Source organism: Dendrobates tinctorius, unplaced genomic scaffold (genome assembly GCF_039654945.1).
Source record: "Dendrobates tinctorius isolate UK_male_01 unplaced genomic scaffold, ASM3965494v1 ptg000015l, whole genome shotgun sequence".
NCBI classification, from domain to species: domain Eukaryota; kingdom Metazoa; phylum Chordata; class Amphibia; order Anura; family Dendrobatidae; genus Dendrobates; species Dendrobates tinctorius.
The window spans coordinates 6394670-6638462 of record NW_027361683.1 but is presented as its reverse complement, the minus strand read 5'-3'; the positions used below and the strand labels follow the sequence as shown (position 1 = coordinate 6638462).

Below are 243793 nucleotides of genomic sequence, written 5' to 3'. Positions count from 1 at the left end.
CTAAGGCTGTATTTACACATCCATGTGTCATGGTCTGTCCAAATATATAGACCTAACTGTATGAATGTGCCAAGTTTGAGTCAGGAGACCCTTGGCCCCTCAGCTTTGTAATTTGTGCTCTGACAAACGGATGTGTGATCGTGGACTAACATAACGGAGCCTTTTCACTTTTATAGATGAAGGCATCTCTGTGATGCTGTGACTTTAATGGGCGCAAGTACATGAACTACTAAGACAATATCGAAGTGTCATTTTCATCCTTTTTCAGCTTTACTGAATGAGTGATTTAGATGGGTATTCGTCTCTTGTACGTTTATGGGGTATCTAATGAATAGGGACGCAACCACGTGAAGGAATAGAGAGCTGGCTGCACATGTGCGGCTTTCTCCATTCACTTTTATAGAATTCTGAAAACTCGTAAAAGAAGGCTCTGCAATATTCCAAACTCTCAAAAGAATGAAGAAAATATCCCACTTCTCCATTAAGATCAGCATGTGACAGATCCCATCTTGAGAGAGCCTAACATTAGGACCCAAATGTATCCTGTATTTTAACAAATGTCGAAGCGCAATCTATTATTTTGGAATACTTTCGCTGCCACAGCAGAACCGATGGTCATCGTCCACTGCAGCAACTGAATCAGAAACTGGCATTTTAGACCTATAGTTGGACCCCCAAAGAATGTACAACAATAGTTAGGACCCCCCCAGAGAATAGGTCTCTGACCTAACCTACGGATGCTCTGTGGATATACACAGCATGCATGTTTATCTTGTATAAATGCTGTTTACGTTTCTTTTTACAGCAGATTGCACCGCTTTGAAGAATGGAGGTAAAACCTATAGTAAATCTGTAGCAGAAAAATTCCTGTAATCTGTACCACAAATTCACAGCGTGGGAAGTAGTCTCCATAAGTCACATTCTCCAGCTAATTCAAGCCATCGTGGACTGTGAACTATGGTAGTGTGGATATCGCTCTAGACTGGATGACTTGAAGGGCCAGAAATGCATATTAAACTGTCCGGCGCAAACTGTCATCCGCGAATCCCTATTAACAACCCACAAAACACAATAAGACTTGGAAAGAGGTTAGAACAATTTTATCATCAAAAGAACTTGGATATTAACTATATTGAGGTGTTTCATTATAGAATGAGCGACATCGTAACATTCTTCATGTCCGAGGGGGTTTTAATATATAAAAGCCAATTTTAATTAGGAATGTGTCCCAGAGGTAAAAATATTAGTTTCTTGGCATTAGCACTAGCATAGACTCCAGACTGCAGACATCCCGTCAACAGATGTTACTTCTTGGGCGCAATAATTCCTTCGAGCTGTGCCTGCAATATAAAGCATTATTTCAGCCATTAAATAAAATGCCAGAGCGCATGGATGAAGAATAAGTTTAGTAGTCTTCATCTTTAGGTAGCAATGCCACCAGATGCCTTCCAGACCTTATCCACACAGTGCAGATTTGGTGAATATTTAGAAGACCAGTATCTTTCCATTATATTTCCCCTGTTTTAAGAGGCGAGTTCTGCTTCCAAATGAATACTGTGTGAAATAACCTAAGCCCCTGATTCACTATTGTCTTGGAACCATTTTTATTTCAGAAAAAAGGTGCAAACAGAAACTTTTTTTTTTTTATATATTCTCTTTATTCATTGCTCAATTTGCGGCCTTTTTTACGTGGCCTCATTATGCGTAATTTTATTTTTGGGCATTTAAAGATTACAAAAAGGCAAAACAAGTTAAAAGACACAAGTGTGTTTATCGACCTGATTGTGGCATTTTGAAGAATTTGTTCCAAAAAGCCCCCAGCCAGACAAAGAAAAGTTACTTAAAGGGAATCTGTCACCCAATTTTTCGAGTATTAGCTGCCGGCACTGCCATCAGGGGTTTACTTACAGCATTCTTTAATGCTGTAGATAAGGACCCGATGTAACCTGAAAGATAAGAAAAATGAGTTATATTATACTCACCGGGGGGCGATCCGGTCTTGGTGCGATGGGTGTTGCGGGTCCGGTGCCTCCCATCTTCTAACGGTGATGTTCTCTTCTTTGCTGTCTGTCGTGGCTCCTGTGCAGGCAGAGCAGAAAACTGCAGTGCGTAGGAGCCATGACAGGCAGCAAAGAAGAGGACGTCATTGCTAGAAGATGGGAGGCACCGGACCCGCATTTCAGAATGCTGTAGATAAGGCCCTGATGGCGGTGCCGGCAGCTGATACTCCCTTTAACGGAGTCAGTCTTTATGGTCCAGATTCAGCATATGTGTTTGTTTTGTTTGTTTTTAAAGCCACATTTTTTATGGTACATGCTGCATTTTGTCAATTTTTTTTTTTTTTTTTTTTCAAAAAGGCACGTGCAATGGTCTGTGTTTTTCTTTGACCTGTTTTGCAACTTTAGAGCAGAGTTGTACATCACCAAATGGTGCAAAAATTGTGCCAAATTTGCTGGTTTACATAAAATCACTCAATTGAGGGGACTGGAATAAAACTGCGTTTGTGACTTTTTGAAAAGTCGCAATTGATTCTTTTTCTCTTCACGTATTTCACTGTACGCATTGATTTTTTATTTTGCCAGAGCTGACTTTCATGGGCATGGCAATACTAAATATTCTTATTTTATTTTTAACGATGGAAGGAGGAGAATAATGCAAATAGTTCTAGTTTTAAAAAATATTTTAAAATATTGAGAAAAAGACATTACCCCCCTAGGAAGCCCAGCAGGTGTAGTAAGTGGCAGCCATGGCATTGGCACCAGCAATCGTGTCAGTCAAATGCCACTGTTGATTTTTGAGAACAACATTTAACCCCTTCATGACCCAGCCTATTTTGACCTTAATGACCTGGCCATTTTTTGCAATTCTGACCAGTGTCCCTTTATGAGGTAATAACTCTGAAACGCTTCAACGCATCCTAGAGATTCTGAGATTGTTTTTTTGTGACATATTGGGCTTCATGTTAGTGGTAAATTTAGGTCGATAATTTTTGAGTTTTTGTGAAAAAATCAGAAATTTGGGGAAAATTTTGAAAATTTCGCAATTTTCAAATTTTGAATTTTTATTCTGTTAAACTAGAGTTATGTGACACAAAATAGTTACTAAACATTTCCCACATGTCTACTTTACATCAGCACAATTTTGGAAGCAAAATATTTTTTTGTTAGGAAGTTATAAGGGTTAAAAGTTGACCAGCGATTTCTCATTTTTACAACAAAATTTACAAAACCATTTTTTTTAGGGACCACCTCACATTTAAAGTCACTTTGAGGGGTCTATATGGCAGAAAATACCCAAAAGTGACACCATTCTAAAAACTGCACCCCTCAAGCTACTCAAAACCACATTCAAGAAGATTATTAACCCTTCAGGTGTTTCACAACAGCTAAGGCAATGTGGAAGGAAAAAATGGACATTTTAATTTTTCCAACACAAATTTCCTTTCAGCATCAATTTTTTCATTTTCACATGGGCAACAGGATAAAATGGATCCTAAAATTTGTTGGGCAATTTCCCCTGAGTACACCGATACCTCATATGTGGTCATAAACCATTGTTTGGGCGTACGGCAGGGATCAGAAGGGAAGGAGCACCATTTGACTTTTTGAATGGAAAATATGCTGGAATATTTAGCGGTTGCCATGTCGCGTTTGGAGAGTCGCTGTGTGCCTAAACACTGGAGCTCCCCCACAAGTGACCCCATTTTGGAAACTAGACCCCCCAAGGAACTTATCTAGATGCATAGTGATCACTTTGAACCCCCAGGTGCTTCTCATATTGATCTGTAAAAAAAAAAAAAAAAGTACTTTTTTTTCACAAAAATTATCTTTTAGCCTCAGTTTTTTCATTTTCACATGGGCAACAGGATAAAATGGATCCTAAAATTTGCTGGGCAATTTCTCCTGAGCACACCAATACCTCATATGTGGTCATAAACCACTGTTTGGGTGCAGGGCAGGGCCCGGAAGGGAAGGAGCGCCATTTGACTTTTTGAATGGAAAATTAGCTCCAATCGTTATCGGACACCATGTCGCGTTTGGAGAGCCCCTGTGTGCCTAAACATTGGAGCTCCCCCACAAGTGACACCATTTTGGTAACTAGACCCCTTAAGGAACTTATCTAGATGTGTAGTGAGCACTTTGAACCCCCAAGTGCCTCACAAAAGTTTATAACATAGAGCAGTGAAAATAAAAAATCATTTTTTTTTCCTCAAATGATTTTTTAGTACGCTATTTTTTATTTTCACAAGGGTAACAGGAGAAATTGGACCACAAAAGTTGTTGTCCAGATTGTCCTGAGTACGCTGGTACCCCATATGTGGGGGGGGGGGCACTGTTTGGGTGCACGGCAGGGCGCAGAAGGGAATGAGCGCCATTTGACTTTTTGAAATGAAAATTGGCTCCAATCGTTAGCGGACACCATGTCGTGTTTGGAGATCCCCAGTGTGCCTAAACTTTGGAGCTCCCCCACAAATGACCCCATTTTGGAAACTAGACCCCCTAAGGAACTTATCTAGATGCATAGTGAGCACTTTGAACCCCCAGGTGATTCACAGAAGTTTATAATGCAGAGCAGTGAAAATAAAAAATCTTTTTTTTTTCCTAAAAAAAAATTTTTTAGTCTGCAATTTTTTATTTTCACAAGGGTACCAGGATAAATTGGACCCCAAAAGTTGTTTTTCAGTTTGTCCTGAGTACGCTGATACCTCATATGTGGGGGGAGACCACTGTTTGGGCACACGTCGGGGCTCGGAAGGGAAGTAGTGACATTTTGAAATGCTGACTTTGATGGAATAGTCTGCGGGCATCATGTTACATTTGCTGAGCCCCTGTGTGCCTAAACAGTAGAAACCCCCCACAAGGGACCCCATTTTGGAAACAAGACCCCCCAAGGAACTTATCTAGATGTGTGGTGAGCACCTTGAACCCCCAAGTGCTTCACAGAAGATTGTAACGCAGAGCCATGAAAATAAAAAATCTTTTTATTCGGTCGTCCATGACAGCACCACCTGAGAGAGGGGATCCGCCCTTCCTAGGAACAGGAAAACCTACAGATACAAAAAGGGCGGCACCTCTCCCACGCATCAGTTGGTTTCCTGTTCCTAACAAGGACAGAGCTCCCTACAGATCGTCCGTCATGGATAACTGAATTCCCAGGCCAGCGGACCGACTCAGGTAGCGGGGGGTTCTCCTACCTCGGTCTCGCTGGGGGCTCTGGATGCGCCACGGTGGGTCTGGGTAGGATGTCCACGGCAGTGGTAAGAGCAGGCGGAGACAGGGTCCGGTGGGCGCCTTCTCTATGGGACCGGTGAGGTAAGCGGTGTCCCCCTGTGTCTCCTTTCCCCGGAGCGGTCCGTTTGGGCGGGCGCCGCCGGCGGTGTCCCACAAAGGGAGCGGACGGTTCCGAGCCGGCGGCGCAGTGCTAGCCCCTTGCCGCGCGTCCCCACGGCCTCTGTCGCGCGGCGGAAGTGACGCGGCAGAGGGGGCGGGGCCTAGCACCGGAAGTCGGATGCCGGTCGACTTCCGGTTGTTGTGGACACGCGCCGATGCGCGCCCGCCGCCTGAAGGGCAGGCCTGAAGGGGAGGGGGAGGATCGCGAGGCGGTCCAATGGGGGGCCCGAACACCGGACGGAGTTCCTGCTGATCCGGAGGGGAAGCCTTCTTAAGACAGAAGGCATTGCTGCTGAGGTGCTTCTGGAGGCCCAGCGATGGACACAACAGAAGCCCCCATGGACCCACAAGAGGTGCAGCCCGTGGCAAAGCACCCCAGTGACCAGCCTAAGAGGCGGAAGGAGGGACGTTCGAGTGGACAGAGCCACAGTAGTTCCTCTAGGCCAAAGGATCCTCCTGCAGCCCCCCATGATCCGGTACCTGTCCTCATCTGCAAGGGTAAGAGATCTGCGAGAATGTACCCTGATGCAGTGTCCCCTTATGTTTTTTGATTCTCAGGGGAAGAAGGCCACAGGGAAGCAGAAGCACAAGGAATGTGCCCTCTGTAGTTGCCCCTTACCAGATGGCCACCCTAAGAGATTGTGTCAGTCTTGCGTGAGACAGACGGTAGGGACGGAGATGAGGGGTAGAATGTGAGTGGAGTATCAGACTCTTACACTCTTCCCTATTTATGCAGGTAGAGGAAGAAGCTCCAAGCTTCGCTACAGACCTGAGGCAATTAATCAGGACTGAAATAAAAGCCCTATCAAAAGAAGATTCTTCTAAAAGAAGACGGGCTAGTGTTTCAGGCTCAGAATCTTCAGTCGGCCCTAGGAGGGAAGATATCTCCTCAGAGTCCTCGGCCTCCTCTTCTTCTTCCAGACGGTTCTGTTTTCCCTTGGACCAAATGGATAAATTAATTAAAACCATAAGGTCAACCATGGGGGTAGAAGAAAAAAAGACAGAACTGTCTGCTCAGGACATTATGTTCGGGGGTCTAGACCCAAGAAAACAAAGGACTTTTCCATTAAACGAAAGAGTCCAGAGCCTGATAGACAGGGAGTGGAAAAAAACGGAAAAAAGGGGTTCTATGCCACCTGCTTTCAAGCGAAGATACCCCTTTGAGAACCCAATTGTAAGTCGATGGGATAAGGCCCCCAAGCTGGATGCAGCGGTAGCTAAGGCCTCCAAAAAGTCATCTATACCCTTCGACGATATGGCCTCCCTTAAAGACCCCCTAGATAAAAAGGCAGATTCCTTTTTAAAGGGCACATGGGAGATGTCAGCAGGCGCCCTAAGGCCAGCAATAGCAGCCACGTGCGCAGCCAGATCCATGATGGTTTGGCTGGATCAATTGGACTCCCAGCTAAAGGATGGAACCTCGCGAGCTTCCATCCGTAAGTCTCTTCCAATTATCCAGAATGCTGCTGCTTTTCTGGCAGATGCCTCAGCAGACTCAGTAAGAATGGCGGCCAGGTCTGCAAGTTTGTCTAATTCGGCCCGAAGAGCCCTCTGGTTAAAATGCTGGCCGGGGGATATCCAAGCCAGGTCCCGTCTCTGTTCTATCCCCTGTGAGGGTGAATACTTGTTCGGCCCCGTCCTAGACGAACTGTTAGAGAAAGCCGGGGATGAGAAAAAGAAATTTCCGAGTCTGCCGAATACATCCTGGAGACGTCCCTTTTCAAGGAAAGGGTATTCCCGCAGGAGGCAGGCCAGAGATCAGAACAGATGGGACAACAAGAAAACCAGAGGTACGGGCTTCATGTTCGGAGGAGGGGGGCGCCAAGAAGGTCCATCACGGGATAATAAGAAGCCGCCCCAATGACTCGTGGCTCCGGTAGGAGGAAGATTATTTGCCTTCTACCCGGCCTGGGCCAGAATCTCAAATAGCAGCTGGATACTGGGGGTGATAGCTACAGGACTGCACCTAGAGTTCTCCTGCGTTCCCCAAGATCGGTTCAGGGTAACTCCGCTCAAATCTTCCCCGCTAGAACAAGCTGCCCTGGAGACCGAGGTCCTCGAGCTACTGGACAAAAAAGTCCTGACGAGAGTTCCAGAGGAAGAAAGGGGGAAAGGCTTCTTTCCCCCCCTGTTCTTGGTCCGTAAAACCGCACGACTCATTTAGGGCTATATTTAACCTCAAAGCCCTCAATAAATTCCTGGTCGTACGTCCGTTTAAAATGGAAACAATTAACACCGCAATAAAAATGCTGTTTCAAAACTGCTTCATGGTGGTCCTAGATCTGAAAGACGCTTACTACCATATACCCATATGTCTAGCACACCAACCTTTCCTTAGACTGGCGGTTCAGTTGGAGGGGTCAATCCAGCACTTCCAGTACGCGGCCTTACCCTTCGGGGTGGCAGTTGCGCCCCGAGTATTCACCAAAGTGATGGCAGAGGAGATGGCCCATCTGCGCGAGCTAAACATTCTAGTCGTTCCCTATCTAGATGACCTCCTTATAATAGGCAGTTCAGCCGAGCAGTGTTTAGAACAATTACAGAAAACAACGGCGGCTCTAGAGCAGTTGGGATGGCTACTTAATATCAAAAAATCCCGTTTGCAGCCATTAAAAATTCAACAATTTTTAGGCCTAACCCTAGATTCTAAAAAGCAGGAATGCCGTCTGCCCCCAGAGAAGCTGCTGCACCTGCATGGCCGGGTCCTGAACGCTTCCAACAACCCCTCCATGTCCCTCAGGAAAGCCATGTCCCTGTTGGGTTCCCTCTCGTCCTGCATTCCCGCGGTCCAGTGGGCCCAAGTTCATACGAGAACTCTACAGGGCGAAGTTTTATGGTATCAGAGGATTCTTGGGGGTAACTTAGAAGGTCGACTGACCTTATCCAGAAACACAATAGAGTCCCTGGAGTGGTGGCTAGAAAGAAATAACTTGTCTAGAGGGGTCCCTTGGGAGTATAACATTACCCGCGTGGTCACCACGGATGCAAGTCCTTCCGGTTGGGGGGCGCATATGGAGGAAATTCTGGTCCAGGGCCTATGGGAACGGGATCAGATACAAATGTCTTCTAATTTGAAAGAATTGACAGCGGTAGTACACGCAGCTAAAGAGCTCCTTATGTATCTACAGGGCCATCACGTACGAGTTCTCTCGGACAATCGAGTGGCCGTGGCCTATATCAACCACCAAGGCGGAACTCGATCCAAAACTCTGAATGTGGCAGGACAGTTGTTCCAGCTAGCAGAGCGGCATTTTTTATCTCTCACGGCTCTTCACATAAGAGGAAAAGAAAACGTTGCGGCAGATTTCCTAAGCCGCAATCTGTTAAAACAAGGAGAGTGGGCCTTAAACACCTCCATTTTCGTTCAGATCGTGCAGAGATGGGGTCAACCAGAGGTGGATCTATTCGCCACCAAGGAGAACTCGAAAACGAGACAGTTTTGCTCCCTAAATCCCAGGGAGACTCCTCTGGCAGTAGATGCGCTACTGATAAAATGGGACTTCAGGCTAGCCTACGCCTTTCCTCCCCTATCTCTACTTCCTCTGGTGTTGAGGAAGATCAGGAAGGACAGGGCAAGGGTCATAGTCATCGCCCCGTTCTGGCCCAGAAGGGCATGGTTCTCGAACCTCAGGATCATGTCGGTAGACGATCCTTGGGTTCTCCCGGACCTTCTGTCCCAGGGCCCGGTCTTCCACCCTCAGGTGGCTGGCCTACATCTCACGGCGTGGAATTTGAGCGGTCACTGCTAAAAAGTAAAGGCTTCTCCCCAGACCTAATTGACACTCTACTAAAAAGTAGAAAAGTGGTGACAACTAAGATTTACGTCAGAATTTGGAAAAGATTCCTCCAAAGCTCAAATATAAATACTGATGATTCCGTCCCTATAGACCAGATCTTGGAATTTTTACAAAAAGGGCTGGACCTGGGTCTCTCCACCAGTACCCTTAAAGTACAGGTATCCGCCTTAGGGGCCCTCTTTAGCTGCAACATCGCGGCTAATTACTGGGTCAATAGGTTTATCAAAGCAGCGAGTAGATCCAGACCAATAGTAAAGAATAGACTCATGCCATGGGATTTGAACCTGGTCCTCACAGCTATGACAGAAGTGCCATTTGAGCCCATCTCGTCAGCCTCTATTAGGAGCCTGTCCCTCAAGATAGCTTTCCTGATAGCCATAACGTCAGCCCGTAGGGTAAGCGACATTCAGGCATTGTCTAGGCGCCCACCTTTTCTTCAGGTAAAAGAGGATAGGGTAATACTTAGACCTGACCCAGCGTATTTACCAAAAGTAGCCTCCAGCTTTCATAGGTCGCAGGAAATAGTCCTTCCATCCTTCCTCCCTAAACCAACTAATGAGAAAGAGGAGAAGCTACACACTTTAGATGTTAGGAGATGCCTCTTGGAGTATCTAGCGGCTACCGATCCCTGGAAGAAGGACAATGCCCTCTTTGTCTCCTACCAAGGCCCTAGGAAAGGTCTTGGGGTGTCCAAAAGTACACTAGCCAGATGGATTAGAGAAGCAATCTCGTTAGCTTATACCTCAAAAGGTAGAGTAGCTCCGGAGAAATTGAAGGCGCATTCCACCAGAGCCGTGGCGACCTCGTGGGCCGAGAGATCGGAAGTCTCCATCGACCAGATTTGTAAGGCGGCCACTTGGTCCTCTCCGAGCACTTTTTATAGTCATTATAGGCTAGACTTGGGTGCTTCTGCAGACCTCTCCTTCGGTATCAGGGTTCTGCAGGCTGTAGTCCCCCCCCCCTAAAGTAGTGATTACTCTCTGTAATTCTCTCAGGTGGTGCTGTCATGGACGACCGAATAAAGTCTTAGTTACTCACCGGTTAACGGTATTTTTCGGAGTCCATGACAGCACCCGTACATTCCCTTCCCTTAGTCAATTTGGGTGTGCACGTCTTCCCTTTGTACATATCCACGGGTGATAAAAATGTAAGTATTAATATTGTTGTACATATAATCATGCATTAACCTTGGAGGTCCTCTTTTATGCTCTGTAATCCAACTGATGCATGGGAGAGGTGCCGCCCTTTTTGTATCTGTAGGTTTTCCTGTTCCTAGGAAGGGCGGATCCCCTCTCTCAGGTGGTGCTGTCATGGACTCCGAAAAATACCGTTAACCGGTGAGTAACTAAGACTTTTTTTCCTCAAAAAATGAATTTTTAGCTCGCAATTTTTTATTTTCACAAGGGTAACAGGAGAAATTGGACCCCAAAAGTTGTTGTACAGTTTGTCCTGAGTACGCTGGTACCCCATATGTGGGGGGAAACCACTGTTTGGGCACACGTTGGGTCTCAGCAGGGAAGTAGTGACATTTTGAAATGCTGACTTTGATGGAATGGTCTGCGGGCGTCATGTTACATTTGCTGAGCCCCTGTGTGCCTAAACAGTAGAAACCTCCCACAAGTGACCCCATTTTGGAAACTAGACCCCCCAGGGAACTTATCTAGATGTATGGTGAGCACCTTGAACCCCAAGTGCTTCACAGAAGTTTATAACGCAGAGCCGTGAAAATAAAAAATCATTTTTTTTCCCTAAAAAAAAATGATTTTTAGCCCGCATTTTTTTTTTCACAAGGGTAACAGGATAAATTGGACCCCAAAAGTTGTTGTCCAGTTTGTCCTGAGTACGCTGATACCCCATATGTGTGGGGGAACCATCGTTTGGGCACACGTCAGGGCTCGGAATGGAAGTAGTGATGTTTTGAAATGCAGACTTTGATGGAATAGTCTGCAGTCGTCATTACGTTTGCAGAGCCCCTGATGTGCCTAAACAGTGGAAACCCCCCACAAGTGACCCCATTTTGGAAACTAGACCTTCCAAGGAACTTATGTAGATGTATGGTGAGCACTTTCAACCCCCAAGTGCTTCACAGAAGTTTATAATGCAGAGACATGAAAATGAAAAAAACATTTTTTTTTCCACAAAAATAATTTTTTAGCCCCCAATTTTTTATTTTCCCAAGGGTAACAGGAGAAATTAGACCCCAAAAGTTGTAGTGCAATTTTTCCTGAGTACGCTGATACCCCATATGTGGGGGTAAACCACTGTTTGGGCACATGTCGGGGCTTGGAAGGGAGTGAGCACCATTTGACTTTTTGAACGCAAAATTGGCTGGAATCAAAGGTTGCACCATGTCGCGTTTGGAGACCCCCTGATGTGGCTAAACAGTGGAAACATCTCAATTCTAACTCCAACCCTGACCCCAACACACCCCTAACCCCAACACATCCCTAGCCCTAATCCCAACCCTAACCCCAACACTAACCATAACACTAACCACAAGCCTAACCCTAATTCTAACCCTAACCCTCTTTCCAACCCTAACCCTCTTTCCAACCCTAACCCTCTTTCCAACCCTAACCCTCTTTCCAACCCTAACCCTCTTTCCAACCCTAACCCTAACCCTGATGGAAAAATAAAAATATTTTCTTTATTTTATTAGTTCTGCCTACCTATGGGGGTGATAATCGGGGGGGTTCATTTACTTTTTATTTCATTTTCATCACTCTGAGAGTGATGAAAATGAAATAATGGAATCTGCAGCCGGCAGATTCGGGCGGGCGCACTGCACATGCGCCCGTCATTTTCTAAGATGGCGGCGCCCATGAACCGGACCCACCGGACACCGGGAGCGATGGGGGTACTTGGAAGGTGCCGGGGGCCGTGAGAGTGGGTGAGGGGAGGATTGGAAGCTGGCGGGGAGCGAAGGGAATGGGAGGGGGGGGCAGATGATGACAGCGGCTGCAGATCGCCGCTGTCATTCAGTGGCAGGGGGGGCGATTGCCGGTGGGGGGGTCAAATCGGTGTCTCCAGCCATGTCCGATGCTACTGCAGCATCGGCCATGGCTGGATTGTAATATTTCATCAATTTTCATTGATGAAATATTACTATCGCTCTGATTGGCTGTTTCACTTTTAACAGCCAATCAGAGCGATCGTAGCCACGTGGGGGCGAAGCCACGCCCCCTGTGGTGAATTACAAAGCCCCCTGTATCTGCGGGTCAGGTGACTTTTCATTGACCCCGGTCACCCGACCCGCAGGGGGGCTTTGAATTCATGACACAGGGTATGCGTCATAGGTCGGGTTGGCACCGACTTTCATGACGCATACGCTGTGTCACAGGTCGGGAAGGGGTTAAACTGTTTGGAGCAAGTTCTGATCGCTGCTGTTACAGGCAGATCCCAGCTATGCAATGGAACCTGCCCAGGTGTGGTGCGGATTCAGCTCCTGAGGATGTTCTGTATATTGGGACTCAGAATGTAATATTACGTCCCTTTCCAGGAAAGGCTTAAAGGGGTTGAGGGGTTGTTCGATCCAAACCAATAAGTCTGCAGTCACTCTGTGTGACTGCAGACTTATGAATCTCCCACTAACGCGCGCACACTGCGGTACGGGGATTTGCTGGTTTATGAGCCGGGACCGGGGAGGGTATGTTAAGTGATACATACTCCCGGCCAGTGGGCGTGACCTTGCTTCCATATACTTGTATGGAGCGAGGCCGTGCCCTCTAGTTGGCCACGTCACTAGACAAGTGTATGGAGTGAGGCCATTCCTTAGATGGGTATTGGTAGGGAGTATGTACAACGCATTCGTACGTGCCGGTCCTCGTGTAACAGGCCAAATTAACCTCTGTCCAGATTAAACCTGGGTGTAGCTTGGCCCAAGCCAGAATATACCCTGGGGGATAAGCTGTCCTAGGGCAAACTATACCCGAGGGTGGAAAATAGCCTAGACCAACCTAAATCCTGCAAGGCTACAATATACCCCTCTATTTTATGAGCCCTTGTAAATTATATAGATTTTACATCATTACATCTTGGATTACACTGTTGTCCAGTAACACAAGTGCTTTTACCTAAAGGCCCCGTCTCACATAGCGAGATCGCTGAAGTGTCACCGATTTTTTTTTTTTTTTTTAACGCAACAGCGACCTCACCAGCGATCTCGCTATGTGTGACACGTAGCGGCAACCAGGCCCCCGATGCGATGTCGCTGATCGTGCTTGAATGTCCTGGGCCATTTTTTGATCGCTGGTGTCCCGCTGGCCAGCGCGCATCGCTGTGTTTGTCACCAACAAGCGACCTTGTTAGCGACTTGGAAATCATGGACGCAGGCGTGAGTCGTCAGAATCGCTGCTGTGTGACAAGGTCCCAACGACCGCCGAGGTCGTTATACGGATCGCTGGATCGTTGCTGCATCGTTGGGTAAATCTGTCTGTTTGGCAGCTCACTAGCGACCATTTAACGACGCACCAGCGATCCTTACCAGGTCGTATCGTTGTCGGGATCTCTGGTGCGTCGCGTAGTGTAACGGAACCCTTAGAATGCAGTTGTAACTTCATGTCATCACCTCACTGGTTTTCTCACCCTGTCTTTGATAGAAAGAGATCTGCACACTTTTCAATCAGACAGTCAGCTGCTTGTAATGTGTAACTACTGAGAAGTGCGGTAGGATTCTTTGCCTCATTATATCTTTGTGGAAGTCTAATATTTTACTGATTTTGAAGGTTTTCTGCTTCAAGTAATAAGTCTGTGTTTAGAACTTTAAGCCAGTAATTTTCTCACATAACTTACCTGACCTGAGCCTCCATTAAGATATTGAAAAATTAAGTAATTCTTGTGTATATCACTCAACGCTGCTGATACCAAGGGAGATATAATCTGGCATGAAGGGGTATGAAATGGCCTAGGACATAATATACCTGGGGTATATTCAAGCCTAGGCTGCTTTAACCCCCGGTATAGATTGCCTCGGGGTATACTATGGCCTGTTACACTGGCTCATAAACTGGCAAATCCCCACAGCGCAGGCACACACAATGTGACTGCAGACTTATCGATTTGGACTGCGCTGTCCTTTAGTTCCTAAGAGGCCCTTACACAGTGCGATCATTTACAATCGTTGCCCGGTGTAAATCTGTCCAGTGATGGAGCAATGAATGATAATGTGCTGATTTGCCATTGATCCCATCTTTTATGCTGACATCAAAATTGTCATCAGCACATCCAGCTTTACAAAAAGCAGCATTGCAATGGAAACTAGCAAACGATCGTATATACTAACCCCCAGAGAATTGCACATTATAAATCCATGTAAACCAGTGGCGATGGGCTTGCTGTATCTTCTATCTCTACTTGTTCCTGGCAGAAGGACTGTAAGAAACATCTGAAGTGATGATAACCAGATTGTGCATTTTGTGTCTGCTTATTGAAAACACGAGTAAATCTGTGTATAAATGCAGCACAGCTTTCTTATGTTTAGGCTATGTCCTGAGTTGACTTAAAATCCCACCATTGCCAAATTATTAGCTAAAGATGAAAGGTGGTGCACTGGTCTGCTGCCCGATTACTGGGATAAGTTGGCTTTGTTCTTGGTTTCAGGTATTTGTGAATATTGCTCCTATGATATTTAGTCTAACAATAATGCACATCACCCGGCCACCTGCCGCCTTACAAGGATTGTAAAGGGTCCTCTATTTCAATTGCCCATATCCAAAATCACTGCCCTGGCAGGTAGATCCAGCCACTGCACTCAGCCGACAGAAGCCTTATTCTGATGCTCCATAGGGTGACATTGGAAAAGTCACATCTGGGTCATGCAATCCTCCCCATCCACCTCACCTCCGCCTCAAAACTGTTCCTTAACATACAATCCTCTGTCTCCAAACACAGACAGCCCCCTCATGCCCTCTCCTGCTCCCACCTGCTAACACTTTCTCTGCTCCTTCTCACTGCTGGTGATATCTCTCCAAATCCTGGTCCTCCTCACCACATTCCCACAGTCATTTCTACCTCCCATCCACGCTCTATCACAACCTTCCGTAACCTCTCCAACCTTATACCCATTCACCCAGCCCCCGCTTCCCCAGCCCCACTAACAGGAGCTCTGTGGAACGCTCGCTCTGTCTGCAACAAGCTTTCCTACATCCATGATCTTTTTGTTACTACCAAACTCTCCTTCCTCGCCATCACCGAAACCTGGCTCACCCCTTCTGACACAGCCTCTCCTGCTGCACTTTCGTATGGCGGCTTCCACCTTTCTCACACCCCCCGCCCCAGCAGCAAACATCGTGGAGGAGTTGGTTTTCTCCTGTCAGATACCTGCTCCTTCACCCCAATCCCACTGCCACCCTCTGTTACCCTCCCTTCCTTTGAGGTGCACTCTGTGCGCATCTACTCCCCCTCCAACCTACAACTGGCTGTCATCTACCGCCCCCCAGGGCCAGCCACCACCTTCTTTGACCACTTCACCACCTGGTTACTTCATTTCCTTTCCGCGGACATCCCTACTATCATCATGGGCGACTTCAACATCCCCATTGACACTTCCCTCTCAGCTGCCACTAAACTTCTATCTCTCACTTCCTCCTTCGGCCTCACTCAATGGTCTTCTACAGCCACCCACAAAGATGGCCACACACTGGACCTCATCTTCACCCGCCTCTGCTCCCTATCTAACCTCTCTAACTCACCTCTTCCTCTCTCTGACCACAACCTGCTCACATTCTCTTCCCTCTTCACTCCATGTCTACAATCCCCACCCCACAAACTTTCACACCCTCGCAGGAATCTTAAACACCTTGACCTACACTCATTCTCCGAATCCCTCCTCCCTCTTACAGATATAAGTTCCTTACACAATGCGGATGACGCTGCCGCTCTATATAACACCACAATAGCTGTAGCTTTGGAATCCGCTGCCCCACTTACACATACCAAAACTCGCAAAATCAACAGACAGCCCTGGCACACCAGCCTGACCAAAGAGCTGAGGCGAGCTTCCAGGGCTGCTGAGCGCAGATGGAAAAGATCCCACTCCAACGAGCATTTCATCGCATTCAAACAGTCCCTCACTACTTTCAAGACCACACTCGCCACAGCTAAACAAACCTACTTCTCATCTCTCATATCCTCCCTGTCTCACAACCCTAAACAGTTATTCAACACCTTCAATTCTCTCCTCCGCCCCCCAGCACCTCCTCCCTCCCCACTCATCTCAGCTGAAGACTTTGCCTCATTTTTCAAGCAGAAAATTGATAACATCAGGGACAGTTTTGGTCAACAACCCCCAGAGCCCTTCCTCCCGACTTCCCAGCCCTCCACCTTCAAAACCAACTTCTCCACCATTACAGAAGATCGACTCTCCACTCTACTCTCAAGATCACATCTCACCACCTGTGCACTCGACCCGATCCCATCCCACTTCATCCCAAACCTCACCACAGTCTTCATCCCAACCCTAACCCATCTCTTCAACCTATCACTAACAACTGGTGTTTTCCCCTCAAGCTTTAAACATGCCTCCATCACACCTATCCTCAAAAAGCCCTCTCTTGACCCATCCTCTGCATCAAGCTATCGCCCTATATCACTTCTCCCATACGCCTCCAAGCTACTGGAACAACACGTCTACCTTGAACTGTCCTCCCATCTCTCTTCTTGCTCCCTCTTCGACCGCTTACAATCTGGCTTCCGGTCACACCACTCCACTGAAACTGCCCTTACTAAGGTCACCAATGACCTCTTAACTGCCAAGAGCAAGCGACACTACTCTGTCCTCCTCCTCCTGGACCTGTCGGCTGCCTTTGACACAGTGGACCATTCCCTATTATTACAGACCCTCTCATCCCTCGGCATCACAGACTTGGCCCTCTCCTGGATCTCATCATACCTAACAGACCGGACATTCAGCGTCTCCCACTCACACACCACCTCCTCACCTCGCCCCCTATCTGTCGGAGTCCCACAAGGTTCAGTCCTAGGGCCCCTGCTGTTCTCTATTTACACCTTTGGCCTGGGACAGCTCATAGAATCTCATGGCTTTCAGTATCATCTTTATGCTGATGACACACAGATCTACATCTCTGGACCAGATATCACCTCCCTACTAACCAGAATCCCTCAATGTCTGTCCACTATTTCATCCTTCTTCTCCACTAGATATCTGAAACTCAACATGGACAAAACAGAATTCATCATCTTTCCCCCATCTCACGTGACCCCCCCTACGAACCTATCAATTACAGTAAATGACTGCCCACTCTCCCCAGTCCCACAAGCTCGCTGCCTCGGAGTAATCCTTGATGCTGATCTCTCCTTCAAACCACATATCCAAACCCTTTCCACTTCCTGCCGACTTCAACTCAAAAATATTTCACGCATCCGTTCATTCCTCACCCAAGAATCTGCAAAAACCCTAGTCCATGCCCTCATCATCTCTCGCCTTGACTACTGCAACCTCATGCTCTGCGGCCTCCCCTCAAACACTCTCGCACCCCTCCAATCTATTCTAAACTCTGCTGCCCGACTAATCCACCTGTCCCCCCGCTATTCCCCAGCTTCTCCCCTCTGTCAATCCCTTCACTGGCTCCCAATTGCCCAGAGACTCCATTACAAAACCCTAACCATGACATACAAAGCCATCCACAACTTGTCTCCTCCATACATCTGTGACCTCGTCTCCCGGTACTTTCCTGCACGCAACCTCCGATCCTCACAAGATCTCCTTCTCTACTCCCCTCTTATCTCCTCTTCCCACAATCGCATACAAGATTTCTCTCGCGCATCACCCCTACTCTGGAACTCTCTACCACAACATATCAGACTCTCACCTACCATCGAAACCTTCAAAAAGAGCCTGAAGACCCACCTCTTCCGACAAGCCTATAACCTGCAGTAACCACCGATCGACCAAACCGCTGCACGACCAGCTCTACCCTCGCCTACTGTATTATCACCCATCCCTTGAAGATTGTGAGCCCTCGCGGGCAGGGTCCTCTCTCCTCCTGTACCAGTTATGACTTGTATTGTTTAAGATTATTGTACTTGTTTTTATGTATACCCCCCTCACATGTAAAGCGCCATGGAATAAATGGCGCTATAACAATAAATAATAATAATAAAATGCAGGACGGTGACGTCACTGAGAAGCAGAGTAGAACGGCACTGGATCCCGGAGAGAGTAGCAGTAGGTGAGTATATTAATACACTGCATACATATATGCACACATTTAAATGATAAAATATTCATGGGAGCACTTCTTTAACGAAGTTTGTGTAGCAAACAGTGCACAAACCAATCAGTCCTTAGTTAATGAAGGAAGACCTGTCTGATTTTTTTTTTTTTTTAGGGTTATTTATGGACAACCGTTATGGGACATGCCTCTTAATCACTGAATTCCATTTTTTTTATTCAATACCATTGCCACTGGTGTATAAAATCCAACTCCTAGCCATGCAGTCTGTCTGTACTAACAGTTGTGAAAGAATGCATCGTTCTAATGAGCGCACCAAATTCGAGCGTAGTACTGTAATAAGTTGCCACCACTGTAACAAGTCCACTCATAAAACGTCGTGTGTAATATTCCACAATCGGCTATGACTGGTATTATTGAGAAGTGAAAGGAACCACAGCAACTCTCCCATTACGTGGAGACCATGTAAAGTTGTGGATGGGGGTCGCCTGGTGCTGAGTTGCATAGTACATAAAAGTCACCAACGATTCCCTGACTCAACTGCAGAGCTCCAAACCTTCTACAGCAGTAACCTCAGCTCAAAAACTGTGGGTTTCCATGGCTAAGTGGCTGCATACAAGCCTTACGTCACTGAGCACAATCCGGACTCTGGAGCAGTGGAAACATTCCGTGGTGTGATAAATCACGCTTCTGTGATGAGTCTGGATTTGACGAATGCCATAATACCTGCCCGTATAGTGCCAACTGTAAAGTCTGGTAGAGGATTGCTAATGCTATCGGCCTAGGCTAATTATTTCCAATGAAGGGTATACCAAGACATTTTGGACAATTGTAGGCCTCAAAGTTTGGGAAGGCCCTTTTCTGTTCTATCATGACTGTCCCCGATGCACAAAGCAAGGTCCATAAAAGCATGGTTAGGTGAGTTTGGTGTGGAAGAACCTTACTAACCCACACATAGCCCTGACTCAAATACCCATCAAACACCTTTAAGATGAACTGGAAGGAAGATTGCAACCCAGGCCCTCTTGTGTAACATCCTATGATCGTGAACACTTAAAGATGTTTTCCACTGTTAAGCTCACCTTCTTTCATATGTGCTGTCTTAACTCTCTCTAACAATCAGTTTTCTAATATACTCCTATTATCTTCTCTGCTCATTTAAGCTCATCTCTGTGTGGGAGATGTAGTCTTCTATCATAATTCTAGTGTAGCTTCTTCCGGTCAAGAAACAGGAATTGGACGTACTGAGTAGCGCATGTCATTGTTGGGCGGGGCTCCCTCTCAGTGAGTGACAGCAGTCTGAGCACGAACGCTAAAATCAGACTTCACTCTCCTCTTCTGCTAGGATCCTGCCAATGCTTTGGAAGGCCGTGCCTTCAGCTGACAAGTGCTTCAATGTGATGCTGATCATTAGAAAGCATATTACAGGGATTGTCAACTAAAGGGACGGCACTTCAAAGCATTAGTAGGGTCAGTCTGCACCTCGCATGACAGAGCTCACAGGCTTCACTTCTCAGCTTGGATGCTGCTGATACTTTGAAGTGCAGTCCCTTCAGCTGACAAGCACTGTGATATCCTTTCTAATGAACAGTGCAGTGCTTGTCAGTTGAAAGGAATGGCGCTCCAAAACCTTGACAGGATAGAGGCAGAGGAGGAGAGTGAAGTCTGATCTGAGCATCCGTTCTCCGACTGCTGTCAGTCACTGAGGTAGTCCTGCCCACACCAATGATGGGCGCTACTCAGTTCCTTCGATTCTGGTTTCCAGAGCGGAAGTAGCAGAGCCAAAACCACACAAAAGACTACATCACCCAGACAGAGATGAGCTTACAGAAGCAGGGCACGTAATAGGAGTACATTAGAACATTGATTATTAAAAAGAGTTAGGACACATGAAACGGGGTGAAATTAGTAGTATAAATCCTCTTTAACTGTTCTCGATCACAGGATGTTACATTTACATGTGACTGCATGTGAAACAGCTGTCGCGATATGTCTGTGTGTAACATCCCATGACCATGAATATTTAATAAAATGAACTGGAATCATCAGTGGTGAGTGCCATCACCGATTGTTAATCGAGGATCTTCTATTATCTATATAAAAGTGAAAACGTGATTTCTACAGAGCAGGTAGTGCCAATCTATGATTAGGAATGGGAACAAAATGTCAAGGTTTTTTTTTTTTTTTAGCAAAGACAGTGAAATAGAACAGTACAAAAACAAAATCCAATTCATTTTCTAAAACAGAAAAACTTGATTTAAACAATAGGTACGGTAGTTTTCTGATGACATGCTATATGTATTTAACTTTGAGAACTTTGATTCTGCCTGTTCTGTTGTGTCCTTCTCCCAAGCTGTTAATGACTTCGGTATCAGTCATTAAGTATTAGGCACAATATAAAAATTAGTGGCTGGTCCGCTCAGTAATCAAAGTTGTATTTTCCTAAAAAGTGACTTCTAACAGTGCTGCTCCGTTGTGGTGGCCTGGGCAGGCCCCTGCTGTAGCATAGAGGGCACCGGAGGATGGCCATTTTCAGCTGAATGAAATTTTAGGATCAAGCAACTGCTGTGTTTTCAGCTTTGACTAGAAATCAGCAGCTGCACAGTAGAGGAGCAAGTCACCGCCATCTCATTAAGCTATGAACACCACAGTTTGTTCACATGTGAACCCATGGCTACTAAGAGAGCGCTTCATTGCTTGGGCTAATCTAAGTCTCTAATAGGTTTATTGCCTCATATGCCATTATATGTCTTAAACTAGAGGTCCCCAACCTTTCTGACCTTGAGAGCTACATTCCGCTATGAAAGTGTATCGCGAGCCACATCCAGTTCCCGCCCCACTCACAATAGCGACGCCCAGAGCCCCCTATTACCGGTATAATGTCAGCCACAGCTTTTCAACTGAAAGCTCACCAAGGCAGTATGCCAAGCTCCTGGGTTTCTTATCTTACCCATTCAGATTTGCTCTTCTGTGCAGGGCTACACACAAGTCACTATGTAGAGATCTACTATGTAGAGATCTGCTCTTACTAGTGATTTTCTACATCCAGTGCTAATGCACCAAGCTAGAAGACAGCTGTGAGCCACATGTGGTTCTCGAGCTACAGTTTGGGGACCCCTGTCTTAAACAGCAATCTTAGAGTAATTTCTACAGGAAACCCGATTTTTGTATCAAACCGTATTCTTCAAATGCCGGGACAAAATCTCACCTTCAGCTGCTGGTTGGTTCGCTTCAGGAACTGTATTTCCTCCGCATGCTTCTTCTCTTCCACTTGCCGCCTCTCTGCTTCCCGTTTTTCAATGGCTTCACACTTGGCTTTTTGTTCATTAACCAGTCTTTCAAAATCTTTTTTCTCCTGCTCCAATTCTGCAATCTGTAGACCATAAATCACAAGTGTAAAAATTAAGTCTTGCAAAATGGAAGGTAATGTATAATATAAGTTAATGGTAGCACTTGCTTCATTTCTCTGCCTATCCCCAACAGATTTACTCACTAAAAACAGTCTGCAGTGTTGGGGGGACGGAAGGACCATAGGATACTCATGGGAACATTTCTAGAAATTGCGGTCAATAAAGTTTCACATGACAGTTGTTGGATGGACAAGCAACTTTTCAATTTCCTAATTACTAAAATGATGCTGCATTCTCCCAATATCTTTTTTTATTTAATCATTTACTGGTTAATGCTAAGGGGACCAGCCACCACAGGGTGTACGAACATGCTTGTAAGCTCTTTGATAGTGAGCTTGTTAATGCTGCTCTGAGGTTAGGTCTTGATCCTGGCCAGCTTCAGTTCCAGTGCGCTATCTATGCTGCCGAGCTGCCTCATATAGAGTGAGTTTGCTGACCTGATCGTTGGAGCGCTCTGTTAGCTCTTGATCCTGTCCAGCTTCAGTGCCACTGTGCTATCTATACTGCCAAGCTGCATTTGTAAGCGCTGCTCTCAAGCTGACCTGATTGATGGAGCAAGTGGTTAGGTTTAGATCCTGGCCGGCTTCCATGCCATCTATACTGCCAAGCCGTCTCATATAGAGTGAGTTTGTAAGCGTTGCTCTGAAGCTGATCTGATCGAGATCCTGGCCGGCTTCAGTGCTACTGCACTGTCTATGCTGCCAAGCTGCCTCATATAGAGTGAGTTTGTAAGTGCTGTTCTGAAGTGATCTGATCGATGGAGCAAGCCGCTAGGTCAAGATCCTGGCCAGCTTCAGTGCTACTGCGCTGTCTATGCTGCCAAGCTACCTCATATAGAGTGAGTTTGTAAGCGCTGCTGTGAAGTGATCTGATCGATGGAGCAAGCCGCTAGGCCTAGATTCTGGCCAGCTTCAGTGCTACTGCACTGTCTATGCTGCCAAGCTGCCTCATATAGAGTGAGTTTGTAAGTGCTGCTCTGAAGTGATCTGATCGATGGAGCAAGCCGCTAGGTCAAGATCCTGGCCAGCTTCAGTGCTACTGCGCTGTCTATGCTGCCAAGCTACCTCATATAGAGTGAGTTTGTAAGCGCTGCTGTGAAGTGATCTGATCGATGGAGCAAGCCGCTAGGCCTAGATTCTGGCCAGCTTCAGTGCTACTGCACTGTCTATGCTGCCAAGCTGCCTCATATAGAGTGAGTTTGTAAGTGCTGCTCTGAAGTGATCTGATCGATGGAGCAAGCCGCTAGGTCAAGATCCTGGCCAGCTTCAGTGCTACTGCGCTGTCTATGCTGCCAAGCTACCTCATATAGAGTGAGTTTGTAAGCGCTGCTGTGAAGTGATCTGATCGATGGAGCAAGCCGCTAGGCCTAGATTCTGGCTGGCTTCAGTGCCACTATCTATGCTGCCAAGCCACCTCATATACCTCATATAGAAGTGGGTCATCCGTGCAATGATGCTGATAGCCTGAGCTGTCCGATAAGAGGCTGGGAAGCGGTGGACGCATGAAGACAGAAGTTGGGATTAACCCTTTAAGGGTTCGTTCACACATCGACCACATGATATTTTTTTTTGCATTGCTTTTTCAAAATGTGCAAAAAATGCAATCTGAACGCTCTGCGTGAATACACCTTAATGAACCCCCACTGTTTTCACTGAGTGTATGCTCGAATCAGGAAAATCAGCAGTCGTTGTCAACACGTTCTTTGGCCGCACTAATAAGAAATGATCATCCACCTTTACTTTTACATACCATTAGCAGCATTTTTAGATGGATTATTCCCCGTTATTGGTACTTACAATGTGATGTAAAATAGGAAATGACAGGTGGCGCACGCTACGTGTGACTGACAAGACGCCTGGATGCTTTCCACATTTGCTCAGGCCCGATTTCTGGATATTACCCTTTAATGGTATTATGCGGCTAATAGGAAAATGAACATTCATGGAGATGGAGGCTGTCATTGTTCCTCTCTAGCAGACAGTTAATGTCATTTCTTTCTTTGAAATCATATTAGTCAATGATGTGTTAGCGGCAGGGAAGCAAAAAGCACACCCACACCCGTCTATCCGGGATGCAATTTGTTTAGAACTGCTGGGCAATTTTTGAAAAAGATGTTCCAGTCCTGTTTCATATTTAGAAAACTTTGATAATGTGATTAAAATCCAAGTTTGTCGACCATGAAATTAGAGATTCAAGTATAAAATCGGTTGGAAAAAAAAAGTGAAATCATCTTTAATGCAGTGACCAAACTATGCTAAAGCTATGAAGTCACCGCTGAGAAATGAAACCGTTTTACAGCATAGAGAAAGCAATTTCATTGTGTATTAGCCATGGTTGAAGAAGTTAATATTCCAGATCCCGGCTTTACTTGCAGAGATGCACAGCACTTAACCAGAAAGATTAGACATAGTGGCGGTCCAACGCCGAAGGGGTTGACAAACTGCTTTGATTGTTACACGGTAACAGCTGATCATTCATTCTACGCGCCATAGCCGAATATTGCATTCTCTGGAGTCAGGGTTTAGCGCCATAGCCACACAATCGAAGCTGCTTGAGGTCTAGTGTGAAGTTTCTACAATTAGTGATGGTTTGGGGAGCCATGTCATCTGCTGGTATAGGTCCACTGTGTTTTATCAAGACCAACGTCACCGCTGCCGTCTACCAGGAAATTTTAGAGCACTTCATGCTTCTTTCTGCCAACAAGCTTTTTAGGGATGGAAATTTCATTCTCCAGCTGTACTTGGCACCTGTCCACACTGCCAAAAATACCAATACCTGGTTTAAAAACAACAGTATCACTGTGCTTGGTTGGCCAGAAAACTCGCCTGACCATAACTCCACAGAGAATTTATGGAGTATTGTCATGAGGAAGATGAGAGACACCAGACGCAAAAATGCAGATGAGCTGAAGGCTGCTATCAAAGCAACCTGGGCTTCCATAACACCTCAGCAGTGCCACAGGCTGATTGCCTCCATGCCACACCACATTGATGCAGTAATTGATGCAAAAGGAGCCCCGACCAAGTAAGTGCATTTACAGAATATACATTTCAGTAGGCCAACATTTCAGATTTTAAAATCATATTTCAAGCTGGTGTTATAAAGTATTCTAATTTACCGAGATAATGGCTTTTGGGTTTTCATTGGCTGTAAGCCAAAATCATCATTAACAGAAATAAACACTTGAAATAGATCACTGTTTGTAATGACTCTATATAATATAGGAATTTCACTTTTTGTATTGAAGAACTGAAGTAAATTAACTTCTTGATGATATTCTAATTTAGTGAGAAGCACTTGTATGTTACGGGGAAGGCAGGCCTGTTGACCATTCATTCACTTGGAATGAAGAAGGGGGAGGAATGCTGAGTAAAGGATGGAGTGTTACTTTAGGCCTCATTCTGACGGCCATGCCAATTGGTGCAAGCACAGACTGGCTGTGGTTCTCCATATATATTTCTGTGAGGCTGTCACACTCGGGTCGAGAGACCCACGGCCAGTCTGTGCCTTGTGGTCTGATCGAGGACCGATTTGCACGGACGTCTGAATGAGCCTCCCTAAATAGAAATAACGCAACTCACATTTCACATACATGTCATTTGGAGCTATTTTTGCATTATATGACAACAATTATAGAGTAAAACTGCAAAATAAAGTTTAGAGAAGAAACAGACAGTAATAAAGATTTATTACGACATGTAAATTTTTTTTTTTTTCTCAGTTGCGGTTGCATAAACTTGCTGATTCCAACTAAACCACTTTTAGTCACATTACCGCGCCCTGTAGTATCGGCATAGTGCGAACTTTAGTCGCATGACCAAATTGGAAAGTGGTTTTACTGTCAATCCAAGGCTGCACTGTCCGGAATACACCAGTATGGAGGTTCTGGGCTACACCTTATCCCACGAGCAGCCAGAACTTTAACACCATCTAGTGGATATCATTAGAACTGTCACATGTTTTATGTAATTTTCTATGTCACAGTAATGCAATACATAGCATAATTAGGAAAAAAGACAAGCACCGCATATCAATATGTTATATACAATATTTTTGAAAATACATTTTTCAAAAATTAAATTGAGGTTCTTAATTAAAGGGGATGTCCGATGGAAACAAGTGATCAAAATGGAAGGACAGGGGTACGTGCTCGACCACTAATCCATTAATTTCTTATCCATTTTTTATAGAATAACATTTGCATACATGGGTAATTCATACGATTAAACAGAGAACGACTTCTCCAAACTTTTTTAAAAAAAAGTTGGATCCACACACCTCACTAGGATGTCATTGTCTGGCACGGCAGATTTCCCTTTAGTGCAATTTGGCCCAGTACAAGCCATCAATACAAAGCAAACTACTCCATCCACACAAACTTACCACCTGCCACTGATCAGGCACGGTCGGTGAAGCAAGGCTTATCACTCCAGTTAATGCATCTGCAATGATCGAAGGTGAAATAGCCTCCAAATTCTAATACAATTTAATCTGAACTTAAAGGGGTTGTCCAGTTAAAACAAGTTATTGAACAATCCAAAGGATTGACCTGCACCAATCTACAGAATGGGGAACTTTATCCCCATTAGTATGGAGCTGCAGTGTGTATGCTCAACTCATGGTTCATTTTTTCCCTACGGGTCTGCCGAGAGCTGCCTTTTACTGGCAGTCCCATAGAGAATAAATGAAGCAGTGCTCGGGCGCCTCACCTGCTGCAGTAGTTTCTAATGGGAGAAAAATGGGTCCCAGCAATAAGACAACCACTGATCAGCAAGATATCACCTATTATTTTGATAGGTGATGACTAGTTTTCACTGGGCAACCCATTAAATGTGGACTCATACAAGAAGAGAGAGGGACTGTAGACTGCAAAGCACTTATTAGAATTGAGCCTGAAGGGCATCCAGTAGCTTGTTGTGTACTGTAAAACATGCAAGCTGCAGAGAAAAAAACATGCAAATATGTTCATAACCTTTACCCAATTTTCAACCTGCACCACAATGTGAGGCAATGTATCCTTATATGGTAGTTTGTAGATTATTATTCTGCTGGGTAAGTTTCAAATGCTTAACCAGAGTGCTAACAAGGCTGTAAAGGAGAACAAGCATAGGCAGGTACTGTACACACAAATGGAGTCACATTTTGATATACACAGATTTGAACAGGATGACATTAATATAGCACTGTTGTAAAATTCTCAGTGTAAATCCAAGGTAATGCAGGTCTGCAAAATGTCCAAGCTTTAAAAAAAAGATCTTGACCAAATTAAGGCTAGTTTCACACTAGCGTTTTTGAGCGCAGCGACGGCCTGCGCACGGCCGCCGCTAAGCCCCGCCCCCTGTCGCGCCTCCGCCGGTAGCTCCGCCTACCGGCGCATGACGCTGCATGCGCCCTGCGTCCCCTATCTTTATCACTGGGGGCGCAGGCCGTGCGCAGTATGCGTTTGGCGGCGCATGCGCCTTTTTGACGGTGCGCCGGCGCAACCAAACTGCAGCAGGTTGCGTTTGGCGCAGGTCGGCGCACCGTCAAAAGGACGCATGCGCCGTCAAACGCATACTGCGCACGGCCTGCGCCCCCAGTGATAAAGATAGGGGACGCAGGGCGCATGCAGCATCATGCGCCGGCAGGTGGAGCTACCGGCGGAGGCGCGGCAGGGGGCAGGGCTTAGCGGCGGCCGTGCGCAGGCCGTCCCTGCGCTCAAAAACGCTAGTGTGAAACTAGCCTTAGTTGTAAGGGTATGTTCACAGAACATTTTTTCTGACAGGTGAAAACAATAGGGTTTAGAAGTCAAAGTTGCATTTTCTGATTGTTTTTTTTTTACGTTACTAAAAACGTTTTTGATTGATAAATGTTAGAAGAGACTATTTAGACAATGAAAGGAATGAATGATAAGTGGAAGCACGGCTAAAAGGCGAATAATAATGAAGAATGAAATTGCAAGTATTAGAATGCCTTCAAGCCCTTACGCCTAACGTTCCAGACCTGATTGAAAAACTGGGTTAAGGTTATAAGGTTTAATACACATTAAACCCTGAAACTAGTAAGTGTTGTCCATCTTTACGTTGTTCACTTGTATGATTTATCTATATTTCCCTCCGAGTGACGGTGTCATTGTATAACCCTTATAATATGTAATGTATGAAGCCGGATTCATCTTCCACATGTACTATCACATACTGAAATATTCAGAATTGATTGTTATCATTTAAAATGCCATAATGTTGTGGCTCTGCGTGCTATCAACTTTTCAATAAAACGAGTTAAAAAACAAAAGTATTAGAATGGAGCAGGATTAATTAGAATTTTATACAATAAGTGGGGCAACAAACAATCAGAAGAAACCTACCTTCTTCTCCATGTCTGATTTGCCTTGCTCTGCCTGTAAGGCCTTTCTCATCCCAAAAGCCACACTGCTTTCATATAGAGTCTGGTAAGCAGAAATGGTCATGTGTATTTCGTCACGCACCCTCAGCAGTAACACACCACGCTCAGCACAGTTGATGGTCACCTGTCGAATAAGTTCATCTAAAAAGCACAAAAGAGGTATATATTGTTATAACTAGTATATATATTTATTGAGCCATTTATAATATTATTCATATATATATTTATATACAATATTATAAATAACTTATATTACCACTAAATTGGCTAATGCTTTAATTAAATAATAAAAAACACTAAATGTACTAAAATACAGAAGGTGAAAAGTATTGAATACATCACCAATTTTGTAAGTAATTATATTTCTAAAGGTGCTATTGACATAACATTTGCACCAGATGTCGGTAACAACCCATCCAATCCACACAGGCAAAGAAATCAAACCTTAGATGTCTATAAATTATGTGTAATAATGGGAAATGACACAGGGAAAAAGTATTGAATACACTTAATGAAATGTATTTATTACTTCGTACAATCGCTTTTGTTGGTAATGACAGCTTCAAGATGCCTCCTGTATGGAGAAACTAGTCGCAGGCATTGCTCAGGTGTGATTTTGGTCCACTTTTCCATGCAAACACTCTTCAAATCCTGAAGGTCCCATGGGCTCCTTCTATGAACTCTGAGCTTTAGTTTCTTCCATACATTTTCTATTGGACTCAGGTTAGGAGATTAGATGGGCCAATCTAGCAGCTTTATTTTCTTTCTCTGAAACCAATTGAGAGTTTTCTTCGCTGTGTGTTTAGGACCACTGGTTTGCTGAAATGTCCACCCTAATTTCATCTTCATCATGCTGGTTGATGTCAGCAGATTTTTATCAACAATGTCTCTGTACATTTGCCCATTCATCCTTCCTTCAGTTACATGAAGCTTGCCAGTGCCCATGCTGAAAAACAGCCCAACATCATGATGTTCCCATATCCAAACTTCACTGTTGGTATGGTGCCTTTGGGGTAATATCCTGTGTGCCTTTTAGCAGGGTGTGTATTATAGCATCCAAAGCGTTCAATTTTCGTCTCATCTGACCAGACTATATTCTCCCGGTGTTTCACAGACTTTAAACATCCCTTGACAGAGCTATTATCATACCCACTACCTATGATAACATCTCTGTCAAGGGCTGTTCTGCTCTGTTTTTCCTGATATTGTTCCATGTCCCCTGATGAATCATGTGAAGAAATACATCGGGAGGCACGCAGTGACAGTCCAGGGCTGTTTAGTTTAGGGTTCAGCTGTGGACTTCCCTTGTAAGAGCAGGAGTCTGGGGTGCTAGGGTCAGTCTGTTTGATCAGGGACTGACAGGGCATTGTGCCAGGACTCCTTTAACTTTGGCTGAAGAGACCATCTACACTACATATCACCTCTGGAATTGAGTGAGATTGTTCCTTGTATGTCTTTAGACACATATTAAGCAATGCATGATATTGAAGAATTTAATAATCAATTGCATGTGCTGTGTTATGAATATATTATGTACTAAGAAAGGCTAGTCTTGGTCTAGCCATTTTTGAGATATTCCTAAACAGGGATGTGGTCACTTCTGAGCAATTTAGTATAATGTTTTGCATTATGTCTGTGTATGTTTTGATTTCCTTCTATCTGGGCTGCTAGCCTATTTTAGAATACTTAGTAAAAGTTAAGTTTTATCTTCGCGATATATGCTATATACCCTCAACAGTGCTCGCTGGTTCCTTCCGTAGTTTAGAAATTCTTTTGTAATTAATTATATGATTACGGTCGGTTTTGCAAAAATAAGGTTGTGAAGGTCTTGAGACAGCTCACTGATTTTACCCATCATGAGATGTTTCTTATGTGGCACCTTGGAAAAGAGACACTTTTTTATAGGCCATCAGGTGAACCAGCTGATATTATATTTCACTAAGTGGCATGATTGCTTTCTAATTACTGATAGATTTCAGCTGGTGTCATGACTTTCCATCGCTTTTTGTACCTCACTTTCTTCATGTGTTCAATACTTTTTCCCTGTGTCATTTCACATTATTACACATAACTTAGTTTATGGACATTTATGGTTTGATTTCTTTGCCTGTGTGGATTGGACAGGTTGCTACCAACATTTGGTGAGAATTTCAAGTCATTAGCACGTTTAGAAATATATTGTAAGGGTTTTACACACTGGGTTGCGGCGGGAGTAAAACAGGAGGCTTGTTCCTTTAAAAGTTCATGGGGGTTTATTACTTCATAAACCCCAGAAGCAAAACAGAAAATACACAGCCTTTGAACCAGGCAAAACACAACATAAAATGCCTATAGCAGGGCTCTACTCTCTCAGGCCTGTGGGCACACAGGCTGGGTTAGTGTCCAGTACTCGGGCTTGGTCTGGAACCAAAACACAGAAAGCCTTCTCCCTCCAAACACATAGACCCTGTGCCAAACAACAGCCTCCATTCTATAGGCTGTAACCACACCCAGATGTGAGGTATGTGGGTTGCCAGACCTGCCCATCTCTCATAGCTACCCGCAACCCGGACCCAGGTGCACCAAACTAATCTCTCAGTGCTTACGTGCACTAAAGAAAATACTCTGGGTTACATCTCAGAGAGCAGCCATCTTTGTGACACAACACATACCTCCCATCGACTTCTCGGCCATTACCCTCCTTAGAATATTTATTTAGAAAATTGTAGTACAAAAAGATGAAGACAGCACTCCTCAGAAAATTGGTGATGTGTTCAATACTTAGGTCATCTACTGTGTGTATATATATATATATATATATATATATATATATATATATATATATATATATATATATATATACTAATTGTTACTACAAACCCACTTGTGTTCTAATCTGATGCACTTGATCTTTTGTAGGTGTATATGTCGATGGAAATATTTTCATCTATTTATATAGTTATTGATATGCACGGATTCATATATATTTGAGGCTTTAACATCTATTATATGTAGAAGTCCTCTTGTCGTTTTTGTTTCCCGTCTGATGTAACTGTAGATGTTTTTCATGCAACGTATTAATAACTATTTATGATCTTAATATACAGGGTTTTTGCTAATTATCTCACAGAAGAATTCTGCGGCATCAGTGGAAATCATAAAGCAGTCCATACACTTTAGACTAGGGGTCCTCAAACTACGGCCCGCGTGCCACATGCGGCCCGCCGAGGACTTTTATCTGGCCCCTGGCCAGGCCAGCATTGAACTGCACTGCCTATTGGGGACCTGTGCTACCTTTTGGGGACATTTTCCTGCCTATTGGGGACCTGTACTACGTTTTGGGGACCCGTGCTACGTTTTGTGGACATTTTCCTGCCTATTGGGGACCTGTGCTGCCTATTTTGGACCTGTGCTGCCTATTGGGGACCTGTGCTACCTTTTGGGGACCTGTGCTACATATTGGGGACATTTTCCTGCCTATTTGGGACCTGTGCTGCCTATTGGGGACCTGTGCTACCTTTTGGGGACATTTTCCTGCCTATTGGGGACGTGTGCTGCCTATTGGGGACATGTGCTACCTTTTGGGGACCTGTGCTACCTATTGGGGACATTTTCCTGCCTATTTGGGACCTGTGCTGCCCATTGGGGACATTTACCTGCATATTGGGGACTTGTGCTGCCTATTGGGGACCTGTGCTACCTTTTGGAGACCTGTGTTGCCTATTGGGGATATTTACCTTCCTAGTGGGGACCTATGCTGCCTACTGAGGACTTGTGCTTCCTTTTGGGGACATTTACCTTCCTATTGGGGACCTGTGCTACCTATTGGGGACATTTACCTGCCTATTGGGGACCTGTGCTACCTTTTGGGGACATTTACCTGCCTATTGGGGACCTGTGCTGCCTATTGGGACATTTACCTGCCTATTGGGGACCTGTGCTACCTTTTGGGGACTTGTGTGGCCTATTGGGGATATTTACCTTCCTACTGGGGACCTATGCTGCCTATTGAGGACCTGTGCTACCTATTGGGGACATTTACCTGCCTATTGAGGACATTTACCTGCCTATTGGAGACTTATGCTGCCTATTTGGGACATTTACCTGCATTTTACAGACCAATGCTGCCTATTGGGGATTCTGGCAGCACACCAGTCTGAGCATGAGGTAAAAGTGGAGTTCCACCAATATGCGCACTGGTGAGGCTGCATTGATGGGCACTGATCAGACTGCATTGATAGGCACTGATCAGGCTGCGTTGATGGGCACTGATCAGGCTGCATTGATGGGCACTGATCAGGCTGCATTGATGGGCACGGATCAGACTGCATAGATGTGCACTAATCAGACTGCATAGATGTGCACTAATCAGACTGCATTGATGGGCACTGATCAGGCTGCATTGATGGGCACTGATCAGGCTGCATTGATGGGCACTGATCAGGCTGCATTGATGGCCACTGATCAGGCTGCATTGATGGCCACTGATCAGGCTGCATTGATGGCCACTGATCAGGCTGCATTGATGGCCACTGATCAGGCTGCATTGATGGCCACTGATCAGGCTGCATGGATGGGCACTGATCAGGCTGCATTGATGGCCACTGATCAGGCTGCATTGATGGCCACTGATCAGGCTGCATTGATGGCCACTGATCAGGCTGCATTGATGGCCACTGATCAGGCTGCATTGATGGCCACTGATCAGGCTGCATTGATGGCCACTGATCAGGCTGCATTGATGGCCACTGATCAGGCTGCATTGATGGCCAGGTTTTAAATACTAGAGTAGGGACTGTCCCACAAGGGTTGCCGTGACGTGGCGGGATGGCTTGTACATTATTTTGATCAAAATTATGTTTACTAAATACCCTTATTATTATTATTATTACCTTTATGCATTATTTGCAGTATATTTTTTACTTTGAGTTCAGGATATTTGTGTTTTTTGCTTTCTGTTTTCATTGATGGCCACTGATCAGGCTGCATTGATGGCCACTGATCAGGCTGCATTGATGGCCACTGATCAGGCTGCATTGATGGCCACTGATCAGGCTGCATTGATGGCCACTGATCAGGCTGCATTGATGGCCACTGATCAGGCTGCATTGATGGCCACTGATCAGGCTGCATTGATGGCCACTGATCAGGCTGCATTGATGGCCACTGATCAGGCTGCATTGATGGCCACTGATCAGGCTGCATTGATGGCCACTGATCAGGCTGCATGGATGGCCACTGATCAGGCTGCATGGATGGGCACTGATCAGGCTGCATTGATGGGCACTGATCAGGCTGCATTGATGGGCACTGATCAGGCTGCATGGATGGGCACTGATCAGGCTGCATTGATGGGCACGGATCAGACTGCATAGATGTGCACTAATCAGACTGCATTGATGGGCACTGATCAGGCTGCATTGATGGGCACTGATCAGGCTGCATTGATGGGCACTGATCAGGCTGCATTGATGGGCACTGATCAGGCTGCATTGATGGGCACTGATCAGGCTGCATTGATGGCCACTGATCAGGCTGCATTGATGGCCACTGATCAGGCTGCATTGATGGCCACTGATCAGGCTGCATTGATGGCCACTGATCAGGCTGCATTGATGGCCACTGATCAGGCTGCATGGATGGGCACTGATCAGGCTGCATGGATGGGCACTGATCAGGCTGCATTGATGGGCACTGATCAGGCTGCATGGATGGGCACTGATCAGGCTGCATGGATGGGCACTGATCAGGCTGCATGGATGGGCACTGATCAGGCTGCATTGATGGGCACTGATCAGGCTGCATGGATGGGCACTGATCAGGCTGCATTGATGGGCACTCATCAGGCTGCATTGATGAGCACTGATCAGGCTGCATTGATGAGCAATGCAGTCTGTATGTCTCTGAGTGGGCAATTTTATTGCTGGCATATTGTTTTTGTAGTGCTGTATATATGTTGGTATTTTACTAATAGCAATTTTGAATCCCTAGGAAACAATGATATCAAGAAAGAGAAAAAATTGACTCGAAGTGTAGGATATTCGAAGAACCCCAAAAAAATCGGTAAGTTTGATGATTTAACTTTACTTCTTCATTTTTAATATTGTATTTGTTCCTATTTTGTTTTATTACTTCTAAATAAGATATGTGCAGTGTGCATAGGAATTTGTCCATTATTTTTTAAAACTATATTCCGGCCCTTCAATTGTCCGAGGGACCGTGATCTTGGCCCCCTGTTTAAAAAGTTTGAGGACCCCTGCTTTAGACAGCTTCTGACCAAACATGTATGTTTTTTTCTATATGGAAATGAGAATAGGGGCTTATTTATCTCTGAAGGGAAAATAAGGATTTACCATGCTAAAAGCTAAAATGCAAAATGTATAATTCTTCCTTCCTCAGACATTTGCTGTCAGAGGACAATCAGGAAACCTCTATGCACATCATATAGTCTTTGCTCTTGATGAAATTGTCTAGTTTGGATGACCTAACTTAAAGCCTGAAATCTCATCTGTGATTGCAGTTATAGTATTCCAAATGTAACTTTGACACTGTTATTCCCATTATTCTACAGCAGTGTTCCCCAATTCCAGTACTCAATACTTGTGCAATACTAAATAGGACCTTTCAGAAATTTTTTTATGCCGAACAAGAGACACAATGTAATAGTGGCTGCAGAGCAGAATAAAACTTTTTTTTTTGCCTCTCCGTTGTGGAGATGTTAGCAATGAAATATCCAAGTTCAAGTGAGTGTTATTGGATTAGTTTTCATTGGGGGTGTATACTTCTGCCTCCTGTATAATGCTGACCAGTCATAAACAGGCAGCAACATAGAAGAGCAGAAGGATCTGTGATGATGTCATCAGGGTCACATGATCTGAGTCCACAGATCCTGCTAGTCAGAGTGTGCAGCATAAATCTGCACTGAAAATATATTGATAGATAAGAAGATAGAAAAATAAGCCAGCTCACCAGTAACCGCCACAGGTGCCTGGAACTCCCGTGCAGACAGGACGTAGTTAATCATGTAGTAAAAGATGAATTGGTTCCAGCTCCTTAAAATAACTTATTTATTTCATCACATTAAAAATTCACATGAAGTGGCATGCTCTCCTATGGACATAGTGAGGCAACGCGTTTCGATCTGAAAGATCTTTTTCAACCCATACCGGTATTCATACGTAGCCCTCTTATATAGATAGAAATCACCAATGACAATGTGTCCTGAGGTCACATGACATATCCCAAGGTCCTTTTAAAAACATATGCATGTAAATATATACACATATAATAAAATAATACCTGGCAAAAATGGTATTAATAATGTAGCATGAGATCATTTCGTTTGTTTAAACCTTCAGGTGATCGAGTATTTAAATGATAAATCCAAAAAGCCTCACATGCAAGGAGACGCCGTCTAGAATCTCCACCACATGAGGACATAATTACATGTTCTATACCCTGCACCTGAAAGGATGCCGTGCTGCAAGCAAGATTCCAGGTATTATTTTATGTGTATATATTTACATGCAAATGTTTTTAAAAGGACCTTGGGATATGTCATGTGACCTCAGGACACATTGTCATTGGTGATTTCTATCTAAATAAGAGGGCTATGTATGAATACCGGTATGGCTTGAAAAAGATCTTTCAGATCGAAACGCGTTGCCTCTGTTGCCTCGCTCTGTCCATAGGAGAGCATGCCACTTCATGTGAATTTTTAATGTGATGAAATAAAGAAGTTATTTTAAGGCGCTGGAACCAATTCATCTTTTTCTAACTGAAAATATATTACAGAGCACAAAAGTGTGGAACCATTAATTGGAGTTCTATGTTTCTGCACTTCTATGTTGTTGCCTGCTTATGATTGGTCAGTGTCATAAAAGAGGCAGGAGACTATGCTCCCAGCGAAAGATATCTGATAACTTTAGCTAAGTCCAAGTGGGTGTTAACAGCATAGGTGACAAATATTTGATTGCAAATATCTCCGCAACGGTGATACACAATTAAAAGTCTTAGTTACTCACCGGTTAACGGTATTTTTCAGAGTCCATGACAGCACCACCTGAGAGAGAGGGATCCGCCCTTCCTAGGAACAGGAAAACCTACAGATACAAAAGGGCGGCACCTCTCCCACGCATCAGTTGGATTACAGAGCATAAAAGAGGACCTCCAAGGTTAATGCATGATTATATGTACAACAATATTAATACTTAAATTTTTATCACCCGTGGATATGTACAAAGGGAAGACGTGCACACCCAAATTGACTAAGGGAAGGGAATCTATGGGTGCTGTCATGGACTCCGAAAAATACCGTTAACCGGTGAGTAACTAAGACTTTATTTGGTCGTCCATGACAGCACCACCTGAGAGAATTACAGAGAGTAATCACTACTTTAGGGGGGGGACTACAGCCTGCAGAACCCTGATACCGAAGGAGAGGTCTGCAGAAGCACCCAAGTCTAGCCTATAATGACTATAAAAAGTGCTCGGAGAGGACCAAGTGGCCGCCTTACAAATCTGGTCGATGGAGACTTCCGATCTCTCGGCCCACGAGGTCGCCACGGCTCTGGTGGAATGCGCCTTCAATTTCTCCGGAGCTACTCTACCTTTTGAGGTATAAGCTAACGAGATTGCTTCTCTAATCCATCTGGCTAGTGTACTTTTGGACACCCCAAGACCTTTCCTAGGGCCTTGGTAGGAGACAAAGAGGGCATTGTCCTCCTTCCAGGGATCGGTAGCCGCTAGATACTCCAAGAGGCATCTCCTAACATCTAAAGTGTGTAGCTTCTCCTCTTTCTCATTAGTTGGTTTAGGGAGGAAGGATGGAAGGACTATTTCCTGCGACCTATGAAAGCTGGAGGCTACTTTTGGTAAATACGCTGGGTCAGGTCTAAGCATTACCCTATCCTCTTTTACCTGAAGAAAAGGTGGGCGCCTAGACAATGCCTGAATGTCGCTTACCCTACGGGCTGACGTTATGGCTATCAGGAAAGCTATCTTGAGGGACAGGCTCCTAATAGAGGCTGACGAGATGGGTTCAAATGGCACTTCTGTCATAGCTGTGAGGACTAGGTTCAAATCCCATGGCGTGAGTCTATTCTTTACTATTGGTCTGGATCTACTCGCTGCTTTGATAAACCTATTGACCCAGTAATTAGCCGCGATGTTGCAGCTAAAGAGGGCCCCTAAGGCGGATACCTGTACTTTAAGGGTACTGGTGGAGAGAGCCAGGTCCAGCCCTTTTTGTAAAAATTCCAAGATCTGGCCTATAGGGACGGAATCATCAGTATTTATATTTGAGCTTTGGAGGAATCTTTTCCAAATTCTGACGTAAATCTTAGTTGTCACCACTTTTCTACTTTTTAGTAGAGTGTCAATTAGGTCTGGGGAGAAGCCTTTACTCTTTAGCAGTGACCGCTCAAATTCCACGCCGTGAGATGTAGGCCAGCCACCTGAGGGTGGAAGACCGGGCCCTGGGACAGAAGGTCCGGGATGTCCGGGAGAACCCAAGGATCATCTACCGACATGATCCTGAGGTTCGAGAACCATGCCCTTCTGGGCCAGAACGGGGCGATGACTATGACCCTTGCCCTGTCCTTCCTGATCTTCCTCAACACCAGAGGAAGTAGAGATAGGGGAGGAAAGGCGTAGGCTAGCCTGAAGTCCCATTTTATCAGTAGCGCATCTACTGCCAGAGTAGTCTCCCTGGGATTTAGGGAGCCAAACTGTCTCGTTTTCGAGTTCTCCTTGGTGGCGATTAGATCCACCTCTGGTTGACCCCATCTCTGCACGATCTGAACGAAAATGGAGGTGTTTAAGGCCCACTCTCCTTGTTTTAACAGATTGCGGCTTAGGAAATCTGCCGCGACGTTTTCTTTTCCTCTTATGTGAAGAGCCGTGAGAGATAAAAAATGCCGCTCTGCTAGCTGGAACAACTGTCCTGCCACATTCATCAGAGTTTTGGATCGAGTTCCGCCTTGGTGGTTGATATAGGCCACGGCCACTCGATTGTCCGAGAGAACTCGTACGTGATGGCCCTGTAGATACATAAGGAGCTCTTTAGCTGCGTGTACTACCGCTGTCAATTCTTTCAAATTAGAAGACATTTGTATCTGATCCCGTTCCCATAGGCCCTGGACCAGAATTTCCTCCATATGCGCCCCCCAACCGGAAGGACTTGCATCCGTGGTGACCACGCGGGTAATGTTATTCTCCCAAGGGACCCCTCTAGACAAGTTATTTCTTTCTAGCCACCACTCCAGGGACTCTATTGTGTTTCTGGATAAGGTCAGTCGACCTTCTAAGTTACCCCCAAGAATCCTCTGATACCATAAAACTTCGCCCTGTAGAGTTCTCGTATGAACTTGGGCCCACTGGACCGCGGGATTGCAGGACGAGAGGGAACCCAACAGGGACATGGCTTTCCTGAGGGACATGGAGGGGTTGTTGGAAGCGTTCAGGACCCGGCCATGCAGGTGCAGCAGCTTCTCTGGGGGCAGACGGCATTCCTGCTTTTTAGAATCTAGGGTTAGGCCTAAAAATTGTTGAATTTTTAATGGCTGCAAACGGGATTTTTTGATATTAAGTAGCCATCCCAACCGCTCTAGAGCCGCCGTTGTTTTCTGTAATTGTTCTAAACACTGCTCGGCTGAACTGCCTATTATAAGGAGGTCATCTAGATAGGGAACGACTAGAATGTTTAGCTCGCGCAGATGGGCCATCACCTCTGCCATCACTTTGGTGAATACTCGGGGCGCAACTGCCACCCCGAAGGGTAAGGCCGCGTACTGGAAGTGCTGGATTGACCCCTCCAACTGAACCGCCAGTCTAAGGAAAGGTTGGTGTGCTAGACATATGGGTATATGGTAGTAAGCGTCTTTCAGATCTAGGACCACCATGAAGCAGTTTTGAAACAGCATTTTTATTGCGGTGTTAATTGTTTCCATTTTAAACGGACGTACGACCAGGAATTTATTGAGGGCTTTGAGGTTAAATATAGCCCTAAATGAGTCGTCCGGTTTACGGACCAAGAACAGGGGGGAATAGAAGCCTTTCCCCCTTTCTTCCTCTGGAACTCTCGTCAGGACTTTTTTGTCCATTAGCTCGAGGACCTCGGTCTCCAAGGCAGCTTGTTCTAGCGGGGAAGATTTGAGCGGAGTTACCCTGAACCGATCTTGGGGAACGCAGGAGAACTCTAGGTGCAGTCTTGTAGCTATCACCCCCAGTATCCAGCTGCTATTTGAGATTCTGGCCCAGGCCGGGTAGAAGGCAGATAATCTTCCTCCTACCGGAGCCACTAGTCATTGGGGCGGCTTCTTATTATCCCGTGATGGACCTTCTTGGCGCCCCCCTCCTCCGAACATGAAGCCCGTACCTCTGGTTTTCTTGTTGTCCCATCTGTTCTGATCTCTGGCCTGCCTCCTGCGGGAATACCCTTTCCTAGAAAAGGGACGTCTCCAGGATGTATTCGGCAGACTCGGAAATTTCTTTTTCTCATCCCCGGCTTTCTCTAACAGTTCGTTTAGGACGGGGCCGAACAAGTATTCACCCTCACAGGGGATAGAACAGAGACGGGACCTGGCTTGGATATCCCCCGGCCAGCATTTTAACCAGAGGGCTCTTCAGGCCGAATTAGACAAACTTGCAGACCTGGCCGCCATTCTTACTGAGTCTGCCGAGGCATCCGCCAGAAAGGCAACAGCATTCTGGATAATTGGAAGAGACTTACGGATGGAAGCTTGCGAGGTTCCATCCTTTAGCTGGGAGTCCAATTGATCCAGCCAAACCATCATGGATCTGGCTGCGCACGTGGCTGCTATTGCTGGCCTTAGGGCGCCTGCTGACATCTCCCATGTGCCCTTTAAAAAGGAATCTGCCTTTTTATCTAGGGGGTCTTTAAGGGAGGCCATATCGTCGAAGGGTATAGATGACTTTTTGGAGGCCTTAGCTACCGCTGCATCCAGCTTGGGGGCCTTATCCCATCGACTTACTATTGGGTCCTCAAAGGGGTATCTTCGCTTGAAAGCAGGTGGCATAGAACCCCTTTTTTCCGTTTTTTTTCCACTCCCTGTCTATCAGGCTCTGGACTCTTTCGTTTAATGGAAAAGTCCTTTGTTTTCTTGGGTCTAGACCCCCGAACATAATGTCCTGAGCAGACAGTTCTGTCTTTTTTTCTTCTACCCCCATGGTTGACCTTATGGTTTTAATTAATTTATCCATTTGGTCCAAGGGAAAACAGAACCGGCTGGAATCCTCTTCGGAAGAAGAAGAGGAGGCCGAGGACTCTGAGGAGATATCTTCCCTCCTAGGGCCGACTGAAGATTCTGAGCCTGAAACACTAGCCCGTCTTCTTTTAGAAGAATCTTCTTTTGATAGGGCTTTTATTTCAGTCCTGATTAATTGCCTCAGGTCTGTAGCGAAGCTTGGAGCTTCTTCCGCTACCTGCATAAATAGGGAAGAGTGTAAGAGTCTGATACTCCACTCACGTTCTACCCCTCATCTCCGTCCCTACCGTCTGTCTCACGCAAGACTGACACAATCTCTTAGGGTGGCCATCTGGTAAGGGGCAACTACAGAGGGCACATTCCTTGTGCTTCTGCTTCCCTGTGGCCTTCTTCCCCTGAGAATCAAAAAACATAAGGGGACACTGCATCAGGGTACATTCTCGCAGATCTCTTACCCTTGCAGATGAGGACAGGTACCGGATCATGGGGGGCTGCAGGAGGATCCTTTGGCCTAGAGGAACTACTGTGGCTCTGTCCACTCGAACGTCCCTCCTTCCGCCTCTTAGGCTGGTCACTGGGGTGCTTTGCCACGGGCTGCACCTCTTGTGGGTCAATGGGGGCTTCTGTTGTGTCCATCGCTGGGCCTCCAGAAGCACCTCAGCAGCAATGCCTTCTGTCTTAAGAAGGCTTCCCCTCCGGATCAGCAGGAACTCCGTCCGGTGTTCGGGCCCCCCATTGGACCGCCTCGCGATCCTCCCCCTCCCCTTCAGGCCTGCCCTTCAGGCGACTTCCGGTTTCGGCGCTAGGCCCCGCCCCCTCCGCCGCGTCACTTCCGCCGCGCGACAGAGGCCGCGGGGACGCGCGGCAAGGGGCTAGCCCGAACGGACCGCTCCGGGGAAAGGAGACACAGGGGGACACCGCTTACCTCACCGGTCCCATAGAGAAGGCGCCCACCGGACCCTGTCTCCGCCTGCTCTTACCACTGCCGTGGACATCCTACCCGGACCCACCGTGGCGCATCCAGAGCCCCCAGCGAGACTGAGGTAGGAGAACCCCCCGCTACCTGAGTCGGTCCGCTGGCCTGGGAATTCAGTTATCCATGACGGACGATCTGTAGGGAGTTCTGTCCTTGTTAGGAACAGGAAACCAACTGATGCGTGGGAGAGGTGCCGCCCTTTTGTATCTGTAGGTTTTCCTGTTCCTAGGAAGGGCGGATCCCTCTCTCTCAGGTGGTGCTGTCATGGACGACCGAATAAATAAATATATAAATTAAAATATATATATTGGGGGCGCTAGTACTTCTAAAGGGATAATCCGCCACAAGACAAAACAACCCACCACACTGTTGTGAATTAAAATGCAAATAATACTAAAATATGTCTGCGCTGAATTATCCACATAATTAAATACAAAAAATAAAAATCAGGAATGCTCAATCTTAGAACACATATGCTTATTGAGCATTCTTGATTTTTATTTTATTTAATTTTTTTTGTACTTATTTATTTCTCTGAATCGCTCCTATTTTTTTGCAATCCATCTTTGCATTTCGCTGTCTCAGTTTTATATTTGGGGTAGTTTTGGATTGATGTGGATAATTCAGCGCAGACATATTTTAGTATTATATAAATATATAAATAAACATATTATTCCACTCTACAACCACAATTACATGGTGTTTCCAGTTCAACATGAAACATTTGGTGAAAGGTCCTCTCTAAAGCAGATTTTATAATGCAAAATAATTGTGAACAAGCATTCTTCAAACACTCGTTTCTTAATAATCTTTCAATGTAAACAGGGTATCAGTCACCGGATAAATAAGCAAAACACTCGCCCATTGGGTGAAATAATCTTTTGTGCAGATCAAACGATCATCATTTTCGGTGGTCTATCGTCCTGTGTAAATATGGTAGCATATGTTTGTTGAGTGATCTACTACAGATTGCCCAATGCACATCATTTACTTTGGTCTGCCTTTGTAAACAGGCATTTAAACGATCGCCGATCAGTAAAGGCTTACCAATTGGCGGCCATATTGTGCCGCCAGTCAGGACCCTAAGGAAATTCTGAAAACAACATACAAACAAATAAGATCTGTTGGTGGGCCTCTAGGACTGGAGTTGGAGGAACACTGATCTAGAGGATAGTAAATTAGTCAGATCAGGTATTCTCCCTTTGGCGTTCCTAGAATCCCTATGCTAGAGTGCTTGCAGTTTTTGCTCGGCATGCAGGTTAACAAAGCCTTATTATATTATATCCAACATCCTGAACTGCAGGGTACCGAAGCATTGTGAGTAGAGTTCTCTGCGCACAGGACAGATCCCAGTTTCCCGAGCTTGTCTTTGCTGTAATTTTATATCCAGCTCCTCCTGTAGGTGAACGACATCCATCCTTGTGCTGGGGGTGCTCGACACCTGCTGGATCCACAGCTGGCTGTTCTCCGTCCATTCTCTATATCAGGACAGATTACATTATGATGATACACATGAAGACATAAATTAAGAGGTGTTCTAGAGAAAGACGGAATGTGCAAAGAAAGAACCACCAAGCAATGTGAGCAGCAAAGACTGCAAGAAGAGGTTGCTCATTCCTCTAGGACAGGGGTCTCAAACTCGCGGCCCGTGGGCCAACTGCGGCCCTTGGGACAATAGTTTGCGGCCCTCACCTCATGGACCCTTGGCCGGGATCACAAATGCGAGAAACACGGCCGAGTCTCGCATTTGAAATCCCAGTCACACGTAGTACCGCTCATTAAGGTCATGAATATGGATGCCACTCCACTCTCATAGGCGTGGCGCCCATATTCATGAGCTTAATGAGCGGTACCACGTGACGTGTGACCGCGCGCTCATACAGGAAGATGTCGGCGCTGGACCATCGGAGCTGCAGCAGGAGGAGGTGAGTATGATGATGGCTAGACAGTCACAGCAGCCTGCTGTCACCAGGCAAGGCATATGAGTCACACTCACAACACATGCAGCAGGAGCAGGGACCGGACCACGCCACGGACTCAGGTGTGCCGGGTTCAGAATGAGCGGTGGGGCGGTGCGATATAGTGCTCTCGGAGGTGGGACATCAGCCGGCCTTATTGCGAACTTGTGCCATTACCCCGGGCTCAGAAGCGGAGGCGGCCGCGGAAATTGCTGCTGAGCGGGACAGAATAAAAAGCGGAAAAGACGCATCGGCTAACACTGAAACAGTGACACCAAGTGGAATTATCTATTACACAGCCCCAAACATGTCTTTTTCAAAGCCTACAATGAAGAGAAAGGTTGGTGATGAGCACAGACAATTTCAGGAAAAGTGGCAAGTGCAATATTTCTTTGTTGCGCACAGGGGCTTCTATATCTGCTGTATTATTATCATTTTCATTTTATTTATTTATTACTGATTGATTTATTTTTTTCTTATGATTTTGTTAATTTATTTTTTATTTTTTAACACAAAATAAGATGAAAAAATAAAGACATTTGATAACATTGGAATGTTTTTGTAAGAGCTTTTCTTGTGGAAAACCTGATGCCTCCCAGCCTCACCCAGATTCTACCTCCAGCGGCCCCCGGATAAATTGAGACCCCTGCTCTAGGAGGTCTCACACAATATTCTTTAGTATGCAGTCATACAGCCTCTGGGCAGTTCTAGAATCCATCAGAAAACAGCGTCGTGGACATAGCCATACAGAGTCGGCAGGGAAACACAGTGGCAAGCCCTGGACTAAACCAAATTTCTCACGAAACAAAAAGAAATCACTATTAGGTCAAGATCACACAATTGTATTTTTGGCTCTAGTCTTGTCCATTAAAACTGGACAGAACCAATATTATTCAATGGGGCAGTGCAGATGAGTGGTTTTTTTTCACGGACTGAATCTGTGCTTGTAAAAAATCACATCATGCACTAGTTTCTTCCGTATTTTGGAAGAGACTCACCCACTCAAGTCTATGGGTGCGGAAAAAAAACATTTGGATTCCATACGAAGTCATCGCATAGGATGCAAGTTTTACTGATACACATAGCCGACGTTAGTAGCAGGCAGCCAAGCAGCTGCTTAGGGCCACCACTCCCCCAGGGGACCCCAGCTAGCGGTACATCATGCAGCTGCTATGGGGCCCGTGAGGCAGGGAGGCCCGCCTGCCCCCAGCACCAACTCTCCTGCCGCCACATTGAACTATACCGGCGTCATAGATGCCGGTACAGTTCAAAGCAGTGATTGAGTACAGAGTGTCAGCTGACGCTCCCTCTCCCATCATTCCGCGCTCTGCCTCTGATACTGCGGGTGCGCGATGACGTCATCATGCACTCACTGTGTACCAGGCAGAGCAGCCGCTGAGACAAGAGCCGGGAGCAGGACAGGCACAAGAAGAGGTGAGGATTGCGTTTTTTTAATGTAACAGTGAGTACTGGACTGTGGGGCCATTCTCAGGGGGCGGGGGGGCTGTGCTATATACCATGTGGTTCTGTGCTGTATACCATGTGGGGCTGTGCTATATACCATGGTGCTGTGCTGTATACCATGTGGGGCTGTGCTGTATACCATGTGGTGCTGTGCTATATACTATTTGGGGCTGTGCTATATACTATGTGGGGCTGTGCTATATACCATGTGGGCTGTGCTACAGTTGTGGCCAAAAGTATTGACACCCCTGCAATTTTTTCAGATAATACTCAGTTTCTTCCTGAAAATGATTGCAAACACAAATTCTTTGGTATTATTATCTTCATTTAATTTGTCTTAAATGAAAAAAAACACAAAAAGAATTGTCCTAAAGCCAAATTGGATATAATTCCACACCAAACATAAAAAAGAGGGTGGACAAAAGTATTGGCACTGTTCGAAAAATCATGTGTTGCTTCTCTAATTTGTGTAATTAACAGCACCTGTAACTTACCTGTGGCACCTAACAGGTGTTGGCAATAACTAAATCACACTTGCAGCCAGTTGACATGGATTAAAGTTGACTCAACCTCTGTCCTGTGTCCTTGTGTGTACCACATTGAGCATGGAGAAAAGAAAGAAGACCAAAGAACTGTCTGAGGACTTGAGAAACCAAATTGTGAGGAAGCATGAGCAATCTCAAGGCTACAAGTCCATCTCCAAAGACCTGAATGTTCCTGTATCTACCAAGCGCAGTGTCATCAAGAAGTTTAAAGCCCATGGCACTGTGGCTAACCTCCCTAGATGTGGACAGAAAAGAAAAATTGACAAGAGATTTCAATGCAAGATTGTGCGGATGTTGGATAAAGAACCTCGACTAACATCCAAACAAGTTCAAGCTGCCCTGCAGTCCGAGGGTACAACAGTGTCAATCTGTACTATCCGTCGGCATCTGAATGAAAAGGGACTGTATGGTAGGAGACCCAGGAAGACCCCACTTCTTACCCCGAGACATAAAAAAGCCAGGCTGGAGTTTGCCAAAACTTACCTGAAAAAGCCTAAAACGTTTTGGAAGAATGTTCTCTGGTCAGATGAGACAAAAGTAGAGCTTTTTGGGCAAAGGCATCAACATAGAGTTTACAGAAGAAAAAAAGAGGCATTCAAAGAAAAAAACACGGTCCCTACAGTCAAACATGGCGGAGGTTCCCTGATGTTTTGGGGTTGCTTTGCTGCCTCTGGCATTGGACTGCTTGACCGTGTGCATGGCATTATGAAGTCTGAAGACTACCAACAAATTTTGCAGCATAATGTGTAGAGCCCAGTGTGAGAAAGCTGGGTCTCCCTCAGAGGTCATGGGTCTTCCAATAGGACAATGACCCAAAACACACTTCAAAAAGCACTAGAAAATGGTTTGAGAGAAAGCACTCGAGACTTCTAAGGTGGCCAGCAATGAGTCCAGACCTGAATCCCATAGAACACCTGTGGAGAGATCTAAAAATGGCAGTTTGGAGAAGGCACCCTTCAAATATCAGGGACCTGGAGCAGTTTGCCAAAGAAGAATGGTCTAAAATTCCAGCAGAGCATTGTAAGAAACTCATTGATGGTTACCAGAAGCTGTTGGTCGCAGTTATTTTGGCTAAAGGTTGTGCAACCAAGTATTAGGCTGAGGGTACCAAAACTTTTGTCTGGCTCATTTTTGGAGTTTTGTGTGAAATGATCAATGTTTTGCTTTTTGCTTCATTCTCTTTTGTGTTTTTTCATTTAAGACAAATTAAATGAAGATAATAATATCAAAGAATCTGTGTTTGCAATCATTTTCAGGAAGAAGCTGAGTATTATCTGACAAAATTGCAGGGGTGTCAATACTTTTGGCCACAACTGTATATACCATGTGGGCTGTGCTGTATACCATGTGGTGCTGTGCTATATACCATGTGGGTTGTGCTATATGCAGTACCATAAGGGGCTGTGTTATATACTATGTGGGCTGTGTTATATACTCTGCGGCTGTGCTATATACCATGTGGGCTGTGTTATATACTATGTGGGCTGTGTTATATACCATGGGGGGTACATTATATTCTATGGGGAGGTGGGCTGTATTATATTCTATTTGGGGCTACATTATATTCTATGGGGGTCTGTATTATATTATATTCTATGGGGGCTACATTATACTATATGAGGAGGCTACATTGTATTCTATGGGGGGGCTGCATTATATTCTGTGTGGGGCTAGATTATATTGTATGGGGGCTTCACTAAACTTTGAGGGGGCTACATTTTATTCTATTGGGGCTGCTGTTATGATTGGGCACCGAGGAGGATAGCAGGCCCAGGCTAAGCCACAGAAAACCAGAGAGGTTGGTAACTAAGCGGATGCAGACCCCTGATCCTGTCCAAACAACTAGCAGTAGCCGTGGAGCGTACCTACGATGATCCTAGACGCCTCGGCGGAACAGCCGGAGAGCTAACTAAGCTTAAAGAAAGAAAGGGGAAATCTAAACTGTCCCGGGGCAGACCCCAAAGGAATAGATAGCCCCCAAACATATATTGTCGGTGAGACAAGATGAAAACACAAACGCAGGCAGAAAAATAGGCTGAGCAAACGATGAGGCCCACACTGACTAGACAGGACAGGAAAGGAAAGACACTGTCTGCAATCACGCAAAAAACCCTGCAAAAAGTCCAACACGTCTGGTGCACGAAAACACTGAAGTCGTACGACTTTGCCCCCGCTATATCAGCACTCTGGTATATTCTGAAAGCAAAGCAAAAAGAGACCAATATAAAAGGGGACAAAACAAACTGGCACATGCAGTAACATATGGGCGGTGATTCAGCACAGCCCCAGCCGGAGCTAGCTGACCCGCACAAAGCAGAGATAAACAAAACCAGATCAAATGCAAACAGAAGAGCAAATGAACCACTTAGCTGAACATGCAGGGAAAGAGCAGGAGACATCAGACCTCAGGAGGCACAGGAAGAAAATCACCAGCAGGGATAGAGGGAGTCAGCTGTCTTAAATCCCAATCAGAAACCCCAGATCTCCAATTGTCTTCCTCATTATCAGGTGGCAAGCCTCTGTCAATCAGATCAGCTCCATTACCTCCTGTAACCACCAGAGGGAGCCTAGAAAGAGAACTCTCAATCTGACCAGCTCCACTATCTTCAGTAATCACCAGAGGGAAGCCAGAGAGAGAATTCACAACAGGCTGCATTACACTATATGAGGGCTACAGTGCATTCTACGGAGGGGCTACATTATACTATATAAGGGGCTGCATTATATTCTATGAGGGGCTGTATTATACTCTATGATGGGGCTGCCATATAGTCTATGGAGGGGCTGCATTATATTCTGTGGGGTGGCTGCATTATACTATAAGGGGTGGCTGCATTATACTATAAGAGGGGGGCTGCATTATATTCTATGGGGGGTTACATTATATTGTATGGTGGGGCTGCATTATACTCTGTGGGGTGGCTGCATTATGCTCTATGGGGTGGCTGCATTATACTATATCGAGGACTATGGGGATTACATTATACTATGTGAAGAACTATGGGGTTCATTATACTATGGGAAGTGAATTGTACTACGTGGATGACTGGCGGTGTACTATACTATATGGAGGACTATGAGGAGTGTGTTATATGGAGGACTGAATGTATTTTAATATATGGAGGGCTGTGAGGAGTGTATTATACTATATGGAGGACTATGAGGAGTATATTATGCTATATGGAGGACTATAGGGCACATTATATTATATGGACTTTAACTGAAGACGTACTGCTGATAACATGATACTGTATGGGGACAGAGTAATCCATTAGTGATTGTTCTGTCCCCATCATTCTTTCTCAGAGAGTGGAAAGAGGCCGGGAAACAAGTGTTGAACGACTTCAATATTGTCGATCACACTCATTTAGTGGCCTGAACTCAGTGCATGTAAATGCAACCGAAATGCTTCTGTGTGATGTGCAATATGTTAGCATTTGGGGCCCCATTTTAAACTTTGCCTAGGACCCCACTTTGCCTAAAACCGGCCCTGCTGATACATTACATTTCTTTGACATAGAAATGACATCACACTCCCTGTAAATGGTCCTGTTAAGGGATGTATAAAAATGATTGTATATGGATGACAAATGAGAAATCTACCGAACTTTCTGGATGAAACTTGGATGATTTTTTATACACCTGTGTGAACTTAACCTAATGAAATGCTTTAGGAATGCAATGTTGCAGGGTCCGGGTAATACAGAAGACTAGGCAAGGAGGTCATAGAGCTGAGTATAGTATTTGTAAAGGGTTATTCTACTTAATTAAAGCTAACGTGGTGATCCTCACTGATCCCGAGGACGGGGCTCTGAAATGTCAGCTGGATATAGAGCAGTGCCATAGACAGCCAAGAGCTGCACGGCGGTGCTTTGTCAATTTTAATTCTGCTATTGAATTTAATGGAGGAAGTCCATAATAAATATGTGACCAATCTGCAGAAACTACACATCAATTCATGCGCAGATATTTGTCCCCAGCGTGTGAAGGGGATTTGTTGAAATATCAGCAATATGAATACTATTGTATTCCACTGAAGATTTTCTATCTGAAAATGCAGACAGAAAATCCGCAGCAGTTTGACTACATCTAAACCTGACCTACGCCTCACTAGGAGACCGAGCACTCTCAACAAAACAGAGCAGTAGTGTAGTACTATATGCAGTGGGAGTCCCTTATTATTTATTATGACCTGTGATCAGCAGTAATTATTTGCATGTGTATCTCTGTTATTAACGTTTTAAAATGTTTGTTGAAATAAAGATGGATCATGATTTATTTACATTTGGGGTATATTTCCAAGTTTTTTTAGGTATATTCTTAATACACTGGGCTTGCAGGGTTTTCTCTCTCTTTTTATACATCTTAAAATCTTGTTTGCTTTAGTGGCTGTTTCACATTGAGTACTACTGCTCAGCTTACGTGTAACCAGGATACACAAGTTCTTCTCCTGTTCTGTAGTCCCGAGTATACTCCCATTTAATGTACTTTATATGCAGCAATACGATTACTCCATCCTAGGTGCATTACTCTACATTTATCTACATTAAGACTCATTTGCCAAGTGTTTGCCCATTCAGACACCTTATCCAGATCGTTTTGCAACATTGTAATGTCAAGGTCAGATTTTAATCTTAGTGACGCCCTCACCGCCAGTCCTGGGTCTGCCGCTGCCAGCACCTTTGTCACCGCCACCGGTCCACCCTGCCGTGCGCCTCTCATCTCCCGGCTCCTCGGTGTGCAGCATCCCAGCGCGTCCCTTCACTTCCGTCGGCCGCGAATGTCTTCGCGCATGCGCCTTAGGGCCAGGCTACTCGCTCCTTCGCAGCTCTTATCGACCTGCGTAACCTGACCCGGTAGCATCCCCGGCCCAATGGGAGACAGCTGTCAGGTGTTTCAGGCACCCTCCCTTAGTGGAGGCACCTAACTATTGAGTTCATTACTTTTTACTTAGGCCACCCCGCTAGCCTCTGCTTGCTAATGTGGCGCCCCCAGGAGTATGGTCACCACAGTGGCATTACCTTCCTCCTAGGGAGTGTGATGTCATGCTTGGAAGCAATAAAGCGTCTCTCTATCAGTTAAATACAACACATAGCACCGTTCCCACTCCAGGCCAGCAGAGGGAGCTCTGAACCAAAACTGGGGGAGGAGCTGCTCTCTGGGGGCCAGGAAGGGGAAATTTAGTCAGTTCGTGTGAGGAGGGAAACGTATGTGGACGTGAGGAGAAGGGCTGGAAGATTGAGCAGAGTTCAGGCTCACTTCTAGCTGTAGCGCATGATCTGGAGTCCGGTCTCCAAGGTTGTACGGATACTGATGTTCCTGCAGCAGAAACCGGAGGAATAGGAAGCTGTAAATGCTCTGTTCCCAAATAAGACTCGGAGGCACAACAGCAACGTGTGAGCCAGAAGAAGAAGGCTACGGCTCTCTGCCATACGAGGGAATTCTAAAAGAGAACAAGCAAGTGGAACTTCAGTGTAACACAGTACTGCAAGTACCTCAGAGAAGCGCTAGAAAGGAGACTACACAACCCATCTGCATAGAGAGATTCCTAAGTTGCTTCCGGGCTGCCAACTCCCTAAGTTGCTTCCGGGCTGCCAACTCCTGTTCCATCAGTAATCTGGATCCTGGACTGCACTTGCAAAACACAGTAAAGGTAACGGAAACTGCACCCTGTTGTGTCATTGCATTCTTCCTGCAAACCCTCCAGCACTGCTACATCTCTGTGCCAGACAGTACACCCTCTTCCTCAACACCTATTACCACTGCCCTGGGACCACAGCTCTACCTGTGGGGAGCTATTACATCTTGCTGCCTTATACCATCTGTCTCAGAGGATCTGCCTGCAGCGTCGGCTTAACTCCTTCATTGCCGAGCACCACAGGTGGCTCACGTATCATCCACTTATAAACATTAACCAGCCACTCTTAATCCCTTTTACATGGATGCCCAGGGCCACGGACCGGGTCACTGCTACTGTGACACTTCCCTCTGAGATACCGGCCCGGTACCGAGTACCCCACTGCCCTAGCGGGCGACCCACTACCGCTTGCTACCGTTTACTATTTGCTTCCTAACCCAGTGTGTCTTCCTCTGTATCTTCCAGTGCTTGCTCCAGGTCCTTCATTCTCCTGGCGTCCTGCTCCGTCCCTTTCTCCACATTCCACCTCCTGGTCTCCATCTCCCCAGTCTCTCCCAGAGTTCTCCCCGGCCTCCCCGTCTCGTCTCAGTTCCTGTTCATCTCCCTGAGCCGACCCCTGGTCCTAGCAGCCGTGGTACTTGAGGTCCTTGAGCCTGCCACCTAACAAACCCTGTATAGGGGTTGGTTCCAACTGGCATACTCGCTCGGGGGAGGTTCAGTACCACGGTCCAGTGGGTCCACTCTTGTAACCCGCCGCCTTCGGCGTAACATTTAATATCCTACATAGTTTGGTATCGTCAGCAAAGACTGACACTTTACTCTCAATCCCATCCAAAAGGTCATTAATAAAGAGTTTAAAAAGAATTGGTCCTAGCACAGATCCCTGCGGTCCCCACTGCTGACTGTATCCCATTTAGAGAATGTACCATTTATGACGACTCTTTGTTTCCTGTCATTTAGCCAATTCCTTACCTATCCGCATATACTGTATATACTTGAGTATAAGCCGACCCGTGTATAAGCCAAGGCACCTAATTTTCCCACGGAAAACTCGGTAAGCTTATTGACTCAAGTATAACCCGGGTATGCATTGTCCCCTCATCCCTGTCCGAGGTATGTGTGGCTCCCCCTGCTCTATGCATGGCTCCTCCATCCTCCCACTGCTGTATGTATGGCTCCTCCGTCCTTCCCCCTGCTGTATGCATGACTCATCTATACTCCCCCTGTTGTATGCATGGCTCTCCCGTCCTCCCCCCGCTGTATGCATGGCTTGTATAAGCCGAGAGGGGCACTTTCAGCCTAAAAAAATGGGCTGAAATTCTCGGCTTATACACGAGTATATACGCAGTTTCCCCCAGTCCTTGCTTCTGTAGCTTCAGCTACATAGTTTGAAGGCTGAAGGAAGACCTTATGTCCATCTAGTTCAGCCTATTTTTAGTGCAGCTGTTCTGCATTGTTGATCCTGGGGAAGGCAAAAAACCCACAGAGTAGCAGCCAATTTTCTCCATAGGGAAAAAAGTTCCTTACTCACAAGAAAAGCATCCATTCCTTTCTTAAATTCATTCAGTGAGTTGGCCATCACCACTTCCTCAGGAAGAGAATTCCAGAGCCTCACTGCTCTTACCGTGAAGAACCCTCTTCTATGCTGGTGCAGAAATTGTCTTTCCTCCAAAGGAAGAGAATGCCCCCTTGTTCTTGTCACAGTCCTTGGTGCAAACAGTTCATTGGAGAGATCTCTGTATTGCCCTCTGATATACTTGTATATTAGGTCTCCCCTAAGACTTCTCTTAGTCTGTTATGTGGTGCAGTATGACATGCCTTTGTAAAGTCCAGATAAATCACATTAGCCGCATTACCTACATCCAGGTTTGAACTTACCTCCTCATAGAAACCGAACATGATAGTTAGACACAGCCTATCCTTCATGAATCCCCGCTGGTTGTCAGTTATTGTATTATACTCCTTAATAAATCCCTGAAATTCATCTCTGTTGATACATACCTGTAATTTAGAGCTTACCTTGGTGGTAGGATTGCATTTAAAATTTCTTCTGCTGGCTTTGTTGCATCCAAAGGAGGAGATTTTGGTTTTGGAGGGGGTGGCACAGGAGCAGATGTTATAGTTTGCTGAGGAATGGCCTTCAGAGCACGAGACTACAAGAAAAATAATGAAATTACTTATAAGGCATCTCTACAGATATACAGAGACCTACGGGGTCCCTAGTCACTTGCAGCAATGTGTAAATTTGACCTAGGCTGTCCCATGCATCTGTACCGCAGTGTTCTTGTCTAATGACTGGTATCACAGTACAATTAATCAAGACCGTTTTATCAATAATTCCTGATAAAGAAAGCATCTTTCATGGAAGGAGTTTTCTGGCCTGAAATGAAAACTCTGTATTCACTCTGTGACTTCAGAACAAGACAGCGTGCAAAGCGCACACTGTCACGATTCCCCTGTATTCGCAGCACTTTTGAGAGGTCATTTGGCCACATGTATGTCACATGACAAGTCAATAGAGTTGAGCAAAATGATTCTGAGGACCATAGTTTAGCAGCCACATCCAAAGTCTGCAGCGGCCAGACCAGAACACTGAGAACCTCCTACTACCTAAGACATCCCAGAGCCTCTCCTGATTATTAGACTGGCATGATATCACTGCATTGTGGTGAGATACAAGCATGAAGTTGTCCCGGCCTACTAATCAAAAATGGAGGTGGGAGAAGGTTCCTTGCTCTGGTTGGCACGGACTACTGACGTTAACAAATTTAGTTAGTATGTTTTGCTATGTTAAGTTTCTGACATGTTTTCTGTAAGGTACAGAATAACTTCTGTTATTTACTGGCTTCGTGGTCAGTGTGAAATGGTCAGTGCCTGAAGCTAGAAACTGAAGCACATCTATCGGCACCTGTCCAGATTTAGATTAATTTGGGACTACCAACAAAAGGAGACCCTACAATCTGACTGCAGATCTCTAACTACTCCCTAGAACTGTTTTCTAATTAGGGCCTACAGTAAGTTCTCTAGGAGAGTGGCCCTTGATATTGTGAATGTTTGCAGATGACTACCTAATTGTGACTGTTATCTTGGCCATGTACAGGGTGAAAGTCCCTGGTTACATGACTGTGACCAGCATCTGCGTACAAGAAGGATTGCACGGTGGGCTAGTACAGTACATTAAGGAGGACCTGTCTCCAGGTCAAAAGTGGCCAGATTTTGCTCTTATTTTACTCCTATTGATCCTCTGAGTATTCTGCTCTTTGAATCCATCATACAGTTCCAGAGATACTGAGGAATAAAGAGGAACAGTGAGAATAAAATAGCGGCAAAAGTGTCCACTTTTGACCTAGTGACAAGTCCTCTTTAATGAATTCTCATCTTGGACATTTATGGCACATCCATGGATTATGCCAATGGTTCTCAACCTTTCTTCCCACATTAAGCTCTGCGAGATGGCTGTGAGTCACATCCAGCACCACCAGTCGTGACACCCAGAGTCCCTCATGACCAGTGGAACAGCTGAAGCTTTCCCCGCAAAAAGCACACTGAGGTCTTGTGCCCCCCTCCCTTACATGTAGTAGGGATGAGCGGACCCTTGGATGTTTGGGTTTGTCACCTTTGCCTGACCTGTAGTTCAAAGTTTGGTTCAGCATCCGAACTTGACCCCAAAACCAATAGAAGTCAATGGGGACCTTTTTAAAATGGCTGTAAAAATGGTCATAGTAAGGGATATGGGTGCTGCAAAAGGAAGCAAAATGGGTGTAAGAGCAGGACAATTGTCCTGCAAACAAATCTGTATAGGAAAATGACTTAAAATAACATAGAAAAAAAAATCTTGAACCAGGAGGCAGAGGTGGACGTGGCAGTGTAGGTGGAAGTGATAGGGCAAAAGGTATCCAACACTGTTTTTGTGTTTTTTTTAGGGAGCTGACTTTAAAGAACATAAAATTACAAATAACAATCTAGAACCAAGAGGTGGAGGTCCAAGTGGAGTAGGTGGAGATGGACGTGGCGGTGTAGGTGGAGGAAGAGGTAGCTAACACTGTTTTTGTGCTTTTTTGTTTTAGTTTAGGTTTTCTTTTGTTTTTTAATTTTTTGATTTGGAGAGGCCCCAAAATTAATCGAATGGCAAAAAGAGTATAACAATGGCTGGGTGCGGCTGGTATAGTTGTCTAGTCAACCAAAGGTACAGACAAGTCCTGTGGGAGCCACGGCTTGATCATTTTAATGAATGTTAGCTTCCCCTTGTTGGATGTGGACAGGTGGATATGACTGCCTGTAATCACTCCCCCTGCCCTGCTAAACACACGTTCCGACAGTACACTTGCCATATGGCAGGCCACAACCTCCGAAGCGTAAAGGGCAAACTCAGGTCATGTGTCCAATTTGAAGATGCAGAAGTTAAATGGGACAGACCCATCACTTAGTACGTGGAGACATGTGGACACGTACTCTTCCATTATGTTGTTGTGACGCTGCCTTCTGCTAATAAGGGCAATATCAATTGGCGGTGCCAGATGTTGTGGATTGCTGATAAAGTTTTGCCACATTTCGGCCATGCTAATTCTGCCTTCTATATAGAACCAATTATTAGATACAGCAATAAATATTGGTCACAAATAGTGATTAAAATTATAATAAAACTAATATAAAATGGCGACCAGTTGATATATCAAAAAAAGAGAATGACAGACCATTCGGAACAACTGAAACCTAAAAAAATACCCAGACAGGAACAAAATACCGGAGGAACATCAGGTGAATAAAATTACCTTTATTATTAGTGGTGTAGTACTATATGTACAGAAGTGCTCTCACAAACATTAATACATTAAAAGGTTAAAACTTCTATATAATAACACCAACTCAAAGGTATATCACAGTGCAAATTCGCAAGTGAATCAGCAGCAATATAATAACCCTGAAAGTGCCAAAGTGTAATCCGTCAGAAAGTGCAAACTGTGCCAAAGTGCATAAGTGATAAATAGCCACAAAAATGATCACAAAATCAATAGTAATATTGTGAGGGAAAAACAAAAAAAATGTGAAAAAAGCAATGATAAATAAAGTGCTAAAATTAATAATAAATTGCACACAATAAATACAAATATATGCGATGTAAAATAAAAAGATAACAAAAAAAACTAAATGTCAAAAATTAAGGCATTATGCTGATGTGAGTAAAAATTATTAGAAATAATCATGAATAAATAAGGACTGTGAATCAATAGTGTTGTTTGAACTAATGCTCAATGTACAAAGAAAAGGGGGTGAATAATAAAAATCATGAAAGGTCAATGAGAAGGGGAATTAATATACAGTGGGGAAAAAAAGTATTTAGTCAGTCAGCAATAGTGCAAGTTCCACCACTTAAAAAGATGAGAGGCGTCTGTAATTTACATCATAGGTAGACCTCAACTATGGGAGACAAACTGAGAAAAAAAAATCCAGAAAATCACATTGTCTGTTTTTTTTTTTCATTTTATTTGCATATTATGGTGGAAAATAAGTATTTGGTCAGAAACAAAATTTCATCTCAATACTTTGTGATATATCCTTTGTTGGCAATGACAGAGGTCAAACGTTTTCAGTAAGTCTTCACAAGGTTGCCACACACTGTTGTTGGTATGTTGGCCCATTCCTCCATGCAGATCTCCTCTAGAGCAGTGATGTTTTTGGCTTTTCGCTTGGCAACACGGACTTTCAACTCCCTCCAAAGGTTTTCTATAGGGTTGAGATCTGGAGACTGGCTAGGCCACTCCAGGACCTTGAAATGCTTCTTACGAAGCCACTCCTTCGTTGCCCTGGCGGTGTGCTTTGGATCATTGTCATGTTGAAAGACCCAGCCACATTTCATCTTCAATGCCCTTGCTGATAGAAGGAGGTTTGCACTCAAAATCTCACGATACATGGCCCCATTCATTCTTTCATGTACCCGGATCAGTCGTCCTGGCCCCTTTGCAGAGAAACAGCCCCAAAGCATGATGTTTCCACCACCATGTTTTACAGTAGGTATGGTGTTTGATGGATGCAACTCAGTATTCTTTTTCCTCCAAACACGACAAGTTGTGTTTCTACCAAACAGTTCCAGTTTGGTTTCATCAGACTATAGGACATTCTCCCAAAACTCCTCTGGATCATCCAAATGCTCTCTAGCAAACTTCAGACGGGCCCGGACATGTACAGGCTTAAGAAGTGGGAACGTCTAGCACTGCAGGATCTGAGTCCATGGTGGCGTAGTGTGTTACTTATGGTAGGCCTTGTTACATTGGTCCCAGCTCTCTGCAGTTCATTCACTAGGTCCCCCCGCGTGGTTCTGGGATTTTTGCTCACCGTTCTTGTGATCATTCTGACCCCACGGGGTGGGATTTTGCGTGGAGCACCAGATCGAGGGAGATTATCAGTGGTCTTGTATGTCTTCCATTTTCTAATTATTGCTCCCACAGTTGATTTCTTCACTCCAAGCTGGTTGGCTATTGCAGATTCAGTCTTCCCAGCCTGGTGCAGGGCTACAATTTTGTTTCTGGTGTCCTTTGACAGCTCTTTGGTCTTCACCATAGTGGAGTTTGGAGTCAGACTGTTTGAGGGTGTGCACAGGTGTCTTTTTATACTGATAACAAGTTTAAACAGGTGCCATTACTACAGGTAATGAGTGGAGGAAAGAGGAGACTCTTAAAGAAGAAGTTACAGGTCTGTGAGAGCCAGAAATCTTGATTGCTTGTTTCTGACCAAATACTTATTTTCCACCATAATATGCAAATAAAATGAAAAAAAAACAGACAATGTGATTTTCTGGATTTTTTTTTCTCAGTTTGTCTCCCATAGTTGAGGTCTACCTATGATGTAAATTACAGACGCCTCTCATCTTTTTAAGTGGTGGAACTTGCACTATTGCTGACTGACTAAATACTTTTTTCCCCACTGTATTATAAATAACATGATTGCTCACATTCACTTAAATACATAAAATATGTCCACAATATATTGCAGTATGCCCACATATTACTGCGGCGGAGATAGATATTAAACAGTATAAGCAATACAAGATATATTTACCTAAGAGGTGGTGGTAACAAGTTCGGAGCACAGCCCGACGTACGTTTCGGTTTAACTCCTTCCTTCTAAAGTCTGGTGGTGACACAGCTGCGGTGGTGACATCATTCTCCTCTGCCGTGTTCTTATACTGAGCCCCTGTTGTCAGGTGGGAGCGCCGTCAGTAGTGCCTCTACCACCACGCGCTTGTATTTACGCATTTTGCGATCCCTCTCCAGTGACGGAAGTAATGATGGTATGTTGTTCTTGTTGCGGGGATTCAGCAGGATGGTCACTCAGCAATCAGAAGTAGTGGAGTATTCGAAGCAGCGCAACACGTCACATACGTCACGCTTGGAGGACCGAATCACCTCGTGCGTACTGCAGCTGAAGCTCCACTACTGACTCATAATGCTCGCATATTCTCTCCTCCAGCATATGTAACGTGGAATTCCACCTTGCTGGTACGTCGTATATAAAGCGATGAGCGAGAAGGCAGAAGTGACGCTACAGTGCAGACAGACGAGCAGTGGCTGGGTTAGAACGACAAAAGCGCACCGCGCACACACTGCCAGCACTTTCAGCAGTAGCTCTGACATAAAACACTGAGAAAAGGGAGCTTGACGCTCATAGAGTATAATCCTTAAAATATTATTTCTTGAGAATAAAATTAAAATATGTACAAAAATTTTTTAAAATACAGAGGATGCTAAGCAAAATACAGCGAAAAAAAACAAACTAATAAGGTAAAGTGCATAGTGCAACATCATTGCCCACTTGTAAAATTACACTGTGGAAATCTAGGAACGGTAGCTGGATAAGTCCAGGTGAATGAAAACAACAGATTACTGTAGTGCAACAAGTAATGAAGAATAACAAAACAACACCTCCTGAAGAAGTTTGTGACGAAACGTGCATTGAGGTGATGGGGATAACCCAAACTAGCATAACCGATTGTAAGTACGGTACCTTCTCTGCCTTAGGCCATCCAGGCACAAACAATAGGATATGGCATCCAAAGTATAGTGCTAAGTTAGGCTTGCTCCTGCAGATTTACCCATCCTAGTCTTGTTGCAGGTTACATCTGTGTAATGCATTTTCATGCCTCTAAGGTGTTTAGCCAGGGATTGTGGGGATAACCTATCCATATATTTCTTTTGTTATCCTTCCTCTGAGATGTGCTGCGGTGGTCCATTGACCGTGTGCACTAGCTCTCCCACTTACTCATCCTCCAACATGACAAGTGGTTGGGCATCAGTGCATTCAGTCTCTTAGACTTCTGGACCAGGTGGAAGGGGCAAAGAGCGTCAGCCAGTGGAGTCATCAAAATGCAGAAGAGATTGCTGTATGGTTTGGGGCTCAGATTGCTTGGTTGATTTGCAAGGGAAAGAGATGGAAGCCAGATGACCAGGGTCCTCAGGTGCCAACTCTGCGCTTTCTGCAGGGGATTGAGTGGAAGATAATGCGAAGGAACTGGAGCCACTCTCAGACATCCAATCTATAGGCCCCGTTACACACAACGATATTGTGAACGATCGTTGCAGCGATGTCGAAACGACATCGTTGCTGTCATGATCCAGGACGGGGTTTCGCTTTGGCCCGTCCTGGTCTGACTGGGGGTTAATTGTTCCGCCTCTCCCTGGCAGAGGGTGGCTATTTAATGCTCACTGGACCTAGGTCCGGTGTCAGTTATACTCCTGCCCTCGGCTGAGTTAGTTGACCTTGTGCGTACGTGTGCCTTGTGCCTGATATCTTGCTTGCTTGTTTGGTTTTGATCCGGTTCTGTCCCTGTTACGAGTTCTGCCTGTCCCTCTTGTACTGCGCTACCTCTCGTGTATGACTCTCTGCTTGTGACCTGACTTCTCTCTGCTCGTCCCCTTGGTACCACGTCGCCCTCTTGTGTATGACCTTTGGCTTTGTCTGACCTCCCGTCTGTTTATCCCTCCTGTACCTCGCTGTCCGTACTGTGTATGAACTCCGTTTTGCCTGACTGAGTTTTCTGTCTTCTCTGAAAGCAGGACGCTAAGCCCCGCCCCCTTGCAGTCACGTGACCGTAGGTCCCGTGCCGGCTTGCTAAGCTTCATCACTCAGGTCCTTTTCACCTATACTTTCTGGCTATACTGATCCCCAGGGGTCCCTACAGTGCGGGTGAGTCCCTGCTCAGCGGAGGCTGTACGCCGGCGCTGTCAGGATCCTGATAGTTGCGTGTGACATATAGCAGCCATCAACGATCAGTTGGCTGATCGTTAATCGTTGCTTAATGGTCTGGGCCATAAATCTATCGTTGGTCTCCCGCTGGGCAGCACACATCGCTGCGTGTGACAGCGAGAGACAGAGAGCTCCCCACTCCATACAGCAGACGCTGGGAGCTGGTATCCAGGGTAAACAGCGGGTAACTAAGCGCCGCACGGCGCTTAGATACCCGCTGTTTACCCTGGATACGAGCGTGCTCGTTGGTCCTGATCGGTTATCCAGGGTAAAGAACGGGTAACTAAGCGCCGCGCGGCGCTTAGGTACCCACTGTTTACCCTGGATACCAGTGTGCTCGCTGGTCCTGATCACTGGTGAGTCTGCCTATGTGACAGCTCACCAGCGATCAGCTATGTCCCAGCGATCCCATCCACGTCGGATCGTTGGTGGGATCGCTGGGACATTGAAGCGTGTAACAGGGCCCTAACACTGCCTCAACATGTTGTCATCATTCGTGTAGCGGTTCTTGTCCAGAGGAAAGTGTTGTATTTGGGCAGGTCTCTCTGCAGCAGCTACACCACCACCAGCGGCTACATCACCACCATCATGAACGGCACCATGGACACGTCCCCTATTTGATGCGCTCCTCATTTTTTAGGCACACTACTCCCATAGACACGGTGCAGCCTAGAAAAAATTGTTTTAACACACAGTACTCCTACAGGCACTGGTTTACATTAAAAAAATTTTAAATGTTTTTAGGCACACTATTCCTACAGACACAGGTGCAGAGTAAAAAAAAAGTGGCTTAAAGGTACACTATTCCTACAGTCACAGGTGCAGAGTAGAACAATTTGTTTGTACGCACAGTACTCCCACAGTCACGGGTGTAGAGTGGCTTAACCCCTTTTACCTCACAAGCATGTTTTAACCTTCATCATTACAGGTGAATTTTTACAATTCTGACCACTGTCACTTTATGAGGTAATAACTCTGTAACGCTTCAATGGATCCCACTGATTCTGTTGTTTCATGACATATTGTACTTCATGAAACTAGTAAAATTTATTTGATATGACTTGCCCATATATGTGAAAAAAAAAAAAAATTGGCGAAAATTTGAAAACTGATACAATTTTTAAACTTTTAATTATAGTGCCCTTAAATTAGAGAGGTATATCATACAAAATTAGTTAATAAATAGCATTTCCCACATGTCTACTTTACATCAACACAATATTTAAAAAAAAAAATGTTTTTGTTAGGAAGTTATAAGGGTGAAAAGTTGACCAGTGATTTCTCATTTTCTCAACAAAATTTACAAAACTATTATTTTTAGGGACCACATTACACTTCAAGTGACTTTGAGGGGTATGTATGATAGTAAATACCCCAAATTGACACCATTCTAAAAACTGCACCCCTCAAGGTGCTCAAAACCACATTCATGAAGTTTAACTCTTCAGGAGCTTCACGGGAATTTTTGGACTGTGGAAAAAAAAAATTAACATTTAACTTTTTTCACAAAAAATTTACTTTACACCCAATTTTTTTATTTTCATAAGGGTAACAGGAAAAAATTGACCCCAAAATTTGTTGTGCAATTTCTCCTGAGCATGCTGATATCCCACATGTGTGGGAAAACCACTGTTTGGGCACACGGCAAAGCTAGGAAGGGAAGGCGTGCCATTTGACTTTTTGAATGCAAAATTTGCTGGAACACTATAACATATCGCATTTGGGGAACCTCTGATGTGCCTATACAGTGAAGATCCCCCAGAAAAGACACTATTTTGGAAACTAGAACCTCAAGGAACTTATTTAGATGTATGGTAAACACACTGAACCCCCAGGCGCTTCACAGAAGTTCATTTTCACCACAAAAATGTATTTTGACCTCAAATTTTGCATTTTCATAATGGTAACAGGAGAAATGTTTCCATGCAATTTAATCCTGAGTACACCGACACCCCGTGGAAGTAAGAAAACTACTGTTTGGGCGTACAGCAGGGCTCAGAAGTGAAGTAGCGTCATTTGACTTTTTGAACGTAAAATTTGCTGGAATCATTAGCGGACGTCATCATATCCCATTTGGAAAGCCCCTGATGTGCCTAAACAGTGGAAACACCCCACAAGTGACCCCATTTTGAAAACTAGACCCCTCAAGGAATGCATTTAGATGTGTGGTGAGCACCTTAAGCCCCCAGGTGCTTCATAGAAGTTTATAACGTTGAGCCGTGAAAATTAAAAAAAAAAAATCACATTGCCCCCATAAAAATATTATTTTAGCCCCAATTTTTTATGTTCGCAAGGGTAACAGTAGACATTGCACCATACAATTTGTTCTGCAATTTATCCCAAGTATGCTGTTACCTCATATGTGGAGGAATGCTACTTTTGAGGCACAGTTGAAAGCTCAGAGGGGAAGAAGTGCCATATTGGAGTTCAGATTTTGCTAGAATGGTTTAAAGGTACTGTCACACTTAGCGATGCACCAGCGATCCCGACCAACGATATGACCCGGTCAGGATCGCTGGTGCATCGCTAAGTGGTCGCTAGTGAGCTGCCACACAGACAGATCTCACCAGCGACATAGCAGCGGTCGGGGGTCGTTACTTACCTGTCAGACGAGGCGATCCTGACGTCCTACCGCCAACGTCAACACGCAGCTCGTCGGCGCCAAAGGAAGCACAGCAGGAAGCTGACGGCGAGAAACGGCCCAGGACGGTCTCGCGCGATCAGCAATAATCAGCGGGGGAGCCGGTCAGAGGTAAGTATCAGACATAACGATATCGCTAGCAATATCGCTGCTACGTCACAAAAAAACAGTGACGTTATAGCGATATTGCTAGCGATATCGCTTAGTGTGACAGGCCCTTAAGGGTGCCATGTCACATTAGCAGAGCCCTGAGACGCCAGAAAAACAGAAACTACCCATATATGAACTCATTTTACAAATTACAACCCCCAATGAATTCATCTGAGGATGCAGTGACACCACATGTACCTCAGAGAATTTTATACCATTGAGTAGTAAAGAAGGAATAAATTATTTTTTTACCACTAAAATGTTGTTTTAGCCCCAAGTTTTTAATTTTTCTAAGGGCTAATAGTCCTTTTTTCCTGAGTGCACCAATACCGTACATGTAATCGAGAAAGCTCAGTCAGAAGTGAAGGCGTGCCATACTATAGTGCAGATTTTACTGTTATGATTTGCGGATGCCATGACCCACTGGGAAAGCTCCTGAGTTGCCAGAACAGCAGAAATCCCAATAAGTGACCCCATATTACAAATGACACCTCTCAAAGAATTAATCCAGGGGTGCGGTGATCATATTGACACCATAGGTGTGTCACAGAATATTATACCATTGGGCAGTGAAGAAAAAATAAGTACATTTACACCACCAAAATGTAGTTTTAGCCCCAGATTTTACATTGGTGGATAAAAATGGCACCATAATTTGTCCCACAATTTCTACTGAGCATGGCAATGCCCTATATGTGGCTGTATAGTACTGGAGCGTTATTTGCCTCCTGGAGTGCAGATTTTCCTAGAATAGTTTGCGAACTCCATATACAGAGCCCCTAAGTGCTAGAAAAGCAGAATTTTCAAGTGAATCCATTTTTGGAAATTACAACCCTTTGGAAATTTATCTACACGTGTAGTGATGATTTTGACTCCATCTGTATTTTCCAGAAACAAGTGGATCACCCCCAGGGCTGTGGGATACTCGGTACCGGGCCGTGTCTCAGAGGGACGTGTCACGGTGGCGGTGACCCGGTCCGTGGCCCTGGGCGTCCAATGTAAAATGGGTGAAATGGAATAGAGTTTCTAGTTTATAGGTAGGTAGTTCATGACGCCACCTGTGGTGCTCAGCAAGGAAGGTGTTAAGCCAACGCTGCGGTGCAGATCCTTTGGGACAGCTGGTGGGGCGCAGCAAAGATGTAATAGCTCTCCACAGGTAGAGCTGTAGTCCCAAGGCGGTAGTAGAATAGATGTTGAGGTAGATGGTGTAGTGTTAGGCACAGATGTAGCAGTGCTGAGTGGGTTGGCGCAGGAGAAAGGCAATGACACAGCTGAGTGCAGTTCCAATTCTTTTACTCACAATTCTGGCACAGACAGGTGTCCGCTTCAGTGCCGCAGCTTCCAGGTCAGGGACTCAGCCAACTCCCAGGCAGATGGAATTAACCCTTCCAGCACTGCCTTTCATGTGCCTGTTCTGAACATCTCCTTTCTAGCGCTAATCTGAAGTACTAGCAGTTCTGAATTACACTCAAGTGTCTCCTTCTTGATGTTACTTAAACTCCACTCATATGACAGGCGGCTGTAGTCTGCTTCGAGGACTCCGTCAATCATGTCACGGCTCGCACATAGGTTGCCACTGTGTCTTCGAGTCTTAGGTGGGAATAGAGCGGTCACAACTCCTATTCCTCCAGTTTCTGCTGCAGGAACGTTAGTTTCACAAACACCCTTGGATACCGGCGCTCGGCCTTGGCACAATGAACTTAGGGAAAGTCTCTGCTCTAGCCCTTGTCCCCAGTCTCTCACCTCCTCACGTTCCGTGCTTACAGTATCTATCTTCCTTCTGAACAACTGATCCGTCCTTCTTCCTCTTCCCTTGCTAACAGCTTCCAGGAGTCTGCTGCCTCTACATCCTTCTCTCTGTCCACCTTCCGGGGATTTTCACAGTCAAGAGTTCTCTTCTCCGCTCCTCCCCTTACGGGGAACTTCTGCCTTCCTCCCCACTCCGGGGATTTTGCTCCCAACTTCCTATTAGCTTTCCTCTCTTAGTGTCTCTAAGCTCCACACACCACCCTTCATGAACAAAGCAGCTGCCATAAAGGGTGCTCTGCTGTTCTAAGGTGTCTGTGCTGGAAGTAGGTGATGGAGGCTGGTCAGGTGCCCCATCATACCTAGGAAGTGGGATACTACACCTCAGGCGGAGGTGCAGTACCTCTGTGGCGACTGAACCCTCAGGGGCGCCACACAAGTAGCAGTGGATGTTGCTCAGTGAAAATTGCAAACTGCCGTTGTAGTAACCAGGACGTTGCAGTGACCAGCACATTGTAGTCCCCAGTACGTTGTAGTGCCCAGCTTGTGCTTCTGGAGACATGCACTCGTATATTAGGCTGGTTCTCATCACTACAGAAATACCAAACATGTGGACGCATGTGGTTTGGGTCTCAGAAAGGAAGGGGGCATTTGGAAGCGCAGAAATTCTTTTGGGGAGCAAGGAGCCATTTTGCTTTTCCAGAGCCTTTGTGCTACCAGCAACGTGGAAGCCCCTTATATTTCCGTTAACAGATGATGGACCTGAGTGGATATTTCCTTTTTTTGTTGACTGAGTTGAAGATTTTACATAACATTTAGGATCCCATTTATTCTGTGCTTTATGCTTAGCACTTACTTTGGGGTTTCAATCTAAATCTCTGAGTGACATGATTCAGATGAAATCCCCAAGGGGGATCCACTCACTTTAATGAGGTAGCAGAGTTACTCTAGACTCTGTCTGGCCTTTGTTCAGCGGTGTCCTTCTTTTGCCGACTGCACTTTTATGCACACCTAAAAAGATGGACACTGCTGGATCACAGGCCAGACAGCATCCACAGTGGCTTCATCTGCTTCATTATAGAGAATCTTCTGTCTGGGGTTCAGTCTGAATCACGTATTTCAGAGATTTACACAAAAACTCTGGTGCAATCACTCACCCAGTGGGGAGGATAAATGTGCTCCAAGTCTTACTGCAATCTTTTGGAGGCAGAATGAACAAATCAACAGCAGGTGAAGAATTGTTTTTATTTATTTTTTACGCTATTCCCCGTGCGGTATAAGTGATAAGACGACTTTATTTTTGGATTGGTGCGATTACAGCAATACCAGATTTAAATCGAGTTTTTATGTTTGGCTGCTGTCACATACTAAGGGACGATTTTTATTGCGCCTCTCCATTAATAACCCTGGGCTTGAGGTCACCTGACAATACAAAGATGATATCAACATCAATACAATCACCCCTCTAGCCACTGCACCAGGGCAAGTGAGAAGACCGAAGCTAAGAGGCAAATTTGGAACATCTTATGGATGCACCATTTCTGGGGCGGGTTAGAGATGATGTATTTAGTTTGGAAGGGGCCAATATATATGTTCCCTTCTCAGGATATTAATATCAGCCCACAGCTGTCTAGCCTTTGCTGGTTATTAATTATAGGGGGACCTACGTCATTTTTTGGGGGCCCCCCATTTTAATAACCAGAAATGGCTAAGTATATGACTGTGAGCTGATATTAATAGCCAAGGAAGCGCCAAGGGTATTACCCCCTTCCCAGGCTATAAATATCAGCCCCCAGGCTGTCCGCTTCTCCTCTGCTGGTTAATAAAATTTTGGGGGATGCCATGACATTTTTTTCAGAAAATAATTTATTCAGTAATAAAATACATGTACAGTAAGCTACACATGCAAAGCATTGATTATACACATGTGGCCTGTATAGAGGTCTCTCTCTCACCCAGGGGCGGTCCGGTGCAGTCCGAGTCTGATGGGTGTCGCAGCTCCGGGTCTGGTGCCTCCCATCTTCATGCGATGACGTCCTCTTCCTAGCTGCCTTGTTGATGGCAGAGTAAAGTACTGCATTGCGCAGGCGCCGGGAAAGGTCAGAAAGGCCAGACGCCAGCGCACTGCAGTACTTTACTCTGTCATCAACAGGGCAGCAAGGAAGAGGGCGTCATCGCATGAAGATGGGAGGCACCGGACCCGGAGCTGCAACACACATCAGACCCGGACCGCCCCTGGGTGAGTATAATCTAACTTGTTTTTCTTCTGTTTCAGATTATATCGGGGGCTTATCTACAGCATTCTGTAATGCTGTAGATAAGCCCCTAACGGCGATGGCCGCAGCTTATAGATGAAAAAATAGGTGACAGATTCCCTTTAAAATTCTGTGGAAGCATGGTTGAAAAGCAATGTCTGACTTTCATTTGTTCTTTTTCATAGATTTTTGATTTATTACTTTTGTCAGATTCAAGTTATTTCTGTGACCGTTGTGGGGTTTTCTGTCATTAAACGAGGGGTACCAACAATTTTGACCACGTGTGTCTCACTCACACATTTATATACAGTCATATGTTAAAGTTTGGGCACCCCTATTAATGTTAACCTTTTTTCTTTATAACAATTTTGGTTTTTGCAACAGCTATTTCAGTTTCATATATCTAATAACTGATGGACTCAGTTATATTTCTGGATTCAAATGAGGTTTATTGTACTAACAGAAAATGTGCAATCTGCATTTAAACAAAATTTGACCGGTGCAAAAGTATGGGCACCCTTATCATTTTCTTGATTTGAACACTCCTAACTACTTTTTACTGACTTCCTGAAGCACTAAATTGGTTTTGTAACCTAATTGAGCTTTGAACTTCATAGCCAGGTATATCAAATCATGAGAAAAGGTATTTAAGGTTGCCACTTGCAAGTAGTTCTCCTATTTGATTCTCCTATGAAGAGTGACATCATGGGCTCCTCAAAACAACTCTCAAATGATCTGAAAACAAAGTATATTCAACATAGCTTTTCAGGGGAAGGATACAAAAAGTTGTCTCAGAGATTTAACCTGTCAGTTTCCACTGTGAGGAACATAGTAAGGAAATGGAAGAACACAGGTACAGTTCTTGTTAAGCCCAGAAGTGGCAGGCCAAGAAAAATATCAGAAAGGCAGAGAAGAAGAATGGTGAGAACAGTCAAGGACAATCCACAGACCACCTCCAAAGACCTGCAGCATCATCTTGCTGCAGATGGTGTCACTGTGCATCGGTCAACAATACAGCGCACTTTGCACAAGGAGAAGCTGTATGGGAGAGTGATGCGAAAGAAGCCGTTTCTGCAAGCACGCCACAAACAGAGTCGCCTGAGGTATGCAAAAGCACATTTGGACAAGCCAGTTACATTTTGGAAGAAGTTCCTGTGGACTGATGAAACAAAGATTGAGTTGTTTGGTCATACAAAAAGGCGTTATGCATGGAGGCTAAAAAACACAGCATTCCAAGAAAAACACTTGCTACCCACAGTAAAATTTGGTGGAGGTTCCATCATGCTTTGGGGCTGTGTGGCCAATGCCGGCATCGGGAATCTTGTTAAAGTTGAGGGTCGCATGGATTCAACTCAGTATCAGCAGATTCTTGACAATATTGTGCAAGAATCAGTGACGAAGTTGAAGTTACGCAGGGGATGGATATTTCAGCAAGACAATGATCCAAAACACCGCTCCAAATCTACTCAGGCATTCATGCAGAGGAACAATTACAATGTTCTGGAATGGCCATCCCAGTCCCCAGACCTGAATATCATTGAACATCTGTGGGATGATTTGAAGCGGGCTGTCCATGCTCGGCGACCATCAAACTTAACTGTACTGGAATTGTTTTGCAAACAGGAATGGTCACAAATACCTTCATCCAGGATCCAGGAACTCATTAATAGCTACAGGAAGCGACTAGAGGCTGTTATTTTTGCAAAAGGAGGATCTACGAAATATTAATGTCACTTTTTTGTTGAGGTGCCCATACTTTTGCACCGGTCAAATTTTGTTTAAATGCAGATTGCACATTTTCTGTTAGTACAATAAACCTCATTTGAATCCAGAAATATAACTGAGTCCATCAGTTATTAGATATATGAAACTGAAATAGCTGTTGCAAAAACCAAAATTGTTATAAAGAAAAAAGGTTAACATTAATAGGGGTGCCCAAACTTTTACATATGACTGTATATCGACCTATGCATATATATGTCTAATATGTATAAAAGAGTATTTTCTTGGAAAACTATGTGTAAATGACAGAGAATTACTCTATGTAGAAACTCATGTTAAAATGGTATTACAATCGGATTGTATATGCATGTAATTCGGATGCTAGGTTGAAAATCGCATTGTACTCACAAGAAAATTGCATGACACTGGTAACACTTTTCTGGACTGATATCGGACCTTTTTTTTTTTTTTACGATGATGGATATGAGCCCTAATTGGAACTATCAATGCTATCTACATGTCACCAGATTTACCTTCCTTTCATAACCAGTACATGCTCTTCTCTGCAGGATTACTTAAAAAAGTCTCTGGAGACCTGCTCTTCATACCTGTTTGCTAGACCTGGTGCCTATGCATCTAGCTGACAGACAGCCGAGACCGCGAACCACACATCATAGGCCTGTGAGCCATGTGTCGCCTAAGCCACACTTGTATAGGAGTTCTTAAAATTGGTGAACAAGTGCTTAGCAGATTTCAGAATTCCCACGCAAATGACTGTAGAGATGCATGGCCCACTGTCTGACACGGCACACATTGTGATCCCCTTCTCAAGACCGGCACAGGGCTTACAACATCCCGTAAAGAAGCCATACATGTCCACAATGGGACCTTTATAGAAAGCCTCGGTGATGTGAACAGTTCGCAGCCCTGTAACCGACTGTGGCTAATATTTCTGTGTCCTGCCCAAGAGGGGCGCACCACGTACCTCGCTAAGGACACTAGTCATGGCTACTGTTGTATGGAGCTTCACAAAGAGACTGCAGTTACTAGTGAGTTATCATGTAAGGTGCCACCGGCCATTCACCCAGTGGCGTAACTGTAGTGGGTGCAGAGGTTGCTGTTGCACCAGGGCCTTGGGACCTAGTGGCGGCTCAAAAGGTCCCTTTCATCTGCATGAGAAGATCAGTACTATAAACACCTGTTCTCATTGGGGTCCTGTTGGAGATTTTACATTGGGGCCCAGAACCCATATGAGCAAATCAGTGCTAATAAAAACTTGTTGACGTTACTGTTGGGGTCCTGGAGATTTTACATTGGGGACCAGGGACTCATATGAGAAGATCACTGCTATTAAATAGCAATTATAGTTGGGGTCCTGTTGGACATTTTACATTGGGGGCCAGGGACCAATATGAGGAGATCAGTGTTAATAAACATGCGTCACTCATTGGGGGTCCTGTTAGAGATTTTGTATTGCGGCTGTTACCCCACTGGACACTCCCAACTCTGATGCTCCTCCTGATCACTGTGGTGGGCTCCCTAAGCCATCAGTGGCCAGCTTTCCCGCTTTCCCATCACTTACTTTCGGTGACTTCCTCTCGGTGTTTCTGCTGATGAGCACCGGGTTGTCATACTTCAGGAGGGAATCTGCCGGGGGAATCATGATGACCAGAGGGGAGAGCCGGCGATCACACAGAGCGATCACTGTCTCTATGTACAGCCGTCTCCAAGACAACAGGACGCCTTCCACCAGGCACTGAGCATGCGCTCATGTTTGTATCTAGGAAACGTTATAATGCCTGCTAATCTACAGTCATTACTTAGACTACAATAACCTGCAGCTAGCTATTCTCATGTAGGCCATATAACTTACTTACCACCGACATTTAGGCTGAAAGCGGGGGTGTAATAACGGATAAGCCGTGGTTGGCAGTCAAAATACGTGCGCCATTCACAATATGGCGGCATCCTTAACGCCTATTGGCTAGGAGCACAGCGCGGCCTCTTGTGCCACGTGACGTAATTGAAGGCTGCGATTGGTTGGTTGTGCTTTGGCGGCGCCTGAGTTGTTTGAATGTGTTCGGTTGGCTTCCGGTTTTGCTGAACGTTTCTGTGAGGTGAGAACCCGGGTGATATACTCAGTATGGCGACTGGTAGTACGAGGCTCGGAAGCGCACAGCTTCGTCATTATTAAGGTTGCACGCCCAATATCGTGGTATAACGCCATGCCCCATACTCGCCCCGGGGCTGACGGTGCCGGTGTAGGAGGCTCGTGTTCTCCCCGCAGATAAGCTGTCCCCTGTGGGGAGTGAGGGGCGCACACGCTCCCCTGAGCTGCAGGCCGCCATCTGCTGTGTGACCGCTGTGGTGTGCGGCTATGGCCCTACATAGGTGTGTCTGGTGCCGGTAGAAACGAGAGACTGCAGTGTCCTGATCCCACTCTGCTCCGTTCTCCCGGTTGGTCCCGCTCTGGCCCCGTTCTCTCAGTTGTCCCGCTCTGGCCCCGTTCTCCCGGTTGGTCTCGTTTGTCCCCCTCTGGCCCTCTTCTCCCCGCTCTGGCCCCGTTCTCCCGGTTGGTCCCGCTCTGGCCCCGTTTTCCCGGTTGGTCCCGCTCTGGCCCCGCTCTCCCGGTTGGTCCCGCTCTGGCCCCGCTCTCCCGGTTGGTCCCGCTCTGGCCCCGCTCTCCCGGTTGGTCGCGCTCTGGCCCCGCTCTCCCGGTTGGTCGCGCTCTGGCCCCGCACTCCCGGTTGGTCGCGCTCTGGCCCCGCACTCCCGGTTGGTCGCGCTCTGGCCCCGCACTCCCGGTTGGTCGCGCTCTGGCCCCGCTCTCCCGGTTGGTCGCGCTCTGGCCCCGCTCTCCCGGTTGGTCGCGCTCTGGCCCCGCACTCCCGGTTGGTCGCGCTCTGGCCCCGCACTCCCGGTTGGTCGCGCTCTGGCCCCGCACTCCCGGTTGGTCGCGCTCTGGCCCCGCACTCCCGGTTGGTCGCGCTCTGGCCCCGCACTCCCGGTTGGTCGCGCTCTGGCCCCGCACTCCCGGTTGGTCGCGCTCTGGCCCCGCTCTCCCGGTTGGTCGCGCTCTGGCCCCGCTCTCCCGGTTGGTCGCGCTCTGGCCCCGCTCTCCCGGTTGGTCGCGCTCTGGCCCCGCTCTCCCGGTTGGTCGCGCTCTGGCCCCGCTCTCCCGGTTGGTCGCGCTCTGGCCCCGCTCTCCCGGTTGGTCGCGCTCTGGCCCCGCTCTCCCGGTTGGTCGCGCTCTGGCCCCGCTCTCCCGGTTGGTCGCGCTCTGGCCCCGCCTAGTGTTATATTTACCAGCCGCTGTCTTCCCTTTTTTATCAGCCATGTTGTGACTGCAGCTTCTGATGACCATAAGTCAGAGGTGACGATCACAAGCGCTCAGTGTAAGTCTATGGAAACCAGAACCAGGCTCTCCTAGAGTTACATTGATTGGTGACCTCTGGCTCACTACAGCAAACACTGGAGCCATCCGACAGGTCACAACCTGCTGGAGCCAACCGGAGCGGCGCAGATGATGGCTGCTAGTAAGTATAAGATTAGGGGCAGGGAACTTAGATTAGTAGCACCACTCCAGGGCTGGAGTGGTGCTGTAAAATCTGTGGCATTCCAGCTCCCTGCAGAGCGCTCCAGAAGCCATCATTGCTCTGTTTGGAGGTCAGGAGGACTGTTGTACCCATCAGGTAGCTGCTGCAGCCAATCACACACTGCTGCAGCCCACTGTCTTCCATACAGAGCATGCATGTCTTCATGAGCGAGCTCAGACCTGTGTTGTGCTCTTCACTGTATTAGCAGAAGTGCTGAAAGGAAATTCCACTGTTTGTGTTTATCATCACTATTATTATTTATTTGAAGTATCTTCTATACGGTTAAACATTTTTCTGCTACGTCTGAATGTTCGCCTCAACTAGGCATATGCACCCAAACATTTTTCCCGGTAGATGACACGGTGATTGTCGGACCTATATACCTTAATCCAGTTTTGTGAGGGGTTCGGACACAAGCCCGGATGGGTCCACTGAACATGGCCAAAAATGCAATGTGAGAGCACCCCTAGATCGAACTACCCCATTAAGTTTGGAAGCATTGTACTGAAGCTGGCGTGGATCACTGGAGTGTGGTGTTAGCTCCCAATCCCTTACAAGCTTCAGTTCCCCTGCACTTCTGATCCTGCAGAGGCAAAGCTGTATCTGAGAGCAGACTAGCGTCATGGCGGTGCTGCTGACCTACACTGTCAGGCATGCAGATGTCAGTGAGACTGGGGAACAGGGCGCTCTTGATTCAGGAGATGTGGAGCACCCTTCAATATTGCATGTTAGGATATACGTCACTGCCAGACGCTTATCTTCCAGGAAACTAAAGATCCGTAAGGCTTCTTACAAGATGCCTGTGGCACGTGTTGGGGTACTGTTCCACACTCATTAGTTCATTGGCTGAGAGCGCTGACTTTATAGAAGGAAATCTGCTGAATATGGTATAACTATCAGGGTTGTGCTTTCCTTTTAAATTCCCCTATATTACAATTTTCTGGTCCCCTGTCAGTGTTTAGTAACATGTCCTGTAAGGAACGCCCCCACTGATGTCGTGCAGGCGCCAATGCACATCACAGCTCACTTCGGCAATGTTTCCTGTGCCCATGGCGGTGTGCCTACAGACTTTCTGACAAAGAGGGTCCTTCCTTAGGAAAGTACAATCTCCACTCATTTCAGGATGAAGATCAATGGTCCTACTTGTAAAATTCAGGAGACTCATTTCTTTTTACACTCATTTTTTAGGCATCTTCGTAATCAACATGGCACCAGGAAGGAAAAGAACCAACCGAGGACAAAAGACTCGCGCTACGAAAAATGAAAAGCTGGCTTCCTTCATTAAAGATTTTGACTGCCAAGGTAAGGATGAGGGGAGATGTTCCAGATCACTTACAGCTGTATGTAACCCCAGAGGTCAAGCAGTAGGAGCCTGTTCTTCCTGTTAGATACCATTCTGCCTTTGCACATTGGGAACCGAGCAAGGATAAATAGTTTTTTTGTTTTAATATTACCCTTCCTCAGAAGCCGCAGGCACAATTGGGGTGAGTCCGCTATTGCAGCTCACACCTAGTTACCTGAATGTGGATAGGCAAAAGTACCAGACACAGACCACGAGTACGGATACAGAATTGAAATTGTACCCATGTTTTACTGGTGGGTTTTTTTTACAGTTTTTTGTTATGGCCACTTATTAATTCAGGAATGAATTGTGTTCTGGAGGTTTATGGCTCTTTGACCGTGTTCAGCTACCTATGGCATCAATATAACTTACAGGGAACCTGTCACTAGATGTGTGCTGCATTAATCATGGCAGCATGAATCGTAGCCTGGGTGTGTGATTACAGCCAGGAATATACTAGTTTAAATGCTCTTGCACTTAGGGAAATGATAGATAAAAAAAAAAAAAAACTCCTCTGGTGGATTGACAGGTCTCTCTCCCTCTGTACACACGGAAGAGACTTGTCAATCACCTGGAGCAGTGCGGTTAGAAGTGGACCTAGGCCTACATCAGACTTATCCGGTCTCTATATAGTCCCTGGCCAACACTTAAAGCTACTTTTTCTCTGAAATGCTGGAGCTTTTCAATTTCCATCACTCCGACTCCACCGAAATGGGCTCTGACTCCACAGCCCTGACACTAAATGTGTGAGAAATCATCCCGAGTCTTTCTGCGGAGAGTAATGCAAGTGTCATGTGAGTACAATCCAATTTTTCACACCTAGCATCCGATTTACAACCGATTGCAATGTGATTTTTATATGAGCATTCTCAGTCGTTTTCAAAGGAAATATTCTTCAAAATATATATATGTATAATTCAGCAGCCACGTACAGTAAAATCAGTGACAGGTGAGAATATATATATATCTATATCTCTAACACACACACAATATAGATAGATGAAAAGCCGGCAATTCAGCAGCCACGTAGTGTAAAATCACAGCCGGAGCAGTCAACATAGAAAATATGGATTACATACAGTAAATACACATAGAATACGTAGATATACAGATGTCAGTGACAAATACAATTAGTACAGTGTGTGCAAAATACTGGACATGTATTTAATAAAAAAAAAATTTCTAAAAAAAAGTGTGGGCTCCTGTGTCATTTTCGTAACCACTTGATGGAAAGCAGATGGCTGGGGGCAGATGTTTATAGCCTGGGAAGGGGGTAATACCCATGGAGCTTCCCAGGCTATTAATATCAGCTCACAACTGTATATTTAGCCTTTACTGGCTATTAAAATGGGTGACACAAAAAGATGTTTGGGCCTCCCACCAGGGCTGTGGAGTCGGAGTTAGTTTTGGTCGGAGTCGGTAGAAATGTTCCGACTCCAGCTTTAAAAAAAAAAAATGTATTAATATTTCATAATTGAACTTTCATATGAATTTTATAAATGTTACTCAAATATATATGTTCTATCAAACTATGAACAACAGTGATAAGCAGTTCTGCTGGAGATAGACATTTCTTACTACTTGTGTGTCACTGTTCTCCACTGCCCTTATCTAATCTTATACTTGGTTAACCTCATGCTGCCCCAACCCCCCTACTTACAATGTATGAAACTGAAAGTGAAAATGTGTTGCAAATTCTTAGTAGTAAAGCTCCTCCTCTAGACTAGATCATACTAGGTGTGCGTCTTCCAAGCATCTCACAGCTGCCTGCTACTCAGAAGAGGAAGACTGTAAGAAGTATTATCCTTTCAACAAACTTTGCATCAGTTAACTGTGAGTACATGAGGAATAATAACAGTATTAGGCTGGTTTCACATTCGCGCTTTTTAAGCGCACGCACGGCCGGGGGTAGCTCCGCCCCCGAGCCGGCTCTCTGCCCGGCGTGCCCGCCCCTTCCTTGTAGCGCCCCCTCCTAGCGCACAGCGGCGCCTGCGATCGGCGCACCCTATCTTTAGCATAGGGTGCGCAGATCGTGCGCAGGCCGTGCGCTAGTTGCGCTTTGACCTGCGCTGCGCACTTTTGACGGTGCGCCGTGCGCGCCAAAATCCGAAAAGTTTGATTTTGGCGCGCACGGCGCACCGTCAAAAGTGCGCAGCGCATGTCAAAGCGCAACTAGCGCACGGCCTGCGCACGATCGGCGCACCCTATGCTAAAGATAGGGTGCGCCGATCGCAGGCGCCGCTGTGCGCTAGGAGGCGGCGCTACAAGGAAGGGGCGGGCACGCCGGGCAGAGAGCCGGCTCGGGGGCGGAGCTACCCCCGGCCGTGCGTGCGCTTAAAAAGCGCGAATGTGAAACCAGCCTTACTGACCACTATATCAGTTGTACGACCTGGCAATAATTTTGTACAATTGTTTTTAGGAAAAACAATTGTCATTTGGATTGTGAATGCAGAATTTAAAAACCTGAGAATGTCAAAGAAGCATCACATTAAATCAGCTGTATTTGAACATTTCATGATCACTCAAGATAGAAAACATTATGTCTGTCAGTGTATGACAAATGATCCAGACGAAAACAAATGCTGTGAAGCCAAGATGAGTGCATATTCAGGCAAAGATAAAAATGCTCCTACCAGAGCTTCTAATCTAAAGAGACATTTACAGCGCTTTCATCCAGAAGTACTGAAAGCAGTGGATGAGAGAGACTGCATCCAAACCAATGAACCAGTGCCCAGCTCTTCCAGCCAAACAAAGGAGCAGAGAACTTTGCAGCCATCAGTTGCAAGATATTTTGTCAGTGACAAAGTTACTGTGACAATGACAGTAGATACATTTAAAAAAACAGATCATAGAGCTTGTTGTAAAGGATAGTGTGCCTATTTCATTATTTTCACGACCAGCTTTTATGTGTCTGAATGGGGAAATGGCCCGCAAGCTTGGTGTTTCTCTGGAGAGAGAGAGTATTAGAAAATTAGTAATCGAAGAAGCTTTTAAACAAAAGGAAGAACTTAAAAAAAAAAAAACTCAAGGGACGCTTTCTGTTTCTTAAAATGGATGCCTGCACACGTCACAGAGTGATCTATTTTGCCATCAATGTCCGATTTGTTTGTGACAAAAATGAAATAGTTACCAAGACATTGGCAGTAAAAGACACCAAAGCTCATCACACCAGTGAGTTTCTCCAGGTCTTAGTGGAAAAGGTTCTGCAAGACTATGAACTTAAAGAGAGCAAGTTCTTTCTGTCGTAACTGACAATGCTTCAAATATGATAAGTACTATTAAGCTAATGAATGAGAGTAATGATGGTGACCAGCAGCTAGAAGAACATTCTGGGTCCACAGACACAGAAATGTTTGAAATAGAGGAACACAGTATTGTAACTGAGGAGCAAACTGAAGTTGCTTCAGATGAACAGCAACATGATAGTTTAGATGATCTTGTTGAAACTGTGTCAATATGTTCTTTCATTCATCACATGCGCTGTGTTGTGCATACGCTACTGCTGGCTATAAGAGACAGCCTGCAAGAAGGACATGCTGCTGCACTGATTGGCAAGGTGAGAAAATTGGCTACTGTTGCCAGAACCCCTAAAGTTGACTGTGATAAAACACTCCGGGATCGCCTTTGCTGGGGTCAAAGGTCACGTGCGTTCAGCATGAAACTCAGGCGCCAGAGCTGGGATTCGGGTGTAACTGACACTGGGTCAGGTTTATTAACAGTGAAAGCAATGCAAAAGGAAATAAACCATAAAACAAATCCTTGCCTGTCTGGCACTAACTAAACAATGGGCAACCTAACTACCAACTGGTGGGCTTCTCCCGTCCAGCCAAACCACAGTTGCAGTGGGCACTGCTTTCACTCACGTGTGTGTCTCTCACACACAGGCTCTCTGTGTTCCCAGGCTGAGACACTCACACAACCACCTTGCATCCTTTTATATCCACCTCCCATTATCCATTAGTAAGCAGGTGCGATACTGACCAGACTAGGCCACATAGGAAAGGAATCTGGGGGAGATATACCTGCCCTCATCCACTATTCCCACATGATTCTCACATGACTCAATTTTGAAGAGACGTGCTGGAAAAGGGACAATTATTGATCAAGCCACACGATGGGACAGTACTTACTTAATGATTCAGCGCTTGGTTGAACTGAAAACCTTTCTTGTAGACATGGCTAACCCTCAACTGACGCTAAATGAAAGTCAGTGGAATCAGGTGACTGAGCTGGAAAAATTGCTAGAGCACCCATTTACAGTGACTAAAAAATTACAAGCAGAGGACTTAACTCCAGGTATTTTCTTAAAGGAGTGGAAGAACCTGATGTTTCGCCTGTCCCAAAGAGGAGGGTTAATTGCAAGTGGCATTGCTACATCAATGAAACGGAGAGAGGAGCTACTATTACAAAATAACATTCTTTTGGCAGCTGTTTATGTAGACCCAATGCATCGGATTCTTCTAGATGATCAACAGCTAAGTAAAGGAAAAGAAGCTCTGTTTGAAATAGCAGTAAGGATGAAAGGGTTGCAGAACAGTCAGGAGGAACAAGAAGAATTTGGTCGTCCTGCCACATCTTCACCCTCATCATCAACTGATGAAGAATTTAATTTCGAAAAATATTTGGATCACAAGGACCGTGCAAAGCGTTCCCGCATAGAAGAAGAGTCATCCCCATCAAGGAACACAGCCAGTACATTTCAGCAGAATTTTTCATGTGCACTAAAAGAAATTGAGAAATTTGACCGTTCATCAAAAATAACAGTGCAACAAGCGATTCCTCTGTATCCTGACATTGTCAGAGATGTTGCCCGAGTGGTTACTGCTTTGCCACCAACACAAGTTAGTGTAGAGAGGTTGTTCTCTGCTCTCAAAATAATTAGATCAGATTTGAGGGCATCCATGAAGGAGGATCTGACAGAGGCAATACTTTTTCTGAGGACAAATTTATAGATTTCTTATTAACTGCATAAAAGTGTTTATTGCATATTTACTTACAGTTTATAAAAGTTATTTGCTATATTCTAATTGTATTCTAATAAATGTAGTTTTTGCTCTAAGTGGTCTGATTACTTATATGATGGTGAGAAACTGAATAAGCACGATGTTTAATATTTTACAACAGTAAATTTGTTCTTATGAATTGGCCATTTATGAAGGAGTCGGAGCCTGATAAAATCCAGGAGTCGGAGTCGCAACTGTGGCTTACTGACTCCCACAATTAATAAGCAAAGGATATGCAGACAGCTGCTGGCTGATATTAATAGCCTAGGAAGGGGCCATGGAATACTGCCCCTCCTCACCAGGCTAAAAACATCAGCTCTCAGCCATCTCAGAAAATGCGCATCTCTATGAAGTGCCAATTCTGGCACTTAGCCTCACTTTTCTCACTAGCTCTGTAGCGGTGTCAAGTGGGGTGATGGTTGGGGGGGGTTGATGTCACGTTTGTATTGTCAGGTGACATCAAGCCCCAAGGTTAATAATGGAGAGGCGTCAATAAGATGCCCCCATTACTAACCCCATAGTCATCTATAATATAACGGTGGAAGTGTCAACTCTGTCTGAAGCCTTTATAGACTGCGCAAGCGCTACTCGCCTGCGCAGTACAGAGTGACGCTCGCAGTGTTATAGAATCACCTCTGGCGCCATCATCGTGGTGCAGTTCACGGGGAACTCCCCAATGATGTCAGTGAGGTTTGACGGTCACTAACAGGCGCCGGAAGCGATGCTCCGGCCCCACTCGCATCGGAGACATGCACATTAGTGTCTACACTAAGCTGTTAGGGTTTCTGTCAGCTGTGGGTGGCGCGGTGCCAGGCTCCGGAGCACGAGTGTGCGCGGCCTGTGAGGTAGAGTGTGCGCAGGGCCTTTGTCACCACTTCACACCGGGGAGGGGAGCTGCTCCTCCACGTCCTCCTCCCTCCTCATTGTGAGCAGCAGACCTGGGGACTGTCTGGCCGGACTGCAAGGCAGGAGACATGGCAGGGCCCGCTGCTTTGCTGCCTGCATTGTGTGGTTCCCGGGCAGCGCTGCCCCCAGATGTGAGGTAGAGGGGGCTAACATTACATGACTGCTGGTTCAGCGGCTCCATGCATACCAGAATTGGGGGGGGTGAGGGGACCATGCATACCAGAATTGGGGGGGGTGAGGGGACCATGCATACCAGGATGGGGATGAGGGGTACCATGCATACCAGGATGGGGATGAGGGGTACCATGCATACCAGGATAGGGATGAGGGGGTACCATGCATACCAGGGTAGGGATGAGGGGGTACCATGCATACCAGGATAGGGGGGTGAGAGGACCATGCATACCAGGATAAGGAATGGGGTGCCATGCACACCAGGATTGTGTGGGGGGGGGGTGAGGGGACCATACATACCAGGATAGGGATGAGGGGTACCATGCATACCAGGATAGGGATGAGGGGTACCATGCATACCAGGATGGGGATGAGGGGTACCATGCATACCCGGATGGGGATGAGGGGTACCATGCATACCAGGATGGGGATGAGGGGTACCATGCATACCAGGATGGGGATGAGGGGTACCATGCATACCAGGATAGGGATGAGGGGTACCATGCATACCAGGATAGGGATGAGGGGTACCATGGATACCATTATAGGGATGAGGGGGCCATGCATACAGGATAGGGATGAAGTTGCCATGCATACCAGGATAGGGATGAGGGGTACCATGCATTCCTAATATACGGGTAAGGTGGCCATGCATACCAGGACAGGGATGAGGGGTGCCATGCATACCATTATAGGGATGAGGGGTGCCATGCATACCATTATAGGGATGAGGGGTGCCATGCATGCCAGCATAGGGATGAGGGGTGCCATGCATGCCAGGATGGGAGACCATATACCAATAAATGCTCCCCACCCGGGCGTAGAACGGGTTCATAGCTAGTATATAAAAACACACACACAGATAAAATCCTTTATTTGAAAGAATGACACATACTTGTTTAATCTTAATTAAACCATAATTACAACCTCGCCCATTCCACAGACACCCTTGTCATCTGCAAAAAAAAGTTAAAAATAAACAATATACCTCACGTTTCCACAGAACTAATAATCCATTTGTCCCTACATCTAGATGGTAGGTTGCATGATGGAACCATACAGTCTGTCATCCAGCAGAGACACTGAGCAGCGTGTGCTCAGTATCTCCTTGTGAACTCCTATTCCCTGTCTGAGCACACCGCGAGTGAGAATGTTCCCCTGCTTACGGTGCCGTCACAGGTCTTGGGAGTTCACAGCCAATGGACTCACTTCACCTTTCTGACATCAGCGCGAGCTCCGTGGAAAAATATAATTAGAGATGCACCTTTTCTGGGGGGACTGAGAGCTGATGGTTTTTAGCCTGGGGGAGGGGGGGCGCCACCAGTATCCATGGTCCTTTCCTAGGCTATTAATTTCGGCCCGCAGCTGTCTGCATAGCCTTTGCTGGTTATTAATTATAGGGGGACCCTATGCCATTTTCTTGTGCCCCCCATTTTAATAGCCAGTAAAGGCTAAATATACAGTTATGAGCGAATATTAATAGCCTGGGAAGCTCCATGGGTCGGATTTCCCTCTGCATGCCCACGCCATTTTTTAAGAAAAGTTCTTTTATTAAATGCATGTACAGTAAGCTGGACTGTACTAATTCTATATGTCACTGGCATCTGTATATGTGTATTTATTGTATGTAATCCATCTATTCTATGCTGTCAGCTCCTGCTGTGATTTTACACTACGCGGCCGTTCAATTGTCGGCTTTTCTTCTATCTGTTTATATATACTTGAAAAAGGTCCACATCCTTGGGACCGAAATTTTGCCAGATTGGCAATTAAACTGCACATGAATTGACTCTACTATGGTGTGTTGCTTTCATCTTTGAAGAGATATTTGGGAGGTTTGGTATATACCTGGAAGGCTTTTGCACTCGATGATTGTTTTTTGTGCTGCTTTTTCACTTTTCTCTATCTACCTATCCCATATCTACCTATCCCATATCTAGACAAGAAAAAGGAAACGGCACAGTACTTCGAGTGCAAGGCCCCCCAGGCAAGAAGTCCAATACTTGCCCAAATATCCAATAGAAAATTAAAAATGAAGGCAGCACTCCATATTCCATATGTTGAAAAAAGTGGTGAATTTATTCAGACCCACATGTCTGGGCGAGGTTTCGGCTCTGACTGAGCCTTTTCTGCTTGAGAAAGGCTCAGTCAGAGCCAAAACCTCGCCCAGACATAATTCACCACTTTTTTCAACATATGGATGGAGTGCTGCCTTCATTTTTGATTAACTTTCTACAGTGCCTTGTGAAAGTATTCGGCCCCCTGGAACTTTTCAACCTTTTCCCACATATGCTTCAAACATGATACCAAATGTAAATTTTTGGTGAAGAATCAACAACAAGTGGGACACAATTCTGAAGTTGATTGAAATTTATTGGTTATTTTAAACTTTTTGGGAAATTCAAAAACTGAAAAGCGAAGCGTGTAATATTATTCGGCCCCTTTACTTTCAGTGCAGCAAACTCACTCCAGAAGTTTATTGTGAATCTCTGAATGATCCAATGTTGTCCTAAATGACTAATGATGATGAATATAATCCACTTGTGTGTAATCAAGTCTCCGTATAAATGCACCTGCTCTGTGATAGTCTCAGGGTTCTGTTTGATGCACAGAGAGCATCTTGAAGACCAAGGAACACAACAGGCAGGTCCGTGATACTGTTGTGGAGAAGTTTAAAGCCAGATTTGGATACAAAATGATTTCCAAAACTTTAAACATCCCAAGGAGCACTGTGCAAACGATCCTATTGAAATGGAACGAGTATCATACCACTCCAAATCTACCAAGACCCGGCCGTCCCTCTAAACTTTCATCTCAAACAAGGAAAAGACTGATCAGAGATGCAGCCAAGAGGTCCATGATCACTCTGGATGAACTGCAGAGATCTACAGCTGAGGTGGGACAGTCTGTCAATAGGACAACAATCAGTCGTACACTGCACAAATATGGCCTTTATGGAAAAGTGGCAAGAAGAAAGGCATTTCTCAAAGATATCCATAAAAAGTGTTTAAAGTTTGCAACAAGCCACCTGTGAGACATACCAAACATGTGGAAGAAGGTGCTCTGGTCAGATGAAACCAAAATCGAACTTTTTGGCAACGATGCCAAATGTATGTTTGGCGTAAAGGCAACACAGCTCATCACCATGAACACACCATCCCCACTGTCAAACATGGTGGTGGCAGCATTATGGTTTGAGCCTGCTTTTCTTCAGCAAGGACAGGGAAGATGGATGGAGCCTAATACAGGACCATTCTTGAAGAAAACCTGTTGGAGTTTGCAAAAGACCTGAGAGTGGGAGGGAGATTTGTCTTCTAACAAGACAATGATCCCAAACATAAAGCAAAATCTACAATAGAAAGGTTCACAAATAAATGTATCCAAGTGTTAGAATGGCTAAGTCAAAGTCCAGACCTGAATCCAATCGAGAATCTGTGGAAAGAGCTGAAAACTGCTGTTCACAAACGATCTCCATCAAACCTCACTGAGCTCGAGCTGTTTGACAAGGAAGAATGGGCAAGAATTTCAGTCTCTCGATGTACAAAACTGATAGACATACCCCAAGCGACTTGCAGCTGTAATCGCAGCAAAAGGTGGCTTAAGTTAAAGGGGCCGAATAATATTGCACGCCCCACTTTTCAGTTTTTGAATTTCCACAAATCTTTAAAATAACCAATACATTTCGTTCACCTTCACAATTGTGTCCCACTTGTTGATTCACCAGAAATTTACATCTGGTATCTTTGTTTGAAGCATGATATGTGGGAAAAGGTTGAACAGTTCCAGGGGGCCGAATACTTTCGCAAGGCACTGTATCTATCTACAGTTGTGGCCAAAAGTATTGACACCCCTGCAATTCTGTCAGATAATACTCAGTTTCTTCCTGAAAATGATTGCAAACACAAATTATTTGGTATTATTATCTTCATTTAATTTGTCTTAAATGAAAAAACAAAAAAAAAAATTGTCCTAAAGCCAAATTGGATATAATTCCACACCAAACATAAAAAAGAGGGTGGACAAAAGTATTGGCACTGTTCGAAAAAGCATGTGATGCTTCTCTAATTTGTGTAATTAACAGCACCTGTAACTTACCTGTGGCACCTAACAGGTGTTGGCAATAACTAAATCACACTTGCAGCCAGTTGACATGGATTAAAGTTGACTCAACCTCTGTCCTGTGTCCTTGTGTGTACCACATTGAGCATGGAGAAAAGAAAGAAGACCAAAGAACTGTCTGAGGCCTTGAGAAACCAAATTGTGAGGAAGCATGAGCAATCTCAAGGCTACAAGTCCATCTCCCAAGACCTGAATGTTCCTGTGTCTACCGTGCGCAGTGTCATTAAGAAGTTTAAAGCCCATGGCACTGTGGCTAACCTCCCTAGATGTGGACGAAAAAGAAAAATTGACAAGAGATTTCAACGCAAGATTGTGCGGATGTTGGATAAAGAACCTCGACTAACATCCAAACAAGTTCAAGCTGCCCTGCAGTCCGAGGGTACAACAGTGTCAACCCGTACTATCCGTCGGCATCTGAATGAAAAGGGACTGTATGTTAGGAGACAAGGAAGACCCCACTTCTTACCCCGAGAGATAAAAAAGCCAGGCTGGAGTTTGCCAAAACTTACCTGAAAAAGCCTAAAACGTTTTGGAAGAATGTTCTCTGGTCAGATGAGACAAAAGTAGAGCTTTTTGGGCAAAGGTATTAACATAGAGTTTACAGGAGAAAAAAAGAGGCATTCAAAGAAAAGAACACGGTCCCTACAGTCAAACATGGCGGAGATTCCCTGATGTTTTGGGGTTACTTTGCTGCCTCTGGCACTGGACTGCTTGATCCTGTGCATGGTATTATGAAGTCTGAAGACTACCAACAAATTTTGCAGCATAATGTAGGGCCCAGTGTGAGAATGCTGGGTCTCCCTCAGAGGTCATGGGTCTTTCAGCAGGACATTGACCCAAAACACACTTCAAAAAGCACTAGAAAATGGTTTGAGAGAAAGCACTGGAGACTTCTAAGGTGGCCAGCAATGAGTCCAGATCTGAATCCCATAGAACACCTGTGGAGAGATCTAAGAATGGCAGTTTGGAGAAGGCACCCTTCAAATATCAGGGACCTGGAGCAGTTTGCCAAAGAAGAATGGTCTAAAATTCCAGCAGAGCATTGTGAGAAACTCATTGATGGTTACCGGAAGCGGTTGGTCGCAGTTATTTTGGCTAAAGGTTGTGCAACCAAGTATTAGGCTGAGGGTGCCAGTACTTTTGTCTGGCCCATTTTTGGAGTTTTGTGTGAAATGATCAATGTTTTGCTTCATTCTCTTTTGTGGTTTTTCATTAAGACAAATTAAATGAAGATAATACCAAAGAATTTGTGTTTGCAATCATTTTCAGGACGAAATTGAGTATTATCTGACAGAATTGCAGGGGTGTCAATACTTTTGGCCACAACTGTATCTATCTCAGTGACATCTATATATCTATGTATTCTGTGTATATATTCTTTCCTCTCCTTTTCTGTGGCCTCCCTGCTAACACCCTTGCATTTCTCCAGTCCATCCTTAAGGCTAAGTTCACACGTAGCGGAACTCTTGCGGAAATTAACGCGAGAGTTCCGGAATTCCATTTCGCGGGAAAATCACATTTTAAATTCCCACGATTTTCCCGCGGAAAAACTAGCATTTTGCAAGCGTAGTTAGCTTGCAGAATGCTAGCGTTTTCCAAGCGATCTGTAGCATCGCTTGGAGAACTGATTGACAGGTTGGTCACACTCGTCAAACATAGTGTTTGACGAGTGTGACCAACTTTTTACTACTGAGGCCGCCTATGCAGCATCAGTAGTAAAAGATAAAATGTAAAAAAAAAAAAAAAAAAATAAAGGTGTTATTCTTACCTTCCGACGTCCCGCGTAGCCTTCCAGCCTCTCTCCACGCTCACATTCACAGTAATCCTTTGCAAAAATGCCCGCGATGACGTCCTTTCTCGCGGGATCGCGACGTCTCGATAATGACCGCGAGAACGGACGTCATTGCGGGCATTTTCGCAAAGGATTACTGGGAACGAGAGCGTGGAGAGAGGCGTGAAGGCTGCGCGGGACGTCGGAAGGTGAGAATAACAATATTTTTTATTTTAAATTCTATTTTTTACAGGGATATGGTACCCAAAGCCCGGAGGACAGTCTCCTCTCCTCCGGACCGTGGGTACCATCCGCAATTGTTCTGCTTACTTTTCTCATGTTGTGCACAGCCACATGCGGGAAGTACACGGAACAATGCATTCCTATGGGTGCGGGATCACCGCGATTCCGCGAAATTAATGAGCATGCTGCGTTTTTTACTGCGAAGCGATTCCGCTGTGGTAAAAACCGCAGCATTAGCACAGCATTGCGGAATCCCATAGGAATGCATGGAATGCTTATTTTTCGCGGCAAAATCGCGCGGTTAAAACCGCCGCGGAAACGCGAAAAAAACGCCACGTGTGAACTCAGCCTAACTCTGCTGCCCGACTAATCATATCTCTTCACTGGCTCCCATTCCCTCAGCGTATCCAGTTCAAATTACGAATACTGACCTACAAGGCCATCTATAACCTGTCTCCCCATTATGTCTCTGAACTAATCTCCCAATACCTTCCCTCGCGTAATCTCCGGTCATCCCAAGACCTCCTTCTCTCCTCCACACTTATTCGCTCCTCACCCAACTGCCTCCAAGACTTCTCCCAAATAGCCCCCATCCTCTGGAATTCTTTGCCCCAACATGTCCGACTATCAACCACACTCGGATCCTTCAGACGGAACCTGAAAACCCACCTCTTCAAGAAAGCCTACAGGCTGCAATGACTCCACTACCTCCTCGCAACTACTGGAGCTACTGCCTCACCATCACTGGAGCTGCTGCAACCCCCCAACCTACTGTCTCCTTCCCCACCATCCTGTAGCATGTAAGCCCGAAAGGGCAGAGTCCTCTCTCCCCTCTGTATCAGTCTGTTATTGTTAGGTTGTTTACTGTAAGTGATATCTGTAATTTGTATGTAACCCCTTCTCATGTACAGCACCATGGAATCAATGGCGCTATATAAATAACCTGTCAGTGTGATTTTATTGTATGCCGCACATGAACGGCCGGCTTTTCAAAGGACACCGGTACGTAAAACTCGGATAGCACTCACATGGTCCGAGTGCTGTGCGAATTTTTTTTTTTACCTTCTTGCACCCATAGGCTTGCATTGATGAGTCTCGGTGACAATCACAGCATGCTGAGATTTTACACGCACCCTGGATACAGCTGAGAAAATGAACTCTGATGTGAGCTGCCCCATATATTAACACTGGTCCGAGTGCTATGCAATGTTTTCTTGCATAGCACTCGGCCATATTGTACGGTAGTGTGACCCCCGGTCTACAACTTATAATTGAAGAGGCTTCAGGAAAATGTGCTGCTCTAAATTTCCTAATTGGTCATTTCTGACAAAATATTCTGTTTTTGTTTTTTTCTTACAGTTAAGACGATAGAAGAAGAACTGAAAGCCGACATTGTGAGCACTCTGAAGGAAGTTGATGACTTGTACAATATTGAGATCATCAAGCTCCCTGTAGCTGTCAGAGAAATGCGCTGGCTTGATTTCTTCGGTGAGACCAAGTTATTGTGATTTATCTCACTTGATGTTCAGGCTTTGTGTGATTCTTGTTGGGGGAAGACTTTAACTATTGAGTCTCCTGAATCTAAATCATAGAAGTCTAACTATAAATTATAATTAATTCTCTACTGTAACTTTCTCAGAACTTCTTGTAAAAGCTGGTGATGTGATTGTATGTCATGCGGAACACTTTTATACTCTGGATTTGGATCTGGATTTTAGCCTTTGCTTTGTCATGACTTAAATCTATGATATTGGACAACACGGCATGGTATGCCCCCTGCATTGCTTGCCACAGTATCTCGTTCACCCTCCTTCTTTGCTCAAAGCATGTGAGTGGGATTTTCTAACCCTGATTGATCATACTATTAGAATCTGCAGTGTGTGTGTTTAGATGTGTTCATGTGAATGATGTGAGTACAGTATTTGTGTGTCAGGCCTGCTGTGGGATGGGTTTGCATACTGCTGTGTGTACTTGGTTTCTCGTTCGCCTTATTGGGGGACACAGAGACCATGGGTGTATGCTGCTGCCACTAGGAGGCTGACACTATGCACAAAAAAAGGTTAGCTCCTCCTCCGCAGTATACACCCCACCAACTGGCAGGAATTTCCCCAGTTTAGCTTAGTATCAGTAGGAGGTGGACACGGGTCTTTCATTAGACCCATATCTACCTCGTCGTGCGTCGTTCCTTTTCAGGGTCCCGGAGGGATACAGAGTGAATAGTCACATCTGTAGTCCCACAAGAGACTGAGTACGGCGTGTACTGCCACCCCGTATCCTCATAGCTCTCCGCAGCAGGACCAGGAGCTTTGCACAGGTGCGTGCCAGCTATATGGATGGTCCTTGCTCCCCCGCCTCCCACCCACTCGCCTACCAGAGCCTGTCGGTCGGACGAGGCGCGGACACTGGGAAAATAGACTCAGACAGCGTTGGATTTACAAGGTACCTTTATTGAAGACACCACTGGAGGATTCTTCGGAGCGGCACAGGGCAGTGCCGCAGGGTCCTCAGCTGCCTGCGCCTCCCGGCAGCCGCCGCACTTTCTGTTGCGCCACATGCCAGGCTGCGGCGCGGGCCTTGTCCCCGCCGCCGCCGCCCTCCTCATTCTATCCTGAGGGCTTTTTTTTTCGGGCGGCGGTTTCTTCTTGGGTGGCCGTGGCAGCGCTGCAGGACTTCCGCGCCGCCCCGCGCTGACAGGCGGCCGCCGATACTAATTTAGTCCCTGGCTTCATTTCGGGCCTACTCGGCCGTCGCGGCCACGCCCCCCGCCCTCTGTTATAGGCGGGCTGCTCTCCCGCCCGTTCTAGGACCACCCACCCCCCTAGTCTGTAGCTGGGCAGCGGGCGGTCTTCTCTCTGGGTCAGGCGGCTAGCTCCGCCCTTCTTCTTCTCTCCTTAACCGCGCTTTCCTTTTACCTCAGGCTGCCGCCATCTTTGCAGCCTGTCAGCCGGACGCCTTGGAAGACACCGGTCAGCGGAAAGGGGTTCCTCGTTATCTACTGCGGCCATGCATCTCAGACGAGCTGGGCACATCGCCTTTCGGGCCACCGGACTGTGAGTAGCTCTGCAACTGCAGACTGACACCCTCCTCTGCCTTCTTTCCCTCAACCTTCCGGCATCTCCTCGGGGTTCTTTCTCCCGGAACGTGCCCGTCCGCCAGCACAGAGAACTTTCCCACTCCCCTCGGTTTAGACTGCAATTCAGCCCGATGCCGTCCAGGAACCATCTATTGCGCCACATGAGTGTGGACCCCCCATTCCTGGCTAGGCCTCTTTATCACAATCAGTGGCGGACCTCACCAGGGTGTCTGTCCCTAGTGGCCGTTCTTGATAAGTTGCCCCTGGACACTTCCGCAAGGTCCAGCAGGTCGCAAGGGGTTCCATCTGAGCCAGCCAGCAGAAGCCGCAAAAGACCCAGGCAGGATCTCCGGCCGGAATCCTCTCCTGGCCTGGTCTCTCCACATTGTCCTTCCCAGCAGTCGCCTTCCCGTGCCTCCTCACCCGAGTCAGGTGAAGCGTTCTCGAATGCGTCATCCGAAGAGATTTTAGAGCTGGATTCGGACCAGGACGCGGACATGAAGGTTTCGGTACAGAACCTCATTGCTGCGATTTACCACACCTTCGAAATACAGACTCCCCTGCGAAACGCTCGGATCAGGAGGTTTCGTTCAGACGGGCAGTAACACCTTCCAGAGTCTTCACCTCCCACTCTGAGTTTGGCAAGATGCTTACCAGGGAGAGAGAGAAAATCTGACCAGACGCTTTCAAAGAGGGAAGCGTCTCGGCGTGCTCTATCCATTTTCAAAAGAGCTCACCGACAACTGGTCGGCTTCCTCCTCTGTAGACGCTCCCGTGTCCAGACTATCTTATCAACACGGTCCTTCCGATTTCAGGTGTGACGTCGCTAAAGGATTCTAATGGCAGAATTATAGAATCCCTAGCAAAGTCAGTATTCGAAGCGGCGGCGCTAAGCCCAGCCTTTGCTTCATCTTGGGTAGCAAAGGCCATAGCTACTTAGGCAGAGGATCTCCGCAAGGGCATCCTAGATAAAGCCCAACCGGAGCAATCGGCCAAACTGGCTAACTAGATCTCCCATGCAGGGGATTATCTGCTCTCTGCCTCCTTGGATGCCGCGTCTTGGGCGGCTCAGACGTCCAGCAACGTGATGACAATCCGGCGTACAATTTGGCTCAAGGCTTGGCAGGCGGATTTGTCTTCAAAGAGTCCCTTACCAATCTGCCTTTTCAGGGAGCGCGTCTCTTTGGATCCCAGCTGGACCAGATTATTAGGGACACCACTGGAGGCACAAGTTCCCTCCTTCCTCAGTCCAAGCCATGTAGGCCTCCGCTAAGGCGTCGGTTTCGGCCCTTTCGGTCTACCAACAGAGGCCGCAGGCACGCCAGGATAGAAAGAAGGTCTCCTTCAGACCCACTCCCTCCTAGCGATCTCACTCATCCCAGGGCAGATCCTCCAGGTCCAGATCTGGTTGGTCCACAGCAGCATGACTATCAAGGAAGTCCTGAGGGTCCTTCCCAACTGGGCGGTCGACTCCTTTTCTACAGAGACGTCTGGCTTGCCTCAGTAGAGGACGCTTGGGTCAGGGAAGTTGTATCCCCAGGATACAAGATAGTTTGTTTCTCGTCCCCGGGATCGTTTCTTCGAGTCCATCCAAAAGACCCTGCCTTAGTCCGGGTTTCTTCGCATCCATCACCTCTCTCCTCAGTTCCGGGGTGATTTTGTCCGCTCCCGAATCAGAACGTTTCACAGGGTTTTATTCAAACCTGTTTGTAGTGTGGAAAAAAGATGGTGCAGTTCGTCCCATCCTGGATCTCAAGTTACTGAACAACAGGGTCCGATTGCGTCATTTCAGGATGGAGTCTCTTCGGTCGGTAATCGCTTCCATGCAGGCGCAGGAGTTCATGTGTTCAATAGACATTCAAGATGCCTATCTACATGTTCCCATCTTTCCCGGGCATCAGAGATTCCTGTGTTTTGCGATTCACCAGGACCACTACCAGTTCGTTGCACTGCCGTTTCGGTCTCGCCACCGCACCCAGAGTTTTTACAAAGATCATGGCGGCGTTGATGGCCTTGTTGAGGATGAGAGGTCTCGTTCTTTTTCCGTACCTCGACGACATTCTGATCAAAGCTCCGTCTTTTCACCAGGCTCGCCAAAATCTTACCATCGTCCTCTACAGGGCTGTGGAGTCGGTAATCCAAACCTGCGACTCCGACTCCTCAATTTCCCTTACACCGACTCCAACTCCACGACTCCGACTCCCACACATATTGCTTATATTTAAGTGAAAAATTTATTGTAGTACAATGTGAACCTCAGACATTTAATCATTTTTATGATCCAATAATCAAGATATTTAGATAGAACAGAATATATATTGGTGTACTACCCGGTTTTCATTCTTTTTGGTACAGATACGATATGGATAGACAGATATGGATAAATGGATAGAGCAGATTTCTAATCTGCTTTTGCTATTGAAAACATTATCTATGAGCTCAAAAACCTTTCAGGTGATGCGGTTTTTTGAAAAGATGATCAGCTTTTGCAGCTGAAAAACGTATCCTCAAAAAACACAGGAAAAACGCTGTGTGTGAATGTAGCCTTAGATCAGGAATATAACAGCCATTTATAGGACATTTCATAACTTTCCCAAACTCCTATGAAAAAATATTCAGCACATCCTGCATTGAATTACTGTACCCAATTTATTATATATTTTAGGAGTCAGAGTCGGTCCATTTTATACCGACTCCGACTCCACCAAAATGAGCTCCGACTCCGACTCCACGACTCCGACTCCACAGCCCTGGTCCTCTACACCCTGTCCAATTTTGGGTGGCTCGTCAACAAAAAGAAGTCCTGCCTTGTTCCGACACAACGTCTGGTGTTTCTGGGCCTATTGTTCGACACTCGTCGATCGACGGTTTTTCTCCCAGAGGAGAAGATAGTTTCTCTGCAGCGAGATGTACGGTCGCTGCAGATCACACGACTTCCATCTCTCCGAACAACCATGAAAGTTCTAGGAAGGATGGTGGCGTTGACAGAAGCGATTCCCTTTGCTCAATTTCACTCCAGACCCCTCCAACAGGCCATCCTGTCTCGGTGGAACAGGTCTGTTCTTTCCCTGGATCGTCCAATTTGCCTTTCATACCAGGTCAGGCAGTCCCTCATTTGGTGGCGGACGTCACCTCTCATTGCCCTAGGACGGTCATTCCTTCTCATTCACTGGCAGATTGTGACAACGGATGCCAGCCTCCTCGGCTGGGGGGGCAATTTTTCGCAATCACACTGTTCAGGGTCGGTGGTCGAATAGAGACAGCTCTGCCGATCAACGTCATCGAGATACGGGCGATCTATCTGTCTCTCGTTCACTGGGAGAGACTTCTCAGGGGCCTGCCAATCCATATTCAGACAGACTGCCACAGCGGTGGCAGATATCAACCACCAGTGGGGGACACGGAGTGCCTCAGCCCTAGCGAGACAGGGCAGATCTGCGGTCTCAGGGCCCGATTTGCCACCTCAATTCTCGGCCGCCCAATTTGACGGCGTGGCTATTGAGTCCAAGGTTTTGAAGCGATCAGGTTATTCATACCATGATCTGGGCCAGAAAGCCTATTTCACTTGGTGTGAGGCCAATAACATTCCGCCCATGTCATTTTCTCCCCTTTCTGTTCTGGCGTTTCTTCAGGCAGGCCTTGATGCGGGCCTTGCCCTCAGCTCTTTAAAAGGTCAAGTCTCGGCGCTATCCATTTTGTTCCAGAACACACTGGCCTCCCGTCCTCGGGTCAAGACCTTCCTTCAGGGAGTGGCTCATGCGGCTCCTCCTACCGTGCGCCCGTACATCCATTGGATCTTAATCTGGTTCTCGAGGTTCTGCAAGGTCCTCCCTTTGAACCTCTCAGGGAAGTTTCCCTATCCTTTCATGGAAAGTAGCCTTCCTAGTAGCCGTCACCTCCATCCGGCGCGTGTCGGATTTGGCAGCCATTTCTTGTCGTTCCCTTTTCTTGGTGCTCCACCAGGACAAGGTAGTTCTACGGACTCCGCCTTCTTTCCTTCCTAAGGTGGTGTCCACTTTCCACCTGGATGAGGATATTGTTCTCCCGTCCTTTGTCCGGGTCCAACTCACCCTCGGGAGCGCTCCTTGAACAAGCTGGACTTGGTCAGGGCAAAGAAGGTCTACCTAGCTAGAACGACTCGTTTGAGGGAGTCAGACTCTCTTTTCATCATTCCAGATGGGGCGCGGAAAGGTCAGCCAGCCTCCAAAGCTACTATTGCTCGCTGGATCAGGTCGGCAATTTTGGAGGCCTACCGGATCAAGCATCGAGTGGCCCCTCAGGGAATTAGAGCTCACTCTACCCGGGCAGTGGGTGCCTCCTGGGCGGTGCGCCACAGAGCTTCCGCGCTGCAACTTTGCAAAGCTGCAACCTGGTCATCTGTTCACACGTTTGTGACATTCTAGAAGGTCCACACCTACGCTTCGGCGGAGGCCAGCCTAGGTAGAAGGATCCTGCAGGCAGCGGTGGTGAGTCCACTGGCCTGATGGAAGTTTGTTTCCCACCCCAGAGACTGCTTTGGGACGTCCCATGGTCTCTGTGTCCCCCAATAAGGCGAACGAGAAAACAGGATTTTTGGGTTGCTTACCGTAAAATCTGTTTCTCGGAGCCTTCATTGGGGGACACAGCACCCTCCCATGTTCTACAACTCCTGTTCTTATGTTGTTGGTTATGTACAGTTGAGTTGTCTGTTCTGTTTCAATCTATTCTGTTACTTCTCCTACTGCTTTCTCACTAACTGAGGAAATTCCTGCCGGTTGGTGGGGTGTATACTGCGGAGGAGGAGCTAACCTTTTTTTGTGCATAGTGTCAGCCTCCTAGTGGCAGCAGCATACACCCATGGTCTCTGTGTCCCCCAATGAAGGCTCCGAGAAACAGATTTTACGGTAAGCAACCCAAAAATCCTGTTTTTGTAGCCTACCTTAATCATTAGGTATTGTACAGGTATACAGTGCAATGTAAATGATGAAGAGGCCCCAGCACTTGGCTAATCACCATGTCCCTTTCACATAGCTGATTGGCACAGATATCGAGCATTAAACCCCACAAACCTGATGGCCAACCCTTACTATCATTATCACGCAGATAAATGGAGTGGTGGTCGACCATGTACTGATACTTCATTCTTATAGGAGTGCCTAAGACCAGGCAAGTGCAGCAGTAGGCAGTCTCCGGCGTTAAAAGGGAATCTGTCAACACGATTCTACACCTCATTACTTATATGTGCATGTAGCACTTTGAAAGACAAGTCCATCAATATCTTTACATGGCCTGCCCATTCCTCCATTACTGAGAAATTGGTGTTTCATTTGATATACAAATGAAGCTGGAGGACTATGGTTGATCTGAAGGGAATAGAGCTTGAGCAACAGAAGCTTCCGATCTACCACGGTCCTTCAGCTTCATTTGTATATTAATTCAAACACTGATTTCTCAGTAACATATGTAAGAATGGACTGGATATTTAAAGATATTGCTGGACTTGAATTTCAAAGCTACTTGTACATGTAAATGGTTTTGGGAGTGAAATCCTGCTGACAAATTTCCTTTTAAGAGTAAATGGAATTGCCTCGCTCGTGATCGATCAGCCTGGGCTCTTCAGAGTCCTGGTTCTTGGGATCGTTGTGGAGCCATGGCGGTTGGACTCTCAGCAATCGGAAAGTTATACTCTATCCTGTTGATGGGGGGGATCATTTTTAAACTGGAGAGTACTCCTTTAAGATCCATTTACACTGCATGATTATAGTGAACAAGCGTTAACTAATCTGTACAGTGTAAGCAGGGTGCCGGTCATCTGATGACCAAACCAAACACTCGTTCATCTGGAGAAATGTACAGTACCTTTCGTGCTGCACAACAGATCGGTTTTGGCAGTACATCGTTCGGCAGTACATCGTTCTGTGTAAACATATTATTAAACAGCTGCCATTCGTTGCTGCAGGTTGGATTGCTAGAAACCCACCTATAGGTGCCTTGATGATTCTGACATACTTATTCACATGTTACGATATCACATTAGGGGTTGTCCCTTAAACCGCCTATTTCACCAATTCCCCACTAATTACAGGAATGAGTGTTCTAAATTTCCCTGTGTGGATGGGCGTTAGGCTCTCCCAAGCTTACTACAGTTGAATTCTCACATTCAGCCTTGTTTTCTGGATCAGTGTATGTTTTAATTGCTTGGTTTCCAGTGATCATACTTTTATCTCTTCTGATGCCTGACTGTTTAAACCTTTCCCGACTTGCGCCATACTAGTAACTGCTCTGCGGTAGGTGTGTTCCCGCATACAGCGGTACTAGTACGGCACACCGGATCGCGTGGCCTCACGCTGAGTGCCACAGCGATCGGATGCAGGTGTCAGCTGTGTGTCACAGCTGACACCCCGCAGCAATGACAACGATTGGTGCTAGCACCAATCGCGGGCATTTAACTCCTCTGATGCCGCTGTCAATAGTAACAGCAGCATAGAGAAGCATCGTGCGGGGATGAAGAAAATTTTTTTTTTTCCATTAATTACATTTATGTAAATCAATAAAAGTACACATATTTGGGATCACTGTGTCCGTAACAACCCGCTCTGTATCACTTTCCCACTAGGTAACCCCTTCAGTGAACACAAAAATAAACGAGGCAAAAAACAATGCTTCATCATCATACCGCTGAACAAAAAGTGCAATAACGCGATCAAAAAGACGTATATAAATAAAAATGGTACCGCTGAAAATGTCCTCTTGTCCCACAAAAAACGAGATGCCATACAGCTCCATCAGCGAAAGTTATAGCTCTCAGAATAAAGCGATTCAAAAATAATTATTTTTTCTATAGAATAGTTTTTTGTGTAAAAGCGCCAAAACATAACAAAAGCTATAAATGAGGTATCGCGGTAATCGTACTGATCCGAAGAATAAAACCGCTTTATCAATTTTACTACACACGGAACGGTATAACAAAACAAAGAGCAATTCCTGAATTGCTGGTTTTTGTTAATTCTGTCCCCCAAAAATTGGAATAGAAAGCGATCAAAGAATGTCATGTGCCCGAAAATGGTACCAATAAAAACGTCAGCTCGTCCCTCAAAAAAAACAAGCCCTCACATGACTGTCGGCCGAAATATGGAAAAATTATAGCTCTCAAAATGTGGTGATGCAAAAACTATTTTTTGCAATGAAAAGCGTCTTTTAGTGTGTGACAGCTGCCAAACATAAAAACCCGATATAAATCTGGTATCGCTGTAATTGCACCGACCCAAAGAATAAAGTCGCCTAATCACTTATACTGCACGAGGAACGGCATAAAAATAAAACAGATTGTTCACCTGCTGTGGACTTTTTTTTCATTCTGCCTCACAAAGATCGCAGTATGGCTCGGCGCACATTTATCTTGCAATCTGCTCTGAGTGCTTACACCGGGATTTCTGTGTAAATCTCTGAAATACGTGATTCATACGGAGCCCCCGGCAGAAGATTCCCTATAATGAGGCAGATGGAGTCACGGTGGACGCCGTAGGACCTGAGATCCAGTGGTGTCCGTCTTTTTAGGATTCCTGTCGGCCACAGTTTTGTGCACTTCTGAAAGGGACATCGCTGAACAGAGGCCAGACGGAGTCCAGAGTAACTCTGCAGCCTCATTCATAGTGAATGGATCCATTGGGAGTTTCATCTGAATCACGTTATTCAGAAATTTAGGTGGAAACCTCAAAGTGGTCAGTGTTGAGCATCGGATAAATGTGATCCCTAACATGTAAAATGTTCCCAATAAAAGCTTCCCCTTAATACACAAAAAAAGCAAGTCTCCACTCAGGTCCACCATCTGTTAACGGAAATATAGGAGCTTCCACCTTACTGGTAGCACAAAGGCTCTGTATATGCTAAATGGCTTCACGCTCAATAAGGCTAAGTGCCCACGTTGCAGAAATGTCCGCAGCATTTCCGCAACTCCCTGCTTCGGGTAAAACGCATGCGGAATTTGCATGCATTTTCCCGAAAAACACAAGTGTTTTGCAAGCGTATTTAGCTTTCAGAATGCTTGCACTTTTCCCAGCGATTTGAAGCAACGCTTGGAAAAGTGATTGACAGGTTGGTCACACTTGTCAAGCATAGTGCTTGACAAGTGGGACCAACTTTTTACTATTGATCCTGCCTATGCAGCATCAATAGTAAAAGAATGTTAAAAATAATAAAAAATTGTGATATATACTTGCTCTCGGTCGGCCCCCGGAATCCTCCCACCCCCTCATTGGCGCTGCCGGCAACTTCCGTTCCCAGGGATGCATTGCGCGAATGACCTCTGATGACGTGGCGGTCTCGACCGCTACGTCATCAGAGGTCATTCGCACAATGCATCCCTGGGAACGGAAGTTGCCGCCAACACCTCTGACAGCCGGGAGGATTCCGGGGGAGGGCGACGGAGGATAAGTATATCCCTATTTATTTTTTTGATTATTTTTAACAGGAATATGGTACCCAGGGCATGGAGGAAAGTCTTCTCTCCTCCAGACTCTGGGTACCATCCACACATGTAGCGCTCACTTTATGCATGGTGGGCATAGCCACTTGCGTAAAGTGAGCGTTTCAATGCAATCCTATGGCAGCGGAATTGCCGCGATTCCGCAGAAATAATGAACATGCTGCAGATTTTACCGCTATGCGATTCCGCAGCGGAAAAATCTGCAGCATGGGCACAGCAACTGCGGAATCCCATTGGATTGCATGGGGATGCGTTTTTTAAGCGTTTCCGCTGCAGAAAAGCGCGGCGGAAACCAGGGCTGTGGAGTCGGAGTCGTGGAGTCGGAGTTAGTTTTGGTTGGAGTCGGTAGAAATGTACCGACTCCAGCTTTAAAAAAAAATGTATTAATATTTCATAATTGAACTTTCATATGAATTTTATAAATGTTACTCAAATATATATGTTCTATCAAACTATGAACAACAGTGATAAGCAGTTCTGCTGGAGATAGAGACATTTCTTACTACTTGTGTGTCACTGTTCTCCACTGCCCTTATCTAATCTTATACTTGGTTAACCTCATGCTGCCCCAACCCCCCTACTTACAATGTATGAAACTGAAAGTGAAAATGTGTTGCAAATTCTTAGTAGTAAAGCTCCTCCTCTAGACTAGATCATACTAGGTGTGCGTCTTCCAAGCATCTCACAGCTGCCTGCTACTCAGAAGAGGAAGACTGTAAGAAGTATTATCCTTTCAACAAACTTTGCATCAGTTAACTGTGAGTACATGAGGAATAATAACAGTATTACTGACCACTATATCAGTTGTACGACCTGGCAATAATTTTGTACAATTGTTTTTAGGAAAAACAATTGTCATTTGGATTGTGAATGCAGAATTAAAAACCTGAGAATGTCAAAGAAGCATCACATTAAATCAGCTGTATTTGAACATTTCACCATCACTCAAGATAGAAAACATTGTCTGTCAGTGTATGACAAATGATCCAGACGAAAACAAATGCTGTGAAGCCAAGATGAGTGCATATTCAGGCAAAGATAAAAATGCTCCTACCAGAGCGTCTAATCTAAAGAGACATTTACAGCGCTTTCATCCAGAAGTACTGAAAGCAGTGGATGAGAAAGACTGCATCCAAACCAATGAACCAGTGCCCAGCTCTTCCAGCCAAACAAAGGAGCAGAGAACTTTGCAGCAATCAGTTGCAAGATATTTTGTCAGTGACAGTTACTGTGACAATGACAGTAGATACATTTAAAAAACAGATCATAGAGCTTGTTGTAAAGGATAGTGTGCCTATTTCATTATTTTCACGACCAGCTTTTATGTGTCTGAATGGGGAAATAGCCCGCAAGCTTGGTGTTTCTCTGGAGAGAGAGAGTATTAGAAAATTAGTAATCGAGGAAGCTTTTAAACAAAAGGAAGAACTTAAAAAAAAAAAACTCAAGGGACGCTTTCTGTTTCTTAAAATGGATGCCTGCACACGTCACAGAGTGAACTATTTTGCCATCAATGTCCGATTTGTTTGTGACAAAAATGAAATAGTTACCAAGACATTGGCAGTAAAAGACACCAAAGCTCATCACACCAGTGAGTTTCTCCAGGTCTTAGTGGAAAAGGTTCTGCAAGACTATGAACTTAAAGAGAGCAAGTTCTTTCTGTCGTAACTGACAATGCTTCAAATATGATAAGTACTATTAAGCTAATGAATGAGAGTAATGATGGTGACCAGCAGCTAGAAGAACATTCTGGGTCCACAGACACAGAAATGTTTGAAATAGAGGAACACAGTATTGTAACTGAGGAGCAAACTGAAGTTGCTTCAGATGAACAGCAACATGATAGTTTAGATGATCTTGTTGAAACTGTGTCAATATGTTCTTTCATTCATCACATGCGCTGTGTTGTGCATACGCTACAGCTGGCTATAAGAGACAGCCTGCAAGAAGGACATGCTGCTGCACTGATTGGCAAGGTGAGAAAATTGGCTACTGTTGCCAGAACCCCTAAAGTTGACTCAATTTTGAAGAGACGTGCTGGAAAAGGGGCAATTATTGATCAAGCCACACGATGGGGCAGTACTTACTTAATGATTCAGTGCTTGGTTGAACTGAAAACCTTTCTTGTAGACCTGGCTAACCCTCAACTGACACTATATGAAAGTCAGTGGAATCAGGTGACTGAGCTGGAAAAATTGCACTAAATTCCACTGTTTAGGCTCTTCAGGCAGGGGCTCTCCAAACGTGACATGGCATCTGCTAATTATTCCAGCACATTTTACATTCAATAAGTCAAATGGCGCTCCTTCCCTTCCAAGCCCTGCCGTGCACCCAAACAGTTGTTTTCCTCCACATATGGGGTATCTACGCACTTAGGAGAAAATGAACATCAGATTGTTTGGAGCAATTTCTCTTGTTACCCTTATGAAAATACAAAATGTGGAGTTAGAAAAGATTTATCTGGGAAAAATGTTCTCCCCCCCCCCCCCCCCAAGACTTAATGTTATAAACTTCTGTGAAGCACTTGAGGGGGTTCAAGGTGCTCAATACACATCTAGGTAAGTTCCCTAAGGGATCTAGTTTCCAAAATGGTGTCACTTGTGGGGGGTTTAGGCACATCAGTGGCTCTCCAAATACGACATGGCTAATTATGCTAGCAAATTTTACTGTCAAAAAGTGAAATGATGCTCCTTCCCTTCCGAGCCCTGCTGTGTGCCCAAACAGTAGATATTCCCCACATATGGGGTATTGGCGTGCTCAGGAGAAACTGCACAATTAAATGTATGTTCATTTTCTCCTGTTACCCTTGCAAAACTAAAAAAAAATTGTCTAAAGGAAGATTTTTGTGAAAGAAAAGTAAATGTTTTTTTCCTTGCACATTCCAAAAATTCATGTGACGCACCTGAAGGGTTAATAAACTTCTTGAATGTGGTTTTGAGTGCCTTGAGGGGTGCAGTTTTTAGAATGGTGACATATTGGGATATTTTCTGTCATATACACTACCGTTCAAAAGTTTGGGGTCACCCATACAATTTTGTGTTTTCCATGAAAACTCATACTTTTATTAATCAAATAAGTTGCCAAATGAATTTAAAATCTAGTCCAGACATTGACAAGGTTCGAAAAAAAGATTTTTTTTATCAAATAATTTTCTCCTTCAAACTTTGCTTTCGTCAAAGAATTCTCCCTTTGCAGCAATTCCAGCATTGCAGACCTTTGGCATTCTAGCAGTTAATTTTCTGAGGTAATCTGGAGAAATGTCACCCCATGCTTCCAGAAGCCCCTCCCACAAGTTGGTTTGGCTTGATAGGCACTTTTTGCGTACCATACGGTCATGATGCTCCTACAACAGCTCAATGGGGTTGAGATCTGGTGACTGCGCTGACCACTCCATTACAGATTGAATACCAGCTGCCTTGCTTCTTCCCTTAATAGTTCTTGCATACTTTGGAGGTGTGCTTTGGGTCATTGTCCTGTTGTAGGATGAAATTGGCTCCAATCAAGCGCTGTCCACAGGGTATGGCATTGCAAAATGGAGTGATAGCCTTCCTTATTCAAAATCCCTTTTACCTTGTACAAATCTCCCACTTTACCAGCACCAAAGCAACCCCATACCATCACATTACTTCCACCATGCTTGACAGATGGCGTCAGGCACTCTTCCAGCATGTTATCAGTTCTGCGTCTCACAAATGTTCTTCTGTGTTATCCAAACACCTCAAACTTGGATTCGTCTGTCCATAACACTTTTTCCAATCGTCCAATGTCTGTGTTCTTTTGCCCATATTAATCTTTTCCTTTTATTAGCCAGTCTCAGATATGGCTTTTTCTTTGCCACCTCTGCCCTGAAGGCCAGCATCCCGGAGTCACCTCGTCACTGTAGACGTTGACACTGGTGTTTTGCGTGTACTATTTAATGAAGCTGCCAGTTGAGGACCTGTGAAGCGTCAATTTCTCAAACTACAGACTCTAATGTACTTGTCTTGTTGCTCAGTTGTGCAGCGGGGCCTCCCACTTCTCTTTCTACTCTGGTTGTAGCCTGTTTGTGCTCTTCTCTGAAGGGAGTAGTACACACACTATTGTAGGAAGTCTTCAGTTTCTTGGCAATTTCTTGAATGGAATAGCCTTCATTTCTAAGAACAAGAATAGACTGTCGAGTTTCACATGAAAGTTCTTTTTTTCTGGCCATTTTGAGAGTTTAATGGAACCAACAAATGTAATGTCCCAGATTCTCAACTAGCTCAGAAGGTCAGGTTTATAGCTTCTCTTATCAGCCAAACTGTTTTCAGCTGTGCTAACATACTTGCACAAGGGTTTTCAAGGGTATTCTAACCATCCATTAGCCTTCTTACACAGTTAGCAAACACAAAGTTCCATAAGAACACTGGAGTGATGGTTGTTGGAAATGGGCCTCTATACACCTATGAACATATTGCATTACAAACCAGACGTTTGCAGCTAGAATAGTCATTTACCACATTAACAATGTATAGTGTATTTCTGAATCATTTGTTAGCTTCATTGGAAAAACCTGTGCTTTTCTTTAAAAATTAAGGACATTTCTAAGTGACCCTAAACTTTTGAACGGTAGTGTAGGCCCCTCAAAATGTGAGGTGGTCCCTTAAAACAAAGGTTTTGCAAATTTTATTGTAAAAATGAGAAATCGATGGTCAACTTTTAATCCTTATAACCGCCTAAAAAAAAAAAAAATTGTTTCCAAAATTGTGCTGATGTAAAGTAGACATGTGGGAAATGTTAATTACCTATTTTGTGTGATATTACTCTGATTTAAGGGCACAAAAATTAAAAATTTGAAAATTGTGAAATTTTCAAAATTTTTGTCAAATTTCCATTTTTTTTTTTTTTTTTAACTAACGCAAATCATACCAAAGAAATGTTACCACTATCATGAAGTACAATGTCACAAGCAAACAACCTCAGAATCAGCGGGATTCGTTGAAGCGTTTTAGAGTTATTACCTCATAAAGTGACAGTGGTCAGAATTGTAAAAATTGGCCCGGTCAGGAAGGTCAAAACAGGCTTCGGGATGAAGGCGTTAAAGGACAACCCATTTACACACCAGAGCCACACTCTTGCCCATATAGTTCTATACTTGTTAGGCATCCTGTGATAAAGCTTAGTAAGAAAGTGTTTACCCTGCTTTTCTAATGTGTCATTAACGTTTACTTTTTTTTTTTTTTCCCTCCTCAGCAAAAGGAGGCAGCATAAAGGCTTTAAAGGCAGCTACAATGGTGAGTGAAATGCAGAATCTGCAACTGAGACATGACTTGTGATTTCTTTCTTGCTTCACCCAGTGGGTGAATACAGTACAGCAGATTGGTATGCTGCCATGCTTTATTTTATACTGGTATATTGTCACTACCAGTTCTTGGGTATAATTTGAATGTTTATAGCTTGGCATGAGAATGGCTCTATAGAATGAAGGCTATGACTTAAGCCAGATGCTGGCCATTACTGCTGATTGTAAATGTAAAAGTTAGATCTTCATTATGGATGTATCAAGGCCAGGTAGTACTGGGTTAAATTGTAGCACTGCAGGTTTTAATTAGATGCTCCTGGATAGCTTTAACTAGAAGCAAGGGTCTGTGATAACTAGAGGTGTGTCAGTCTGCTGAATGAAGCAGACAAGTGTGCTGAAGCTGGTGAGTGTCCAGCCAAAATGTAAGCTGTAGCTGAGACAAGCCAGTCTCTTTCTGAATGGACACTGCACGGGTCTGCTAGGAAAACTGAGCAGTCTCTGTATTGGAGATGTAGAATGTGTGGAAGCTGCAGCCTGTTAATTGTGAGCAGTGCCTGGAGTTGAATACTTCTGTGTGGCACTGGAAGCTGCTGGAGCTTGGGCTGAAGGGGATACCGAGAATGGTGGGATTGGGCCTCTTATGTGTACGATTTCTGCTCTGGGAGAAAGTACTGTAATCTGTTCGAGTGAGAAGACATTGACAATGTGTCACTGCTGAATAAACTGTTTATTTGTGGTGATATCTTTGTGCCCATAAGAGGCTGCTTTTGGTTTTGAATCCCTTGGAGTTTTATGAAAGCAATGAAACTGCATCTGTTTGGACTAAACTGCTTTGCCTGTTTGAACAATACCTTGTGCCTACAAAAAGTATGCGTAAAATATATATTTGTGTGCGTGTGTGTGTGTGTGTATGTATATATTTATCCACTCTCATTTTTTGTTCTTTTTTGACTATCAATAGTTTTTCTCCTTCGCCACATTGGGAGACACAGGACCATGGCTGTTATGCTGCTGCCACTAGGAGGACACTAAGGCCTGTTTCACAAATCAGTTTTTTTCGTCAGTTAAAATCCGTTAAAATGGCAGACAGCGGATCTGTTCCTATACTGAACACAACGTTTGGCACCGGACCGTTGTTTTAATGGATCCGGCGAAGGAAGAATTTTAAAGGGAGAGAATTTTTTTTTAAACGCCAGAACTGAGTTTAGGGTTAAATTTCCGACACAGGCATTTCTCCCAGGCATGCGCAATAGAAAATGCGGATCCGGCCGGGGAAAAAACGTTTCATTGTCCGTCCTGTCCGCTCAGTGGACGGCAAAATCTTGGCGGATCCATAAAAAACCAGATCGAACGGATGACCACTGCATCTCCACTGTCAGAAAGTGGATGATGGAAGGAGGCGAATGGGCCCTCTCCACCTCCCTATCAAAGGGATGGCAGATTGAGGGAGATCTGCGCGGCCAGCACACCTGCTTATCCGGCTCTGCTACATCTGGCCAGTAAGTAAGCGCAGTGTCCTTGGTCGGCAGGTGGGCCCCTTCCTAGGCGCAAAGATGGTCCTGGGCCACCCGGGAGGATGGGTGTCCTGTCGGCGTTCTCATCGCGTGCTTGCCGTCTCAAATCTAGTCTCCGGCTTCTGGCCAGACTAGGCCTAGCTCCACCCACCAGGCGCTTCTCGCTCTGGACAATAAGTGCCACGGCCGATTCCCGGCTCTCTGGCCTGGCTCCACCCACATTTTCTGGCGCTTCTCATTCTTCACGAGAAGCGCCGACTTATTCCCGGGGGACAATCACTTCTGCCTTCACCGCACTGCAACTGCATGTGTGGCTACAGCAGAGGGATGCCGGGGACGCACCTTATACACCGCAAGGCGGATTACTATCTCCGGTGGCACGGACACAGGACCTGGGTAAGCTGGACACAGCACTTAACCCCTTCACTGCAGTAGTCTCTTAGCAGCATTTACAGGCCAATATGTCTGTCAAAGGCATCTAAGAAGGCTAATAAAACACACAGCGGTGTATGCCTCATGTACCACATGTATTGCACCACTACCACGGGGACACTGTATTTCACTCTGTGTGGCCTGTGACCCTTCATGCGCACAGGTGCCCTCTGCTAATGCTGACCCTAGTGGACCTAGCCCCCCTGAGTGAGCCACGTCTTTGGCACAGTCCATGGCTTCCATGGCTAAAGCTATAGAATCTTTCCGTGATTCCTCCTCAAGCCAGGGCATCAGTTTGTCTTGCGTGGAAAACCCCTCAGCCATGCGAGAGTCTTCCTCAGACAGGGGCTGGACAACAGCAGAAGACGTTCAATCTTCTAGGAAACGTCCCCATAGCGCGTCACCCCAGGCATTCTGGTGGCTTGTCGTCCGCAAGCTCTGTTTCCTGCTCCCAGGGGTTCGCAGCGAACACGACTCGGAATATGAGTCAGATGTGGCTGTAGACCCGGACTCGCAAGAGTACCAGGAGTTACTAGATTCTCTCATTGAAGCGGTCAGTAAGGATCTGAGAGTAGACGAAGAGCCCGGTACTAGTCCGGATCACGCTGTGTCCTTTAAAAGGACCAAACGCCCTCACAGGGTGTTTGCTAACCACCCTGAGTTTACGGACATTGTTCAGAGGCATACACGTCACCCAGACAAGCGATTTACAGGGCGAAACATGGTACCCCTTTGCTCCTACTCTTAAGAAAGCTCGGACTGAGTCCCCTGCAGTGGATCCGCCTATATCACGTCTCGCTTCCAAAACTCTCTTTGACGGCTTGTCTATTGAAAACCCCACTGATAGACAGATTGATAAGCTCGGTCTGTCTTTGAAGCCGCCGGCGCGGCACTTATCCCATCCTTTGCTGCAACATGGGTAGCCAGAGCTATGGTGGCCTGGGCAGAAGCTCTGACTAAGACCAGCCGAGACAATAACCTGCATCCCAAGGCGATCAGTCTCAATTACCAGATTGCCTGGGTCGGGGATTACATGCCTCGCTAGATGCAGTTAACTGTGCCGTGTTAGCAGCCGCAAATGCCATTACTATCAGGAGAGCATTATGGCTCTGAGAGTGGCAAGCAGATTCCGCTTCCAAAAAATCTTTAACTTCCCTGCCTTACCACAGCGAACGATTGTTCGGGGGACACAGCACCTACCCTGTAAGACTGTTGGCTTGTGGTTGTTCTTTGGTTTTGACATGTTGCATTTTTGTGTTACTTACGAGCTCCTACTGCTTTGGTACCGGACTGGTTCAGGTTAGAGCCAGCAGAGAGTGTATACTGCAGAGGAGTTAATTTGTTTCTATGATTGATTAGTGTCCTCCTAGTGGCAGCAGCGTAACACCCATGGTCTTGTGTCCCCCAATGAGCGGCTCGGAGAAAAGGATTTTACAGTGAGTACACACAAATCCCTGTTTTTCCAATATTCTGCATAACCACCCAGTTTTGCTATTCAGGACTGTGGGATGATAGTGAAACAAAATACTCCAAGGGCTACCTGAAGTTAGGCACACTGTTATAATTGTGTAGCTTGCCATGTTCTTGTCACCATAGTTGTGCTAGATGTGCCATCTCTCTCATATGGTACTGTATTTCCCAGCTTGCCCAGCAGGATTGCTCCACTAGATGCACATACCTAGCACTGTCATGTCTCAGGACGGTGGCAGCACTGAATGCCCTTACAGTGAGCTCTTGTACACTCTTACTAGCCAGTGACGGAAATGTCATGCTCCGTTTTAGTATCTTCTGACTTCTCCATTTGTATGAATAGAAGTGGGTAGCAGCTTGTGCTCGCCTCCCTTGCAGGCTTTTACAAAGTACTGTATTAAGTAACTGGAAATAGTTTGACAATAATTAAGGATGCTGCCAGCCAATTATCAGCTATTATGATGGGGCGAGCTAATTTTACTTATAATGGATATAATGTTCCTTGGCACGCTCAGGCCAGATCTTAAGTTATAATGTAACTGCCCTAAAAGCTATTACAATCACACATTACTTGTCTGAAGTAATTAGCGTTCTTTAGATAAACCTGTTATCCTTTCATTGTAGAATGTTGTGTTCGCCAGGCATAGCCAATTAAATGTCTTTTCATTGGACTCTAAATTGAGGTTTTGTGTGAGAGTTATTGTGATTAAAGCCCTTGAAGTGTAGGTTATTTTCAGTGTTTACAGCAGTATTGTGTGTCTGAGGGTTAAAGCTTGCTGTATAGCGAGTCTGTTAGGTTTAGGGGTCAAAACGTTCAGCAGGGTAAATCTAATAAATGGCTGCGATAAAAATGCTCAATTGTTTTATCATGGTCTGTTTGCATCAGGTGAATGCGGACATGGAGCAAGCAACATCAAGCGTTTCTCAAACTCCTTTTAAGCCAGCCAGAAAAGGTCAGTATATCCTTCCAATCTGTGCAGGAATACATTATTAGAATATTGACCCGTCCTACCATGTGTATGACAAATGGTAAAAAGGGGGTTATCACAGAATATTGATTGTTCCATGCCTAATGACCTTACTTTTGTGTGCTGGTCCTCCGGTTTCAAAACTGATCATCCTTCGAGCAGTCATAGAAGTGGGTAGTCCTCAATTACTGGCTTAGCCAGAGAAACTACTTCTCCCAGAGAAGCTAATGATCCCCTGAGAAAGCACGGTGTGACTTATGCCGCATTCACATGAGTGTGTCACGGTTCAAGCATGGACTGTGTTGCACAGGCTGGCCGTGGGTCTCCTGAATTCAACTGCCTTATATACAGCCTGTTAGATTGTCACGTTTCCGTCAGAGATCCATGGATAGGCCGCATATCACAGACCATATAACATGACACACTGTTGTGTGAATGCGGAATTATTCTTTGCATGCTCGTCTCATGCAGTGAAACCAGACGTGCATTGTCTTGCTACAAAGGAAGAAAGAGCTGTTATAGAAACATGTGGCCCTGATACAATATTGCATTTGAACCTTTTTTTGTGTAGTTTTTTTTTTTTTGCTCCAATTTCTCTGTTTAACTGCACCTATTTTAGGTGAATTTTTTTAAATTTGACTCTTTTAAAGCAGATAAAATTTTTAACTACATGTACTCGAATATCCCACTAGAATGAATTTATTTTTTAAAGGAAACCGGTCATGTCCCAAAACGCAATTAACCTGCAAAAATGTGAATATTATGCAGGTTAATAGTGTTCTGAAGGTGTCTGGCTGCTGCACTGAGAGTGCAGCTACTGGGAGGAAAGTAACTACAGTATATTCCTCCCTGCAGCCTTCAACTTTCAGTCTTGGAGATTCGGCTTCAGTCACTGCTCAGTACATAATGAGCAGTGGCTGTAACCACACCCCGTCCCTGTCTGATAGCTGGCTCTACAGTGCCTCAGTATAGAGTCGGTTCTCTATAACAATGCTGGGGCAATGTTATAACCCCTGCTCACTACAAGTGTTTCTCACTAAATTGGAGTATTAAAAAGTTAATTTATTTCAGTTCTTCAGTACAAAAAAGTGAAACTCATATATTATATAGAGTCATTACAAACAGAGTGATCTATTTCAAGTGTTTATTTCTGTTAATGTTGATGATTATGGCTTACAGCCAATAAAAGCCCAAAAGTCATTATCTCAGTAAATTAGAATAATTAACAAAAAACAGCTGCAAAGGCTTCATAAGCATTTTAAAAGGTCCCTTAGTCCGTTTCAGTAGCCTCCACAATCATGGGGAAGACTGCTGACTTGACAGATGGCCAGAAGGCAGTCATTGACACACTCCACAAGGAGGGTAAGCCACAAAAGGTCATTGCTAAAGAAGCTGGCTGTTCACAGAGTGCTGTATCCAATCATATTAATGGAAAATTGAGTAGAAGGAAAAAGTGTGGTAGAAAAAGGTGCACAAGTAATCTGGATAACCACAACCTTGAAAGCATTCTTGAAAAAAGGCTGTTCAAACATTTGGGGGGGATTCACAAGGAGTGGACTGCTGATGGAGTCATTACTTCAAGAGTCACCACACAGACATATCCAGGACATGGGCTACAAGTGTCGCATTCCTTGTGTCAAGCCACTCATGACCAATAGACAACAGCAGAAGCGTCTTACCAGGACCAAGGAGAAAAAGAACTGGACTGTTGATCAGTGGTCCAAGGTGGTGTTTTAAGGTGAAAGTAAATTTTGCATTTCATTTGGAAATCAAGGTCCCAGAGTCTGGAGCAAGAGCGGGCAGGCCACTATCCAAGCTGCTTGAGGTCTAGTGTAAAGTTTCCACGATCAGTGATGGTTTGTGAGCCAAAAGTACCTATACCTGGTTTAAAAAAAGATATCCGTCTGCTTGATTGGCCAGCAAACTCACCTGACTTTAACCCCATAGAGAATCTATGGGTTATTGTCAATAGGAAGATGAGACACCAGACCCAATAATGCAGATGAGCTGAAGGCTGCTATCACAGAAACCTGGTCTTCCATAACACCTCAGCAGTGCCACAGGCTGATCGCCTCCATGCCCCACGCCGCATTGATGCAGTAATTGAGGAGCCCCAACCAAGTATTGAGTGCATTTACTGAACATACATTTCAGTAGGCCAACATTTTGGATTTTAAAATCATTTTTCAAGCTGGTGGTTATAAAGTATTCTAACCCCTTAATGTCCAATGACGGACACAGTCCGTCATCAGACATCTCCCCTGCTTTGATGAGGGCTCCGGAGCTGAGCCCGAATCAAAGCTGGGACATGTCAGCTGTTATGAACAGCTGACATGTGCCCGCAATAGGCGCGAGCGGAATCGCCGTCCGCCCCATGCCTATTAACTAGTTAAATCCCGCTGTCAAAGCTGACAGCGGGCGTTTAAATAGCATTTCTGGCCGCCGGGCTGGAAATGACCTCATCGCCGACCCCCGTCACGTGATCGGGGGTCGGCGTCATGTTGCCTGGACAACCAGAGGTCTCTATGAGAGCACAGCAGTAAATCTGCTACATATGGGCGATCTGCTCATCGCCCATATGTAGCAGAGCTGATCGGGCTGCGCAAGCTTCTAGCCTCCTATGGAGGCTATTGAAGCATGCCAAAAGTAAAAAAAAAAAAAAAGAAAAAAAAAACCTAAAAAGTTCAAATCACCCCACTTTCGCCCCAATCAAAATAAAAAAAAAATCCCACATACACATATTAGGTATCACCGCGTTCAGAATCGCCCGATCTATCAATAAAAAAAAGGCATTAACCCGATCGCTAAACGGCGTAGCAAGAAAAAAATTCAAGACGCCAGAATTACGTTTTTTTGGTCGCCAAGACATTGCATTAAAATGCAATAACGGGCGATCAAAAGAACATATCTGCAGAAAAGTGGTATCATTAAAAACGTCAGCCCGGCACGGAAACAATAAGCCCACACCCGACCCCAGATCATAAAAAATGGAGACGCTACGGGTCTCGGAAAATTGCGCTATTTTTTTTTTTTTTCTAACTTTGGAATTTTTTTTCACCACTTAGATAAGAGGACATAGACATGTTTGGTGTCTATGAACTCGTAATGACCTGGAGAATCATAATGGCAGGTCAGATTTAGCATCTAGTGAACCTAGCAAAAAAAAACAAGCAAAAAACAAGTGTGGGATTGCACTTTTTTTGCAATTTCACCGCACTTGGAATTTTTTTCCCGTTTTCGAGTACACGACATGGTAAAACCAATGGTGTCATTTAAAAGTACAACTCGTCCCGCAAAAAATAAGCCCTCACATGGCCATATAGACGGAAAAATAAAAAAGTTATGGCTCTGAGAAAGAAGGGGAGGGAAAAATGAAAATGCAAAACCAAAAATACCCCTGGTCGTTAAGGGGCTAATTTACTGCGATAATGACCTTTGGGTTTTCATTGGCTGTAACTATAATCATCAACATTTAGGCTGTGTTCACACACAGCGTTTTTTTTAGCTGTTTTTACCGCGGTTTTCACTATAAAACCACTATAAAACTGCTAAAAATAAGCTTCCCAGTAATTTCTATGCATTTTGCACTTTTTGTGCACATTGATGCGTTTTTTACCGTGAAAAAAACGCATCGCGGTAAAAACCGCAGCATGCTAATTAATTTTGTGGATTTTTCCGCGGTTTTGGCTTCTTCCATGCGGTTTGAAACCGCTGCGGAAAAAAAAACACATCAAAACCGCCGCGGAAAAATAGGTGCGGTTTCTGGGAAGGGAGTCAGGTTTTTGAGCAGAAATTTTCTGCAACGTGTGCACTTAGCCTAACAGAAATAAACACTTGAAATAGATCACTCTGTCTGTAATGACTCTATATAATGAGATTCACTTTTTCTATTGAAGAACTGAAATTAACTTTTTTTTATGATCTAATTCAGTGAGAAGCACCTGTATGTATTTAGTGGTGACTGAAAGCCTGAGGCTGCTGGGAGGAGTAAAGTTCCTTCCCTGCTAGTAGCTAGGCTTTCAGTGCAGCGACCACACAGCTTTGGAATATTAACCTGCAGATTAACCCGATAGCTGCAGGGTTATTAGCATTTTGGGACGTGATTTATTCCCGTTATTGTGCGCCAGACATTTTTCTTAATGTTTTGTAACCGATAATGCTCTAAATAGTCACAAAAAAGTGAGACAAAAATAAAGAGCAATTTTTGTTTTGTGCAAATTCATGAACCTACATCCATTTTGATGAATTTAGTTCTAAAAATGGCAACAATTGCCATAAAGACTTTAAAAAAAAAAAAAAAATTTAAAAGCAAATGATGAATCCGTCCCCTTAGGTCTCTCTCCGTATGCTAGACTAGCCTAATAGGACTACTGGCAGGCGTAACCAGTAGAAACAGGGTGACAATATGATGGTAACACTGGAGTACTTTAAGGGGGGATTTAAAGGGAATCTGTCACCCCTTTTTTGAGATATCATATAATGATATCATTCAATTGGGTGTCACATAAGGATTCTCTTAGCACTTTTGCTTTTCCCTGACCCCGCACCTTTCATGCATAAATACCTTTTTTATATCGGTTCAGATGTATGTAAACTGCTACGGTCTGGACCGATGGGCGGGGCTTATTCAACTGCTCCCCCCTCCCTGTCTTGCTCTACACAAGAAGAAATGCGTAGAGCAAGACAGGGAGGGGGGAGCAGTTGATTAAGCCCAGCGGACCGGACAGCGGCAGTTTACATACATCTGAACCGATATAAAAAAGGTATTTATGCATGAAAGGTGCGGGGCCAGGGGGAGGCAAAAGTACTAAGAGAATCCTTATGTGACACACAATTAAATTATATCATTGTATGATATCTCAAAAAAGAGGTGACAGATTCCCTTTAATAAAAAAGAATGTGTATGCATTTTTGCTAATGGGATATATTTGCAGATATTTACAGAACATTAATGCCATTGTTTGATTATGGGAATATCCATTTAAAGGGGTTGATCCATGAAATATCACTTCCAGTTTATAGATCATAAATAAGGAATGTTTGATTTTCACGACTGGTAAAAGAATTGTCCCGTGAAGTTATGCACTTTAGTGCGCGTCCAGCTAATGTCGCAGAGTGCTGCCGGTCACACGTGCTCAGTCACTCTCTGCACAGTTCGGATTTCTGTAAGAAGTGAGGGAGCATTTGTGGCTGGCAGCGCTCCGCTTAGATGGAGCTGCATATTACTGTACGCATTGATCTATACACAAAAGACATTCAAGACTGGCACGTTGTCCCTATGAAGTTTTCCAATCAGAATCATTTTAAAATCAATGTAGAAAATGTGCAGTGAATCGCTTTCCTACCTGAGCGCTCATTGCACTCCTTCACAAATGCCTATTTAATTGACAAAAATGTTCTGTTTTGACAAAAACCTGTATTGCCCTGCTTATTAAAAAAAAAAAAAAAAAATAGAAAGCTAGAAACACAAAACACTGTGTGAGCATATATAAGCTCTAATTCAGAGCCATAAGGAAGCTGGGAGAGAGTAATTGGTATATGTGAGTATATATAGCAGTCCACAGAACTACATAAAATTTGAGAGGAAAATATTAGATCCATTAAGACTTTCTCCAACATGTAACGGATTTAATAACATGCAAAAATTCTCCACCAATTAATTACTCAACGCCCCTAACAAAATATAAAATATAACCTAAAAATGTGTCTAATATCAATATGTAAAGAAATGTAAATCAAGGAGGACATCAAGGGGATAACCAAAGTAATATAATTTATTAAATGGTCATCCATCCATACTGGTACATATGGAGAAAAGTTTGCTAAAAGACACATGCATCAGGATATAGATGGCGATTACACTCAGAATAATAAATGCCTGATGGAAAGAGACCTCTATTCCCCCTGAAAGATGCACCCTCAGCAATTGTAATGAATAATGTTGAAAAACTTGGTTTTATAATAATGGATGAGAAGTTCTCAAACTAGGCACACTTGATCAGACAACTAGGGTTACACAGACAAACGGGTATCTAGGCACGGTGAGCCTATATGCAAAAGTATGTCTGAACGGGGTTGTAAAGCACCATGTTGTAACCAAACACTACTACGGGGAGCTAGAGAAACCATGTGGAATACATGACTTGTGAAGATAGTGACACTTGCACAAGTACAGACAAAATGCATGTCACATGGAATATGCCCCCAAGTATAGCAAACGGGTCCCAGGTAATAAAGTGCATCAGCAAAACATCTACAGAATATGATGATCACCTGCAGTGTAGACATGAAGTTAGTATACATTCACTGGAGACAGGCAAATGGAAGGTGCAGAAGGCCTGGATTTTAACTGTGCAGATCTGCTAACAATAACTTATATATATTTTTCTTATTTATTGCTACATACAGCAAAGAAGGAAAAGGTCAAGTCTATTGAAGAAATGGTGGAAAATATTCCTGTGTCCGCTGTACTCAAACAAAGAACAAATGTGAGTGTTCAGTGCCTAATGCATCCTTTGTTCCGCACATTGAGGGTGTCCTCAGAAAGCATGAGGTGCTCGTCTTTGGGGAAAAGATGCCAAAGTCCACCAGCAGTAAATGATTTTAGCTGCTAGTAAAGTGATAAATCTAATGCTTTATTCTCTTGCTACATGTAATAGCTAAAATATACTAATTACTCCTCAATAGCATATAATTTTGATCAGAAATGCCTAACTTTTTTTCCACATCACAAAGTAATCACTGAGCCCTCATACTAACGTTCTCTTTGTACATCAGTCTGCCAGGTATGTACACCGCTAATGAATAGTCTTGTGACCTTTTCATAAATCCTTATTGAAAGTAGACATGTTTAGATTCCCTGCCAATGGTCTGTGGTCTTTAAGTTGCCACTGGCCATCTTTAAAACGTAAAGTGCTGCGGAATGTGTCAGCGCTATATAAATAAAATTATTATTATTTCATACACACAAGTTTCGGAGAGCAACCAATTGTTTCACTAAGTAGGGGTTGTCTCGTACTGTACCTTCAGGAGCACCACACTCCCCTTCCACTCAGCTTCCTGCTTGCCGGGGGGGAGACACACTGCTTCCGATGAGTGGTAGTTGGGACCAGTGGCATGCTGAGCCTCTGGCCTGAATTATGTGCTCTCCCGTGCTGCAAGCAATGATGACGTCGTCTCTGCCGCATTGGAGGAGTGCAGGGTCAGATACCGCAAGCTTCAGAGCATCGCTTCTATGTGCTGTGCTCCTTGCTTAGACTGGCCACATTAACTTAGGCAACAAATAATGAACTAAAGAATTAAAAATCCTTCCTTTCTTGAGAATGGTGCATACAGTGTCTTTTTTATTTTTTTTGTTTAATAATAATTCAAGTTACTAATCCATTTTTTGCTGTATTTTATCAGACTAAAGCTTCCACTAAAAGAATTGGCACTGCGAGGAAAGCTAGTGTTTCTGCCGCAAGTACTAGTTCTACGAGGTTAGTATGGTCAAAAATAATCCTGGTATGTATAATGTTCACAGAAAAGGTATAAAACAGCCTCGATCAAAGTGTGTGCAAACCAGAGTCCGGACCACTGGAATATAAAATACAAAGAATGGCAGCACTCCCATTCCAAAAAAATGAAAAACTATCAATTCCATGGTCATGTATATGGATGTCACGTACCCGCTTCTCAGCACGTGACCTGGGGTTGCTCCTGCAAGGGTTAATCTGTCTCCTCTCACTCAGCCCAGCATTCAACCTGTGTTCTATTCTGCAGTGGGAGCATAAGTCACACCCCGACACAGAACACACACCCCACTCATAGACGCTGCTACCACTCACCGAACACAAGGGCGATGAGTCACGAACGTACTACTATGTGCCAATCACCAGGAGCACACACTCTAAGGCTATGGATTCTTTTGACTCGCAACAAGGTTCAGACTTAAGTTTTAATATAAAAGGTACAGTGCTTACAATATAAAGAATATAAAAATGGAAATAAAAAGTGACATACAAATATGCAAAACAGCGATAAAATAAAAGGTAAAAACTTAACAGAAATATCGAACTTTGCATCCTGATTCTCTGTCCCCGAGGGAGGGGGGGATATGAAATGGAGCCCAACAGCTAGGCTGCCCTTCACTGTGAACCCTTTTCTTTGTGTGTAGGCCTAATTTATAGATGTGACTTGAGGATCCAATTTCTAGACCAGCCTGTCATGTTAATGTTCTAATTGCTGGTTTGTGACTGGACCATGGCTATTTTGCCAATGAATACATTATTTTTTTTCTCTGAAACTCTTTGTGTAACCTTTCTCATAGATAGTATCATTCTCCAATTGGCACCTCTTCTTCAAAGAGCTTGAGGGAGTGAAATGTTTCCACTTGTGGTTCTCAGTAAATCCCCCTGGTGAGATTGGAGAAAGGAGACTGCCTTCTCAGGACAACATGAGGTCATGACCTGTGTGGAGAGCTGCAGTGCAAGGACAGATGTTACGTTACTGCTGGTCATACATATACATATTTCACTACAATGGACTTAGAATAAAAACAGTTTTTCGCTTTATTGAAATGGGAGTGCAGCACCTCTTTTTTGCTTTGATGTATAATAGTTATACTTGCATTAGAACTGTGCTTTTTATAAAATTTACATCTCAATAGTGCAGGAAAAAGAAAAAAAAATGTATGTGTAAAAAAAAAAAAAAATATATATATATATATATATATATATATATATTTTTTTTTAAAGGGATCCTGTCATGTAAGAAAAAAAAAATGAAAATGCTATTAACCTTGGTTAATCTACGGCTGAATAGCATTGAGGACGCCAAGCACCTGCACTGAGAGCCGCGCTGTCGGGAGGAAATTAACTTTCTCGTTCGCCTTATTGGGGGACACAGAGACCTTGGGTGTATGCTGCTGCCACTAGGAGGCTGACACTATGCACAAAAAGAGTTAGCTCCTCCTCCGCAGTGTACACCCCACCGACCGGCAGAGAATTCCTCAGTTTAGCTTAGTGTCAGTAGGAGGTGGACACGGGGCTTTTATTAGACCCATATCTACCTCGTCGTGCGTCGTTCCTTTTCAGGTTCTACGGAGGGATACAGAGTGAAAAGTCACATCTGTACTCCCACATGGAGTCTGCAAGTACGGCGTGTACTGCCACCCCGTATCCTTGCAGTTCTCCGCGGCAGGACCAGCCAGACGGACGCCGACACCAAGACGTGCCAGCGACTCCAGGGGTCCTTGTCGCCAGTCTCCCTCCCACTCGCCTACCAGAGCCTGTCGGTTGGATGAGACGCAAAGACTTCTTCAGACAGGTAACGGATCGTGGATGGGTGAGTATTAGGCCCCGGCTTCATATTTATTTTCCTGGCTGCCCATTCCCGACGGTCACCTCTTCAATGGCACAGGGGACCCTGGTTGTAGGCGCTGCGGTCGCCACAAGGCTATAGGCAGCTCAATGTTGCCGGGCATCCCCCCCCCCCTTTCTGGGGACAGGGAGCACAGGGTTTTTTTCCCTATTGGGAGCGACTTGCGTCTGCGGCGTCCCTCTTTTTCGGACCTCCGCGCCGACCCCCTGCTGACAGGCGGCCGCCGCAACTAATTTAGGCCCCGGCTTCAGTTCGGGCCTACCGCTGCGTCGCGGCCACGCCCCCCGCCCCTTTCTTCTAAGCGGGCTTCTCTCCCGCTCTTCCCAGGCCCTCCCACCGCCTGTCCTTCACCTGCCCAGCCTGTCATTGGCTAGAGGGCGGTGAATCATTAACCCTGCGTGGTGCTCCGCCCTTCCTCCTCTCCTAAGGCGCGCTTTTTCTCAGGACGGCGCCATTTTCCCAGCCTGTTAGCCGGGCACCAACTCCTCACTGGACATCATCTTCTCCAGCTGGTTTTTTGTCAGGAGGGCTGTCGGCCGGATTTCGCTCTGACCTGCATCCACTGACAGGTCGCAGAGCATCGCTTCTGGGGACACCGGACCGTGAGTAGCTCTGCACTGCAGACTGACCCTTCTCCGCCCTCTGTCCCCCAACCTTCCGGCATTACCTCAGCTTTTCACTATGTCTAAGTCTGATCGTACCCGCTCTACCGCCCCCCCCTGCACTTTAGTCAAGTACTTTGCATGTTCTTCGTGCAATCGCAAACTTCCCTCAGGCCAGTCCACTCCCCTCTGCCTGGATTGTAGCAATCCAATTCAGCCTGACGCCGTCCAGGAGCCATCTTCGGCCCCAGGTGAGAGTGAGCCCCCCATGCCTGGCTGGGCCTCCTCGCTATCTCAATCAGTGGCAGACCTCACCAGGGTGTCTCAGTCCCTGGTGGCCGTTCTTGATAAGTTGCCCCTGGACTCTTCAGCAGGGCCAAGCAGGTCCCAAATTGTTCCATCTGAATCAGCCAGCGGTAGTCGCAAAAGACCCAGGCAAGATTCCCAGCCGGAATCCTCTCCTAGTCCCATCTCACCGCATAGCCCTTCTCACCAGCTTCCCTCTCGGGCCTCCTCTCCCGAGTCAGGGGAAGCGCTTTCGGACAGGTCATCTGAGGGGATTTTAGAGCTGGATTCAGACCAGGATGCAAGCATGAAGGTCACAGTGCAGGACCTCATTGCTGCGATCCATCATACCTTCGATATTGCTGACTCCCCTGCGAAATCCTCAGATCAGGAGGTTTCGTTCAGACGGGCAGAAACTCCCTCCAGGGTTTTTCCTTTCCATTCCCAGTTTGGGAAAATTTTTACCAAGGAAAGAAAGGATCCGACCAGACGCTTTCAAAGAGGAAAACGTCTCGGCATACTCTACCCATTTGCTAAAGAGCTCACGGACAACTGGTCGGCCTCTCCCTCGGTCGATCCGCCCGTGTCCAGGCTATCCAATAACACGGTTCTCCCGCTTTCAGGCGTGGCGTCCCTAAAGGATTCTAATGACAGGATTGTAGAATCCCTGGCGAAGTCTGCCTTTGAAGCGGCTTCAGCGGCGGTGTGTCCAATCTTTGCTTCATCCTGGACAGCAAAGACCATAGCCACGTGGGCAGACGACCTTCGGCAGGGCATCTTAGATAAGGCGCAACCGGAGTATTTGGCCAATCTCGCCAATCAGATCTCCCATGCTGGGGACTATCTTCTCTCCGCTTCCTTGGATGCTGCATCCTGTGCAGTTCAGGCGTCAAGCAACGTTATTGCAATTCGACGTACAATTTGGCTAAAGGCATGGCAAGCGGACTTGTCTTCAAAAAAGTCCCTCACTAACCTGCCCTTTCAGGGGGTGCGCCTCTTTGGGTCCCAATTGGACCAGATTATTAAGGACGCCACCGGAGGCACGAGTTCACTCCTCCCTCAGTCCAAGCCTCGCAGACCCCCACTAAGGCGTCAGTTTCGACCCTTTCGGACTTTCCGCCGTTTCAATACGGCGGACAACTCCTCCAGCCAACAGAGACCGCAGGCTCGCCAGGAGAGAAAGAAAGTTTCCTTCAGACCCACTCCTTCCTGGCGACCCCACTCCTCCCAGGGCAGACCGTTCAGATCTAGATCTGGACGGTCTACTTCAGCATGACTATCATCGGGCACGCGAGGGGCCTTTCCAATTGGGAGGTCGACTTCTTTCCTTCAGGGACGTTTGGCTGGCCGCCGTGGAGGACGCCTGGGTCAGGGAGGTCGTATCCTCAGGATACAAGATAGAGTTCGTCTCTCTCCCACGGGATCGTTTCTTCGAATCCCGGCCTCCAAAGGATCCAGCCTTGATCCCGGGGTTCTCTACAGCTATCACTGCTCTCCTCAGTTCCGGGGTGATTGTGCCCGTTCCCGAATCGGAGCGCTTCACGGGGTTCTACTCGAACCTGTTTGTAGTGCCGAAAAAAGACGGCGCAGTTCGACCCATCTTGGATCTCAAGCTGCTCAACAAGAGGGTCCGCCTTCGCCACTTCCGCATGTAGTCGCTTCGCTCGGTCATCGCCTCCATGGAGGAGCAGGAGTTCATGTGCTCAATAGACATCCAAGATGCCTATTTACATGTTCCAATTTTCTCCGGACATCAAAAGTTCCTGCGCTTTGCGATTCGACAGCACCACTACCAGTTTGTCGCACTGCCCTTCGGTCTTGCCACCGCTCCCAGAGTCTTCACGAAGATCATGGCTGCGTTGATGGCTTTGTTGAGAGTCAGAGGCCTCGTTCTTTTCCCGTACCTAGACGATATTCTGATCAAGGCTCCCTCATTCCAACAGGCTCACCAAAGTTTGTCAATCGTCCTGGACACTCTTTCCAATTTCGGGAGGATCGTCAACAGGAAAAAGTCCTGTCTGGTTCCTACCCAACGCCTGGTCTTTCTAGGTCTTCTGTTCGACGCTCGTCGGTCAAGGGTCTTTCTCCCACAAGAAAAGATTCTCTCTCTGCAGCAGGAAGTACGATCGCTGCAGACCTCGCGATTCCCATCCCTCCGTACAGCCATGAGGGTCCTGGGAAAGATGGTCGCGGCGATAGAGGCAGTTCCCTTTGCCCAATTTCACGCCAGGCCTCTCCAGCAGGCCATTCTGTCGAAGTGGAACAGGTCGCCTCGGTCCCTGGATCGCCCTGTCCATCTTTCTTACCGGATCAAGCGGTCTCTCAACTGGTGGTTGTCGTCACCTCTCATTCTATCGGGTCGATCCTTCCTTCCCATTCACTGGCAGATAGTAACCACAGATGCCAGTCTCCTCGGTTGGGGTGCTGTGTTCCGCAACCACACTGTTCAGGGTCGATGGTCGGATCGGGAATCAGCGCTACCAATCAACGTTCTGGAGATTCGAGCGATCCATCTTGCTCTGGTCCACTGGGAAAGGCTCCTCAAGGGACTGCCGGTACGGATTCAGACAGACAACGCCACAGCGGTGGCATATGTCAACCGCCAAGGGGGAACACGGAGTGTTTCAGCCCTGGCGGAGGTGTCCAAGATTCTTCGTTGGGCGGAGATTTCCGTTCCGACAATTTCCGCGGTTCACATTCCCGGCGTAGACAACTGGGCCGCCGATTTTCTCAGCCGCGAGGGTCTCGCGGCGGGAGAATGGTCCCTACATCCGGAAGTGTTTCATCTGCTCTGCCTTCGGTGGGGAACCCCGGATGTAGACCTCATGGCGTCTCGCCTCAACAGGAAAGTCCCACAATTCGTGTCCAGGTCTCGGGACCCTCTGGCAGTGGGCGCCGACGCCCTGGCCGTTCCTTGGTCCCAGTTCGAACTTCCCTACCTGTTCCCTCCTCTGCCTCTTCTTCCCAAGCTGTTGAAGAAGATCAAGGCAGAAGGACTTCCGGTCATTCTCATCGCCCCGAATTGGCCCAGAAGGTCTTGGTTCGCGGACATTGTCAACCTTCTCGCGGACGCCCCCTGGAAGCTTCCAGACAGAACAGATCTGCTGTCTCAGGGTCCGATTTGCCACCCCAATTCTCGGCCGCTCAATTTAACGGCGTGGCTGTTGAGACCGAGGTTCTGAAACGAGCAGGATTTTCCGACCACGTAATTCAGACCATGATCCGAGCCAGAAAGCCATCATCTTCCAAGATTTACTACCGTACTTGGAAGGCCTATTTCACTTGGTGTGAGACCAATGACGTCGCGCCCATGTCCTTTTCGCTCCCTTCAGTCCTAGCGTTTCTTCAGGCAGGATTGGATGCGGGGCTTGCCCTCAGTTCCCTGAAGGGTCAAGTTTCGGCGCTGTCCATTCTGTTTCAGAAAACGTTGGCTTCCCGTCATCAGGTTAAGACCTTTCTTCAGGGCGTGGCTCACACGGTCCCGCCGTACCAGGCGCCCGTGGATCCATGGGATCTTAATCTGGTTCTTGAGGTTCTGCAAGGTCCGCCCTTTGAACCCCTCAGGGATATTTCCCTTTCTCTCCTTTCTTGGAAGGTAGCCTTTCTGGTGGCCATCACCTCTGTCCGGCGCGTGTCGGAATTGGCAGCTCTTTCGTGCCGCTCTCCCTTTCTGGTTCTCCACCAGGATAAGGTAGTTCTGCGGCCTCCGCCCTCGTTTCTTCCGAAGGTGGTGTCCTCGTTTCACCTCAACGAGGATATCGTGCTACCGTCCCTTTGTCCGAATCCAACTCATCCCCGAGAGCGGTCCTTGAACAAGCTGGACCTGGTTAGGGCGGTAAGAGTCTATCTGTCTAGGACGACTTCCCTGCGAAAGACAGAGTCTCTTTTCATTATCCCTGATGGAGCGCGGAAAGGTCACCCGGCGTCAAAAGCCACCATTGCTCGCTGGATCAGATCGGCTATCCTGGAAGCCTACCGTGTTAAGCGTCGCGGAGCCCCTCCGAGTATCAGGGCCCACTCTACTCGAGCAGTGGGTGCCTCCTGGGCGGTGCGCCACAGAGCTTCCGCACTGCAGCTTTGCAAAGCTGCAACATGGTCATCGGTTCACACGTTTGTGAAATTCTACAGAGTCCACACCTACGCTTCGGCGGACGCCAGCCTAGGTAGACGGATTCTGCAGGCAGCGGTGGTGAGTCCGCTGGCCTGATGGAAGTTTGTTTCCCACCCCAGGGACTGCTTTGGGACGTCCCAAGGTCTCTGTGTCCCCCAATAAGGCGAACGAGAAAACAGGATTTTTGGGTTGCTTACCGTAAAATCTGTTTCTCGGAGCCTTCATTGGGGGACACAGCACCCTCCCATGTTTTACAGCTCCTGTTCTTACTTTGGTTGAATGGTTACAGTTGAGTTGTTTATGTTGTCAACCTATTCTGTTACTTCTCCTACTGCTTTCTCACTAACTGAGGAATTCTCTGCCGGTCGGTGGGGTGTACACTGCGGAGGAGGAGCTAACTCTTTTTGTGCATAGTGTCAGCCTCCTAGTGGCAGCAGCATACACCCAAGGTCTCTGTGTCCCCCAATGAAGGCTCCGAGAAACAGATTTTACGGTAAGCAACCCAAAAATCCTGTTTTTTTCCTCCTGGCAGTATCGGCCTTTGTCATATGCGTGCGACTTCAGTCACTGCTTGGTGCATAGGGAACACTGGTTGTAACCACACCCTGCCATTGACTGATATTCTTCTCTAATGCTGAGCTGGCTGTCAGTGCCAGGGCATGGTTGCTCAGTGCAGTAAGCTGTAGTGACTGAAGCTGCGCTGGAACACCTCTATGAATGAAAGCCTTAGGCTGGCGGGAGGGATAAAATTAATTTCCTTCAGAATGCTTTTAACCTGCAGAAGAACCTACATCTGCAGGTTAATAGCATTTTTTTTTCTTACATGATGGGTTCATTTTAATAAGTTTTATCCGAAAATTCTGCTTCACTTGTTGCCCTGCCTCGTTAAATCACTATCCGCTAGGCCACGGACCATAGATGCAGTTTCTTTTACCTTTATTCCAGAGCAGGATTCACATCTACACTGATCAGTATTATGTTGTAGTGTCATTTATTCGGTGTGCTGTCTGTCTTTCCATGTACTGTGTACGGTATAGGAGATATTACGGTGGCTAGTCTCCCCACCAACTCAGTCATTCGCACATTAGAGATGTGTTGTTCCTTTCTGCAGGCTGTTAGTCGTATAATGGCCAAATAGTGTTCCTCGTGTACATACACGACTGCTTGTTCTGAAAGGTTACATTAGTGTTGCAGGGAATTATAGAAGTGTGTGGAAAATGTATTCTTGTTCCTTTCTTTTTATATCTAGCTGCCTGGCCACTCCTGAGCCTTTTCTGTGTTTTGATGTTTTTAAGTTTCTTTATTTGTAATATGCCTTTTTGTTTGAATAAACTTTTTTGATATTAATAATTTTTTGTGGACATTTACTCCATGTTTTTGTTGGATTAATACATCCACTAGATAAGGATGCAGTCTGAATGGTAATGTTTAATACTTGTGAAACTCTATTTCTGATTATTAGTTTTTTTTTTGCAGAACAAGTAAAAGAACTCGTGCAGCGTCCTCTAACAGCAGACTGCAAGACTCTTCAGTGGTGGGATACACTCCAATGATCACACCTAAATTTGACACCAGGTAATTAAAATTCTATCACTTTTTTCCAGCTCATTTAGGAAGGTGCGTTATCCTGTAATATGATGACATTCAACCATTATTTTGGGCAGCTTTATTCCCTCAAAGAGCCCAGGTAAATTATTGCTATATAGTAATTGTGATCCCACACCTGATCTTGCATCAAGCATGGGGAAACTAGTAGCATTCTGAACATAACAGCCGCCAAGAAAACCCCATAGATTCCATAAAGTGTTGTGCATCTGTCCAATACTAAAAGAATTCTGTAGCCAGGTTTTTGCTCCCTCATATGAGTGCATCATGATGTTGGGGAGAGACACTGATTCCAGCAATGTGTCTCTTACTGTACAGTGTGCTACAGTTTTGATAAAATCACAGCTTTTTCTGCTACAATTATACCAGTTCTCTGAATGCTGAGCTCTGTATAACGCCATCCACACCAGTGACTTGCATTTTTCTGTTTGGCAGCTTTCTGTGTTTACTGTACATAATCATTGGTGGGGGGGCATAGTTGGACTATCTGGCAGCAGGTCAAGTAGTCCTCTAGTTATAATCTCCTGCAGATAAAACAGTGATTTTCTAAAAAAAAAAAATACACTAAGCAGCCCAGTAAGTTCCGTATCTCTCAGACTATAAGACGCACCGGACCAGAAGATGCACCTAGGTTTTAGAGGAGGAGATTAGGGGAAAAAAATTGAAGGAAAAAATGTGGTCAATTCTGTACTTAATATCCCCTATCCTGGTATATATGGTCCCCTCATCCCTTCCTGGTGTGAATGGCCCCTCTCATGCCTACCCTAGCAAGAATGCGTGACCCCCACCCCCATCCCGGTATGCAGAAATCATAAAACATTAAAAAAAAAAAACCCCCTAAACCATTACACTTACCTTTCCGGCGCTCCCTCGCAGCGTTCTGTTCCGATGCTAGCAACTGCTTTATGCTTGTAAGCAGCGCATGGCAGGAACGTCATGTGCTGCTTGCAAGCCGAAGGGCAGCTGCCGGAATACTCAATGCTCTGCACGCGGCGACTGTGCGCACAAACCATGAGTCTTCATTGCTGTAGCGAGCACAGTGTCAGCCGGAGACTTCCTGCTGCCGGCAGACACGTGTGCTGATACTTTAAGAGAAATACAGGTCATACATATAATATCAGACCCCATGTCTCCTCATCTAAATATGGTATACATTATCACATCGGTTGAATTTATAGGCATCATATATGCAAATTGAGATTCTGATTTGGCTTTTATCCCAAGTCATATTACAAGACTCAAAGGGTTGATTGTGACTTGTAGGATCGCTACTACCAACAGGTGGCGCTATAGAGTTCAAGTCCTCTTTTTCTCTGAAGAGGCAATTTGCATATTCATCATATAGAAATTTTTGGCAGTTGCATCTACAGTTGTGGCTAAAAGTATTGACACCCCTGCAATTCTGTCAGATAATACTCAGTTTCTTCCTGAAAATGATTGCAAACACAAATTCTTTGGTAGTATTAACTTCATTTAATTTGTCTTAAATGAAAAAACACAAGAGAATGAAGCAAAACATTGATCATTTCACACAAAACTCCAAAAATGGGCCAGACAAAAGTATTGGCACCCTCAGCCTAATACTTGGTTGCACAACCCTTAGCCAAAATAACTGCAACCAACCGCTTCCGGTAACCATCAAGGAGTTTCTTACAATACTCTGCTGGAATTTTAGACCATTCTTCTTTGGCAAACTGCTCCAGGTCCCTGATATTAGAAGGGTGCCTTCTCCAAACTGCCATTTTTAGATCTCTTCACAGGTGTTCTATGGGATTCAGGTCTGGACTCATTGCTGGCCACCTTAGAAGTCTCCAGTGCTTTCTCTCAAACCATTTTCTAGTGCTTTTTGAAGTGTGTTTTGGGTCATTGTCCTGCTGGAAGACCCATGACATCTGAGGGAGACCCAGCTTTCTCCCACTGGGCCCTACATTATGCTGCAAAATTTGTTGGTAGTCTTCTGACTTCATAATACCATGCACAGGGTCAAGCAGTCCAGTGCCAGAGGCAGCAAAGCAACCCCAAAACATCAGGGAATCTCCGCCATGTTTGACTGTAGGGACCGTGTTCTTTTCTTTGAATGCCTCTTTTTTTTTCTCATGTAAACTCTATGTTGATGCCTTTGCCCAAAATCTCATCTGACCAGAGAACATCCTTCCAAAACGTTTTAGGCTTTTTCAGGTAAGTTTTGGCAAACTCCAGCCTGGCTTTTTTATGTCTCAGGGTAAGAAGTGGGGTCTTCCTGGGTCTCCTACCATACAGTCCCTTTTCATTCAGGCGCCGATGGATAGTACGGGTTGACACTGTTGTACCCTCGGACTGCAGGGCAGCTTGAACTTGTTTGGATGTTAGTCGAGGTTCTTTATCCAACATCCGCACAATCTTGCTTTGAAATCTCCTGTCAATTTTTCTTTTCCGTCCACATCTAGGGAGGTTAGCCACAGTGCCATGGGCTTTAAACTTCTTGATGACACTGTGCACAGTAGACACAGAAACATTGAGGTGGAGATGGACTTATAGCCTTGAGATTGCTCATGCTTCCTCACAATTTGGTTTCTCAAGTCCTCACAGTTCTTTGGTCTTCTTTCTTTTCTCCATGCTCAATGTGGTGCAGACAAGGACACAGGATAGAGGTTGAGTCAACTTTAATCCATGTCAACTGGCTGCAAGTGTGATTTAGTTATTTCCAACACCTGTTAGGTGCCACAGGTAAGTTACAGGTGCTGTTAATTACACAAATTAGAGAAGCATCACATGATTTTTCGAACAGTGCCAATACTTTTGTCCACCCTCTTTTTTATGTTTGGTGTGGAATTATATCCAATTTGGCTTTAGGACAATTCTTTTTGTGTTTTTTTCATTTAAGACCAATTAAATGAAGATAATTCCAAAGAATTTGTGTTAATACTCAGTTTCTTCCTGAAAATGATTGCAATCTGACAGAATTGCAGGGTTGTCAATACGTTTGGCCACAACTGTACATAACAAACAGGAAAAATACAAAAACAGAACAAAAGAAAGTTTAAAAGTAAAGGAGCTGAGTCCTGTGCTCCCGGCATGAATTAGACGAGGGGATATCCTCTCTGAATACAGTGTCCAGTATTGTTGTTACATTGGACGCTAGTGGAGAGAGCTCCAGTCATATATCTAATATCAATTAACTGCAAGCACATCAGGACTTCTTTTCACGAGGTCCCATATGGGACTGTAGCCACTCAGACTCCTCCGCCGGATCCGTAAAGAATATGGAAGAGCCCTCGTGGACAACCTGCAGCCGGGCCGGATAGATCATGAAATACAGGACACTCCTTTCTCTGAGCTGCTTCTTGACCTCTATAAATTGTACCCTTTGCTTGAGTTCCATAGAAAAATCACGAAATATCGAAATCGTGGCGTTGTTGAACTTGATGGGACTTGTTTGTCGTGCCAAGAACAATATAGCATCTCTATCTTTACAATTGAGGAGTTGCGCCAGAAAGGGTATGGGTGGGCTGCCTGGGGGAAGCGATTTTCTAGGGACCCTATGAGCCCTTTCCACAGAAAATAGAGGACAATTCATCTCCCAGAGTGTCCTTAAGCATCCCTCTAGAAATTGCTCAGGTCGCTGGCCCTCAGAGCGTTCCAGCAGACCAATGATTCGGATGTTATTTCGGCGAAGTCTATTTTCAAGATCGTCTGCCTTTTGTCTCTAAGCATTTACAGAGTCAGCCACCTTTGTTAGCTTGGCCTCCATAGGTGTAGGATTGTCCTCGAAATGAGACACCCTTGATTCAACTTCAGTGATGGCCTGCATGTCCTGCCGGAGACGTCCCACCTCTGAGTGTATATCCTCTATTTTCCTGGTCAGGGACGTTCTAGTTAGGGATATGGCCTGCATTAATTGCTTGGATGCCTAAGAGTTATGTCTTCCTGGTCGCCACCTTCCTCATTGTTAGAAGCACGACCTTTACGCCGATCTCCAGCCTACGTAGTATGGCAAATTTAGTGAATATATACAATTAGAAAGTCCCCCTTCCTCCGATTCCAGAAGCAAAAGCACTGCCACAAAAGAATATAGGTACTTGTTTTAACTCAATATGGGGGAAGTGCAAGTAGATAATAGGGTGAAATGTTGATTATTGCGGCTGATTTAAGGCTATTGCCCAGGTCCTGTGCTGCAAGATGAGGTAATGTCACAGCGCCTGCAGGGGCAGCGGTAAGAGAACAGAGATCCCCTAAAATGGCGGGGCCAGCTATATTGTCAATGAGGGAACGCGGGGCTCATTTTTCAGAGCTCTCACCGCGCCTCCCTCTTGTATACCTCCGGGATAAAGTCGCACTACTCCAGCGGCTCCCCAGGGTCCGGAATCCACCGCTCTGTGCCTCCTTCCTGTCGGAGCACACAGTGTAAGATGGCCGCCATCCTGTACAGGCCCCGCTGTCTCGCCGGCGTCTCCTCCAAGCCCGACTCACTGGAACTATGTACTGCACTCCCTCAGGTACCGGAGTTCTCCCGAGGTCTAGGGAATTGCGCTGCCTGCAGATACATAACGCTTGGGGTATGTATAGCTCAGGATAATGCTCAGGATCCAAGGAGTTCTATCTGAGCAAGTCCTTCTTAGCTCCACAGCATCGCCAAGCCCCCATACTTAAACCTTTCTATTTGGACCAATAAGCAGCTTTTTTTTTTTTTTTTTTTTTTCATCTGTTCATCATAACTTAAGGGAGCACTCCTCCAATCAGTTTTTGGCTGTACTGTTCCCACACCCTGGCGCCTCTCAAATGAAGCAACAAGTCCTGTCAGCTCTGCACGCAATACTGTACTTACTTCAGCTGCTGGAGTCCCTGCGATCCCTGTTATTTCAGCCTCTGATGCATGAGTCTCATAAAACACCATGTAATCAATGTTCTTGCTCAACAGCGTAACTTTACTTAACATTAAAACAGTCTTTACTTTGGCAGTACAAATCCTATAGAGTCATCTTGCTTTCTTTCCCTGTCATCTGGACAGGCCCTGTTCTCTCTAGCAGCTCCCACTTCCCGGCAATCTCGGCCATATCTTTTGGACAGTCCGTGTCCCTCCTATTGTTTCCTGTCACTAGCTCCTTGTCAGCCACTTGTCCTGTCCCATCTGGGATAAATGCCAGGATCGCCATCTCAGCTAGTCCAGCTTCGGTCTTAGACCCCGGATTCTGCTTATGGATGATCTTGTCCAGCTGGTGCCCATTGACACTATTCTCAGCCTGGGGCCCCTTATTGCTACAACAGCTTTATCCCCACGGCCTATAGTCCTCTGCTCTCACTACTCACACATCCTGCTCTTGGGCAGGCTGCCCGTCTCACACAACCAGGAAGTATCCTTACTAAATACACCTGCTCTGTGTTGCCCCTACCATCTAGTTAACCCCTGTGCTGCCTATCTCCTAACCTATTATATGATTCTATCTCTAGGCCTTGACTCTATAATGCCCCCCCCCCCCCCCCGCTATTCTACACCTAAGCCTATAAACAGTACATGACAGATTATCTAAACATTACAGCACATGACATTACAATGTATAAACATTCATAAACAATGAGGTGCCGCATGTGACTGTGTGAACAGTATTCCGTAGAGAGGAGGCATGTGAGGTTCCCCGCCACCTCCTTACAAGTACACAGTGCTATATAATGTGATGACGGCAATATATTAAGAGGATAAAATCTTGGATGGGAGGAGGGCTTCTTTAATAACACAAATTTGTTTTTAAGGGTATTTAAAACTCCAGCACTTCGAACACCTGCAATGCGAGAACCGGTCTATACCTTCTCAGCCAATGGCAGTCCTTTAGCAGGAATGAGTGACTTGTTCATCAATTTACCTACGGAAAATGGAACGGTAAACTTTAACTGTGTATGCATCTCTAGCTGTGTCACCAATAGACTTGGACTTGAAACGTTATTTCTCTGCTCACAGAATATTCGTCTGACTGCTGATGACGTGGATTGTATAAACCTGCGCAACCTAGACAAGAAGACATTTGAAAAAATTAAACTTTTATCAGTAAGTATGCATTTTTTTTCTATCTTAAAGGGCTATTCACATGATTTGAATGTCATCCCCTTTATCTTATGGATAACTTCCTGGAGGAACCATTTTAAGTTTAATAGTTTATTAAAGCGATATAGTACAGTAAAATCTAATCTCATGTTTTTTTTTTCTGTTTGTTTTTTTTCAGAGTCGCCTGGAAAAAATCTGTAAAACACAAATGTAACAAATGCTGTCTTATTTGTTTTTATTAGGTTTGTTTTTTTGGACTGTTTTGAATACTGCTTTAAATATCTTTTATTCCCTGTATTTTATTCCTGTAGAATTACTGCATTGAGATACTTTTTGTTTGAGTTGTAACTGGTTTGCTTTATATCTTAACTCTTGTAAACTAATAAAAGGCCCACATATCAACTGGGCAAATGTTTGACAGTAATTTACTGGATAATTCCTTCGGTGAGGACTATAAAGCTTCCTTTTCAAAGAAATTTGTTTTGTCCACTTTTTTTTTTTTTTTATAAACATATGATATCATAATCAGTGTTTCTTGATTAATCAGCTGAGTGTTTAAATTACAACCAAGATTTATTTTTGGCTTTTGAATATACTAATCTTGTGTAAAGCCAACATATTTCTGAGGACCTTGGCATGCAGAGGGTGCAGGTACAAGGCAATCAGAGTAATACAAGTGGAAAATTGTTTTGTACAGTGGCCTGGCAATTCTATATTTAGGGCCAGTCCAAAACAGTGACCTATCCTTGGCATCATTTCTCAATATCAGACCTGTGTCTGATCTTCTGCATCCCCAACGCTCAGTTAAAGGGGTTGTCGAAACAAATAAGTCTGCATTCACCCTGTGTGATGGCAGACTTATGATTCCCCCCCCCAGTGCACACACTGTGTGCTGCGGGGGGGGGGTTCACTGGTTTCAGACCCAGGACTGGAGGGTATGTATGAGTTATACATACCCCCTGCTAGTGGGCGCAGCCTCGCTCTCCAAACCAGGGCTGTGGAGTCGGAGTCTGAGTCGGTGCTCATTTTGGTGGAGTCGGAGTTGGAGTCGGTATAAAATGGACCGACTCCGACTCCTAAAATATATAATAAATTGGGTACAGTAATTCAATGCAGGATGTGCTGAATATTTTTTCATAGGAGTTTGGGAAAGTTATGAAATGTCCTATAAATGGCTGTTATATTCCTGATCTAAGGCTACATTCACACACAGCGTTTTTCCTGTGTTTTTTGAGGATACGTTTTTCAGCTGCAAAAGCTGATCATCTTTTTAAAAAACTGCATCACCTGAAAGGTTTTTGAGCTCATAGATAATGTTTTCAATAGCAAAAGCAGATTAGAAATCTGCTCTATCTATCCATTTATCCATATCTGTCTATCCATATCGTATCTGTACCAAAAAGAATGAAAACCGGGTAGTACACCAATATATATTCTGTTCTATCTAAATATCTTGATTATTGGATCATAAAAATGATTAAATGTCTGAGGTTCACATTGTACTACAATAAATTTTTCACTTAAATATAAGCAATATGTGTCGGAGTCGAGGAGTCGGAATCGGTGTAAGGGAAATTGAGGAGTCGGAGTCACAGGTTTGGCTTACCGACTCCACAGCCCTGCTCCAAACACTTGCATGGAGCGAGGCTGTACCCTCTACTCAGCTGAGTCACTAGACAAGTCACTGCTCAATACAAGTGTATGGAGCAAAGCCTTGTCCACTGGCCTGGAGTATGTATAATGCATATATAGCCTCCGGTCCCGGGTCTGGAACCAGTGAATCACCGCAGCACACAGTGTGGTGGTGGGGTGGATTCAGAAGTTTTCAGTCACACAGAGTGACTGCAGACTTATCAGACCTGACAACCCAATTAACATGTTCCAAGGCTCCAGAAGTGCACATTGTGCAGAGCTGGGATACCGCAGCTCCTTACAGGGTGTAGTGGCCATCCTTGTGTACTGCAGCTCAAGTATCCACATCAACTCCATTTTCTTCTTTGAAATACTCATGCAGCATTTTTTTCTTTAAAGAGTAAGGCTTGGGTCACACAACTGGTTTTCTCTCATCTGAGAAAATTGGCCGGGTTATGCTAATCATACTTTAACCAGAGTGATCCAATTTCCTCTAATATGGAGGATAAAAAAAAAAAAATAAATCTCCTTTCAGTCTGAAAATCGAACCACACCTAGGATGTCATCGGAGTGTGGTCCAATTTTTTTTTTTTCTTTCCTCCATGGATCCTTAGATATGAATGGCAATGTGTGATCCCATAATCGGATGCAACTCGTGTTTGCTGTGATCCTTTTCCTCTGACCACTCTGTCCAAGGAAAGAATCTGGTATGACACTACCTCATTTATTAACATTGGTCTGAGCGCAGTCCGATGTTTTGTTGGATAACTCTTAGACCGAAACTAGAGTTGTCTGCACCTGCCCTAAGAGTGATAAATAGCAGTCAATTTATCAAATATGATTTTTCTTATGAGATATGCTTTCAACCTCTTGACATCATTTTGCATTTAGATACATGTGGATGCCACTGTTTGTGGAGAGGGCTTAGCAGCTGAGCTCTCCTCTCACACTGATGCCATCTACCAGCAGTGACCAGAGCTGAGCTCGGATTGCTGCTGTTAACCATTTTAATGGCGGCTGTCACTCCCATAGTGGCTTTATAATGAAGCCGTTTTCATTGCTTTCACACATTGGCTACTACCGGTCCCCTGTAATGTCATCACGTGGCACTGGTATGTAACTCTGGGAGCATGATGATGGCTCCCATCGCTGCCATCTTGGTATTGCTGGAAATTACAGTCAACGGATAAGCTTCATAGGAGACCAATTGCACTATATGATGCTTGCGACTAGATGGTAGTTTTAAAGTTCGGTGTATGAAAATCTAAAGTTAACCCATACAATAAAAGATGTAATGAAGCCAAAATAACTTAACACCATAATTGCATTTTTTTCAGTCATAGCTCATCCCAAACAAAAGATGAAATTAAGAAGTGATCAGTCAAATGTGTTCCAAATTATCAACTAAAGGGTTGGCTCCCAATGCAAAAAAAGTGGGCAGCCGTGTACTTTAATGAATAGGTCCGTTGAGGGGGGGTCACGTGAGATGGGGAAAGATGATGAATTCTATTATATAAATAAAAACATTGGAATTTTTTTCATTTTTAATTAAAAACAAATGTATGAAAGTGTAATATCACCATAATCATAATACCTTGGAAAATTATGTTAGGTCATTTTTTTGTCTTTTAATTTTATTTTATTTTACCACATGCTGTAAAATCAAAAAAAGCACAAAATACTATATTTTTATTTTATTTTTTTAACCACCATTTCCTCCCACTTGGAATTTTTTTCTGCCTTCCAGTATATTGTATGATGAAACAGATTGGTGTCACTTTAGGCTACTTTCAGACTAGCGTACTGAGGCGCAGTGCAGGGCCGCCGCTAAGCTCTGCCCCGGCCGCGCCTCCTCTGGTCAGCTCCTCCTATGATCGCATGACGCTACATGCGATCAGCGTACCCTATATTTAGCGTTGGGTAAGATGGCCGTGCACTGGTATGATTTTGCCGGCGCTTGCGTCCTTTTGTCGCTGTGCTGAGCGTACAAAAACGCACTCTGTTGCGCTAGTCTGAAAGTAGCCTTAGGCTGGGGTCACACTAGAGAGGAATACGGACAAGTGAGAGGCGTTAAAAGCACGCATTACACACGGACAAATGATTCTCTGTGGGGCAGCTCCCATCAGCCGTATATTTCTCGTCCGTATTCTACGGTCCGTGCCAATCGCAGCATGCGCCCGTAGTACGCCAATGAAAGTCTATGGGTGCGATAAAAATACGCATTACACACGGACCACACGTGTGACTTGCGAGAAATACGCACCCGGTGTCTTTTAGAAAAGCCGGCAATTCAGTGCGCTATACAGTAAACTCACACTGACAGGTTTAATAAAGAAATGAAAGAATAGATATATACACAGAATATATATATATATATATATATATATATATATATATATATATATATATATATATATATATATATATATATATATATATATATATAGGTATGTCATTGAGAAATATATATATATAATTTTTTTTTTTTTTTTTTTTCCCCCCCACAGAGTTCTTCATAGCAGAATAGCCTCTAATTCAATTGCCGGCTTCTGTCAAATCCTTCCCCAACCTGACATGAAATGACAAATGGTTTACATACAGTAAACCGTTTCATTTCATGTTTTTTTTTTTTATATGTCCCTGACTAATAATTAGATGAGGGTTTGTGTGCAAAATTTGGGAGGTGTAGGTGTTATTTTAAGGGGTTAAATTCGTTGATAAAAAAATTGCGTTGGCTCCTGCTGTAATTTGTCAACCAGTGAGGTTAAGCAGGTGCGTGAGGGCAGATTTTAATAGCCATGAGAGGGCCAATTCCCCCACACACCCAGACTAATTAAAAAGTATGCCGGGGGACTCCCGCTGACGTCACTGAGGCTGCGGGGAGTCCCCGGCTCATCTGTGAATGAACCTAATGACCGTGGGAAAAAAGTCAGAAACTTTCCCACGGTAATTAGATCATCTACAGGCAGCCATTGAGGCTGCGCAGAGCTGAATCAATTCATTTAGTAGTAGTTTACAGTGGGGCTGGTCGCATTAGCACCGGTCCTCATTGTAAACTATTTAACCCCTTCTGATGGATTGCAGCGTGGGACATGACTGAACGGCGGAGAGGTAAGGATATTTGTGATTTTTTTTGTTATTTTTTTTGCAGGTCATGGTTTTTTTTGGGATTACCAGACTAATTAAAATTTGTCAAAGACTTGGTGTATTTATTTCATTAAATTACTTTTTAATTAGTCTGTGTGTGGTTTTTAACCCTTTCTTAGTATAGGGTTAATAATGGATCGGTGTCTTATTGTCACCTCTCCATTATTAATCTGCTTAATGTCACCTTACAATCGAATGGTGACATTAACCCTTTGTTATATTAACCCATTCGCCACCGCTACAGGGCAATGGGAATAGAGAGGACAAGTGCCAAAATTGGCGCATCTTATAGATGCGCCATTTCTGGGGTGTCTGGGGGTTGACAAATTACAGCGGGAACCAACACATTTTTTTTTACAATGAATTAACCCCTTAACATAACACCTACACCTCCCAAATTTTGCACACAAACCCTCATCTAATTATTAGTCAGGGACATATAAAAAAAAAACATGAAATAGTTTACTGTATGTAATGTGTCATTTCATGTCGGGTTGGGGAATGATTTGACAGGAGCCGGCAATTGAATTAGCAGCTATTCTGCTATGAAGAACTAAATGAAATATAAATATATATATTTGTCTCAATGACGTGTGTGTGTGTGTAGAAATTGAGCGTATATATATGCTCAAAGTGTGTATGTACAGTTGTGGCCAAAAGTATTGACACCCCTGTAATTCTGTCAGATAATACTCAGTTTCTTCCTGAAAATGATTGCAAACACATTCTTTGGTATTATCTTCATTTAATTTGTCTTAAATGAAAAAACACAAAAAGAATTGTCCTAAAGCCAAATTGGATATAATTCCACACCAAAAATAAAAAAGAGGGTGGACAAAAGTATTGGCACTGTTTGAAAAATCATGTGATGCTTCTCTAATTTGTGTAATTAACAGCACCTGTAACTTACCTGTGGCACCTAACAGGTGTTGGCAATAACTAAATCACACTTGCAGCCAGTTGACAAGGATTAAAGTTGACTCAACCTCTGTCCTGTGTCCTTGTGTGAACCACATTGAGCATGGAGAAAAGAAAGAAGACCAAAGAACTGTCTGAGGACTTGAGAAACCAAATTGTGAGGAAGCATGAGCAATCTCAAGGCTACAAGTCCATCGCCAAAGACCAGAATGTTCCTTTGTCTGCAGTGCGCAGTGTCATCAAGAAGTTTAAAGCCCATGGCACTGTGGCTAACCTCCCTAGATGTGGACGGAAAAGAAAAATTGACAAGAGATTTCAGCGCAAGATTGTGCGGATGTTGGATAAAGAACCTCGACTAACATCCAAACAAGTTCAAGCTGCCCTGCAGTCCGAGGGTACAACAGTGTCAATCCGTACTATCCGTCGGCGTCTGAATGAAAAGGGACTGTATGGTAGGAGACCCAGGAAGACCCCACTTCTTACCCCGAGACATAAAAAAGCCAGGCTGGAGTTTGCCAAAACTTACCTGAAAAAGCCTAAAACGTTTTGGAAGAATGTTCTCTGGTCAGATGAGACAAAAGTAGAGCTTTTAGGGGCAAAGGCATCAACATAGAGTTTACAGGAGAAAAAAAGAGGCATTCAAAGAAAAGAACACGGTCCCTACAGTCAAACATGGCGGAGGTTCCCTGATGTTTTGGGATTGCTTTGCTGCCTCTGGCACTGGACTGCTTGACCGTGTGCATGGCATTATGAAGTCTGAAGACTACCAACAAATTTTGCAGCATAATGTAGGGCCCAGTGTGAGAAAGCTGGGTCTCCCTCAGAGGTCATGGGTCTTCCAGCAGGACAATGACCCAAAACACACTTCAAAAAGCACTACAAAATGGCTGGAGAGAAAGCACTGGAGACTTCTAAGGTGGCCAGCAATGAGTCCAGACCTGAATCCCATAGAACACCTGTGGAGAGATCTAAAAATGGCAGTTTGGAGAAGGCACCCTTCAAATATCAGGGACCTGGAGCAGTTTGCCAAAGAAGAATGGTCTAAAATTCCAGCAGAGCATTGTAAGAAACTCATTGATGGTTACCGGAAGCGGTTGGTCGCAGTTATTTTGGCTAAAGGTTGTGCAACCAAGTATTAGGCTGAGGGTGCCAATACTTTTGTCTGGCCCATTTTTGGAGTTTTGTGTGAAATGATCAATGTTTTGCTTCATTCTCTTTTGTGTTTTTTCATTTAAGACAAATTAAATGAAGATAATAATACCAAAGAATTTGTGTTTGCAATCATTGTCAGGAAGAAACTGAGTATTATCTTACAGAATTGCAGGGGTGTCAATACTTTTGGCCACAACTGTATGTGTGTATGTCTGGGATAGGCATCCTTACCGTCGCAGCTACAGCCACAAAATTTGGCACAGTCACACGTCTGGACCCCGAGAGCGTCCTAAGCTATGTTGTGAGGTGAGATTTTAACCCCGCGCGTTCCAATTCACCAAACAATTTTGCCCCTATCTACATACTGGGGAAAAAGTGTGTGCGCGTCAAGCCCCGCATCTCATTATGATGTCACAATGGTTGCCATGGCGACGCTGATGTCATCAAAGGTTGCAAGCCCTGCCGCGCTGCTCATTATGATGTCATAATGGTTGACTATGGGATGGAGGATGTGTGATGGTATATGGGCACTGGACTATGGGATGGAGGATATGTATGACGGGTATATGGGCACGGGACTATGGGATGGCGGATATCTATATGGGCACGGGACTATGGGATGGAGGATGTGTGATGGGTATATGGGCACTGGACTATGGGATGGAGGTTATGTATGACGGGTATATGGGCACGGGACTATGAGATGGCGGATATGTATGATGGGAATATGGGCATGGGACTATGGAATGGCGGATATGTATGATGGGTATATGGGCATGGGACTATGGGATGGAGAATATGTATGATGGGTATATGGGCATGGGACGGAGAATATGTATGATGGGTATATGGGCATGGGACTATGGGATGGAGAATATGTATGATGGGCATGGGACTATGGGATGACAGATATGTATGATGGGTATATGGGCTCTCGACTATGGGATGGCGAATATGATGGGTATATGGGCATGGGACTATGGGATGGAGGATGTGTGATGGGTATATGGGCACGGGACTATGGGATGGAGGATAATTATAATTTGTTATAACTAACCACAGTTAGTTACTATGCCTGGGCAGCGCCGGGCTCTTCAGCTAGTATGTGTGCGTGTGTGTATATATATATATATATATATATATATATATATATATAATGCATTCTATGTGTCTATATCTATTCTTTCTTTCGTTTCTGTTAGAAACCCTGTCATTGGGCTCCATTATATGTCCATTTTGCAAGCCGGCGAGAAAATCTCAGCATACGGATGCTGACATGCGCAAAATACACGACCACACCTTGATTACGGATGACATACGGAACACTATTTAGGGGTCATTCATCCGTATTATGCATGTAAAATACGGACCGTATTTTGCGTCGGTTAGTGTGACCCCGGCCTTACATTGGTCCTCCAAACAAAACCCCCTCATGGCTGAGGGGGGATTATTGGCTTGTAATAAGAGGAGACAAGAGCTTATGGCACACTGTAGACTGGATGTTAAGAATTTAATCGCATTCTCTAGATCAGGGGGTCCCCAACCTGTGGCTCGTGGCTATCTGCCTGCTTTGTGCATTAGCACCAGGTGTAACAAAAGGCTATGAAGAGCAGGTCTCAAGGTGGTGACTTTTGTAGACACGCACTTGAGAGCAGATCTGGATGCACATATAATTTTTAATTTTGTAGCTCCAACATATTCTGCAGCACTTTACCATTTTAGAGGGTACTTGGACACACAAGCAATTCCAAACTAAACATGACTCATACCAAAAGGAGTGAGGGCTCTGCTTACAATCTGAGACACGCAAGGTAAATGTTGAAATGTGCTTATATCGTATAATACAGAGGGTATAGAAAGTGTTCAGACCCCTTTAAATTTTTCGCTTTGTTTCATTGCAGCCATTTGGTAAAGTCAAAAAAGTTCTTTTTTTTTTTCACATTAATGTACACTCTGCACCCTATCTTGATTGAAAAAAAAAAACAAATCTAGAAATTTTAGCAAATTTATTAAAAAAAGAAAAACTGAAATATCACATGGTCATAAGTATTTAGACCCTTTTCTCAGTATTGAGTAGAAGCACCCTTTTGAGCTAGTACAGCCATGAGTCGTCTTGGCAATGATGCAACAAGTTTTCACACCTGGATTTGGGGATCCTCTGCCATTCTTCCTTGCAGATCCTCTCCAGTTCTGTCAGGGTGTACGGTGGACAGCTATTTTCAGGTCACTCAGAGATGCACAACTGGGTTTAGGTCAGGGCTCTGGCTGGGCCAGTCAAGAATGGTCAAAGTGTTGTTCTGAAACCACTCCTTTGTTATTTTAGCTGTGTGCTTATGGGCATTGTCTTGTTAGAAGGTGAACCTTCGGCAAGTCTGAGGTCCAGAGCACTCGGGAAGAGGTTTTTGTCCAGGATATCTCTGTACTTGACCGCATTCATGTTTCCTTCAATTGCAACCAGTCCTCCTGTCCCTGCAGCTGAAAAAAACTCTATAGCATGATGCTGACACTACTATGTTTCACTGTTGGAAATGTATTTGGCGGGTGATGAGCATTGCCTGGTTTTTCCCCCACACATCCTGCTTAGAATTATCACCAAAAAGCTCTCTTTGTCTCATCAGACCAGAGAATCTTATTTCTTATAGTCTGGGAGTCCTTCATGTGTTTTTTTTTTTTTTTTTAGCAAACTCTATGCGGGCTTTTCATATGTCTTGCACTGAGCAGAGGCTTCTGTTGGGCCACTCTGCCATAAAGGCCCAACTGGTGGAGGGCTGCAGTGATAGTTGGCTTTGTGGAACATTCTCCCATCTCCCTACTGCATCTGTGAAGCTCAGCCACAGTGATCTTGGCGTTCTTTGCCTCTCTCACCAAGGCTCTTCTCCCACGATTACTCAGTTTGGGTGGACGGCCAGGTCTAGGAAGACTTCTGGTGGTCGCAAACTTTTTCCATTTCAGGGTTATGGAGGCCACTGTGCTCTTAGGAACCTTGAGTACTGCAGAAATTCTTTTGTAACCTTGGACAGATCTGTGCCTTGCCACAGTTCTGTCTCTGAGCTCCTTGGCCAGTTCCTTTGACCTCATGATTCTAATTTGGTCTGACATGCACTGAGGTCTTATATAGACAGGAATGTGTGACGCCCCCGAGGGGCCGTGGGATACTCTGTACTGAGTCCGTTAACTTCAATGGGAGATGTCACAGTGGCGGTGACCCTGTCCGTGGCCCCAGGCGGTCATGTAAAAGGGATAGAATTGGATGGGGATAAAGTTTATGTAGTGATTTGTGACGCCAGTTGGAGCGTTCGACTGTAGTATAGCCAGCACTGCAGATGATCCCTGGGGGAGTAGATGGTGATGGCAGTGCAGATGGTAAAACCCTCTCCAACCAGGGCAGACCCCCAGAGATTGTGATGCAAGTAGAAGGCACGGAGTAATAAGGCAGGAGACAAGGAAAGTCACTTTCTCATTTACCGTAGTTCAGGTGCAGTTCAGAGGAGATATTACAACTCTCACCAGGTTACAGTCTGCTCTGGAGAATGGGAGTTATCTTTCTCTTTGCTTCAGTGTAACTTCCTGCTATTCTAATCCCTTCTGGGACCAAGGCTTTCCGGAATTTAGAACTTCCCAGTTTTGCCTCTACTCACTGTGTATTTTGCCGTCAGCAACTTGAAGTTTGAATCCTTTGTGAAGCAGCTCAAGTTCCCACTTGCACTGTCCTTCACTGATCCTAGATTGTTGCAGCATTTCTGAGGGAAAACACTTTTCTGCTGGTTGTGTAATCCCACGCAGTCTCTCAGCTTACCACCCTACACTGAAAGCATGGATGGTCTAGGGGCTGACACCCTGATGCTTCTTAGCTTTACTCCTGGGTCGAGCACATGTCTAATGGCTCCCAAGAGCGTTCTTCTCCTTCTTGTTCTTCACTGAAACAACAACTTGGCCCCTCCCAGTTATGGCATGTCTGCAAAGCTCTCAGCTTCAGACAAGTGAGGGAGTGAGGCAAACTGTGAGTGTTGTGGTCTCTAGCAGAGAAAGTATAACTCCCATTGCTCACAAAACACATGCAAAACAGTACATATTTAACCCTTTTGTGGTGATAAAGACGCAGGGCGCCACATATGCCTTTACAAATCAAGTACTGTCAGTTTAAACACAGCTGCACTCCAATGAAGGAGTAGAACCATCTCAAGGAGGATCACAAGGAAATGGACAGCATGTGACTTAAATATGAGTGTCTAAGCAAAGGGTCTGAATACTTATCACCATAAGATATTTCAGTTTTTCTTAATACATTTTCAAAAATGTCTGCATTTCTGTCTTTTTTCAGTCAAGATGGGGTGCAGAGTGTACATTAATGAGAAAAAAAATGAACTTTTTTTTGAATTTACCAAATGGCTGCAATGAATCAAAGAGTGAAAAGTTTATAGGGGTCTGAATACTTTCCGTACCTACTGTAGAAGCACAGGTAGGCTTCTATCAGCACCAACCAAAAAATGTTGCTGATCAACATGGATCACAAACCGTTAAAGTAAGTGAGATGACCTTACAGGCTCAGTGATTAAACAGAGCAGATGAATGAAGTATACACCCTTAATACATGCTGCACTGATTGCATTGAAGGTTCAGGCTTCATAAGGATGAATGCAACAGATGAATGAAGTATGTATATAGAAGTATGTGTGTGTATATATATATATATATATATATATTTATTTGGAGATGGAGGCGGGGGTGATAGATGTGATAAGCTAGATCCGATAATGTGGACATTCCTGAAGCGAAAAATACTGAATAAGCTGAAGTTTAAACCCCTGTGTGTACGTATACTTGTAGAGAAGAGGGGCACATGTCCCCTGTGTGCTTTATGTGGGGAGTCTTTGGCTGTCATTTTACAGGTAATGGGAGGGGGCTCTGAGTTTTACTACTGTGTGGGGGAGTAGTGCTCCACGTGGCTCGTGTTCCTCTCAGAACTAAATGTGGCCATCAAGGTAAGAAAGGTTGGGGGACCGCTCCTCTAGGCTATGGCATTGCAATAAAATGGGAAAAGTATAAGGGATTTCACTCCCATTCACAAGAGAATAAAGTAGACTGAACCCGCTTATTCTGTGTGTGAGGACTTTATGACCCTTCTATGTTGGGTTGGAAAGAAGGATCGGGCATGTTGAATTTCAATAGACCCAGTAAGGCTCCCCTCTCCCCAGTGGAGGTAAGCTGCCGCTAGGTCTCTGAGAATGGATTACTCCAAGCTCTCCAGTGTCAGCATTTGCATGTGCTCTGCTAAGCCTCGATCCTAATGTTAGTCATTCAGATGTACAGAGCTCACACATGGGAATTTATAGCTGTGCCTTCAAAGACAATTGTTCGAAATATTTAGTTGTGAAATCAGCATCAACTCTGTGACATTTAAATATATGCCAATTAAACTATGTGCACACATTGAGTATTTGCTGCTGATGTTTCTGTACCTACACCAATGTATTGCCAAGAAAAATGCTGTGCAAAATACACTAGTTTTGACACAACTTTACCTGCTTTTTTTACTTGCGTTTTCTTAACTGTTCATAAGTGAAAAATGCCGAATGAACGGACATGCTGCTGGCTTGTAGCGTGATATCCACAAGGAAAAAATAAGCAGCATATGTAGAAGGTTTCAGAAATCTCATTTACTTTCCTGCTGCTGAAAAATACACGGAAACGCCACGGCAAAAGCACAGTTAAATAAAGCTGCTTACTAAAGTACACACTTGGCCTCCGTCTAGTAAATGCAGGGCATTTGTATAGTGAAGTATATATTGCGAATGTAGAATTAGGCCATGTTCACACAGAAGTGGAACAATCAAAGGAAAAGTATAATAGAATCATGTCACCACTTCTGGTTTTGGCTTACAAATAGGTAAAATACTGACCAAATACAGACCGTGTGACTGTGGCCTTAATGCTAAGCATATTATCATAGTATGCACTTAACCTCAGGGAATACTTTTGCAGTGATGGAGTGTCTGCAGGAAGATTTCTGTGGGTGGCATGTGTTAGAATGACATCCATGTGAAGTACAGGAGCTGCCTTTTTCCTACAGAACTGAGGTGCAGCTTTCAGGATCTCAGCGCCATTTTGGATATCTTCATTTTCATGCTCCCTTTGTGAGCAGGTTGCGAGATGCAGTGATGGACAGGAGGTAGAGCAAGGGTTAACAGATTTATTAACGGGAATACTCCACACAGGGAGGTAATGGGTTAAGCAGAGGTATGGCAAGTAATATTAGCACAGTATGGGTGCGGGGTGAAGTAACAAAGCAACTGTTCGTGAAAGGGTTAACTTGTCAGTCCGTCGGCTTCCTGACTGCAGAGTCTTAGGTTCCAACGGTGGTGCCTACGCAACTGGTGCATGATGATTCCGGTGTCGTCCTGAAGAAGTTGATCCGGTTCTCGGCGGTGGCGATGAGTCCATGCTGACTTGTGCGGTGTCTTGGGTCCAAGATTCGTTGTGCGGAGTTCAGTGCAGTCTGTAACACTGCCAGAGCGTGACTAAGCTCGGCAGTAGTATGTGGGTGAGAAAGGGCACAGTCTTAGATGGGTCACCCGGTCTGTCTTAGGCGGCACGCACATGGTAACAACTGGCCTGGAATGTTTGGCACTTTCGGTTGTGGGAGCCAACGGGCACACGGCAGGTCTCTGCTCATAGTCACTGTACTTGGACGCAGGGAATCTATAGTGCGGGCCTGCGCTGTCACGTTGCTCAGTGGATGGAGCACCAAACTTCCCCTGCTGCGCGCGCTGTCTTCCTGCCAAGTCTCCCCTTCTTTTCCCACGCCCCGGGGTTTTTATTCTAGGTACGCCCCCTGCTGTCAAGTACAAAGGTCAGTCCGGGTTGGAAAGCTTTCCCCTGGACATCAATGGTGACAGCCTCAGCAGTTCCGGACCCGGCGCAAGAGAGGTGCCCCCGGTCCATCTTACATACCTTAACACAATGAGCAGAGCACTGCCTCTGCCGTCTGACCTTCTTTCCACAATGCATCCTGCTGCCATCTACACATGATGTAAGGCACGGTGGGATTTCTCAGCCCTGATGCCTGTGTGACATTGTAGACTTATGACTGATCCCCCTGACTGGTCTCTGTAGGACAGGGCTATGCACTGTATTTTCTGAAGGCTCTTTTTAAATATAACCACCAAAGTATGATCCAGTAGCTCGCCTGTGGCCCTCCTAGCCTAGATGGGCCAGTATCGGGGCAGACATTCGTACATTTTCATATATATAGTAAGACTGAATCCTGCCATGTACTGAACTGAAATATCAAATTATTTGCATCTCTGTATTATCATATAAAATGTTATATAATCTATACAAATACTCCGAATATAAAATGTAAAGTAATCAAATTTTCTGTTCATGCAATTTTATTTTTTTATAGCAGCTGTGAGTTTCTAGAGGAATCCGACTACTTGTCCTGCAGGGGGAGCTGTTGGCAAAGTTTCTATTTGATCTTCCTGTATTTGTTGCATCTGTATTCCTTTCTGAATTCTTCATGAAAATAGTTATTGTTGACCTAGCATGTAATATTAACTAAAGATGCCATTTGTGGGTAACGCAGTCACAGTAGTGATCCAGGCAGGAGCCTACCCATTGTAATGAAATGACCCCTCATAATTAAATATGTCATTATTCACTTGCCTCACACAATATCAGGCATGCATCAGCATGTTAAAGAACTGTTTGCAGAATTCTGATTGTTACATTTTTTATCAATATCCTATATATACATGAAAATATTTATTACTCTGTCTGCTCATTGGGGGACACAGAACCATGGGTGTTATGCTGCTGTCCACTAGGAGGCGACCTATGCATAATCTGAAAAAGATTAACTATGGCTCCTCCTCTGCAGTATACACCCCTGGACGGCGTCAGCCTTCTCCAGTTTTTGCTTAGTGTCGCAAGGAGGCACACCTAAAGATTTTTTTTTTTTCTTTCACCATGTTTTTTCCCGGATGACAGATAAAGAAAAGCAGGTCTCCTGTGAGACTTCCGGCATGGCTCCTTCCTTGGCCCCCTATTATGGGGTGCCCGGTTGAAGTAGAGATGGCTGTTCCCCATGTCGCTCCTTCCCCAGTCCTGCGGGTGCTGGCTCGAAGTTGAGACCCCCTCCTTCCCCAATTCCTTTTGGTCTTGGGTTGAGGTCGAGGCGAGGAAGAAGCCCCCTGATGGTGACAGCAGCACCCTCCCTAATCCCCCTCTGGGGGTATTAGGTTGAGACGCCTCAGGTAGGGTCTGTACCTCGGTAATCTGCAGCTCACTGTATCCAGGGACCCCAGCCCAGCTGCGGACTCCTGTCTGGGCCGGGGGAGAGTGCGGGCAGGCATGGCACATACAGAGACAGGGCTCCCTGCGCCCCTGTCTCTGAGGCAGCACCAGCTACATAGCGCCTCAGGGGGACCCATCACAGGGCCCAGATTCCGATTGTGGCCCCCACCGCTGGCCTGCCTTTCAATCCGGAGGGATCCGGTTAAGATCCGACCCCCTCCCGGACTACCGCGCCGGCCTGGAGCCCTTCCTGGGCATCGATATCTAATGTAGGCTGCGGCTTCGGCCTAGCTCAGGTCGCCGCCCCCCCGATGACAAATATGACAATCTACAGTGTCATAGAAGGGGCGGATCGAGGCAGAAAGGGCGTGTTTTTACACATCTCTGCGCGCTCTTTCTCAGCTCTCCGCCCCCTTCTCCCTCATCCTCTCAGCGGCCATTTCTGACGCAGGCATCAGCAGCACCATGCCAGCCAGTCTCCGGGGGGCACAGGACTGTGGATCTTCGGCGCTGGCCTAGGGGCACACTGGTAGGGTAAGATCATAGTTCGGGTTTTTTTGCTTGGCTGTGAATCCGGATTCCCTGTAAGGCTCTCCTATAGGTTTCCCCTGCATATCCACCCCTTTAGGGCTCTCCCATAGCCTGCCCTTCCGCGCTCTGCACTATGCCAGGCTCAAGGTACAAGAGAACCAGGAAGGAGGCAGGACTGCTTTTATGCATTCTGCACAGCCTGCAAAACCACTCTCCCCAGTGGCAGCACGTACCCCCACTGTCGGGACTGTATCCAGAATACTGGGTCAGAACCCCAAGAGGCTCCTACCAATGCTTCAGCGGATGCTACCACGCCGGAATGGGCTACCCAGATGTCACAGTCTATGACGCAGTCCATAGATAACCTAACCTCCACATTACTCCAGGCTCTGCAGGGTCATGTCTCGGCTATGAGCGTTACCCAGCAAAGGGACAGCTCCACTCAGGGACAGGCCATTTCTGGCTCTCCCAGACGTAAGCGGACCCACACATCGCGCTCCTCTGTGTCATCCCATAGCACACGGTCATGCCCCTCTAGGGAGAGACCGTAGTTCCAGGTCACCTAGACCGTCCCCTACCAGAGACAGACAACGCAGATCTCCACAGTGACCCCCGACTACAGGAGACCTCCGCCCCAGCTCACCCACCAGGGAACGCCTCAGCGATACGCAGGATTCGGAAGGCATCTGTGTCTCTGACTCAGACAACGAACCGGGTGCTGGACATTTCCGATCCAACCCCGGAAGCCCCAGAACACAAGATTTGCTTTGAAAGTGTTCTGAAACCACCTAAGGTCTTCTCTAACCACCCGGAATTTCAGGCGATCCTTACTAAGCAGTTTTCGCAGCCTGAGAAGAAATTCACCAATCGCAAATATTTGGAGGCTAGGTACCCCTTCCCACAAAAGGACACCAAGCAGTGGACTGATCCACCCAAAGTGGACCCCCCTGTCCCTAGGCTAGCAGCACAGACCCTCCTCTCACTGCCAGATAGCTCAACCCTCAGGGACGCAGCAGACTGGCAGGTAGAACGCATGGCTCGTTCAGTTTTCGAAGCGGCAGGGGCCTCCCTGGCCCCCGCGTTCGCTTCAGTTTGGGTGGCCAAGGCCATTCTGGCTTGGGCCAGAAAATTGCAAGCTGGCCTCCAAGCTTCAAATCCTGAGCTGTCGGACCAAGCGGTTCAAATAGCAGTGGTAGCAGATTACATGCTTCATGCAGCCCTGGACTCTGCAAGAGGTGTAGCGGGGATAGCAGCGAACGCCATCACAATTTGGCGTATCCTCTTGCTGCGGGAATGGAAAGCAGATGCGGCCTCAAAGAAGTCCCTCACGCATCTCCCGTACCTCAGTGGACGGCTTTTCGGTGAAAAGTTGGACACAATGATATCCAATGCCACTGGGGGTAAGAGTACCTCTCTCCCTCAACTAAAACCTAAATGCACGTTTAAACGGCGTAACCAAACTCTATTCCGATCCTTTTGGAATTCTTCGGGCTGGTCCATCTCGTGCCCAGCACAAAATCGTAACCGTTCTCCATGCAAGGACTACCCATGGGCGGCGCAGAGGCCGGACAGGACCTGGCAGTCGAAAGCAGGCCAGGCGAAGCCCAAAGGAGGAAAACCTCAGAATTTTGCCTCATCATGACTCACGAACTCCGGAAGACACCCCACCAGTAGACGTATGACTTCTACTATTTCAGCAAGTCTGGCTGCCTATTACAGAAGACAGGTGGGTCAGGGAAATAGTGTCTTCCGGATACAAGATAGAGTTCACTTCCAGTCCACCGAACCGGTTCTTCCTCTCTGTTCCACCAAAACCGCCAGACAAGGCTCGTGCCTTCCACCAAGCGGTCTCCTCTCTCCTTCAAGCAGGAGTCGTAGTACCGCTTCCCACGACCGAATGCTTCCGAGGGTTCTACTCCAATCTATTCGTAGTCCCCAAGAAAGGAGGCAGCGTCCGGCCCATACTAGACCTAAAACAACTCAACAAATATGTACGGGTTCGTCATTTTCGCATGGAGTCCCTTCGGTCCATCATTGCGTCCATGGAGCAGGGAGAATATCTCGCCTCCATAGACATACAAGACGCATACCTGCATATACCAATTGCTCCCGCCAATCAAAGATTTCTCAGGTTTGCGATCAACCAGGACCACTACCAGTTCGTGGCTCTCCCGTTCGGACTCGCCACGGCTCCCAGAACGTTTACCAAGATCATGGCAGCCACCATGGACGTTCTACACTCCAGAGGCATTGTAGTAGTTCCATACCTGGACGACCTCATCAAGGCTTCCACCTTCAAGGACTGCGAGGTCAGCATCTCAATCACAATCGACACTCTGAGTTGCCTGGGCTGGTTAGTCAACTTGCAAAAGTCATCGACTACCCCGAGTCAGTCCCTGACCTTCCTGGGGATGCTATTCAACACCTCCAGGGGGCTGGTGCTCCTTCCCAGGGACAAGGCACTGGCTCTCCATCTGGGAGTTCGCATACTCCTCCGCAATCCCCCCCGATCTCTCCGGTTTGCCATGAGAGTCCTCAGTAGGATGACAGCAGCAATGGAGGCGGTGCCATTTGCCCAGTTTCACCTCAGGCCTCTTCAAGTAGCCATCCTCAAGTCCTGGGACAGGAATCCTTTCTCCCTCGACACGGAGTTCCGGCTAACATCGTCAACCAGGAGGTCCCTACACTGGTGGCTCAAGCCAACTTCGCTTGCAAGGGTAAAATCCTTTCTCTCAGGTCAATGGAAGGTCCTCACCACCGATGCAAGCCTGACAGGTTGGGGTGCGGTGCACCTACATCACAGGGCACAAGGCAAGTGGTCACCAGTGGAAGCGACTTTGGCCATCAACATCCTGGAAATTCGGGCCATCTTCATGGCATTGAGAGCCTTTCATCACTTGCTGGTAGCCTCTCATGTCAGGATACAGTCGGACAATGCCACGGCAGTGGCATATGTGAATTACCAAGGCGGGACCCGCAGTACCCAGGCGATGAGAGAAGTGGCACATATCCTCCACTGGGCGGAAGACACGAGGTCGGTACTCTCTGCAGTCCACATTCCGGGTGTGGACAACTGGGAAGCCGACTTCCTCAGCAGACAAGGAATGGACTCGGGGGAGTGGTCTCTCCATCCATAAATTTTTCACCAGATCTGCCATCACTGGGGGACCCCGGACGTGGACCTAATGGCATCCCATCTCAATGCCAAGGTCTCCAATTTCATGGCCAGGACACGCGACCCGCGGTCGCTCGGAGCGGATGCCCTGGTTCTGGACTGGACCCAGTTCCAGCTTCTGTACTTTTTCCACCACTCCCCCTGATCTCCAGAGTCATGAGGAAGATCAAACAAGAGGGAGTTCCAACCATCCTGATCGCGCCGGACTGGCCCAGACGTACATGGTACGCCGACATCGTACAACTTACAGCAGACGCCCCCTGACGTCTCCTCGACCGCCACGACCTTCTGTCACAAGGTCCATTCTACTATCAGAACTCAGGGGCTCTCAATTTGACGGCGTGGCCCTTGAGACCTGGGTTCTAACCCAGGCAGGGCTCTCACCGAATGTCATTACGACCATGATCAGGGCAAGGAAGCCAGCCTCCGCCAAGATCTATTACCGTACCTGGAGAGCTTTCTTTACCTGGTGCGGATCTCGCGTACAAGTCCCACTCCCTTATTCTCTCCCAAAGGTACTTGGTTTTCTTCAATCGGGCCTGGATGCCAGGCTATCCCTAGGCTCGCTTAAGAGCCAGGTGTCAGCGCTTTCAGTGCTTTTCCAAAGGCGTATTGATAACAAGCCGCAAGTAAGGACTTTTCTCCAGGGAGTTTCCCGATTAGTTCCCCCCTACAGACGTCCACTGGAAACGTGGGACCTCAACCTGGTCCTGACAGCATTGCAGGCACCACCTTTCGAACCCCTTAAGGAAGTCCCAGTCCGCATTCTGTCACAGAAGGTGGTTTTTCTGGTGGCAATTACCTCGCTACGCAGGGTGTGTGAATTGTCAGCACTCTCCTGCAGGCGGCCCTTCCTAGCCTTTCACCAGGACAAGGTGGTTCTCCGTACAGTACCATCCTTCCTTCCGAAGGTGTCCAACTTCCACCTCAATGAGGAAATTTCACTGCCATCCCTTTGCCCGGTTCCGGTTCATAGAGTGGAGAAGGGTCTGCATACGCTTGACCTCGTCAGGGCATTGCGTATATACGTGTCTAGGACTGCACCCTTCCGGAAGTCTGATTCCCTTTTCCTTCTTCCGGAAGGCGTTCACAAGGGTCTGCCGGCTTCCAAAGCTACCCTTGCCAGGTGGATCAAGTCCACCATACAAGAGGCTTACCACCTTAACAATTCTCTTCCGGCCGATGTCACGGCACACTCTACGCGGGCAGTAGGGGCCTCCTGGGCCATTTGGCACAACAAGTGTGTATGGCGGCCACTTGGATTAGCCTACACTCGTTTATGAAACACTACAGTGTTCATACCCAGTCCTCAGCGTATGCGAGCCTGGGTAGACGGGTTCTGCAGGTGGCAGTGCCCCAAGTTTAGGGACCTGCTAGCACAATATTCGTCCATTGCTTCCCACCCAGGGACTGCTTTGGGACATCCCATGGTTCTGTGTCCCCCAATGAGGCGACAGAGTAAAGGAGATTTTTGTGTACTCACCGTAAAATCTCTTTCTCTTAGCCTCTAATTGGGGGACACAGCTCCCACCCTGTTGCCCTTAACGGGCCGTTGTTACGGTTGAGTTCTCATATTGTTCTTTGAGCGCGTACATAATGGCCTTCTTACAGGCATAGTTATGTTGTTTCTGTTATGTTCCTCCTAATGCTTTTGCACAAAACTGGGGAAGGCTGACGCCGTCCAGGGGTGTATACTGCAGAGGAGGAGCCATAGTTAATCTTTTTCAGATTATGCATAGTGTCCCCCAATTAGAGGCTAAGAGGAAGAGATTTTACGGTGAGTACACAAAAATCTCCTTTTTTGTAAATGCCAACATTTCATACATAAAGATTGTGCCATCAAGAAAACCACTATTTGGGACTATTAGGAGATATGGATATAAAAGACGAGGCTGCCCTCTACTAGGCAGAATGGGGTACTGTTGTGCAGAAGCGCTTTCACTCATTAGTGTGCCATGTTATAATGCGGCTGAAATGTATCAGCAGCTTGGCTCCATGGTCGATATTATAAACGTCATGTAGTTCCTAAAGAGGTTTTTCCATAATATACACCCCATTTATATGGATGCCTCATGCTCAGCTACTGACATCCCTGGCAGACAACAGAGAACAAGAGGGGGCTATGAGAGGTCTTCATCAAGTTTTTTATCTGACCCTGCAACTGATATTGCAATGACTCCAGACTCTGGCAATCCTTCACCAGATCCTGAGTCATCTGCATCAAATTCGCCACAAAGCATGTGAATGAGATCCATGATGGCGAAAAAAAAATGTAGCGGTCAGACGTAATGTGACGCTAGTCACTTCTCACGGCCAAACTGTGAGTCAGAGTGGTTAAGGAGTCCAAGATCAGGAGCCAGGAGGGTACTTCATAAACAGAAGCAAGAGACAAAAACGTAGTCAGGTAATGTTCCGAGGTCAGAGTACCGGGAGGATAACAGATTAGAGCTGAAGGTGTTAAACAGGTGGATTGTCAGAACAAAGTCAGGCGACAGATCAAGCATATAGAACTCAAGGCACAGGACAGCAGCAAGCACAAACCTCACAAGATAAATGTATGTCTGGCAGTGCTCTGGGAAACTCAACTCAGTAAAGAAGCATGGCCATTAACTGGAATAATGAATAGTTTGAGCTCTGGCTTCTTACATCCATTCACATTGGACATTATGAAAACCTTCCAGTTCTTCCTCTCTTAGAATCATAGAATCGTAGAGTTGGAAGGGACCTCCTGGGCCATCTGGTCCAACCCCCTGCTCAAAGCAGGATTCGCTAAATCATCCTAGTCAGATGTCTGTCCAGCCTCTGTTTGAAGACTTCCATTGAAGGAGAACTCACCACTCATCTCGTGGCAGCTTGTTCCACTCATTGATCACTCTAACTGTCAAAAAGTTTTTTCTAATATCTAATCTGTGTCTCCTCCCATTCAGTTTCATCCCATTGCTTCTAGTCTTTCCTTGTGCAAATGAGAATAAAGTTGATCCTTCTACAGTGTGACAGCCCTTTAGATATTTGTAGACAGCTATTAAGTCTCCTCTCAGTCTTCTCTTTTGCAAACTAAACAATACCAAATCCTGCAACCTTTCCTCATAAGACAGGGTTTGCAGACCGGTCACCATTCTGGTTGCTCTTTTCTGAACCTGCTCCAGTTTGTTGATGTCTTTTTTAAAATGTGGTGCCCAAAACTGGACACAATATTCCAGATGAGGTCTGTCCAAAGAGGAGTAGAGGGAAATAATGACTTCACGTGATATAGACTGTATGCTTCTGTTAATACATCCTAGAATTGCATTTGCCTTTTTTGCTGCTGCATCACACTGTTGACTCATATTCAGTCTGTGATCTATTAGTATATCCAAGTCTTTTTCGCCTTATCGGATGATGTACACCATGGTTGTTCCTTCTGCCATCAGGGGTAAGTGAACTGCGAGCTTGGTCACATTTTGTTCTTGCAGCAGGTGACTTACTGCGGTGGTATACCTGTGGTTATCCAAATGTTAGTGAGGTTTCCTCATATTTTGTCAGATCTCATTCATTTTTCATTGATTTGTTTTGGCTATACTAATATTTTTCTTATAGTTTTTCTATGGATCAATTGCTATCTTTATGATGGGAGTTTTTTGTTTTATGATTTTGTACACCTTGAGTTGTCTTCACATGACCACTTGGTGTAATTTTTAGATTTTTAATATATTTTACATATACTTTTACCATTACTAACTTATTTATGCTTTTTAACATTTTCTTTGTATATGTATATTTTTGGATGATTTTGCATTGTGTTTGAATGCTGACCTTCAGCATGTAGGCTCTTACACATGGATATAAGGTATGTAACCTCAACAAGGTATTATTAGACCTGATTGAGGGATCAGTCCACTCCAGAAATGCAGAGTCGTAAAGGTATCCTACTACATAATCACCAAAGGAGTTCTCCTTCACCTTATTGGCAGCAGTCCAAGTCACAACAGTTTTTCACATTGGATTCTATACATCTGGTCAGCAACTTACCCCAGTTGATGATTGTGAGCCTCTTGCCGCCATTGTAAGGTTGTGGCTATTGCACAACGACAACCGGTGAGCGAACTTACAATTCACCTTGTCTACTCACCCCCATCCTATTTCAACCTATTTTACCTTGTGTTACCATTCTATGATGTAGGTTTTTTGCCTAGCCTATAGAGGATATATGGACAAGCACTGTCTTTATGAGGTTATAAACAAGTTCCAGGCTTCTCCAAATTCTACACAAAATGCCACTATTGGTCTCTATTGCAGTCTCAGAATTATTCAAACCCTTCATGAAAAACATTTAGTACTTAGTAGACCCCTCTATAGTTGTTATTTAGGAATATAAAAGAAGTGAATAGGTAGCCACCAGTGTTATATCTCCTGTTGCCAGAAACAGTCGATAAGGAAACTTATTTGCTTGTGGTGCAATAGTCGACAATTATAATGTGTAGTGGTATAGAGAGTAGAAAGGGAGCACTTATGGGCATGATATAGCAGCGTGTAGAGGGAGACAGGTGGACAACGGCCGTTTCGCGCTTGGATAGCACTTCTACGGGTCCAATCAGAGTGGACCCGTAGAAGCTCTATCTGAGCTGAACCACCTTCTTTAAATTACATCATAGATTTTCTATGGTGTTCAAGTCAGATAACTGCCTGCCATTCCAGAGTCTTCCAGGACTTTTTCAAGAATTAGTAGACTTTGATATATGCTTAGGATCATTATGCTGTTTGAAGGTCCAATAACATCCAACCTTCAGCATCCTCACAGAAGACATGACGTTATCTCCTAGAATTTCCTGATACTTAATTTAACTCATTTTACCCTCTACACAATGCAGCTTTCCAGTGCCAGAGAAGCAAAACAGTTTCAGAGCAATACCAAGCCACCAGCATGCTTCACTGGGTGTTTTTTCAAAGGGAGTACTTCATTTTTTCTCCTCCAGATATACCACTAATTTATAGTCCCTAAACGTTCAAGTTTTCTTTCATTGTTTTAGCATTTCTTGTGCTTTTGGATCAGTAGAGGTGTGCATCTTAGAGTTTGGTCTTGAATACCTTCAATGATGCTGCTTACTTTACAGACAGAAATATCAGTGCCTGCTGCCACTGAATCTTGCTGCAGATCTTTTGCAGTTAATAGAGGGTTTTTCATCCCTGTCTCAGGAATCTTATGGCAACCCCTGATAACTTCCTCTCTCTGCCAGATCCAAATAGTGTAGTCAGGGTTCTTGTATCTTTGAACTTATGAACTATCCTTCCAACTGGAACATTTGATGCCTTTGCTCTAATTTTTTATACATTTCCTTGGTTTTGCAAGGCAATGATCTCTTCTCTTAAATTTACAACTAATCTTTTGACAATCCAAAACTGTTAGAGAACTAGAGGTCAATGTCACAAAATCGGATTGCACTCAGACCAATGTTATTCAATGGGTCACATCTCATCTGTGATTTTTTTGCCAGCTGAAATCGGACTGAGAAAAAAAATCGCAGCATGCTGTGTATCTCGGACGAGACTCGCCAATGCAAGTCAATGGATGCGAGAGAAAAAAAAAAATCGCACTGCACTCGGACCATGCGTATGCCATCTGTTTTTTACAGATACCTTACCTTACCATTCTGTGGCATAGAACACTGTAAATGGTCCTTTAACCCCTTCCTGACATCTGACGTACTATCCCGTCCATGGGACCCGGGCCCCTATGCCCATGGATGGGATAGTACGTCTACCGCGATCAGCGGCGCCCACGTGGTGAGCGCCGCTGATCGCGGCCGGGTGTCAGCTGATTATCACAGCTGACACCCGGCACAATGTGTCAGGGGCGGTCACGGACCGCCCCCGACACGTTAACCCCTTGCACACTGCGATCAAACATGATCGCGGTGTACCGGGGGTTAAAGGGAAGCATCGGCAGGGAGGGGGCTCCCTCCCTCCCTGAGCCCCCCACGGCAGCGTAATGTGCAGCGCTGCTGCGGGAGGCTCCTTTCCTGCAGGCCCCGAATCCAAGATGGCGACGGGGGCCTGCAGGAAGCTGGCTTCCTCAGTGCCTGCAAAGCGCAGGCATGAGGAAGCCTTCTGCACTGCCTGTGACAGATCGCTGTGACATTACCTTGTAATGTCTTCACATCCTATTCCGGCCAGATGTGTCCGTATCCCAGAATTCCAAGAGGTGGAAGTTCACCGACCACCATATTGGGACACTCAAGTAATGGGTGTTTCAATATGGAAACTGCTGGTTGTACCAGCCTCTTGTGTGGTACCACCAGCAGAACACCGTAGCACCACACACACACACACACAAAAACACACAAACTGTATACACCATACGCACCACACTGTATACGCTGTATACACCACACACACACACCCTGTATATGCTGTACGTACCAAAAACACACTATACGCCGTATGCAGCCTCTTGCGCAGTACCACCAGCGGAACAGTGTCGCGAACAGACCGCAGCCAGTATCAGCCAAATGATTCAATGACCACCTCCATCTTTGTACAGAAGGAGCGCATGCGCTGTTTTAATGTGACCACCACTATCTGCACAAAAATGGCAGCAGTCTGATTTACTGCGCCTGCGCAAATTCCGCTCAGGCGGAGCGAATCATTCGGCTGATCCCAGTGGCAGATGCGCAACATGTCTACAGGCAGAGGAAGCCAGTCACATTAAAGTGGTTTTCCCCACAAACGAAAGTTCATTTTAAAAATTGTCTGCAAAGCCAGTCATAAGTGCAACTACAAAGCACTTTTGTTATAAATTTTTCCATGTTAATAAAATGTTACATTTACCTACTTTGCTTTCATTTTAACACGGGGAGGAGTGCACATAGAAAAGAGGACACACAGGGAGGAAACAGCTCAAATGAGAAGATATGAGGGAAGAAAACATCACAGTGGTGGAGAGAGAGAACAGACAAGGGGGAAAGCACATGGGGTACACAGGTCAAAGAAGAGATGACATGAGAGGAGAAGACAGCAGATGGGGGAAAGAGAAGGCGCACAGGGTTGAGAGAGACAGGGCACAGGGGAAAGACAGCTGAAATGGGACAGCACATGAGGGGAGAACAGCACAGGAAGGAGAGAGACAGCAGACAAGGGGCAGAGCACATGGGGTACACAGGTCAAAGAAGAGATGACATGAGAGGAGAAGACAGCAGATGGGGGAAAGAGAAGGCGCACAGGGGTGAGAGAGACAGGGCACAGGGGAAAGACAGCTGAAACGGGACAGCACATGAGGGGAGAACAGCACAGGAAGGAGGGAGACAGCAGACAAGGGGCAGAGCACATGGGGTACACAGGTCAAAGAAGAGATGACATGAGAGGAGAAGACAGTAGATGGGGGAAAGAGAAGGCGCACAGGGGTGAGAGACAGAGCACAGGGGGGGAGGAGAGATTCTCAATGCTGCAAAGCCTGTCCCCATTGTGACATTACCATCCTCCCGTTGCGATAGCATCGAGCTTCCATCTAGTATACCATAATACTTAAGTATAGTGAAATCACAATCTCATATGAAATCCAGAATGAGCATGCCACCTCGATTGAGCAACTTAAATGCCACAGTCAGAGATTGGGAGCGGCATTTATGAGGTTAAACAGCTGTATAACATAGCACTTGCCGTGTGTGTGGCTGACTCATGTCTTGAGCCAATTCCATGATGTAATAGTAAGTAATAATAATATAATTGTAATAGTAAGTCATGATGCTATACATTATACATGGTGGGCCATTTATATGGATGCACCGAAATAAAATGGGAATGGATGGTGATATCAACTTCCTGTTTGTGGAACATTAGTTATGGGAGGGAGGAAACTTTTCAAGTTGGTTTGGTGACCATGGCGGCGAAGGTCATATGACACAAACTTATTGAGAATTTCACAAGAAAAACAATGGTGTGCTTGGTTTTAACATAATTTTATTCTTTCATGAGTTATTTGCAAGTTTCTCTTTGTTTACAGCCATTGACATGTCGCAGAGGTTAGCACGTCAGGAGCCGATAGAAATTGTGTTGATGTCTGGTGAACGCAGTACCCGGGTCATTGCAGCAGATTTCAATGCAAGACACCCTAAGCAAGAAAACTCACCATTCCCATTTAGGTGTATCCATATAAATGGCCCACCCAAAAAAGTTTGCCTAATCACTGAACATAATGTTCTGTGTAAACTGAGGGTCCTGTTCCAATTTTTGTTCTGCCCATTCTGCAAATTCATCACACCGATCTGGGTCACCAACCATTCCCATTTTATTTAGGTCTATCCATATAAATGGCCCACCCTGTGTGTATATATATATATATATATATATATATATATATATAATATATAATGTATGTGTGTATGTCCAGGATAGGCATCCGCACCGTCGCAGCTACAGCCACAAAATTTGGCACAATCACACGTCTGGACCCCGAGAGTGTCCTAAGCTATGTTGTGAGGCGAAATTTTAACCCCGCGCGTTCCAATTCACCAAACAATTTTGCCCCTATCTACATAATTGGGAAAAAGTGTGTGTGTATCAAGCCCCGCCCCTCATTATGATGTCATAATGGTTGCCATGGCGACGCTGATGTCATCGTAGGTTGCAAGCCCCGCCACTCATTATGATGTCATAATGGTTGACTATGGGATGGAGGATGTGTGATGGGTATATGGGCACTGCACTATGGGATGGAGGATATGTATGACGGGTATATGGGCACGGGACTATGGGATGGAGGATGTGTGATGGGTATATGTGCACTGGACTATGGGATGGAGGATATTTATGACGGGTATATGGGCACGAGACTATGGGATGGTGGATATGTATGATGGGTATATGGGCATGGGACTATGGGATGGAAAATATGTATGATGGGTATATGGGCACGGGCCTATGGGATGGAGGGTATGTATGACGGGTATATGGGCATGGAACTATGGGATGGAGGATGTGTGATGGGTATATGGGCACTCGACTATGGGATGGAGGATATGTATGATGGGTATATGGGCATGGGCCTATGGGATGGAGAATATGTATGATGGGTATATGGGCATGGGACTATGGGATGGAGGATGTGTTATGGGTATATGGGCACTGGACTATGGGATGGAGGATATGTATGATGGGTATATGGGCATGGGCCTATGGGATGGTGGATATGTATGATGGGTATATGGGCATGGGCCTATGGGATCGTGGATATGTATGATGGGTATATGGGCACGGGACTATGGGATGGAGGATAATTATAATTTGCTATAACTAACCACAGTTAGTTACTATGCCCGGGCAGCGCCGGGCTCTTCAGCTAGTATATATATATAGGTATCATGTAGGTATTAGAGTTCACATAGGCACCAGATTCAGATTCTTTTGTCCAAACAATGTAACATTTATTTTCCACAGGTTGCGAAGCACTGAAAAATAAAACCATAAACATGAAATCCCTAGTCTTGTCCATGTGCTAACTGCATGAAATAAACCCTGGCTACTCATACATGGTTATGCTAGTTCCAGTCCGGTCAAACAAAATGGCTATTGTCTATAGCAACCAGTTGTACTTGCAGTTTGTTGCACACAGCCTGTGAAAATTATTCTCAGAGAATCTCTCTCTCTTTAGCTCCAACAAAACCCACTCTGGTCAACTCCCCACAGCAGACTGTCATCAGGTGAACACCTAGCCTGGTTATATGCAGAGCTAGCCAGGTGTACTTAATCAGAGCCTGCAGAATTTAGCTCTAGCCTACTTGGCTTTACTGCAAATATACATATATTTGTGTAGATACTTGTATGTATACATACAGTATATATACTGTATATATATATAATATAATGGCCTAAGTGTCACTCTGAAGCCTTTATAGACTGCTTAAGCGTGACGCGCCTGCGCAGTCTGGCTCCAGACAGAATGAGGCATCCAGCGGTGAGGAGTGTGTATGGCGTCGGAGATTGCGGTACGCGTGCACACTGCACTTGGGCGCCATACTTACATACTTCCGTCTTCCAGCACATTGCTCCCGTGCCTATGCCGATGCCCTGTGTATGTGAAATAAAGTGATTTGATTCACATGAATGGTGAGTGCCATCCTGCTTTTTCTCTTTCTCCACAACGAAATGTTCTGTTTTTTCAATTAAGGTGTTTTTTATTAATGTGAAAAATATATGTGCAGACATTCAGGGTATTTTTCCACACAGCGGTGCCGGATATCTATTTTCTCAATTTGTGGACAATACTTATATACTTACCTGACCGGGAGGAGTGTTGCTGCGGCGCTTCGCTTCGGCCGGAGACTGGGGCAGGAGTGCGGCCGGAATCGCGCATGCGCATAGCGCGGTCCAGCGCCATTTTACTGAAGACTCATTTGCAGTGCGTCTTCAGCAATATGACTCCCCCTGGCCTCCAGCAGAACGTGACAGCGCTGGAGCACAGGAAAGAAGGGTGACTATAAATGTTTTTTTTGTATGTGTATAGTTTAATAGGGCTGAGGGGGACCATGCATAAAGTTGTGGCCAAAAGTATTGACACCCCTGCAATTCTGTCAGATAATACTCAGTTTCTTCCTGAAAATGATTGCAAACACAAATTCTTTGGTATTATTATCTTCATTTAATTTGTCTTAAATGAAAAAAACACAAAAGAGAATGAAGCAAAAAGCAAAACATTGATCATTTCACTCAAAACTCCAAAAATGGGCCAGACAAAAGTATTGGCACCCTCAGCCTAATACTTGGTTGCACAACCTTTAGCCAAAATAACTGCGACCAACCGCTTCCGGTAACCATCAATGAGTTTCTTACAATGCTCTGCTGGAATTTTAGACCATTCTTCTTTGGCAAACTGCTCCAGGTCCCTGATATTTGAAGGGTGCCTTCTCCAAACTGCCATTTTTAGATCTCTCCACAGGTGTTCTATGGGATTCAGATCTGGACTCATTGCTGGCCACCTTAGAAGTCTCCAGTGCTTTCTCACAAACCATTTTCTAGTGCTTTTTGAAGTGTGTTTTGGGTCATTGTCCTGCTGGAAGACCCAGCTTTCTCACACTTGGCCCTACATTAGGCTGCAAAATTTGTTGGTAGTCTTCTGACTTCATAATGCCATGCACACGATCAAGCAGTCCAGTGCCAGAGGCAGCAAAGCAACCTCAAAACATCAGGGAACCTCCACCATGTTTGACTGTAGGGACCGTGGTCTTTTCTTTGAATGCATCTTTTTTTCTCCTGTAAACTCTATGTTGATGCCTTTGCCCAAAAAGCTCTACTTTTGTCTCATCTGACCAGAGAACATTCTTTCAAAACGTTTTAGGCTTTTACAGGTAAGTTTTGGCAAACTCCAGCCTGTTTTTTTTTATGTCTCGGGGTAAGAAGTGGGGTCTTCCTGGGTCTCCTACCATACAGTCCCTTTTCATTCAGACGCCGACGGATAGTATGGGTTGACACTGTTGTACCCTTGGACTGCAGGGCAGCATGAACTTGTTTGGATGTTAGTCGAGGTTCTTTATCCAACATCCGCACAATCTTGCGTTGAAATCTCTTGTCAATTTTTCTTTTCCGTCCACATCTAGGGAGGTTAGCCACAGTGCAATGGGCTTTAAACTTCTTGATGACACTGCGCACGCTAGACACAGGAACATTCAGGTCTTTGGAGATGGACTTGTAGCCTTGAGATTGCTCATGCTTCCACACAATTTGGTTTCTCAAGTCCTCAGACAGTTCTTTGGTCTTCTTTCTTTTCTCCATGCTCAATGTGGTACACACAAGGATACAGGACAGAGGTTGAGTCAACTTTAATCCATGTCAACTGGCTGCAAGTGTGATTTAGTTATTGTCAACACCTGTTAGGTGCCACAGGTAAGTTACAGGTGCTGTTAATTACACAAATTAGAGAAGCATCACGATTTTTCGAACAGTGCCAATACTTTTGTCCACCCTCTTTTTTATGTTTGGTGTGGAATTATATCCAATTTGGCTTTAGGACAATTCTTTTTGTGTTTTTTCATTTAAGACAAATTAAATGAAGATAATAATACCAAAGAAGATAATAATACCAAAGAATTTGTGTTTGCAATCATTTTCAGGAAGAAACTGAGTATTATCTGGCAGAACTGCAGGGGTGTCAATACTTTTGGCCACAACTGTACCAGGATTGGGGGGTGAGAGGACCATGTATACCAGGATTGGGGGGTGAGGGGTAGCATGCATACCAGGATTGGGGGGGGTGAGGGGACCATGCATACCAGGATTGGGGGGTAATGAGACCATGCATACCAGGATGGGGGGGTGAGAGTACCATGCATACCAGGATAGGGGGGGTGAGAGGACCATGCATACCAGGATAGGGGGGGTGAGAGGACCATGCATACCAGGATAGGGGGGTGAGAGGACCATGCATACCAGGATACGGGAGTGAGAGGACCATGCATACATTTATTGGGTCCTGCTGTCTCAATTTAGTTTGCTTGATTAACGAGAAGAGAAAGATAAAAAAAAAAAAAAAAGATCTAAGCCTTAGCCTGCTATATATTCAGACATAGCTTGGGGAAGGCATTTATGCAGGGGGCATTTATGCACATTTAATCGAAGTACATTTAATCAAAGTATGAGGCAGTTATAACATGGCAGTTAGACAGGGCAGGAGACAGGTGAGACATATACATCTAATCCCTGTACATTTGGATTTCAACAAATATATACCATATGCATTTGTGTAATTTATATCCTGCCCGCTGCATTCACACACATCCACCGCCCTGGCATTAACTCTCTACACTCCATCCATATCGGCCTCTTATTCCTTTCCTCTCCTATGTATAGCACTCACGCTCTTTTCACATTGCTAAATTGCACAGATCCATTCAGTCCCACCATTCAACATCAGAGACGCTCTCACAAATCACTTAACCATCTGCTCACTCTTTCTATCCTCCTCCTAGTCACAGGAGACATTTCTCCCAACCCTGGTCCCCCATGTTACAGAAAGTCAAACCCCCCCAACCGCTACACTCAGAAACCCCTCTAATCTTATTAATATTCCCTGCATGCCATCTGTCTCTCTTAATTGTGCCCTTTGGAATTCTCGCTCAGTGTGTAACAAACTCTCCTTCATTCATGACTTTTTCCTTTCTAATTCTCTTAACCTTCTGGCTCTTACTGAAACCTGGATCCAGCAGTCAGACACTACTGCTGCTGCTGCGCTTTCATATAGTGGACTACACTTCTCTCATACCCCAAGATCAGACAATAGAGCAGGTGGAGGCGTTGGTCTGCTCCTATCACCAAAATGTACCTTTCAGGTTATCCCTCAACTACCCGTATTTGTCTTCCCTTCTTTTGAGGTCCATGCCGTCAGACTCTACACCCCCTTCTCCATGCGAGTGGCGGTGGTGTATCATCCTCCCGGCCACTCCCATCAGTTCCTGGATCATTTTGCCACTTGGCTTCCACGTTTTCTCTCCTGTGACATCCATACCCTCATCATGGGCGATTTCAACATCCCCATTGCTCTTCCCCTCTCCCCATCTGCTACTCAGCTTTTATCTCTAACCTCGTTTAGCCTTTCGCAGCTTACTAATTCTCCAACGCATGAAGACAGAAACTCCCTCGACTTAGTCTTCTCTCGGCTTTGTGCAGTGGATGATTTTGCAAACTCCCCTCTCCCGCTCTCTGACCACAACCTTCTTTCATTCTCTATCAAGAACTGCCAGGCCGCTCAGGTCACCCCCACTGTCCATACTTATAGAAACATACAAGCCATTAACACCCAGAAACTTATGAAGAACTTGCAGTCTCCATTGGCCCCCATCTCCTCCCTCTCGTGTCCTGATTCTGCATTGAAGCATTGCAATGAAACACTTCAAAGAGCCCTGGATGAATTTGCACCTCTTACAAATAGAACACCACAACACAGATGGCGACAACCCTTGCACACCCTGCAAACACGTTTCCTGCAGCAGTGCTCCAGGTGCGCCGAACGTCTGTGGAGAAAATCCAATCTACACGAAGATTTAATCCATTATAAGTTTATGCTTAGAACATACAACACTGCCCTTCACCTCTCAAAACAAACCTATTTCAACACCCTCATCACCTCACTGTCCAATAACTCTAAACGTCTCTTTGACACTTTTCATTCTCTACTCAACCCAAGAGTACAGGCCCCAACCACGGAGCTTCGAGCTGACGATCTGGCCAATTACTTCAAAGAAAAAATTGACCAGATCCAACAGGAAATTATCTCCCAATCACCTCATACCATGCACTGTCCTCCCTCCCCCACTGCATCTAGCTCACTCTCTGAATTTGAACCGGTCACAGAAGAAGTAAGCAGGCTCCTTGCATCTTCTCGCCCAACCACTTGCACCAGTGACCCTTTTCCGTCACATCTCCTCCAGTCCCTTTCCCCTGCTGTCACCCCTCACCTAACTAAAATATTTAACCTCTCTCTCTTCTGGTATCTTTCCCTCCTCATTTAAGCATGCCATCATACATCCACTACTTAAAAAAACATCCCTCGGCCAAAACTGTGCCGCTAACTATAGACCTGTCTCTAATCTTCCCTTCATCTCTAAACTCCTGGAACGCCTGGTCCACTCCCGTCTTATCCGCAATCTCTTTGATAACTGTTTTCTCGACCCTCTCCAATCCGGTTTCCGCTCTTTGCACTCTACTGAAACTGCCCTCAATAAAGACTATAATGATCTGCTAAGCTAAATCAAATGGTCATTACTCCATGCAAATTCTCTTGGATCTCTCTGCAGCATTCGACACTGTGGATCATCAGCTCCTCCTCACTATGCTCCGTTCCATTGGCCTCAAGGACACCATTCTCTCCTGGTTCTCCTCCTATCTCTCTGACCGCTCCTTTACAGTGTCTTTTGCTGGTTCCTCCTCCTCTCATCTTCCCCTTACTGTTGGGGTTCCTCAAGGATCAGTCCTAGGCCCCCTCCTCTTCTCTTTGTACACTGCCCCTATTGGTCAAACACAGTAGATTTGGTTTCCAGTACCATCTCTATGTTGATGACACCCAATTATACGCTTCTTCTCCTGACGTCACGCCAGCCTTTCTAGAAACCACCAGCGATTGTCTAAATGCTGTGTCTAACATCATGTCCTCACTATATCTGAAACATGCAAAACAGAAGCTGCGGAGACACCATCACGTGTTTCTCAACGCAAGCAATGACTGCCCTTCCTGTGGTTGTTCCTTCCTGGACAAAGACCTGGCTGGTCATTGCTTGCGTTGAGAAACACGTGATGGTGTCTCCGCAGCTTCTGTTTTGCATGTTTTGCATATTTCCCATAAGGGATGGGGGCAGTGCTCTAGAATCACTGCGTTGAGAAACACGTGATGGTGTCTCCGCAGTGTCGGATGTTGATCTCCATGAGTTCATTCATCCTCCTCTTCATAGTCTTTTTACTAGGCATTGCTCCTACCAGCCAGTTTCCTACTCCACACTGATGAGGGGCAATACCCCGAAACAGCTGTCTGTGGATGGATACCATGTTTTGGCATAGGTGGTTTCCTTCATTGGAGACTGCCCTTCCTGTGGTTGTTCCTTCCTGGACAAAGACCTGGCTGGTCATTGCTTGCGTTGAGAAACACGTGATGGTGTCTCCGCAGCTTCTGTTTTGCATGTTTTGCATATTTCCCATAAGGGATGGGGGCAGTGCTCTAGAATCACTGCGTTGAGAAACACGTGATGGTGTCTCCGCAGTGTCGGATGTTGATCTCCATGAGTTCATTCATCCTCCTCTTCATAGTCTTTTTACTAGGCATTGCTCCTACCAGCCAGTTTCCTACTCCACACTGATGAGGGGCAATACCCCGAAACAGCTGTCTGTGGATGGATACCATGTTTTGGCATAGGTGGTTTCCTTCATTGGAGACTGCCCTTCCTGTGGTTGTTCCTTCCTGGACAAAGACCTGGCTGGTCATTGCTTGCGTTGAGAAACACGTGATGGTGTCTCCGCAGCTTCTGTTTTGCATGTTTTGCATATTTCCCATAAGGGATGGGGGCAGTGCTCTAGAATCACTGCGTTGAGAAACACGTGATGGTGTCTCCGCAGTGTCGGATGTTGATCTCCATGAGTTCATTCATCCTCCTCTTCATAGTCTTTTTACTAGGCATTGCTCCTACCAGCCAGTTTCCTACTCCACACTGATGAGGGGCAATACCCCGAAACAGCTGTCTGTGGATGGATACCATGTTTTGGCATAGGTGGTTTCCTTCATTGGAGACTGCCCTTCCTGTGGTTGTTCCTTCCTGGACAAAGACCTGGCTGGTCATTGCTTGCGTTGAGAAACACGTGATGGTGTCTCCGCAGCTTCTGTTTTGCATGTTTTGCATATTTCCCATAAGGGATGGGGGCAGTGCTCTAGAATCACTGCGTTGAGAAACACGTGATGGTGTCTCCGCAGTGTCGGATGTTGATCTCCATGAGTTCATTCATCCTCCTCTTCATAGTCTTTTTACTAGGCATTGCTCCTACCAGCCAGTTTCCTACTCCACACTGATGAGGGGCAATACCCCGAAACAGCTGTCTGTGGATGGATACCATGTTTTGGCATAGGTGGTTTCCTTCATTGGAGACTGCCCTTCCTGTGGTTGTTCCTTCCTGGACAAAGACCTGGCTGGTCATTGCTTGCGTTGAGAAACACGTGATGGTGTCTCCGCAGCTTCTGTTTTGCATGTTTTGCATATTTCCCATAAGGGATGGGGGCAGTGCTCTAGAATCACTGCGTTGAGAAACACGTGATGGTGTCTCCGCAGTGTCGGATGTTGATCTCCATGAGTTCATTCATCCTCCTCTTCATAGTCTTTTTACTAGGCATTGCTCCTACCAGCCAGTTTCCTACTCCACACTGATGAGGGGCAATACCCCGAAACAGCTGTCTGTGGATGGATACCATGTTTTGGCATAGGTGGTTTCCTTCATTGGAGACTGCCCTTCCTGTGGTTGTTCCTTCCTGGACAAAGACCTGGCTGGTCATTGCTTGCGTTGAGAAACACGTGATGGTGTCTCCGCAGCTTCTGTTTTGCATGTTTTGCATATTTCCCATAAGGGATGGGGGCAGTGCTCTAGAATCACTGCGTTGAGAAACACGTGATGGTGTCTCCGCAGTGTCGGATGTTGATCTCCATGAGTTCATTCATCCTCCTCTTCATAGTCTTTTTACTAGGCATTGCTCCTACCAGCCAGTTTCCTACTCCACACTGATGAGGGGCAATACCCCGAAACAGCTGTCTGTGGATGGATACCATGTTTTGGCATAGGTGGTTTCCTTCATTGGAGACTGCCCTTCCTGTGGTTGTTCCTTCCTGGACAAAGACCTGGCTGGTCATTGCTTGCGTTGAGAAACACGTGATGGTGTCTCCGCAGCTTCTGTTTTGCATGTTTTGCATATTTCCCATAAGGGATGGGGGCAGTGCTCTAGAATCACTGCGTTGAGAAACACGTGATGGTGTCTCCGCAGTGTCGGATGTTGATCTCCATGAGTTCATTCATCCTCCTCTTCATAGTCTTTTTACTAGGCATTGCTCCTACCAGCCAGTTTCCTACTCCACACTGATGAGGGGCAATACCCCGAAACAGCTGTCTGTGGATGGATACCATGTTTTGGCATAGGTGGTTTCCTTCATTGGAGACTGCCCTTCCTGTGGTTGTTCCTTCCTGGACAAAGACCTGGCTGGTCATTGCTTGCGTTGAGAAACACGTGATGGTGTCTCCGCAGCTTCTGTTTTGCATGTTTTGCATATTTCCCATAAGGGATGGGGGCAGTGCTCTAGAATCACTGCGTTGAGAAACACGTGATGGTGTCTCCGCAGTGTCGGATGTTGATCTCCATGAGTTCATTCATCCTCCTCTTCATAGTCTTTTTACTAGGCATTGCTCCTACCAGCCAGTTTCCTACTCCACACTGATGAGGGGCAATACCCCGAAACAGCTGTCTGTGGATGGATACCATGTTTTGGCATAGGTGGTTTCCTTCATTGGAGACTGCCCTTCCTGTGGTTGTTCCTTCCTGGACAAAGACCTGGCTGGTCATTGCTTGCGTTGAGAAACACGTGATGGTGTCTCCGCAGCTTCTGTTTTGCATATTTCTCATAAGGGATGGGGGCAGTGCTCTAGAATCACTGCGTTGAGAAACACGTGATGGTGTCTCCGCAGTGTCGGATGTTGATCTCCATGAGTTCATTCATCCTCCTCTTCATAGTCTTTTTACTAGGCATTGCTCCTACCAGCCAGTTTCCTACTCCACACTGATGAGGGGCAATACCCCGAAACAGCTGTCTGTGGATGGATACCATGTTTTGGCATAGGTGGTTTCCTTCATTGGAGACTGCCCTTCCTGTGGTTGTTCCTTCCTGGACAAAGACCTGGCTGGTCATTGCTTGCGTTGAGAAACACGTGATGGTGTCTCCGCAGCTTCTGTTTTGCATGTTTTGCATATTTCCCATAAGGGATGGGGGCAGTGCTCTAGAATCACTGCGTTGAGAAACACGTGATGGTGTCTCCGCAGTGTCGGATGTTGATCTCCATGAGTTCATTCATCCTCCTCTTCATAGTCTTTTTACTAGGCATTGCTCCTACCAGCCAGTTTCCTACACCACACTGATGAGGGGCAATACCCCGAAACAGCTGTCTGTGGATGGATACCATGTTTTGGCATAGGTGGTTTCCTTCATTGGAGACTGCCCTTCCTGTGGTTGTTCCTTCCTGGACAAAGACCTGGCTGGTCATTGCTTGCGTTGAGAAACACGTGATGGTGTCTCGCAGCTTCTGTTTTGCATATTTCCCATAAGGGATGGGGGCAGTGCTCTAGAATCACTGCGTTGAGAAACACGTGATGGTGTCTCCGCAGTGTCGGATGTTGATCTCCATGAGTTCATTCATCCTCCTCTTCATAGTCTTTTTACTAGGCATTGCTCCTACCAGCCAGTTTCCTACTCCACACTGATGAGGGGCAATACCCCGAAACAGCTGTCTGTGGATGGATACCATGTTTTGGCATAGGTGGTTTCCTTCATTGGAGACTGCCCTTCCTGTGGTTGTTCCTTCCTGGACAAAGACCTGGCTGGTCATTGCTTGCGTTGAGAAACACGTGATGGTGTCTCCGCAGCTTCTGTTTTGCATGTTTTGCATATTTCCCATAAGGGATGGGGGCAGTGCTCTAGAATCACTGCGTTGAGAAACACGTGATGGTGTCTCCGCAGTGTCGGATGTTGATCTCCATGAGTTCATTCATCCTCCTCTTCATACTCACTATATCTGAAACTGAACCTGTCAAAGACTGAACTCCTTGTGTTTCCTCCCGCTACTAATGTACCTATACCCGACATTTCCATTTCCGTGTGTGGTTCCACTATTACTCCCCAGCAACATGCCCGCTGTCTTGGGGTCATACTTGACTCTGAGCTTTCCTTTGCCCCCCACATCCGATCACTGGCTCGCTCTTGTTATCTGCACCTCAAAAACATTTCTATAAGTCGACCTTTTCTTACTTTTGACTCTGCAAAATCTCTTACTGTTTCTCTTATTCATTCTCGTCTCGACTATTGTAACTCTCTTCTAATCGGTCTCTCTCTTACCAAACTCTCCCCTCTCCAATCTGTCTTGAATGCTGCAGCCAGGTTCATATTCCTCACCAATCATTACACCGATGCCTCTACCTTGTGCCAGTCATTACACTGGCTACCCATCCACTCCAGTATTCAGTATAAACTTATTACCCTCACCCACAAAGCCCTCCATGGCTCAGCACCACCCTACATCTCCTCCCTTGTTTCAGTATACCACCCTACCCGCGTCCTCCATTCTGCTGATGACCTGAGGTTAGAATCCTCAATAATCAGAACCTCCCACTCCAGTCTCCAAGACTTTACACGTGCTGCTCCAATTCTTTGGAATGCACTTCCCAGGTCAATACGATTAGTCCCCAATCCTCACAATTTTAATTGTGCCCTGAAAACGCATTTTTTCAGACTGGCCTACCACCTCAACACATTAACCTAATTTATCCCTGTGTGGCACAGCCAAAAATTTTACCATAACCAGGTTCCCCGCATCATGTGCCCACATGCTTTATGCATCCATTAGCCCTCTGTGTCTGTACTGTTACACACTTAACATTATGGCTGTTCCATACAATCAGGGCAATTGTTACCACCCACCCTTCGTGTCTACCTTTTTCCTCATAAATTGTAAGCTTGCAAACAGGTCCCTCATTCCTCTTGGTATCTGTTATGATCTATGTGATTATTGTTATGCTGTAATGTCTATCATCTGTAGATGTCCCCTCTGAAATTTAAAGTGCTGCGGAATATGCCGACGCTATAGAAATAAAATTTATTATTTATTATTACCAGGATAAGGGAGTGAGGGAATCATGTAGGGGAAGTGGATTGACATACGGACCTGTCTGCAGTGGGAAGGTAAAGGCATAGTGTGTTTTAGGTGGACTGTTGCATTTATAGATAGGAGAGATAGGTGTAGTACTACAGTTTGGCCACAAGATGGGAGTAGAGAGTTGTGAGAAATGGACTTAAAATCAGCTTATGGCTACGAAACCGCACAGTCATGGGGGGTGGGGTTACAAGAACTCGAGGGGGAATCCCCAAGGAGAGGGATAAAAGGAGGCTGGAGAGTTCTAGAAGCGGTCAGTCCAGGGAGAGGAGCTCGGGAGAGAAGACTGAAGGGAGAGACAGGAGAAGCTCCAGGAAGGACTGACAACTGAGAGAGTCAGGGAGGTGACCCTGACAAGAGAAACTGCAGATGGAGAGATAAGAGAAGCCGCAGGCAGAGAGAGCCTGGGGTTACCACAAGATGGACGGATTCGGGCAGGCGAAGCACTGTAGTGGTAGGCCTAGGGCAGCTGCAGTGAAAGAGCCACAAGGGACGTCATAGAGGAGAGGAGGCAAGTGAAGGAACCCGGGCTTGTGTGCGGAGTTGAGCAGCTGCTGTGTAGTGCTGCGGAGTTTGTCGTGAAGCTACTGTGTGGTGCTGCGGGTCGTGAGACTATGACCAATAAAGAGGACCTGTTGGATGCACCTTGGACTCTGTCTCAAGTCTGTTCGCGGCAAAGAAAGGGGTCACCCCCCAGTCGGCACACATACCTACATTTGGCGTAGTCGGCAGGATCATCGCCGCTAATACACCATCTTTTGTGGTAAGCCTGCCACGAAGAATCCAAGGACCCAAGCTGTACTGGTTGAAGATTTTCCCTGTGGATTACAAACTTGGACTGTGTTCCGGATTGCTGGCTTTCAACAGGCGGTTCCGGAGCGGAAAAGACCTGACAGAATGGCTATGGCACTCCAGCGCCAGAAAGAAGCACGGGGATTTGCAGCTACATTGGACAATCTGGGACTATGTCGCACCCGCCCCTGAGGGGAGCGGCGTACATCTGGAGACAGCCGCCCCCTCATGCTGGACCCTGGAAGATGGGTGGAGAGGCCGACCAACTCCCCACCCAAGGGCGGGAGTGGCCCAGGTGGAGAGACTAGGTGCAGCTGCTTGGCGCCATTAAGCTTCTGGACATCGGACGAGATGCGACGCTGCAGCTGCCATGGCCTCGGACGCCTGGAATGGAAGTGGCGTCAGGAGATCGAGTCCCATCGGGAGAGCTGCCCCTGGGAGGCACTGTCGTGCCCCGAATGCCTATTAAGGAAGAGAAGCGACCCCGGACCCTGCTGAAACGGCCGCTGGAAGAGCTGCCATGCAGTCTCCCTGCGGAACCACCAGGCATGGAAGCTGGCCCTGCCGGACGGCGGGGTGAAGATCATCGGCTGCTGGAGGAGCTGCGGGATGGTCTGTCGGGAGCCGCGACGCCGGGGAAGGTGAGCGTTCCCCGGCTCAGCCGGCGGCTCCGCAGGCAGCTCCCATTCCTCCGCTTCGGGCACGAGCCAGTCCCCGGGGCCCCGCCATCGGCTCCCGGCCTCCCCGCTTGGCCTCCTGCCCTCCCTCGACCTTGGCTTGGGATGACTTCATGGCTATGACGAGGCCGACCACCGTTCCCGTCCACGACCCCGAACCGTCCCGCGTCGCTGGTGCGGAACAGACCCGTGGCAACTCCGGCCGCGCTCCACACCCCAGTGGCGGCCTGCCGCTGCCACGATCCCGCTCCTGTCTGCCGCGGAGGCCGGGCCGCTTGCCTCCACGGCCTCCTCGCTGACAGCCACGGCTGCCGCTGATCCATCTGCGGCTCCTGCTGCGGCCTACCCCACGGCCGCTCCGGATCCACTTGTGGTGTCGACCGTGGCCTGCCCGCTGATGGCTTCGGCCATCTCTGCCCCATGCCAGGACCCCGCTGCAGCCTATGGGAAGACATCTGCGGCCACCCCTGCCCCGCTGCCGACTCTGGTTGTGGCCCGCTCACTGGCCTCTGCGGCCTACACCGGACACTCCGCCTGGGTTGCAGAGGTCATTGAGCAGAAGAAGGCTAAAGAGCGGGAAGTGTGGGCGCTGATGCACGAGAAGGGGAAGGCAGCCATGTCTACACCCCGATCATATGGCCGGCTCGTGCACACCAACACCATAAAAAGGATACGGGTTTATTCGGGACCTCGCAACCGGCCACAAAGTCTATCTCAATGTGGCTTCTATCAAGCACGGGCAGGCTCTGTGGGAGGGAGACCTGGTCTCCTACTACAAGGAGTACTGCCCCCGCAGCTACTATGCGGTGGCAGTCATCGTATACCCCGAGGGGTATGAACCCCCATAAAAGTGAAGAGGACTCCTGGGTCTCGGGCATCAGGAACACTCGGGGCCCAGAACAGTTCAAGCATCCTGGGGACTTCACGGCTGTGGAGTTCCCTGCTGATTGGCGGAACATCGGCCGTCAGGAGATGGCCGGACTACCGGGATGGCTGTGCACTATTGTGCAGCCTAAGGGACAGTTCTACCTCCGCATTAAGTAAAATGTTTTTCTCCTGTTACGGTGGGGATGCATGGGGGAAGGTGCTCTCTATAAAAGGACGGGGGAGCACCAATGTTTATGCTATATTTAAAAAGGAAAATGTTATGTTTTACTTGGAAAAGATGCAAAACAAAACAAAAAAAAAGAGTTAACCATAGTAGTATTAAACATGGCATAGTTAAAAACTATAGATAGTTGTTGAAATGTTATATGTATGAAAAAAAAATGAAAATGTTCAACAGGTCCCGGGTACTAAGTGTGAAGAGAAACGCCGACCATGAATATTTGATTTGACAGGACAAAAGAGACAGATGAGATTGAAACAGACAACGGTCCCTAGTTCAGGTCCCCAGTACCACAAACACCCCCAAAATGAAAGGAGGAAGCCTGAGGATGAACTTGTAGGTTAGGGCCTCGGTCATTGCGCTCCAAATTGTAGGATGTTACAGAAGGGGAGAAAAGTGGAAGGCACGCACCCGTAGAGTAGTGCGGGTAGTCCTAACCCAACGTGAAGGAATTGTCATGGTGGCGTATGCGCTGGCGAGTAAGCCGTAAGCTACTCGGAGCATGGTGCTCCCGGTTTGGTTCAGCCCCCCGCGTATCGCGGGCCTGGCTCAACAACCGGTCGGACAAAAGAAGGTGGGGAAGCTTCAGGACGACAAAGAAGGGGAACGAGATTGTCGGGGACGATAATGGACAAAGGAAGGGGGAGTGTAGGGGAAGTGGACTGACATACGGACCTGTCTGTCTGTTTTAGGTGGACTGTTGCATTTATACTTTAGATAGGAGAGATGGGTGTAATACTACAGTTTGGCCACAAGATGGGAGTAGAGAGTTGTGAGAAATGGACTTAACATCAGCTTATGGCTACGAAACCGCAGTCATGGGGGGCGGGGTTACAAGAACTTGAGGGGGAATTCCCAAGGAGGGGGATAAAAGGAGGCTGGAGAGTTCTAGAAGCGGCCAGTCCAGGGAGAGGAGCTCGGGAGAGAAGACTGAAGGGAGAGACAGGAGAAGCTCCAGGAAGGACTGACAACGGAGACAGTCAGGGGGGGTGGCCCTGACAAGAGAAGCCGCAGACGGAAAGAGCCTGGGGATACCACAAGATGGACTGCCTCGGGCAGGCAAAGCGCTGTAGTTGTAGGCCTAGGGCAGCTGCAGTGAAAGAGCTGTGAGGGACGTCATAGAGGAGAGGAGGCAAGTGAAGGTACTCGGGCCTGTGTGCGGAGTTGAGCAGCTGCTGTGTGGGGCTGCAGAGTTTGTTGTGCAGCTGCTGTGTGGTGCTGTGGGTCGTGAGAGTACGACCAATAAAGAGGACCTGTTGGACGCAACTTGGACTCTGTCTCAAGTCTGTTCACAGCGAAGAAAGGGGTCACCCCCCAGCCGGCACACGTACCTACACATACCAGGATTGAGGGGTGAGAGGACCATGCATACCAGGATTGGGGGGTGAGGGGGCCATGCATACCAGGATAGGGGGGTGAGGGGACCATGCATACCAGGATAGGGATGAGGGGTGCCATGCACAAGAGGATAGGAGGGGGGCAGCACACACCAGGATGGGAGACCATATACCAATAAAAATGCTCGCAACCAGGGCATAGAACGGGTTCATAGCTAGTATATATATATACTAGCTATGAACCCGTTCTATGCCTGGTTGGCGAGCATTTTTATTGGTATATGGTCTCCCATCCTGGTATGTGCTGCCCCCCTCCTATCCTGGTGTCCTGGTGTGCATGGCACCCCTCATCCCTATCCTAGTATGCATGGTCCCCTCACCCCCCTATCCTGGTATGCATGGCCCCTCACCCCCCTATCCTGGTATGCATGGCCCCCTCACCCCCCTATCCTGGTATGCATGGCCCCCTCACCCCACAATCCTGGTATGCATGGTCCCCTCACCCCCCTATCCTGGTATGCATGGTCCTCTCACTCCCGTATCCTGGTATGCTTGGTCCTCTCACCCCCCTATCCTGGTATGCATGGTCCTCTCACCCCCCAATCCTGGTATGCATGGTCCCCTCACCCCCCAATCCTGGTATGTATGCTACCCCTCACCCCCCAATCCTGGTATGCATGGTCCTCTCACCCCCCAATCCTGGTATGCATGGTCCCCTTACCCCCCAATCCTGGTATACATGGTCCCCTCACCCCCCTTTCGTGGTATATATGGTCCCCTCACCCCCTTTCTTGGTATGCATGGTCCCCTCACCCCCCTTTCGTGGTATGCATGGTCCCCTCACTCCCCTTTCATGGTATGCATGGTCCCCTCACTCCCCTTTCATGGTATGCATGGTCCCCTCACCCTCCTTTCGTGGTATGTATGGTACCCTCACTCCCCTTTCGTGGTATGCATGGTCCCCTCACTCCCCTTTCATGGTATGCATGGTCCCCTCACCCTCCTTTCGTGGTATGCATGTTCCCCTCACTCCCCTTTCGTTGTATGCATGGTCCCCTCACCCTCCTTTCGAGGTATGCATGGTCCCCTCACTTCCCTTTCGTTGTATGCATGGTCCCCTCACTTCCCTTTCGTTGTATGCATGGTCCCCTCACCCTCCTTTCGTTGTATGCATGGTCCCCTCACTCCTTTTTCGTGGTATGCATGGTCCCCTCACTCCCCTTTCGTGGTATTCATGGTCCCCTCTCCCTCCTTTCGTGGTATGCATGGTCCCCTCGCCCCCCCTTTCCTGGTATGCATGGTCCCCTCGCCCCCCCTTTCCTGGTATGCTTGGACCCTCTCACCCCTATTAAACTACACACATACAAAAAAACCCATTTATACTCACCCTTCTTTCCTGTGTGCAATGCTGTCACGTTCTGCTGGAGGCCGGGGGAGGAGTCTGGCGCCGGAGTACGTGCATGCCCTTAGCGCTGTCCGGCGCCATATTGCTGAAGACACACTGCAAATGAGTCTTCAGTAAAATGGCGCCGGATCGCGCTATGCGCATGCGCGATTCCGGCCACACTCCTGCTTCGGTCTCCAGCCGAAGAGAAGCGCCGCGGCAACCCTCCTCTCTGTCAGGTAGGTATGGCGTTGGAGATGGCGGTATGCAGTGTGTACTGTACCGCCATCTCCGGCGCCATACACACTACTCACCGCTGGATGCCTCATTCTGTCTGGAGCCAGACTGCGCAGGCGTGTTGCGCTTGCGCAGTCTATAAAGGCTTCAGACAGAGTGAAGCTTAGCCCATTATATTATAGATATATACACTATATATATATATATATATATATACTAGCTGAAGAGCCCGGCGTTGCCTGGGCCTAGTAACCAACCGTGGTTAGTTAAAACAAATTATAATGATTATATTGCACATAAAAACATTTCACATCATATATTCAACACTACAGATTTGCAACACAAATTAACTAAACGATTACTCAAGTATCCTCTCCTGTGTGATACTTTCTGCTGAGCTGTGTATCTAATCCTATTGTGTGTTACTGACTGCTCAGCCGTGTATCTAATCCTATACTGTGTGACACTGACTTCTGAGCCGTGTATCTAACCCTATCCTGTGTGATACTGACTGCTGAGCCGTGTATCTAATCCTATCGTGTGTTACTAACTGCTCAGCTGTGTATCTAATCCTCTCCTGTGTAATACTGACTGTTGATCCATGTATCTAATCCTATCCTGTGTGATACTGACTGCTGAGCCATGTATCTAATCCTATCCTGTGTGATACTGACTGCTGAGCCGTGTATCTAATCCTATCCTGTGTGTTACTGACTGCTGAGCCGTGTATCTAATCCTATCCTGCGTGATACTGGGCTACCCCTGCAGTCTGTGTCAGAGGGTGGTTTGTGTTGGCACGGTAATATATTGTGTTATTTCCAGCTTTACAGAAGGACGATAACACCATAGAAATGATAAGAATAATAGGACTCAGTTACCACAACTGTCTACAAAGAAAACTGTTGCTGATAGCAACCAATCACAGCTCATTTTTCATCTTTTAAACAGCTCTGGGACAGCGTGGCGAGTTTTGAGTGGCGAGTTTTGTGTTTCGACTTTTATGTGGCGAGGTTGGTGTATGTGTGGTGAAATGTGTGCTGAGGGTGGTATATGTGTTGAAGCACGTGGTAGTGTGTGGCGCATTTTGTGTGTGTGTGTTCATATCCCCGTGTATGGTGAGTATCCCATGTCAGGGCCCCACCTTAGCAACTGTATTGTATATACTCTTTGGCGCCATCACTCTCATTCTTTCAGTCCCCCTTGTTCACATCTGGCAGCTGTCAATTTGCCTCCAACACTTTTCCTTTCACTTTTTCCCCATTATTATAGATAGGGGCAAAATTGTTTGTTGAATTGGAATGCGCGGGGTTAAAATTTTGCCTCACAGCATAGCCTATGACGCTCTTGGGGTCCAGACGTGTGACTGTGCCAAATTTTGTGGCTGTAGCTGCGACGGTGCGGATGCCAATCCCTGACATACACACATACATACACACCCACATTGTGCTTTATATATTAGGTGTATATATATATATATATATATATATATATATATATATACACGCACACACTTGTATATATAATGAAACACAAAGACAAGCTTGTCAAAGGTTCACTTGCTTTCAAGTCCAAACATTGCCATCTGTTCACATGGCAATACATACACCATTTGTGCATGGAATTTGATATTGAGCACTGCCCACTCTTCTTGCCTTTTTAGGTACCATAGGTTGGTGAGTTGCAACATGTGGGCTGAAACCTACAGCCATATGTTAAGGTTTGGGCACCCCTATTAATGTTAACCTTTTTTCTTTAAAACAGTTTTGGTTTTTGCAACAGCTATTTCAGTTTCATATATATCGAATAACTGATGGACTCAGTTATATTTCTGGATTCAAATGAGGTTTACTGTACTAACAGAAAATGTGCAATCTGCATTTAAAAAAAATTTGACCGGTGCAAAAGTATGGGCACCTCAACATAAAAGTGACATTAATATTTCGTAGATCCTCCTTTTGCAAAAATAACAGTCTCTAGTCGCTTCCTGTAGCTATTAATGAGTTCCTGGATCCTGGATGAAGGTATTTGTGACTATTCCAGTTTATAAAACAATTCCAGTTCAGTTAAGTTTGATGGTCGCCGAGCATGGACAGCCCGCTTCAAATCATCCCACAGATGTTCAATGATATTCAGATCTGGGGACTGGGATGGCCATTCCAGAACATTGTAATTGTTCCTCTGCATGAATGCCTGAGTAGATTTGGAGCGGTGTTTTGGATCATTGTCTTGCTGAAATATCCATCCCCTGCGTAACTTCAACTTCGTTACTGATTCTTGCACATTAATGTCAAGAATCTGCTGATACTGAGTTGAATCCATGCGACCCTCAACTTTAACAAGATTCCCGGTGCTGGCATTGGCCACACAGCCCCAAAGCATGATGGATCCTCCACCAAATTTTACTGTGGCTAGCAAGTGTTTTTCTTGGAATGCTGTGTTTTTTAGCCTCCATGCATAACGCCTTTTTGTATGACCAAACAACTCAATCTTTGTTTCATCAGTCAACAGGACCTTCTTCCAAAATGTAACTGGCTTGTCCAAATGTGCTTTTGCATACCTCAGGCGACTGTTTGTGGCGTGCTTGCAGAAACGGCTTCTTTCGCATCACTCTCCCATACAGCTTCTCCTTGTGCAAAGTGCGCAGTATTGTTGACCGATGCACAGTGACACCATCTGCAGCAAGATGATGCTGCAGGTCTTTGGAGGTGGTCTGTGGATTGTCCTTGACTGTTCTCACCATTCTTCTTCTCTGCCTTTCTGATATTTTTCTTGGCCTGCCACTTCCGGGCTTAACAAGAACTGTACCTGTTTTCTTACATTTCCTTACTGTTCCTCACAGTGGAAACTGACAGGTTAAATCTCTGAGACAACTTTTTGTATCCTTCCCCTGAAAAGCTATGTTGAATAATCTTTGTTTTCAGATCATTTGAGAGTTGTTTTGAGGAGCCCATGATGCCACTTTTCATAGGAGAATCAAATAGGAGAACTACTTGCAAGTGGCCACCTTAAATACCTTTTCTCATGATTTGATACACCTGGCTATGAAGTTCAAAGCTCAATGAGGTTACAAAACCAATTTAGTGCTTCAGGAAGTCAGTAAAAAGTAGTTAGGAGTGTTCAAATCAAGAAAATTATAAGGGTGCCCATACTTTTGCACCAGTCAAATTTTGTTTAAATGCAGATTGCACATTTTCTGTTAGTACAATAAACCTCATTTGAATCCAGAAATATAACTGAGTCCATCAGTTATTAGATATATGAAACTGAAATAGCTGTTGCAAAAACCAAAATTGTTATAAAGAAAAAAGGTTAATATTAATAGGGGTGCCCAAACTTTAACATATGACTGTATATCTGCACTTTTGCTTGAGATAGATATGAAAAACAGAAATAAAGGAATGCTTGATGGTGGCAGGGTATGAGTGTACTTTGAAATTATATTAGCGTATAATTAAAAGTGATGACCTGCGACCAAAAATGTTGGTCTCAGGGTATGTGCACACGTAGTTTTTAGTCTCTGCGGATTTTGTAGAGAAAACCGCAGGACAAAGTGCTGCGGTTTTTCTGCGGTTTATCTGCGGATTATCTGCGTTTTTTCTGCGGTTTTGCCCTGCGGTTTTACACCTCATAATGGATGAGGTGTAAAACCGCAGCGTTTCTGCACCAAACAATTGACATGCTGCGGATTGTAAACCGCAGCAAAACCGCGGGGAAAAAAACGCAGCATGTGCACAGCTTTTTTTTATTTCCATAGGAAATAATGGTACTGTACAACGCAGCAAAATCTGCTGCGTTTCTGCAGAGCCAAAAACGCTGCGGAAACGCAGCAGAATCCGCAGCGTGTGCACATACCCTAAGGCCTCTTTCACACTTCAGTTTTTTGCAATCAGTCAAAATCCGCCAAAATTTGAAAATGGCGGATCCGCTTTTCTTGTTGCAGATCAGCCATTTTTCCCCATTGGGATACGTTAGTGGCGGATTTTGACGGATGGTCGTCCGTTGCGTCCGCTATTCGGCGGATCCGCAAAATTCCTTGCGGATTCTGTCTGAGGGGGACGGAGCTTGCAACATTTTTTTTCGCCGTCAAAATGGCGGGTGACTGCGGATCCGCCGTCATCCGCCATGCTGTAGAATGGCCGCCTATGGGTGGTGGATCCGCCGGGATCCGCGATTTTGCGGAATCCGCAGGCGGAATCCGCAAAATCGCAGTGCGCATGCCCAGAAAAAAATACTTTTCCAGACAGTCCCAAAACTATATAAGGTGGGCTAATTGGGCCCAGACATGCAGTAGCAGCCAGCCAGCAAGCCAGCCAGCCAGCAAGCCAGCCAGCAAGCCTGCCAGACAGACAGACAGGCAGACAGCCAGCAAGCCTGCCAGACAGACAGCCAGCAAGCCTGCCAGACAGACAGACAGCCAGCAAGCCTGCCAGCCAGACAGCCACACAGCCAACATCAAGAGGCCTGCCAGTTACAACACCAGCACGCCTGAAAGTGTGAGTATACCTATTTGTTTATGACATTTCTGTGTGTGTGTGTATGGCCTGCTAGTGTGTAGCCTGCCTGTGTGTGTGTGTGTGGTCTGCGAGTGTTGCATGTCTGTGTGTATATTTATTTTTTTCATACTTTTTTTTCAGTTGCATGTTGATAAGAACTGAATGAGTTAAATGAATTCTGCTGAACTTTATCTTTTCTTCGAGGAGATGTCTCAGACATCTCCCTTGTGAACCAAGGTCAAATATTTCCTGCTTACATGGCAAAGCTGTTGTAGAAGTAACTATTTTTCTTTTCTTTATTGCGCATGTCTGTAAATGTCTAAATTCTTTGCTATAAAAGATGGAAGCCTAACTGATAAGCCAGAGGCGCTCAGCAGGCATCCCGAGTCGTATCATACAGCTTGTGTCTGTGTTATTCTTCTCGACGGAGCAATCAATTAGAGACATATGGTGCCTTACACCCAATAACATCGGTCCTTCATATGAAAGAGATATCTGAGGGATCCCGACAGTTTCCTGGCGCCCGAACAGGGACCTGATATAGGCACCTCTCCAAGACTACCCGATCTACAGACCACTCCAGTTACTGATGAAATTGTGAACAGCAGACCTAAACACCTGGCCAGGTAAAAGATCAATTTTTCTCTTCTCTGCTCTTCATAATCTATCATTATAACTAAGGTCCGTATAAAGGGGAATCTAGTAGAGGAGGGGGCCGTAAGATCAGGTCCATATAAGAACTCTGAGGAAATCGGGTGTGACACGCATATGTAATTTCCGCTCGAATGAGAGGTTACTGTAGGTTCTGTCTGTGCACAGCTATTTTTAGAAAAAGAGCTGATGCAAATCGAAATGGGAGAGGTCTGACATTACGGAATATAAGGCTGGGTGAACAGTTCATGCTGCAAAGCCCCGACGGACAAGTTCTCCACAATAGAAGATTCCGTGTTAGGAATCAGGGAGGTTGTTGAATGGCTACTTTGATTTGAAAGGTTGTGGAAAGTAGAAAAATAAGCTGCACAGTAGGTATTCGTTCAAAGAGTGGTGATATTGCCTAACTGGGTTATGTGACAGCGTCCTTTCGGGGAGGTCACCGCCTAAGCTTAAATCAACACCCTTTACGAATAAACCTTGTGACAGATAAGAGTGTGACCGAATGAGCACAGGACCACAAAATGAGCCTGTGACAGGATATGACTGAAGAACCCCGATAAATGGATATTTTGTGTACAATCCTGTGTGTTGTGGGAGTGTTACTGTTCGGATGCTACCTAGCATATAAGTACACGAGACACGTAGTACAAGGAGGAACAGACACCCCGTTTAACCTGTTGGCACCTTAGGAAGAAGGTAACGAGGTATAGTAGAGCCTAGTCTTGAGCTTACCCAATACACCACCTAAGGAAGAGAGGATTAACAGGAAAGAAACAAGAAAAACAGGATAAGAATAAAAGATAAAATGGGGAACAATCAGGGAAAGACACCCGAAGAAGGAGACCGGTTATGTGATATAATTGAGGATAGATATGGAAGTAGTGCAGCAAAGAACTTGGAAAAAGTATTAATCAAATCCAAAGTGCAAGATAGGCAGGCTGTGTGAATCCTTGTATATATGTCTATGAGAACCTCTGAATAAGATGAGAGATGAGTAATTGAGTATAAAAAAAAAAAAAAATCAGTGAATGAGCACAGTAAACACTGTGGTCAGACTCAGACACACCCAGACTGAATAGCTACTTGTGTGACCTGTGCTACTGACCTAAGCGAATTGCACTAAATCCTATCCAGACAAGATCATAAGAAGCTGACATAATAGTGTGGATAGTGGGTAGTGGGGACATTGGCCCTTGAGGAGTAAGCTGACTGTAGACATCAGACGACCAACCCCATCAGGACCTAGAAGTGTGACTAGAATAAGAAAGATGCAGGTGTATTATCCCTGGAGCCCCTCTGACCAGCTAGCTTTGCTGAAGCAGCTGCCTGACCCTGAAGACCAACCATTCCCGTTTTACAGACACATAAAGGAAGTACAGCAGACATATAAGTGTACCTGGGCAGACCTAGAGAGATTGGTGAGTTTAAAGGCAGGTGACGCACTAGATCATATAATTAAGACACATACAGATGTGACAAAGAATCAGGCTTGGGGCATGGATGATAAATCTGCACGATCTGGGGAGACGTACTGTGAGTCACTAAGACAATGGGCTATAGTGGAACAATCAGAGCAGTCTGTACTCCTGACTAATGTGACACAGCAAAAAGGAGAGAGTGTAGAGATGTACTTTGGACGGTTACAGCTGAAATGGGCAGACATGGGGTACATTTGCATAAACCCACTTGATGTTAGAATACTGGTGAATGCATTCATTGACGGTATGAACAAAGACTTAAGAGACGCAGTACAGACAGCCAGACCTGAATGGAGACATGTAGATCCAAAAGACCTCCTTAAGGTAGCTAAAGAAATTGAGCAAACAAGGACAATAAGACAACCTGTCATGTATGCTGGAGCACAAGGAAAAAAGTGGAGACATAATAGGGAAGGCATGTGAGATCACACTGACGTTTCTTTTGACAATCTATTCCCCACATGACATCCATGCCATACTCCTATAAGTTCAACCAAAACATCTGTCTATGGCCAGATAGCTCCGACTTGAGTGTGCTCTACTAATTCCTGAGTATGTCACTCCTCACAAGATGTAACGTTCTGAATCCAGCCACCCTCCTGCCTGTGGATTCAGAAAAGGGGGAATTGGTGACCGTATTAGCAAGTGAGGAAGGATACTTTGACATGACGCATGAACATGTCTGCATAGAACTGATGAGTCAGGAGACAGTTGGGTTTGCACACATTCATGAAAAACCTGTTCCTAATGCAGACTTTGAGTTTCTTTTTTGTAGATGGTCCCAGATACCACCAGGATGGACGATTCTACACTGGATATGCAGTAGTATCCTCACATGAGGTAATCTGAGCGGAACCACTCTCTCCTCACATGTCGGCGCAGGAGGCAGAGTTGAAGGCACTCACTGAGGCGTGTAGAGCCGCTGCAGGTAAAGTCGCTAATATTTTCACAGATTCGAAGCCCATTAAAAATGCAGAGCTGGTGAAACAATTGATGGAGGCATTGATGTTACCAGTCCAGGTTGGCATTGTCAAGGTAAAAGCACACACAAAGGTGACTCCGTGGAGGTAGAGGGCAATAGAAGGGCGAACGAGGCTGCTAAAATAGCACAAGGCGGCCTAGAGAGAGCAGTGGACGGTGGCGGGGAGTCAGCGTATTCCAGCCACATTGGGTCTAGATGTCCTGAAATCTCTCCAGCATAAAGCTGCCCAAACAGAGAAGGTACACCGGGGGAGACTGGGAGCTGAGCTGAACTCAAATGGAGTATGGGAGAATAAGGATAAAATGTGCCCACCAATGTCCCTGTTCCCAATCATGGCGCAAGCAGCACATGGCCCCAATCACACCTCAAAAAGTCACATGTGTGCCATGGTAGATGCCTTCTGGATCGCTCCTGGTTTCAGTTACGCAGCCGCGAAACTTGTACAATCATGCCTCATCTGTGCACAGCACAACCCAGGTAAAACAGTAAAAGTCCCTAAGAAAGCGACACCTAGGCCTCTCTACCCGTTTCAGAGACGGCAGATTGACGACATACAGCTACCAAGGTAGGAGTGTATGCAAATATCCTAGTATGTGTAGATCTCTTCTCTGGTTGGCCGGAAGCCTATCCGGTAAAACGTGCAAATGCTAAAATGACTACAGACAAACTGATGAAAGAACTGATCTGCAGGTATGGTGTCCCAGAAACCACAGAAACAGATAGGGGTGCACACTTCACGGGAGAAATAAAGAGGGAAGTCATGCAGGCCCGGGTGTACAGCAAACATTTCATACACCATATAGGCCACAAGGTAGTGGGAAAGTGGAAAGACTAAATGGGACACAAACTGAAAATTCAAAAGGCCATGGCAGACACAGGAAAGAGCTGGGTGGAGTGCTTGCCTCTTGCACTCTTTTCAGTCAGACACACTCCAAATAGAAACACAGGCTTGTCTCCTTCTGAAGTCCTGAGACTTAGAGATCAGTATGATAAAGACAATGATCGTACTAAAGATGGTTGGTGGTCAGACACTTTCTCCTTTCTTAATCCAGCTAATTGGTTTAAGGGTATTGGAGGCTGGATAGCTGGGATTATACTAAGTTTATTACATATTGCCGTTTGTCTCCTTATAATATATGTGCTATTGAAACTTGTTTTTTGGTGTATCTCTGTATGCAAGAAAAGATGCAGAAATAGATAAGGAAGTTTGACTGTAAACAACAAGAATTTAACTATTATTCCTTTGAGTCCTAGATTGACATCTCATTTCTGGCATGAAGGAGCGTACTCTTGCAATGATGGACGTGGCTTCAGTATCTGGGGGATGGAGAAGGTAGAAGACCTGTCTCCCTTGGGCAACCCGTCGGCCTGGGATAGTACCTGGTGAACGAGCCACTATCCGCTGTTGTTGCAGGATCCAGTGTTCCAGATTGTGGAAAATGAAGATGTCAAAGGGGGGAATGATAAGAACTGAATGAGTTAAATGAATTCTGCTGAACTTTATCTTTTCTTCGAGGAGATGTCTCAGACATCTCCCTTGGGAACCAAGGTCAAATATTTCCTGCTTACATGGCAAAGCTGTTGTAGAAGTAACTATTTTTCTTTTCTTTATTGCGCATGTCTGTAAATGTCTAAATTCTTTGCTATAAAAGATGGAAGCCTAACTGATAAGCCAGAGGCGCTCAGCAGGCATCCCGAGTCGTATCATACAGCTTGTGTCTGTGTTATTCTTCTCGACGGAGCAATCAATTAGAGACATATGGTGCCTTACACCCAAGAACATCGGTCCTTCAGATGAAAGAGATATCTGAGGGATCCCGACAATGTGTACTGTATTTTATTTTCATACAACTGTAATATTATTGTATTATTTATGCTGTGATTGTGTGGTGTATGGTATGTGGTGTAATTGGGCCCAGACAATCCGGCACCAGCCACACTGAAGACACCAAGCTAGACATCCGACCGCAGCCTGACTGATAGAAGACTGAACTAGAGCTATAAAACCTGCCTGCCCAGCTGCAAGTCTACCACCTGCAAGACCCCTGGAGCGTGTGTGTGTGTGTGTGTATGGCCTGTGTGTGTGTGTATGGCCTGTCTGTGTGTGTGTGTGTAATGCATTTTTTTTCCATACTTTAATTTTTTTTTTCTGTTGCATGTGTACTGCATTTTATTTTCATACAACTGTAATATTATTGTATTATTTATGCTGTAATTGTGTGGTGTATGCTATATGGTGTAATTGGGCCCAGACAATCCGGCACCAGCCACACTGAAGACACCAAGCTAGACATCTGACCGCAGCCTGACTGATAGAAGACTGAACTAGAGCTATAAAACCTGCCTGCCCAGCTGCAAGTCTACCACCTGCAAGACCCCTGGAGCGTGTGTGTGTGTATGGCCTGTCTTTGTGTGTATGGCCTGTCTGTGTGTGTGTGTGTAATGTATTTTTTTTTTCCATACTTTAATTTTTTTTTTCTGTTGCACGTGTACTGCATTTTTTCTTCATACTTCTGTAATTTTAATGTATTATTTATGCTGTGATTGTGTGGTGTAAGGCCGGTTTCACATTTGTGCTTTATAGCGCAGCGACGACATGCGCACGGCTGCCGCTAATCCCCGCCCCCCTGCAACATGCTGCGTTTTGTGCACACGGGCACACCTTCAAAAGTGCGCAGCGCATGGCAAAATCATGCTAGCGCACGGCCAGCGCACGATCTGCGCACCCTATGCTAAAGATAGGGTGCGCAGATCGCAAGCGTCCATGTGCGCTAGTAGGCGGCGATGATCGGATGGGGCGGGCAGGGAGGGGGCGGGGATTAGCGGCGGCCATGTGCAGGCCATCGCTGCGCTGTAGAGTGCAAATGTGAAACCGGCCTAACTGGTATTGTATGTGGTGTAATTGGGCCCAGACATCCGGCACCAGCCACACTGAAGACACCGAGCCAGACATCCAACACCAGCCCGACTGATAGAAGACCAAACTAGAGCTATAAAACCTGCCTGCCCAGCTGCAAATCTTCCACCTGCAAGACCCCTGGAGCATGTGTGTGTGTGGCCTGCCTGTGTGTGTGGGGCCTGCCTGTGTGTTATGCGTGTTTGTGTGGTTTTTTTTTCATATTTTAATTGTTTTTCTTTTGCATGTTTATTGTATTTTATTTTCATATTTGCAATTGTGGTGTGATTAATGTATCTGTTGTATATCGGTGTTTTTTTATTTTTCATTTATTGTGGTATTTAAAATAAAGAGCAGAGTAGCTCCTATTTGTGGGGAAAAAAAAATTATAAATTAAAAAAAAAATAAATAAACTGTTTTGAAAAAATCTCTGTAGTATCATTTTAAAACAAGGTAAAATTAAGTGACCATAAAGGTACATTAATTTTTTGATATACAAGTGTGGTTAAAAGTGAGAGATTGCAACATGCCATCAAAAAATTCTGGGTATACACAGCAATTACACACCTTAAATCACAGGTTAAACTCTCGGTGAGAGTTTTTCAGGGAATTCAAAAACATGCAAACACAGTGTGGGTATACACAGAAATTAGACACCTTCAATCACTGGTTACACTCTCGGTGAGACCTTCAATCACTGTGGTTACACTCTCGGTGAGAGTTTTTGAGGGAATGCAAACACAAAGTGGGTATACACAGCAATTACACACCTTCAATCACTGGTTACACTCAGTTACACTTTTTCAGGGAATTCAAACACATGCAAAGACAAAGTGTGGGTATACACAGAAATTACACACCTTCAATCACTGTGGTTACACTCAGTGAGAGATAAGGGAATTTACACATGCAAACAATTAAAACTGCGTATACTTAGTTTCAGGGAATTACACTAATTATATACAAATGAAGATTTTTTTATGTTTTTTTTTTTTTAACTTTCATATCATTTTCTTTATACTTGCAGATCACTTCATGAAGCGCCACAGCAGAGACCGCCAACCAGGCCGCAGCAGAGACCGCCTGCCAGGCCGCAGCAGAGACCGCCAGCCTGGCCGCAGCAGAGGACAGGCAACCATTTCTAGTTTCCCTGTAAGTATAAAGGCCTGAAAGCTTATTATGATCCTTTGTATAGTAGCTTAACAAGTGTCTGTATACTTGCAGATCACTTCAGCCAGAGACCGCCAGCCAGGCCGCAGCAGAAACCGCCAGCCAGGACGCAGCAGAGACCGCCTGCCAGGCCGCAGCAGAGGACAGGCAACCATTTCTAGTTTCCCTGTAAGTATAAAGGCCTGAAAGCTTATTATGATCCTTTGTATAGTAGCTTAACAAGTGTCTTTATACTTGCAGATCACTTCAGCAAGCACCGCCAGCCAGGCTGCAGCAGAGACCGCCAGCCAGGCCGCAGCAGAGACCGCCAGCCAGGCCGCAGCAGAGACCACCAGCCAGGCCGCAGCAGAGGACAGGCAAACATTTCTAGTTTCCCTGTAAGTATAAAGGCCTGAAAGCTTATTATGATCCTTTGTATAGTAGCTTAACAAGTGTCTGTATACTTGCAGATCACTTCAGCAAGAGACTGCCAGCCAGGCCGCAGCAGAGACCGCCAGCCAGGTCGCAGCAGAGACCGCCTGCCAGGCCGCAGCAGAGGACAGGCAACCATTTCTAGTTTCCCTGTAAGTATAATGGCCTGAAAGCTTATTAAGATCCTTTGTATAGTAGCTTAACAAGTGTCTGTATACTTGCAGATCACTTCAGCAAGCACCGCCAGCCAGGCTGCAGCAGAGACCGCCAGCCAGGCCGCAGCAGAGACCGCCAGCCAGGCCGCAGCAGAGACCACCAGCCAGGCCGCAGCAGAGGACAGGCAAACATTTCTAGTTTCCCTGTAAGTATAAAGGGCTGAAAGCTTATTATGATCCTTTGTATAGTAGCTTAACAAGTGTCTTTATACTTGCAGATGACTTCAGGAAGCACCGCAGCAGCCACCGCAGCTGACCCAGACCGTAATGTCTTCTCCTGAAAGCTCCCCCTCACATCAGCGAGCTGAGGTAAATAATTTGTTGTTTTTTTTTAACTCTTATTTTTTTTTTTGTTTAAACACTATATCCATGTATTATGTTTTGACAGGAAGCTGATTCAGAGTAGCTTCCAGGAGGAGACGTGCAGGGTGGAGAGACACAAGGAGGTGGTGCGCAGAGTGTAAGTTTAGCACATACACACATACATAATGCTACACCCAACACAAACATTCATCACAGTGCACACACAATAACTACGCATCCATCCAAACAAAAATTTTTTTTTTTGTTCTACAGTCTTCAGAATCCGGTGCCCGCACTAGAGTGACTCCCAGGACATCCCAGGGTCGTCGAGGTGATGCCTCTGGTGGTCGGCAAACGGTAAGTAACCCTATTTGGATAATTGATTAAATGAACATCATGTGTTTGAATAGAATGTAATTTTTTTTTTTTGTTTTGTTTTTTATCTTCACAGGTTTCACAGCGTGCTCCCCGGAGACATCGGGAGGAGGGTCTAATTATCGATACAGATGAGCTCATCCGTGAGGTGGAAAACCGGGAGCCGCTGTGGAACATGGCAAACCGTTTACACGCCGACCAACCAACCAACCACCCGACGGCTCTGGGATGAGGTCTGTTCTTCAGTTATAGAGAACTGGGAGGAACTCAATGCGAGGGCCAGGGATTTTGTGCGTAAGTATTACAACTTCAGTAACTTATATTCCAGCATGTGAAGTGTTGAATACTAAACCCCTTTTTTTTTTGCTTCACAGGTGACAGGGTTATCACACGGTGGCGGTCGCTCCAGGATCGCTTCAAGAGGGACTACAACAAGGAGATGCAGACCCCGAGTGGATCGGGAGGACGACGGGGACCCCAGTACTCCGATCAACAATGGTGTGCAGAAGGTAAATATTCCACAAACCATTTCTGTAGTAGAAATGTTTAACCAAATTTTTTTTCAGCAGAGTTAAATTAAATATCAATATTTTTAATATCTATTTTTTCTCCTTTTTTTTAGCACCATCTGCAGCACTTGGGAGTCTGCATCAGAGTTGCGTCCCTCTGGAGTGATCCCTAGTGAGACTGCCCCCGGTGACCACATCGAGGTATCCGACCCCTCTGTACCTACCCTCTTGTCTCATCCCTCTATCCCCTCCACCAGCACTGGAGCAGCAGGGCAGACTTCATCACATGAAGCTGCAGGTGACGACTTGTTCCGTGTTCCCCACCCCTCAGACACTGCCGCAACATCTCGACCAACTTTTGGTTCTGGCCAGCAGCGTCTGAGGAGTCAGGAAAGGATGACCTTGTCTGACTGTTTGAGTCTAAACTCATCTGTCCAGCATGGTTTCCACACTTATGGACAACAGTTATCTTCTGGGTTGACCATGATCAATCAAAGTATCATGGAACTCAGAAGATACATGGAACAGATGAATTTAGAATCAAACCAGACACTGAGACATACCTTTTTTCAATCCGTTGTCCGGCAAATGGAAGGTTTAAGTACTCACCAGCAGATGCGTGTGATGCAAGCCTGTCAGAATGCTCTAGTGGAAGTACTTGCAGAAGCATCCCATCCTCCCCCTGTCCATCCTCCCTCTATCCATCCTTCCCCTGTCTATCCTTCCACAGTCCATCCTTCCCCCGTCCATCTTTCCACCACCATCCATCATACAACCGTCCCTCCTCCTACCACTCCCTCTCCTTTCTCTAGTTCCCCATTCCATTCTTCCCAGTACCTTCCTTCCCCATTGCATTACACCCCAATGCCCTCACCATACCCACCCCCACATACACCTTCAATGTACCCACAAACCTCGTCTGTCCATCCACTCCCGTCCCAACCACATGTGTTAAACCCCCCTTCCACTTCTGATCCTCACCAACTCCCTCCCCAGTCCTCTCCCCCCCCCCACGATGTGGTCAACCCTGTTAACCCCTCCAATACTATCTCCACCCAACATTATCACAATTTATAAAGTGATTTGTTTTTTCCAAAAAAAGGTAATATATACCAAAAAAAAATTTTTTTTAAAATTTTACAAAAAGGTTTAAGATACCAAAAAAAAACTGTTATAAAAAATTATTAAAAATTCACAAAAAAAATAAAGTTATTACAAATTCACAAATAAACAATGTTTTTTTTTTTTTAAAAAAGAACTTTATTGTGTTGTTTCTTTTTTGTTCTTTCTTTCTTGGGAAATATTCAAAGTACACCAGTGGTGTAAAAGGTAAACACAACACTTGGTAACACAACACTGGGTAATATTTCACAGTACACCGGTGGTGTACAAGGTACAAAAAAACAACACTTGGTAACACAACATTTGGTACCCAACACTTGGTAAAATTTCAAAGTGTAAAACTTTACGCTTGGTACACAACACTTGGTAACATTTCAAAGTGTAAAACAATGCTTGGTACCCAACAATTGGTAACATTGCAAAGTGTAAAACTTAAAAAAAAAAAAACAACACTTGGTAAAACAAATCACATGGTAACACAATGCTTGAGAAAACCAAACACTTGGTAACATTTCAGTGTAAAAGTAAAAAAAAAAAAAAAAAAAATTGGTACTCACAATTGGTATATTAAGAAGAAAATTATATCATGTCATCTTGCCAGTCCACTTGTCCCTCTGGTGTCAGAAAATAGTCTGCAAAGGTGTCCCTCATTCTTGACACTGAGCCAGTACTCCGAAAAGTTTGCTGCTCATATTCCCACAAGGTGGTTTCAGACAGATTTTCATCGATGGAAACAGGTTCCTTTGAAAGGACAAAATTGTGCAGGATTACACAAGCCTTCACCTCCTCATCCACAGTCTCTGTTTTCATTTTAATGGCCGTTAACAGGACTCTCCATTTGGCAGTTAAAATTCCAAACGCGCACTCCACCACTCTGCGCGCTCTGGTTAACCGATAGTTATAGATTTTTTTCCGGTGTGTTAATCCACGACTACCATATGGTTTGAGTAGGTGTTTAGAAAGCTGAAAAGCATCGTCGCCAACGCACACAAAAGGCATTGGTGGGCCTGTTGTTCCAGGGAGTGGTCTTGGAGGTGGGAAGTCAAAATTGTCTCCATACAAGCGACGGCCCATGGTGGACATCTTGAATACCTGAGAGTCATTAGAACGACCGCATGCACCAATGTCCACTCAATGAATTTGCAGTTTGCATCCGAAATGGCCATAAGCACAATAGAAAAGTATTTCTTATAGTTGTAAAACTGTGAACCAGATCCCATGGGTTTCACAATCCTGATATGCTTGCCATCCACGGCACGGATGCAGTTTGGAAACTGGCAGATTTCCTGAAACTTGTCGGCAATCTGTAGCCACCTCTCCTGTGTTGGCTCTGGGATGTATTCCTCCTGTAGAGAATCCCACAATGCCCGGCAGGTCTGTTGTACAATTCCAGCAATAGTTGAAATCCCAATCCGGAACTGGAAATGGAGGGAGGTGAAGGATTCTCCAGTTGCCAGGAATCTGTTAAAAAAGGGAAAAAAAGTAAAATTAATACAAACTACAAGCCATAACAAAACAATAAAAGCCTGCAGAATCTGAAACATTTTAGAAAGTAGATAACTTACCGAAGGGTCACCATCAAACGCTCCGCCGGTGATATAGAAAACCGCATTTGTGTGTCCCTTCTCCGGATTTGTTCTCCAACACGATCCACCAATATCTCGAACAAGTCCTGCCTCATGCGCACGTAGTTGAAGAACTTGTCCGGATTATCCCTCAATTCCAGGTAGAGTGTGGAAAAAACGCCACGGGTAAACCTCTGCGCATTAATGGGATGAATCCACTGGCGCCGTCTCCTCATACGCAGGATTCGCAATCTTCTTTTCTCCCTCTGGAGAGCAATAATTGCCAACCGATTCAAGTGAAGATCAAATTCCACACAGAAGCTGTCAATACTCGCAATAACTCCTTCCAGACTCGCACTAACTCCTTCCATCGCTGCCACTAGCTCTAAAACCTTTCAAAGAAATTGTATCACAACACCCTAGATATATTTCTCCCTAGTTTCCAGTATCCAATCACATTTGGGAGCATTCTCCAAGAGCGAATCATATTTGGGAGCATCCCATTTTGGAGGTGTGGAAAAACGGATCCTCAAGAAAACGGATCCAACGGATGTGAAAAACGGATGCCAACGGATGGTACGGATCCGTTTTGTTAAGGATCCGCACTAAAATCGGTATAGCGGATCCTTAAAAAACGGATCCGTTCCATCAGCTGGAATCCGTTTTTATACATTTTTAGCGGATCCGCCATTTTCAAATTTTGGCGGATTTTGACTGATTGCAAAAAACTGAAGTGTGAAAGAGGCCTAAGTGAAAATATGAAGAGGAAAAAAAAATTCTCCAGCTTCTATATGATCCAAAAATTTATTTATTTAAAAGGAATCATGTAAAAACAGTTCACATGAATAGTGAGCAGCGCTACGCGTTTTGAGCACAGTGCTGTGTTCTTTCTCAAAGCAACATATCATTTAATGCACAAACTTTTTATATACAGGACCAGCCAATGAAAATCCTTAGCACACATGATGTGACAAAAAAAATTAAAGCCATGTGTGACAGAATACAATATAGAAAATAAACACAAAGAAAAATGTGAAAAAACAACAAGGAAAAATACGCAAAATGCATCTATAACGGTTGTACATTAATAATGATACATTAACTCTCTGCGTGCATTGAGACCTTGCAGGAGAGCAGGTTCCCAGATAGAACATCCAATAAGCTTCTCGTGTTCTCAATGAATTTTGAGTATCTCCAATATGACAACCTGAGGATAATATTGAGGAAAGCGTCTCATCCTCATATACTGTAATATCGGTAGATGCTTCTGTATAATTGATTTGATTCTACCAAACTGAGGGCTAAACTGGATGGCTTAAGATTAAGATTACACGAAGAACACGTTCTCACCACAATTAAATCAGAACGCTTCTTATTGTGCACAATCCGAGAAGCTCTATCTAGAGACCATTTAGGGTAGTCCCGCAACTTCAATTTCTGTGAGCATGTCTCAATCTCTTTACTCAAGTTAAAACTCTCACTGCAATTCCTCATTATTCTCGTGAATTCACCTACGAGAATAGATCTAATCAGTAGCGCAGCTAACGGGGGGCAGAGGGGGCGGTGGCATCGCTGGTTCAACTGTATCGGCTACACGTCGACACAACTGACCGCATTGATGAGAGAAGGAGCGAGCGCTCCTTCTCTCATCATCCCCCTGTCAGCGTCTGACGTCACCGATGCTGACACTGACAGTGGGCGCAATGACGTCAGTACTCGGCGCCTGCAGTCGGAGATGAGCGGGAGCAGAGCTGGAACCAGGAGGAAGAGAGGTGAGTAGTTTATGGGGGGTGTGTGCATTATACTACAGAGGGTGGCGATGGGGGTGCATATATAGAGGGTGGCGATGGGGGTGCATATACAGTGGGTGGCCATGGGGGTGCATATACAGAGGGTGGCCATGGGGGTGCATATACAGAGGGTGGCTATGGGGGTGCATATACTATAGAGGATGGCTATGGGGGTGCATATACTAGAGGGTGGCTATGGGGCTACAGTACACTACAGAGGGTGGCTATGGGGGTGCATATACTACAGATGGTGGCTATGGGGGTGCATATACAGAGGGTGGCTATGGGAATGCATATACTACAGAGGGTGGCTATGGGGGTGCATTATACTACAGAGGGTGGCTATGGGGGTGCATTATACTACAGAGGGTGGCTATGGGGTGCATTATACTACAGAGGCTGCCTAAGGGGGTGCATTACATTATAGAGAATGCCTATGGGGGTGCATTACACTACAGAAGCTGCCTATAGGGGTGCATTACATTATAGAGTCTGCCTATGGGGAGTGCATTATATACAGTATAGAGTGCATTATACTATATTGAGGACTATCTGGTGTATTATGCTATATGGAGGCTATCTAGGGGCCCATCATACAGTGTGGAGATTACAGTGACAGGGCTATCATACAGTGTTGAAGCCATTAAATAGTTTGGGGGATATTAAGGGGTCAGTATATATACAGTGAGGGGGCATTATGCTGTGTTTAAGAGAAGATCATACTGTGTATAGGGGAGCTGTATGGGGGGGGACTCTGGACATTATTAAATGTAAAGTGGGCACTTATTGTTATAGGGGAACTTAGGTTACTTGTGACTGTCAAATGGGCCCACACAGATCAATATTACTTTCTAGGGGACAAAATGTGGGCACTGTTGTCTAGGGCACTTGCACCCGGCCTTAGTATTTTCTAGAGGGTTGCTTTAAAATTTAGAGGTCACACAGGGCCACACAGCAGGTGCATTAATAAGGACACACACAGCAGTGGCTCAGCATTGGTGTATCAGCAGGATGAGGAGTTTGTGCAGGTTGGAAATAGTCCCTTTTTTGACAGTGCTGAAAATTTGAGAAGTGAAACGTCTCTTTGTTGTATTCTCTGCAGGCGAGTCCTGGCTGGAGGAGTTGTCATGTCGGTCTGGGCCAGATGGAAAAGGAGTGAAAAGTGAACGATTCCTTCAGAAAGAACGTCAATGGTAACACACTATCTGTAGCTGTGCTGTGATCTCTTATACAGTATATTCTGTATTACTGGTATTTACCACTGATCATATGGCGGTAATATCATTGTTGGTCTTTATATAGCGATTATTTTCAGCAACAGCGTGGTCATCTGCTGAGGTCCTCCTCCACTATTAGAGTGCGTCAACCAGTTATAATCAAGGTTACCTGGTTAGGGGCCCACTCAGAAGTTTCACCCCCCCTGAACCAAAACCCTAGCTACGCCTCTGGATCTAATTGTATGATGCGGATGGCTACTAGTGGCATGCAAGATACTATTACCCGATAGTGGTTTTGAGTAAGTAGACGTAATTATTGCCTTGCCCACAATACCCCTCAATAACAGATCCAAAAAAGATATACATGAGGAATCCATAGAAGAAGTAAATTTAAGATTAAAACTATTGGAATTCAGATATGGCACAAAATCCGGTTTGGCAGATACATCGCCCCTCCATATGAGGAGTGTATCGTCGATGTATTTGCCATACCAGAAAATGTTTGATGAGAATGGATTATCAACTGTATATAGAAACAATTCCTCCCAATATGACATGGTCAGATTGGCAACCGAGGGTGAGTGCTTACCACCCATTGATACTCCTCTGGACTGGAGATAATATTTCTGATCAAAACAAAAATAATTATGGTTGATTAGAATGAAAAACCTGTATGATGAATTGACATAAATCAGGAGTATAATTACTGTATTCCCTAAGGTGATCTATTCCCATAGGGGAACTCACGAGAATAATGAGGAATTGCAGTGAGAGTTCTAACTTGAGTAAAGAGATTGAGACATGTTCACAGAAATTGAAGTTGCGGGGCTACCCTAAATGGTCTCTAGATAGAGCCTCTCAGATTGTACACAATAAGAAGCGTTCTGATTTAATTATGGCGAGAATGTGTTCTTCGAGTACTCTTAATCTTAAGCCGGTATTAGGCTAGTTTCACATTTGCGCCATTTTGCACAGCGTTAAAGCGCATGCCAAAAACGCAAACAAACACTTGTAAATGCTGTGATTTTTTAACGCATCAGTGTGCGCATGACGACAAAAAAATGCAGCGTTTCTATGCATTTTCTTGCGTTTTTGCATGTGTTTGCGTTTTTTATGCACATGCGTTGTCTAGGTGTCACATTTCACAGGTGGAAAATCCTTGCAAAATTCTTGAAACTGACTCCACTAATGGGTCATCAGTGGGTGTGTGTCATGGGATTTCATTATATATACCCTGTTTACAGCTGAATTCTTCAGATTTGCTTGCTTTTTCCTTTGTGAACATGGATCTGCGCTAGAAGAGTTTTCACTTCAACTTGGATCTGGACATCGCTTTGGCTCAGGCTTTTGCATTTTCTTGCCATCAACAAAGGGAGAGAGAGAGAGACGGCGAAGACGGCAGCGGGGGCGTTTGTGGATACATCCGATTATTGAACTCCGGGAGAGCCGTGGAGCATACCACACCCTCTACAGCGAGCTCCAGGCAAACCCGGAGAAATTTAGTTACTATACCTGGATGTCCCTAGAAAGCTTCAGGGATTTGCTTGCTCTTGTTCAAGAATCCATCTGGAGACAGGACACACAGCTCCGTCATGTGATTCCTCCTGAGGAACGGCTCCTGGTCACATTACGGTACGTAGTATTGAAAAACCAATGCCTGCATAATTTTCTTTGTTCTGCCATGCCATGTTCTCAAGCCTACAGAATTATTGTACCATGTAGTAAACAAAAGCCTGCAGAATTATTGTTCTGCCACGTAGTAAGCAAAAACCTGCAGAATTATTGTTATGCCATGTACTAATTTTTGTTTATTTTATTGTTTTAAAAAACCACATACATAAATTTTAATTTTTGTTCTTTCTCGGTTTTGCAGATTCCTGGCTACTGGAAAGACCCTCTCTTCACTCCACTTCCAGTATTGTATTGGAATATCCACCTTGTCGGGAATAGTTGCGGACACCTGCCTGGTTTTGTGGGATGTTCTCTGTCCAGAATTTATGCCCCTGCCCACCGCGGAAAAGTGGATAGATATTGCTGACAAATTCTGGACAATCTGCAATTTCCCCAACTGTTTGGAAGCAGTGAATGGGAAACACATCCAGGTAATCAAACTCAAAAGAACAGGCTCTGAGTACTATATCTACAAAAAGTACTTTTCTACAGTACTCATGGCCATTGCGGATGCAGACTGTGTGTCTGTTGCAGTGGACATTGGGTCATTTGGCCGTGGGAAGGACTCTCAGGCTTTTAAGAACTCGGATATGGGCCGAAGTTTGTATGGCAACCATTTCAATTTCCCCATGCCATGGCCTCTTCCCCACACCGAAGGTCCGCCACAGCCATTTGTAATGGTTGGGAATGAGGCCTTTCAAATGTGCCAAAACCTGCTGAAACTCTACTCCAGCGGGGACTTGGACCACAACAAAAAAATCTTTAATTACAGACTGACCAGGGCCAGAAGAACTGTAGAGTGTGCCTTTGGTATTCTTGTCTCCAGATGGCGCATTCTCGGCACAACCATTAATCTGAAACTGGAAACAGTGGATGAGGTGGTGAAGACATGTGTGGTTCTTCAGAATTTTGTGATGGCTAAAGAGCACCCTAACTTTGAACTTGATGTTGCAGCTCCAAACCCATTGCCTGAATTCACTCAGCACCCTCTCCGGTCATCCGTTGAAGTTGGCCAAATGAGGGACCAATTTGCGGCCTACTTTATCTCAGATGTAGGATGTGTGGAATGGCAAGATCAAATGGTGTAAAAATGTTTTCTTGTGTGTATGTTAATAAAAAACCTGTTTTGATACCTGTACCAAATGCACTCTGTTTTTATACACCCCAATACAATAATCACCTGCCCAGGTGTACCAGTGAATTCATGATGCTGTGTTTTGTGCATCATGAATTTACTAGCACTCCTGACCAGGTGACTATACATACACACAAGTTGTATGACCTTTATCATCTCTCCAGTTTGTGTTCAATTTGCAGCGACGGTGGAGATAATACAACTAATATTTGTATCACCTGGCCTGATGTTGCAAATAGTGATTTTGGGATGCACTAGCATCCTTCACTCTTTATGACACCTGACCATGTGAGTATAAATATTATTTGTAGGATCACCACTGTGGCGAGTATGAACGCAGACTGGGGAGATGATAAAGTTTATTCAACTTCTACAATCCCCAGGCCTGGTGTCATGTTGAAGTGAGGACACCCAAAATAATGCATCCTGACTTCAGAATGTTATCACGCCTGGGCAGGTGAATACACATATGAATTAAACTGCAGCATTGCTCCAGTCTGCATGCAATAGATAATGCAGACTGAAGCAATGCTGCAGGTTAACTCATATGTGTATTCACCTGCCCAGGTGTGAGAAATAGTTATGATATGAGGACAGGGTATTGTACATATGACGTGTATTTTCTCCATCATCTCCTCAGTTTATACACCGCACACTGAATAGAGGATGTGGTTAATTACAAGGTATACCTAGAATCCCCTGGCCTTGTGTCACAAAGAGTGAAATGATGATTGTAAAACACACCATCCTCAATTAACTTTTTATGATACCTGGCAAGGTAACAATAGATATGACTTGCACTCAACACCATCCTCTATTCAGTCTGTGCAATATTAGCAGACTGAAGAGACTGTTGGTGAAAATACAAGTCATATATTTTTGTTTTTGAATACACATATCTCCAGGAATGACACAAGAAACATGTGTCATTAATGGAGCTATGTGGTGGCAAAAATGCAAAGTGTACGGTACAGTGTGTGTACGGCGAAGTGTGTGTAGGCAGCGAAAAAAACAATTATAAAACAGTATTATGGGAAACCATGTTTTTTCATTTATTAAAAAAATAAATAAAAAAGGTTTTATTGGGAATGACGTTTGGGGGAAGATGGTGGCACGTTGGGGGTGTGGAGAGATGAGGAATGGCTGGAAGGTGAGGAAGGGGTTCGAGGTGAAGGGGTGACAAAAGTTGGGGGGAAGGGAGCTCAGGGATGGAATGAGAGGCAGGTTGAGACACAGTGGTAGGTGAGGAGGGAGAGATGCTCAAAGTTCTCTTTTTTGTGTCTCTTTTCTGTTTGTGTGTCCTGCCTGGACCTCTTGGAGCTGCCTGACCGCCTTACACTTTCTGACCACCTGGAGCTGGGTGACCTTTGCTGCATGTGATGTAATATAGAATGTAGGTTACCCTATTACTGATGCTGCTGCTGCTGGGTGGTGGCGGTGCCAGTGCTGGTCCTTGCAGTAGGTGCTGGTCCAGTCTGGGGGAGTGGTGGCAGCAGTGCTGGTCCAGGCTGGAGGAGTGGTTGTGGCAGTGCTGATCCAGGATGGAGTAGTTGCGGCAGTGCTGGTCCAGGCTGGAGGAGTGGTGGTTGGTGGCGGTGCTCCAAGCAGGCGTGGTGGTGGCAGTGGTGGTCCAGATAGGAGCAGCGCTTGCCATGGTGGTGGAGGTGGTGTCCAACAGCACTCGGACTTGGGGTGGGGTAGTGGTGTCCGGCTTGGCTTGGAATGCATGTGGCCGTGCAGTGGTATGCAGCAGAAGTCGGTAGTGAGGTGCAGCCAGTCAGTGGAGGGACAGTTGGAAATGACACCACTAACTGCTGCCCATACTGACTCTGCTGCAAAGCCTGCAAGAAAGCAGTGTTGCAAGCCTGCAGCACAGTCAGCTGTTGATCAGGGCTAAGGTGTTCCGCCATGGCCTGTTCAATTTTGCTGAAAAAATGGTGCTGAGGTTGGCTTCCAGACGGTCAAAGCGACTGTCGACAGAGTGGAAGCGATGGTCCATGTGGTTAAAACCGCTTTCAATGAGGGAAAAAAACGCTTTCCACTCTATCTGCCAGCGCCTTGAGGCCATTCTGAAAGGCCGAGCTCAAGTGAAGGAACTCGGGCATGACATTCCTGTCCGAGGCCCTCTGCTGCTGGCGGGAAGTGCCCGCAAAACCAGTGGCAGAGACCTGGGACAGGGGAAGACCTCACATACCAGCCTCCTGGTCTCCAGTTGTCTGTGTTGACCTGCAAGCTGCTTCCTGGCTGTCGGATGATCTGGGACGGGTCCGGGTCGTTCGATGAAGGACCGCTCCAGGGACAGGTTGTAGGGTGCTGTGAAAAGAAACGAAAAACATTAGTATCATGCATTTACAAGCGCAAACTGCTGTGGAATAGAAAAGCACAGATTAAAAAGCAATATAATACATCAAAATACTTACGCTCTGGTGGCAAGGACCATTCTTAGGAATGCCAATTCCCGATGATATCGGTATTTTGTTCTCGTCCTTGCCGCTGAACCTCTGCGAACCTGGCCCTCATCACGAACATCCCTGTTGAAGCAGTCCTTCATCGAGTGCCAACGGCTTCTGACTGTTCACTGTGGGAAAAAAAAAAATTATACAATGCACTGATGGCAAAATCTCTATCATTACACACACCTGTGTGAGCACAGCCAAGAGTCACTGCGGCATCATACAACAATACAATAGACAATGCACTCACTGTTGGCCATGATAACACAATTGTGTATCATGCTAGAATATATCTAGCATGAGGCACACCTGTGTGAACATGGCCAACAGTCAATGCGGCATCACACAGTAATACAATATACAATGCACTCACTGTTGGCCATGATAACACAATTGTGTATCATGCTAGAATATATCTAGCATGACACACACCTGTGTGATCACGGCCAAGAGTCACTGCGGCATCACAGAGCATTGAAATACTTACGAAAATCCTTGCGGACCCGGGGAGAGGCATTGTCCCAGCCATCCATCAGCGCTGTGGCCACCTCATTCCACTGCCGCTGGGTCACTGACGTGTCCGCGTGCTGTAGATCACGGCTGTCCCATAACGGGACACGGTCCTGGACCAGGTTAATCAGGGCGTCAATGTCCAGAACAATGTCTTCATCCCGTTGTGGAATCTAGAAAAAAAAACCATTAGAATCTTTGAAATATTTGTAAATGAAAAAGATAGAAAAACATACAGAAAAGACGAAAGATTAAAGATGTAAAACAGGGCAGAAAAAAGCCAGGGGGAAAAATAATAAAATAAAAAAAATGGACATTCACAGTCAGTCTATACTTACACGCCATCTCACTGCCGGCACTTGGCTTAGTTGCTCCTGCATTACGGACTCTGAAACCGTGTCTGTTGTGGACTCATTTTCTGGTTTACCTCTGGCTTCTGGTGAGGGTGGTGGAGCTGGCTGTGTTGACAGAGGAGTCATGAGTTCTCCATCCGGGCTCCCTCTAGTGGTGACAGCAGGTAATGAAGCTGATCTAAATGGCAGAGACCTGCCACCTGAGGAGAACTGTGATTGGACATCAGGAGTCTCTGACTGGATTTTAGACAGCCCACTCCCTAATTTTGTGCTGGTGCTTTTTTCCTGCCCTGAGGTTCTGGTTTCCAGTTCTGTTCCTGCCTTCTCAAGCTAAGTGTGCTCTGCTATTTTTTCAAATGAGATTTGGTCTGGTTTACTCAGTTTTTGTGGTCAGACAGCCCCTGCTGGGGCTGTGCTGAATTTCCATTCTTATGTCTCTGTTTATGCCAGTTTGCTTTTTGTCCCTGATCAGATTGGTCTCTTTTTGCTCTGTCTTCAGAATATACCAGAGTGCTGATATAGGGAATTGAAGTCTAGTGACTTCAGGGTTTTTGTTATCAGAAAGTGTTGGACATTTTTTGGCAGGGTTTTGTGTGTGATTGCAGACAGCATCTTTCCTTTCCTGTCCTTTCTAGTTAGTGTGAGCCCCATCGTTTGCTCAGCCTATTTTTCTATCTGTGTTTGTGTTTTCATCTTGTCTCACCGACAATACATGTTTGGGGGCTGTCTATTGCTTTGGGGTTTGCCCTGGGGCAGTTTAGATTTCCCCTTTTCTTGCTTTAGGCTTATTTAGTTCTCTGGCTGTGACGAGGCATCTAGGATCTTCGTAGGTACACTCCATGGCTACTGCTAGTTGTGTGGATAGGATCAGGGGTCTGCAATCTGCTTAGTTACCAACCTCTCTGGTTTTCTGGGGCTTAGCTTGTTTTTGTTTTTCCTCCTCGGTGACTCATTCATAACACGTGTCCAATGATGTCTGAAAAAGAACAAAAATTAATTTTCAACATGTGTACATGCAGCAGTGAATACTTACCGAAAATATCGGGCAGAAAGATACTCACATCACGCTCTGCTTGGGCCAGTTCACCACGGGACGGCCGATATTCATCCCCAGAAGACATGCTGCAATAAAAAAAAATAAAAGGCATTATTAGTACATAATACATTTAAAAGGACAGGCAGGCATTAGGTTTTAGAATACTCACATTCTTGATGTTGCAGCTTTGCTCCAAATGCAGAAAGGGCTCTGGTCTTTTGCAGTCTGTCTGTAGAGAATTGTTCTGCCAGTGCAAACACCTTCATTTATCTACACTACCCCACAAACAATGTTGCTTTGTGTAGGAGGTGGTTTAAACCAGTGTCTAGACATTGCTTACTCAAAAATCGCATGTGCTCAAAAGCGCTGGAGTGCGCATGACCAAGCGCACGCCAGCGACCCTATAGACTGTAATGTGTTACTTTGGCGCATTGTGTGCGCATGCGATCGCATGCGTTTTTTTGATGAGGTTGGGCGGAACGAAAAATGGAACATGTAGCGTCTAGTGCGTCTAGACGCACACCTGGAAAAAAGTATGTGCACGAAAATGCTGATGAACGCGCGCAAGCGCTAAACCATGCGCCCACCATGTTAAACATAGGGGCGCATGCGCCCAATAGCGCACGATGTGCTGCGTGCAAAATCGCTAATGTGAAACCAGCCTTATCCATCCAGTTTAGCCCTCAGTTTGGTAGAATCAAATCAATTATACAGAAGCATCTACCGATATTATATGAAGCTGAGACACTTTCCTCAATATTATCCTCAGGTTGCCATATTGTCGCTAAAAAAAGCCATGACCATGGGTAATTTAATTTCTCCCAGTCTTTTCAATCCTAATAAATCCAATTATACTTGGTTGCGACATGCAGGCTTTTATCATTGTGGCAGTGTTAGATGTAGAACATGTGCACATTCTGCAGTCACTCATGCGTTTTCTAATCATAATGATTCTCAACATTACAGAATTAGACAATATATCAATTGTAACTCCAAGAATGTGATTTATGATGTACAGTCTGCAAATTGACATATGTAGGATGTACTACATGCAATCTAAAAGTGAGGATATCAGAGCACATCACTGATAGAATTTCTACTAATAATACTAACCGCAGTTTATCCTATGCTTCCAAACATTTTATTTCCCACCACCATAGGAGCACTGCTTTTTTGAATGTCATCAGCATTGAAAGATTGATGTAATCACCAAGGGGGTGGAGATATTCAAAAAACATTGAGAACACGAGAAGCTTATCTGGGAACCTGCTCTCCTGCAGGTCTCAATGCACACAGAGAGTTAATGTATCATTATTAAAGTACAACCGTTAGAGATGTATTTTGTGTATTTTTCCTTGTTGTTTATTCACATTTTTCTTGTTTATTTTCTAAATTGTATTCTGTCACACATGGTTTTAATTATATTGTCACATGATGTGTCTTAAGGATTTTCATTGGCTGGTCCTGTATATAAAAAGATTGTGCATTAAATGATATGTAGCTTTGAGAAAGAACACGGCACTGTGCTCAAAACGCATAGCACTGCTCACTATTCATGTGAACTGTTTTTACATGATTCCTTTTAAATAAATACATTTTTGGATCATATTTCCCCCCCTCTTCATTTGTGACACGTCCTGACTACACGCTCTCCTTGCTTCCACACGCCACGGACTGCCACAGGTGAGCTGTTTTTTTCTCTTTTTTTCTCGATAAGTGAAAATATAGACAGTCGGAAAAATTACAAGATTACAAAAATAGTGGAGGAAAAAACTGACCATATAGTCCAAAATACTGTGGTGAAAAATCTAAATTATTTTATTAGATTACATATAATCAGGTAAAAATAGCAGTAAAAAACAACAATGCAGGTAATAGAATAAAATTATTATTAAAAACAAGGACGCACATACAGAACAAATGGAACTAGATGTTAAAGTGCAAAATTGTAACTAAATAGTAGATACATATATTGATATAAATAATGCACAGAAATAAATATGAAAAAGTATAAAAAATGAATAAATCAGGAGGATGTGTAAAAAACAGTATGTGTATATAATACAAAATGTAACTAGGAAGTGCAAAGTGTTTGTGAATAAATAAAGTGCTAGTGCAGCATAACACCAGTAGGTGTCACCAAAAATCCATAGTGGTTTGGAATGTATAACTCAACTTTTAAATATCAGGGCACAAATAACAGCATTAAGTAGGTGTACTGAGAAGGAGAAAGAGAGACCATATGAATGTATAAGACATCAATCCAAAGTGAAGTGTAAAGGCCCCGTCTCACTAAGCGATCTCGGTAGCGAGATCGCTGCTGAGTCACAACTTTTGTGACGTAACAGTGATCTCACCAGCGAGATCGCTGTGTGTGACAGCGATCAGCGAGCGGCCCCCTGCCGGTATCGCTGATCACTGCAAGAAATCTCTGGACATTTCTTTGGGCGCTGGTCTCCCGCTGACCAGCACGTATCGCTGTGTGTGACAGGCGGGAGACCAGCGATCAGGTGTAAAAAATAATAAAAAAAAATAAAAAATATTGTTATTCTCACCTTCCGACGTCCCATTCAGCCATCCTGCCTCTCTCCACGCTCCGGTCCCAGTGATCCGTTGCACAAATGACCGCAAGACTTTGTTATCCCTCGAGACCGTGACATCTCGCGGTCATTCGTGCAAAGGATCACTGGGACCGGAGCGTGGAGGGAGGCAGGATGGCTGAACGCGACGTCAGAAGGTGAGAATAACTATATTTTTTATCTTGATTCTATTTTTTTCAGCGATGGCCAGCGATGCCGGGCGCTCGGCATCGCTGTGCTGATCGCTGGTGAAGCTGTCTGTGTGACAGCTCACCAGCGATCACATAGCGACTTACTAGCGATCCTGACACCTTGATATCGGTGTCGGGATCGCTGGTATGTCGCTTAGTGTGACGGGGCCTTAACTTACAGTGGTGGTGCAGACCTCAGACTCCTGGATGGCGTCCTCCCCATCACGTATTTCGGCACGCTGCCTTCGTCAGGGGGTGGCGTCATCAGGATGGTGGAGGGTATAAATATAAATGCAATCCAATGGAGAAGAGGGGTTTGTAAACGTGAGCCAATCACTATGTAGGGAGCATGGTTTAGGATCCAGCAGTATGGTGGCATCCAGGAACACCTAGGCAACCACTTCACATCACCGGAACACCGCGATCACGTGACCAGTCAGATGATCCAGCAACCTCGGGCTGCGGGGGAGTGGCCGACAATGGCATCCCTATTGAGAAAGCTGGTAAGGCCAATGTTGGAGAGAGTGTAGGGTCGGACAGGTTCGCAGGATGCAGTGACGAGACACTAGACGAATGGTGGTATTCGAAATCACGTTTATATAACTCTAGCCGATAGGCTAGGCTGAACAAAACAAGGATAAAGTAACAACACCAACAGTCCACGCAGGGACTCAACAAACTTAACCAAATATAGTTTCACTTAGCCTTCCAGGGACTGCGGGGTTCAGTAGCGTGGCCGCGTTGAGGTCGCTGAGGCGGCTGTCCTGAGGAAAGTGACGTCGGTGGGGGCAACAGGCCCTGAAGAAAATAATACCGTTGGGGCGCAACAAGCCCTGAAGAAAACGAGGACATTGGGGCGCAACAGGCCCTGAAGGTAACGCTGCCGCTGGGGCGCAACAGGCCCTGAAGGAAACACTGCCGCTGGGGCGCAACAGGCCCTGAAGGAAACGGGGACGTTGGGGCGCAACAGGCCCTGAAGGTAACGCTGCCGCTGGGGCGCAACAGGCCCTGAATGAAACGCTGCCGCTGGGGCGCAACAGGCCCTGAAGAAAACGCTGCTGCTGGGGCGCAACAGGCTCTGAAGAAAGCAATGCCGTTGGGGCTCAATGGGCCCTGAAGTAAATGATGGAGGTGGCGCGCGGTGATGATGCAGTTCCCCAGAAAGGCCTGTAGCCGTCCTTTACCAAGGAGTCTCTTCCTAAGCCAGGGTAGCGAGCCTTTTATCCCGCCTGTGACAATGTGGCGTATCTTCAGGCTGATGATGGCCGGGTCGGCGTGATGGGGGAAGGCTGGGGGGAAGGGCCCAGGTCTCTGAGGCCTGGTTACCGGTTCTCACGGCCACAACCGGAGGTATAGTTCCTCTCCCTTCAAGGCGGGGGACATCGGGGATAATTCTCTCAGAACGGGAGCGGGGAGCAGTCTCTGGGCACAGTCTCTCACGTCTCTCTTGTCGGTAAATCGGTCGCTTTCTCCTCGCAGGCTCCTCTCGGTGCCCCTGCAAGTCACCCTGTGTCTTGCCTTCACTGCCTCTCTTCCCCAACTGCCACTTCAGCGCGTCCCCTGCTCCTTTTACCCTAGCCCCTCCCCCTGTTGCCCTGACAACCTCAGTCGCATGTCTCCCTTTGTAATTCCCCTGTTGTGCTTCCTTCAATAACTCTGATGGCGGTCCCCTTGGTTCCGGCCCAAACACTATATGGGGGTCCTCCTCCCCACATTCCCCCACCCTGTAAGCTCTCCAGTCCTCGGGCGAGGGAGTTAGTCTATTAAGATTGGCCTGTAAAGGTGTTAATATTCGTTGCCATACGAAATTATCTTGTTCATACCGTTCGGGGGGTTTGCCGGCTGTTGACCGCTCGGAGCGCCTAAGTTCGACTGGGGTGGAATCTTCTGGGGTGGTGGTCGTCGGTGGGCTGCATGGTGCTGGTTGGTTAATTGTGTCAACTGGCTCATTATTGGGTGGAGGGCCCTTGGGAACTGGAGGGAAATCCTCGTCTTCCGAGTCCCAGCATATGGACTCCGGTTCGGATGTCTTCGGGACAGGTTCCAGTTGCTTCGGGTCGGTGGAAATACATGGGCGCAACATATTACGATGCACAATGCGGGTGGGCAGTGTTTCATCCTGCTCGGGCCGTATTTCGTACACAGGTCCTTCTGGATGGATACGGCGTAGTACCCGATAAGGACTCTCTTCCCAACGTGACTCCAGTTTATTCTGGGGGCGTTGATCTAGTACAAGCACATGGTCCCCGCTTTGGAGATGGGGAGGGGAGGTTGTATTCTTCCCTGGGTGTTCCCAGTCTTGAAGTTTGGTATGTACAATTCGGTGAAGAGTTTGCAGCCTGTGGTGATGATTTCGGACCCAAGATGACACTCCGGTCCAGGGCCGAGGCTCTTCGGGGTCCAACTCTACCTCCGTGATCCCTTTACCCTCTCGTCCGAACAGCAGGAAATAAGGAGTATAGCCCGTAACTCGATGTACCCGATTATTATAAACCCATTCTAATTCAGAAACATATTCAGGCCAACGAGCTTTCTTGTCACTCTCCAGAGTGCGTAGCATTTGAATCAATATCCGATTAAATCGCTCACAAGCCCCATTCCCTTGCGGGTGATATGGTGTGGTCCGGGATTTATCAATCCCATAAAGATGATGTAGTTCCTCCATAACTTTCCCCAAAAAACATGCTCCCTGGTCGGAATGTATACGTTGAGGACAGCCGTACACTTGTATAAAGTTTCTGCAAATTGCGGAGGCGGCTGACTCCGCGGTCTGGTCTCGAGTAGGGGTGACCACAGCGAACTTGGTGAAATGATCCACCATGACAAGGCAGTGTTCGTATCCCTGGAATGCGGGACCAATGTGCAGATAATCCACCGTCAGGAGCTCAAAGGGTGCTGAAGTCACAATCGTCTGTGTTGCGGCCCTCTGAGCAGGCGGTTTGGCCAATTCACATAAGCGGCAGGTACGGCAAACTTCTTCCACAACAGCTGACAAGCGTGGGTGATAAACATTCTGTTGTAACCATTGCAAAGTCTTTTTGACTCCAAAGTGGGCCCCTTTTTCATGAGCCTCTTGAGCCAGCTCGTGTAGTTGAGCTCCGGGTGTAACCACCTGCCAAACAGTCGTTGAGGTTGTTTGCGAAGTGATTTTACGGTACAGTAGTCCCTTTCGGATAATCAGTCTCTCCCATTGTCGCAGCATCAGCGACAGGTCTTGGGTCAATTTTTGTCGTTGAGTATCAGTGGGTAATTGACCAGCGGCGACCCATGTCCGGAGAAGTCCAACTTCTTCATCTTCTTGTTGCTGTTGTATCCACTTATCCCGAGATTGTTCCAGGATGCCCCTGTGGGCCTCTGGGGAAGATACTTTTGCATCAACATTGGTGAGCACGGCAGTGGTAAGAGCGAACGGTATTTCCTCTCCTTCTAATTCTTCATCTCGATTCCGTCCGGGAGTTGTATGTCGAATCCTGGAGAGAGCATCTGCATGAACATTCTCGGCCCCTCTTTTGTAAATAATCTTGTAATTGTACTTCGCCATTCGGGCCACCCATCGCTGCTCCAAAGCCCCCAACTTGGCGTTTTCCAAATGAGCCAGTGGGTTGTTGTCAGTTCGCACTACCACCTCGGAGCCCGCTAGGTACTCTGCGAATCTCTCCGTCATAGCCCACACCACTGCGAGGAGCTCGAGCTTAAAAGAACTGTAATTGTCAGGGTTACGCTCGGAGTCATGGAGTGAACGGCTTCCATAAGCGATCACCCTCTCCCGGCCATCCTGAACCTGTGACAACACAGCCCCTAGCCCGTGAAGACTCCCGTCAGTGTGCAGGATGAACGGCTGAGAGAAATCCGCATAAGCCAACACTGGGGCATCCGAGAGTGCAGCCTTAAGATCTCGGAAGGCCTCTTCCTGAGGGTGTTGCCACTAGATTTTCCACCTATTGGCCCCAGCGGGAGCCCCCTTCAGCAGGTCATGCAGGGCTCGAGCTCGACATGCAAAATTCTTTATGAAACGACGGTAATATCCAGCTAACCCCAGAAAAGCCCGCACGTCTTTCACCATCTCGGGGGTAGGCCATTCCTGGATAGCAGCAACCTTCTCCCGGGACAGCCTCACACCCTCTGCCGAAACGACATGACCCAGATACTCAATCTGAGAGCGAAATAGGTGGCATTTCTGAGGCTTCACCTTCAACCCGTACTTTTGCAGCCGGCTGAGTACCTGTCCCAACCGCTTCAGGTGGTCCTCGAAGGAGGCAGCATAGACAATGATGTCGTCCAGGTAGATCAACGTGGCCTCAAAATTGAGATCTCCTAAACATCGCTCCATCAATCGCTGAAAGGTCCCGGGGGCGTTGGCCAGCCCGAATGGCATAAGATTAAACTCAAACAGTCCCATGGGCATTATGAACGCCGTCTTAGCTCTGTCCTCTTCTGACATGGGCACCTGCCAGTACTCACTGGCCAAGTCCAGGGTCGAAAAATATGTTGCTTTGCCCAATGCAGACAGAGATTCTTCTATGCGGGGCAGTGGGTATGAGTCTTTAATAGTGCATCATTCAATTTACGATAATCCACACAGAATCGTAGTGTACCATCTTTCTTCTGGACCAACACGATAGGGGCCGCCCAAGAGCTTTGACTTTCCCGTATCACCCCTTTTTGCAGCATCTGAGCCAGCAAAGTTTTCACCTCTTGATAGAGTTGTGGCGGGATCTGTCGATATCGTTCTCGGATAGGGGCCGCTCCTGCTGTGGGGATCTCATGAGTGATGGCGGTGGTACACCCAAAGTCATCCTCATGGCTAGCAAATACTTTGTGGTACTGTCCCAGCAATACTTTTACTTGTGAAAGTTGGGCCGCAGTTAGTCCAGAAAGCTCGGCCCGCATCTGCTCCAAAATATTTCGGCCCTTCTCTTGTGTCGAGACTTCGTGGGCCTGTAAGGTTCGTATTGTTACCTCCCAAGGATCCTCGGGGTGTACTCGTAATTGAACCGCAGGAGCGGGCAGCACTTCTTCTAAAGGCTTTACTAGTTTGGCCAGTACAGTCCGGGCTTTCAGAATGGTATCTCGGTCTTCAAGGTTAACGCAGCGGACCAGGACGGTTCCTTTTCGCACCGTAGCGAGGGAACGAGCCACCAGTATGCCAGGAGGTAAGTGCTCTGAGTGACACGGCTCCACCTGCACCTCTACGCCCTCCAAAAGTATCAGGGCCCGAATTGGCAGGGCCACCACTGTCTGTCCAGGAGGCAGCACAAGCAGGGGTGCCGCTGACGCGATGACCTTACCCAGAGCCTCACCCTCCTGGCAGTCCCGATGCACCCGCGCACCTCGCACCAGCTGCTGGAATACCTGTCCCTGAGCTGTGGGAGAACCCCACTGCTTCAGTGTCCTTTGTGTGGGATCATTAAGCAACAGATTACCAAACTCTTTTAAAATATTCATGCCTAGGGTGACGGGGTGTCGTTGATCAGCTTCTCCTTGAGTCAGCACCACCCCTCTGCGGCCGAGGGGTTTACCGCACAACGTCATCTGCACCCACACTACCCCGGCAACCGGGACCGGCAGTTGGTTAGCAGCTACTAGTCTAATCATGGGTCCCCACTGAGGCCTTGTTGCCTCTGGAAAGTTTCGTTGAAAGTACGCTGCGGGCATAGTGGTTACTTGTGACCCCGTGTACACCAGACACCGGACGGCCCTGCCCTCTACTTCTGCCCAAACTACCGGACACTTTGCTATCAAATCTTCGGGACTTCCACCTCCCCTAGTTGTGGTTTTCGGCTCCGAGCGGCGTCCCTCCAGCCCGGAGCCCTTTAGTTTAATGGCCGCCGGGGTGGGTATCTCCCACGCCGCGGACACTCTCGGGCGAAGTGGCCTGGTTCTCCACACTCATAACACCGGGCCGGTATAGGTTGACCACCCCGCGGAGAACGTGACCCCCAGGAACCGGGATTAACACTGGGTCATCCAGTCTCTGGTTCTGTTCTTCTCTTTACTTCAGCCAACTCGCTCTTAATATTTTTCAATTCTCGCTTCATCTCCTCCACCCACTGGGGTTCCTCAACTGTGTTCGAGGAGGCCTCCACACCTCGGACCTTCCCCACGGGGACCGCCATCCTCTGCTCTTGCTCCCGAACCCGTGCCTGACTTCCCACTTCTGAAAAATATATTTGGGGATTCATTCTGATCTGTTCCCGTAATGCCTGTTTTATCAGTGGATCTCGCAGTCCAGTCACCAGTAGGTCATGTAGGGTAATGTCAACAGGTCCTACCCCTACCCCGTCTTTTCTTTCAATAGCCGTATGCAATTCTTGGAGCACATTCATATACTGAGTAATCGTCTCCCCCGCTGCCTGCATCCGACTAAACAGACGGGTCCTTAACTCTCCCACATCAGTGGGATCTCCGTGGGTCTGTTCCACTATCTGCAACACCTTTTCAAAAGTGTTGCGGTGCCCCGGAGGTTTCAACATCACTGACCTCCGCACCTCCCCGTCTAGGGCCATGAGTGCCACTTCAGCTTCCAGGTCAGGGGTCATTGGGTGCATCCGAAAGAGCCCCCGCATTCGCTCTGTCCAGCTCCATAGCATAGTATTGGAGCCGGAAAATCTAGGCAGGTTGTTCAGCATGGCCCCCAATGAAATGCTAGTACGGGGGCCCTCATTATTTACAGATTCTACAGCTTCCCCCTGACCTGCGCCACCGTCTATGCTCGGAGACTGCATCCTGCCGACTACGCCAAGTGTAGGGTCGGACAGGTTCGCAGGATGCAGTGACGAGACACTAGACGAATGGTGGTATTCGAAATCACGTTTATATAACTCTAGCCGATGGGCTAGGCTGAACAAAACAAGGATAAAGTAACAACACCAACAGTCCACGCAGGGACTCAGCAAGCTTAACCAAATATAGTTTCACTTAGCCTTCCAGGGACTGCGGGGTTCAGTAGCGTGGCCGCGTTGAGGTCGCTGAGGCGGCTGTCCTTAGGAAAGTAACGTCGGTGGGGGCAACAGGCCCTGAAGAAAATAATACCGTTGGGGCGCAACAAGCCCTGAAGAAAACGAGGACGTTGGGGCGCAACAAGCCCTGAAGGAAACGGGGACGTTGGGGCGCAACAGGCCCTGAAGAAAACGCTGCCGCTGGGGCGCAACAGGCCCTGAAGAAAGCAATGCCGTTAGGGCTCAACGGGCCCTGAAGTAAATGATGGAGGTGGCGCGCGGTGATGACGCAGTTCCCCAGAAAGGCCTGTAGCCGTCCTTTACCAAGGAGCCTCTTCCTAAGCCAGGGTAGCGAGCCTTTTATCCCGCCTGTGACAATGTGGCGTATCTTGAGGCCGATGATGGCCGGGTCGGCGTGATGGGGGAAGGCTGGGGGGAAGGGCCCAGGTCTCTGAGGCCTGGTTACCGGTACTCACGGCCACAACCGGAGGTATAGTTCCTCTCCCTTCAAGGCGGGGGATAGCGGGGATAATTCTCTCAGAACGGGAGCGGGGAGCAGTCTCTGGGCACAGTCTCTCACGTTTCTCTTGTCGGTAAATCGGTCGCTTTCTCCTCGCAGGCTCCTCTCGGTGCCCCTGCAAGTCACCCTGCGTCTTGCCTTCACTGCCTCTCTTCCCCAACTGCCACTTCAGCGCGTCCCCTGCTCCTTTTACCCTAGCCCCTCCCCCTGTTGCTCTGACAACCTCAGTCGCATGTCTCCCTTTGTAATTCCCCTGTTGTGCTTCCTTCAATAACTCTGATGGCGGTCCCCTTGGTTCCGGCCCAAACACTATATGGGGGTCCTCCTCCCCACAAGAGCGTGGTATGACGCGCGTAAAGCAGGTCACCGAGGGGCAACCATGGAGACCGCGTCATGCATACCCAAGCACTGTACAGCACGTGACCACAAACCCCAGGACGCATAGAGACTCGCCAGACAAGGAGGACCCAAGGCAACACTGCCACATGAGCATTCCGCTGTTTCCAAGGTGGAAAATAAGAAAGGGAATTTTGAGCGACAGCATATGCAAGCATAAGGGAATAGTGTTTGCGTGGGGAAGCAAAACATGAGACCACTGAATTAAATCAAAATCGTGGTGCAATAGTGATATATCACTGGGAATTATGAAAAAGGTAGTATAAGTGTGGTGTAAAATCAATACAAACAATAAGGAATGGTGGAAATGTATGAAGGTCACCATAAGGCAAAAAAGAAGTTGAGTTATACATTCCAAACCACTATGGGTTTTTAGTGACACCTACTGGTGTTATGCTGCACTAGCACTTTATTTATTCACAAACACTTTGCACTTCCTTGTTACATTTTGTATTATATTACACACCCTCTTGATTTATTCATTTTTTTATACTTCATATTTATTTCTGTTTATTACTTATATCAATATATGTATCTACTGATTTGTTACAATTTTGCACTTTAACATCTAGTTCCATTTACTCTGGGTGCGTCCTTTTTTTAAATAATTTTATTCTATTATCTGCATTGTTGTTTTTTTTCTGCTATTTTTACCTGATTATATGTAATGTAATAAAATAATTTAGATTTTTCACCACAATATTTTGGACTATATGGTCATTTTTTCCACCTGTTTTTGTTTTCTTGAGATAGATAGACAGACAGACAGGTGGATGGTTGGATGGATGGATGAATGGATTAGACAGATAGATTGATACAGTAGATAGATAGATATGGGATAGATAGATAGATATGGGATAGATAGATAGATAGGTAGATTTGATTATGTTGACAAAGTTCAAGGTGTCTTGCTATGAAAATATTGCAGTAGTATTTTCAAATATATCATAAGTCCATATTTTCAGTATAATCTTATTACATGCACAATAATGTAGTCGTAGCTACTTTTGGATATTTTCAATATTTTTTTATTTTTACCGATGTAGGTATGAAACATGTAAAGTTTACAGAATGTTAAACTACAGAATGTAACATCAAAGAAGAATTCCAGCAGTGAGGCAAAATGTTTATTGCCAGTCTTCCAACTGTGCAATTTCTAAATAGTCTGAAAGAAAAACAATAAAGGATATCAGAAATAAAAGTACTTACAACCGTCGAGTGAAAAAATCCTGGTTGTGGAAGTGCTGGTGGGCTGCCGTAAATACACAGTACTTCTCTAGTTTGGTATTTGATAACGCTGGTTACAATGGTGTAAGGTCTCCAGGATTATTAAAAAAGACAAAGGGAAACAAATTTTGCTTGAGTTTTTTCTCTTTCGATTAGATAAAATCTTTTCATTTTTTTTTTTCGATTGCAAAAAGGTAGGCAGTACAAATACTTTGTAAAATCCTGATGACATATGACCAAAAGTGGCTGGCTTTAAGAAGTGGGTTTATCTATTACAGCCACAAAGATGTCTAACAGGCACATCAATTCACAACATACCATAAGCAGTATGATGGGTTTTTACTGCGGAGCTGGGGTAGTAATATGCATGTGCTGTTATGGGACATCATTGTCTGCCCTGCTAGAACTGTCCTAGTCAGTATAAGTCCTCTTATTGTGAAAACATCTTAAAGGGAAAGGTGCCAGGTGAAATTAATCTTGAAATAATAATTAAATTGTGTTAATGCAATGTTTACATTGTATGCAAACATTTCTATATGAAAAATATTATATATATTTTTTTTACAAATATATATAATCACCACTAGGGAGAGCATTTTTCATTTTAGACCTCAAGAAGCTATAGTAAGACTTACCAGCTTTACTGTTAGATGGAAAATTGGGGCAGTAACTGCTGACATCACCATTTCCCTCCCCTTTTGGGTGTTCTAGTACGCCTGGGGCAGAATGAAGAGCGCCATTTTGTGGGTGACTGCCCTGTGACCTGCTTTCACCAGCAGTTACTGCATCAGAAGCACAGCTTGTTTACAGAGGAGCAGAAGACAATGGGCTCAGCAGCAACGTGGACCGGTGGAAGAGTGAACATATCTGGTGTGTATGGAGCAGCATTACAGAGAAGGAGCTGTCCCCAGGAGCTGTGATTCATCCCTCAGTAAGATAAGATAAGGAGCTGCAGGTCTGCAATATGGCTGAGACATGGAGACTGATGGGAGAGAGAGAGAGACATATGTAGTATGCCAAGGGCTCCATGAAAATGGCAGCAGAACACTCCCACTACTGTGAATTGTGCAGCCCACAGAGGCATGACCAGTTCACAGCAGTGACACCTCCATTATAATAGATAGGGTCGGTGTCCATCTGTTATATCCTATGACCATGGGGTGCCGTATTATGATACTGAAAGTGTCGTGCTGCTACTGTGAAAGTAAGATGTTAGACCCCAGTGACTTCTTTAAACTCCTATAACACATGAGATATGTTTCAAATGCAATCAAAACATGGTTATAACAGCATGTTATGCTACATTATATTGATTTAGTAATGATCTATAAATGCAGTACCTTCCCTTTAAATGCTGCCAAGCCCTTACAAAATCATCAAAACCGCCTTTAAAAGAACAAAGAATGTTTCAGTCTATGACTTCCCTACAGTGGCTCTCTGCAAATGCCTTTTATTGATCTCTGGACTGTGAATCTGTCAGGGCAGGATACGCCATTGTAAATCCAGAATATTCGATAGATATTATTTTTTAAGACCATTTATTGTAATCATGGGGCCAAGAGCCACTTCGACAGCAGAATCAGGATGATGGGTGTGAGATGCCTAGGCTTATGTATCCACCTTCTTTGTACACATTGGATGGCTGTTCTGAGAGGGATCTCAAGGGAGTCATAAATAAGCCACATTTTAACTTCAGGTGAATTCGCTGACTTTTTCAAACAGAAGACACAAAGCAGTTGTCCACTACCCTTTTATTGTAGTACACTTCTACAACCACTATCAGAAGACGAAGAAGCTCCACAATCGAGCAGCTCCGGCCAACGATGACACTAACAACAGCTGATCAGCAGGGGTGCCAGGTGTCGGACCCCGACTGATCAGACATGAAAAAGTAGTGTAAAACCTCTTTAAAGACATATTTTTCCTGACGTGTCTTTCTTATAGTTCTTTTGGTTGCTTCCTAGACCTTTTTCCGATGGTTTTTGCTGCTAGCATTTTTTTTTGGAAGATTTTCCCATGTTTTTTTGTGATGCCTTATTTACTGTTGTTTTAGGTCTTTTTTTCCACTCTATTAAATAATATGGAAACCTTTAGCACTTTTTTTTAAGCAAAAACAATGGCAAAACTCTAAAAAAAGACATCTGGACATCTTTTCATCTGTCGCATTGGCTTGTATTGAAAGTACAGAACGTCTTTCAAGCTGAAAACGTCAGAAGAATGGACATGTCACTATTTTTAACCTCTTGGCATTTTTAAGAACATAAAATGGTTAAAAGATGTTCAGGAATCCAAACATATGCACAGCAAGTCATTTTTACATAGAAATACGTTTTTTCATTGTGAGAGTTTTTTTCAGGCTTTTTTTAGGCGGAATATGCCTGGAAAAGACACACCTTAAGGTTAAGTTTACATAATGAGTTTCTGGTGAGTTTTTAACATTGCATATTTTCACATCACAAATGACGGCACACCTGAGAGAGAGGGATCCACTCGGCAATGTCAGAAAACCTACTGAAATAAATGGGTGGTACCTCCACCCGCATCAGTTGGTTTCCTGTCCTTGATGGGTAATTCTTGTGCTGAAAATCGGCGGTTCACAGATGAGTGTTTATTTTTGATCAAGGCTGAAGTGGAAGGTTCCCTAAAAACCCTTTTAAAAAAGGGAAATAAAAGATCTAGGGAATCAGACGATTGTCAACTACCACAGGGAGAATGTCGTAGTGAGTCTACATCTTCCTCTTCCTCAGACAGTGACATGTGGGGCAGACCTTGCTTTCCAGCGGAGAACAATGATAGGATAGACAGAGCTGTTAGGTGCACAATGCTCCTGAAAGAAGAGAAGACATCTAGGTCCCTGGATGACGTAATGTTCGGAGGATTGGAGGAGAGAAAAAAGCACACCTTTCCGGTTAACAGTAAAATCCAGGCACTCATAAATAAAGTGTTCTGTCCTCATTAAATGAAGCAGACTTCAGGTAGCTTATACGAGAGGTGATGTGGGGAGGAGGACCCCAATATAGTGTTTGGGCCGGAACCAGGGAGACCGCCATCAGGGTTATTGAAGGAACCACACCAGGGGGATTACAAAGGGAGACATGCGACTGAAGTTGTCAGGGCAACAGGGGGTGGGGCTAGGAGACAAGGAGCAGGGGGCATGCTGAGGTGGCAGTTGGGAGAGAGCCAGAGAGAAGGCAGGAAGCAGGGTGACTTGCCGGGGCACCGACAGGAGCCTGTGAGTAGGAAACTGCGCATTTACCGACAAGAGAGACGGGAGAGACTGTTACCGGAGACTGCTCCCCGCCCTCGTTCTCAGAGATTCATCCCCGCTGCCCCCCCGCCTTTGTGGGAGAGAATCTTTACCTCAGGTTGTGGCCGTGAGTACACATAACCAGGCCGCAGAGGCTTGGACACTTTCCCCCACCACAGTGACCCTGCCGTCACCGGCCTGAAGATACGCCACCACGTCATAGGCGAGATTAAAGGCCTGCTACCCCGGGCTTTGACTCCTTGAAAAAGACGGCTTCAGATCATCTGTGGTACTGCATCATCACCGCGCGCCACCAGCATCGTTTTCTTCAGGGCCTGTTGCGCCCCACCTGCATCGCTTTCTTCAGGGCCTGTTGTGCCCCACCGGCATTGTTTTCTTCAGGGCCTGTTGCGCCCCACCGGCATTGTTTTCTTCAGGGCCTGTTGAGCCCCACCGACATCGCTTTCTTCAGGGCCTGTTGCGCCCCACCGGCATCGCTTTCTTCAGGGCCTGTTGCGCCCCACCGGCATCGCTTTCTTCAGGGCCTGTTGCACCCCACCGGCATCGCTTTCTTCAGGGCCTGTTGCGCCCCACCGGCATCATTTTCTTCAGGGCCTGTTGCGCCCCACCGGCATCGTTTTCTTCAGGGCCTGTTGCACCCCACCGGCATCGCTTTCTTCAGGGCCTGTTGAGCCCCATTCCTTCTTGGAGTAGCGAGGCATCAGGACAGCAGCCTCAGCGACCTCTACGCGGCCACGCTCTCGAGACCGGCAACCCCCTGGAAGGCTAAGTGCAATATAGTCTTGTTAATACTGTTGAGTCACTGCGTGGACTGTTAGTTTTTTTTCTTTCATATATGTTCGTTCAGCCAAGCTTAGCGGCTGCAGTTTTATAAAAGTTATTTCACAAACCACCATCCGTCTAGTGTCTCGTCACTGCATCCTGCGAACCTGCTAGACCCTACACTTGGCGTAGTCGGCAGGATGCAGTCTCCAAGCGCGGATAGTGGTGTCCCAGGTCAGGGGGAAGCTGTAAACTCTGTAAATAATGAGGGCCCCCGTGCCAGCATTTCATTGGGGGCCATGCTGAACAACTTGCCTAGATTCTCCAGCTCCAATACTATGCTATGGAGCTGGACAGAGCGAATGCGGGGGCTCTTTCGGATGCACCCAATGACCCCTGACCTGGAAGCTGAAGTGGCACTCATGGCCCTAGATGGGGAGGTGCGGAGGTCAGTGATGTTGAAACCTCCGGGGCACCGCAACACTTTTGAAAAGGTGTTACAGATAGTGGAACAGACCCCGGGGATCCCACTAATGTGGGAGAGTTAAGGACCCATCTGTTTAGTCGGATGCAGGCAGAGGGGGAGACGATTACTCAGTATATGAATGTACTCCAAGAACTGCATATAGCTATTGAAAGAAAAGACGGGGTAGGGGTAGGACCTGTTGACATTACCCTACGTGACCTACTGGTGACTGGACTGCGAGATCCACTGATAAAGCAGACATTACGGGAACAGATCAGAATGAACCCCAAATAGACTTTTCAGAAGTGGGAAGTCAGGCACGGGTTCGGGAGCAAGAGCAGGGGATGGCGGTCCCCGTGGGGAAGGTCCGAGGTGTGGAGGCCTCCTCAAACACAGTTGAGGAACCTCAGTGGGTGGAGGAGATGAAGCGAGAATTGAAAAATATTAAGAGCGAGTTGGCTGAAGTAAAGAGAAGAACCGAACCTGAGACTGGATGACCTAGCATTAATCCCGGTCCCTGGGGGTCACGCTCTCCGCGGGGTGGTCAGTCTATACTGGCCCAGTGTGATGAGTGTGGAGAACCAGGCCACCTTGCCCGAGAGTGTCCGCGGCGTGGGAGATACCCACCCCGGCGGCCATTAAACTAAAGGTCTCCGGGCTGGGGGGACGCCGCTCGGAGCCGAAAACCACAACTAGGGGTGGTGGAAGTCCTGAAGATTTGGTAGCAAAGTGTCCTGTAGTTTGCGCAGAAGTAGAGGGCCGGGCCGTCCGGTGTCTGGTAGACACGGGGTCACAAGTAACCACTATGCCCGTAACATACTTTCAACAAAACTTTCCGGAGGCAGCAAGGCCTCAGTGGGGGCCCATGATCAGACTAGTAGCCGCCAACCAACTGCCGCTCCCGGTTGCCGGGGTAGTGTGGGTGCAGGTGACGTTGTGCGTAAACCCCTTGGCCGCAGAGGGGTAGTGCTGACTCAAGGAGAAGCTGATCAACGACACCCCGTTACCCTAGGCATGAATATTTTAAAAGAGTTTGGTAACCTGTTGCTTAATGATCCCACACAAAAGATACTGAGGCAGTGGGGTTCTCCCACAGCTCAGGGACAGGTATTCCAGCAGCTGGTGCGAGGTGCGCGGGTGCATCAGGACTGCCAGGAGGGTGAGGCTCTGGGTAAGGTCATCGCGTAAGCGGCTCCCCTGCTTGTGCTGCCTCCTGGACAGACAGTGGTGGCCCTGCCAATACGAGCCCCGATACCTTTGGAGGGCGTGGAGGTGCAGGTGGAGCTGTGTCACTCAGAGCACTTACCTCCTGGCATACTGGTGGCCCGTTCTCTCGTTACGGTGCAAAAAGGAACCGTCCTGGTACTCTGCATTAATCTTGAAGACCGAGACACCGTTCTGAAAGCACGGACTGTACTGGCCAAACTAGTGAGGCCTTTAGAAGAAGTGCTGCCAGCCCCAGCGGTTCAATTACGAGTACACCCCGAGGATCCTTGGGAAGTAACAATACGAACCTTACAGGCCCACGAAGTCGCTGCACAAGAGAAGGGCCGAGATATTTTGGAGCAGATGCGGGCTGAGCTGTCTGGATTAACTGTAGCCCAACTCTCACAGATAAAAATATTGCTTGGACAGTACCATGACGTATTTGCTAGCCATGAGGACGACTTTGGGTGTACCACCGCCATCACTCATGAGATCCCCACAGCAGGAGCGGCCCCTATCCGAGAACGATATCGACAGATCCCGCCACAACTCTATCAAGAGGTGAAAACTTTGCTGGACCAAATGCTGCAAAAAGGTGTGATACGGGAAAGTCAAAGCCCCTGGGCCCAATCGTGTTGGTCCGGAAGAAAGATGGTACACTACGATTCTGTGTGAATTTTCGTATACTGAATGCTTGCACTATTAAAGACTCATACCCGCTGCCCCGCATAGAAGAATCCCTGTCCGCGTTGGGGAAGGCAACATATTTTTCGACCCTGGACTTGGCCAGTGGGTACTGGCAGGTGCCCATGTCAGAAGAAGATAGAGCTAAGACAGCGTTCATTTTGCCCATGGGACTGTTTGAGTTTAATCGGATGCCATTTGGACTGGCTAACGCCCCCGGGACCTTTCAGCGATTGATGGAGCGATGTTTAGGGGATCTCAATTTTGAGGCCACGTTAATCTACCTGGGCGACATCATTGTCTATGCCGCCTCCTTCGAGGACCACCTGAAGCGGTTTGGACAGGTACTCAGCCGGTTGCAAAAGTACGGGTTGAAGGTGAAGCCTCAGAAATGCCATCTATTTCGCTCTCAGATTGAGTATCTGGGTCATGTCGTTTCGGCAGAGGGTGTGAGGCCATCCCGGGAGAAGGTTGCTGCTATCCAGGAATGGCCTACCCCTGAGACGGTGAAAGATGTGCGGGCTTTTCTGGGGTTAGCTGGATATTACCGTCGCTTCGTAAAGAATTTTGCAAGTCGAGCTCGAGCCCTGCATGACATGCTGAAAGGGGCTCCCACTGGGGCCAATGGGCGAAAAATCCAGTGGCAACACCCTTAGGAAGAGGCCTTCCGAGACCTCAAGGCTCCACTTTCGGATGCCCCAGTGTTGGCTTATGCGGATTTCTCTCAGCCGTTCATCCTGCACACTGACGGGAGTCTTCACGGGCTGGGGGCTGTGTTGTCACAGGTTCAGGATGGCCGAGAGAGAGTGAGTGATCGCATATGGAAGTCGCTCACTCCATGACTCCGAGCGTAACCCTGACAATTACAGCTCTTTTAAGCTCGAGCTCCTCGCAGTGGTGTGGGCTATGACAGAGAGATTCGCAGAGTACCTAGCGGGCTCCGAGGAGGTAGTGCGAACTGACAACAACCCACTGGCACATTTGGAAAACGCCAAGTTGGGGGCTTTGGAGCAGCTATGGGTGGCCTGGATGGCGAAGTACAATTATAAGATTATCTACAAAAGAGGGGCCGAGAATGTCCATGCAGATGCCCTCTCAAGGATTTGACATACAACTCCCGGACAGAATCGAGACGAAGAATTAGAAGGAGAGGAAATACCGTTCGCTCTTACCGCTGCTGTGCTCAACAATGTTGATTCAAAAGTATCCTCCCCAGAGGCCCACAGGGGCATCCTGGAACAATCTAGGGATAAGTGGATACAACAACAGGAAGATGAAGAAGTTGGACTTCTCCGGACATGGGTCGCCGCTGGTCAATTACCCACTGATACTCAATGGCAAACTTTGACCCAAGACCTGTCGCTGATGCTGCGACAATGGGAGAGGCTAACTATCCAAAAGGGACTACTGTACCGTAAAATAACATCGCAAACAACCACAACAACGGTTTGGCAGGTGGTTACGCCTGGAGCTCAACTACACGGACTGGCTCGAGAGGCTCAAGAAAAAGGGGCCCACTTTGGAGTTAAAAAGACTTTGCAATGGTTACAACAGAAAGTTTATCACCCACGCTTGTCGGCTGTTGTGGATGAAATTTGCCGTACCTGCCGCTTATGTGAATTGGCCAAACCGCCCGCTCAGAGAGCCGCAACACAGACTATTGCGACTTCAGCACCCCTTGAACTTCTGACGGTGGATTATCTGACCATTGGCCTTGCATTCCAGGGTTACGAACACTGTCTCGTTATGGTGGATCATTTCACCAAGTTCGCTGTGGTCACCCCCACTCGAGACCAGACCGCGGAGTCGGCCGCCTCTGCAATTTGCAGAAACTTTATACAAGTGTACGGCTGTCCTCAACGTATACATTCCGACCAGGGAGCATGTTTTTTGGGGAAAGTTATGGAGGAACTACATCATCTCTATGGGATTGACAAATCCCGGACCACACCGTATCACCCGCAAGGAAGTGGGGCTTGTGAACGATTTAATCGGACATTGATTCAAATGCTGCGTACTCTGGAGAGTGACAAGAAAGCTCGTTGGCCTGAATATGTTTCTGAACTAGTATGGGTCTATAATAACTGGGTACATCGAGTTACGGGCTATACGCCTTATTCCCTGCTGTTTGGACAAGAGGGTAAAGGAATCACGGAGGTAGAGTTGGACCCCGAAGAGCCTCAGCCCTGGACCGGAGTGTCGTCCTGGGTCCGAAATCATCGCCACAGGCTGCAAACTCTTCACCGAATTATACATACAAAACTCCAAGACTGGGAACACCCAGGGAAGAATACAACTTCCCCATTTCATCTCCAAAGTGGGGACTGTGTGCTGGTACTGGATCAATGCCCCAGAACAAACTGGAGTCACGTTGGGAAGAGAGTCCTTATCGGGTACTATGCCGTATCCACCCAGAAGGACCTGTGTACGAAATACGGCCCGAGCAGGATGAAACACTGCCCACCCGTATTGTGCATCGTAATATGTTACGCCCGTGTATTTCCACTGACCCGAAACAACTGGAACCCATCCCGTTGACATTCGAACCGGAGTCCAGATGCTGGGACTCGGACGACGAGGATGTCCCTCCAAGTCCCAAAGGCCCTCCACTCAATAATGAGCCAGTTGACCCAATTAACCCACCTGCATCCTGCAGCCCCCCCAATGTCCACCACCCCAGAAGATTTCACCCCAGTCGAACTTAGACGTTCCGAGCGGTCAACAGCCGGAAAACCCCCCGAACGGTATGAACAAGACCAGTTCGTATGGCAACGAATATCGACACCCTTACAGGCCAATCTCAATAGAATAACGCCCTCTCCCGAGGACTCGCGAGCTTACAGGGTGGGGGAATGTGGGGAGGAGGACCCCCATATAGTGTTTGGGCCGGAACCAAGGGGACCGCCATCAGAGTTATTGAAGGAAGCACACCAGGGGGATTACAAAGGGAGACATGTGACTGAAGTTGTCAGGGCAACAGGGGGCGTGGCTAGGAGACAAGGAGCAGGGGGCACGCTGAGGTGGCAGTTGGGAGAGAGCCAGAGAGAAGGCAGGAAGCAGGGTGACTTGCAGGGGCACCGACAGGAGCCTGTGAGTAGGAAACTGCGCATTTACCCACTAGAGAGACGGGAGAGACTGTTACCGGAGACTGCTCCCCGCCCCCGTTCTCAGAGAATCATCCCCGCTGCCCCCCGCCTTTGTGAGAGAGAATCTTTACCTCAGGTTGTGGCCATGAGTACACATAACCAGGCCGCGGAGGCTTGGACACTTCCCCCCCAGCCTTCCCCCACCACGGCGACCCTGCAGTTATGAATGAGTCACCGTAGGAGGCAAAAGCAGAAATACAAGCTAAGTCCAGAAACCCAGAGAAGTTGGCAACTATCAGATTGCAGACCCCTGAACCTATCAACAACAACTAGCAGTAGCCATGGGGGGTTCCTACGATGCCCTAGACCCCTCGATCACAGCCGGAGAAATAGATAGGCCTAAAGAAAGAAAGGGGAAATCTAAACTGCCCCAGAGCAGACCCCAAAGCAATAGGCAGCCCCCAACATATAATGACGGTGAAGCAAGATGAAAATACTAACACAGACAGAAAGATAGACTGAGCAAAGACGGGGCCCCAAAACTACCTAGATAGCAAAGGACAGGAAGACTGCTGTCTGCAATCTGCCAAAACCCTATCAAAAACATAAGCCAACCAGCTGATATGAAAAAAGGCCCTGAAGCAGCTAGGCTTCAAAAACTGAATCAGCACTCAGGTAATTTCAGAAGACAGAGCTAAATGAATTCAGCACACCCCAGCAGGGAATGGCAGAAATCCAGAAAAACAAAGCAAAAACAAAGTCAAAGCACAAAAGCAAAAGGCCGAGCAGCAAACTTAGCTTTGGAGGAGCAGGAATTCAGACTGGTCTCCAAGGATCCCACAGAGAAATCACCCGCAGGGCAGAAGGGCGTCGGCAGCATTATATCCAGTCTGTAACTCCACTCAGCCAGTCACAATCATCAGCCTCAGGTGTTTGACAATCAGGCTCACTACCTTCTTTTACCAGAAGAGGGAGTTCCTCGGGCCTCAGTAATGAAGGGGAAAATGAACTCACAACAGTACCTCCCCCTTGAGGAGGGGTCACCAAACCCTCAACTATGCCACCAGGGCGATCAGGGTGAGGCTGATGAAAGGCACGCACCAATCGTTTGGCATGAATATCAGAAGCGGAGACCCAGGAATTATCCTCCTGACCATAACCCTTCCACTTAACCAAATACTGGAGTCTCCGTCTAGCCAGACGGGAATCCAGTACTTTCTCTACCTCATACTCCATGTTACCTTCAACCAATACAGGGTCTGGAGGTGCCACCCCCGGAACAACAGGTTCAACAAACCTCTTCAACAAAGATTTATGGAACACATTATGGATTTTAAATGTGACAGGAAGAGCCAAACGAAAAGAGACCGGATTAATAATCTCCACAATCTTGTAAGGTCCAATAAATCTAGGCTTAAACTTAGGAGAAGCCACCTTCATAGCAATATTTTTTGATGATAACCACACCATATCACCAACCTTAAACTGGGGACCAATGGTCCTATGTCGGTTGGAAAACCGCTGGGCCTTCTCCTGGGAGAGAGATAACTTATCCACCACTTGGTCCCAGATCTGGTGCATTCTCTCCACCACAGTGTCAACACCTGGGCAGGCAGAGGGCTCCACCTGCCCTGAAGAAAATCGAGGATGAAACCCAAAGTTACAAAAAAAAGGTGACATCAAAGTGGCAGAACTAGCTCTATTATTTAAAGCAAATTCGGCCAAGGGCAAAAATGAAACCCAATCATCCTGATCAGCAGAAATAAAACATATCAAATATGACTCCAAGGTCTGGTTTGTTCTCTCTGTCTGCCCATTGGTCTGAGGGTGAAAAGCAGAGGAGAAGGACAACTGAATTCCCAGCCTGGAACAGAAAGTTCTCCAAAATCTAGACACAAACTGCACTCCTCTGTCAGATACAATGTTCTCAGGAATCCCGTGCAAACGAACCACCTGTTGTAAAAACAGGGGCACCAACTCAGAGGAAGACGGCAACTTAGGGAGTGGTACAAGATGAACCATCTTAGAGAACCTATCACAAATCACCCAAATAACAGTCATCCTCTGAGAGACAGGCATATCAGAGATGAAATCCATTTAAATATGGGTCCATGGCCTCTTGGGGACAGGCAAAGGCATCAACAACCCACTAGAGCGAGAACACGATTTAGACCGGGAGCACGTCCCACAGGACTGCACAAAATTCCTGACATCACGAGACAAGGAGGGCCACCAAGAAAACCGACTCAACAGATCTCTAGTACCAAAAATACCTGGATGATCAGCCAAAGCAGAGCAATGAACTTCAGACATCACTCTCTTCTTCCACTGGTCAGGAACATACAACTTTCCACTGGGACAACGCTCAGGTTTGTCCTCCTGGAACTCTTCCAGAGCACGTCTCAAATCAGGCGAGATGGCAAAAAGAACTACCCCTTCGCCTAAGATGGTAGCAGGCTTGGTCACCACAGGAGAATCAGCAAGGAAGCTCCTAGAGAGGGCGTCTGCCTTGACATTCTTTGTTCCAGGAAGAAAAGAAACCACAAAATCAAAACGTGTAAAAAACAAGGCCCACCTAGCCTGTCTAGGGTTCAAGCGCTTAGCCGACTCTAGGTAAATCAAATTCTTGTGGTCAGTGAGGACCACGACTTGATGCTTAGCTCCCTCCAACCAATGTCTCCACTCCTCAAATGCCCATTTCATGGCCAACAGTTCTCTATTCCCCACATCATAGTTACGTTCAGATGGAGAGAACTTTCGGGAAAAGAAAGCACAGGGATTCATTTTGGATGTTACAGGATCCTTTTGGGACAAAACAGCTCCTGCACCAATCTCAGAAGCATCCACCTCTACCTGGAATGGAAGTGAGACATCAGGTTGCCGCAAAACCGGGGCGGAGGTGAATCTTCGCTTCAACTCCTGAAAGGAAGAAATAGCCTCCGGAGACCAATTTAACACATCAGCACCTTTTTTAGTCAAATCAGTCAATGGCTTGGCAATACTAGAAAATTTTGCTATAAATTTCCGATAAAAATTAGCAAAACCCAAAAACTTCTGGAGGGCCTTCAAAGAAGTGGGCTGAACCCAATCGTGAATGGCCTGTACCTTGGCCGGGTCCATTTCAATAGTTGACGGGGACAAAATAAATCCCAAAAAAGAAATCCTCTGTACTCCAAAAAGGCATTTATATCCCTTGACATACAGGGAATTCTCCCTCAAGATCCGGAACACAGTCCGAATATGTTCCACATGAGAATCCCAATCCTTGGAGAAGATCAAAATATCACCCAGATAGATAATCAAAAATTTATCGACAAAATCTCGGAAAATATCGTTCATGAAGCACTGGAAGACAGAAGGGGCATTAGTGAGCCCAAAAGGCATCACCAGGTACTCAAAATGTCCCTCCGGAGTATTAAACGCCGTCTTCCATTCATCCCCATGCTTAATGCGAATAAGATTATACGCCCCCCTGAGGTCAAGCTTGGTAAACCAGCAAGCACCTTTAACTCTGGAGAATAGATCAGAAATCAGGGGTAACGGATACTGATATTTAACAGTAATTTTGTTGAGGGCACGATAATCAATACAAGGTCTTAATGATCCATCCTTTTTGGCTACAAAAAAAAAAACCGGCACCCAAGGGTGACGAGGATGGTCTAATGTGACCCTTCTCCAACGCCTCCTTAATATAGGATCGCATAGCCTCGTGCTCGGGTACAGATAAATTGAAGAGTCGACCCTTGGGAAATTTACACCCCGGGCTCAGTTCAATTGCACAGTCATAACTCCTATGAGGAGGCAGAGACGCAGACTCATTCTCACTAAATACATCATAAAAGTCCGCCAAATAATCAGGAACATCATGCGACTGAGGAGAGGTGGAAAACACCGGAGCCTCACTAAAGGCACACCGACAACCCCAACTCACCACAGACACAGATCTCCAATCCAAAACTGGATAATGAATCTGTAGCCAGGGAAACCCCAGAACAACAGTATCATGCAGATTATGCAACACCAGAAATCTGCAATTTTCTTGATGGTCTGGGGCGACCCGCATTACCACCTGGGTCCAAAACTGGGGTTTATTTTTAGCCAAAGGAGTAGCATCAATTCCCCTCAAAGGGATAGGCGTCTGCAGAGGTGTCATCGGAAATCCACAACGTTTAGCAAAATCCAAGTCCATTAGGTTTAGGGCTGCTCCCGAATCCACAAACGCCTTGGCGGAAAATGTGGACAGGGAGCAGATCAGAGTAATAGCCAGAAGAAACTTAGGTTGAACACCCCCAACAGAAAACGTGTGTGCAAAGCGTTTCTCTCGTTTGGGACAGACAGAAATAATATGCGAGGCATCTCCACAGAAAAAACACAACTTATTACGCCTTCTGAACTCCTGACACTGCTCTCTGGAAAAACTCTATCACATTGCATAGGTTCAGACATTTGTTCAACAGGTGGCAACACCTCTCGTGCAGCTCCGCGTTCGCGCAAACGCCGATCAACCTGAATGGCTAATGACATAGAATCATCAAGACCAGAGGGAACAGGAAATCCCACCATAGTATCTTTTACGGCTTCTGACAACCCCTTCCGAAAGAGAGCAGCCAAGGCATTATCATTCCAGGTAGTAAGTACTGCCCACTTTCGGAATTTTTGACAGTACAATTCTGCAGAATCACGACCCTGGTTCAATGCCAGCAGGGTCTTTTCAGCCTGATCAATGGCATTAGGTTCGTCATACAACAACCCCAAAGCTTGAAAGAATGCGTTCACATTAGTCAGAATAGGATCATCTGGTTTCAAAGAAAACGCCCAATCCTGGGGATCGCCACGCAGCAAAGAGATGACAATTTTAACCTGCTGCGCGGAGCTCCCTGATGAGTTAGGCTTCAAGGCAAAAAATAATTTACAATTATTTTTGAAATTCAAAAATTTAGACCGATCCCCAAAAAATACATCAGGTGTAGGAATCTTTGGTTCAGCAGCATGTGAATGAGCAAGGTAGGCGGAAATTCTCCGCACTTCTGCAGCGAGCTGCTCCACACGATCAGACAATTGCTTTATCTCCATTGAGAGAAAAAAAAAAAATTCCCCCTACGGCCTCAGAGATATAGAGGAAAAAATATACACACTTTTTTTTTTTTTTTTTTACAATTCTTTCCTGCTATTGAGTACCCTAGAATCTGCGGTATGGCGGGTGATTCTGTTATGAATGAGTCACCGTAGGAGGCAAAAGCAGAAATACAAGTTAAGTCCAGAAACCCAGAGAAGTTGGCAACTATCAGATTGCAGACCCCTGAACCTATCAACAACAACTAGCAGTAGCCATGGGGGGTTCCTACGATGCCCTAGACCCCTCGATCACAGCCGGAGAAATACATAGGCCTAAAGAAAGAAAGGGGAAATCTAAACTGCCCCAGAGCAGACCCCAAAGCAATAGGCAGCCCCCAACATATAATGACGGTGAAGCAAGATGAAAATACTAACACAGACAGAAAGATAGACTGAGCAAAGACGGGGCCCCAAAACTACCTAGATAGCAAAGGACAGGAAGGCTGCTGTCTGCAATCTGCCAAAACCCTATCAAAAACATAAGCCAACCAGCTGATATGAAAAAAGGCCCTGAAGCAGCTAGGCTTCAAAAACTGAATCAGCACTCAGGTAATTTCAGAAGACAGAGCTAAATGAATTCAGCACACCCCAGCAGGGAATGGCAGAAATCCAGAAAAACAAAGCAAAAACAAAGACAAAGCACAAAAGCAAAAGGCCGAGCAGCAAACTTAGCTTTGGAGGAGCAGGAATTCAGACTGGTCTCCAAGGATCCCACAGAGAAATCACCCGCAGGGCAGAAGGGCGTCGGCAGCATTATATCCAGTCCGTAACTCCACTCAGCCAGTCACAATCATCAGCCTCAGGTGTTTGACAATCAGGCTCACTACCTTCTTTTACCAGAAGAGGGAGTTCCTCGGGCCTCAGTAATGAAGGGGAAAATGAACTCACAACACCCTGCCATCACCGGCCTGAAGATACGCCACCTCGTCATAGGCGAGATTAAAGGCCCGCTACCCCGGGCTTTGGGAGAGACTCCTTGAAAAAGACAGCTTCAGATCATCTGTGGTACTGCGTCATCACCGCGCGCCACCAGCATTGTTTTCTTCAGGGCCTGTTGCGCCCCACCGGCATCGCTTTCTTCAGGGCCTGTTGTGCCCCACCGGCATCGTTTTCTTCAGGGCCTGTTGCGCCCCACCGACATCGCTTTCTTCAGGGCCTGTTGCGCCCCACCAGCATCGTTTTCTTCAGGGCCTGTTGTGCCTCACCGGCATCGCTTTCTTCAGGGCCTGTTGCGCCCCATAGGCATCGCTTTCTTCAGGGCCTGTTGCGCCCCACCGACATCGCTTTCTTCAGGGCCTGTTGAGCCCCATTCCTTCCTGGAGTACGAGGCGTCACGACAGCCACCTCAGCGACCTCTACGCGGCCACGCTCTCGAAACCGGCAACCCCCTGGAAGGCTAAGTGCAATATAGTCTTGTTAATATTGTTGAGTCCCTGCGTGGACTGTTAGTTTTTTTACTTTCATATAGTTTGGTTCAGCCAAGCCTAGCAGCTGCAGTTTTATAAAAGTTACTTCACAAATCACCATCCGTCTAGTGTCTCGTCACTGCATCCTGCGAACCTGCTAGACCCTACACTGATATGGAAATTTTTAATGGATAGATATATCTCTGTGAGTGCTGCGGCCTGTCCTAATTAGAACAGAGTCTCATTGATCGCTCAACGGAAAATGAAGACGCTAAACACCTGTTAGCAGAATCTCATTCCAGCAGAACTCTGGAGATTTATTGCACATACATAGTTTTATAATTACGTACAGAAAGGAGTGGTTAGTCAATTAACATAAGACTTGTGTTTCAATGCTATTGGCTATTTGAGTAAATGAACATATATGGCAGTGTCCGACATAAGGGTGATTTAGCATCATGTGATTTACTTTATCCATTGTCCTGCAACTCAGCACAAACCAGACATCAGTTTGAAACATCTGTTGTTACCTCCTCTTCTCGATATCTGGGAAACACCAAGGAGCTAGTCTGGCTTGCACTAGTCTGGGCCATGAGTTTGTTAGGTCATTCTGAACAGTTGATTATAGGTCACATATTAGGGATGTTAGCTGTTAATATATATATATATATATATTAATTGTATACATCAGATCAGTACATATGGGAATACATGCAAGTGAGATCTATATGAAATGTATATATTTCCATCACACAGGCAGCTAAACCGCTATAACGGGATCCAATAAGGAGACTGTAGGTTGAATCTGTGTTTCATTGAACGTGGTGGTATATTGGTGTGGTGAAACTACAATATAAACATATATAAACTGAGTCAATACAGGGTACAACAGGGATACATATCATACATAATACATTATGAATCAACATCTGGACTACAAGCTGATCAGGGGAACACTAACTAGGCAGGCTAATAAGGGACAGAAATTAGATACAGGAAGCGTGATTACTTACCAGCGATGCTGTCACAAGGGGAGAAGAGAAATTAGATACTTCCACGATGCAGGCTGAGGGAAAATGGAGAACTGGAGGGAAAATGGGGGGCTGGACTAACCATAATCCTTTGCAAAAGCCTACCAGGGTGCATTGCAAATAAAGTCCATGGAGCCTCATTTAAGAGTCTCAAACACGGGACTAGCCAGATCTTCCTCCAGGGAAGGACCCAGCCAAGGGGTGGCTCCTTTTGGAAACCTCCATTACCACCATATTAAGTGGCCCTTTAAGTCAATATCCAGCTCTTTACGAGTTTACACATATGACAAGGGAAATACCAAGGCCAGGTATCCATCCACAGATATCTGTTTCGGGGTGTTGCCCCTCATCAGTGTGAAGTAGGATTCTGGCTAGGTGGGAGCAATGCCAGTAGACCAACATCACGAAACAATCACTGACCTCAGGGAGACCAGTCAAAGAAAACACTGCGGCAGCCGTCAAAGGCGCTCAATCAGTGAAATTCTAGGTGAAATGCTCCATGGAAATGCGAATATGCAAATAAAGTCTGTGGAGCCTCATTTAAGAGTCTCAAACACGGGACTAGCCAGATCTTCCTACAGGGAAGGACCCAGCCAAGGGGTGGCTCCTTTCGGAAACCACCATTACCACCATATTAAGTGGCCCTTTAAGTCAATATCCAGCTCTTTACGAGTTTACAGCTATGACAAGGGAAATACCAAGGCCAGGTATCCATCCACAGCCTTTGCCGGCTGCCGCAGTGTTTTCTTTGACTGGTCTCCCTGAGGTCAGTGATTGTTTCGTGATACCAGGGTGCATTGCAACTTTACCAGAATGCCTTGCGAATGGAGGGAAAAAGGAAAATGAAAGTAAAACACACAATATCACTGCGGTTATGACTCTGGTCACTAGATGGAGCCAGAAACACTGAAAACATTAACAAGCAGATAATCAGGATTCTAAATTAAATGTCAGAGACAGAACATAAAGAATGGAAAAAAACAGAAAGGACTGGTGCCTTGACCTCATCCTCAAAGAGGAGATACCGCTTTAAGGGAAAGGACTCAGAGATGTGGGATAAAGTTCCTAGAATTGATGGAGCAGTAGCTAAGTCATAAAAGAGGTTGGCCCTACTGAGGACTCTAGGGTTCTCAGGGGTCCGTTAGACAAGAAAGCAGATGGATATCTTTAACACACCTTGGAGGCAGCTGCAGGGGATGTGAAGCCGGAGAGAGCTAGAACCTGCACCTCCTGCTCTCTTAAATCCTGGTCAACATGCCCCTGTTACATGGAGCGTCAGCCTTTCTAGTGGACACTTCTGCAGACTCTATGAGGCTAGTGGCTAAGTCAGCAGGCCTGTCAAATGCGACCAGACGAGCCTTGTGGCTAAATGGCTGTCTAGGAGATTTGCAATCTAAAATAGACTATGCACCATTCAATGTGATGGACAATTTCTATTTGAAAATAAATTAGATGATATCCTGGAAAAAGCCGGTGACAAAAAGTAGGGCTTACCCGGATTTCCGAGTGATGTGAGGAATTCTTTCTTTCGGAGGAAAAAAATTGAATAGGGAAAGTCCTCTGGGGGGGGGAGAAGGAAGTGGGAGTTTAAGGGCAGAAAGGAGACCAGTTTTATGTTTGGTGGGCCCTCTTCATCTTCTAAAATTCCCTCTGAATGACGACAGGTCAGCTGTAGGGGTAAGGCTTTCTCTCTTTATCCAGGCCTGGGAGAAAATCTTCACTAGTCACTGGGTGTTAAATATTGTAAGGAAGGGTCTGAAGATTTGTCCATATGCCACGTCAAACCTTCATAGTGTCACCCCATAGGAGGTCACCGAAAGAACATCTAGCCCTGAAAGCAGAGATCAAGAGTCTTTTGGAAAATCAGAATCTGTACGAGAATCCTGAGGAAGAAAAGGGAAGTGGATTTTATTCCCCCTTCTTTATGATAAAAAAAGGTTGGTTCTTTCAGAACTATCATCAATCTGAGGACACTCAACCGGGTGGTTAGTAAATCGCTCCTTCAAGATGGAATCTGTGAACACAACTATAAAGCTGTTATATCACAACTCTTTCATGGCAGTCATCAATTTAAAGGATGCGTATTACCACATTCCAATCTATCCAGATCATCAAAGATATTTGAGAGTAGCTCTGTACGTTCAGGGACAGGTCAAACATTATCGATACAGAGCTCTTCATTGCCAGTTGTCAGTGGCTCCAAGGATTTTCACCAAAGTAATAATAGCGGTGACGTCCTACCTTTGCACTCGGAACACCATTATCATCCCTTACCTGGACGACTTCCTTATAGTGGGAAAATTGAAATTCCACTGTGCAGCACTTCTAAAAGATTTAAGAATTGTCCTAGAGGATCTCGGCTGGATGGTGAACACTCTCAAGTCAAGACTAACCAGAGAGAATACAGTCCTTCCTAGGCCTGGTTCTGAACTCCAAATTCCTGATCTGTCTCTTACCCGGGGACAAAATAAACAAAATTGTGAAACTGGCCTTCACAGCAATAGATCATCCAAGAATGACTCTAAGGAAAGCAATGTCCCTATTAGGCTCCCTGACATTCTGCATCCCAGCAGTAAGATGGGCCCAATTCCACATGAGAAATTCTGTCTGCACAGAGACTGCTAAAAGGACATTTAGAATGGAAGGTGGAACTTTCTTTAACAATCAGATATTCCCTCACTTTGTGGGCAGAGTAAACTTGACATAAGGGGTCCAATGGGTAAGGCCAATAAATTACATAATCACAACAGATGCAAGCAACTTAGGTTGGGGTGCACACCTGGGAAATCACACAGTTCAGGAATCTTGTCGTCTCTAGACAGAAGCCAGGGATCGAACCTGAAAGAATTATGGGCTGTGGAAAGGCCTCTAAGAGGCTTTCTTCCCTTCCTATTGAGTCGCAATGTCTGGGTCATGTCGGACAACCGGGCAACTGTGGTTTATACCAACCACCAAGGAGAAACAAGGTCCCATGCCCTAATGATGGCAACAAGCAAACTCCTCCAGCTAGCAGAACAACACCTCATGTCCCTCACAGCACTTCATACAAGGGGAGTATAAAATACCAAGGTAGGCTTCCTGAGCCCTGAGAATCTGAAACAGTGGGAATGGACTTTGAATTCTCAGATCTTTCAGCAGATAGTACTCACATGGGAGCAGCCAGATATAGATCTATTTGCCAACAAACAGAACAGGAAGGTGAAAAACTTCTGTCCGCTAAACCCAAGGGAAACCCTGTATGCGGTAGATGCCCTTCAGGTTCCCTGGAACTTCAGGATTGCCTATGCCTTCCCTCCAATAGCGATGATTCATAGGGAAGATCAGGCGAGGGTGATTCTGATTGTTCTATTCCTGTCGAAAAGATCATAGTTTTCTCTCTTAAGGTCAAAGTCGGTGTCAGATCCATGGATTCTGCCGGAGATCCCGAACCTTCTCACCCAGGGCCAGTATGCCACTCTCAATTAAAGGGTTTTCATCTATTAGCATGGAATTTGCACAGGCAATACTGAGTCAGAAAGGTTTCTCACTAGGGTTAGTCTCCACCCTGTTAAAAAGTAGAAGTCCAATAATAACAAGGATTTACGGCAGAACATGGAAGAAATTTCTAGAATTGTCAGGGCAGCTTTTAGGGATAAGACTCCAGTAAGAGTAGAGTTCCTGCAGTCAGGACTGGAGCAAGGATTAGCAACCAGTACTGTCAAAGTGCAGGGCTCAGCCTTAGGCGCCTTATATAACTGTAATCTCGTGGCAAAAAAATGGGTGTCACAATTCATAAAATCCTGTGTTAAATCCTGGCCGGTCACAATCCCAAGAATTCCACAGTGGGATCTAAATCTGGTACAGAACATTGGATTTTGGCAGTTGCAGTTGAAAGGAGGAAATCGGTAAACCAGGGGAAGAGTCCTGAGGAGAGAATTTGCATATTCCCAGTGCCTTCTGGGATAAGTGAAGAGTCTCCACGAGCGGAAAAACTGGGTTTTGACAGTTGCAGCTGAAAGGAGGAAACCGGTACACTGTGCGCTGGTAGGCGCGCAAATTTTGGCACATTTTTCATCACTTTGATATCTCTTTAGCAATAAGAACATGGAAGAGGCCAGGGGCCATTTGGTGAGCTGCATTTCTTGCTATATGTTCACAGACTTACCAGTGGAAAAGCCAAACTTCACATGCCAGAAATGCAAGCTTTGTCCCTGTTGGAGGAAAAGTTGCAAAATCTAGAAGAGAGGTGGTTAGCTACATTGAAGATCATTAAGGAAGGTGAAGAGTTCTTAGACAGAGCAGAATTATCTCTTCATGTTACAGAAAGAGAATAAATTTGAAGTGCACCTGAAGAAAGAGAGGAATGGAAGCATGTGACCCAGAGAAGCAGGAGGCAGTCAGCAACCATACTGCTCAGGAACCATTACCAGTCTCTTACACAGGAGAATGATGAAGAAATATATCAGGATAAGATTTTGCCCATAAACAACAACCTTGTATGCCCTCAGAGTCGTCCTGGATGGAGAAAGAAAAATGTTGTGAAGAAATGGAGCCTTGTGGTCATGGGGGATTCCCTGTTGAGAGGAACAGAGGCCTCTATCTGCAGACCGGATATAACTTCAAGAGAAATGTGCTGTCTTCCAGGTGCAAAAATTAAAGATGTGTCTGACAGGATATCAGGACTCTTCAGACCTATAGATGACTACCCATTCCTGCTACTACGTGGGGACAAATGACACAGCAAGAAACGACCTGGATACCATATGCAGTGACTTTGAAAACTTAGGTAAGAATGTGAAAGAACTGGGAGCGCAGGTGGTCTTCTTTTCCATCCTTCCAGTGGATGGCCAAGGAACAAGAAGGTGGAATAAGATTCTGCAGGTGAACAACTGGCTACGTCGATGGTGCCATCAGCAAGGATTTGGATTTCTGGATCGCGGAGTGAATTACCTATATGATGGACTACTTGCTAGTAGAGTTGAGCGAAACGGGTCGAAAAATTTCAAAAGTCGCCGACTTTTGGCAAAGTCTAGGATGAGGTCGGCCACGAGGTCGGCGACTTACGCGCCAAAGTTGCGTTTCAAAAGTTTGTTTTGCGCTCTTTTTCAGCCAATCAGGATCCACGGACACTGTGGGCAACGTGATGACATAGGCACGGGTCACCACCATCTTTCAGAAGGGCATGCAAGTGATTGGCTTGCTTTGGTGGGCGTCACAGGGGGTATAAAAGGGCGTGCACGCCGACCGCCATCTTACTTCTGCTGATCTTAGCATAGGGAGAGGTTGCTGCTGATTCTGTAGGGAGAGTGTTAGGCAGGGAAGAAGAAAAAAAAACTGCTTCTGCTGCTAGCGATTGTGCCTGTACAACACACCAGTCACTGTGTGTGCAGTGCAAGGGGAGGCTATATTGTGGTGTATCAGTGGTGTTGGTTGTTGGGCTGCCTTCTAAGGCTTCCTGACAGCTGCATTGCTGTTTACCCACTGCTCTGCAAACTGCTTTTTTAAAAGCAATCCCAATTTTTTTTTTTGTCCTGCTGAGGTACTGAGCTGCAAACTGCTTTTTTAAAAGCAATCCCAATTTTTTTTTTTTGTCCTGCTGAGGTACTGAGCGTGCATTTTTTCACACCATACAGCGGTGTACGCTCCTCACACAGTACCGTGTAACGGCTGTTATCACAGCCACAGTGAAGCTATCTGTGTCACTCTGTGAGAATAAGTCGAGGACATGTTCCGTTCTTACAGACCTGCACTCTAGGGAGATTCCTACTCTGCCCAATTCTACATACACCTTGTAGTTTGTGATACACTAGCCAATTTCTGCCTGTGACATAGCGCTGTGATATTCAGTGGGCCTCACACAATCCAAAAGTGTCCAGTGTCCACTAGTGTGAGCATAAATTCAAAATCTCACTTATCCTCTAGTCACTTTGGTCACAGCTGTTCCATCGAGCCTGTGACATAGCGCTCAGATATTCAGTGGGCCTCACACAATCCAAAAGTGTCCAGTGTCCACAAGTGTCTGCAGAAATTCAAAATCTCACTTATCCTCTAGTCACTTTGGTCACAGCTGTTCCATCGAGCCTGTGACATAGCGCTCAGATATTCAGTGGGCCTCACACAATCCAAAAGTGTCCAGTGTCCACAAGTGTCTGCAGAAATTCAAAATCTCACTTATCCTCTAGTCACTTTGGTCACAGCTGTGCCATCGAGCCTGTGACATAGCGCTCAGATATTCAGTGGGCCTCCCACTATCCAAAAGGGTCCAGTGTCCACTAGTGCGAGCAGAAATTCAAAATCTCCCCTGTCCTATAGACACCTTGTACCTTGTTTTACATTACTATATAGTTTGTTGGATTTTGTCTACATTTCTACCAAAAATGAGGAAGGCTGGTGGAAGAGGCCGTGGAATTGGGCGGGGGTTGACAGCTGGTAATGATGGTGTTGGTGGTGGATCTGATGGTAGTGGCAAGAGCAAAATAGGACCGAATGCAGGAGGTGTTGAGCCTGCGTCATCATCTGGCTCCATAAGGCTTCGAAGGCTTAGTTTTCTAGGAGTTGGCAAACCGCTTTTAAAGCCAGAGCATCAGGAAAAAGTTTTGTCTTACATTGCTGACTCAGCCTCCAGCTCTATCGCCTCCTCTTCTTCAGTTGTAAAAAGTAAAAGCACTGAGTTGTCATTGGAGGCTCATGTTCATGAACCACACCTTTCCTTGTGTCCTTCACCCCAACCAAGATTGAAGGATGACGCAGGCCATACTACTGATTACTCCATGGAGCTGTTTTCACATACCATGCCTGGATTATCAAGTCAAATGGTGAATTACCCAGGCCAAGATGAATCTGACATGGAGTGGACTGATGCACAGCCGCTTATGGATGATTCTGCTGGTACATTCACTCAGAGCACTACATTGTCCTCGCAGTGTACAGAGCCAGATTCTGACCCTGATGAGACTCAGGTGCCCCTTCCCGCACACTATACCACCATACACGGTGACACAGAGGAAGGTGCACATGACATTGAAGAGGTGATGGATGACCCAGTTGTTGACCCAGATTGGCATCCATTGGGGGAAGAGGGTGCTGCTTCCAATAGCTCAGATGAGGAGCATCCACAGCAGACATCGACATCGCAACAGCTGTTATCTGGCAGGCCCGGAGCACTCCAAAGACAGGTTCCAAAAATCAAAAGAGTTGCTGGACAGCTTGTCCAGATGGTCAAAAGATCACAGCGTGCTAGGCCGCAAAATGTCTGCCAAAGTAGGAAGAGTGCAGTGTGGCACTTTTTTGAACAAAATCCTCATGATCAGGCCAAGGTTATCTGTAAGAAGTGCGCAAAGACCTTTAGCCGAGGGAAAAATCTGAAAAATTTGAATACCAGTTGCATGCTTAGACATTTAAACACCATGCACTTGCAAGCGTGGACACAACACCAAACCTCAAGTGCCACATGTGCAACTGATCACAACGAAGGTAGTCAGCAACGCTTCATTGTTTCCCCCACTGTAAGCCCACCGGTTAGCACAGCAGCAAATGTTGAGGTGTCGTTGCAAGGCCACAGCAGTCAGGGAATCCCACTGTTATATCAACGAAAGACTGATTCTAGGCCATCAGAAAGAACACCAACTCCATCACCATCATCAACCCTCTCTCAGTCCGCCCTGTCCACCGCTACTTCCACCATATGCAGCTCTCAAGTCCAGCTCACCCTCCCAGACACTATGAGTAGGTCAAGAAAGTACTCAGTCTCTCATCCGCGTACACTGGGTTTGAACGCCCACATTGCCAAACTAATCTCGTTTGAGATGATGCCCTTTCGGTTGGTGGAAAGCGCAGCTTTCCGCAAACTCATGGCCTATGCAGTACCACGCTATGACCTACCCAGTCGCCACTTCTTCTCTCGCAAAGCCATCCCAGCCCTCCACCATCATGTGAAAGACCGCATTGTCCATGCACTCAAGCAGTCAGTGAGCGGAAAGGTGCACCTCACAACTGATGCATGGTCCAGTCGGCATGGCCAGGGCCGTTACGTGTCCATCACTGCGCACTGGGTTAATGTGGTGGATGCAGGGTCCACAGGGGACAGCGGTGGTGGGACAGTGCTGCCTAGCCCACGGTATAGGAAACAGTTGGCTGTAGGCGTTCGACCCTCCTCCTCCTCCTCCTCCAGAAGCGAAAGCTCGTCCACAGAGCGCAGTCGTACGAGCACTCCATCTGCAGCTGCCACTGTTGCACACGAGGTGCCCCCCTATCGAGCAGCTAGTGGAAAGCGTCAGCAGGCTGTGTTGCAGATGATGTGTTTGGGCGACAGACACACCGCCGAGGTGCTGGCCGAGTACTTGAAGCGACAAACTGAGTCATGGCTGGGCAGTGTACATCTTGAGGCAGGCAAGGTAGTTAGTGATAACGGCCGTAATTTTGTGGCAGCCATAGCCCTTTCAAAACTCAGCCACATACCTTGCTTGGCTCACACCTTGAACCTGGTGGTGCAGTGCTTCCTCAAAAATTATCCGGAGTTAACAGCCCTGCTCCAGAAGGTGCGAAGACTGTGCGCGCACATCCGCCGGTCGCCTGTACACTCCGTTCGTATGCAGAAGCTGCAGCGATTGCTCCACCTTCCCAACCACCGCCTCATTATCGACATTGCAACAAGGTGGAACTCCACCCTGCACATGGTGGAGCGGCTGTGCGAGCAGAGGCAGGCCATAATGCATTTGTGGGAGGATACACGGCCAGGCACTTTGAGAGCAGACATGGAGTTGACAGGTGTGCAGTGGTCGAAGCTGAAAGACCTCTGTAAAGTCCTTCAGTGTTTTGAGGAATGCACACGGCTGGTAAGCGCAGATGACGCCATCCTAAGCATGAGCATCCCACTTATGCGTCTGCTCATGCAAACTTTGACGCACCTTAAGGAGCAGGCTTCTGCAGCCAATGTTGATGAGGAGGAAGAGGAGGAGGGAATCCTTGATGACATTCAGCCATTGTCTGCTCAGGGACCTCTCCTGGACGAGGTGGAGGAAGAAGAGGAGGAGGAGGAGGAGGAGGATGATGGGGATGATTACTTAGGGGAGGAGGATGCATCTCGTGGGGCAAGTGAAAATGTTGGCGTGGCAAGGTCTGGTACAGGGTTTGTGCGTGAGTGAAGGGATATGTGGATTTGCCAGAAAGTGCTCCTCCAACCAGCACTCGCAGTGCATCATTGACACCGGGAACATTGGCCTACATGTCAGATTATGCCTTGCAGATCCTAAAAAGGGACCCCCGCATTGCCAAAATGATGAACGATGACGACTACTGGTTGGCCAGCATCCTGGATCCACGCTAAAAAGGCAAATTACAAAACATCATGCCACAGGAGAACCTTGACCTAATATTGGCTAATAAACAAGCAACTCTGGTAAATCGGTTGCTTGAGGCATTCCCAGCACACAGCAGCGGTGATGGTTCTCACACGAGCCGTACGGGCCGGGGTCAGCTTGGCAGAGGTGTTCGTGGTGCACACAGCAGAAGTGGCGTTGGAGACAGGGGTTTCATGACAATGTTGTGGACTGATTTTTCAAGTACCGCTCACACAACTGGTAATACTGCATCGATGGAAAGTGACAGGAGGCAGCAGTTGTCAACTATGGTTACAAACTACTTTTCCTCCCATATCGATGTTCTCCCACACAGGTCATTCCCCTTTGACTATTGGGCCGCTAAACTGGACACCTGGCCTGAATTGGCACAATATGCCTTACAGGAGCTCGCTTGCCCAGCTGCAAGTGTGCTATCGGAAAGAGTCTTCAGTGCAGCTGGATCAATCCTGACAGAAAAAAGGACCCGTCTGTCAACCCAAAATGTGGATGATCTAACCTTCATTAAAATGAACCACGCATGGGTTTCCAAGGATTTTGTCCCACCTTCCCCTGATGACACATAGGGTGACAGAAAAATGGCTTGCTTTGGTCCACCTCTTCCTGGGACTTGACCTATTTCACCTTTTGCATCAGCCGAATGTCCAACATCAACATATGCCACTTTCTAAAACTCCCTAACTGTGCTGCCTCCCCCCCCCATGGCCGGGGTCACCACCTAGCGCACGACACCATGCGAGTGCCGTTGCCCTGGACAGGTGGGTAGGCCGACTCTTGGGCGTGGGCACTGGCACAGGGTCCCTCATAGTGCAATCAAGTGTCTCTGACGGTGGTGGTGCACACCCGCCGTCAGACACACCGCCGTACTATGAGGGGCCCAGTGCCAGTACCGACGCCCACGAGTGGGCCCCCCTTGCTTGGGCAGGGCCCCAGCATTTGCAATCTTTACCTCTCCCTGCTCCTCCGCTGTGTAGTCTGGGCCGTCAAATCCATACTGTGCCTGACACCGTTTGAGCCTGCCTCCTGATGTATAGACATATATTTTGAATGTGTATGCTATCCATACATGTTATCTGGGGATACGGTACCCTTTCTAACCTTTGTGCAATCACGTGCAATCCATACTGGGCCTAACACCATCTGAGCCTGCCTCCTGATGTATAGACATATATTTTGAATGTGTACGCTATCCATACATGTTATCTGGGGATACGGTACCCTTTCTAACCTTTGTGCAATCACGTGTAATCCATACTAGGCCTAACACCGTCTGAGCCTGCCTCCTGATGTATAGACATATATTTTGAATGTGTACGCTATCCATACATGTTATCTGGGGATACGGTACCCTTTCTAACCTTTGTGCAATCACGTGCAATCCATACTGGGCCTAACACCGTCTGAGCCTGCTCCTGATGTATAGACATATATTTTGAATGTGTACGCTATCCATACATGTTATCTGGGGATACGGTACCCTTTCTAACCTTTGTGCAATCACGTGCAATCCATACTAGGCCTAGCACCGTCTGAGCCTGCCTCCTGATGTATAGACATATATTTTGAATGTGTACGCTATCCATACATGTTATCTGGGGATACGGTACCTTTTCTAACCTTTGTGCAATCACGTGCAATCCATACTGGGCCTAACACCGTCTGAGCCTGCCTCCTGATGTATAGACATATATTTTGAATGTGTACGCTATCCCTACATGTTATCTGGGGATACGGTACCCTTTCTAACCTTTGTGCAATCACGTGCAATCCATACTGGGCCTAACACCATCTGAGCCTGCCTCCTGATGTATAGACATATATTTTGAATGTGTACGCTATCCATACATGTTATCTGGGGATACGGTACCCTTTCTCACCTTTGTGCAATCACGTGTAATCCATACTGGGCGTGAGAACGGCTGGCGAGCTGTTAAGCAAGCTACAGCACCTGTGGTTTGCATACGTAAGTTTTTCATTTTTTCAGAAATGACGGTTAGGCCTAATTCCGGAACTGTGGTTGACCTGCACTTACTGGGAAATCATTGTTCGCGGGTAATAATTGTAATCAGTGATCCCCATCACTAACGTTGTTCAGCGGGTTATCTGCACCTGTAAGCGACAAACGCTGGCCTTTTCAGTGTAGCGCACATGCAGCCACGGACATGTAAGGGCATGACACACCAGTTATTGGCCAATCTCATGTGCCAGAGCCTCACGTGTCCCTCTAGTAAGCCGGACTCGGACCGCGGGGCATGACGGAGTCTCGTTCGTTAACGGAATTAAGCTTGCAATGTGTGCATCTGTTCTGTAGCTGGCATGGTTGAGGTTTCCCAGGTGGAGTCGAATTTAACCGTAGGCTCCACTCCTGGTGGTGCCCTTCTGGACATTCCTTTAAGGTTCAGCTTTGCAACCATACTGCCCACGTAAAACAAACACTTTGCCTTCATGAACGCTGTTTGGAGGGTCATGACTCGTGGGAATAACGCCGCCCAATCAGTTAACCTGCTAGAGAGATCGTTCGTTGCTCCCAAGCATGACATCACACTCCCTAGGAAGAAGGTAATGCCACTGTGGTGACCGTACTCCTGGGGGCGACACATGTGCACTGATGCCCAGCCACTGCTCGATGAATCTGCTGGTACATTGACCCAGACCACTACATTCCCCTCGCACGCTACACGGCCTGAATCTGACCCTGATGAAACTCAGGTTACCCTTCCCATATACAGTTTCATCTTACACGGTGACAAAGAGGAAGCTGCAGATGAAAGTGCAGGTTCGGCCCACCCGCCATCAGACACACCACCGTACTATCAGGGGCCCTGTGCCAGTGCCGTCGCCAATGAGTGGGCCCCCCCTGCTTGCTCAGGATCACAGCACTTGCAAAGTTGAAATACTGTGCAGTGAGATGGAAGATGGGGACGACGAGGAATCCAGACAAGTACAGGGATTCCCTAGCGAGGAGACTTATTTGATTGTTTTCAATGTTGAGACAGCAATTTTTGGGGAGCACTATACTCTGGAGAATGATAGATGGGGCCCACCATACACTGGAACATTCCAAAGGTGGACATCAGACACTGGAGCAGCATTTACAGGGCCCATTATACACTAGAGCATTAGAAATGGGGCCCATTATGTTTGGAGCATTATTTGGGCCCATAAGACAGTGGAGCTTCATCCATGGGGACCAACATATACTGTAGCATTATGTGGAGCTCATCATATACTGTTTTAAACATTATATGGGACCAAAGATTCTGTATGGAGAAATAGATGGGCCTCGTCATGAGATGTAAAAAGTGAAGTATTTTTCATTGTACTATACCGCTATTTCTCTGCCGTATCGGAGCATGATGAGTTGTGGTATGTGTTAAAGGGGCGCTCTTTCGCCCAGGGCACATGAAAACCTGGAGCCAGCCCTCCCCCCCCACAACTGTAGCCAAATAACCCCCATTTTTCAGTGCGTAACTTGTATTATGAAGTTAATTAAGGTTGACAAGCTTAAGTAAGAAGAATTGATGCTTTTGGCATTCAAATGGGCACTGTTGGTGTGTTTCCTGTCCTCCTCTCACTGCCGACTTTTATTCCCCATTGACTTACATTGGGTTTCGTGTTTCGGTACGACCCCGACTTTTCCCTATAATCGGACGATCTTGCTCGACCCGACTTTTGGAAAAGTCGGGTTTCACGAAACGAAACGCGACCCTAAAAAGCTAAAAGTCGCTCAACTCTACTTGCTAGAGATGGGGTGCACCTTACTAAGACTGGAAAACATGTATTTGGAAGTCGCCTTGCCACACTTATAAGGAGAGCTTTAAACTAGAACAAAGCAGGAAGGGAAGCAAAAGGCCAGAAAAAGCCATACACCTGACAAATGCTGTTGAGAACTCTGCTATTAGGAGTGGAAGGGAAGAACAAAGACAAAAAAAATCTTATCAATAAAAATATTGGAGAAAGAGAAACCAATCACAAACTAAAATGTTTCTATATGAATGCACAAAGCATGGGCAACAAACAAGGAGAATTGGAACTACTAACGCAGGAAAAGAAATATGATGTCATTGGAATCACTGAAACTTGGTGGGACAATACACATGATTGGAATACAAGGCTAGAAGGATACAACTTATTTGCAAGAAACAGACTTGATGAACGAGGAGGAGGTGTCGCATTGTATTTTAGAAATGCGTATATTTGCACAGAGATTGAACCTTCAGAGACTGGGAGTTTTGTGGAAACTGTTTGGGTAAGAATACAAGGACAGAACAATGGAAAGGACATCATTTTAGGCATTTACTACAGGCCACCCGTGCAACCTGAAGATATGGATGAACTCTTTATGCATCCAATGGCCAAGTTTTCCAAAAAATATGATATTGTGGTCATGGGAGATTTCAACTATCCAGACATTTGTTGGGAATCTCTCTCAGGCAAAACTAACAGGTCAAGGAAATTCTTATCCTCTCTTGCTGACAACTTTATCTTCCAAAAGGTAGGGGAGAAAACAAAGGGATCTTCTACCTTGGATCTAATCATAATAAACAGGGAGGAAATGGTTGAAGAGGAGTGGGAGTGGCTGGGACGCTAGGAGGTAGTGTCCATGCTATTTTAGAATTTTGGATAACTAGAGGAGGAAGACCTGTGAAGACTCCCATGTCAAGGTTAGATTTCAGAAAGGCAGATTTTAAGAGACTCAGAATTGGAGGGTTCCAATGGCTGGACATCCTTAAGGATAAAAATGTCCAGGGAGGATGGGAAATCTTGAAAAATGAGATTCTCAAAGCACAATCGTTAACAATTCCAAAAAGAGGGAAGAATAGGAAGCATTTAAGGAAACCAGGTTAGATGAGCACAGAACTTAAACACATGCTAAAAAGGAAGAAAGAAATGATTATCAAATGGAAAGAGGGAGGCATATCTAAAGAAGAATATAATGTGGTCTGCAGAACTTGCAGGAAACTAATCAGATTAGTAAAGCTGACAATGAATTAAGGCTTGCAAGAGATGTCAAAAGCAATAAAAAAGGATTTTGGGGATATGTCAAAAGTAAAAGAAAAGTCAAAGATGCTATAGGATTTTTACAGGATGAAAATGATGAAATGGTAAGACAGGATGTTGCGAATTTTTAAATTCCTATTTTGCATCGGTTTTCTTTAAGAAAGGAAATGTAACATCAATTGATCTTCACTGTCCTATTAAGGGAATAGAAGAATCCAGGATATCTATAAACAAAAAGAAAGTGATGAAACACATAGCTAACCTAAATGAATTTAAGTCTCCAGGTCCAGATGAATTACACCCCAGAGTACTGAAGGAGGTAGCAGAAGAAATTTTTGAACCACTCCCATTATCTTTGAAAATTCTTGGAGAACAGAAGTCCCAGAAGACTGGAGAAAAGCAAATTTTGTTCCTATCTGCAAAAAGGGGAAG

At 46.0% G+C, this 243793-nt stretch overlaps 2 protein-coding genes across 5 annotated transcripts; one reads left to right on the top strand and one right to left on the bottom strand.

Annotated features, from left to right (window-relative positions):
• Window positions 1-1083: 1083 nt before the first annotated feature.
• Window positions 1084-70451, bottom strand: DNALI1 (dynein axonemal light intermediate chain 1). The gene is made up of 6 exons (XM_073562418.1): window positions 70296-70451; window positions 52979-53112; window positions 42663-42832; window positions 28135-28313; window positions 21587-21751; window positions 1084-1340 (listed from the first exon to the last, which is right to left on the bottom strand). Exons 1-6 carry the CDS (start codon window positions 70374-70376, stop codon window positions 1305-1307), a joined length of 765 nt encoding a protein of 254 aa, XP_073418519.1. The 5' UTR covers window positions 70377-70451; the 3' UTR covers window positions 1084-1304.
• A 224-nt stretch (window positions 70452-70675) lies between these two features.
• On the top strand, window positions 70676-129500 carry CDCA8 (cell division cycle associated 8). 4 transcript variants are annotated; one of them, XM_073562414.1, is made up of 12 exons: window positions 70920-71104; window positions 72047-72249; window positions 73498-73611; window positions 87227-87355; window positions 102613-102653; window positions 106964-107030; window positions 113454-113533; window positions 114450-114523; window positions 122880-122978; window positions 128736-128862; window positions 128941-129027; window positions 129203-129500. In XM_073562414.1, exons 2-12 carry the CDS (start codon window positions 72237-72239, stop codon window positions 129236-129238), a joined length of 867 nt encoding a protein of 288 aa, XP_073418515.1. In that variant the 5' UTR covers window positions 70920-71104; window positions 72047-72236; the 3' UTR covers window positions 129239-129500. The 4 variants fall into 4 exon arrangements, with proteins under 4 accessions (XP_073418516.1, XP_073418518.1, XP_073418515.1 ...); XM_073562415.1 differs by lacking the exons at window positions 70920-71104; window positions 72047-72249 and adding an exon at window positions 70676-70830; XM_073562417.1 differs by lacking the exons at window positions 70920-71104; window positions 72047-72249 and adding an exon at window positions 70856-70908.
• The last annotated feature ends 114293 nt before the right edge of the window (window positions 129501-243793 follow it).

Bases quoted from the DNA above. Each gene is read 5' to 3' on its own strand.
- CDCA8 (XM_073562414.1), top strand. The intron at 114,524-122,879 runs GTTAGTATGGTC...TTTTTTTTGCAG, and splicing joins GCAAGTACTAGTTCTACGAG to AACAAGTAAAAGAACTCGTG. The intron at 128,863-128,940 runs GTAAACTTTAAC...CTCTGCTCACAG, and splicing joins TACCTACGGAAAATGGAACG to AATATTCGTCTGACTGCTGA.
- DNALI1 (XM_073562418.1), bottom strand. From the start codon at position 70,376: ATGATTCCCCCGGCAGATTCCCTCCTGAAGTATGACAACCCGGTGCTC. The intron at 28,314-42,662 runs GTACCCTGCAGT...TGTGCTTTTTAG, and splicing joins ACTCTACTCACAATGCTTCG to ATGAACTTATTCGACAGGTG. The intron at 1,341-21,586 runs GTGAGATTTTGT...TTTATATTGCAG, and splicing joins GAACCAACCAGCAGCTGAAG to GCACAGCTCGAAGGAATTAT.